General features: G+C 46.7%; 3 protein-coding genes across 3 annotated transcripts; 2 read left to right on the top strand and 1 right to left on the bottom strand.

The window, feature by feature from the left end:
• The first annotated feature begins 6,421 nt into the window (after positions 1 to 6,421).
• Positions 6,422 to 35,858, top strand: LOC130472738 (flavin-containing monooxygenase 5-like). The gene is made up of 8 exons (XM_056844153.1): positions 6,422 to 6,556; positions 19,590 to 19,778; positions 20,712 to 20,874; positions 23,497 to 23,639; positions 27,563 to 27,765; positions 30,649 to 31,001; positions 32,109 to 32,181; positions 35,428 to 35,858. Exons 1-8 carry the CDS (start codon positions 6,422 to 6,424, stop codon positions 35,795 to 35,797), a joined length of 1,629 nt encoding a protein of 542 aa, XP_056700131.1. The 3' UTR covers positions 35,798 to 35,858.
• A 12,236-nt stretch (positions 35,859 to 48,094) lies between these two features.
• Positions 48,095 to 64,555, top strand: PRKAB2 (protein kinase AMP-activated non-catalytic subunit beta 2). Its single transcript, XM_056845454.1, has 7 exons — positions 48,095 to 48,275; positions 50,654 to 50,820; positions 52,487 to 52,580; positions 55,522 to 55,642; positions 55,734 to 55,867; positions 63,537 to 63,605; positions 64,476 to 64,555. The coding sequence occupies exons 1-7, from the start codon at positions 48,114 to 48,116 to the stop codon at positions 64,551 to 64,553; spliced, it is 825 nt and encodes a 274-aa protein (XP_056701432.1). The 5' UTR covers positions 48,095 to 48,113; the 3' UTR covers positions 64,554 to 64,555.
• An 8,541-nt stretch (positions 64,556 to 73,096) lies between these two features.
• Positions 73,097 to 212,862, bottom strand: PDE4DIP (phosphodiesterase 4D interacting protein). Its single transcript, XM_056844684.1, has 44 exons — positions 212,710 to 212,862; positions 208,264 to 208,374; positions 195,834 to 195,910; positions 192,941 to 193,049; positions 189,094 to 189,269; positions 188,108 to 188,225; positions 179,475 to 179,594; positions 178,726 to 178,845; positions 178,259 to 178,351; positions 175,276 to 175,494; positions 172,804 to 172,962; positions 168,135 to 168,251; positions 167,107 to 167,244; positions 164,808 to 164,987; positions 163,811 to 164,005; positions 162,485 to 162,628; positions 160,141 to 160,219; positions 156,934 to 157,025; positions 154,700 to 154,816; positions 154,453 to 154,590; positions 153,610 to 153,722; positions 152,624 to 152,751; positions 126,457 to 126,554; positions 125,011 to 125,225; positions 117,776 to 118,145; positions 115,992 to 116,166; positions 112,921 to 113,037; positions 107,473 to 107,941; positions 104,268 to 104,503; positions 101,751 to 101,802; positions 99,839 to 100,068; positions 97,810 to 97,947; positions 96,745 to 96,936; positions 90,405 to 90,692; positions 84,728 to 84,859; positions 84,025 to 84,202; positions 82,320 to 82,450; positions 80,829 to 81,044; positions 80,614 to 80,712; positions 79,497 to 79,690; positions 78,182 to 78,292; positions 76,620 to 76,737; positions 74,018 to 74,064; positions 73,097 to 73,282 (listed from the first exon to the last, which is right to left on the bottom strand). The coding sequence occupies exons 1-44, from the start codon at positions 212,860 to 212,862 to the stop codon at positions 73,229 to 73,231; spliced, it is 6,756 nt and encodes a 2,251-aa protein (XP_056700662.1). The 3' UTR covers positions 73,097 to 73,228.
• Between the last annotated feature and the right edge of the window lie 31,125 nt (positions 212,863 to 243,987).

Raw genomic sequence — 243,987 nt, forward strand, 5'->3', positions numbered from 1 at the left:
TCCCTGCTCTGCCTTAGACGCTGTTATCAATTCCTTTCCCAAAGCACTGAACTGGGCACCTGCTTTGTAGACATGTTTATAACTTTGCACTGTTCTCTAAGTAATCACTTGCAGCTTTGCCTCTGCGAGGGCCTGGCTGAACCTGTTGCTTCTTCAGTAAAGTTTACCTGCTTCTGACCTGACCGTCTGAGCGAGTGGCTTTTTGAGAATAGCCCAGGGTAGCTGGAGAGCCTCACAATAATATTATTATCAAAGAAAGAATTGAGGTAAGAATGAAACTATCCGAGAATATTCTTACAGTGTTTGGTTGCTTAAATTTGCTAAGAATAATTAAAAATCAAAAATTATAAATTAAAATAACACTAAAGATAATTATGTACTGATAATTAGGCTGATGAAGCCATTCTGGTGAAAGCACATTCTACTCCAGAAGAGCGTTTCCTTCTCTCCTTCTACTTTCGGGACCAGCTCTTACAAAGACTGAAATTATACTGGAAAGTCTTTAAGACTCAAAGAGAAACATTAGACATAGATTTGTTGTATATATTGTTCTTTGACTTGTCTTTTGATATTTTTGGATAATGTTCTCTTGTTTGACTTTCACTTACCTATAGATATTGCTTGCACCACGTTTTGTATTGACTATCTCCTTTTGAATATATGTATAGAACTGAGCCTTGTGTGGATTGTTTTTGCATAGCCTATTAGCATCGCACTGTGAATTGTTTTGATATACCTGGAAGAAATGGCAGCTTTAGAGAGTGGACTCTATGGTGTACCTTCTGCCTTCCAAAGCCTACAAGAAATGGAAATCCTAGGGTGACATGTCATGCTTGCTCAGCTCCCTTCCCTACATAAATTCTTCCATCCCCAGACACTGCCCCCAAATCTCCAGGAATTTGTCAAGCCAGTGTCAACAACCTGGGAAACAAGGTTGCTAAGGATAATTTACCTAGGACTGATCTTCAGCTCATGCTGGGTTACACAGCTGTCAAGACTGAAGGGGGAAAGGGAGGGGGGAAGGTGCTACATAGCCAGGGTAGTGTAAGCAGTCAAACCCCTCCTCCCCCTAAGGGGTTGTCAAGAAGTTGAGGTCCCTCAAGTTCTTCGGTTTCATGATTTCCTTGGTTCAGGCCTGGAGGCCTATGAGTTTTGTGCTATTAGGATGTTAGAACAGTAAAATAGTTCCATTTTGAAACCTGCTTCTGGGGAAGGAATAAGATAGGCATCCAGCTGCTACTTGTTAAAGCCTCCAGTCCTCTCCCCTTTTTGGAATGCAAGGTCGTGCATTGTCACAGTAACTAATCGGTCAGCCACTATCTTAATGTTTGTGACGACATTCAGGTGCAGGGAGATCTGCAGGCTTCACCACCTGAATGCTTCAATTAGTGAGTCAGCATTCTGACCAAGCGATTAATTAACAGCTAATTACTTTCGTTTTCTCAACTGGCCTTTATCAGCTCAGGCCATTGAGAAAACTAATATAAGGACAGACCAGTCCTGAGCAAATCATGCACGCTTTGGGGTACAGCAGGAGAGCTGTGCTGATGGTATCAGAACCCATCTGATTTTGGCCCTTGAGGGGAAAACTCTGGTCAAGCTGACCTTTTGGAGAAACCTTTGGACAATCTTTTGAAACTCTTGTATGCTGAAAGAACTCTTGAAACTGGTAACTATTGGAACATTGCTTTTGAGAAACCTCTTGAATATTAGAAACTGAAATATTGTATGAGTTAGCTATGCTAAATCATTTTGTTTAGGGCTGTTGAATTAAAAAAAATTCAGTATAGTTCGGATTCGGCTGAATTCGGCCCGTTTACATTCGGGATATGCCGAAGTCCGAACTCCCCTGCTTCGGGTCCGTGCAATTCGGCAGGAATTCAAAGTTCGGGAAAAAAATTCGGCCAAATAAAGCCATTAAAAACACAACCGTGCCTTTCCGCGGCTCTGGGGGGGCATTTTTGGGGGAAGAGGTCCCAAACTTTGAGCGGAGCTTCAAAGGACGCTTCTTGAAAGACCCCCCAAGTTTTGTAAAGATTGGGTCGGGGGGGCTGAGATATGGGCCCCGAAAGTGGTCCCCCACCCTTAATGTGCATCTCTGAGCAGAGCTTGCCGCCCACGCACAAAGCTCCCAGCCCCGACAAACAGCTGATAAGTTTGCAAAGCATTGCAACACAACTGCAAGCAACACGACTGCAAAAGCAACACAACCTTGTAAGCAACACCTTTGCAACTGTGCAAAGCAACACCTGACACCTGGGAGTTTGCAAACCATTGAAAGAGACAGAGGCAGCTAGCTATGCATAATGAGCAGGGGTGGAATTTCCCCTTTTGCATGGGACTCCAAATGCATTCTTTAAGTCACCATTTGAAAACAAGTTTTGAGCAAGCATCCAAATAGACCTAACCGCTCTTATGAATGAGGGAAAACCTGAAGACACACAACTGAAACCCCCCCTCAAACCAGGGAGAGAGAGACTCGAGGGGGAACACACACCCCAGGCAGAACCGGCAAAAGCCCCCTTTGGCTTCCCCCCTGTCGTGAGAATTTTTAAACATATTAGCTTATATTAAATGAGTTTGGGTTAACAAAATAATAACCACATGCATACCTTAATATTATAATTTATAGTCACACAAGACCTGACTTTTAGCTGACATCAGCTCTAATTAGGCTCTTGACCCTAAAGGGCACAGGAGCTAGTCAACCAAAGCACATTGCGTGCTCCAAATCAAGGCCGTTCAAGCAGGCGGCAAATTGTCTGCCCACTCTAGGAGGAGATTGTTTTGGGAACACTGACTGATGGACAAGACAATCAGATATCAAAACTGACATTGAATTATTATGGAACAAGATATTTCTAAACAATTAAGTCATGATTTGCAGAAAACGCATTTCCTAAGAATGTGACAGGGAGGGGTCATATGGGACCCCCCTCCTCTCTATAAAGGAACAACCCTAAACCCCAGTTCTTTGTCCTTCCACTGAGAGACCACAAACCCTTTGAATGGTTGCCATCTCTGTCTCTCTCTCTGGAAGTGACCCAGGGGCCTCTGTATCTGTTGTCTGTCAATATGTTTACGTTTGTTAAGTACTGTCATATATGTTAAATATTGCTTTCTCCTTTGCTTCATATTCTTCTTGTAAGTTCAATAAAACTGAATGGTTTACTGCTCATATGGCTTGAATGATGTTTAAGAATGACTGTGTAAGAATGTTTCTCTGTATGCAAGGTCCTTTTCTAGCCAGATCTCTCTGGGTTGCTTTTTGGTAAGTTAAGCAGGCAGAGAGGGCCATGCACAACGAACTAGAAGGTGGGGGCACACAACAGATTCCCCCCACACACCCCACCCACAGAAACTGCTCCCTCCCCACACACACACAGACTCTGCTTCCCCCCCCCACACACACACAGGAGAAAAATTATAGATTAAAGCCCCCAAAGGGGTCTTACTGTGGCTGTCTTCTGTTCCATCAGGAGGGGCTGGGGAGGACTTGTAATCCAAGACGATTCCAATTAGGCACGGAACGTTTTGCTCTGGAGATGCACAGGATCAGCTGATCCATTCATCCCAATAGGGGAAAGGGGAAAGGGGAAAGCCCATATTTCGGGGGCCCCTGACCCAATGTTTACAAAACTTGGGTGGTCTCTTAAGAAGGCTTGTCTGAAGCTCTGCTCAAAGTTTGGGATCTGCACCCCCAAAAATGCACCCCCTGCAGCCACGGAAAAGAAAAGGGGGGAGCCGATATTTCTGCCCCCGCTGAACCCATCTTTACAAAACTTGGGTGGTATCTTAAGAAGGATTGTCTGAAGTTTTGCTGAAAGTTTGGGAGCTGTATCCCCAAAAAAGCGCCCCCTGCAGCCACGGAAATGGAAAAGGGGGGAGGGAAAAGGGGTGGAGCCCATATCTTGAGACCCCCTGACCCAATGTTTACAAAACTTGGGGGGTATCTTAAGAAGGCTCATCTGAAGCTCCACTGAAAGTTTGGGGTCTGTACCCCCAAAAATGCGCCCCCTGCAGCCATGGAAAGAAAAAAAGGGGGGAGCCCATATCTCGGGACCCCCTGACCCAATGTTTACAAAGCTTGGGTGGTCTCTTAAGAAGGCTTGTCTGAATATCTGCTGAAAGTTTTGTGTCTGTACCCCCAAAAATACGCTCCCTGCAGCCACAGAAAGGAGCGAATGTGCACAAGCACCCCCCCCACACACACACACGAAGATTTCCCTCTCTCTCTCTCTCTCCCCGGCCGGGCCGCACATCAGCTGATTCCTCCAGTACTCAATCCTGACTGATTGGCCAGAAGAAGACCCAGCTTGGCCACCGATTGGCCGGGGGAGGAGAATGCTGCTTACTGACTGCCGAATTGGCCGGATTTATTCGTGAACTCCCGAACTCGCTGAATTCGGCCCCCCCGGTTGCCCACCATTTTTGAGTTCGGTTCGTCCCAAACTAAAAACCACCGAATCAGGGGAAATTCGGCTGTTTTTCAGTTTGGGCCGAACCGAATCAACAGCCCTAATTTTGTTATTTTCTTGCTTAAAACTTCATGACTTTTCTTTTCTGTAACCAGCATAAATCTTATAAAATAAATCATTAGCCTTTTAAATTGGCTGTGTCTATGACTCTGGGATTCCAAGCCTAAATCTAAGTGCCTTGTGTGAGTGTGAAACCACTACCAAAAACCTAAGACAGTTTTGGGAAGTGTGAACAGTCCTGGCTAGGTCTCACCCTGGCAGGAAAAGTGTCACACTGAATTTGAAGCTTGGCAGGGGTTACTCTGGACCGTTGCCTGGAGGCTTAACTTTTGGTCCAGAGTTGGTGGCAGCTACTCATTGGACTTGGGGCGAAAGCCTGGAGTTTAATGTTTTGTTTTTTTGGAAACTTTTGACCAAACCAAAGCAGCCCAACTGGTGGAGGCCGGTTGGAGCTCTTTGACAGGGGTGCCATGAAGGCACAGGGGCCAAAGACCGGTATCAAAGCAAGACACTGCTCCCCACAAAATGGATGCCTCTCAGAAAGTTTTGGGATCCATCTTGTGTGTCAAGCCTAAGCAGGAAGGATGTTGGCAGCTGTACTTTTCCTTGCCTGGCAGGACCATGTGCTTGGCAGGACAATGGGACCAGCTAATCTCCACTGTGTGTGAGCTCTTGACCCAAAGAACCAGAAATCACCACAGAGACATTTAGAATCCAAGCAGATGGCTTTTACTGGTCAAATAGGCAATACAGTGCACAGAAGATAAAATGACAGCTATGAGTGTCTTGCTAGCTAGTTGGCAATATAAGGCTTGAAAACAGCGGGAGATTACAAAGCATCACCAAAGCCTAAACAGAGCACACTTTCCCAGGCTTTGGTATGTGGAGCTGTCCTTGAGGTCTGGACGGTTCAGCAAAGGAACAGAGGCAACATAGAAACTGAGATAACAGCCTGACACTGTGTCACCCTAAGGTAATTTAATCAGGGCTCTGAGCAAACCATTAATTACCTTATCTGCACCCATCCTAGCGATCAATCAGTATTCAGGAGAATAGCCCAGGCAGTCTCTTGGATCCTGACCACTCATCAAACCTCTCCTATCTCTTTGTTCGAACACCGGAAAAGCAATCAATTCTTTGTCTCTGGCTTTCCTGCCAGCTTACCTCATACCACTTCAGCACCCATTTTGGGATATAAATATTGATCCTTTGGCCATTCATAGTGTGTATGGGTCTTGGATCCACGCACACACACCCCACACTTGTGTGTGGGCTCCTTTGCTCCTGAAAACGCTGGTCATTCCCCCCTTCGGTGCTGCTTTCCCTAGATGTCCCTTCAAGACTGGTAACTATCACCCATCCCTGAAACCCTATCCAGCTTTCTCTCTTTCCTCTTAGTCAGCTCTTGTATGCCTTGTGTGTATATGTTCCTTGGTTGAAACATATTTCTTGTTTTACTATTTTTATTCTTTCATAAAACCCATTTAATTATACAACCACCTGCTTGTTTGAGTTTTCACCCAGGACTATATTAGTATACCTAGGTTATCGATCCCTCTCACTCCGTCTCCCCAGCTAATTCCCCCAACTAAAGTGGAGACTGCCTAGTTAGTGTAACAGGTATGGCAAGGTAGACACGGAATTTCACATGACTTCCGTGGATAGTAATTAACCAATTAATACAACAGTAAGAATATGCTGAGATATTCTTAAAGAGACTCACACCGACCTGCTTGCCCAGTCTTGTTATTCTGGAAAGGCTTTGGCAGCCAAACTGTTTGTGTGTGTCAGAGAGAAAGACTTTCTTATTCTGTGCCTCCTAACAAAGAAAAGCGCAGCCTCTGCTCCTTGTATTCCACTGAAGTTTGGAACTGCAGCTTCTCACCAGAGTGCTTTTTCTTCCCTTGAAGGACCACTGGGTAGTTTTCTGCACTGGGGTCATCATGGCCAAGAAGAGGATTGCGGTCATTGGAGCTGGGGCGAGTGGCTTAGTCTCCATCAAATGCTGCTTGGATGAAGATCTGGAGCCTGTGTGCTTTGAGATGACCAGTGACATTGGGGGGCTCTGGAGATTCCAGGTGAGTCCAGATTCCTGGGTGGCACCAGGAGGCATCCTCTGGGAGCTCTTGACAGGTTCAAACACATTTTTCGTTACGCTGCCCGTATAGGAGGAGGAAAGGCTGAATAGTATAGCTCGATCTTGTCGGATCTTGTAAGGTAAGCAGGGTCGACATTAGGAAGGGAGACCGTCAAGGGAGGCTCTGCAGAGAAAGGCAGTGGCAAACCACCTCTGCTTCTCACTTGCCTTGGAAGTGTCATGCTGGGGTTGCCAGAAGTCCGTTGCGGCTTGATAGCACATATCTATGTACTCATACAGCTTTGTTGAGCAATTAATATTGTTTATGGTGGTCGTATGTTATTTTGATTTGGTCAAATGACTGTAAATTAAAGATTGATTGATTGATGTACTCATACAGGAATCCAACAGGGCAACCTTAAGAACACTTTCCTGGGAGTAAGCTTCATGGGTTGGATCTGAGTAGAATTCTGAGCAGACTTGCTTAGGATGGCTCTCCAAGGGTCGGGTTTTTTTGCGTGTGGGTGTTTTAATAATTTGCATTGCTCCTAACATCACCTAGCTTGTATTGAAACTATCATCTTTTTTTTTTTGCCATCAAGTCACAGCTGACGTTCGGCAACCCTGTAGAGGTTTTCAAGGCAAGAGACATTCAGAGGTGGTTTGCCATTGCTTGCCTCTGCATAGCAACCTTGGACTTCCTTGGAGGTCTTCCATCTAAGTACTATCCCCAGCTGACCCTGCTTAGCTTCTGAGATCTGACACAATCGGGCGAGCCAGAAACTATCATTTTAGGGTGGTGGTAAAGAAACGGTTGGCTGTCAGAATGGACTGTCCTGTTCTATGGTGCAATATAAGGGCTACAAGCCACGGCTCTGGACCAGGAAGTCCCCGGTTCAAATCCCTCTTTCCTGAACTGACCGGATGGCCTTAAGCAAGCCCTTTCGTCCTCATTTCAGGTTCTCATTCTGGCCCTCCTCCCTAGTTTTGGTGTTATTTATGTGTTTTTATTGAATCATTTTTCAGTTTGCGATGTTCTTTTTAATTGTTCAAATGTTTTAGTGTTTTTATGTTCGCCACCTTGGGGACCCTAATTGGCTGAAAAGACGGCATTTCAATGTTTTAAATATATAAATAAAAACAATAACACCTAACCTATTTTATAGGGATCACAATGAGAAAATGCTGCAAAATGTTTCCCATACTTAACATCGCTTTCAGTGTGTTAAGTATTGATTATCACATCGATAGTTGTTGGAACATTCCTTGCAGGAATGATAGAGGTTCGTAGCCCATAGGACCTTGATAGGAATGTAATAGACTTCACTTCACGTTGTGGCAAGGAGTTCCAGAGACAGCATTGCCAGGGTTGGTTTCGGGGTTGCCAGGTCCCCCTGACCACCAGTGGGGGATGGGGGGTAACGTTGACTGATCCAGGTTGAAGAAGAAGAGTTGGTTTTTATATGCTGACTTTCTCTACCACTTAAGGAAGAATCAAACCGACTTCCAATCATCTTCCCTTCCCCTCCCCACAACAGACACCCTGTGAGGTAGGTGGGGCTGAAAGAGCTCAGAGAGAACTGTGACTAGCCCAAGGTCACCCAGATAGCTTCATGTGGAGGAGTGGGGAAACCAACCCGGTCCACCAGATTAGAGTCTGCCACTCACGTGGAGGAGTAGGGAATCAAACCCGGTTCTCCTGCTGGGTGCCCTTGGGCTAGTCACAGTTCTCTCTGAACTCTCTCAGCCCCACCTACCACACAAGGTGCCTGTTGTGGGGAGAGAAAGGGAAGGTGATCGTAAGCTGGTTTGAGACTCCTTAAAAGGTAGAGAAAATCGGGGTATAGAAACCAACTCTTCTTCTACTACTACTTTGGATTCATTTAGATGAGAGAAAAGGCTGAGGCACCTGTGCCCATGGGGCTTTCCCTTCGCAACTCTCTCCTTCTCCCAAACTGACAGCTGGTCTTCTCAGATCCCACCCCTGCAGCGGAACAGCCTCTCCGGGTCCCTTCGGAAATGTCCTTTCGACAAATCCTGTGTTTTAGTCAGACGGCAAACTCTCAATTTGAAGCTGTTCTGGAAGCACAAATGAGAAGGTGGGCCAGGTTGCTTTGAGGGCAAATGCTGGGGAGCCCAATTAAACCCCAGCCTGTTCCTTCAGTAGTAAAACTTGTTCTGAAACTGCATATTTCCCTGAGGAAATATCCTCAGCAGCAGAGGCCAGACACCAGTCTCCGAAGAGACAAGGGCCCTGGCTTGTTAACATTCCACAAGGTGTGAAAGGCGAATTATACTGGAATGGGTTATGATACCGCCAGGTAAACTGTAATCACACAAGTTTCTTAACCTGCTTAGCATCTGAGATTGGGCTATCCTGTGTTATCCAGGTCAAGGCATATTTAGTTTTTTTTTTTTTAGTACTTTTCAGTATTTATTTATATATTTGCATTCAGGGTGGATAAAAATCAATGGCGTTTTTTAAAAAAAATGTTTTAAATTTTAATCGGATTTTTAAAAAATAAAATGCTTTTGAGGAAAAAAGATAGTTTTCTATTTAAGATACATTATAGTCCAAAGGTTACCCATCATGAAATAAGGATTAGTTTTTAATTATGTAGCATGAGGGTATATAGTCATGCGGTATTTAATTTTTTTGGTAAATGAATTCTATTAATCCGTTAATTGCATGTATATTCATACAATGTTTAAATTCTTTGGCAAACGAATTCCATTAATCCATGCTAACTGGATTAACCTTTTACATAGGTTTCTGTAAGATTATTTTGGGCATTTTTTCTATCTAGAAGATATTATCACAGATGCCTGTTTTTGCAGTTCTCAAAATTGTGAATTTGTGTCTGTGGCGATAACATGCCTCTTTTCCACAGCAAAAAATGTTATACAGAGTTGAGAAAAAGACCTTAATCCCATTGTTCCATTGCAAATCTATGTACACAGAATCAACCACCTTACCTCTTAAGTGCTAAGTTTCAAGGTTTAATGAATAGAAGATTGTTTGGAGTGGAATAGATCTGCACAAGGAGCTAAGTGTGAGGAGGGAGGGGCAAGCAGTATAAATGAAAGTGAAAAATTTTGAGCAGAATACCCAGCAAGTCTTGGGATTTGTGTGTGTATAGCCTGAGGTTTATCACATTATGCTCTCTGTGGAGGAGAAAATTTATAATGGCAGAAGGCAATAAAGAAGACCCAGTTTGGGAATATTTTAATGAAGTTCCTCTACTTATGAGTAAGGCAGGCATGAATGCAAAATGCAAACACTGCAACAAAGAAATGCAAGGCCTGGTGGCTTGAATGAAACTGGAGATTGTTAATCTCGCAATAATTTCATAATTATCTATGTATGTATTTCTAATAGTATAATCAAATCAGTAATTTTTATATAACTGTAAAACTAATCTGAAAAGTTATTATTCTAAAAATAAAACCTTCATCTGGTTGTAAATATTAAGATTATACCAGCAAGAATGAGTCTTTATATAGAAAACCATGATTTCAATCTCATCTTACTGTCTAGTGATTTATATCATGATTTAAATCGATTTGATTTAAATCAAATTCACCCTGTTTGCATTTACAGTCTGCCTTTCTTACTGCATCAGGGGAGGGAATTCAATGCCATAGAGTCCAATTGCCAAAGAAGCCATTTTCTCCAGGTGAACTCATCTCTATCGGCTGGAGATCAGCTGTAATAGCAGGAGATCGCCAGCTGGTACCTGGAGGTTGGCAACCCTAGGCCTTGGCATGCATTGTGAAGTCCCCCATTGGATCATGTCAACATTAAGTAGGATTGGGTTGGGAAATACCTGGAGATTTTAGGGGCAGAGCCTGAGGAGGGTGGGTTTGGGGAGGGGAGGGACTTCAATGCCATAGAGTCCAATTGCCAGAGCGGCCATTTTTCTCCAGGTGGACTGATTTCTATCAGCTGGAGATCAGTTGGAATAGCGTGAACTAGTACCTGGAGGTTGGCAGCCCTAACACTAAGTGAAAGACCAATTCTGCTAGCTCAGCAAGGGAATCTGTGGTCAATAAGAACCCTGGAGAAAGCTGAGCAAAGAGTGTCCTACTGTGTTGAAAGCACCATGGTGTCTTCTTGGCTCGGCTTGGAACTGGGCCTTCATTGCCATGAACCAGATCCAAACCAGTTTGTTCCTGGCTATTAGCAGCCTTCCAAGAACTCTGCCAGTAAGTTGGCCAGTCTACTTCTGGAAGGCAGTGATGTCGGTGGACCCCTGATCCCAGGTGCCAATTGGCAGTAATGGGCATTCGTACTCTAGCAGGTTAGGGTTGCCAGGTCCCCCCTACCGATCGGCAGGAGGTTTTAGGGGGTGGGGCTGGGGCAGCTGTGGGGGCGTGTGCAGGGCCGGATTTAGGTTTGATGAGGCCCTAAGCTATTGAAGGTAATGGGGCCCTTTATATGTCCAGCTGTCCTTTGTCAACAACAAATTGTCACTGTTTTTTGTGTTGAATATATGCTATATGGTAATTTATGAACTTAATAGGTATCTAAAGCCATTTGCACATAACAAAATATGTATTTTATCAAAGTAATTGTTGAACTGAAATACAATTAAGAAGTATATTAATAGTGAAATAATTATTATTTCCTTTAAAAAATGTGGGGGGCCCAAGAGAGTGGGGCCCTAAGATATAGTTTGTTTAGCTTATACGTAAATCCGGTACTGGACTCGTGCAATATTGTCACTTCCAGTTTTACTTCTGGAAGTGCCACATCACTGCAGCCAATTTAACAGTCAAACCTCCAGCAGGCTGGGTGGATTGGCGGACAATTGCCCACCAAAACCACCCATACGAGCTGCATACGCAAAGTAAGGTCTCATCAGATATGTGAGAATCCTCATGATGAGGCATCCTTTGGATTTAGTAAGTGCGCACATTATTCGTTTGAGTGGCCCCACTCTTCAGAGCAGAGAAAGTATTTTGTTCTTGAAATGCGATTACTTGAATGCTGAATTTGCACAATAAACATTCAACAGCACCTCTTTAGTAGAGTACTTCAACAGCATTTTGGATATCAATGTTGAAGTTAACATTACAGTTCCAGTGAGAGCCAGTGTGGTGTATTGGTTACAATGTTGGACTAGGATCTGGAAGACCCAGGTTCGAAGCCCTATTCTGTCATGGAAGCTCACTGGGTCAGTCACTATTTGTTTATGCATGGGAGTTTTAACTGAGTTTCGTTCTCACTGGACACACACTTTCCTGTTGGGAGTCTATGCACCAGCAGTCTCCAAGCTCAAATTAGGAAGTATTTGAATCCCCGCCCCTTGAAATGCTGCTTCGTAATTGGCTGTAGTGAGAAGAAAGTCTCTCCCCCCCACGAAACCCAATTGCTGCATAAAAAAGCATGTTAAGAGCATTTTAAGAACAAAAACAAAAACTGAGCTATTTGAAAGGGGGGGATCACAAGCCTTGTTTTTAAAAGACTTCTGCTCAAAAAGAACTCAGAGGAAGTAGGAAGTATTTGAATCCCCACCCCTTGACACATACTGCTTAGTAATTGGCTGTCTGCTTGCTGTGAGAGAAACCAAGCTTCTGTGTCCCAAGCTTTACCTTATGCATGGGGAATTCAAGCTGGCTGGGCTCAGGGGAGAGGGAAGAATTGGGTTAACAGAGGAATGGGAAGTCCCGGGATTTGTGAGGGCTGGCAGCGAGGTCATCTCTAATGGACGGAAAACTCATGCATAACTCCAAGGAACAACCGAGACAGACGGGGTGAACATGAATGAAAGTACCCATGCATAAACGACCACTTTCAGCCTAACCAATGTCATAGGGTTGTTGTGAGAATAAAATGGAGGAGAAGAGGATGTAGGCTGCTTTGGGTCCTTTTTGAGGAGAAAGGCAGGGTGTAAGTTAAGTAAGTAAATAAATAAATATTGCAGGAGAATAAATATTACTGTAATAAATCTTTAATACGTATTACTGAAGTCTCAGCCCAACCAATTGATGGAGAAATAGAATCTCTTTTGTTACGAGCTGGAATACCAAATTTCAAGACCAAGTTTGTTTTTTTCTCGGTGCTACAGGTGTATTTTCTTATCTTGGCCCATCAATGTCGATATTGTTGTTTGACGACTTTTATATAGTTTCAGGCCAGCTTGATCTCATCAGATCTCAGAAGCTAAGCAGGGTCGGCCCTGGTCAGTATTTGGATGGGAGACCTCCAAGGAACACTAGGGTCGTGATGCGGAGGCTGGCAATGGCAAACTACTCTGAATGTCGCTTGCTTTGAAAACCCTACGGGGTCGCCATAAGTCAGCTGTGACTTGATGGGGGGGGAGAATTTTAAAGATCACGTTGAACAGCACCTTTGGGTTCTTTTCTTCATGAGAGTAAGATCAAAGTGAGAACAATTTTAGGAGACATTAAATTATGGCAAGCCTAAACACCCTGCTAAAAGTGCTAGTTCAGCTAGAAATGATTAGGATCTTCATCACATGCTTGTGAAAGCCAGGGGAAAACTGGCCCTTTTACAAAGAGGGTGAATTCCCGGCCAAAGTGTTACACAATGGACTAACCATGCTGAGAAAGGCCAAAGAAGAAACAAGAAAAAGGCAACACAGGTATGTTGTCCTGCTACCTGCCCAACCATGCAGCCCTATGTAGAGTGACTCCAGGCTAAGACAATAGATTTCAATGGGTTTACAAGGGTGTAACTCTGCATATGGTTGCACTTTCCTGGCATAGGAAAGTCGGGTCTTTTATGCATGGGAGTTTTACCTGGGGGTTGATGCTCTCTTGACCCACACTTTTCTGTTGTGAATTCTAAAAATGCCTTGCACCAGCAAAAAGCAGGAAGCATTTGAGTTCCTGTCCCTTGAAAACCCTTCTTTGTAATTGGCTGTACAGCTTACTGTGAGAAAAAACATCTAGCTCCCCCCTCTCTCCCTAAGCGCCACTTTAAAAACCATTTCACAAAATGGAACTCTTTAAAAGGAAGGTGGGGGGGGGGAGAAACCAAAGCATTGTTTTAAAACCCATTTTTATGTGAGACAAATGTCTGCTCAGAAAGAAATAACCAGCAAAAATCGAGAAGTGGCTGAGTCCCTGCCTCTTGAAATGCTGCTTTGTAAATGGCTGTAGTGCTTACTGTGAGAAAAACATTCCCCCTCCAGCTCCCCTGTCCCATGCTTTGGCTTATGCATGGAGATGAGGATGATTTGACCTGGGCTGACCTCAGGAGAGATCGAAGAATTGGATTTTAACAGGATCAGGAAGACCCGGACATTGCGTGGGTTGGGTGCGAGGTCATCTCTAAGGGACAGAAAACTCATGCATAACCCCAATGAAAAACCGAGTCGGACCAGCGGAGAAAGTAGGTCACAGTGCCCATGCATAAAAGACCTCAGTGGGTTCCCCCCTCCAATCCTGCTTTCAGAAGTTTCCCTAACTGTGAAATCCTTATCACTTCCTTTTTACCACAGATTCCCTAAGAAGGAAGAGTTAAAATTTTGAAAGTGGGATACTTTCCACGATACATCTCTTTTCCATCCGTAGGGGGCTGTGTCTGATCTCTAGAGTGAAAGTCCCATTAATCTCCGTGCAATTGACTTCCAACCAAGCAGATTTACAAATCCACATTGCATTTTTTAAAAACCTAAGAAGAGCCCTGCTGGATCAGACCAGCAGTCCATCCAGAACAACAACCTGCCCCTTCTAAACACACTTTCTTGGGAATCTCAAGTGGATCATGCTTCAAAATTTAGTGCCTTGTGGATCCATTCTAGGCATTGTTATTCAGATCAGAAGAAAGTCTGATCCAGGTTTAGGAAGACCACTCTGCAGTCCAATCTCATGCATGTTTGTTTGCAAATTTCAAGTTAATCCCATTGGGCGCAAAAGGCTTACTCCCAACTAAATCGTGTAGGCTTATTTCCAAGTAGTCGGAGTAAACACATTACTTTTTTTGACTTCCTAATCTGTTTTTCTTCCTCCCAAAGCCAACTGGGGGCATTTTAGGCTGGAGGAGCCAGTGTGTGTGCAACCAGGAACACTGAACTTCAGCATATAATCTCCTTGCTGTAATTTATCCTTGTGAAACACTGGACAGACTCGCCTCTCGAGATGACATACTACATCCTAAGTACTTCTTTCTTGGTGCAGAAAATCTTGAAGCAGCTCCATTGACCCCATTGAAGTGACAAGGAAATTGACTTGAGGGGATTGGGTCCAGTTGACTTGTGGGCAGTAGTCCCAGGTGGTAGTTGCCTCAATTCTCACCCACCCTGGGAAGCCCGGTCACTATATCTCACCCTACCTCTCTCCACCAAATCTCTTCCATCCCCATTCTGCTAATAGAAACCCAATTAACTGCTCTGGTAGCTAATGGAATCTTCATATTCAGACGCCACATATTATGCATGCCTTCGAGATGTGGTGTGGGAGGAGAGTGTTACGGATACCCTGGACGGCCAAAAAAACCAAATCAGTGGGTTTTAGATCAAATCAAGCCTGAACTGACCCTAGATGCTAAAATGACTAAACTGAGGCTGTTGTATTTTGGACACATTATGAGAAGACAAAAGTTGCTGAAAAAGACAATCATGCTAGGAAAAGCATGAGGGCATCAGGAAAAGAGGAAGACCCAACAAGAGATGGATTGACTCTATAAAGGAAGCCACAGCCCTCAATTTGCAAGATCTGAGCAAGGCTGTTAAGGATAGGACACTTTGGGAGGACATTGATTCATAGGGTCGCCATGAGTCAGAAGCTACTTGATGGCACTTAAAACACACACACGCACACACACACTTATCCACCCATAACAGGTTGCCTCGCTCTCCCTGCACAATTTGTCTGCATTTTTCAGATTCTGGCTAAAACAGCATCTGGAAAACACAGGCAAAATGTGTGTGGGAGCAAAGCAATCTCTGACGGGCAGATAAGGCAGGCATAATCAAAAGGAACCCACGAGCAGTCGGCAGGGGTGACCGCGGTGAAACGTCCCTGCATAAAAGGCCACTCTTTTCCGTTCTGCGTGCCTTTCCCCCCACCTCTAAACAAAAACTGTGTTTAAACTGCAGTCCAGGTTTTGAACAGGGCATCCTTAGCACTGTGTCCGGTAACCTGGCCCTTTTAAGACTGAAAGGGTTACAATTTAGTCTTTTCAGAAATATGACAGATGTTTTTGTTTCATAACTCACTCAATTGTATAAATGGGATGGACTGTGTGCGTGAGACCCCAAAGACTCGGTGTGACAAACTTGTACCAGGCCCAGAAAAATGACGCTCACGGTACTGAATACTCATGTACCTACTAGTTGCTGGGACTCTGATGCAATCAGAGGCCACCTCCCCAACCATTCTTATGATACCTCCTTACAAGGCAAGCCATTGCATGCCGCCCTGGGTTGTCAGATTAGGGTTGCCAACCTCCAGGTGGTAAATTTGAGGTATCCCTGTGGGAACTGGTCTGACTTTCCTAATAATGGAACTAATGAAAAGTGGGTAATACTAGAGGTGGTTCCAGTTATATATTGAGAGGAGACTTTGTACAGTAATGTATTGAATTGAAGAGGGAGTGAGGAAGAATCGGAAACGGCCGTCTCCCCTTCTTTTCTTGACATTTGGAACCTGCTTTTTCTCTTGTACCTGGCTGAAGGACATCTGAAAATAATAAGATTCACCACTACAAATATTCTTATAGGCTTTTGTACCAATATTGGACTTTTATAACACATGTAAACCCATTTGGGGATAGTAATCCTGTGTTAGTTACTTGGCTATTTATAGCTATTAGGTAAAGGTCCCCTCTGCAAGCACCGGGTCATTCCTGACCCATGGGGTGACATCACATCCCGACGTTTACTAGGCAGACTTTTGTTTACGGGGTGGTTTGCCAGTGCCTTCCCCAGTCATCTTCCCTTTACCCCCTACCCATCCCCATCAAGCTGGGTATTCATTTTACCGACCTCAGAAGGATGGAAGGCTGAGTCAACCTTGAGCCGGCTCCCTAAAACCAACTTTCTTTGGGATCGAACTCAGGTCGTGAGCAGAGCTTGGACTGCAGTACTGCAGTTTACCACTCTGCGCCACGGGGCTCCTCTTTATTTATAGCTATTAGGACAGATATATAGTTGCACTGTCATTGGTCCTGTTTTTCATGTTATGTAGCTTGTTTCATATTATATTTTGCACTTTGTGATACACTTTCACTCCTGTGTTTGCTTCCTTACATTCTGTACTTACACAGTGGTGTCCCTTTTGAGTAACCTCCAAGTGGTGACTGGAGATCTCCCACTATTACATCTGATCTCCCAGTGATAGAAATAAATTCCTCTGGAGAAAATGGCCGCTTTGGCAATTGGACTTTATGGCATTGAAGTCCCGCCCTCCTCAGACTCCACCCCCAAAATCTCCAGGTATTTCCCAACCCAGAGCTGGCAACCCTATTCCCAGAGCTGTTTCAGGTTGGGAAAAACCAGTTCGTGGGGGGCAGGGAGCTTTAAGCCTCCTCTCCCTTATATAGTGCAGATCCAAATCAGGCCACCATGTACCTGAGTAACACAGCGCTTCAAACTCTTAGCTGCATATCTGGTTTGAGAAGACCTGGGGCAGACCTAAAAACAGTGTACAATGTAGTTAGGCCCTCAAATGCTTTAAAATATTCCCTGGGCAGGTTATTAATGGCATACGATTTAAATACGTTCCCTTTCATGCACACGAATTAGATTTCTACAGTGCTGACACCGAAGTCCCTCATCTGTTCTGCTCTAGGCAGGAGTAACACAGACTTTAATTACCACCACTGCTGTAACTTGCATAACAAGGATGGTGGGGAGAAAGCATCTGAGTAGCCCCACATCTGCTCTCCTGATCAAGCTGAAGGGTGGATCCTTGCAATTCACAGGATGTAGCACTGCCCCAGATCCTGGCCACGCTTTTATCTTCTGTTCCCTTTGCACATATCCTTTTAAAAAAACAAAAACCCTCCCCACTTTTTCACCAATCTGGTTTGTTCTTTTTAAAACATCCAAACCCTCAATTTTTAGCTAGTGAGTTCAAGAGAAAGTTTCAGGGTAGAGGAACGATTTGAACCTGGGTCTCCTGAGACTAACAGTTGAACCACTACACCACACTGGTGAAGTGACATGAACGAAATATTTCTCTTCAAGGTGGTTGTGATACTACGGTCATGTATGCATGGCTACTTTGATTCACGTTCGCCCCCAGACTGACTTGGTTTTTCCATGGAGTTATGCATGATTTTTTCATCCCTCAGAGTTCCCTTCGCTCTCACCCCACGCTTTCTCAGGTTTTCCCAATGCTGTTTTGCCACGGATTTAAAGTCTGCTCCGAGATCAACTTGGTTCAAATTGTAGCGATTTATGTGCATAAGGCATTCCGGCTTTCCCCCTTCTCCTCCAGCCAGCGGGGTAAAGGAGCGGGGAGGAAGCGAGTGTTTGCATACTTAGGAACCAATGTAGACCCCTGATTCCACCCCCCTCCTCATAGCATCTTGGTCTACTTGTTAGTAATGGGGCTTACACCCAAAAAATCGCAGGGGACAATGCAGCTGAGCCCCAGGCTGCCTTTCCCTCCCTTTTGTGGAGGCATTTAAAAAGACTTAACTTTGTATGGGGAGGAAGAGAAGCTTTTTGGCGGGAACGCAAGGTGTATAAAGGGGAGGAGACCTTTGACACATGCGCCCATGTGCACTCCCTCCCTCTGCAGCTGTCACTTGTTTAAAGATGGACGAGAAAGGTGGGAAAGGCCATCCAGAGGGTGCCCGTAATGGTTGAAGGGAGCGAACACCACGTGAGATGCAATGGCAGCAGCACTGCCTCACCTTTCTTCTCTTTCTCCCCTTCCGCAGCTGTTGCCGATTAAAGGCCTGGGGAGAGGGGATGAGCGTTCCGGAACACACACACATGTGCATGACACTGGGCTGGGTGGGAAATGAACACAGCTGCCTGTCACGCGCATGAGAAGCTCCACTCGCTGGGAGCTGGGGGTGGTAGTGATGTTTTTCTAACAATAGAAACCACAGCCAGTTACTAAGCTGCGTTTTCAAGGGGCAGGGACTCAGACGCTCCAGATTTTTGCTGGTGATTCTGCCGTACAAAAACTTCTCCAGGACTTTCTCGGGGGGAAACAATCACCATGCATGGGATTTTGAGAATTCGGATGGGGAAAATGTGGGTCAAGAGAGCATCAAAAGCTGGATGCCCAGGGTTAGGTGAAAAGAAAATATATATAAGTCTATGTTTAAATACTGAAAGTATAATTTATTAGAAGCTAAAAGTTAAAATTATTTAAAAGCATTAAAATAGCACAATGGTATTTCCTGAGGTTGATAACTGTAACCACATACCAAACGCGTTTCGGCCTATGGGGCCTGTCAAGAAGCTGAGGTCCCTCAGTTTCTTGGGGTTCATGATTTCCTTGGTTCAGGCCCGGAGGCCTAGGATTTTGTGATATTGTGAACAGTAAAATAGTTCCCTTTTGAAAACTGCTTCTGTGGAGGGAGTAAGGTAAGCCCCAGCTGGTGCTCGTTAAAGCCTTCTCTCCCCTTTCTGGAATGCAAGGCTGTGCATTGCCATGGTAATTAATCAGTCAGCCATCATGACGATGTCCAGGTGCCGGGGATTCTGTAGGCTTCATCACCTGAACATCTCTCAGTGAGTCAGCATTCTGACCCAGTGATTAATTAACAGCTAATTGCTTTCGTTTTCTCAATTGGCCTCTATGAGCTCATGCCACTGAGAAAACGAATATAAGGACAGACCAGTCCTGAGCCTAACTATGCACGCTTTGGGGTACAGCAGGAGAGCTGTGCTGGCGGCATCAGAACCCATTTGATTTTGGCCCTTGAGGGCCAAACTCGCAATACCCTCACCAGACTACAATGCCCAGGATCTTTCCGGGAAACTAGAACAGTGAAACTGGGATAAAACCTCTCTCTCTTCTCTGTGAGTTAGATGCTCCCATCAATCGTTTTCTTTGTATTGCTTTTGAAGTTGCTAACCATGTCATTCTGCTTCCTGTAGGAGCAGCCTGAGGAAGGCAGGGCCAGCATTTACAGGTCTGTGATCATCAACACTTCCAAAGAGATGATGTGCTTCAGTGACTTTCCCATCCCAGATGACTACCCCAACTACATGCACAATTCCAAGATCATGGAATACTTCCGGGTGTATGCTAAGCATTTTGACCTTCTGAAGTACATCCGCTTCAAGGTAAGAAAAAGGCTAATAGAGAAAGTAGTCCGAACCACTGGACTGTGGAAGTCATACCAATTTCGTCGTGTTCCAAGGGAAGGTGGCTTCTCCAAACACGTGTGGGTTGTTTGTTAATCTCTGATTATGCATGGGTATCTGGACTCACATTTGTCCCCGGATTGACTCAGTTGTTCGTTGGAGTTATGCATGAGTTTTCCGTCCCTCAGAGATGACCTCACACCCAGCCCTTGCAAATCCTGGGTCTTGCCGTTGCTGTTAAACCCCGATTCTTCAATCTCTCCTGAGATCAGCCTGGGTCAAATAATCCTCCTTTCCATGCATAAGCCAAAGCATGGGACAAGGGAGCTGTGTGTGTGTGTGTGACTTTTTTTTTTACAGTAAGCGCTACAGCATTTTTCAGTAAGCACTACAAAGCAGCGTTTCAAGGGATGGGGACTCAAATGCTTCCTGATTTTTCATCTCCCAGCTGGAGTTCTTTCTGAGTAGATTTGTCCCCCCCCCAAAGGGTTTTAAAACAACGTTTGGGTTTCCGTCCCCCATTCCATTCCTTTAAAAGAGCTCCTTTTTGTGAAATGCTTTCTAACACAGCACTTGCATTTCCACGGGGGGGGGGGGGAGAGGGAACTGGGCGGTTTTCTCACAGTAAGCACTACAGCCAATTACTAAGCAGTGTTTTCAAGGGACGGAGTCTCACACTTCTGGACTTGAGCTGGGGATTGTGCTGGTGCATAGCCGGGGTAGGGCGGGCTAGAAATACAAAAAATAAATAAATAAAATAATTTTTTTGCATTCACAAAAGAAAGGTGTTGGACGAGCGAGCATTGAGCCCCAGGGAAAACTCCCATGCATAAACGACCTATGTTGAGTGGAAAAGGCAAAGCAGAAGACCTAAACCCTTCAAATGTCTGTTTTCTTACTTGTTACTTCCAGACTAAAGTACATAACATCAGCAAGTGCTCAGACTTTGCTCAAACAGGCCAGTGGAATGTTGTCATAGAGACCAATGGGAAACAAGAGTCATCTGTTTTTGACGGGATCATGGTTTGCACCGGCCACCATACCAATGCCTACCTGCCGCTGCGCTCATTCCCAGGTACTCTTTGCTGCCCCTGAGACTCTGTATGTAAAACTGCTCTTTGGGTATCACTGATCCCTCCCACAAATTTAACCCTGGTGGTGTGGGGGGGCTGCCAGGTGGGTGGGGGAGCTGCGGTTGTATCGATGCTCACTCTCCAACCCATCTTATGTGAACGAGCAGGTTCAGCCTTAGCTTGACTTGTACATGGTGGACTACAAACAAATGCATAAATGAAACGACAAATAGATATAACTAACTAAATGACAAATGCATAAATGACAACCGATAAATATGACAAACTGATCTAAGTAACTAAAATGACAAATATTAGTAACTTTCACATTAAAGCTATGCAGGTAAATTGATGCATGTTGACCTACATGCTGTTGATTCTTGCCTGATGCACCTTGCTGCTAATAATATATTATTTCAGTGCTCATTGTGAACTCTCTTTGTCCCAGTGCATCTGCTTGGTGGTGCCATTCTTGATCAGGGTGAGGAATCTGGAAGGCAGCAGGGTGATGCATCTTTCAAAATCCAGTTTCTAGGGCCCTGCAGTAATACTGCATTGAGATTGTCCATCTCCCTTCTCCCCTCAGCTGATGGAATTCAGCAGTTGCTTGCTGGCTACCCAAGGTTGGGTGGTTCTCCCACCACCACCCCTTTTCCCTGGAATTCAGCAGTGTCCATAGCAGAAGCCATGGAGAACATTAAAATTAACACTAGCTATAGTATCATGTGGGCAGACATATTTATACAGTGTTACATTATGTTGTTGTTGTTGACCACATATTTATAATAGCAAACTGTTCCTTATGTTTAATGTTACTGGTTGAATTGCTTTCCCCATCCCACTTTATTCTTGGAAGAGAGAGAGAGAGAGAGAGAGAGAGAGAGAGAGAGACAGACAGACAGACAGACAGACAGACTGACTCAGGGTTGCCCTTTCTGGCTTGGGAAATTCCTGGAGATTTGGGGGCAGTGCCTGGGGATGAGAGGGAGCTCAGTGGGTATGTGAAATCTTAGGGGGTTACCGCACTTTGTATTCCCAGCAATGTATTATTCCCACCAATGTATTAAGAGTTTGAAAATGTTATAAAAAACATCACTTTAAAAGGGTTTTTGGATACTACGGCTTATAAATGGTTGGAAAATGTCTTCGCAGCTAAAGGGGCCAAACAAAGTGCGAACAGTATTTTTTATAACGTTTTCAAACTCTTAATACATTGGTGGGAATACATAGAGAGCGCGAACAGTGTTTTTTAAAACGTTTTCAAATTCTTAAAACATCGCTGGGAATACAAGTGTGGTAATCCCCACAGAATCCACCCTCCAAAGCTGCCATTTTTTCCAGGAAAACTTATCTCTGTAGTCTGTAGATAGGATTGCCAACCTCCAGGTGGTGGCTGGAGATCTCCTGGGACTACAACTGATCTCCTGGCAACAGAGATCAGTTCACCTGGAGAACATGGCTGCTTTGGAAGGTGGACTGTATAGCATTATACCCAATTGAAGTCCCTTCCCCAAACCCTGCCCTCCACAGGCCCCACCCCCAAAATCTCCAGGTATTTCCCAACCCAGAGCTGGCAACCCTATCTGTAGATCAGTTGTAATTCAGGAAGGACTCCAAGCCAAACTGGGAGGTTTCCAGTAAATTTCCAGCCACCACCTGGAGGCTGTGCAAAGGAATAGTAACAAGCTCTTGCAATATATGCAAAATAATGATGTTATTCAAAAAGTGCAAAAACATGCAAAGTTGCAATGATATGACGAACTCACACTTATATACATAAGTCTTCCAAAAGGAAGTCAATCTTGATAGGCACAAGCTTTACAAGGTAAGTACAAAAACTTATTTCTCTTAACATTTGTTCTTTTTGCAGGTAGAAATGTTGAAGTGCTGTGGAGGATGAAACTGATCGGGAGGAGAGCACTCCTGATCCGTTTCAGCCTCCACAGCACTTCAACATTTCTACCTGCAAAAAGAACAAATGTTAAGAGAAATAAGTTTTTGTACTCACCTTGTAAAGCTTGTGCCTATCAAGATTGACTTCCTTTTGGAAGACTTATGTATATAAGTGTGAGTTCGTCATATCATTGCAACTTTGCATGTTTTTGCACCTTTTGAATAACATCATTATTTTGCATATATTGCAAGAGCTTGTTACTATTCCTTTGCACAACGTGACTAGTTAGTGTAGGTGCTTCCTTCTATTAACCACCTGGAGGCTGGCAACTCTAAATGGAACTAATCTCTGTGATCAGTGGTAATTTTGGAAGGACTCCAAATTCTACCTTGAAGTTGGCACTGATCTTGTTTTGTTTTGTTAATTTATTTAAAATATGAATACCTCTCACCTTATTTTCTTTGACTCAAGGCATCTAAAATAAGCTGCAAGAACATAAAAGTCCATTAAAAGCTTTAAAAACACGTGAATATCCCAAAACACAGAGCTAAATCTGCTGAAGGTACTCACTCTCTTCCAAATACCTTCTGAAATTGTCTTGCACGCCTTCCTAAAACGTAGCCAGTGAAGGCACGCGCCATACCTGCTCTGCAAGACCTTTCTAGTCACAGCCCGCAAGATTCAACATGTGTCCAAACCCTTGTCAACTTATCTGAACTTTCCATTGCAGGCATAGAAAAATTCAAGGGGTGCTACTTCCACAGCCGAGATTATAAGGACCCCAAAGAGTTCACAGGAAAACGGGTTGTTGTAATCGGCATAGGGAATTCGGGGGTGGATATTGCTGTGGAGATCAGCCAACTAGCCAGCCAGGTAGGTACGACTAAGTTCTCAGCAAATAGCTATTTTGGCTGTTGTGGTTCTGTATCTAGGTGCTCTGCCCCTTATGTAGCAACAAGGTAACATCCAGTTTCTCTACTCTCAAGTGTCTGTTCTATCTGCCACTCCGCATTTAGGGTTTCTTCTCACCTCACCTCGACAGAGAGGAATGAATAGGAGAAAAGGCAGACCTCTCTTCATCAGCTCAGTAAATGTTATATTTCCAAGGGGCAGGAGATATTTGAGGGGAGGCTTTGTAGAAAACACTAGGGTTGCCAGCTCCGGGTTGGAAAATACCTGGAGATTTCAGGGGCGGAGCCTGAGGAGGACGGGGTTTAAGGAAGGGAGGGACTTCAACGCCATAGAGTCCAATCGCCAAAGCAGCCATTTTCTCCAGGGGAACTGATCTCTATCGGCTGGAGAGCAGTTGAAAGAGCAGGAGATCTGCTAGTACCTGGAGGCTCAACCCAAACAATATTACTCCTAGTTGTGCTGAAATAGTTCAATACAATATACAACAGTAGGCTCAATATCAAATGTATTCAAAACAACAAGCCACAAACAAGGACTATGCAAACAAACAACGGTGCTGAACAATAGTTGTGTACTATATATAATATTTACAAAGAATAGTCACCACCAGATAATTCAGCCTTGGAAAACTAACTTAGCTCTCTTGAGCATAAGCCTTGGAAAACTTGCTGAAGTATACTGGGCGACTAGAGAAACTATTTGAGGCTGATGAAGCCTTAGGTGAAACATAATGAATACCATGGATCTGCGTTCCTCCTCCTGATCCGGTTCTGAACACTATTGATTCAGTTGTGGTCCCCACCGGACATTTGGCATTACCCTTTTAAGGGAATTTCAAGAAACGGAAGAAGCCGGGTGCTCAACTTTGAGTCTACGGACAATACAAGTACCTATAAGCTGGATAGCTGGATGGATTTATCTGGTGGTGACTATTCGTAGTAAATATTGTATATAGTACACAATTATTATTCAGCACCGTTGTTTGTTTGCATAGTCCTTGTTTGTGGCTTGTTGTTTTGAATACATTTGATATTGTTTGATATAAATTAAGCCTACTGTTGTATACTGCATTGAAGTACCTGGAGGCTGGAAACCCTTAGAACACACCCGTGTTGGTCACAAATTGTTATCTTAGACAACAACACCCCCAATTTGGCCCGAAGAAAGGGCATTGAGCTTCAAAATCAAAACCTATTGAGTTACTTAAGTTTTCTGGCTGACGTCTGTGGCTTCTTAGTACTTCATGACTAGAAAGTAAGGGGCCACAGAGTTTTTTACTGAGGCATTTCAGTGTCCTCCTTAAGATGGAGGGGCTGTGTTAAGGTTTCTATTCCATCCCAAATTGTTGGGTTTCTAGACCTGCTGATATGTTTATCAGACCACTGGTTATCAGAGGGGACCGTTGTCCTGGTCAGGGTAGCTGACCCCCAACTCCTGAACTCCTGCTGTGAGTTTTTTAAAAAAGGGCAGTCAGGCCAATGGTATGATGTCAGTTCTGGGGAAAACCCTGAAGTGACATCAGTACTCTCTAGGAATCACCAGAAACTCTATGGTTTTAGCTTTCGGCGGCTCTCCAAAGTACCAGGTTCAGATACAACTTCTACAATTTCCTTAGGAACATTAGCAGTGACTTGTGGTATATATACTGTACATCTCTATCAGCTGGAGATCCCTCCCCTCCCCAAAAATCTCCAGAGTTGGCATCCCTACTCTCAAACCTGTTACCCATTTACTGTGGATAAGTTAGGAAGTTATTTGTCCTCAGATTAGGATCTCACATAAACCTGAGTAAAGCTGCATACTTAGAAGTTCTGCTTAAATAAGAGCGCTGAGAGAAGGCAGCAGAAATTAAAGCAGAAGTAGGCAGCATGAAAGAAGTCAGTGAACAGGATTCCCGTTTGCCTGCTTATGGTGGGAGACCTCCAGGTGAAGGCGGCTGTTGCCTGCCGATGCTGACCTGGTTGGTGGGCGGAAACTGGATACTTAAACGTGACAGGTGCGTCATCCTCGCGATGATGATACAGCGTGACGAGAAAGGGAATAGCATTGCATCTGGCTGATACTCTAGCACTTGGCCAAAAACTCTATTATATGAGTATTACAGCTCACCTCTGGCACGATGCCATTGCTTCTTGGTCACAGTGGAAATTGCGTCATCACAAGGGGACAATAGTGCCCCCAGTAAGTTTCTGTCTCTCCCATTTCCCACTGGTTGCAATACATCAGGGGTGGGGAACCTTTTTTCTGCCAAGGGCCATTTGGATATTTATAACATCATTCGTGGGCCATATGAAATTATCAACTTAAAAATTAGCCAACCAAACCCCAAGCAGGCATCTGCCTCATGATTCCCCCCCCCCTGCGTGGGCAAGCAGGCAGGCATCCAACCAGTGGCACACTCGCCCACCTGGTGGCGCAGGATGGTCTGTTGCACCAGCCGGGCGTAGCCGTCCAGCCGCACGACGGAGTTGCTCCTGCTCCACATGGTTGGGGCCAGATTCTACAGCCAGCTCCTCCTACCTCCTTCTGCAAGGATGAAAGGAGGACACACTGGCTAAGAACTTGCCCCCCCCATGTATTCTGGCTCTGCCCACTTTAACCCCTCCATTGTCGCCACTTCCGCCCCCAGCCCTCTTGTAGTACGGAGGGAATACACTTCTCCACGGCACGGATGGGAAAGGGCTAACACAGTTTCTTGGGCGGTCCTAGCAGCTCCATAGCTAACGACTCTTCTGCAAGGAGGAAAAAAGGTTCCTTTTCTCGGCAAAACAAACTCACATCCGCTTTGAATAGAGGCTAGTCCATGGGAGGGGGCGGATCGCCAGTCTTAGATCCTTCTGATCTGCCAGGACCCACGAAAGGCCAGACCAAATGATTTCGCGGGCCTTAAACGCCCACCGGGCCTGACATTCCCCACCCCTGCAATACATGGTCTATCAATAGGGTTGCCAGCTCCGGGTTGGGAAATACCTGGAGATTTTGGGGATGGAGCCTGAGGAGGGGCAGTGTTTGGGGAGGGGAGGGATTTCAATGCCATAGCGTCCAGTGGCCATTTTCTCCAGGGTAACTGATTTCTATCGCCTGGAGATCAGTTGTAATAGCAGTAGCGCTCCAGCCACCACCTGGGGGTTGAGCAAAAGGATAACAGCACAGTGGCCAAATAAAGTAAATGAACTATGCAATGATATGTATGAACTGGTATAAGCTATATTATAATAGCCATGGTATTATGAACTCGAGCATAAAATATAACAATGGATGGTGTGAGTTACTTACAAGACTAATAGTACACAATGAACAGAGGACTAATAGTACACAATGAACAGAGGTACAATAATACAGATAATTCCTATGTTATGTACAGCACAACAGCATATCATAACTCCTACACGTGTAATAGGTGAATAAAGTCCAGAAACTTATGCAGTCAACTCCTGCACTCGTATAATAAGCGAAAAGGAAAGTCCGGAAGCTCCTCCTTTTCAAACTTCTTCAGTCGCCTGTAATAGCGCGCCTGAGTGAAATTGACCAGAAAAAGCCCCACACCATTCGGTGTCAGTGAAGCAATGCTGTGTCGGACTGGCGTGTCTTCTAAAGCATATGCTGCTCTGCAAGTTGCTTGGGACACTTTATGCCTAGATCCGTTTGACGGAGGCGCTATCTTGTCGCCTTCCTCATTACTTCTCTGCTTGAGTTCTGGCTGAGTTCATACATATCATTGCATAGTCCATTTACTTTGTTTGGCCACCGTGCTGTTATCCTTTTGCTCAGCATCTTTTTTGGCATGAATTGTTGTTCTTACCACCTGGAGGTTGGCAACCCTACGGCACAGCTGAAGTCCCCTTTCCTTTTCATTTCAAATCTTCCCTCTCTCTTTCCCATAGGTTTTCCTTAGCACCAGACGTGGAGCCTGGATCATGAATCGTGTTGGGTATGGAGGAGAGCCCCAAGATACTTATTTTAACAGGCGCATCGTCTACTCCTTCCTCAAATACAATTTCATTCGAAGGTCTATCCACTTTATAGCACAGCAAACAGTAAACACAAAGTTTGACCATGCCATGTACGGACTCCAGCCTCAGCACAGGTGCAGTTCTAAATTAGAATGATTACATTCTGGATCCAGGAACCGGGAGGGGAAGAGCGGCCTTGGCAGTAATGGTCATGTGGGTCTTTTTCACTGCATTGTTCTATTCTTTTCTGCTCTGAATAGGAGAGATGGAAAAAACTTTGATGGGAATTAGCATCAAAGGAGGGACATCACAAGCTTTTGCTATAATGCCTCCTGAAGATTCTGTAATAATAAACGCTAGGCCATATTTGTGTACCATTCAGTCCCTTTACCACAGAGGATTAGCATCTTGGTGGATCAGGTAGGGTTGCCATGTCCCTCTTTGCCACCGGCGGGAGATTTTTTTTGGGCAGAGCCTGAGGAAGGAGGGTTTGGAGAGGGGAGGGACTTCAATGCCATAGAGACCAATTGCCAAAGTGGCCATTTTCTCCAGGTGAACTGATGTCTATTGGCTGGAGTTCAGTTGTAATAGCAGGAGATCTCCACCACTCCAAGTGGTGGCTGGGATTCTCCCGCTATCACAATTGGTTTCCAGGTGACAGAGATCAGTTCACCTGGAGAAAATGGCCACTTTGGAAAGTGGACTCTATGGCATTATACCCCACTGAAGTAGGGTTGCCAACCTCCAGGTACTATTTAAATTCTGACACAGATAATCTATACGCCTAGTAGCTTAAACAAAGACTGTATTATACAAATTACAAAATACACATAACATGCAAGCACATACAAAACTGTTACATAGAATATAATTCACCATACAAAAGTCTCAGGCCTGTATATCAATAATGGTTATTTTCCCAAAAATTGATTGCAGGTAAATATTATTCAGAAAAATCAGTCCTGTAGACCAATAATGGTTCTTAATGGTTCTTTTTCTCTTTCAGATGTGGATGGCAGGTAAGTATTATTCTATCCCGAAGTGGGGAGGTCACGGAAGTAGAGGAGAAGACGATCGTTTCATTCTTCATCAGTTCCCCCTTACCACTCCTTCCATACATTATTATTTGTAATTTGTACAATACAGTCTTTGTTCAAGCTATACTAGGCATATAGATTATCTGTGTCAGAATTTGAAGAACCTCCAGGTACTAGCTGGAGGTCTCCTGCTATTACAACTGATCTCCAGCCGATAGAGATCAGTTCACCTGGAGAAAATGGCTGCTTTGGCAATTGGACTCTATGGCATTAAAGTCCCTCCCCTCCCCAAACCCCACCTACCTAAGGCTCCTCCCCAAAAACCTCCTGAAACTGCCTTATACTGAATCAGGCCTCTGTTCATCCAGGTCAGTATTGCCTACTCAGACTGGCAGCAGCTCTCCAGGTTTCAGGCAGAGGTCACATTACCTATTACCTGGCGCTGTTAGATGGAGATGCTAGGGATTGAACTTGGGACCTTTTGCCTGCCAAGCAGATGCTCTACCACTGATAGCTCATTCCCAGTGGGGAGTGCAGTCAGGCAGAGGCTTCCTGGCAGCCGAAAATAATATAAAAGTCTTCAGTAAAATTTAAAAGGGAAAATGCCCCCATAGAACGAAGAATGGCTGTGCCACCAAGAAAGTTTTCTATTGAGGTTGTATTTACTGTAGGGTTGACTTCCATGTGTGTGTTAAGTGCTGTCAAGTCGCTTCCAACTCATGGCGACCCTATGAATGAAAGTCCTCCAAAATGTCCTATCTTTGACAGCCTTGCTCAGATCTTGCAAATTGAGGGCTGTGTCTTCCTTTCTAGAGTCCATCCATCTCCTGTTGGGTCTTCCTCTTTTCCTGCTGCCCTCAACCCTTCCCAGCATGACTGTCTTCTCCAGTGACTCTTGTCTTCTCATGATGTGACCAAAATACGATAGCCTCAGTTTAGACATTTTAGTTCAGGCTTGATTTGATCTATAACCCACTGTTTTGTTTTTTTGGCAGTCCAGGGTATTCGTAACGCTCTCCTCCAACACCACATTTCAAAGGAATCTATTTTCCTCCTATCAGCTTTCTTCAATGTCCAGCTTTCACACCCATACATAGTAATAGGGAGTGCGATGGCATGAATTAATCTAATCTTGGTGGCCAGTGACTTCCATACCTCCCCCCATAGGTGTCTTGCTGAAGATGCATCATGCATTCCTTGCATCAGTGTGCTTTTTGTTGAAAATGTTTTTAAAAAGAAAAGTGTGGAGCACAAAAAAAATTATCCTGCCACTCACAGCAGGAGTTCAGGAGTTGGGGTTCAGCTACCCTGACCAGGACAATAGTTCCCTCTGCAAAGAACCAGTGGTCTGATAAACATATCAGCAGGTCTAGAAACCCAAACCCAACCATTTGGGATGGAATACCTGGAAATTTTGAGGGTGGGGCCTGAGGAGGGTAGGGTTTGGAGAGGGGAAGGACTTCAATGCTATAGAGTCCATTTGCCAAAGCGGCCATTTTCTCCAGGTGAACTGATATCTATCGGCTGGAGATCAGTTGTAATAGCAGGAGATCTCCAGCTAGTACCTGGAGGTTGGCAACCCTAGTCAGATACGTCTTTTTCTCTCATGTATTTATGCTTCTGTTACATATGTGCACCTGGGGAACCCTTTTAGGAGTCTAAAGTGAAAGAAAGATCTCTGTGTTTGCACGGTTAGAGCATGGAGCGAGGGAAGAAAAAGCAGAATTTATGTCTCCAGGAAGTTTAACTTTATTTATTTTTTAAAAAAAATCCTATAGTAAACAGACCATTGCTCAGAAATTTTTTGCTCCACTGCTCCAGCATTCTCGGTGCTGACGAAGTCACTAGCTACCAGTCCAAACTGGAACATGAAAATTCCCAAGGGATTAATTCAGCTGGTTCCACCGGCTGCCCCGGCGCATCATCGCCCAAAGGATTGTAATTTCTGTGTTTGTAAATCTTTTCCCCCAAATTTTACAGTCTTGACAGCCAGCATCCAACCATCAACGATGAAATCGCAAACCGGATCATTTCTGGCCGAGTGGTGGTGAAACCAAACATCAAGGAGTTCAGCGAAACATCTGTCCTCTTCGACAACGGCAGCAAGGAGGACGATATTGATTTTGTTATTTTTGCCACGGGATACAGTTTCTCCTTTCCTTTCCTTGATAACTGCATCAGTGTTGTTGACAACCACGTCACCCTGTATAAATATGTCTTTCCACCTCACTTGGAGAAGCCAACCCTAGCGATCATTGGCCTTGTCCAGCCTCTGGGGGCTATCATGCCCATTTCAGAAATGCAGGCCCGCTGGGTTACACGTGTGTTTAAAGGTAAGGAGATAAAGTAATTTCACATTAATTTAAGGCCGTTGAGTGAGATCATCCAAAATTTTGGAGCGGGGTGTCATCAGTATGCTGATGTTACTCCTCGGTATCACATTAAATATACTTCTTAGGACCTGACTTGGATGGCCCAGGCCAGCCCGATCTCATCAAGTCCTGGAAGCTAAGCAGGGTCAGCCTTGGTTAGTCGTTGGATGGGAGACCACCAAAGAAGTCCATGGTTGCTGCACAGAGGCAGGCAATAGCACATCACCTCTGAGGTCATTTATGCATGGGAGTTTTACCTGAGGCTTGTTGCTTGCTGGACCCACACTTTCCTGTTGGGAATCTATGCGTCAGCAGACTCCAAGCTCAAATCAGGAAGTATTTGAATCCCCATCCCTTGAAATGCTGCTTTGTAATTGGCTTACTTTGTAGAGCTTACTGTGAGAAAAATCCCCCCATAACCCAATTGCTGTATAAAAAAGCATTTAAGAACAAAAAACCAAAAATATTGAGCAATCTGAAAAGTGGGGGAGGGGGAGAGAAATCCAAGCCTCGGTTTTTGAAAGCCTTTCTTCTGTTCAGAAAGAGCTCCGAGGAAGTAGGAAGCATTTGAATCCCCACCTCTTTACATGTTGCTTTGTAAGTGGCTGTGAAAGAAACCAAGCTTGCATGTCCCGAGGAAGTAGGAAGCATTTGAATCCCCACCTCTTTACACGCTGCTTTGTAATTGGCTGTGAAAGAAACCAAGCTTGCATGGCCCATGCTTTGCCTTATGCATGGGGATTTTACCCAGGCTGAGCTCAGGGGAAAGGGAAGAATCAGGTTAACATAGGAACAGGAAGTCCCAGGATTTGTGAGGGCTGGCAGTGAGGTCATCTCTAATGGAAGGAAAACTCATGCATAACTTTAAGGAACAACCGAGACCAGGGGAGAACGTGAGTGAAAGTACCCAGGCAGAAACGGCCTGAATGCCTCTTGTCTTGAAACCTCCCTTTGGTTTCGCTGCAAGTCAGCTGCAACTTGACAGCACTTTCCGCACTACCTGGTTCCAAAGAAGGGGGACCTGATCACATGGTAACATTGCAGTGACATTCCGACTTCTGCTCCTAGGGCTGTGTGGACTGCCTTCAGCAAGTGAAATGTTGGATGACATTCGCTCCAAGGAAAAGAAAATGGCCAAACGGTAGGACTCTTTTGCCCTAAATGAATGATGTGATGAGTTGGGTGGGGATGAAGCAGGGCAGGCCCGCTTTCAGCCAGTCCAGACATTTCCTGCTTTGTTTCTTATTCACCTTCGTTGGCCTGGCAACCAGAATAAGACAATAATTGTTTCTTAAAAAAAAAAAAAAGGAATATGTCACATTTGAGAATAAAACTGGGAGCAGCTGGGAATGCCCCCAAAGCGGATTATAAATAAAACAATATTTTGTCAAAGGCTTTCACGGTCAGAGTTCATTGGTTCTTGTAGGTTATCCGGGCTGTGTAACCGTGGTCTTGGAATTTTCTTTGGAAAGAATTGGAAAGAAAATTCCAAGACCACGGTTACACAGCCCGGATAACCTACAAAAACAATATTTGTTTATTTAAAATATTTATATTCCACTTTTCAGCGATGCCCAAGGGGGCTTACTAAATATAAACATATGCAATTAAAAAGATTAAAAAACGTGAATTAAAATACATTGTTAAAATGACAACATTGTTATTACTATCTGCCAGAGACATTCCTTAGTTATTTCTGCTACAGGCATATCGAAATAATTCCGCTTTGCTCCTTTAATGGAAGGGAGCTTTCCATACCATCTCTGGAAGCTGAAAAATTGCAGATTCCAATTTCCATTTGCTATGCAGATGACGAGACTTGAGCAAGGCTGTTAATGACAGGTCATTCATTGACAAGGTTATCATCTGTTGGAAGTGACTTAATAGAACATAACACACATGCAGGGTTTAAAACATACTTGGCAGTGTCCTCCACGCATGGGGTTTTCCCATGTTCCCCTCATAAGAACATAAGAAAGGCCATGCTGTATCAGACCAAGGCCCAACAAGTCCAGCAGTCTGTTCACACAACGGCCAACCAGGTGCCTCTACGAAGCCCACAAAGAAGACGACTGCAGCAGCATTGTCCTGCTTGTGTTCCAAATCAACTAATATAATAGGTGTGCTCCTCTGATCCTCCTCTGATCCTGGAGATAATAGGTATGCATCATGACTAGCATTCATTTTAACTAGTAGCCATGGAAAGCCCTCTCCTCTATGAACATGTCCACTCCCCTCTTAAAGCCTTCCAAGTTGGCAGCCATTGCCACATCCTGGGGCAGGGAGTCCCACAATTTAACTATGTGTTGTGTGAAGAAATACTTCCTTTTATCTGTTTTGAAACTCTCACCCTCCAGCTTCAGCAGATGACCCCGCATTCTAGTATGATGAGAGAGGTGGAAAAGCTTCTCCCTGTTCACTTTCTCCATACCATACATAATTTTATAGATCTCTATCAAGTCTCCCCTTAAGTGCCTTCTTTCCAAGCTAAACTTAGTCATTTCTATTGCTGCAGCTCCCTCTGACCGCCCAGAAAGATGTTTGTAGCATCCATGCAAGGGAACAGCCATGAGGGACAGTGAACTGGAACAAGAAAGGATAAAAGGATGAAATTGCCCCTTGCCCTCAGAGGAGCAGCACCTGTAGAGCAGGAAGGCGGAATGCTTTCCGCTTCTTCTTCCTCCTCATTCTAGTCCCCACAACCTGTATGGCTGTTCCTCCGCCCAGGTCCTGGGACTGAGGGACTGATTCCTCCAGGGGTCAGAAAGCGCCGCAGCAATGGAGGGGAATGCCCAAGAACAATACCTTCCATCCATCATGTCTAAACAGGACCTCAGTCAGACCTCCTCATCCCTTTCTGTCCTATTATGAATGCTTTGGGGCATCTTGTAGGTGACTTCCCATGTTGTTTGCCCCGTTGGGTTATGACAGATGTAGAGAAATGATCAAGTGCAGGTCTTGACAATGCTCAGGGTCAGATTTCTGAGGCGACTGGAAAATTCCCTGAGTCATATTTTATATTGATACAGATTTTATGTGACATTGCTATCTTACAACACTAGTTTGGGCTTTTTTAAAAATGGAAAAGCAGGAGCCAGCTAGACAGATAGATTTGGCCTGTTAAATAACTACCTGGTTGTTTCCCCCGATCAGAGAAGTGGTACTGGAGGAAGGAGAAACTTTCCCTGCATGCTTTTCCCATGATCTAAATTCCACTCCCCTCCCCCTGAAGTTGCTGCTAGCCATGCAGAGTAAAAAACAATACGGACGCCAGTACAGTATCTGCATTTCCCCCAGGGTATTTAATAGTAGCTTGGGGAGGGGTAAAGTCTCTTCCCCAATTAAAACAGCACCCTCGTACAGAGGGTTGCCAACCTCCAGGTACTAGCTGGAGATCTCCTGCTATTACCACTGATCTCCAGCCGATAGAGATCAGTTCACCTGGAGAAAATGACCGCTTTGGCAATTGGACGCTATGGTATTGAAGTCCCTCCCCAAACCCCGAAAACTCAGGTGCTCACCCCAAAACCTCCCGCTGGTAGCAAAGAGGCACCTGGCAACCCTACCCCACCACTTAGCAAGAAAGGAAGACGAGCCAACAAAATCTTACCTTGTTCAACACCCTGACATGATTAAACAGAAGGGCCAAATGACATATGACTGGAGTCACATTATTGAACATTCCAGATATGTAATTAGCCTTAAAAGCATTTGGGGGGGGAGGGCTCAGTTTGGCTTGTCACTGCAGTGTTGGGAAAGGAGGGGGATTCCCCTCATATAACTTCTCAGATCAAATATACCCCCCAGTTTACCTTCTGTAGATAAAGGTAAAGGTCCCCTGTGCAAGCACCGGGTCATTCCTGGCCCATGGGGTGACGTCACATCCTGATGTTTCCTAGGCAGACTTTGTTTTACGGGGTGGTTTACCAATGCCTTCCCCAGCCATCTTCCCTTTACCCCAGCAAGCTGGGTACTCATTTTACCGACCTCGGAAGGATGGAAGGCTGAGTCGACCTTGAGCCGGCTACCTGAAACCAACTTCCATCAGGATCGAACTCAGGTCGTGAGCAGAGCGTTTGACTTCAGTACTGCAGCTTGCCACTCTGCACCACGGGGCTCTACCCTCTATAGAAGGGAATTATAAATGATTCAATTTAGAGTTGTCGTGAGGCCAGAAGAAGAAATCACTGCATGGAATGCCTATGATGTGATAGTATCAGAAAAGGGTATTTTGGGATTCCTCACAGAGCATAAATTTCAGTCCAGATGGATCCCCGTGTGGAAGGTGTTGGGTAGCATTTTACAAGGTTCTATGTGCTTTATTCTGTCCTCCAGTTCATTCCGAACACGCGTCAGTCACAACACCTATGTTTCTGTTTTACGCAAGGTACGTGAGAAGTCATCGGCACACAATCCAAGTGGACTATATCGCATACATGGATGAGATAGCTGCTCTGATCCCTGCGAATTTCAATGTATGGCGGCTTTTCCTCACGGATCCTAAGCTGGCCTGGTTGGTTTTCTTTGGGCCGTGCTCACCATATCAGTACCGTCTGGAAGGACCAGGAAAATGGGACAATGCCAGAAAAGCTATCCTGACCCAACGGGAACGGATCGTGAAACCCTTTAGGACCAGGGCAGTATGTGACTCCACCCACCAATCCAAACAGCATTTTTTCTTTAAGGCCTTGTTAGCAGTTGCTCTAGTTACCGCATTCCTAGGATGGTTCAAAGCATTGTCTGCCTTTGTTATATAGTAATATTCTGAGGACAACAGAGATTTTCTGCTTGGGATTTTATTTATCTTGGGATTTTATTTATTTCCTGGGGGGAAAGGGGAAAGATTTCCTCCTCACTTTTATGGTGATAATAGCGTCTTTAAAAAAACACCCCTGCAACATGCATATAGGTACATATGCAGAAAATAAATCATGATATTTATGTTTGTGACTTTCAAGCCTCAAAAGCTGGTGCATATCCATATTATAAATTGATTCCATTCAGTCAATAAATGTCTGCCAAGAATTCTCAAAGGATTCAACGACTTGTTTCTCATTTGTCATGTGAACGGTGTCCTGTGTGCTTCGCGATTTCTTTCAGTGCCCAGATCTCGTACCATGGCGCTTTCAACGATGGAGGAATAAGTTTGCTACTTACGCACGTAGGCTCTTTCCTGGTGATTGAGAATGTTCCTGATCATGGGGATAAAGCCAATACAAATTATACTTTTGTTCTAAGTGGGGTCCGTTATGCAGCCAGCGCTGAGTGGAAAAGCTCAGGCTTACCATAAATGAAGTCTCGGGTCTGATCCTTGGGTTCCCCATACACACCCAGAATGCCTGATCAACCGTGTTGCTCAAGTAACAGGTTTTACCTGGATGCTTTAGATTTTACCCAGTGCTCTTCAGCCTGTTCCAGAACACACACAAGATCACTAGGATGGTTTCCACTACTAGTGGGACTAGTCCTAGTGTCATCTAGTGATTTTTCCCAGCACCCAGTTGCAGAGTAAGTTCAGACAGCATCAAAGAAGCAAGTCGTTGCCCAGCTTTTCGGTGATCTGGGGTCCCTGTGCCTTTTGGTCCTGCACTGCAGATAGAGAAACAACAGGTGCAGCTTTCCTCCTTCACTGCGGTCATGCTAAGCAGTGCTGTACATGTTATATGACCGCTCATAATGTCCTCTGTAGAGGCACTAGGGAAAAAAACCACAATGGCAATTCCAAAGGGCGGATTCCCAGGCAAAATCTCCATTGGCGGAAGGGATCTGTGGAGTGAAATGTCTCTGCTTCCCCAATCTCACTGTAACCTCCAAATGCCCCTTAAAATGCTGCAAGGGACAGGAGACACCCCACCTCCAGGAGCAGCATGAGTGGGTAGCTGGAGCTCTGCCACCAAAGGGGGGAATTAAAAAAAATCACCTCCCTTCCATCAGTGGAAGTGGGAAATACCTGGAGATTTTTTGGGTGGAATCTGAGGAAGGCAGGGTTTGGAGAGGGGAGGGATTTCAATGCCATAGAGTCCAGTTGTCAAAGAGGCCATTTTCTCCGGGGGAACTGATATCTGTCGCCTGGAGATCAGTTGTAATAGCGGGAGATCTCCATCCACTACCTGGAGGTTGGCAACCTTTCAGATTGCTCTGTTTTTTAAGTTGTTGTTCTTAAAATGCATCTTTATGTGGCAGTTGAGTTGGGGGGATTTTCTCACAATAAGCCCTACAAATAAGCCAATTACATAGCAGCATTTAAAGGGGCGGGGCTTGATTTGAGCTTGGAGATTGCTTGTGCGTAGATTCCCAACAGGAAAGTATGGGTCCAGTGAGCAACGAATGTCAGGTAAAACTCCCATGCATAAATAACCTAAATCTCTCCAGAAGGAAAGGGACTAGAGACTTACTTTTTAAACAAAATTAAAGTTGGAATTCAGGAATGCTGATGCGTATTTTGCTATAACAGTATATCATTATAATGCAATTATATTGGCCTATTAAAACAAAACTTTCTGCGGTAGGGGAGGAAAAAGGCTACTGTGGGGGGAAATGGCCAGACTGTGGGCAGGACCAGGGAAATCCAAAATGCACACCCACATGGCAGCCACACAGGCTTTGCTATCTTTCCCAGAACTTCACAGCAAAGCAGATTTGAGAAACCTGATATGGAGGACCCCAAGCCATTGCATTATGGGGTCTGTCATTCCAGTTCAAGTGCACTTTAATTGTACAGTGTTTCATTCTACGGTTTGTGATTCCAGTCCCAGAGCCCTGTTTCCATTCCCCCGGGGCTGTCATTCCACTCTGTGGCCTGTCATTCCAGTCCCAGAGCACAGATTCTGTTCCTAGGGACCGTCATCCCACTCTGGTGGCTGTCATTCCAGTCCCAGAGTAGTTTATCTGGGCCCAGAGACCTTAATGGACAATCCGTTCCACATTTTCTTTGCACCCTTTTTTGTGCTGTAATGTATCTCAGAGGAGCCCATGCAAGTTAATTAGCATTCCTGGCTCCTATTATCTTCAATGGGCCTTCAAGCCCATTGTTTCCAATGGGCAATCCTGTCATTCCATTGTTTCCAATGGGCAATCCTGTCATTCCATTGTTTCCAATGGGCAATCCTGTACATCCCATACTTTTATTTACTTCATTTATACCCTGCCTTTCTCCCCAATGAGGACCCAAAGCAGCTTACATCATTCTCCCCTTCTCCATTTTACCCTCACAACAACCCTGTGAGGTAGGTTAGGCTGAGAGGGTGCAACCGGGTGACCGGTAACCCTGTAAACTTCCATGGCAGAGTGGAGATTCGAACCTAGGTCTCCCAGATCTTAGTCCGACATTTCAACCACTGTACCATAAAGACTCTTTAAAAAGCAAACAAAAAAGGCAGCTGGTTGTAAATAAAAGCCGGTTTTTCATGTAAAGATATTAAATAGCAATAGCAAATGAACTGGTTTGAGCCTCAGTGTTTCGCTTTAACCTTTTATCGATGTTATGTTTTAATTGGTTTTCTGTAATGTCGATATTACAGAAGATAAAATGACTGAACTGAGGCTATCGTATTTTGGTCACATTATGAGAAGGCAAGAGTCACTGGAAAACAGTCATGCTAGGAGAAATTGAAGGCTGAAGGAAAAGAGGAAGACCCAGCAAGAGATGGCCGACTCAATAAAGGAACCCACAGCCCTCAATTTGCAAGATCTGAGCAAAGCTGTCAAAGATAACATAAGAACATAAGAAAGGCCCTGCTGGATCAGACCAAGGCCCATCAAGTCCAGCAGTCTGTTCACACAGTGGCCAACCAGGGGCCTCTGGGAAGCCCACAAGCAAGACGACTGCAGCAGCACCATCCTGCCTGTGTTCCACAGCACCTAATATAATAGGCATGCCCCTCTGATCCTGGAGATAATAGGTATACAGTATGACCAGTATCTATTCTAACTAATAGCTATGAATACCCCCTCCTCCATGAATATGTCCACTCCCCTCTTAAAGCCCTCCAAGCTGGCAGCCATCACCACATCCTGGGGCAGGGAGTTCCACAATTTAACTATGCGTGGTGTGAAAAAATATTTTCTTTTATCTGTTTTGAATCTCTCGCTCTCCAGCTTTAGCAGATGACCCCGTGTTCTAGTATTATGGGAGAGGGAGAAAAACGTCTCCCTGTCCACTCTCTCCAAACCATGCATAATTTTATAGACCTCTATCATGTCTCCCCTTAGCCGCCTTCTTTCCAAGCTATACAGCCCTAAACGTCCTAACCGCTCCCCATAGGAGAGTTGCTCTAGTCCAGTGATGGCGAACCTTTTAGAGACCGAGTGCCCAAACTGCAACCAAAAACCCACTTATTTATCGCCGAGTGCCAATGCGGCAATTTAACCTGAATACCACCCCCAGAGGGGGCCCAGAGGGAGAGGCTAGGGCTGCCAAGTTCCTCTTTGCCATGAGTGGGAGGTTTTTGCGCCTGAGGAGGGCGGGGTTTGGGGAAGGACTTCAGTGCCATAGAGTCCAATTGCCAAAGTGGCAATTTTTTCCAGGGGAACTGATCTCTATTGGTTGGAGATCACTTGTAATAGGAGGAGATCTCCAGCTAGTACCTGGAGATTGGCAACTAGTTCCTTAGTGTTTTCTCTCTACATATCAAGACAAATGGAAAGGTGTTTGGAGGATGGCTTGTGGGCACTTCAAAGGTGGAATAGGACTGCACGCCCCTCCGCCCGCACAGACCCAGAGGGCGCCGGAGAAGCCGCTGGAGGGAAAGAAGGAAGGAAGGAAAGAAGGGAAGGGAGAAGGAAAGGGAAGGGAGGGAGGGAGAGAAAGAAAGAAAAAGAGAGAGAAAGGGAGAAGGAAATGGAGCAAGGGAGAGAAAGAAAAGTAGGGAAAGAAAAGGACAGAGGGAGACAGAAAAAGAAAGAGGCCATTTATGCATGGGCGGTTTTGCCTTGGATTTGCCACTCGGTGGGGCGTGGCGGCGGCGGCAGGCTAGTGAGAGGCGAGCAGGGTAGGGCAGAGGACGCCTCCTTCGCACCCACCGGCCAGCCACGCCCCTCCACCCGCACAGGCCCAGAGGGCGCCGGAGAAGCCGCCGGCCATGCCGAGTGTGGGCGCTCGGCTTCTGTTCCCCGCTCTCCCACCCACCTGGCCGGCCACGCACGCTCCAGTGGCGGCAATGGCGGCAGCTTCTGTGGGAGAGTCCGGGGGCCACCGCCAATGATGTCGGAGGTTCCCCACCCCTGGGCTACAGCCTCCCCCATCCGGGGCAGGGCAGAGCCGGAAAGGCCAGCGGCTTGGAGGAACCGCGCGTGCCGGCAGAGAGGGCTACGAGTGCCGGAAGTGGCACCCGTGCCATAGGTTCGCCAACACGGCTCTAGTCCCTTAATCATTTTGGTTGCTCTTTTCTGCACCTTCTCAAGCTTTATTCCGGATAAAAAGCGACGTCCCGCCCAGGGAAAAAGAGCCGCGGGAACTGGACGGCGGCGGAGGCCCGAAGCGCTTCTTCTCAGCTCCAACCCAACCCCTTTCTGACTATATATTACTGTTCCTACACCCTTGACACTGAGAGACACTGTCCTTCAGTGTGACTCCTCTGAAGATGCCTGCCACAGCTGCGGGCGAAACGTCAGGAAAGAAAATACCAAGACCACGGTCACACAGCCCGGATAACCTACAAGGACCGACGAACTCTGACCGTGAAAGCCTCCGACGATATTCCGCGTCTTCCGTCTCCGCTCTTTTCAACGCGGCGCCTCCAACGCGCGTGGCCGTTGACGCCTGGGCGGTTTGGCCGCTTGGATTTGCCCCTCCCCCCACCCGAGCCTTCAAAATTCAACCGTCAGCCCTCAGGCAGGCCACTGATGCGTGGAAGGGTTTGCCGCCCCCTAGAGGCACATCATTTCCCCCAGCTGAATTCTCAAGACTCTGCAGGGGGGGGGGCTTGTTTTTGAGTTTGGAGGATTGGGATTGGGGGAAACCTCTCCGTATTTATCCCTTCTTACCAACCGTTCGATAAATCCTCTTTCCCCCCCCCTCCCCGGGCAGTCTCATCGGAACCGGAAGTGGAGCGGAGAACCCTTTCTAAAAATATCTCTTTGGGGTGGGCTTCAGGAGCCGAGGACAGGGGTGCGCATGCGCACCCCGTTTTTCTCCGCCTGGCAAGAAGGGCGAAGACAGCCTCAGAGGTAAAAGGGGGGGGGAGCGGCTGGCGGGGGAAGATGGGGGGGGCGGAGGCGACTGGGCGGCTTGCGTTTTCTCCCCCCCCTCTCTTTCTGTCTCGTGCATGGGCTGGTTGTGGCAGCGGCCTTCCGTTTTCTAAGGGGAAAACGCTCTGCACATGCTCGGGAGCCGCTCAGCCTTCGCCGTTGCCCGCGGTATTGTTGATTGCATTGCAATGGCCTCGTGCTTCAGAGGGTGAACGCTGCGAAAATGTTGCCGGTCTTCATAAACGCGGTGTTGCTGCTCTCCAGACAACGTGCTGCAGGCGGTGCCCGATACAGTAAAGCAAACCAGGAGGAAATTTAGCTTTTGCTCTTTGCATATGCTCAGGAGCACTTCTCCCCAACTCTAAGGTTTGGGGCGGTTTGTTAGAACTTCTCCCTTTTCTCAAGGTCGGGGCTGCTCCGTTCCCGTTGTCGCCTTTAGCGGTGTCTCTTGTTATGTATTTGATTGTAATCTCTTGTTTTAGCTGGGCAGCAGAGACGGTCTCTTTACTGATGGGTAAGCCCAGTTTGGGGGCAGTTGTCAAAGAAGTGAGCTGCCACTCTTAACTAATAAATAACAATACCTTGCCTCTCTGCACAAAAGGCTCAAACAAACCAGTGCACCCCCGGGGATGTGTTCTCTGGAAAGAAATCCAGCTTTTGCCCTTTGCACATGCTCTGAAGCATACCCCGGGTTCTAAGACTTGGGGTGATCAAGCGGTGTCAGGCTAACCTAACCCCACCAGCAGGAGAACGGGAGAGCACAAATAGCCCCGAGAGTATCTTGGAGAAAGGGAGAAATAGAAGGCCGCCCTGGTGCGGGGCCATCCTTGCAAATGATATGGCCCAAAGCCACCCGGGAAGTTTTCATGGCAGAGCAAGATTTGAACCTTGGTCTCCCAGATCCTAATCCAACCACACCAGTTCTGACCAGTTACCATACTGTAATGTGTATGATAAAAGTACGCTAATGAATTAAATGTTTTCAAGTTTATATCGTTATATTTATTATAAAATATAATATAATAAATCTAAAACATTTATTTATTTATGAATCCGGCCTTCACCCAAAACAGGGCCCCGAAGGTGGGAAACCGAACAGCAGCACCCCCTTTGTGGCTTTGCCCTAAGCAGCCACTCGGGTGACTTGACCAGAGAACAGGCTCAGGAACGGCTATGTGGGCCAATGTAGATCTTCCATTTCCCAAATCTCCCTTGTAAACAAAGGGGGGAAATTCACACAACCCTTTGGGTCAAACAGTGGAGAACTCTTTAAATACGGTTCCTCTCTCCCTTCCCCCTCTTTAAGTGTCTATTCTGCATTGAATGAACACAGTGAATAAAATTGCTCGTTTCTGCCGGCAGGAGCATCTGTTGCAGCCAGAAAGGGGGGGTTGCTTTTGCTCTGAAATTGCCGTTCGGTCATGAAGTAAACATGCCTTTCCTCCTGATAAAGGCCTGAGCTTATTTAGTATAGCTTGGAGCCAGGTGGTTTCTAGGTATGGTTTCCCACCTTCTTTTACAGCTGTGTGTTTCACAAGACCTGAGAAGCAACTCGGGGATTTCCCCCTTCCATTTTCCTTGCGCCTGCAGGATTCTCCTCCAGGTCTAGGCTCAGCTCTGGTAAGAAGTAAATAAAGGCTCCAGAACAGCTGCTGCCTTCGCTCTGTCAGTTTCCTTGGTGTAGGATTTCCTAGCCTAGTCTCCTGAGCATTCTGGGATGGTGCTGGGTGACCGAAATGGACAGTTAATGATTTATGAATAGATACCTCCAGCTGTTTTCGGCAAGCACAAAAATAATTTGAATCGCTCGATGCATTTTCACCACATTTTGACAAAGAGCAGTTAAGAGATATTGAAGGGGGGGGGAGGGAATATTGAGAAAATTGGAGGAAAGTCCCAAGGAGGACTTTTTTTGGTTCAGTTTTTCCCAACAGAAAAATTGGACATTTTGAGCCCTGGGGGGCGGGGAAGCCTCCGATGAAATATTTACTCCTTTGGGTTGAGTGAAATGCTTTTCAGGACAAGGTGTTAGTCAAAATGTGTAGTGTGAAGATTTTTATGTAAGATATTTTTTCTCAATATAGTGTGCAAAGTGCTGTCAAGTTGCAGCCAACTTATGGGGAACCCTTATGGGGTTTTCAAGGCAAGAGACATTCGGAGATGGTTTGCCATTGCCTGACTCTGCATCACGACCCTGGTATTCATTGGTGGTCTCCCATCCAAATACTAACCAGGGCTGACCCTGCTTATTTTCTGAGATCTGATGAGATCTTGGGCCATATTGTCTGTGTAAAGTGCCGTCAAGTCGCAGCCGACTTATGGCGAACCCTTTTGGGGTTTTCATGGCAAGAGACTAACAGAGGTGGTTTGCCAGTGCCTTCCTCTGCACAGCAACCCTGGTATTCCCTGGTGGTCTCCCATCCAAATACTAACCAGGGCTGAACCTGCTTAGCTTCTGAGATCTGACGAGATCAGGCTAGCCTAGGCCATCCAGATCAGGGCTGGGCCATATTAGACAATGATAATTCCTGTGTATACTATACAGCATCCCCCCATATATGTTCATAGCCTGTATGTGACCAGTTTCGCCCCTATTTAATGATTTATTAAGTTTGGGGCTCTTCACAATCTGTTTTTCTTTTAACCACCCTAAATAATTTAGTGTCATCTGCAAACTTGGCGCCCTCACTGTTCGCCTCCAGCTCTAGGTCACTGATGAACAGGTTGAAAAGCACCGGTCCCAACATAGATCCCTGAGGGACCCCACTGCTCACATCCCGCCATTGTGAGAACTGACCGTTGGTTCCTGCTCTCTGCTTCCTATTTTTTAGCCAGCTCTCAATCCATAAGGGGACTTGTCCTCTTATCCCATGACTGTGAAGTTTGCTTAGCCGTCTTTGGTGGGGGACTTTGTCTGTAGTCCTTTGGAAATCCAAATATGCCCTCCAATAACCTTTCCCTGTCATTTCTATAGTTTGTATCCAGGGATGACCATATCCCACTGGTTCTTTCCCTTCCACTAGGTTTCTGTAATGCTCATCATAGCTATGTTTTGCCTTAAAACCAAGCACTTGAACTCCCCCATTTTTGCTTGGAGGCCACTGGCATTCACACTTTCTCTTTCTTTCAACTTGCCTGGCATTTGCCCTTGGGCCTCCTTGAGTGGCTATCCTATTTTACCATCCTTTTGTATACACTTTACCATTTTTTGTACTCTGTAATACATGTTTTGCAATTTATTTAAACTTCTGTTGTTACTAACTATTTTGTAAAATTTTGGAGTAGCTGCAAGTTATTAGATAAATGCCTTGTAACCTCTGGTGCTTTGCAGATTTTTTGGTCTTTTATCAAAGGTTTCTCCCCTTCTTTTTTTTCTGCTTTGCTTTATGGCAGGGGTGGGGAACCTTTTTCTGCCAAGGGCCATTTGCTCATTTATAACATCATTCGTGGGCCAGGTGTAGATCTCCCACGCCGGGGGGGGGGGAGGCTAGGGTTGCCAGGTCTCCAGCCACCACCTGGAGGATGGCAACCACAGGGCCTGGAGGGGAACCACAGAGAAGACCTGGAGGGCACCCCTGCTCCCCCCTCCCTCCCCCCTCCCAGGCGGGAGGGCAGCCAGCGGTGGGCCCCGAGCAAACAAGGCGCCAGGGGGGCGCAGTCCGCAGCCAATCCTCAGGGAAGGAAGGGAGGAAGGAAGGAAAACAGTGAAATGGAGGGGGAGAAAAGGACAGAAGGAGACAGACAAAGAAAGAGACGAGGGAGGAGAGGGGGAGAAAGAGTGACAGAAAAAGAGAGAAAAGCCTTCCCCCCACACACACACAACCCCACACGCCAGCCCCATGCAACCTGGCCCCAGGCTCCTCGCCTCCCCCAACACATACACACGTGGCAGCACACGCAACCCTGCGCGACTGGGCCCCAGCCTCCACGCCCTCCCACCCCCCCCCAACCCTGAGTCCACAAAAGGCCCTCCAAGCCCGATTGGCTCCCGCGTGCAAGTTCCGCCGCCGGGGGCCACCGGCCTCTCCCCCCCCCACTTGACAGGCAGCGAGAGGGGCTTACAGTGTGCTCCTGCATGCAGTGTATTCCTGCATGCCGCGACTGTAGGGGACAGCCTTGGGGGAAGCGTCCCTCCCCTCTCCTCTCGCCGACCAACAGTTGGCGAGAGGAGGTCCAAAGGACACCTCAGCCCCAGGAACACCCTCGGGGAGGGCCGCGCTGTGCTGCGCCTCCGCGGCTTGGCCCTGGAGCTCCCGAGGGCCACTGAAAATGTCCTCAGGGGCCGCATATGGCCCCTGGGCCGGATGTTCCCCATCCCTGCTTTATGGACTCTTTGGCCGTTTATGCTTGGTAATTAGCAGCACGTTCCTGGCTGAAGTGCCTCGCATATTTTATTGAGTTCATCACGCTGAACCATCATTCCAAAAGCCACTGCGAAGCCAGCGCATACCTGCTTAACATTTCTTAAGAGCCCCTTTAACGCGACCTTTTTTATTTGCTCCGTCCCCGCCTCAAAGCATCCACTCAAGGAAGCATGAAGAATCACAGCTATAGGTTAGCTATGCAAACGACGATTGCTAACGGCTATGCAAACGAAGGAGTGAAGGAGCAGGCGAGTGGGTGGGTGGAATTTGTTTGACTTTCTCCTCTTGCATTGGGACCGTGAATAGTCATTTTAAAGGTCGGATTTAAAAAAGGAGCTTTGAGCGAGCGTCAAACTCAACCCCGCATAAATGGCCTTTGTTACTGTGGCTGTCCACTGGCACAGCTGGCTCTCTCCCAACTAGTCCCAAATATATCCCTCCTCCCTTCTGCTTTAGGCCATCACCCTGATGGGGCCTGCCTACTAAAGCAGGGTGTGTGAGTCACCTTATTCACTGACCTGAACAATGGATGTTAATTACAGGTGGGTGGGTGGAGAGCGGGTCTATAGGTCACAGAGATCTACTCTGCCCTGACCACCCTTTACAACCCTTACAGCCTAGCTTCCTTTAGGTGTCCCTGTGTTGCCTTAATAACTACAGCAATTCTAATAAGATGTAAGTTGCTACAGGATTCTTTCCCCACCCATTGCCTTTTGGAGCGCACTGCCTTTAACTTAGTAATAAGCTTTTATTTATACCCCACCCTCCCCCTGGCCAGGCTCAGGGCGGCTTCGAATACAATCCAACATAAATAGCTCTTCCTTAAAATGCTGAAAACAATCTAATGCAATTAAAACATTCTACAACATAGCAACAACATAATGACATAGCACGTTGTAATCCCATGACTCCAACTTCGGCGCCCAGTTTCCCATGCAGGAAGCGATTATTAACTCTCAGGGAGGGGTGCAATGAACCCAGGACATATGGGGAAAGGAAGGAAAGGAAACATATGGGGGAAGGAAAGGAAGAGAAAGGGGAGGCCATTACTCTGATGGTACTGTTGCTATCCTCAACCATAGGCCTGGAAGAACATCTCTGTCTTGCAGGCCCTGCAGAAAGCAGCTAAATCTCGCCAGGATCCCACTTAAACTATAGTATATTAAATATCAAGATTAACATTTACCTGCACCTTCCACAGATGGTTAACTTGCTAGGATGCTTCTCTTTATGCTAGGTTGCTTCTTTTTATGGACTCTTTATTACTGTGACTCTTCGTCACTGGGTTCTCCGCTCACGAAGAATGTCCCTGGGGTGGGGATTCCACAATTTTGGGGCCGCAACCGAGAAATGTTCTTGTGCATGAGAATGCTTCTGTCCAAATCATCCACTTCTTGTTTGCCATAAAATCTGCACTGTCCGTTTCAACTTCTAGTTTTTCTTCTCAGATTGCAAAAAGATATATGTGCTAGGGTAGCATAGGGTGTGGCGGTTTGCAGCTGTCTCTCAGGTATAGGGTATTTTCATAGTATTGACTGAACAAGAATAGAGCATTTGTACTTCTACATTTTGAATTGTCTCATCATAGGGTTTTCAAGGTAAGGGTTGGTCAGAAGTGATTTACCATTGTCTTCTTCTGCGCAGTACTAACCAGGGTTAGCTGTAGTGGCACTGCCGTTGTCACTGGCAACCAAGATCAAGTTAATTCATGCCATCATATTCCCTATTACTATGTATGGGTGTGAAAGCTGGACAATGATGAAAGCGGATAGGAAGAAAGTAGATTCCTTTGAAATGTAATGTTGGAGGAGAGTGTTATGGATATCATGGACGGCCAAAAAAAAAAACAAATCAGTGGGTTATAGATCAAATCAAGCCTGAACTGACCCTGGAAGCTAAAATGATTAAACTGAGGCTGTTGTACTCTGGTAACATTATGAGAAGACGTCACTGGAAAAGACAATCATGCTAGGAAAAGTTGAAGGCAGCAGGAAAAGAGGAAGACCCAACAAGAGAAGGATTGACTATATAGGAAGCCATGGCCCTCAATGAGCAAGATCTGAGCAAGGCTGTTAAGGATAGGACATTTTGGAGGACATTGATTCATAGGGTCTCCATGAGTCGCAAGTGACTTGACTGCACTTAACACACACACACACACACACACTTCTACATTCTGGAAATTTGTCAAAGCATGCCATATTTATATGCTAAGTTATAAATTGGGCATTCTGCTCTTAAAGCAGTAAGGTGAAAGTAAATATTGTATATATTTTAATTCCTCACCCCGTGATTGTTTTTCCACATGGATTCAAAACTTCCAGAAATTTGACATCTCTAGTAATAGTTAAATGTGTGCGACAACCAAAGCAGCGTTTTTCAGGATTCTGACGTTGTTGAGAAAGTTGTTGAAAATCTTGTGCTACTGGAAATCTTCTTTAAAAATGAGTTTGTTTGTTTGTTTTAAGCGTCACTGTGAGTCCTGAGTCCCTAGCCAGCTGAAACGTGCCGCCATATTACCATGGGGAACACCACCAGTGAGCGGATGTCCGGGGAGCGCCACAGTTCCAAGTCTCACCGCTCCGACGGCGCCAGCGGTGCCCACCACACCAAGGACCATTCGCACAAGATCATGGTGGGCAGCACCGATGATCCGAATGTCTTCAGTACCCACGACTCCAAGGTACAGGTTGGATTGGCTCAACATTCACTCAAGGCTGATCCTTCCGTTGCGGTCACATTCTTCTGGTTGCTATCTGTCTTCCTAAACTCTTAACAAACAATATATCAACTGGTACCCAACCTTTGGTATAGAATTATATTCAAGACTCACAGTGTATTCATGAATATTAATGTGTTCATAAATGTCGTTAAAGTAGAATAGAAGAACATTCCTTCCAAAGTACGTGATTGATTTGAAAATGAGCCCCATCTGCTTTGTAGGTCTATTAGAATACTCCTGTTTGGAGATGCAAACAAAGAACACATGAAGCTGCCTTATATTGAATCACTCTTGGTCCATCAAAGTCAGTATTGTCTACTGAGACCGGCAGCGGCTATCCAGGGTCTCAGGCAGAGGTCTTTCACATCACCTACTTGCCTTGTCCCCTTTAACTGGAGATACCGGGGATTGAGCTCATGACCTTCTGCATGCCAAGCAGATGCTCTACCACTGAGCCACAGCCCCTCACCTAAGAAGAAGAGTTGGCTTTTATATGCTGACTTTCTCTACCACTTAAGGAAGAATCAGAGCAGCTTACAATCACCTTACCTTTCCCTCCCCACAACAGACACCCTGTGAGGTAGGTGGGGCTGAGAGAGCTCGAAGAGAACTGTGACTCACCCAAGGTCACTCGGTTGGCTGCATGTGTAGGAGTGGGGAAACAAATCCAGTTCACCAGATTAGCCTCCGCTGCTCATGTGGAGGAGTGGGGAATCAAACCTGGTTCTCCAGATCAGAGTCCACCGCTCCAAACCACCGCTCTTAGCCACTACACCATGATGGCTCTCAGAGCTATGAAAGGTGATTATGCGCTGGTAACAATGCAGCATAGCCTAAGGTAAAGATAATTGAAAACTTTGTTTTTGCAGAATTTTTTTATAAAATGTAATTTGAATCTAATTGTATTTTTAGATAGAAGCATTATATAAGGATCTGAGGAATCTATATGTGTACTAATATGTCCCATTAAGATCCAGTTCACGTACAATACTGTAATACATCACTAAGAAGTACATATAGTTTTGAACAATTCGGAAACAATAATGTTTAAAAAGAATATGATTTATTTTCTGTAATTTTGTAAAATAAATTTATGAACATATTAATATTCATGAATACATTGTGAGTCTTGAGTATAATTCTAGATCAAAGGTTGGGTACCAGTTGATGTATTGTTCGTCTTGCACATTTAGTACCTGACTAATAGAACTCAAAAGGTGTCCGCAGGCTCAAAAAGGTTGGGGTACCCAATAAAGCATGATCTCATCAGACCTCAGAAGGTAAGCAGGGCTGGTACTTGGATGGGAGACCGCCAAGAAATATTCTGTAGAGGAAAGCAATGGCAAACCATCTGTGCTTCTCATTTGCCTTGAAAGCCCCTTGCTGGGATTGCCGTAAGTCGGTTGCGACTTAGCAGCACTTACAGACATATGATATAGATCACTTCGCGTCTTAGTATTGTGCCTTTTCTAAAGAGAAGGGGCTTGTACAGAAAATATCCACACGGGTCATTTTCTTTTTCTTTTTTTTAAAAGAATATTTTATTAACATTTTCAAACAAAAAGATAACAAACGAACATATACATACGCTCACATCTTTGCCATTTACACTTACTTCAGGGGTCAGTTTATATCTTAAACATTACTCTGTTAATATCTATTGAAATATTCTATTTCGCTCTAAATATGTCTTGCAATTAATTTTTTCTCTTTTCTCTATTAAATTTTAATCTACATTTTCCAGTTAACATATTCAAAATAACATTCCCATTTCTTCTGTGAATCTTCAATCATTCTTTCTTTTAGCATGTTGGTCACACCGCAAATTCTTCCATTTTTTGTTGCCACTTTTCTAGATCTGGGATAGTTTCTTGTTTCCATGATGTTGCCAGCACTATTCGTGCTGCCATCGTCAGATAACCAAATAGTTCTTTAAGGTTGTTTTCCAAGTTTTCCGGTGCTATCCCCAGTAACATGATTTCTGGATTCATTGGAAATTTGATTTTTAGAATCTTTTGCATTTCTTGATGAATTTGTACCCAAAATTTCTTGATTTTCCTTTTTGATTGCCTTTACCCTTAACTCTGTGGGCCTCCAGAAATAGGTTGAGCGAGAGGAGAAGGCAAAGATTTTGCCGTGGGTGTGAAGCCCAAGGAGGGATTAGCTGTCCCTTGTGGAACTGGAAAGGATTCTGCCCTCTTGAGCAAGGCTCAGAGAGTCTCAAGTGTCTGACCACCCGTGCACCTGATATTCTGATGCCAGTAATGAGGAAGCAATTCTATAGCCTCTCTCTTGTGTGGGGGTCTGGAGAAGACACCAATCTTGTCTTCCTGTCGCAGCTTCCTTGTGAGAAGGAATTTGTGTCGTGGCAGCCCGATCCGGACGACTCCACCAAGCCATCCCAGCAGGCTCGGCCCACTGTCATCCGCTGGACCGAGGGAGGCAAGGAAGTCTTCATCTCGGGGTCCTTCAACAATTGGAGTGCAAAGATCCCTCTCATCAAAAGGTGAAGGAGGGTGATGTATGCCTTTTATGCAAACAATGAAGGTATCAGGGAGGAGGAATTATTATTTCTTTCCTAGGCAGACCAAGCAGTGCCAAGATACTTAAGAGTCCAGGTTAATACTGTAGCCTAAATTGGTAACTCAGACTTCCGGGCTACTGGAACCAATGGGACTTAAGGGCCATTACACATTTATCACTTGGTGTTTTCATCATTCATTTCTCAAGACTAAGGTCTTTTATGCATGCCTGTTTCACTCGCTGTCACCTCTCCGACGACTTCGGGTCTTTGTCTTGATTATGCTTGCCCGTTTCTGACCGTCAGAGGTTGCCTCGCTCTCCCCCTGCCTTTCCCCATGTTTTCCCTGTGTTTTCAGATACATGTTTTATCTCAAATTTGAAAATGAGGGCAAAGCACGGGGAAATGCAAGAGGGAGAGCATCACCAGATTAGCCTCCGCCGCTCATGTGGAGGAGTGGGGAATCAAACCCGGTTCTCTAGATCAGACTCCACCACTCCAAACCACCACTCTTAACCACTGCATCACGATGGCTCCAAACCACTGCTCTTAACGACTACACCACACTGGCTGTCAGAGCACCAACGCAGCGGCACCATAGCGCTTGCCTGTTGAAGCCATTGCTGGCTGCTCCGGGTGCAGTGATGCTTCACACGGCTTCACTTCCTTCCTTGGGACCTTCCTGTGAACGTTCGCGCTATGTAGCTTGCTTTGATTTCGATCTGCTCTGTGATTAACTTGTATGTTGCCCCACCGGGATATCGGGATGCTGTCTCTGTGGCAATCCTCAGTACCAGCCAGCGTGGTGTAGTGGGTTAGTGTCGGACTAGGATCTGGGAGAGCCGGGTTCAGATGTGCCACGGAAGCTCACCGGGTGACTGTGGACTGGTCACTCTTTCAGCCTACCCTACCTCATAGGGCTGTTGCTGTGAGGATAATGTAGAGAATGGTGGTTGTAAACCATTCTGGATCCCCACTGAAGAGAAAAGCAAGGTATAACAAATAAATAAATAAAATAAACTTTCCATGCGTATTTTGATTACTGGCCTAGCTCCTGATCGGAGATCCAGTGTGGTATAGTGGTTAAGAGTGGTGGACTCTAATCTGGAGAACCGGGTTTGATTCTCTGCTCCTCCACCTGAGCGGCGGATGCTGATCTGGTGAACCAGGTTGGTTTCCTCACTCCGACACATGAAGCCAGCTGGGTGACCTTGGGCCAGTCACAGCTCTCTCCCAACTCAACTCTACCTACCTCGCAAGGTGTCTGTTGTGAGGAGAGGAAGGGAAGGCGATTGTAAGCCGGTTTGATTCTCCTTAAAAGGTAGAGAAAGTCGGCATATAAAAACCAACTCTTCTCTTCTTCCTCTTCTTGCTTTTATCAAATGGTTAATGAGAACAGCCTCACTGACTCCTTTTCTCACCCCTCAGCTGTTTAACTCGGTCTTCATTCTTCCCATTTGCAGTGTTTCATTCTTCCCCGTTAGCAGTTGATGTCCTGGTTAGGCTATGAAGACGCACTCTTTGCTTGCTCCGATTTACTTGCTGCATGGTGCCACTGGTTGTTTGCAGCCGTGTGCCTGGGCTTGCGCATTGGACACCGTCTCTCCGTAGGCTTCATGTGTCGCAATGAACATTTTCCTCTCCATTTTAGCCACAATGACTTCGTTGCCATTCTGGACCTGCCGGAAGGAGAGCACCAATACAAGTTCTTTGTGGATGGTCAATGGGTTCACGACCCCACTGAGGTAATGCCTTTTCACCTGTGTGCGTGTGTTTCGTCTCGTGTTACTGAGAGGCCTTTCTGCGGTTCGCTGTATTTTCAGGTAATGGCTGGGCTAGGACCAGGGAGGCCGTAGTTTTGGCCTCAGAGAGATGACTCGGTTTCTCCAGCGGATGAATTTTGTTAGGCTGAAACATCAGAGGATGATCCCTGAAAGCCTCCCCCTCTTCTTCAGCAGATTTAAAAGATGGTTATGGTCCAACTGTGTCAAAGGCTGTTAACACATGGCTAGGATGTCACCGAGCCCCGTGGCACAGAGTGGTAAGCTGTAGGCCTGCAGTCAAAAGCTCTGCTCATGACCTGAGTTCAATCCCGACAGAAGTCGGTTTCAGGTAGCCGGCTCAAGGTTGACTCTGCTTTCCATCCTGCCAAGGTTGGTAAAATGAGTACCCAGCTTGCTGGGGGTAAAGTGTAGATGGCTGGGGAAGGCCATGGCAAACCACCCTGTAACCATAGTCTGTCTAGTATGTCCATGTGACATCACCCCATGGGTCAGGAATGACCCGGTGCTTGCACAGAGGACTACCTTTAGCTAGAATATCATTGGTTTGTCCCTCTCATGTATCACACTTTTCTATCCCATGATCAAAAAATCGAATGCGTGGTGAACTCTGCCCTGCATCAATCCCGCAAAAGGTCAGGGAGGAATGTTCCCATGCGCAGCTCTGCGGGATAGTAGGGGATTGGTCATCATTTTCGTCACCGCTTTGTGATTGGCTGATTCCAGTTAAGGGTTGACCTAACGCCAAGGGTTTTTTTAAAAAAATTTTTTAATAGCAGCATGCCAGTATGCCATCATATCAGCATTAAATTTCCTTGATTTTAGACCTCCCCCCTCCTCTCGGATCTGTCTTTACTCTATGCCTTTGCAATTTAAAAACAGCGAGGCTGGCAGGCGCTGGTTACCCTGGGCAGTGAAAGAGCTCTGATAGCGGCAGGGAAACCTTGGAGGAGGGCTGCCTCTTCATTCTTGGCGGGGAGGGGGGGACCCTACTCTCGTTCCTACCCGCATTGTGTACCCCTTCACAGCAGCAGAGGTGTGTGTGTGTGTGAGTGAGTGTATAGGGGAGCAACTGCAAAGCTCCCAGCCACACCGCTCCACTTCTGTGTTTCTTGTTACTGCTGTTTTTTCTCAAAAACTGACTCACCATCTGTCCGCCAATCCGATTCGTTGGTATACCAGCATACCGTCAATAAAAAAATTCTTTTTAAAAAAATGAAGGAGAACTCGGGAGATGTACGGGCATTCCAGACAATGACAGACATGTTCCAGAGTTTCCCCGAGAGTGAAATGGGAGGAGCGGGAGAGGAAAGGGGAATTGGGGGAGTGTCAGAAGGAGGGGGAGTCGACCCGTGCGCTACACGCACCAGCAAGCCCTCGCAATTGCCGTGACTCTTAATTTGCTTTCGGGACAAAACTGGGATTGGAAAACCAGGGGAAGTCTCGCAACAGAAGCGGGTTGAACCCGCAGGCGGGATACCACCATGTGTTACGACAACGGAGATTTGCTACATTGGCGGGAGACTCACAAGACAAAACAGCCATGCATTTTCGACCAAAGTCTGCTGATAAATCAAGCAGGATCAAAAGGAAAAATTTCCCCCTCGTTTTGTCCCTGTCGCAAAACTAGGTCTCAAGTCAACTTGAAAACGAAGATTTGATAGAGGTGTTTAATTAGCCTTTGCTGCTGAAGGTTTTTTGAACAAAGATGTCACTGTTGCCTCCTTTAAAATCTTTGGGAAATCCGCCTCTGCTAGAGGGACTCTTTATCCTGGCTCAAAGATTTTTGTTTTGTTTTGCAGCAGGATTTAATCAGGCGAGAATAGGCAAGGATCTAATTTGGCCTTCGCCACTGCCTAGTATTCTGTCCACATCAGTCAGAGCATGCCATCCAAAACTATCCATTACAGTTTTGACACATGGAGCTTCTGAGACCTCTCTCCAAAGATCAGCTTTCACCTGGGCACCCAAGTGGGACCAGATAAGAGAAACTTCATCATCCAATAATTTAGCACAAGCATCACAGAGGACTAGGAATCCTTGTCATCCAAGGTGGTGGAATCTAGGTGTTAGAAAGACCTTTGTTTGAAGTGTTTTGGAGGGCACATCTCCCCTTTTTCAGCGTTGGCGGAGAAGAAGAAGAAGAGTTGGTTTTTATATGCTGACTTTCTCTACCACTTAAGGAAGAATCAAACCGGCGTATAATCACCTTCCCTTCCCCTCCCCACAACAGATACCCTGTGAGCTAGGTGGGGCTGAGAGAGCTCTGAGAGCTGTGACTGGCCCAAGGTCACCCAGCTGGCTGTGTAGGAGCAGGGAAACAAACCCAGTTCACCAGATTAGCCTCCACTGCTCATGTGGAGGAGTGGGGAATCAAACCCGGTTCTCCAGATCAGAGTCTGCTGCTCTTAACTACTACACCACGCTGGAGGGCTATTTCACAGCTCTCATATACCACTGCATACACATTCAGACATTGGGTTCTGGTCTGATCCCATATAGTGAGGGCCTTAGAGAACATGAATATATTCTCTGTTGCTTCAGAGACTAGGATATGAAGTAATGGATTTAAACTAAGAGAAAAGCGATTCCACATAAAAATTAGGAAGAACTTTCTGACAGTGAGGGCGGTTCAACAGTGGAATGTGTTGCCTCGGGGTGGGGGGAGTCCCCGTCTTTGGAGGTCTTTAAGCAAAGGTTGGATGGCCATCTGTCGGGAGCGCTCTGATTGTGGGATCCTGCATGGCAGGGGGTTGGACTGGATGGCCCTTGTGGTCTCTTCCAAACCTTGCGTGATTTTGTGATTTTTGCACTGCCCTCTGTGTGTGTGTGGGTGCATTCTGGGATTGGGGGTGGCTGAGCTTGTCGCTGAGGCAGGTAGCCTTCCATCTGTCTTCTCTTTCAGCCGGTGATCACGAGTCAGATGGGGACCATTAACAATTTGATTCACGTCAAGAAGTCGGACTTTGAGGTGTTCGATGCTTTAAAAGTGGACTCTCAGGAAAGCTCAGAGTCCTCCTGTCGAGGTGATTCCTTTGTGCCCTTGGTCTGAACATCCCAAATGCTGGTCTTTTGTTCCAGTTCTCCTTCTCACACCATCTTCTTCTTTTTTAATAGATCTTACCGGTTCCCCTCCTGGAATTTATAGTCAAGAAATGTACGTCTATCGGCCTGAAGAGCGTTTCAAATCCCCACCCATTCTCCCTCCCCACCTCCTCCAAGTCATCCTCAACAAAGACACCAACATATCGGTGAGTGCTGTCCCCCTGTACCCACCCTATGTCAAAAGCTTGTGGTGAGTGGTTAAGCGAGACCCATAAATGTCCATTATGGGTAGCATTGCCAAATCCAGGAAAGGAAATACCTGGAGATTTTGGGGTGGGGCCTGAGGAAGGTGGGGTTTGGAGGGGGAAGGGACTTCAATGTCATAGAGTCCAATTGCCAAAGCAGCCATTTTTTCCAAGGGAACTGATCTCTGTCGCCTGGAGATCAGTTGTAATAGCGGGAGATCTCCAGCCACCACCAGCAGGTTGGCAACCCTGATTATGGGAGATGTGGCTTGTCTCCAAAAGGTATGGCTCCTCTAGAGCTCATGAGTCTTTTGGGTTCAGGATGCTTGGCGTAAGACAGCCAGAGTCTTCCTCCCCCACAAGAGGCATATCCGAGATGATTATCCATGTGTGACTCAAAATTAAGACATAGGCGGCTGGTAAAAGCCCAGACAGACTGCATTTGTATTTCCATGGTCATTTATGCATGTGTTCTTGGACTCATGTTTGACCCGTCTGACTTGCTTGTTCAAGGAGTTCTCCATGAGGTTTCTGTCCATTAGAAATGACCTCGCTACCAGCCTTCCCAATGTCCGGGTCTTCCCATTCCTCTGTTAACCCGACTCTTCTCTCTCCCTTGAGCTCAGCCCAGGTGAAATCTCCATGTAGAAGGCAAAGCACTGGACACAGAAGATTGCTTTCTCTCACAGCCAATCACAAAGCAGCATGTAAAGAGGCGGGGATTCAAATGCTTCCTGCTTCCTGGGGGCTCTTTCTGAGCAAAAGAAAGGCTTTTAAAAACCGAGGCTTGGATTTCTCCTCCCAGTCCTTTCAGATTGCTCCGTTTTTTGTTTTTTGTGCTTGAAATGCTTTTTTATGCGGCAATTGGGTTGGGGGGGGGGATTTTCTCACACAGTAAGCAAGTGTCAGCTCTTGACCCAATGAACCAGAAATCACCACAGAGACAGTCAGAATCCAAGCAGATGGCTTTTACTGGTCAAATAGGTAAAACAGTGCATATAGGATAAGATGACAGCTATGAGGGTCTGGCTCGTTAGTTGGCAATATAAGGCTTGAAAAAGGCGGGTGATTATAGAACACACAAAGCATAAACAGAGCACACTTTCCCAGGAGTAGCGTTCCCAGGCTTTGGTATGTGAAGCTGTCCTTGAAGTCTGGACAGTTCAGCAAAGGAACAGAGGCAACAGAGAAACCGAGATAACAGCCTGACATCCTGCTCCCCTTAAGGCCCCCTCCCATCCTGTAAGGGGGCTGGTCTGTCTGGGTAGGCAACGTGAAAGGCGTTGACGAGCTTGGGGGCGGAGACATCTCGTGCGCGAACCCACTCATCATAGGCAGGGGGGAAGTGTTTCCAGCGAACTAGGTATTGTAAAATTCCATGGTGAATACGGGAGTCTAGGACCTTGGAGACCTCGAAATGTTCTTCCCCCCCCCACCATTATGGGCTGTTCGGGAGGCAGTTCTGGATGCCATTGCGGAGAAGCAATATGGGGTTTCAGTAGGCTGATGTGGAAAACGGGGTGCACACGTCTTAAGGTTTTGGGAAGAGATAGTTCCACCGTGACAGGATTTATGATGCGAGTGATGGGAAATGGGCCAATGTACTTAGCGTTGAGCTTATGGCACGGTCGGGTGGAACGCAAATTCTTGGTGGATAGGTAGACCAGGTTCCCTACTTGTGGATCCCCACCGGGGGACCGATGCTTATCAGCTTGTGCTTTGTATAAGCGCTTGGCTCGGGCAAGATTGCTAATCAGCCAGGGCCACGTAGTGCGGAGGGTGTGTGCCCAAGAGGCAATGTCGGCATCCCCCTCCCCTTCCACATCCTCCACAGGGGGGATAGGACCGAAATCCTGTCCAGATATTGCATAAAACGGGCTGAAACCAGTGGACTGATGTACAGCATTATTGTAAGCATATTCTGCAAAAGGTAACAGTTCTACCCAGTTATCTTGGTGGTAATTGACATAACAGCGCAAATAACATTCAAGTACAGCATTAACACGTTCGGTCTGGCCATCCGTTTGGGGATGGTATGCACTAGACAATCCCTGCTTCACCCCCACCAATTTGAGAAAAGCTTTCCAAAACTTAGCAACAAAGCTACTGCCGCGGTCGCAGATTATTTTGCGCGGAAACGAATGTAGTCTAAAGACATGTGACACGAAGAGGCGGGCCAATTTCTGAGCGGAGGGGATCCCTGCGCATGGAACCAAATGTATTTGTTTGGAAAATAAGTCAGTGATAACCCATAGTACAGTTTTTCCCCCGCTGAGAGGGAGATCCGTCATAAAATCCATAGCAATCACTTCCCAGGGTTTGGAGGGTATTTCAAGTGGTTGCAGTAGTCCTGGGGGCTTGCCTTGAGATCGTTTGACTGTGGCGCAAATAGGACAGCTGCGAATAAATGAGTCAATATCAGAACGCATTTCCCCCCACCAAAACTGTCTGCGCAACAAGTGAAGGGTCTTTAGAAACCCAAAGTGCCCTGCGGTTTTCATTCCATGGGCCAAGTGTAAGACGTCTTTTCGGAGCGCTTTGGGTACATACAATTTTGAGTCTTTGTACCAAGAGCCCCCTTGTTCAATAACACCAGGAGGCAGGGTTTGATTAGAATGTTCCATAAGGCAGTGTTCCCGCAGGAACTTTATGAAAGAATCAGAGACGGGAACCCCCCCCTCGTTCAAAATAGTAGTAGGAGTAGGTAGGGGGGTTGGCGAGGGGGAAACGCTTACGTGTTGCGGTGCGTAGACTTCAGGCGGCCGGGCGGCCGGTTGAGTTGGAGGAGTCGGAGCCGGAGCTATCGTGGTGTTCTGTCTCGGAGGTAGGAGAGTAGTCGGTAGGGTTGGAGGAGTTTGCCCGCTGGTGACTGTGTGTTGCCGTGTTTGGGATCGGGTTTGTACAGCCAATACGGGCAGGGCTTCTCTTTGTGCGGGCGTAAATAGAGAGTCTGTTGGCCGATCGAGTTTTGCTGGGTATTGAGGCAATCGGGAGAGAGCATCCGCGAGAACGTTTTGTTTTCCTGGGACATGCTTCAGGACAAAACGAAACTGAGCAAAGAATTCCGCCCAACGTTGTTGTTTTGCGGATAATTTATGGGTTCCTGTGAGAGCGGCCAGATTTTTGTGATCGGTCCAAACTTCGAAGGGGACTTTGGACCCTTCTAGGAACTGTTGCCAAAGGGTAAGAGCATGGTGAACAGCTGAGGCTTTCTCCCAAATAGGCCAGTTCAATTGGGAGTGCGCAAACTTCTTAGAGAAATAAGTGCAAGGATGAAGGAGACCATTAGGTCCTTTTTGCAGCAGGCCCCCCCCCCATAGCTACGTCGGAGGCATCGACTTGCACAATGAACATTCGATTAGGGTCTGGGTGCCGTAGCACCGGTTCTGATGTGAAAAGCCGTTTGAGAGCTACAAAGGCGGCTTGGCATTGATCAGTCCACAGTATTTTAGCGGAGGGCAATGTGGCAGAGTTTTCTTTACCTTTGGTTTTTAGAAGGTCGGTGATGGACAGTGCTATTTGGGCGAAGTTTGGAATAAATCCGCGGTAAAAATTAGCAAAGCCCAGGAATTGTTGTACTTGCTTGCGGTTGGAGGGAGGTGCCCATTCAAGGACGGAACGGACTTTGTCCGGGTCCATGCTAAGGCCATGGTGGGAGATTATGTATCCCAAGAAAGTTATTTTGCTCTGGTGAAATTCGCATTTAGCCAGCTTTGCGAAGAGTTGGTGGGTGCGTAGGCGGCGTAGAACTTCTCGGACCAATGTGAAATCATGAAGGATTTCATTGATGAGTTGCATGAAGACCCCCGGGGCCCCTTTTAACCCGAAGGGCATCACAAGGAATTCAAACATTCCAAAGCAGCTAGAGAAGGCAGTGAGGGGTTCGTCCCCCTCTCGGATGCGGACGCGGTAGTAGGCTTCTACCAGGTCCAATTTAGAAAAAAAACGTCCTTCTTGTAGTTGTCCCAAGATATCTGAAATTAGTGGTATAGGATAGGCGTTGGTTTGAGTAACTGCATTGAGTTTTCGGAAGTCAATGCAGAGGCGTAGGTCGCCCTCCTTTTTTCGGACAAAAAACGCGGGGGCTGAGTTGGGAGCATTCGATGGGCGAATGAACCCTCTGGCAAAGTTTTTGTCCAAAAAGTCCCGGAGCACAGTGCGCTCGGAAGTGCTCATTGGGTAGATTTTACTTTTGGTTAATGTGCAGTCCTTCACCACTTCAATTGCACAGTCAGTAGCCCGGTGAGGGGGTAAGGCATCACATTCTTTAATGTTAAAGACATCCGCGAAGTCTTGGTATATTTCAGGGAGGGCTGGTGTTGATGGAATCTCGGAGAGTAATGCTGAAGCGGGTGGAGACAGCACCGCAACTTGCTGTCGGTGCTGATCGCATTTAGGGTTGTCAAAGGAGATTGTGTTCGTGTCCCAATCGATACTGGGACAATGACCTTTAATCCAGTTAATTCCCAGAACCACCTCGAATCGAATAGGGGCTGTGGTAAAGTCGATTTGTTCCCAGTGAGAGCCAATTCCCATTGCCACCCCTATAGTGCGATGATCAACTGGACCCCCTTTGAAATGGCTCCCATCCATTTGGGCAAATTGGACGGGGGCTGGTAAAGCCTCGGACCCGACTTTGAGTGCTGCGAATGTGGCTGCGCTTATGAGAGTGCGACTGCAACCAGAGTCAATAAGTGCTTTAACGGGTAGTTGGGGGCCACCTTCGTGATGTTGTAGAATGGCGTCTACATAAACGGTGGTTTCTACTTCTTTTACTTTGGTGGGAGCTGTCGGTTTAGCAGGAGAATCTGCAGAGGTCTGTGGAGACGCTCCACTCACCACAGACCGAAGCCGTTTTTTGACAAATCAAGGGGAGATTCCAGGTTTAAAGCCGGAGAAGTCCATGGGTTCTCTTCGTCCGAAGAGGGAAAGTTGTCCCCCAATGGGGCACTTGTAATCCGAGACCCGGCTGGGTCAGTTGATGCAGGCAGGACGGATGAGTCTCCAGCGTGAAGTGCAGAGGGTGTGGGTCTTCCCAGCGCTGCGCTGCGGGTGGCCGCGGTGCCTCTGCGTTGCGGTCGTCCCCTAGCTCGAGTTGCCGTGCTGTGACGAAAGGGTTCAGGGCGGTACGGGCAGACCGCTGCAAAGTGGCCCTGTTCCCCACAAATGAGGCAGGCACCCCTTTGGAATCGGGTTTCGCGCTCCTGGGGTGGACGCGTCGGCTTCCGTATAGCGGGGGGTGGTGCCTTGGGCTGGGGCTTTTGGGCGCTTTTCTCCTTGTGTTTTTGGCGGACAAGGGAAATAAAGCGCCGGCGGCTTTCTACTTCTTCGGCTAAGAGAATCCAATCCTCGAGAGTGTCGGGATCGCCCCGCATGTACGACCAGTTCAGGACGTCAGGGTGTAAGGCTTCCCTGAAATGGTGAATTAGGGTGGCCTCGGGCCAGCCCACAATTTTGCTCGCCAGTCTTTGGAATTCATCGGCAAACTCTCGGACTGGAGTAGAGCCCTGTCTTAGTTGTAGCAGCTCCGCTTTGGCCCGTTCCCCCAGAAATGGGTCCTCAAACCTCCTACGTAAAGCAGTCATGAAATTGTTGAGGGAACGGCTAGAGCGGGATCGGGTGTCGAATTGGAGGACCATCCAGTCAGCCGCTTTGCCTGTCAGAAGGGAAGCTACGTAGCGCACCCGGCTGTCCTCGGTAGGGAACAATTGTCCCTGTTCTCGCATATAACTGTCCACCTGATGCAAGAAACAGGGTAGGGCTTCAAGAGATCCATCATACGTAGTTTTCAACTTGAGCTGTTTCCAAGGGCCGGGTATGGGTTGACCCGGTTGCACAGGCTGACCCGGTGGCACAGGTGCTCCGGGTGCAGGTAGAACGGGAGCTCCGGGAGGTGGAGGTGGTGCAGGAGGTTGGACTGGTCCCCCCTGACCTGGTATTGGGACGGGCTGTGCTTGGGCTATCAGGGCTTGCTGCAACTGCCTGTTGTCCTGCAGCATTTGTTCCATTAGCTCTTGGAGTTGATCGACGCGGTCGGACAACTCTCGATTTTGGGCTCGTAACAGGTGAACATCCTCTCCTGGGCCACCGGTACGATGAGGTTTACTTGTTCGGAAACTCGTGGCCCATTGAGAACTGTCCCCATATAGGTCCTCGTCAGCAGACTCTCCGGAGTCTTGGCGTCGGTCTGCAAGGCGGCGTGCGCGTTGGGTCGTGCGCGACGGAACAAACACCGGGGAAAAAGACAGACCTAACGGAGGGCCGCTCTTTACAGTGTCCTTAGGGCGACCGCCGGTCCGCGCACAATCCGCAGCCAATTGTAACTCCTTATCCCTTGCGGCTTGGGCTTCGGCCGCCGCCTTAGCCGCTTCAGCTGCTTCTTTATCTGCGAGAACCTTTCGGGCTTCGAGTTTTAGAGCTTCAGTTGCGGTAACGTGCGGTAAAAGTTCTGTTTCCAGGAGTGAGAGTATGGTATCGGGTTCCCCGCCCAGCAATGGTTGTATCCGAACCACGATAGCGGGTGCGTCGGCCCCAAACGTCGAGGCCAAACGTTGGGCCAAGGTGGCTACCGTAGTATCCTTTGTACAATCCGCAAAGAGGAGGGCCGTATGGACAGCGACCCGCTTGGCTTCAGCTTGACAACTAGCTGCATCGGGTATCAGGGAAAGACCTGAGGCTCCTGCCATGGTACCTTTTCCCAGGGTAGTAGGGGCCGAGAATGGGAGAGACTCACGGGCAATAAGTTCATCCAATAGTCCGGTTAGTACCTGTAAGTCCTCAGTTGCCAGCCGGGCATCATCCAGCAACTGATCAAAATCCTGGAGATCTAAACGAGTATTAGTATCATCCGAGGTTAACATCCAGAGAACTTTCACTAGAGATTGCCACTGTGTCTGTACTAGTCCCTCCAAGTGGCAAGCCTCTAGAGTAGTCCTAACAAGTTCAGCGACTATGTCCTGTAGAAGGGTAGGATCCCCACATGAGGACTCCAGGGTTCCAGGAAGTAGTAGTCCCGGTTCACTCGGAGAGCGACCTCCTAGCTCCTATCCGAGTGGCAGGCGAACCCTCCAGGGCTCTAGCCTAACTAGGGGATCGTTGAAGAAGAGTTGTAGTGATAGCTGTCATAATGTCAGCTCTTGACCCAATGAACCAGAAATCACCACAGAGACAGTCAGAATCCAAGCAGATGGCTTTTACTGGTCAAATAGGTAAAACAGTGCATATAGGATAAGATGACAGCTATGAGGGTCTGGCTCGTTAGTTGGCAATATAAGGCTTGAAAAAGGCGGGTGATTATAGAACACACAAAGCATAAACAGAGCACACTTTCCCAGGAGTAGCGTTCCCAGGCTTTGGTATGTGAAGCTGTCCTTGAAGTCTGGACAGTTCAGCAAAGGAACAGAGGCAACAGAGAAACCGAGATAACAGCCTGACAGCAAGCACTACAAGTAAGCCAATTACAAAGCAATATTTAAAGGGGCAGGGACGTGATTTGAGCTTTGAGACTGCTGGTGCAGAGATTCCCAACAGGAAAGTGTGGGTCCAGCCAGCAACGAGCCTCAGGCAAAACTCCCATGCATAAATGACCCACGACTCTGTCTCTTTTGAACAACTTTTCCATATGTTTCAGTGTGATCCAGCCCTTTTGCCTGAGCCAAATCATGTCATGCTGAACCACCTCTACGCGCTCTCCATTAAGGTAAGGCCAGGCAGCCTGCCATAGCTCATCGGAGGGAAGTTACTTTGTCCCATAACTACTTTGATCCAATTCCCTTATCCCATCCCTACTGCCTCTCTGCCCCATTTTGCTAGTTCCATTTTGAATTGTCTTCAAAGAATGGAAGGAATGAAACTGTCTGAAATTGGACTGGGGGGGGGCAGCATTTTAGAACCTCACAAGAAGAAGAAGAGATGGTTTTTATATGCCGACTTTCTCTACCACTTAAGGAAGAATCCAACTGTCTTACAATCGCCTTCCCCTCCCCACCACAGACACCCTGTGAAATATGTGGGGCTGAGAGAGCTGGGACTAGCCCAAGGTCACCCAGCTGCCCTTATGTGTAGGAGCGGGGAAACCAGCCCGGTTCACCAGATTAGCGTCCGCCGCTCATGTGGAGGAGTGGGGAATCAAACCCAATTCTCCAGATCAGAGTCCACTGCTCCAAACTACCGTACTTAACCATTACACCACGCTGGCTCTCTGTAGCACAAGAGCAAAATTTGAGTTCAGTGGCACCTCACAGACCAACAAGATCTCCAAGGTATAAGCTTTTGAGATTCAACACTCCCTTCATCAGATATCTGATGAAGGGAGCTTTGACAAAGGGAGCTTTGACTCTTGACAGCTTATACCTCTGAAATAAAAGGACAGGTTACTGCTGGCAGAGGGTAGCTAATGGACATAGGGGAGTAAGCTGGTTTGATTCTCGCTTAAGTGGTAGAGAAAGTCGGCATTTTTTTTTTTTTTACCAACCAACGAAGATCATCCTGGCTACCCACCTGAAACCGTCATCTGTTATGAACACCCCTCTACCCACCTCGCTAACTCCTTTCTGTCTCCTCCCTGTAGGATAGCGTAATGGTGCTCAGTGCCACCCATCGCTACAAGAAGAAGTACGTTACCACCCTCCTCTACAAGCCCATTTAAGTCGCTGGTCCTTCTTCATCTTTTGGATGGAGGAGGGGGGAGACGGCTGTTTTGTGTGCACGCACTAGGATACACGCAAACATTAAGACTGGCGGGTCTGATTCCTGATGGAGCCGAAAGCTCCGTGAGATGCTGACCTTGTCTTGCTCACGTGCGACTGAGGAACTTCCCTTCCCTGGTGGCTCTTTGTCCCATATGAATTGCACAGTGTTGGTACCATCAAGGTGTGGGATGCGTTATCCAATGGACCCTGAACATGTGGCTTTCTTGTGAGGAACATGAAGGAGAAGGAAGCTATTGAATCTCTCTTCCCCAATGGCCTGTCCTGGATGGCCTGTTGCCGTTCTCATGCCCTGGAGATCTTTATGGGAACAGAAGAGTCAAGGCGGAGAAGGGTGTTTTCTTGTTTCACCTGACCTTGGGTAGATGCCTGCTTCCTGTTCTTCACCAACATGTGTTTGTTAATTGTTATTTAAGAAGTGCTGTTTCGCAGATAAATGTTTTTTTAAAAACCTCTCAAGGTTTAGGGGTCATAGAATCATAGAGTTGGAAGGGGTCACCAGGGTCATCTAGTCCAACCCCCTGCAAGAAATTAACAACTACCTTCCCCCCCACATCCCCAGTGACCCCAACCCTCGCCCTGCAATGCAGGATCCCACAATCAAAGCACTCCCGACAGATGGCCATCCAGCCTCTGCTTAAAGACCTCCAAAGTCAGGGACTCCACCACCCTCTGAGGCAGTGCATTCCACCATTGAACAGCCCTCACCATCAGAAAGTTCTTCCTAATGTTTAGGTGGAATCGCTTTTCTATTAGTTTAAATCCATTACTCTGTGTCCTAGTCTCTGGAGCAACAGAGAACAAGCTAGTTCCCTCATCAACATGACATCCCTTCAAATATTTAAACATGGCTATCATGTCTCCCCTCAACCTTCTCTTCTCCAAACTAAACAAACCCAACTCCCTAAGTCTTCCTCATAGGGCATGGATTCCAGACCTCTGACCATTCTGGTTGCCCTCCTCTGGACACGCTCCAACTTGTCAACATCCTTCTTAAATTGTGGAGCCCAAAACTGGACACAGTATTCCAAGTGAGGTCTGACCAATGCAGAATACAGTGGTAGAATTACTTCCCTTGATCTAGACACAATACTCCTATTGATGCAGCCCAGAATTGCATTGGCCTTCTTAGCCGCCATATCACACTGTTGACTCATGTTCAGTTTGTGGTCCACTAAGACTCCCAGATCTCTTTCACATGTACTGTTGTCAAGCCAACTATCTCCCATCATGTACCTGTGCCTTATGTTGTTTCTGCCTAGGTGAAGTACCTTACACTTCTCCCTATTGAAATCCATTTTATTACTTATGGCCCAGCTCTCCAGTCTGTCAAGGTCATTCTGAACTCTGACCCTATCCTCCGGGGTATTAACTACCCCTCCTAACTTGGTGTCATCTGCAAATTTGATTAGCATGCTCTCTATTCCATCATCCAAGTCATTTATAAAAATATTAAATAGTACCGGTCCCAGGACAGACCCCTGTGGTACCCCACTAGTCACTCCTCTCCAGGATGAAGTTGTGCCATTAATGAGCACCCTTTGGGTTCGGCTGGTCAACCAATTACCAATCCACCTAACAGTAGCAGTGTCCAGCTCACATTTTACTAGCTTTGTTTCAAGAAGATCATGGGGGACTTTATCAAAGGCTATACTAAAATCAAGGTACACTACATCTACATCATTCCCTTCATGTACCATACTTGTCTCTCTATCAAAAAAAGATATGAGATTAGTTTGGCATGACCTGTTTTTGAGAAACCCATGTTGACTGTCAGTGATCACGGCATTTCTTTCTAAGTGCTTACAGACTGTTTGTTTAATTATCTGCTCTAGTATTTTACCTGGTATTAATGTCAGGCTGACTGGGCAATAATTGTTTGGGATTTCTTTCCTCCCCTTTTTAAAGATGGGGACCACATTAGCCCTCCTCCAGTCTGCTGGAACCTCTCCTGTTCTCCATGAATTCTCAAAAATTATTGCCAGTGGTTCTGAAATCACTTCAGCCAGTTCTTTTAACACCCTTGGATGCAGTTCGTCCGGCCCTGGAGACTTGAATTCATCAAGAGTAGTATTTTAGTAAACAAAAAAACTAATGTACAACAAACTGAAACATGATGCAGTTTACTTTCACCACCTGTATATGGTATACAGAATCCGTACATCATAAGCAAACTGATGCAAAACACAAGTGTTTAAAATTCATCCATTTAATACACAATGCGTTTGGTGGATTTCCGGCAGTCTGATCCCTTTCAACAAAAATCTTCAAGACTACCATCTCCTGCCCGTATGGTATATAACAAGCTGTATATTTGCTGAGGAAGATGGACTTGTTCCTGAAAAAACTTAAGAGCTCTTCGGTTGGCAATAAGTGCCTGTGTCAATGCCCCCCCCCCCACTAGTCCTCTGCACTGAATCACAAACCTCTTTAAAAACCTCCAGCATATTTCGCATAACTAGATAAAGGGGAAAGGAAAAAATAGCTTTTTATAACTCTTGCATCTAAACGTTCCTATCAGTATGTTAAAGAAATATGGGCATAACAAAGATAAATGCCCTATTGAAAGAAACAGAATTCGTAGTGTTCAGTAAAATAACGGATTTTGATTTTTTTTAACATATTCCCCAGGAGGTCCTAATGAGGCTTCAGGAGCTCAATTTCTTAGCTCCTTTTTTATCCTAATTCCAAATTGCAAACAAGACAGGAAGTGAGTCCTCCTTATAAAGAATAGAGGCACTTGTATAAGTTAAGAACATAAGAAAGGCCCTGCTGGATCAGACCAAGGCCCATCGAGTCCAGCAGTCTGTTCACACAGTGGCCAAACCAGGTGCCTCCAGGAAGCCCACAAGCAAGACGACTGCAGCAGCACCATCCTGCCTGTGTTCCACAGCACCTAATATAATAGGCATGCTCCTCTGATACTAGAGAGAATAGGTATGCAGCATGACTAGTATCCATTTTAACTAATAGTCATGAATACCCCTTTCCTCTATGAGTATGTCCACACCCCTCTTAAAGCCTTCCAAGTTGGCAGTTAAAAACACAGTACTCAGGGGCGGGGCGGAATAGAGATCAGTTAACAAACCAAGAGGCAAAAACGCTACTGGAAAACACGGATGACTCGGCAGGAACGATAAAGACACAGCAAAGACATGTTTACAAATTTTTAAAAGTCCCAAAAGCCTCAACTTGCAACAACGGTTTCTTTCTCAACATCCTTTCTGCGATAAGAAAGCAGCATGGATTTTTCAATTTTAATAAAAGGCATCGTTATCACTGTCATGTCATTTAGCCACAAATACCAAGGAGAAACCACAATGTTAGGTTTAATCCAAAAACAACCGTCAGCGGTCAAGAACCAAGGGTGAACTTGGCTACGGTGTCTCTGGCCCAGGAGTTACTCAACCTTTCACCGGTCAATTCCCTATCACCTTTCCAGAACGGGAGTGTGCAGCCTCCATCCTTACCCGACCTCTGCACTGTGGCACCATTTCTAAGGTTGTGTTAAAAGTTCACCGGCTTGCCAGTGATTCTTGATAATGTATCTGATAGGGCATGACGCATGTTATCGTCGACTTAATTCATGCTGTAATGTTAGGGTTGCCAGGTCCCTCTTTGCCATCAGTGGGAAGTTTTTGGGGCGGAGCCTGAGGAGGGTGGGGTTTGGGGAGGGAAGGGACTTCAATGCCATAGAGTTCAGTTGCCAAATTGGCCATTTTCTCCCAGTGAACTGATCTCTATCAGCTGGAGATCAGTTGTAACAGCAGGAGATCTTCAGCTTGTAACTGGAGGTTGGCAACTAGGGTTGCCAGGTCCCTTTTCGCCACTGGTGGGAGGTTTTTGGGGCGGAGCCTGAGGAGGGCGGGGTTTGGGGTGGGTAGGGACTTCAACGCCATAGAGTCCTATAGCCAAAGTGGCCATTTTCTCCAGGTGAACTGATCTCTGTCGACGAGATCAGCTGTAATAGCAGGAGCTCTCCAGCTAGTACCTGGAAATTAGCAAATAACAGCAGCACGCAGGCTCAAAGAATTATTGAAGTCAAATCCAAACGTTCTAAAGTTTCATTCAAATATTAAGCAAAAAGAAATTCAAATATCCAACACAAGAGCAAATACAAATTTCAAAAAATACAAGCATAAATCATCAGTCCCAACCGGGTTTTAAAGTTCTACAAACAAGAAATCAAAATGAACCCAACCGGGTTTTAAAGTTCACAGTAAACCGAAACCGGAGCAAAGTCAATGTTTCAGAAATCAATTCAATCCCAACCGGGTTCTAAAGTTCATTCAAAATCCGTAGTGAGGATAATAATTCCACCACGTTCCAAATGATACTGCGAACAAGCAAAAATCAAAATCAAAGATAGAAGCGAGTCAAAAAAAAAAAGACACCTCTAGATTGGTGATCGTTTTGCCACTAGGGCTTCTTCAGTCAGAGGTAGACGTATCTTGGGAGGAGAACTGAACCTGTTTGGGTCTTGAACCGCAAGGTCTATATGCATTTGATGAGGCAATTTTCTCAAACCAGCATACATTCTACAAGAAGCGTGACTGAAGAAGCCCTAGTGGCGAAACGATCACCAATCTAGAGGTGTCGTTTTTTTTTTACTCGCTTCTATCTTTGCTTTTTATTTTTGATTTTTGCTTGTTCGCAGTATCGTTTGGAACGTGGTGGAATTATTATCCTAATTACGGATTTTGAATGAACTTTAGAACCCGGTTGGGATTGATTTGATTTCTGAAACATTGACTTGAAATTGACTTTGCTCCGGTTTCTGTTTACTGTGAACTTTAAAACCCGGTTGGGTTCATTTTGATTTCTTGTTTGTAGAACTTTTGATCTGATTTATGCTTGTATTTTTTGAAATTTGTATTTGTTCTTGTGTTGGATATTTGAATTTCTGTTTGCTTAATATTTGAATGAAACTAGAACGTTTGGATTTGACTTCAATAATTCTTTGAGCCTGCGTGCTGCTGTTATTTGCTAACTACGTTGTTCTCAGCATCGGTTCTTTGTTGTTTGAGTACCTGGAAGTTGGCAACCCTATGCCTGACACAGTTGTGAAAAACAAAACTCACCATTGTAGCTGGCCAGGTTGCTGGATCTGGTGATTCTGCTTGGTATTGTGAGGTGGCATTTGGTTTGAGCTGGCTTTTTAGTGCATACATGCCAAGATGGCCAAATGCACTGCAATCCGTTGACGAGCATGCATGTTTGGATCTCCCCCTTTGTGAGTCTTGGATCTGCGCCACTACAGTGTGTTGTGCTCTGTCTGTGCCACTTAAATCTAATTCTGCTCCATATCTCCTTGATTGTCTTTTTTTTTTTTTTGCTATTAAGTCGCAGCCTGGATACCAATGAGACATCACTGATATAATAAAGCTGTGTTTAAGGTATATGGAGGAAAGCCACGACAAGAAATTGTAACACTGTGAGCATATTCAGCAGACTAAATTTTGGCATACAAAACGTGCTGTGGAGAAGTGGTTTTGCCTTGGGAAGCAACCGCCCAGTGACTTAAACAAATGTGAATTGTTTAAGTTGTCGATGCTTGTCTTGTCAGTTGAGAGCAAACTGATTAACACTGTAGTATGGAGAGCCAGCGTGGTGTAGTGGTTAAGAGTGGTGGTTTGGAGCGGTGGAGTCTAATCTGGAGAACCGGGTTTGATTCTCCACTCCTCCACATGAGCGGCAGAGGCTAATCTGGTGAACCGGGATGGTTTCCCCACCTGTATACATGAAGCCAGCTGGGTGATCTTGGGCTAGTCACAGCTCTCTCAGCCCCACAGGGTGTCTGTTGTGGGGAGGGGAAGGGAAGATGAATGTAAGCCAGTTTGATTCTCCCTTAAGTGCTAGAGAAAGTCGGCATATAAAAAGAAAAGAAAATGTGGTGCATCATGACTAGTAGCCATGGATAGCCCTCTCCTCCATGAATATATCCACTCCCCTCTTAAAGCCTTCCAAGTTGGCAGCCATCTCCACTCCCCTCTTAAAGCCTTCCAAGTTGGCAGCCATCACCACATCCTGGGGCAGGGAGTTCCACCATTTAACTATGCATTGTGTGAAGAAATACTTCCTTTTATCTGTTTTGAACCCTCCAGCTTCAGCAGATGACCCTACTTTCTGGCACTGTGAGAGAAGGAGAAAAGCTGCTCCCTGTCCACTCTCTCCATACCATGTATAATTTTATAGACATTTATCATGTCTCCCCTTAACCACCACCTTTCCAAGCAAAACAGCCCTAAGCGTTTTAACCGCTCCTCATAGGGCAGTTGCTCTAACCCCCTGATCATTTTGGTTGCTCTTTTCTGCACCTTCTTCAAGCTCTGCGATATCCTTTTTTAGGTTTGATGGCATGATCTGCTCCCAAGTGCGCAGAGGACGGACTAGGGTTGCCAGGTCCCTCTTTGCCACTGGCGGGAGGTTTTTGGGGCGGAGCTTGGGGAGGGACTTCAATGCGGTAGAGTCCAATGGCCAAAGTGGCCATTTTCTCCAGGTAAACTGATCTCTATTGGCTGGAGATCAGTTGTAATAGCAGGAGATCTCCAGCTAGTACCTGGAGGTTGGCAACCCTAGGACGGACTGTGGTGTGTGGGGAGAGGGACTTATGCCTTCCTCCCTGCAGCTGATTAGTGGGTGTTGATTGTCCTATTGGGTGCTCCATGTGCACTGATGGGGTACACAGGTTTCCCCCAGTAGCACCCATAAGGCCTTTTCTGACCTAGGAACTGGTTCAAGGGAAAGCTTAGGGGCTCTCTTCCCCACATGGCCGTAGTTCTGATCTGAATGCTTCCCCTTCTCTTGGTGCATCTGGGAATTTATTTCCAAGCATGGAATTCAACGCAGGTGTGACTGAAAGTCCTTGCGGTGATCTTGGACATGACTTTGTAAAATGTGGTTAGGCCCTGAGACGACGACGGCACCGCATGCTCCCCATCAAAATTAGGGGTATCTTTTTACTTTTATCAGCCCTCCCCATACTTGTCTCACCTGTGTGGTCCTTCTCAATGTAGAGCCATTTCTCTGGCCAGATTTAATGTTTTGCCATCTGTGCTACTCGAAGGCAGATTTCGGGAAATCCTTCTGTCTGGCAGGCTCTGCCCTTGTGGCAACAATTTTATTGAAACGGTTGCTCATGTCTTATTTTATTGTAGTTTCTACGCAGAATCTCGTAACGAACTTTTAAGCCCCCTGTTGGTTAATAGACAGAATGTCTCAGATTCTTTTAACATTTCCTATTTATTTAACAATTGTTCGCCCCATATATTGGAGATGGCAGCAGTTTTTAAAGTTTGCTTTAAAAGCCCGCCCAACGGTTAATTAGATGGCAGTATCAACAAACAGCGCTATTCGATGTAACTGTCTTTCAACTATTCTGTAAAGGGCACTTTTTAATATCTCCATTCCTTTCGTACCCTTCTGTATTATGTTTTTATGCCAATAAAGAAATGATGATGATGAACTATGGCATCGAGGATGTTGTCAAACATGGCATGGCATGGTTTGCTGTGTCAGTAAGCAGGACTGCTGTGTGCTGAGAGGAAAAGGCACTGATGAGCCTGTGGTGCAATTCCAGCATTCACCAATTGCAGCTGATTTTTTTATTTTATTTTTAAAAAAACTTTATTGGAAGTTCAGGTCACATGGAGAAAAATGCTTCATTTATTCCAGACCCTTCAGCCCTCAACCAAGATCTTCCTTTTCCCTGTTGTGTTTCAAAGCACCTCAGCAACATGAGACATGTGCTTTTCTTTATAGCAGATAGAACCTGTAGCAGACCTTAAGAAGCCTGCCCTCTGACTGCTTGGTCACTGAATTCTGTACACGCTGATGTTACCTCCTAGGTGTCCATCCTCCCCCCCCCCCCAAAAAAAACACAATAATACACAATAAACCTTACAGAGGGCAAGGGAGACTTTTGAAAATAGCCCGGCAGCAGAAGCATAGGCTGCCTAGTTCATAAGCAAATTACGTCTTTTTGGAAAAGCAAAGAAGTTTTTTCTTTTTTTGGTGTGTATAACTATTGTAATAAATAAATGAAACGCCAGAAGTCAAAAAATGAGTAGCTGAAAAGTCCAATTGCACTGGGGACAAGAAAGCAAAGAAAACCTTGCTGTCCGTCTTCCCCCTACCAGAATCACACTTCCAAAGAATCCACGTTAAGCCCCCTTTTTTCTAGGCCTAGGTAAATTTTTAGTCCTACTGCTAATATGATATACTAGATTGTCTATTTCTAATATTGCACTGATGGGGCGAAGTGGGGGGGGTCCAGCAGCCTGGTTTAGCAGCTAAGTCACTCCACTTTTTGCATGGAAGTTGTGGAGAATGCAGCTTGGTGGTGGACCTTTGGCTGTATTTGGGGTTTCCGTGTGCACGTGTGTCTGGACCGGACTCAGCCCACACTAAGGCAGCAGGCGTTGATAGGCAAGAAGATTGTTTGGTTCCTGGATTAGAACCGGAGCTTGCTGGGTGATGAAGAACCAGATGTCTATGCCACAGCAAGCCATTTCTGATCCCTGCATGTGGAAGGGAAACCAGTAGAAACTCAGTAGCTGGCTTTTCTTCCTCCTTCCATCTCTGGAAACTTGAATGGTTCCATTTCCTTCCTTGCTCATGCAAGGACGTGATCGCATAACGGGGAGAACGTCGCCGGCTCTGGCGTGCCCTGCAGAGAGTAGAACACAGCACGCTTGTCAGGCATAGCAAGGGGGAGAAACCCACTCTTCACCATACCAAAAAAGCTTAGAGGCACGCTAACCATGAGAAAGAAACAAGAACTTAAAGACCCAATTCACAATACACATGAACACATATGAAGCTGCCTGATACTGAATCAGACCCTTGGTCCATCGAAATCAGTATTGTCTACTCAGACTGGTAGCAGCTTTCCAGGGTCTCAGGCAGGGGTCTTTCACATCACCTACCTGCCTAGTCCCTTTAACTGGAGTTAAATCTCCAGGAGTTTCCCAACCTGGATCTAACAACCCTACCCCTCCATCCCCTGTCTGTAGCCAGGGGGGACTTGGCAATCCTATTCCCAATCTTACCCTGCTTGAAAAGTTGATGGCCCACAGGACAGTATGTTCTTACTCATAAAATCACTAAGACCAAAGATGATGGGACCAGCAGAAAAGTATCTGAATGCAGAGACATAATTCCGGGGCAACAGCCTATGTCGGTTTTCAGTAGGGTGATCTTGGTGGTTTCGTTTTCACTGGCGTGGGGGAAATGCCCCAGTTTGGAGATGCAAAAAGATTCATGGCCATGTCCATGAAAAAGGGCTGGTGGACACAACTGGTCCTCATTGCCCCGAGGAGTGTCATCAGGAAATGCCTCCTTTCTGGACAAGCCAGTGCCTCCACCCTCCCACCATCAGTGGGGAAAGTGGGACTGCACTTACCTCCAAATTAATCCTGGCTTTCTTCAGTACAGCATGTGTCCTGGTCACTGCAACAACAACAAAAGCCATCAGCCTTGGCCTTAACAGCTGCATTCAACCTGCACCCATCTTATTTCCTTCCTCAATTGCCCTTCTGTTGTAAATAGCTTCCTTTCTGGGAGTATCTGCAATACGGACTTCAAACTGGCGTGAGGGTCCTTCCCGCCTGCCAAGGAAAATCTGGAAAATTGTAGCTGCAGAAGGAGAGCCTGAGGATCAGTAAAGAATGGCTGGTCCTATTGATATGCACTGGGCTGGATCCAAGTAGGTTTTACTCTGGCAAACAAAAAGGGGCCCCTTTGACCACCCAGAAAAGGTTATGCTGGTAATCAGGCACGAAAGACAGGTGGGATGGGCTCAGGGTTACCAGCTTCAGGTAGGGAAATACCTGGAGATTTTGGGGGATGGAACCTGAGGAGAGCAGGGTTTGGGGAGGGGAGGGACTTTAATGTCATAGAGTCCAATTGCCAAAGTGGCCATTTTCTCCAGGGGAACTGATCTCTACCGGCTGGAGATCAGTTGTAACAGAAGGAGATCCCCAGCCATCACCTGGAGGATAGCACGGGAAAGTGGTACACAAATGCACATAAACAGGTTGCAAAAAACACGTCTATAATGAGTAATGAAGATGGAAAGAACAAAACAAGTGTACAACATGAAAGCTTAGCAACTAAGTGATTGGTTATATACAAATGTACAAGTAAGCATGAAACAGTCTATTGGTGTGTATCTGGAGGCAAAAAGTCCTCTTCTGAGTTTCAAAATTAATCAGTTCAGCAGGATATCCAATAGTAGGTATAAATCCAAAAGCTAGGGGACGGCCGTTTCACATTCATTTCTTCAGCCTCACATTGCATCCTACATATAAATATATTATTTAAAATGGTATCATACTGATTTAGCCACTAATAATAAATACGTAGAAAAGCATACTTACATTCATTTTGTAGTAAGTCAATTACATATACAAGTCCATTTCAATTCAACATTCTGCAGCAGCACTGTCAACAGGTTCCCAATGGGATACTAGTGTGGTTCCCAATGGGATACTAGTGTGGTAAAATTCTATAATTCTTACTTGAAGTTAAATACAAAACAGCTGCTGACACGCAGCTCCCAAGTGCATCTCCTTCCTGAGTTACCATATATACTCTACAAAAAGGAAACCTACTGTTACTGACAACTACCGTATACTACTCAAATTAAATGAAACAGGAAAGATTATTTTCAAGGTTTAAGCCTCTCGGTTTAACTGAATCAAAAAGGTGGATAAAATGAATGTAAGTATGCTTTTCTATCTATTTATTATTAGTGGCTAAATCAGTATGATACCATTTTAAATAATATATTTATATGTAGGATGCAATGTGGGGCTGAAGAAACGAATGTGAAACGGCCGTCCCCTAGCTTTTGGATTTATACCTACTATTGGATATCCTGCTGAACTGATTAATTTTGAAACTCAGAAGAGGACTTTTTGCCTCCAGATACACACCAATAGACTGTTTCATGCTTACTTGTACATTTGTATATAACCAATCACTTAGTTGCTAAGCTTTCATGTTGTACACTTGTTTTGTTCTTTCCATCTTCATTACTCATTATAGACGTGTTTTTTGCAACCTGTTTATGTGCATTTGTGTACCACTTTCCCGTGCTAATTTCCAAACCTATTTGGTATAGGCACGGAGGTGCCTTTGTTTTTGTTTTGCTCATCACCCGGAGGATGGCAATCCTAGATGGGCTGAAGTAAGGAGGGGAATTGGGTGGGAAAACATGAGTGGAAAAAAATGGACAGATCCCAACCCTCTTTCCAGGATTTTTACGATACTGCTAAGGTGGTAAAACTAGTAGAAAATGAGGAAAGTCTGCAGTAACAATTGATACCATTCTATTTCCTCTTCTAGAGTCATTTACCTTTCCACCAAAGCCCTAAATCACTCTAAGATTTTGGGTGAAGCAAAAAGGGGAAAGGTGTTGGAGTGATGCAGGAAGAGCCTGACTGTGGATATTGGCAGCTGAGGGCCCATATCTAGAGATGGTGTGACATCCATAGTAGGAAGTCACCACTACTGTTAGGTTTGCCATGTCCCCCTTGTAGGGGATGGGGGGGGTAGGGTTGCCAGATCCAGATTGAGAAACCCCTGCAGATTTGGGGCTGGAGACTGAGGAGGACTGGGACTTCAGTGGGGTACAACGCCACAGAGTCCATCCTCCAAAGCATCCATTTTCTCCAGGGGAAATGATCTCTGTAGTCTGGAGATGAGCTGTAATTCCAGGGAATCCCCAGGCCCCACCTGGAGGTGGGCATCCCTAACTACCCTCAATCTGACCCAGCGGAAGTAGGGTTGCTAGCTCCAGGTTGGGAAATCCCTGGAGATTTTGGGGGCAGGGCCTGAGGAAGGCAGGGTTTGGGGAGAGACTTCAATGCCATAGACTCCAATTGCCAAAGCGGCCATTTTCTCCAAGTGAACTGATATCTATCGGCTGGAGATCAGTTGTAATAGCGGGAGATCTCCAGCTAGTACCTGGAGGTTGGCAACCCTAAGCGGCAGTCACTTACGGTGGGCAAGGAGGAAATTCTCCATGCTGTCCTTATAGCAGCTGGCCCGCTGTAGGCGGCTCTCTTGCTCCATCAGCTTAGCTCGGAGTACCTGGATCTCTTCTTTCATGGACGGCTCCTAAAATGCCAACAAGGTTGATGATTTTCTAGAGTGACGACGGCAGCTGGGCTTGGTGCATTAATAAAACGGACATGGGCCTTGCCCCTGGGCTTATGTTCCATGACCTCGTCTAAGTATGCGGCAGAACGGAATAGTGGAATGAACAGTATCACTTCAGAGGGCGAGTGAGATTATTCATGGTGTTTAGAATTTCATGCTGATGTAAAACCGTAGGCTTTATGTGATGCAGATGTAAATTACTCCCACGAAAGAAGGGATGTAAACAGTGGTCAGTTTGAGGATTGTCAGAAAGAAGCAGGAGATCTGATTCAGGACCCACCCACGGCCCCAGGATCATCCTCAGAGGACTCCCTGTTGCTGACAATCAGAGCATGATATTTGATTAGGGAGGCATTGCAATACATTTACACACCAAGATTAATGGCCACTATTCTGCAAGACAGACAAGGCAGCTCCTGAATCTGCAGGCTAGAGGAATTTGCCACAGATCAGGAGGAGGAGGCAAATAGCAGGATGCTGCCTTCTTTGTGACGGAGTTGGAGGGAGAGGGATGAAGTCTATGTAAGGTCGTTTATGCATCAGTACCTTCACTCACATTGGCCCCCGGTCTGTCTTGGTTGTTCCTTGGAGTTATGTCCACTAGAGATGACCTTGCTGCTAGCCCTTACAAATCCCGGGTCTTCCCATTCCTCTGTTAACCCAGTTCTTCCCTTTCCTCCCAGATGAAATCCGCATGCATAAGGCAAAGCACGGGACACACAAGCTTGGTTTATCTCACAGCCAATTAACAAAGCAGCATGTAAAGAGGCGGGGATACAAATACTTCCTGCTTCCTGGAAGCTCCTTCTGAGCAGAAGAAAGGTTTTTTAAAAACGAGGCTTGGAATTCTCCCCCCACTTTCAGATTGTTCCGTTTTTTGTTGTTTTTGTTCTTAAAATGCTTTTTTAGGCAGCCATTGGGTTTTGGGGGTGGATTTTCTCTCACAGTAAACACTACAATGTAAGCCAATTACAAAGCAGCATTTCAAGGGGCGGGGACTTGATTTGAGCTTGGAGACTGCTGGTGCATAGATTCCCAACAGGAAAGTGTGGGTCCAGCCAGCAACGAACCTCAGGTAAAACTCCCATGCATAAACAACCTAAGAGTGGGCTGGAGTCCCACCCCCTCCTCTTTTTGACCATCAGCAGGGGACTCCTTATTCTGCGTCTGTAGGCGAAGCGCACTGGGCAAGCCTTCTGCAACACAGCGCAGACTTCAAGCGCTCCGATTTGTTAAAGCAAAAAGACTGATTTTAGGGTAGGATCCCAATGCATTTGAACAGTCCCATTTAATTCCCAGGAACGGGTCAGAAATGAGCTTTGCTCTGCCCTGCTGTGGGCATCGCACACCCCGTGATGAGAAGTACGAAGCTGCTCCTTACGGCCTGCTGTGTTTGAGTCACAGGAAGCACCGCTATCCAGAACAATGACAGAAGGGAGGCCGCTTTCTCCAAGATCTGGTGCAAGGTATTAGTGTTGGCAAGAAGTTGCCTGATACCTCCTGGATGGAAGACCTGGAGGAACAGAATCAGAAACTTTTGTCAAGGGAAAGCTTCCCAGCATCTCTGACACCGCTGCAAACACTTGTAGCTTATCAAGCTGCCCCACTAATCCCAGGGCGTTTTCACACATGCCGGATAATGCACTTTCAATCCACTTTCAATGCACTTTAAGGAACGTTTACCAGTGGACTTTGCCATTTCACACAGTAAAATCCAGCTGCAATGTGGATTGAAAGTGCATTATCCGGCATGTGTGAAAACACCCAACTCTCTTCTAAACCGACCACAGTAGCAAGGAGCTAAGGAAGTTTGCTTCTCTCAGTGGCCAGTTGGGATTGCTGCAGGCCTTCTGCCCCCATAGCCATTCATGCTAGCAATCTTGGGCTTGTGTTGCCTTGAACTGACTATAGAGGTTACCGCATTATATATTCCAGCAATGTATTAAGAGTTTGAAAATGTTATAAAAAATACTGTTTGCACTTTGTTTGGCCTTTTAGCTGTGAAGATGTCTCCAACCATTTATTAGCCGTTGCATCCAAAAACCCTTTTAAAGCGATGTTTTTTATAACATTTTCAAACTCTTAATACATCGCTGGGAATACATAATGCGGTAACCCCCATAGTTTCCTAAGAAATAACCCCAGAAGTATATCTGTTGCTATTTCCTTGCCAGAAAAATAAACAGGAGTCTTATGGCATGGCATCTTTTTATTCTGTTTAGACAACCAGAGTGGTGTAGTGATTAGGAGCAGTGGGTTCTAATCTGGAGAACCGGGTTTGATTCCCCACTCCTCCACATGAGCGGCGGAGGCTAATCTGGAGAACCGGGTTGATTTCCTCACTCTTCCACATGAAGCCAGCTGGATGACCTTGGGCTAGTCACAGTTCTCTCTGAATTCTCTCAGCCCCACCTGCTTCACAAGGTGTCTGTTGTGGGGAGAGGAAGGGAAGGGGATTGTGAACTGGTTTGATTCTCCTTTTAAAAAAGGTAGAAAAAGTTGACATAAAAACCAACTCTTTTTCTACCAGAAGCTTTCTTGGACTAGAGCCTGACACATCCAATATGTTTTGTCAAGCGACAAAGTGATCTTTACTACATGAAAGCTTATTCTGGAATAAGAACTGTGGTGTTCCATGTGCAAATATACTTCTGTTTCTTACAGCTTCTAAGCAATATAATTTTTTCCCCAAGGAATGTTCTGCATTTCCCCCCCACCAAATGTTTCCCTGTTACCCTGCTGTCCCGTGGTTCTTGGCCAGTCTTCAGGAGTGATGCCATCTTGCCAACCAGAATCTTGCCCTCTAGGATCTGTTGTTTGAGGGTGCCGTAGTCCTCAATGTGGCTTACAGCATGGGCCCCCGTCTTGTGTGCATTGTTCTCCAGCACCAAGTCATCCCTGGGGGATGTCCCTGAAAGCAAAGCACCAAAACTGAGCCTAATTTTATCAAAAGAAGGTCTGGGAAGGCTTAACCCAGCTTCATTCTCCAACAAGGATGTTGTCTTTCTTAAGTGTCCATATCGGTCTGTCAACTACATTTTTCTCCTGCAGAAGTCTAGTGGCTGAGAACAGGTGTGTGCCCGTTCTAGCCATCCTTCCTGATCTTTTGTCCCAAACTTTGTTGTGAAAGCTTATTTGTATCTATAGAAATCAAAAGAGCCAGGTCCTGGCAGATCTTATTTCTTGCATGTAAAACCCATCTAGCTAGAAAAGATTCTGAAGTGTAAGGATGTGTCACTGGCCACCAAGATTAAGTTAATTCATGCCATCGTATTCCCTATTACTATGTATGGGTGTGAAAGCTGGACACTGAAGAAAGCTGGTAGATTCCTTTGAAATGTGGTGTTGGACGAGAGCGTTACGGATACCGTGGACTGCCAAAAAAAACAAATCAGTGGGTTATAGATCAAATCAAGCCTGAACTGACCCTAGAAGCTAAAATGACGAAACTGAGGCTATCGTATTTTGGTCACATTATTTGGTCACATTATGAGAAGACAAGAGTCACTGGAAAAGACAGTCATGCTAGGAAAAGTTGAGGGCAGCAGGAAAAGAGGAAGACCCAACAAGAGATGGATCAACTCAATAAAGGAAGCCTCAGCCCTCAATTTGCAAGATCTGAGCAAGGCTGTTAAGGAGAGGAGGTTTTGGAGGAGGTTTATTCATAGGGTCGCCATGAGTCGGAGACGACTTGATGGCACTTAACACACACACATAAAACCCATCTGATGGCAGCCACAGCACTTTGCAACTGAGGCTGAAAATGGGCAGCCACTGCCTGTAAGCGGCTTCCTGTGTGCGTGTGTGAGACTACGTTTGGGCTGTTTTATTTACCTTGTGCCTCATGATTGGCTTGGAGGACCGGAAGAGACAAAGGGATGAGCGGGAAGAGAGAAGGGGAGTTCATGCCAACATCCCGGACTGGTGGTGAATCTGAAAAAAAGCAAGAGAACGTTGGCGGCTGGGGGAGGGGACAAAGGGACGCTGAGCCAGGTACGAAGGGAAAGGCGCAACCTGACCTGCAGGACTACCTCTGCAGTCTCGCCTACCTTGCGAGGGCTGCCATCTGTAGACAGAAGAGGACATACCAAGACCTTGGAGAGTGACACCAGCCCCATGACTATATTGCTGCTCCAGCTGCTGCCGCAGGACGCAGTTCGCCCGGACAGCATGCACCAGCTGACTCTGCAAACCCCGGACTTCCTGCAGGAGGCCGCCAGCGACATTTGGAGCAGGTCCCTTGGACAGGTCATCCCTGTGGCAAGCTAAGAAGAAAAAGGGCAGCGTTAGAAACCATCTTTCCTGCATTTCAGTTCAGCAAGAGTTCAGGAGATGGAGCCCCAAAAATGGCTGAGAGAAACCAGAGTTAGGTTCCAGGGCTGAGTTAGTATTTGTGTAGTTACATAAGAACATAAGAAAGGCCATGGTGGATCAGACCAAGGCCCATCAAGTCCAGCAGTCTGTTCACACAGTGGCCAACCAGGTGCCTCTTGGAAGCCCACAAACAATATGGCTGCAGCAGCACCATCCTGCCTTTGTTCCACAGCACCTAAGATAATAGGCATGCTCCTCTGACACTGGAGAAAATAGATATGCATCATGACTAGTAGCCATTTTGACTAGTAGCCCTGGATAGCCCTCTCCTCCATGAAAATGTCCACTCCCCTCTTAAGCCTTCCAAGCTGGCAGCCCTCACCACATCCTGGGGCAGGGAGTTCCACAATTTAACTATGCTGGAGGGGGCAGGGGTTGGCGAGCCAGCTGTGAAAGATGCAGTTCACAAATATTTTACAAAATCCAAAGTAGAAACTTGGCAAGAAAACAGGTAAACAAGAGGCCCTTCTCCCATGCCTAAAGCACCCAGCTGAGGCCAAACAAGCTACTAAGCCCCCAGAATTATGCCTGGGTACTGCTGTAAAGGGAAAAGGATCACAGTTAGACTATTGCCACTACTGAGGTCAGGGAGACTGGATTTCTCAATGGAGAGAGAGAAAGAGTCCCCCAGGGGGTTGTAAAAATTGGAAATTGCATGGATAGGGAAACAGAGAAAATGGCTTGGGCAACTTACCCAATCCTGGGGTTAAAAAAAACCTCAGAAACATACCAGGGATGCTGGTGAGGAGCATGGCACATTTCAGAGAAAAAGGAATTAGGAGGGAAAAGGTAAATGGTTAGGGTTGCCAAGTCCCTCTTCACCACCAGTGGGATGTTTTTGGGGTGTAGCCTGAGGAGGGCGAAGTTTGGGGAGGGGAGGGACTTCAATGCCATACGGTCCAATTGCCAAGCGGCCATTTTCTGCAGGGGAACTGATCTCTATCGGCTGGAGATCAGTTGTGTTAACAGGAGATCTCCAGCTACTACCTGGAGGTTGGCAACCCTATAAATGGTCCCTCCCTCTCTAAAAAGCAGCCTCAGTGGCTGCATGTGGAAAAGAAAACAAGCCTTTTAAAATGACCAGAGGAATGAGTGTAACATGTAGTTCTCCTCTCGTTCCAGACACAGGAGTGATTGCATTTGAGCAGGGGGAGTCAAGCACATACCTATACCTGAATCTGCCCTCTGCAGGGGTCCGCCAGGTACTTCACAAACATGTAATTCAGCCTGCAAGGTTTTGAAGAGTAGCTGGTCCTCTTCGCACTGCCGCTGAAGCGACGTGACTTTGAGTTGAAGCCTGTGGGAAATGAAGAAGGTCGCACATTCTGCCCAGTGAGTGGTCCAGCACACTCTAATTGAACAGTTAAGTGCCCTAAGCAGTCGAGGCATGCGCACCCTGTAGTGACACCAAGGAACACATGAAGCTGCCTTCTACTGAATCAGACCCTTGGTCCATCAAAGTCAGTATTGTCGACTCAGACCAGCAGTGGATCTCCAGGGCCTCAGGCAGAGGTCCTTCACATCACCTACTTGCCTAGTCCTTTTAACTGGAGATGCTGTGGACTGAACCTAGGACCTTCTGAATGCAAAGCAGATGCTCTACCACTGAGCCATGTCCCCTCCCCAAAAATATACAGATGACAGTGGACACATGGACACATGGAGCTGCCTTATACTGGATCAGACCACTGGTCTAGCACAGTCAGTATTGTCTACTCAAACTGGCAGCGACTCTCCAGGGTCTCAGGCAGAGGTCTTTAACATTACCTCCTACCTAGCCTTTTCAACTGGAGATGCCAACCCTACGCCAAGGAGATGCCTGAGCTGGATTCTGGAGTCTCTTAAGGAAGTTCCGTAGAACTCCCTGCTAGGTTTGCCAGCTCCAGATTGGGAACTACTTGGAGATTTTGGAGGTGGAGCCTGAAGAGGATGGGGTTTGGGGAGGGGAGGGACTTCAATGCCATACCGTCCACCTTCCACAGTGGCCGTTTTCTCCAGGTTTTCTGTCGCCTGGAGATAAGTTGTAATAGCTGATCTCCAGCCACCACCTGGAGGTTTGCTGAAGATAATGGTCGGCATGATGGCTCTGTATTATCAATAATCTAAACACTCAATATTATGTTGAAAAAAGAACATAAGCCTTACATATCAGTGAAAAAATGGGCATTAACCTTCATGCCGTAATTTACTTCTTTCATGAAAATACACCTATTACTTACATAAATCAACCTAATAACCTAAACCTAATATCCTAAGAGTGCAACAGTTCCTATACAATGTATTCCTTCATACAATATCATATCACAAATACAGAAACAAACATTACGATCAATCATTACAATCAATATTAAGCACCCTTGCGTCCATAGTCAAGCTGCCTGGTCATGTAACAAAGTCTATTTGCACCCGAGTAGGGTTGTTCAACTTTCCGCGGTTAGGATACAAAAACCCAACTTGTGTTATTACGGACCGTAGTCCAACGGATGTAGATTCAACAAGGCGACAATCAACGGTACTAATGAAAGATGAGGACGTGAGATCGATCAGGATCATGTTTTGATGGCTTCATCAGCTCATTATTGATTTATCTTGCTCCGGTAGCATTATAAGACAAATTGTGCATCATGCTGCCGGTCTTTCACCTTAACGTGGAATCCGTACATTCAAATATCGGAATTGACCTGCAAAAAGTACCATTTCCTCCTGCGGTGATGAACCACCTGGAGGTTGGCAACCCTACTCCATGCCCCCAGGCTCCCCTTCACCCTACAGAATTTTTACCTCCCATCTGGGGGGCAAGGAGATGCTCTCTTTCTCCCTGAACATCCATATCTCAGAACAGGTCCTTGCTGGCTGTTCTGTTTGGCTCACCTCATATTGTCCTTCTTCAGGGCCAGGCACTCCTCCTGGAGCTGCGTGAAGTCTCGCTGCTTGCCCCAGACTTCCTCCCGCAGCCGCTGCTGCTCAGCCCGTTGCTGTTCCAGCTCCACCTCTCCGACCAGCAGCTTGGAGTGTGATGCCAGCAGAGCTTCCTGCAGGTGCCCCCACTCTGGAGGTCGAGAGAGGCAGTCAGGAAGAAGGCTCACCTTACTGGTCGATAGCGCATTCAAGAGCCCAGACACAGAGCGCTCTTGTGCTACCATTCTTTCTTGGAACAAACATAGGATGGGCATTGTGGTGTTCGGCTTACAGATACACGTGGTCCAGGGCTGGGGGCTCCACTGCCAGAGGGGATGTTCTCATTTTCTGGAACCCCAGGAGACAGGGGTCGTTTATGCATAGGTACTTACACTCACATTCACCCTCTGTCTGTGGCACAGAGCACTGTCATAAGAACATAAGAAAGGCCCTGCTGGAAAAGCCCATCAAGTCCAGCAGTCTGTTCACACTGTGGCCAACCAGGGGCCTCTTGGAAGCCCACAAACAAGACGGCTGCAGCAGCATTATTCTGCCTGTCTTCCACAGCACCTAATATAATAGGCACGCTCCTCTGATTCTGGAGAGAATAGGTGCCCTCAGGGTTCAGCTGCCGGCAATCCTTTCCCCAAATTGCTGAGGATGGCTTTTCTCTTACCGTTGCTCTTTGCTACGGAGACCAGACTTGCCTCCAGCTTCTCCCGCAGGCGATTATTGGTGGAAATGGACTCTGCCAAGCGCTGGCCCAGGATCCGGATCTCGGCCAGATGTTCTTGTAGCAAACTAGCATCTATGTCCAGCCAGTGAAAGGACATGAAAATACAAGAGAAAGGGAACTTGAAATCAGGGCTAATAAGGTCTGAGAGGCCTGGCTTTGCCCCGAGAATCCATGACATAGACCAGCATGAGCTAGCATGATCACAGTTTGCATCACTGCCTGGCGTGCAAACTGAGACCCAGAAACTGCACTTTCCAAGCACAGGAATGGTCCTCAGCTAGGCCTGACTGATGCCATTCCAGAAAGTAGAAAACTGTGTTTTGGAGGCAGAATCTGAAAATTCAGGCCGCTTCCATGCAGAGGTTTTGCTCCAGTTCCCCCTCCCCCATACTAGAGCAGCATTTTATGGAGTGTCCACATGATCTTGTCCCCTAATTATCCCTTTTTCTGCCTTTTACCACCTGCTTTGCAACTGTCTTTCTCAAACCTGGTTTGGTACAATCTTTCAGGGACGGCTGTGGCCAAAGAAACTTCAAGCACTGTGTGGGCTGGAAAGTGTTCATTTTTGCAGGTCTCATCCACATCAGTGCCTTCTTGCTTGCCTTGGTTCCGACACTGCCTGCCTTTCCTACCACCCCATGCCACCAGAGCACTTTTCTTTTGGCTTTAAAAAAATAAGCTATAGCAGCAGTATTGTCCTGTGATGGTGCAAAGGGGGTGGGGAAATGTAACCACGGTGGGCTGGAGCTAAGGGAACTGTGGGGGAAACTATCATTAGGACATTCTATCGCCACTAATATCGCCACTCCATTTGCAGTGGCAACAGAAAGAACACAGAAAATAGTTTCTGCGTGGTAGTTCTATAAGAGTTTCATTTCAATGTTTGATCTATCCCCCTTCAAGGGCCAAGCCAACTGAGACTGTGCCTTTAAACTCAGTGGAACAGGCTTCCTCAAGAGGTGGTAAGCTCTCCTTCCCTAGAGGTTTTTAAACAGAGGTTAGATGGCCATCTGTCAGCAATGTTGATTCTATGACCTAGAGGCAGATCATGAGAGGGAGGGCACCTTGGCCATCTTCTGGGCATGGAGTCTGGGTCAGTGTGTGTGTGTGTGGGGGGGTAGTTGTGAAGTTTCTGCATTGTACAGGGGATTGGGCTAGATGGCCCTGGTGGTCCCTTCCAACTCTATGATTCTATAATTCACAGGATTAGGTTGGTTCATGAAGGAAAGGTCCATCAGTGGCTACTAGCCACCATGAATATTAAGGAAACCTCCATACACAGAAGCAGCAAACCTTTGAAATGCAGTGCTAGGAGGCAGCACCAGGCCATTGGCCTCTATCCCCTGAGGGTTTGGCCCTGCAGGGCAACTGATTTGGCTGCTGTGGGGAACAGGATGGTGGACTTGATGAACCACTGGCCTGATCCATAGGGTTGCCAACTCCAGGTTGGGAAATACCTGGAGATTTGGGGGGGGTGGAGTCTGAGGAGGACAGGGTTTGGAGAGGGGAGGGACTTTAATGCCATAGAGTCCCATGGCCATTTTCTCCAGGGAAACTGATCTCTTGTCGCCTGGAGATCAGTTGTAGTAGCGGGAGATCTCCAGCCACCACCTGGAGGTCACAACCCAAGAAGCAGCACAAGACTCCAATGTAAACAAACTACAACACAAGAAAAATATTTGTATGCTTATACCAATTCAAACTGTATTGTTAAATAACAATATGAGCATTAATATGTATCCTTCTACAATATTCAATATGACAATAAATATTCCTATGTCTAATACAAAAATGTTACTGTACTAAGCCACTATATTCTGACAACATAATATTGACAGCTATGATGTTAATGTCTACAACCCACACTATACTACAACTAAAGTCTTCCACCAAATTATTAAAATCATGAATGACTGCCAAGAATAATATTGCAATGGTGCAACGTACTAAATAAAGAGCTGGAAATCAGTTCACATTCCTTAAGAGTAATGGAGCGCTAGCCTCCTTCGCACTGCGCTTGCACACATTGAATTGATATCCAAATATCAGCCTTTTTCTCAATGTTATATAAATGCAGTACGTGCCGTTATAATACTGTGTATGCTCTGGATGCATTGTATGAAACTCAAAATCGTGCGCTCCATGCCGGCAAAAGCCGCGAGCGCTCTCTCCGTATCAACCCGCTGAGAAGCGGTGAGAGGGAGGTGTGGAATGACGTCAGCTGGGCAACACAGTATGGCGAGACGGAGAGCTCCCTCGTGGAGGTAGCTTGCTGTATTGGAAGGCAGCCTATGGTATTACGGGGGGAGAAAAACCTCGTGGGAGGGAGGGATTCGCCAAGAAAAAGCAGCGGCTCTTCCACGAGTGGTCTGCTGGAGTAATGCGATGAGAGTCCCGGCGTGGCCGGGAGCCTCAGGAGGGCTCCGGGAGAGTCCTGGAATCCCTGAGGGGAAGTAGAGGAAACGCTTTTCCGGAATAAAATTGCGTTTTCGCTATCTAAAATAGCTCTGTCAGCCTGTATAACGATGATTAATGACAGACTGTTAGCTGTATGTTTTAAATAGATTCAAAAAATCAACCCTCTATCTATCTATCTATCTATCTATCTATCTATCTATCTATCTATCTATCTATCATATAAATAAAAATGTAAATGTTCGTTTGTTCAAAATCTTAAATCTCCAAAAGTTCTTCACTGATTGCTTTGAAATTTTGATACAAAGTTGCATTCGAATACGCGCGTGTTTTTATATATTTTTATACCTACTATTATATAGATGTCACACCTGTGACAGGTAAAAGCATGCTTTTTTGGAAAAACAGCACCATTTGTTGGACGTTAAAGCAACACACGCTTTCTTCTTAGATGCACCAGGAGGAACTGGTAAAACGTTCCTAATTAGACTGATTCTGGCAGCAATTCGATCCCAAAATGACATAGCCTTAGCTCTTGCGTCGTCTGGAATAGCTACGACATTGCTACCAGAAGAACTGCCATTGAACATGCAATTCATTGAAACTCCCACGTGCAACATTTCCAAAGCATCCGGCATGGGAAAAGTACTGCAGAAATGCAAACGTATTGTTTGGGATGAGTGCACAATGGCGCACAACAAATCGCTCGAGGCTCTTGATCGATCATTGCAAGATTTGCGTGGAAACATCAGACCATTTGGGAATGCATTAATATTACTTGCAGGAGATTTCAGGCAAATATTACCTGTAATTCCTCGATCGACACCAGCGGACAAAATAAATGCTTGCCTGAAATACTCTACTTTGTGGCGACACGCAAAGACGTTAAAATTAACTACAAATATGCATGTCCAGCTGCAAAACAATCGATCAGCTGAGATATTCTCACATCAATTGCTGGAAATTGGGAACCTCAGGACGAATTTCATTGCCTCATAACTTCTGCAATTTAGTGACGTCAAAAGAAGAATTGGTTGAAAAAGTATTTCCCAATATTCAAACCAATTATAACAATCATGACTGGCTGAGTGAACGAGCTATTCTTGTGGCCAAGAACAAAGACATCTACGAACTTAACAATATTATTCAGTCTCACATTCAAAGCAAGGCAGTCACATACAAGTCTGTCGACACTGTTGTGGAAGCATATGAAGTGGTTAATTATCCAACAGAATTTTTAAATTCACTCGATCTGCCAGGGATGCCACCGCACGTACTGCAATTGAAAATTGGCGTGCCAATTATCATGTTGCGAAATATCAACCAGCCAAAGCTTTGCAACGCCATGCGGCTTGCAGTAAAAAAATTCATGAGCAACGTCGTAGAAGCAACAATCTTGACAGGACCTTTCAAAGGTGAAGATGTCCTCATTCCTCGCATTCCTATGATTCCAACGGATATGCCATTTCAATTTAAGAGATTGCAATTCCCAATTCCATTGGCGTTTGCAATCACCATCAACAAAGCTCAGGGCCAATCTTTAGAATTGTGCGGTTCAGATCTAGACACAGATTCCTTCTCACATGGACAATTATATGTTGCGTGTTCTAGAGTCGGCAAACCACACAATCTCTATATCTGAACAGACAATGGAACAACAAAAAATATTGTCTACCCACAAGCATTGTGAAATTAAACATATTAGAAACTTGCGCTTTCTCTTTTCTTTCTTTTCCATTTAACCAGACTGGGCCACAGCAACGCATGGCCGGGTACCGCTAGTATATAATAATAATCACCATACATACCAATGAATCAGTCAACTTCTGTTTAGAGGATGTGAGTCCTTCTGTAACGTTGCCTGTTCTGACCAACTATTCTGATCTTTTTATAGGTAACAGGTGTGTGGTTGATTAATGAGCATTCTTGTATTTATAGAGCCAAACCATCAATTAGGACAAAATGTCCTATTGTGTGATATATGAACTATTGATGATACCCAATTGGTTGTTATTGATATTAATAACCCTTTTAAAATATTTTTAACATTTTAACACGTTTTTAACATTTTTGAACATTTTCAAACATTTTTAAACATTTTTAACATTTTTGAAAAACATTTTTGAGCATTTTAAACTTTTTAATGCTATTAACACTACTTAAACATATAACAATATTGCATTAGTGAGCTTCTAACATTTCAATTAGCAAAAATTCCAGGGTGATAATGAACTGCCTAAATATAAAAGGAATATGTGGAACAGCATGGAGTGATTATTATAAAAAAACATGAAAGATCTAGCTCTGTATTGAGTCCACCAGGATGTAATGTTTTCAATAAATGTATGAAGCGTGTCTCTTGTCTATGAAGAATGGTCTGTATATTACAAGCATTATAAGGGTGATGTTTGTAGACCCAAAGAACAAAAAATCTCAGTTCATCTGCTCTATGTCCTTTTTCAGTAAAATGGGCTACCAGAGGGGCCTCCATTATTTTTGGAGCATCTGTGCTTACCTGTTAAAGACATGAGTTCCCTAACGACAGGGTTCAAATTTCAGCTTAAACAATTTTCTAATTGTGGCACCTCTAATGTAGTTTATTCCATTGTTTGCCCCTGTGGACTCTTATATATAGGATGTACATCAAGAATGATCAGACTAAGGATTGGGGAACATCGTTCTCGAATTAATGCAAAATTAATGCAATATTGTTTTTTAACAATACAGTTGATATTGGTATAAGCATACAATTGGTATAAGCATACAAATATTTTTCTTGTGTTGTAGTTTGTTTACATTGGAGTCTTGTGCTACTTCTTGGGTTGTGACATACATTTTGCAGCATTAGTGTTTCTGTTCATTTATAACCACCTGGAGGTCGGCAACCCTATTGATTCCATATTGGGAAAACCAGGAACAGATTTGCTCAGCACTTTAAGGATCAATTGCAACCTTGAGGAGGGGAAAGGGGTTCGGATCAGGGTTGCAGTATGAGGTGGTGTCTCAACCCTTGGGCAATTTTGTCAACTGAATGTTCAATAGCCTGAAAGGAAGAGGTGAGGCGACCTAGAACCAATCACTAATTACTCAAGGACTTATTGTCCTTCTTGTGCCCGGGAGTGCAAGATTAAATTGGCCATTACCTCCTTTGCAAACACATCCCCCCCCTCATACTCATAAGCGGGAGAACCATCGGTGTTACCTGAGGGCCTCAGGCCTGCTAGGCATGCTGAGGAGCAGGAAGGCAGACTTCCACAGACAAGTCCCTTCGGAGGCTCTTGGAAGCGAGTCGTATCCCTGGCGTCCCTGCTGTCCCCCAGGGCCTCCCCAGCTTTCTTGTTCCAGCTGGCAGAGCTCTGCACAGGAAATGGCCGAGGAATGCAATGGCCGGCCTGGGGGCAGCGCTGGGAGCTGAAGGCCGGGCTATCTGTGGCAAAGAGGCCAGTCGGCAACTCTGGTTTTGCTGGTGACAGTGCCGGGAGTGATACACCTAGGCAGAGGGGATATGAGTTAGTGACAAGACCAAATGTGATGCTCACGACCTTAGAAGGGAACTCCCTGCCCCAGGATGTGATGATGGCTGCCCACTTGGAAGGCTTTAAGAGGGGAGTGGACATGTTCATGGAGGAGAGGGCTGTCCATGGCTACTAGTCAAAATGAATGCTAGTCATGATGCATACCTATTATCTCCAGGATCAGAGGAGCATGCCTATTATATTAGGTGCTTTGGAACACAAGCAGGACAATGCTGCTGCAGTCATCTTGTTTGTGGGCTTCGTAGAGGCACCTGGTTGGCCTTGTGTGAACAGACTGCTGGACTTGTTGGGCCTTGGTCTGATACAGCATAGCCTTTCTTAAGTTCTTATGAGGGGAACGTGGGGTGCTCAGGACCTTAGAATGCGATGCTCAGGACCTTAGAAGGGAACTCCCTGCCCCAGGATGTGGTGATGGCTGCCCACCTGGAAGGCTTTAAGAGGGGAGTGGCATGTTCATGGAGGATAGGGGTATCTATGGCTACTAGTCAAAATGAGTACTAGTCATGATGCATACCTATTCTCTACAGCAGCGGTTCCCAAACATTTTGAGTCATGGAGCACTTTTCAGGAGAGAAATTTGTCACGGAGCACTAATTTTCACCTAGCACCTATATACTAAACCGAATGACAGTAGTATTTTTCTTTCCAATATCTTCATGGAGCACTAGGAGATGTTCCGTGGAGCACCAAGTGCTCTGTGGAGCACAGTTTGGGAACCACTGCTCTCCAGTATCAGAGGAGCATGCCCATTATATTAGGTGCTGTGGAACACAGGCAGGACAACGCTGCTGCAGTCGTCTTGTTTGTGGGCTTCCTAGAGGCACCTGGTTGGCCACTGTGTGAACAGTCTGCTAGACTTGATGGGCCTCAGTCTGATCCAGCATGGCTTTTCTTATTTTCTTATGTGGTGATGGCTGCCAACTTGGAAGGCTTTAAGAGGGGAGTGGACATGTTCATGGAGGAGAGGGCTATCCATGGCTACTAGTCAAAATGAATACTAGTCATGATGCATACCTATTCTCTCCAGGATCAGAGGAGCGTGCCTATTATATTAGGTGCTGTGGACCACAGGAAGGATGGTGCTGCTGCAGCCGTCTTGTTTGTGGGCTTCCTGGAGGCCCCTGGTTGGCCACTGTATGAACAGACTGCTGGACTTGATGGGCCTTGGTCTGATCCAGCAGGGCCTTTCTTATGTTCTTATGATAGTGCTCTGTGCCACTTTGGGAGCCAACATTTGGTTCAAAAGAAAGGCAAAAATCAGCCACTCTCCAGTCTCAACTTGGCACCACCATACTAAACCATAAAGAAAAGCAGGAAACACAAGTGTCCTCCTTGATTTCAATAAGATCAAACTAGTTCTTCCTTTGAGCCATACATTTTCTGAACATTGTCAGAATGGCCTTTTATGCAGGGACGTTTCCCCAAGGTCACCACTACCGACTGCTTTGGGGCTTCCTTTTGATTATGCAGGCCTTTTCCAACCATCAGAGGTCGGCTCGCTCTCCCTGTGCATTTTGCCCACATTTTCCAGATTCTGACTAAAACAGTGTCGGAAAAGGCACGCATAATCAAAAGGAAGCCCCGAAGCAGTAGGCCGGGGTGACCATGGGGAAGCATCACTGCATAAAAGGCCAGTGTAACAATTGATTGATTTACTTGCTTCATTTATGCCTTTCTCCCCAATAGGGACCCAAAGCAGCTTACATCGTTCTCCTCTCCTCGTTGTACACTTACAACAACCCTTTGAAAACAATAGCCTCTGGGCATGAGGAAAATGAAGGACTGACTTGAAGCCCTGGCTGTACAGAACTAGGACATCCAATTTCACAGTGCCGTGCCTGCAATCAGCTCAGCCATTTGCTACTGTAACAATGGCCGCATGTCACATGAAGCTGCCTCATACTGAATCAGACCCTTGGTCCATCAAAGTCAGTATTGTCTACTCAGACCAGCAGCAGCTCTCCAGGGTCTCAGGCGGAGGTCTTTCACATCACCTACTTGCCTAGTCCCTTTAACTGGAGATGCCAGGGATTGAACCTGGGACCTTTTGCGTGCCAAGCAGATGCTCTACCACTGAGGTACAGCCCCTTCCTTCAGCCTTCCTCGTCTGAATCTCACAGGACAAGGCTTGCACAAAGCTATGGCTCTGGCAGAAGCGGCAAACCACGATTACAAGACACACGCCACAAGATGCCATGGGCTGTTGAAGAGGATGAACCAACATGGTGCAGCAGCCATAGCGAGTAGGGAGACTCAGGTTCAAATCCCACTCTTAAACACAAAGCTTGCCTGGTGCCCTTGATGCAACCGCTAACCAATTTCCCTGAGTTGTTGTGAAAATAAGAGAAGGACCTGCATATATACCATAATCAAAAACATTAAAAAGCCAATCTTATAAGCAGGCATGCATCTGGCCAGCAACCCATCCACAAAGAACACTGGCAAAGGAACTAACAGAAGGCATGCTACTGCTTGCCCCTTTTCAATGCCCAGGTGGGGACTGAGGGATATAGTGGTTCAGGTCTATCAACCTTATGAGTTGCCATTGTGCCTTGTTTTACAATGTTAATGTTTTTAATTGAGATATAAGCGCCTTAAAATAAAATAAAAATTCTATTATATAACTTTACCTTTTCCACCCAACCTTGGGTAGTTCACATTGATAGGCACCACTGCTGGCTCTCTCAGCAGGGTGGCAGAGAGCTGAGCAGGGTTGGCACCTCTTGGCAGGAAAAAAGATAGTGTGCAGCCAGGCAGGATCTATGCGCCTAACCCTAGCAGGACCCTATGTAAGCAATTTGACCCCTCCTCCCGCTAAGGAGTGCCACAAAGGCACAGGGCCCAAAGACTGGCATAAGGACAAGACACTGCTCCCCACAAAATGGATGCTTCTCAGAGAGTTTTGGGATCCATCTTGTGTGTCAAGCCTGGGCAGGAAGGCGGTTGGCTACTGAACTTTGCCCCTGGCCCTAAGGTGTGCATGGCTGGACAATGGGGCCAGCTAATCCCCATTGTGTCACCCTAGGTGATTTAATTAGAGCTCCTAGCAGGCCATTAATTACCCTATCTGCATACATCCCAGCGATCAATCAATATTCAAGAGAAAATTCCAGGCATTCTCTTGGGTACTAAAGATTCACCAAACCTCTCCTATCTTTTTGTTCAAACCCCAGAGAAGCAATCAATTTTTTGACTCTTGCTTTTCTGCCAGCTTACCTCATACTGCCTCAGGACCCATTTTGGGGTATAAATATTGGTCCTTTGGTCATTCATAGTGTGTGTGTTCTGGATCTGTGCGCGTACCCCCACTTGCGTGTGGACTCTTTCCTTTGCTCCTGAAAACGTGGGTTGTTTTCCTCTTCAGCGCTGCTTTCCCTGGATATCCCCTCAAGACTGGTAACTGTCACCCATCCCTGAAACCCTATCCAATGTCTTCCCTTTTCTCTCAGTCAACTCTTGTTTGCTTCGGGTGTGTATCCTCATTGCTTGAGATATATTTCTTGTTTTTATTACTTATTTGTTAGTAAAAACATATTTTAATTATACAACTCCCTGCTCATTTGAGAGTTTTCACTTGGGACTATCCTGCTATACATAGGTTATCGATCCCGGTTATCCCCCTCTCGCTCTCTGTCTCCAGTTAATTCCCCCCAACCAAAGTGGAGACTGCCTACTTAGGACAACACCTCTACTTCAATTCTAGCCTCCCTCGCCACAAGCATGTTGAGGACATCTACCTGATTATCTTTTCCATTCAAAGTCTCTTGAGACACAGGGGAGCAGGAGCCTCAGAGCTAGGAAGATGGGATACCTAGAGGGGCAGCTGGCCAGCATCCAGCTGAGCAGGGGAAGCGACTGGCTATGCCAGCATGGTGTAGTGGTTAAGAGTGGTGGTTTGGGGTGGTGGACTCTAATCTGGAGAACCAGGTTTGATTCCCCACTCCTCCACATGAGTGGTGGACGCTAATCTGGTGAACCAGGTTGCTTTCTCCACTTCTCTACATGAAGCCAGCTGGGTGACCTTGGGCTAGTCACTGCTCTCTTAGAGCTCTCTAAGCCCCATATACCTCTCAAGATGTCTGTTGTGGGGAGGAGAAAGGAAGGTGATTGTAAGCCAGTTTGATTCTTCCTTAAGCGATAAGAGAAAGTCGGCATACAAAAACAAACTCTTTATTTTTTCTTTCTTTCTTGTGGCTTGAGAGTAAAAGTAGTGGAGATGGTGCAGCAGGGCAAACAGCAAACAGACAAGAGCTCTCCCTTTCTGGAAAACTTTATTCCTGAGATACTGGCAAGGAGGCTGAAGAGCTGGCATGTCAGGTTAAGACCTGAGAAACCTCAGCACCACACCTACCTCTTTTTGTACTCAAGCATGCATTTCAACACTCTCTTTGGAGTTCTTTCATCTCTTAAGAATAATCCCTTCTCATGGGTGACAGGCTGCTTCATATATGAATCTGCCCTTTCCGAATCCTTCCCGTTCCTTACTGAGGCAAACGGCAGGTACGGGTTGCAGATGCGGCAGAGATAGGCAACAGACATTTCACTTCTGAAGGATGTAGCTACAGAACCCAAGACACTCTAGTCCAACCCCCAGCTGTGCTAAGGGGCTCCTGACTTTCCAGCTCCCCAGTCAATCACCTTAATCCAGCTCACAATAGGGCTGCCAACTAGAGTTGCCAGGTCCCTCTTCGCCACCAGCGGGAGATTTTTGGGGCGGAACCTGAGGAGGGTGGGGTTTGGGGAGGGGCTTCAATGCCATAGAGTCCAATGGCCAAAGCGGCCATTTTCTCCAGGGGAACTGATCAGTTGTAATAGCAGGAGGTCTCCAGCTAGTACCTGGAGGTTGGCAACCCTACTGCCAACCTTAGGTGGGGCCTGGAGCTCTCCTGGAATTACTCTTGGCCCCCATGCTACAAAGAGCAGATACCCTGAAGGTAACTGATCTTTGAAGCCTGGGGACTAGCTACAACTTCAAAGGGTGGACTCTATAACATCACATCCCCTCCCCTCAAACTCTGCCCTCCCAAAGCACTGTCCCCAAATCTCCAGGAATTTCTGAAGCTAGTGCTGGCCACCCCTCAAGTAGGGAGCCACTGCTGTGAGAAAGTGGAATACAAAAAGCTCTCACCAACTCACACCAGTGAATCCACAAATGCCCTCCGTTCCAAGGCTCCTGCCCTGTAATGACATGTGGCTTCCTGCCTCCGTGGCCTTTTAGAATCTTCAAAACATCTGTCCCAGATCAGATCTAGACATGCTGAGGCCCTGAGTTATGACAAGTTGAAGAGGCCCCAATGTATTATCAAAGACGCTTTGGGGTTGTTGTTTTTATTTAGACACCCCTCTTAGATCTTTTATGCATGGGAGTTTTACCTGGGGTCCAAGGCTCTCTTGACCTACACTTTTCTCTTCTGAATCCTAAAAAATGCTATGCATGTTGTTGTTTACCCTGGAGAAAGTCCTGGGGTTTCTGGAGTACTACAGAATCACCAGCAGAAATCTGGAAGCATCTGAGTCCCTGCCCCTTGAAAACACTGCTTTGTAATTGGCTGTAGTGCTTACTATGAGAAAAACATCACACGCACACCCAGCTCCCCTCTCGTACGTTTTGGCTTATGCATGGAAATGGGGACAATTTGACCCGGGCTGACCTCAGGGGAGATTGAAGAATCGCATTACGACAAGATCAGAAAGACCCAGACATTGAGCAGGCTGGGCGCGAGGTCATCTCTAAGGGACAGAAAACCCATGCATAACCCTAATGAAAAACCAAGTCGGACTGGCGGAGAAAGTAAGTCAACGTGCCCATGCATAAAAGACCTTAAAATGAGGCTCTTAGCTTGTACGTAGATCTAGCTCTGGAAGTCATCAGTGCTATCCTGGAAAGTGCCACGTGTCTTTGGTCTGCACAGGGGTGAAGACGCTGTTCTTCAAGCCATGCAAAGCTACATGCCAAAGGGTTTGGGAATGCGTAGGGGGAAACAACATCAAGGCCAAAGTGCTCACTTTCTCCCAGCTGCCTCTGCAGCATCTGCAACTCCTGTTGTGCGTTGGCCAATGAGAAGCCCGGCGTTCCACAGCAGCCAAGGAGCGGTGCAGTGGCCGGTGGATAACCCAAAGGCAGGAAGGAGCCAGACCCTGAGGCAAAGGGAGCCAATGGGTAGCTAGGTGGTTTGGATAAGGACTCAGGGTGGAAACCTAGATACAGAAAGGGTGGGAAGGGAAGACAGGAGATGGCAACATAAGTCGATGACATCCTGATGCAGGGGCCGAGCCAGTGTGGTATAATGGTTAAGAGCAATGGACTCTAATCTGAAGAACCAGGTTTGATTCCCCACTCATCCACATGAGTGGCAGACTCTAATCTGGAGAACTGGGGTTGATTCCCCTCTCTTCCACATGAGCGGCAAACTCTAATCTGGAGAACCGGGTTGGATTCCTGAATCCTCCACATGAGCGGCGGACTCTAATCTGGAGAACCAGGCTGGATTCTCCACTCCTCCACATGAAGCCAGCTGGGTGACCTTGGGCCAGTCACAGTTCTCTCTGAACTCTCTCAGCCCCACCTACCTCACAAGGTGCGTGTTGTGGGGAGAGGAAGGGAAGGAGATTGTAAACCGGTTTGATTCTCCTTAAAAGGCAGAGAAATCAGCATATAAAAACCAACATTTCTTCTCCTCCTCCTCCTCCTCAGCAGCTACAGCTTGTGGGACAGAGCCAGACAGGAAGACCTCCCGAACTGGGAGGACTAGCTTCATGAAAGAGGTATTTTTATTACAGACTCTGTTCCTTTCCAAATAGCCTTCTTGCGATGTAGTTTTGTCTACTTTCTGTTCATTTGTCTACTTTCAGTGCCATTGATTTCAATGGGCTTAGAAGGCTGCAACTTTGCTTTGGAACTCTGCTGTTAGTATGCTGATCTGCATAACTTTTAAAAATAAATGCCACATACTTTATAAATAAAAAGCACATTGAATGAAAGAGAAAGTGGGAGGAAAGGAGAGGGGTTCAACACCATGAGGTTCCTTCCTTCCGCCCGCCCATCTCCATCCACAGTAAAGCTGTCCATACCTGCGGAAGCCTGGCCTGGAATCTGTGGAGGATGCAGGGAATTGGGCAGAGAGACATTCTTTTGAACTGATTCTGGCCGAGCAGTGGGAGCTGGATTGGAGGGTGGAGCAGAAGCTTTCTCCAAATGGTTCCCAAGATCTACAAGCCACAGAAACAGAAGATAAATACCTGCATTCCCAGAAAAGTGGCAACAAGGCATCCAAGCCCAAAGAGGGGGGTTATTATTCAATACAAGTTCTTCATGACAGCAGTGTAAAGGTAAAGGTAGTCCCCTGTGCAAGCACTGGCTCATTCCTGACCCATGGGGTGACATCACATCCCAACGTTTACAGACTATGGGCGAAAACGCATGGGAGGTTTTGTCTTGGATTTGCTGCTTTCTAAATGCACATTTTCCCAGCCAAATTCTCAAAACTCAAAAATAAGTTCCCATGCAGAGTTTTGAGATTTCAGATGGGAAAAATGTGCATCTAAAGAGTGGCAAATCCAAGGCAAATCCTCCCATGCATTTTTGCCCTATGTTTACGATTGCCTTCCCCAGTGATCTTCCCTTTACCCCCAGCAAGCTGGGTCCTCATTGTACCGACCTTGGAAGGATGGAAGGCTGAGTCAACCTTGAGCCGGCTACCTGAAACCAACTTCTGTTGGGATCGAACTCAGGTCATGAGCAGAGCTTGGACTGCAGTACTGCAGCTTACCACTCTGTGCCACGGGGTTCTTAGTAACAACAGTGTAGGGGCTGAGAAATGGACATGAATAATATAAGTATGGGGGAAGAGAATATGGACATGGGGTGTGTGATCAGCTTCCTTCCTGTCCTTTTTCGTTCAGAGAAGATCTTCATGTGTGAAGAAAATTCACAGCCTCTGCTCGCTGTACAAAACAATTTGGGCAGTGATCACACAGAATTCATGCCTGTCTCAGGGCCAAGGACCACAGCACACGACATGCCATACCCACAGGGTGACAGATGCCTTCCTCATTGACTCAAGCCACAATCCTGTGTGAAGAGGTTTGTTCAATCCCCAGCACATGGCCTCCCCCCCCCCCATTCTTAATTTTTTCTCTCCAGTAAGGGCATACAGCTGTCTAGAGACAAATTCTGTATAATTTTTAAAGGACCCCCAAGCATCCTCCTTACCCCACAACAAGCAAGAGAAGGGGGGGGGAACCCAAGAAAGAACTTCATGAAGCCCTTCAGTTATAGGGTTGCCAATCTCCAGGTACTAGCTGGAGATCTCCTGCCATTACAACTTTTTTTAAATATTAGTTTTATTTTTTTCCATATAGGGGGAATACAGGGGGGAAAGAGGGAAATAAGGGTTTCAGCGATACAATTGAAAAGGGCAAAAAAGTGAAAAACAAATCAAACAGATTACATTGACCCTTCCCTGAGGGGGTAACAAATATCTTTACAGTACACATACCGGTAATTCTTTTTTCTGCAGACACAGATCTATTCCCATTCACACTCTAACATTTAAATAGTTACATTGTGCTCCAGAGGATAGGGTTGACAACCTCCAGGTACTAGCTGGAGATCTCCTGCCGTTACAACTGATCTCCAGCCGATAGAGATCAGTTCATCTGGAGAAAATGGCCGCTTTGGCCATTGGGCTCTATGGCATTGAAGTCCCTCCCCTCAGGCTCCACCCAAAAAACCTCCCACCGGTGGCAAAGAGGCACCCGGCAACCCTGTTCAGTGACCCTGGTGGAGGGTCACAGCCACACAGAGTCCCTCAAGGAATGTCAGTGCCCAAAACACACACACCCCACAATGGGTACATGCCCACAAAGAGACAACCTGAACATACTTGGGAAGGCTTCATCTATTTTGTCATGCCAGTCGTGAACCTTTGAGCCACTTTTAGCCACTGAGGAAATTCCAGATTTCCAACTGGATATTCTTGTCTCCACTGGGTAATCCCATCATAAGGCAACAGAGTTCATTGTGCTTGGCGTCATTCCTCCCTCTGGACCACCTTGCCCAGAGGAAAACCATTCTTGTACGGATCTCCATGGAAGGTACCTGCATTTAGGTGTCTGTAGGGCTGGCCTTTCCTGGGGTTGTCCTGGCACTCGCCAACATCTTCCATGTCGGAGCAACCCTCCGTGCCATCAGAGAGGAAGGAAGTACTGCTGCCAGAACTGGGCGGCTCGGATATGGTGTGGCTACGGGAAGGGGTGGCTGAGTGCCCTTGAAGCTTGGCCTGGAAGGTCTTGATGAATTGGTCCTTCTCTTGGAGCTTCTTGCTCAACCTGGGTAGAGAGAAAGCTTGGGAGCTCTTGAGGAGCCCGGCACCCATATGTTCCTCCTCCAACTCTCAGTACCCACATCATCCCAGCTTGTCTGTTCTGCTTATTTTTTACTCTCACCTAGCCATGTGATTTGGGTCACTGCAATTCAGCTGGCTACTTTTCCCCCCACCATTGAGAAGCATTGGGAGGTTCTTTTTGCACAGCTCCTGGGGGAGCATTTTGCAGGTAGAGGTCCCAAATTTTCAGGGTATCTTGAAAGGACTCTCCTTGCAAGAATCCCCAAGTTTGGTGAAGATTGGGTCAGGAGGCCTGACGTTATGGGGTCTGGAAGGGGTCACCCCCATTCCCCCATAGGAATGCTTTGAAATCTGTTTCAATGCCTTTAATGGGTTTAAATGGCCGAATTATTCAGGAATCCCGAATTTAAAGCCGAATTCCCACCTATAGGGGAATTCGGCATTTGGGTTTTCCTGAATAAAAAGGTCATTTAAACCCGAACCCAAATTTTCCCGAATTTTTTCCCCCAACAGCCCTAGCTCTCAGAGCCAACTGTCTCACAGATCCTGCTTATATCTTGAACTCTTCTTGAAGAGTAGAAAAGAGCAAGTGACCAGTAGCACCTTAAAGACTAACAAAATTTCTGGCAGAGCATGAGCTTTGGTGAGCCACACCTCCTTCTTCAGATACAGCTAGAATGTGATTCCATCTATCCTTAAGTAGAGACGAGTGAATTAGACACACAATGGCAATGTAAATGTCAAAAGCAAGGAAATAACATTAGCAGTTGTGAGGGTAGTAGGCAGAGGGGTAGTAGGTGTGAAGAAATTAGCATTGGTAATGAGACAGAAATCCCAGATCTCTATTCAGTCCAGGAGAATGCATTGTCTTGAGCTTCATTATTAGTTGTAATTGAGCACCCTTCTTGAAGAGGACAACTATCATTGTTGTATTCACAAGGCCACACAGACGAGCTCTGATCTGGCCTGAGATGTTCAGCAGGCCCTGCCTCTACATGATGATCAAAGAGAGCATAATCTGATCTTTGCTGGATTGAAGAGCCCTGGTTAAAAAGGGCTCTTTAATAGGGTTGCCAGGTGCCCGCTGGTGGCGGGCAAACCCCTGGTAATGTGCCCCTCTGCCTGCCGGCCAACTGAGGGCCGGCGGGCAATCGTGCACACGCGCACCAACGCGGCACTTCCAGTTTACAACTGGTTTACAACCGGAAGTGCCTCCTTGCGAGGAGCCTTAGACCACTCAAACTAAGAGTAAAGGGTCGCTGTGTTTGAGTGGTCTAAGGCTCCTTGCGAGGCGGCACTTCTGGTTGTAAACCGGAAGTGCTGCGTCGGGGGGCACACACACACACAAGATCAGCACAGAAACCTCCCACCGGAGGTGAGGGGGGACCTGGCAACCCTACTCTTTAACAAGGCTTGAATAACCCTGGTTAAAAAGGGCTCTCTCTTTAAAAAGGGAGATTGATATCTCCTGAGCTATACCAGACCCTCTGCCAGAGAAATGACAAAGCAGTCTGGGCAGACATGCCCATGTAAGAAACAGTAAACAGTAAAGCAACATGTAAGAAACAGTAAAGTAGAGAGTTTTACCCCCTCCCCTAGATGGGCACTGAAATGGAAGCAGGTAAAAGCAGAAGAAACCAGCAACAGGGAACCGGCTTTCATTACCTCAGGGCAAGCAGTTCGTGACCAGATTTGTCCTCCAGGTTTAGACCACTCCCTGAAAACAGAATTCAGAGAAAGTCAGTCAGTTGGTTACATCGGTCTTCCTGCCACAGGGTACCCCAGTCCCACAGTATAAAGATGTTTCCCTATCTCTTTCTTTTTAATATGGGGTGGTAGCATAGGAAAGGAACGCATGAGGGAAATGTGAGTTGCCTTACCAAACTAGCCTCACCCAAACCTGGATGGCCCAGGCTAGCCTGATCTTATCAGATCTCAGAGGCTAAGCAGGGTCAGCCCTGGTTAGTATTTGGATGGGAGACCACCAAGGAAGTCCAGGGATGCTGTGCAGAGGAAGGCACTGGCAAACCTCCTCTGTTAGTCTCTTGCCATGAAAACCCCAAAAGGGGTCGCCATAAGTCAGCTGCGACTTGACGGCACTTTACACACACAAATTTATTTTGAAGTTACCTGCCTACATGGTTTTAGGTTGTTCTCCACAGCCACTCTCGAAAGTGCTTCTGAGAAGCCTAGTTTCAAGATGGGCCACAACCAGCTTTTGGTAAATAAAACATTCTTTAGAAGAAGAAGAGTTGGTTTTTATATGCTGACATTCTCTACCTTTTAAAAGGAGAATCAAACCGGCTTACAACCTCCTTTTCTTCCTCTCCCCACAACAGACACCTCGTGAGGTAGGTGAGGCTGAGAGAGTTCTGAGAGAACGGTGACTAGCCCAAGGTCACCCAGCTGGCTGCATGGGCATGACGCTATGATAAACAGGTTGCTGGAGGGGAGGCAGGAAGCCTAATAATCGGTGGAAGCCTAATAATCAGTGGTGAAAGCACTGTAGGGGAAAGAGGACACATAAGCTTCAAGGTCACACCCATTTTCAAGGCTCAGCAAACCTCCACAAAACTCTCCCAATTTAGGATAGATTGCAGAGACTGAACCTGCCCCTTTGAAACAACAGAGCATGTCCTACTACGCTGTCCATTATACCAAAAGGGTCGTTCTAAGTTTATCTCCCCCTGGCTTAGTCGGCATTCTAGCCATTCAGGTCAGGAGCAAACTAAAATGCTGCTCATTGACGCAAATCCACAGGTTACAGTAGGAACTGCTAAGTTTTGTGCAGCGGCCTGTAGAACCAGCCAGACGCTGCTGAGAACACCGGTGTGACAATAATTTTAATGGGTAGTTTATATAGTTTGCAAAGAGTCCAAACAACTTCTTTTACTATTTGTAATTAACCTGTGGGTAGAGCGTAACACTAAGGGTTTTAATGGTAAATCGTGCTGTGCTGGTCTATGACTGTTTTTAATAAAGATTGATTAAATCTGCCCCTTGAGGTTTTAAAGCAAATGGAATATCCCTCTGCGTGTAAATTAGTTAGATCTAGAGTGTTGCAACTTGACAAATGGAGCACTGGCTGCAGAGCATGCACGTATGCTCCTTTTACTATCTGGGCCTCCCCATTGCAAAGATTCTACCTCAGGGGTGGGGAACCTTTTTTCCACCAAGGGCCATTTGGATATTTATAACATCATTCACGGGCCATACAAAATTATCAACTTAAAAATTAGCCGACCAAGCCCCAAGCAGGCAGCTGCCCCAGATGACCCCCCCATCCCCGGCACGGGCAAGCAGGCAGGCATCCAACCAGTGGCGCACTCGCCCACCTGGTGGCACAGGATGGTCGTTGCACCAGCCCGGCGTCAGCCCTCTTGTAGTACAGAGGGAATATGCTTCTCCATGGCCCGGGTGGGAAAGGGTTAACACAGTTGCTTGGGTGGTCCTATCAGCTCCATAGCTAATGACTCTTCTGCAAGGGGGGGAAAGGTTCCTTTTCTCGGCAAAACAAACTCACATCCGCCTTGAATAGAGGCTATTCCTGTCTGTGGGAGGGGGCCGATCACCAGTCTTAGATCCTTCTGAGCTAGAGATCTGCCAGGACCCACAAAGGGCCAGACCAAATGATTTTGCGGGCCTTAAACGGCCCCCGGGCCTGACATTCCCCACCCCTGTTCTACCTGCCTACTGTAACTGTCCCCAAATACAGAGAGCTTTTTTCCAAGGCCAGATTAAATGCACTGCCTGATTAAATGCAGATTTTCAAGGGTCCCCTTTTCCAAGCAACTTTGTGATTGCGGATCAGGGAGTTTAGATACTGTTTGGCTTTTTTTTTTTTTTTTTTTTGTAGATTGTAAAAAGCATGATCTTGGCAGAGACGAATGGATCACAATATACATTCAGAAGTGGGGACCTGCCCTAAAGCAAGAGATAGTTGCAAAGTTATTGGCTGATACTGACCCAAACATAACCCTCGCTGTGGCAAAATTTGTATCTATGTTTTTAATGGTACCTCTTTTTAACTGTACTGTTTAGATATTATATTTTTGTATGTATGGTTATTTATGTATTTAATTTGTTTTGCTTAAGACCTGTTGGTCCACAAGCATAAAGAATGGAATAAAGGAAATGATACCTCTTCCAACTTAAATATCGTTAAGTGCCCGATGAACTCACAGCTGCTCAGTTTCCGGGCCAGTCGTCCTGCCAACTGGTTCCCTTGTGCCAGATGCTCGCGGAAGCTCTGTCCCAGGAAGTAATCGATGTCGGTGCCTCGCAGGATCTCCTCAAAGGACTTGATGGCGTCCCTGAAGTGCTGGCTCAGCATGCGGCTCACCCCTTGTCCCTCGCGGATTGTCTGACGCAGATGGGAGAGTTCCCGAGCCTGAGCTTGGACCAATGAATCGTATTTCCTGGAGTCAGTTAAGGGGGAGAGAAGGGGGGGGGGAAGTCGCCTTAACTATCCAGAGGCCCAGTCTCCCATACGATGAACACGTGAGGAGCAAAGGCTTTTCCTTGTCCCAGTCCCTACAGCACAGCAAAACAGACCCAGAGATGTCCCATATCCAGCCTATAGAGATCCGTTCACCTGGAGAAAATGGCTGCTTTGGCAATTGGTCTCTATGACATTGAAGTCCCTTCCCTCCCCAAACCCCACTCCTCGCAGGCTCTACCCCAAAAACCTCCTGCCAGTGGCGAAGAGGCACCTGGCAACCCTACTTCAGTGGGGTATAATGCCTTAAAGTCCACCTTCCAAAGTGGCCATTTCCTCCAGGTGAACAGATAGCTATTGCTTGCAGATCAGTTGCAATCCCAGGAGATCTCCAGCCACCAACCAGAGGGTGAGATGAAGCTACACAAAGCAAGCAAGAGGTACACTCCTCGTGAAGCAGGGAAGAGCACCTATTCAACTGGCATAATGAATTTCCAAGATTGACGAAGCAGCAAAGCGAAATGGGACAATACCGGAAGCCCATCTCTGTTTAAACCTTGGATTCCATTGTCATTCTGACTGCTACAGACAAAATCAAATGGTGCAATATCTGTTTTGATGGAATATTCAATTTTATGTATGCAAAACATTGTATGTTTGATAATTGTGCATAAACAACTGGCATCCCAGAATGCATGAGCAATTGCAGATTGCAAGTTTGTATGTTATATGCTTACAGGATATAACTACATTGAAAAGCACTTGTTTTGGGTCATATGTGCTGATAATTTTGTAGTACCACCCAGAGGGTGGCAACTCAACTTCACCACTCGCATTTCACATGGTGTGATCTTTTGTTCAAACTCATGCGGAAAGAGCCGGGATTTAGTATGCTGGCACCAACTCTGCTTACAACCACCCAGAAGACAGAATTGCTCAACAGTTTTAACCAAGCCCATCATAAGCTCTGCCTCCTACGCCTCACTGGGTTGGGAAAAGGCTTGTGGTGACACTCCTGGGGCAGGTAGCGAGGGACACATAATAGGAGAAATCCTTGGTGGGTGTTTTGCAAGTCATGTAAGACTGTACAGGAGCCAATGCCAATGGCCACCAGGCCCAGTGGACCAACTAGGGTTGCCAACCTCCAGGTACTAGCTGGAAATCTCCCACTGTTACAACTGATCTCCAGCTGATAGCGATCAGTTCATCTGGAGAAAATGGCCGCTTTGGCAATTGGAATGTATGGTATTGAAGTCCCTCCCCTCCCCAAACTGCTCCCTCCTCAGGCTTTGCCCAAAAAACCTCCTGCCAGTGGGAAGAGGACCTGGCAACCCTAGGACCATCCTCTCCTGGTATAGCCCCCCATAGAATATTATGTCCTGCTAATTCTAATCTGCTGGTGATCCCTGGCCCTAGGAGTGTGCAGCTGTCCTCGACAAGGGCCAGGGCCTTTTCAGCCCTGCCCCCAACCTGGTGGAATTATCTCCCTAATAACATCATGGCCCTGCGGGACCTCAAAGAGTTCCACAGGGCCTGCAAGACAGATAGGGTACAATTGCCAAAGCGGCCATTTTCTCCAGGGGAACTGATCTCTGTCAGCTGGAGATCAGTTGTAATAGCAGGAGATCTCCAGCTAGTACCTGGAGGTTAAGCAATCAAAGCAAAGACAAGTGCCCCAAATGTGGCTATTGGAAATCACAGGCACTTATGGCAAAAATACAGACACAAATATGCTGTTACAAGGAGTATAATGTAAGCACAAGCACAAACACATAAAAAACAAAATCCAATTGATGCAAATACATAATTATACATGTATAGAATCCATCTGGAGTTGCATCAACAGTCCATATGACTCAAAGGTCCTAGACGCTGTGTGGTGAAAGCCAAAATAGGTCTCCGGTAAGTATCCTATTTCGCAACCGCTTTTTCGTCATTGGCAGTCCACAAAGACAAATTCCTCAGAACTTTTGTTCTGTAAAAATGTGTGGGTGCTCATAAGTACCAGAAAAAACTTACAAGGAATTGTAAAGCATCAATAGATCAATAGACCTGGATCATATCATTAGCAATCAACCTACATTGCGAGATACAGTTACTCCTAAAACAGATAGCTATGAGCAATTGATGAATTTTTCTAAGAAGAAAATTAGGAGTGAGATGCACTCAGTTTCGTTGGCTGATTACCTAAAACAGAAAATGATTCCCAGAGGGTTGAGGATAAATAGGGCTCCCACTCTCTTTAGATCAGACGAGAAATTCAAGAAGAGATGGATTGCCATTCTCAATAAATGCTCGACCGACCTTATGCTCCTGATTGTTGAGCAAGCCAATCATGAGGTTTCCAACATAAACCTTGAAATTAATAAATTCAAAGAAAATCTAGAAAAAGAACTGGACAATTGATCTATTGATGCTTTACAACTCCTTGTAAGTTTTTTTGCCATGTGATTTCCAATACTACCTGGAGGTTGGCAACCTTAGTTTTATCCCTTACTGTAGCGTAATGTAATCGGTTGTAACCCGCCCTGAGCCTGGCCTTGGTTAGGGATTGAGAGCGGGCTAGAAATTGAATAAATAAACAAATTAATAATAATAATAATAATAAGAAGAAGAGTTGGTTTTTATATGTCAACTTTCTCTACCACTTAAGGGAGACACAAACCGCCTTCCCCTCCCCACAACAGACACCCTGTGAGGTAGGTGGGGCTGAGAAAGTGTGACTAGCCCAAGGTCACCCAGCTAGCTTCGTGTGTAGGAGTGGGGAAACAAATCCAGTTCACCAGATTAGCCTCTGCCGCTCATGTGGAGGAGGGGGGAATCAAACCCGGTTCTCCAGATCAGACTCCACCGCTCCAAACCACCGCCCTTAACCACTACACCATGCTGGCTCTCCTCATCATAATCCTCATCTCTGCCCCTCCTAGGAAATCCGACTCCCATTCCTACCCCATGGATGAGGTCTGCTTTATCTCCTCTGTCTTGGTGTCATCTAGGTGGGCTTCGAGCAGGGACACTCTCTGGAAAAGCCTGGCCAGGTCTTTGCTGGACTGAAGGCTTTGGGGACAGAGGGACCCTAAGCTGTCAGAATGCCACCCTTCGTCTTCATCCGTCATGCTGTGGGATGGGGAACTCCTGAGGATGTAGTCCTGCTTCATTTTCAGCGAGTGCTCAGCCCCAGAGGCATAGTCGCTGGTGGTGGACAAGGAGCGTCCATGACTCAGTGGGTTCTGGATGGATCGGCTGGAGCTCTTCGGTTGGGTCTTGAGGCCCTGGACATGCAAGGGGAGGATGGAACCATCGCTGTATTGGTTGCCTCCTAGGAATGCTTCCTGCTTCGCGAGCTTCTTTGGAGGGGAGCCCAGTAACTTCTTCCAAGACTCTGGATTCTCATTGAAGACATCGTCCTCTTCACATTCTAGGTATAATTGAGGAAAAATACATACATACTTATACACATATATAAAGGTAAAGGTAGTCCCCTGTGCAAGCACCGGATCATTACTGACCCATGGGGTGACGTCACATCCTGACGTCTACTAGGCAGACTATGTTTACAGGGTGGTTTGCCATTGCCTTCCCCAGTCGTCTACACTTTACCTCTAGCAAGCTGGGTACTCATTTTACCGACCTCGGAAGGATGGAAGGCTGAGTCAACCTTGAGCTGGCTACCTGAAACTGACTTCCATCAGGATCGAACTCGGGTTGTGAGCAGAGCTTTTGACTGCAGTACTGCAGCTTACCACTCTGCGCCATGGGGCTGTTACACACATATACATTTATGTTTAATTCTTTACTGTTTACCATCTGAGTGGGAGAGCCTGGCTGTTCTTCCAAGATCCTGGATGCAAGAAATTTTTAAGCGCCATCTGTTTTGATTTTAAATTGTTTTAACTAGACTTGCTGCTTTTAATTAATATTGTATGGATTTAATGTATTATTGTATTTGTGATGTATTGTTGTTGTTTGCCCTGAGCCAGACCTTAGCCAGGATAGAGGGCGGGATATAAATAAATTTGGGATTTGGGAGGGACTTCAATGCGATAGAGTCCAATTGCCAAAGCGGCCATTTTTTCCAGGGGAACTGATCTCTACTGGCTGGAGATCAGTTATAACAGCAGGAGATATCCAGCTACAACCTGGAGGTTGACAACCCTACCCCCTAGTAGGGTTTCCAGGTCCCCCTTCGCCACCGGCAAGAGATTATGAGGGCGGAGCTTGAGGAGGGGAGGGTTTGGGGAGGGGAGGGACTTCAATGCCATAGAGTCCAATTGCCAAAGTGGCCATTTTCTCCAGGTAAACTGATCTCTATCGGCTGGAGATCAGTTGTAATAGCAGGAGATCTCCAGCTAGTACCTGGAGGTTGGCAATCCTACCCCCTAGGCTGGTTCTTGGCACTATGTGCAGACAGTTGAACGCCATCATTTTAGAAATTGTTTTTGTTATGTATACATGGGTGTGTGTGATTGAATCAAGGGAATAACAATCCTTGTTGTTATGTATGCATGGTTGTGTGTGACTGAATCAAGGCAATAACCATCCTTGTAATTGCATCAGGGGAAACCCTGGGCAGCAAGGCTCCTGAACTGTATGTTCCCATTGGCTACTGGGGTTTCCCCCCTCCCAATCACGGACTGAGGCGGAGTGGCTGCAGGCAGCCAGGGGGTCTGGTCACTGTAAGTTAGTTCTGTTCTCTTTCACCTAATAAAGCGGTTGCTGTTGGAACTCCGTCTCTGACCTTGCGTGTTCCCCCACGCAGACTTAACAGTGGCGACGAAGGCCGGTAGGCAGTCCGGCTGTCCTGCTGAAATCGCTTTTGAATCCTGCTGAAATCACTGTGGCCGGTAGACAGCCCAGCTTGCCTTGCTGAATCACTACGACACACGAGGGAGATGCGACATGCCGCACAATGGCCACCAAGGGCTCCATGGAGGCATTCGATCCGACTCACCCCTGTGAGTGGGAGAGCTACGCCGACCGCCTTGGCTTCTGCTTGGATGCAAACGACATCACTGACGCCAGCAAGAAAAGCTCGCTCTTCCTCAGAGTTTGTGGCCCTCGGACCTTCCAGCTGGAGCAAACCCTGCTGGCCCCCGCGAAGTTGAGCGAGACTCTGTTCGCCGACATCATGGCATCGCTGGGGAACCACTTTGTCCCCCAGCCCATGCAGCTCGCCCAGCGTCTGGAATTCCATCTGAGGTACCAGGAGCCTGGGGAGACCGTGTCCGCTTATGTCGCGGCTCTCCATCAGACTGCGAGGTTCTGCAACTTTCTGGACCTCGACGGCACCCTCTGGGACCGGCTCATTTTTGGCCTGCTGAGCGAAAAGGTGCCCTGCCGCCTCGTGGCAAAGAAGGAGGTCTCGCTTGCGGCGACTGTCGAGGAAGCCAAGGCTGCCGAAGCGTTGGCGAAGGCAGACCGCATCAGGGACCGGGGGACTGCATCGCCATCTCGTGCTGCAGCTCCTGTCCACTACGAGGACGCCTGCGAGGGGGACAAGGAAGAGGAAGCCCACAAGATGTCCGCCAGGGCCCCACAGCAGTGGGGTCCAGCGGGCAGGCCGTGCACTAGCTGTGGAGATTTGAACGACTGCCGTACATGCCGTTTTCGTGACGCTGAGTGCAGGGCTTGCGGCCGGGTGAGCCACATTGCCAGGGTTTGCTGCACTGTGAAGAAAAGGGACTCCCCGTCAGCTCCTGGGAAGAAAGATGGCGCCACCCAGCCCGCCCACGCGGTGTTCGACGAGGACCCCGTGCCACCATGCCGCTGCCGCAACTTCCCCCACCACAGCATCCAGAGATTCATGTTATGGAGAAGGTCCACATCACCATCCTGATCCAGGGTACCCCGTGTGAGATGGAAGTTGACTCAGGTTCCGCACTCTCCATAGTCTCGGCCGACACCTTCAGTCGGCCGTGTGCACAAGCAACACTCCCCAAGCTCCAGAAGACCGGGCTCATCCTCACGGACTTCCAAAAGCGTAGGGTGCCGGTCTGGGGCATCGCCACCATCCATGTCCGCCACAAGCAGTTCGCGCAGAAGCTCCGGCTCGTTGTCATTGAGGGGCAGCGGGCCAGTCTCCTTGGTCTTGAATGGTTCCAGCCCCTAGGAATCCACCTGGTCAGAGTGAGGCACATCGACCAGGCTCACCTCGGGTCCATCTGGGGAGAGTTCGAGGATGTGTGGAATGCTCCCCTGGGATGCTATAAGGGTCCACCTGTCTGGCTTCAACTCGACTCGTCCATCGCACCCATCCGTCTCAAGCCTTGCCGGGTTCCCTTCGCTCTCAAGGACAAGATCAACGCGAAGCTGGATCGCCTCATTGTGCAGGGTGTCCTGGAGGCCATCCCAAACGCTAGATGGGAGACACCGATTGTCACGCCGCTTAAGGCCAACGGCGAGGTCCAGATCTGCGTGGACTACAAATGCACCATCAACAAGGCCCTCCAGAAGCACACCTACCCGGTGCCCGTCGTGAGCCATCTCCTGGCTTCCCTCGCTGGGGGCAGAGTTTTCGCTAAGCTCAACCTTGCCCAGACTTACCAGCAGCTACCGGTCGATGTGGAGTCTGTGGATGCCCAAACAAACGTCACGCACTGGGGCACATTCCAGGTGAGGCGCCTGTAGTTTGGGGTCAGTTCGGCCCCGGGGATCTTCTAAAACCTCATGGAGGATCTCCTCAAGGGCTTACCAGGCATTGTCACTTACTTTGACGACGTCTTGGTCGCTGGTTGCACGAAGTGCGAGATGCTGGAGCACATCCGCCTGGTCCTTGGCCGTTTCCGGGATGCCGGCCTCACAGTGAAGCATGAAAAGTGCCAGCTGGGCCTGCCACAAGTGGAGTTCCTGGGCTACCTGATCGACGCCGATGGAATTCACCCGACGCTTGCCAAAGTCAAGGCCATCAACGGTGCCCTGCCACCGAAGTGCAAGCAGGAACTCCAGGCATTCCTGGGACTCTTGAACTTTTACCACGCCTTCCTGCCCAACAAGGCAGTGGTCGTGGAGCTGCTGCACCGGCTCCTGGACGAGTCCACCCTATGGTCCTGGGGTGAGCCTCAACAACGCACTTTTATGGCATGCAACCTAATTCGGCATGTGACCTCCACGCCATTCCATACCTCCACCAACGGCCAGGTGGAAAGAATGGTGCGAACAACCAAGGACTCGTTGGGGCGACTGGTCTACGGGGACTGGGACGAGTGGCTGGCAGACTTCCTTTTGACCCAGTACACCACGCCCTGCACAGCCACAGGTTGGAGTCCCACAGAACTCCTCATGGGGCACCAGCCTGTGCTCAACCTCTTACACCCGGACCTGACGTCGGACCGGCCCCCAGGCTGGGAGACCGCTGCTGCCCCCAGGTTCTTGGAGCAGGAGGACCCGGTCTATGTGCGCAACTACAGAGCTGGCCCAGCCTGGATCCCGGCCACAGTCCAGGAGGCGACAGGGCCGGTATCGTATAGTGTTGCCACTCCAGAAGGGCAAGTCCTGCAGCAGCACCTAGACCAACTGCGATGCCGCCCGGTGGACTTGCCCAACCCTGTTGCCGCCCGGGAGACGCCAACACCCCCAGCCTCTGCGGACAGCCCAGACAGCGAGTGAGCCACGGCATCAGAGGCTGAGTACCCCAGGGACCAGTCCCCAGGGTGCGCGATGTACCCTCCGGGAGAAGGAACTGCCCCCGACAGCACAGCCGATCCGGCGCCTGAAGAGCAGCCCGCGGTTCCCACTCTGGCGCCGCACCGTTCCCAGCGGGCCTGGTCGCGCCCGAGCCACCTCAAGGACTTTGTGTGCTAGGTGGGGGGCGCTCGGACTTGGGGGGGGGAAGGGTGTTATGTATGCATGGGTGTGTGTGATTGAATCAAGGGAATAACGATCCTTGCAATTGCATCAGGGGAAACCCTGGGCAGCTTGGTGTTCCCCAAGGCTCCTGAACTGTATGTTCCCATTGGCTACTGGGGTTTCCCCCCCTAATCACGGACTGGGGGGGAGTGGCCGCAGGCGGCCAGGGGGGCATATAAGCAGGGGTCTGGTCACTGTAAGTTAGTTCTGTTCTCGTTCACCTAATAAAGCGGTTGCTGTTGGAACTCCATCTCTGACCTCGTGTGTTCCCCCACGCGGACTTAACAGTTTTACACTGTTTTAGGTTTGAATTATTAATTTTAACAAGGGAACGATTCTTTTGTATTTACTGTATGTGTGGCTTTATCTGAAGCGAGCTGCTCTGAGCCCGGCCTTGGCTGAGATAGAGAGCGGGCTACAAATCCAAAATAATAATAATAAATATATCAAATTTGCCAAAAAAAAACCCACCACATTCGAAGTCTACATTTTTTAAAAAACAGACACCTAAACATTGTAAGGAGTGAAATGGCCCTTAAATGGCCCCCTTACCAGGACTTGTGGCTTCTTCCCTGTCGGCTTCATTTTCACTTTTCCCACAGGTCTCATAGCCCAGGTCCTGGAGATCCACTTGAACCTGTTTGTTATCCTGCTGTACCCCTGGCTCACCTGTTGTAAAGAAAAGTAATACGGCCCCCCCCCCAAGTCAAGTCAAGTTTATTAATACGGTCTATTTGACCAGCCAGAAGTTAATTCACAGTGGGTAGCCGTGTTAGTCTGTCTGCAGTAGAGCAAGAGTCCAGTAGCACCTTAAAGACTAACAAAAATATTTTCTGGCAGGGTATGAGCTTTCGTGAGCCGCAGCTCACTTCTTCAGATACAGCTAGAATGTGAATCCATCTGTCTTTAAGTAGAGGAGAGTGAATTCAGACAAGCATTAGTATGTAAATGTTAACAGTATGTAAATGTGAATAGAAGGTGTGATGGGATTAGGTGTGGTAATGCAGAAGAGTCTGTGATGTCCAGGGGAGAGATGGGTGTGGAGAAATCAGCATTGGTAATGAGCCATGAATGCAAGGTCTTTATTCAGCCCAGGTAAATGCATTGACTTTAGTTTGAATATCAACTGTAATTCAGCAGTTTCTCTTTCCAATCTCCCTTTGAAATTCCTTTGTAAGAGAACTGCTACTCTTAAATCTGCAACAGAATGTCCTGGAAGGCTGAAATGTTCTCCCACTGGTTTTTGAATATTGTGGTTTCTGATGTCAGACTTATGTCCATTTAATCTTTGTCTAAGAGACTGACCTGTTTGTCCAATGTAGATTGTGGAAGGGCATTGCTGGCATGTGATGGCATAAATCACATTAGAAGATGAGCAGGAGTATGAACCTGAGATAGTATGGCTGACATTGGTGGGTCCAGAGATGATGTTCCTAGAGATGATGTTCCTACAGCAAACATTTTTGCAACTACAATATCCTGCTGATATGGTGAGAAAGATGATTGAGAAGGCCAGAATGATACCCAGGCACAACTTACTACAAGATAAACCCAGAGAGAATGACAACAGAACACCTCTGGTTGTCACTTATAGCTCCCAACTAAAACCAGTCCAACGTATTATTAAGGACCTACAACCAATGCTGGATTGTGACACTTCCCTCACTGAAGCACTGGGGGGGGGGGGGCGTCTCTTTCTTGCTTACAGACAGCCGGCTAACTTAAAACAACTTCTCACCCATGATGATAAACTACTTAACAGGAACATGGACTCTGGCACCAAGGCCTGCAACAAACCAAGGTGCCAACTTTGCCCTCATATAGATTCTAGGATTCTATATGAGGGCAAAGATTCTAATATTTTTGTTAGTCTTTAAGGTGCTACTGGACTCTTGCTCTTTTCTACTAGCCAGAAGTTAGTTTATCATATTGTCCAACTTGATAAAACTGTAAAAACTGTTTCAAATTACAAAAATTGATTAAAAAATCTGGTATTAAGAAGATATACAAAATTAGTGCATGACACAAAAGTGGTTTGCCAATTTAAGATTACTAAAAATATAAAATTATAAAAGAGTTTAACAGTTTTTTTTCGCCCTATTTTTGCATATTTTAATTGCAATGGCACAGAATTTAGCAGTGGGGAGTGAAAGCTGAGTAATCTCCCCCATCAGAAGCTTCTTAGACAGGAACTCAGCCGAGTTATCTGGGAATCCACTGATCAGGGGATCAATAAGTCTAATACGAGCCCCGTGATAAAATGGACAGCTGAACAATACATGTTCAATAGTTTCTACGTCACCTGTCCTACAGGGGCACAGCCTTTCAGATCTTGGGATCTTCTTATATTTTCCATCTAAAACTGCTGATGGCAGGGCTTGGCATTGGGCTAAAGTGTAGGCCTTCCTATAGATATTGAGTTCCAAGTGGGAGAGATAAACCGCAGGTATAACTAAATGGCTGGATTTTTCTGGTGATAAAAAGAAAGGAGATTTTCCCAGGTCTACTTGACGTTCAATATCTTCTACCCTTTGCTTCAGGAAACTTACTGCTTGGTCTATACCCATGGCTAATAGCGAAGGTGTAGAGAGGCCCAGCCGGGCGAGTTCCCCCCTCCCAATTTTTCCTCTGCAGCTGTACTCAATCAGCCATCCTCAGAGATGCCACCAGTGCCAGAGGAAAGGGACCAACACAGCGACACTCAGCTAGCTGTACTCAACCAGCCATCTGAGAGCTGATAGGAAGAAAGTAGATTCCTTTAAAGTGGTGTTGGAGGAGAGTGTTACGGATACCGTGGACTGGCAAAAAGGCAAATCAGTGGGTTCTAGATCAAGCCTGTACTCACCCTAGAAGCTAAAATGACTAAACTGAGGCTGTCGTACTTTGGTCACATTATGAGAAGACAAGAGTAGCTGGAAAAGACAATCATGCCAGGAAAAGTTGAGGGCAGCAAGAAAAGAGGAAGACCCAACAAGAGATGGATTGACTCAATAAAGGAAGCCACATCCTTCAGTTTGTAAGATCTGAGCAAGGCTGTCAAATATAGGACATTTTGGAGGACTTTGATTCATAGGGTCGCCATGAGTCAGAAGTGACTTGACAGCACTTAACAAACACACACATGGCCATTTATGCATGGAATGTTTCGTCTTGAATTTGGACAATAAAGAAAGCTGATAGGAAGAAAGTAGACTCTTTTGAAATGTAGTGTTGAAGGAGAGTGTTACGGATACCGTGGACTGCCAAAAAACAACAACCAGTGGGTTCTAGATCAAATCAAGCCTGAACTGACCCTAGATGCTAAAATGACTAAACTGAAGCTATCGTATTTTGGTCACATTATGGGAAGACAAGAGTCACTAGAAAAGTCAGTCATGCTAGGAAAAGTTGAGGGCAGCAGGAAAAGAGGAAGACCCAACAGATGGATCGACTCTATAAAGGGAGCCACGACCCTCAGTTTGCAAGACCTGAGCAAGGCTGTTAAGGATAGGATGTTTTGGAGGACACTGATTCATAGGGTTGCCATGAGTCAGAAGCAACTTGACGGCACTTAACATACACACACACACACACACACACATAAGCCCTCTAACACCCACAGCTATGTGTGTAGCAGTACTCACTGAGCAGGGCCTGGTAGTGTTCCAGCTGAGTCATCTGAGCCCGGACCGCAGCCTCCGAGATCAGGAGTTTGTCTTGCAGGTCGCGGCACTGTTGCCTGCACTGAGTCAGCTCTGAGTGGAGCTTCTGTGCTGGTTCCATAAACTGCTGCCAGAAACTTCTCGTGAGGGTGGGGACCTGGAATGAAGAAGCCAGAGGTGTGATAGGTAGCCACAGACAGGGGGCACATTTGCAGCAAGTGTTTGTTCAAACCCGATCTGATCACTGTCTTGGAAACCCACCTCATAAAATGTACTGACCACTCCCTTTTCTTTCTTTCCATATCTCAAGTTATTCTCCCCTTGTGGATTTTGTATCTCGGGCACCAATTGTTAACTTTGCTGCGAAGATTGTTACACCAGAACTACTCACAGTGGTCTATTGGAAGCTGCTGGGAAGCTGTCCTCCATAAACTCTGAGTTGATGTTAACTTGTGGAACTCCCTGCCCCAGGATGTGGTGATGGCCGCCAACTTGGAGGGCTTTAAGAGGGGAGTGGACATGTTCATGGAGGACAGGGCTATCCATGGTACTAATCAAAATGGATACTAATCATGATGCATACCGATTATCTCCAGGATCAGAGGAGCATGCCTATTATATTAGGTGCTTTGGGACACAGGCAGGAGAATACTGCTGCAGTTGTCTTGTTTGTGGGCTTCCTAGAGGCACCAGGTTTGCCACTGTGTGAACAGACTACCTGACTTGATGAGCCTTGGTCTGATCCAGCATGGCTTTTCTTATGTTCTTAATGCATAGGGTTGCCAGGTCCCTCTTTGCCACCAGCAGGAGGTTTTTAGGGCGGAGCCAAAGAAGGGCAAGGTTTGGGGAGGGGAGGGACTTCAATACCATAGATTCCAATTGGCAAAGTGGCCATTTTCTCCAGGGGAACTGATCTCTATCGGCTGGAGATCAGTTGTAATAGCAGGAGATCTCCAGCTACCACCTGGAGGTTAAGCAAAAATCAAGCACAGATACCTTTAGACAAGCTGGATAAAGATAATGGTATCAAGCTCAAAATGGTATGCAAAAGTGATATATTATTTACAAGTGCAGATGTTATACAGAAATACAAAGAATATGTAGCCTAAAACTACTGAAAGAAAGCAAATAATTTTCAAAGGTAAGTACAATGACTTGTAAAATACTTACAAAGGTAAGTACAATGACTTAAATTTTTCTTTACAGAACGAAATAATGGAGCTTGAGAATGACGTAGGCACGCCTCTGCTGGAGCGTTTTCCGGATGCTTTAAATGCTTTCGCCATCCAAAGACAGCTTCATCAGCCGGTGGCCTTAAAATGTTGCTCCTTCACAGAAGTCTTATTTTTAACAATATTCGTATATTCAGTCTTATTCTTCCATGCACCAGGATGGCTGCCAGAAGGAGCAACATTTTAAGGCCACCGGCTGATGAAGCTGTCTTTGGATGGCGAAAGCGTTTAAAGCATCCGGAAAACACTCCAGCAGAGGCGTGCCTACATCGTTCTCAAGCTCCATTATTTCGTTCTGTAAAGAAAAAAATTAAGTCATTGTACTTACCTCTGAAAGTATTTTACAAGTCATTGTACTTACCTTTGAAAAGTATGTGCTTTCTTTGAGTAGCTTTATGCTACATATTCTTTGTATTTCTGTATAACATCTGCACTTGTAAATAATATATCACTTTTGCATACCATTTTGAGCTTGATACCATTATCTTTATCCAACTACCTGGAGATTGGCAACCCTATTAATGCAAGAATTACCTGGGTGTCTGTGGAGCTGTGGTCTGCACTAGAGTCCACACCTTGGAGCTGCCAGGGATGACATTGTGGGTCACCCTGATGGAGAAGTCCCTTCTCCATCTGCAGCCCTTTGGTCTCCACAGCCATGCCAGCAGCAACATGGGGCTTGAAGATGCTTTGACCTCCTTGGCTGTTCCACATCAGAGGTTCCTTGGGGCGGCCAATCACGGTCTCTGAAGCGCTCAGCTTTTCCTGCAGCTTCCTGAACTCCGGCCTCGGGTCCTTTTCATCCTCTTTTTCATCTTCATTCTCCCATCCCTCAGACAACGTTGCTTCTCCAATCTGTTCTTTGAGCTCTGCGTTCTCTAGGCAAAGGCTCAGCAGGGCCTTTCTAGGAGGGAACATGAGGAGCAGCATTCAGAGTTTGGATTTAGATTTATTAAGCAATGGGGAATGTTTGGGAGTCAGCCATCCCATACAAAAGAGACAGGTTTCACTGTTTACGCAGTTTGATATTAAGAACAAACAATCCCGGTTTGTTTTGGATCTAGGCTACCAATTCTTAATATAAGGCCATTTCTGCATGGTCAATTTTGATGGCTCAAAGCTCTTTTTTAAAATATGACTTTAAAAATGCCTATTCACGGTACCGACGCAAAAGGAGAAATTCTACCCCCCCACACACTCGCCTTCTCCTTCATTCCTGTTTGCATAACAATTAGCATGTGCATAGCTAATGCTCCGCTGTTTATTTTGCATGGTTCCTTCAGGGGATTCTTCACGGTGGGGGCGGAGCAAACACCAAAGGTCGCGTTAAGTGGGCTGCTTTGTAATGTGAAGCAGGTAAGTGCCGGCTTCGCAGTCACTTCCGAAATGACGGTTCAGTGTGAAAATTTCAAAAAAAATATGCGGGGCAATTCAGCCTGGAACTAATTACCAAGCATAAATGGCCTAAGTTTTTTTGTATATGTTTTTATTATTTTATGATAGATATAGAAAAGATACAAAGAAATATATAAGATACAAAACTTACAAAGAAATAAAGAATATAAACGTTATAAAAAACTATAAATGAGATCAAACTGAGGTTGGAACGATACATGAATGGATTAATTTATTTTTACAGCATTAGCCAGAACACATACAGTTAATCTAGAATATTAATATTACCACTCTATATTCAGTTAAACTAACCTACTAAGACTCATATTATCTAACCACCACCATCTATACAATCTTTAATAGAGCCAGCTTACTACTTTACATTTTATATATCTAAAAGGGTATTACGTTATGTTTACAATAATTAGGGTTGCCAACCTCCAGGTAGTAGCTGGAGATCTCCTGCTATTACAACTGACCTCCAGCTGATAGAGATCAGTTCACCTGGAGAAAATGGCCACTTTGGCAATAGGACTCTATGGCATTGAAGTCCCTCCCCTCCCCAAACCCCTCCCCCCTCAGGCTCCGTCCCAAAAACCTCCCACCGGTGGGATAGAGGGACCTGGCAACCCTAACAATCATCGACATTTTTTTCTTCATTACCTTCACATCGTTTGTCTGTAATATCTTGTTTACAATTTCTAAGCAGTATTTATGACAAAAATTTCTCATATTGGTATGGAAATTCGGCTTTTTTCAAATTTTCCCAAACAAATTGGGTCTATTAAATCCAAATCTGAAAAATACAGGAAAAAATTGGTGCACACCCCTATACCCATCTTCTGGTGGGGAAATCTTGCTATGTACCCAGCGAGCTTCTGGGGTGAGGGGGGGGGATGGGAGATCAGAAGCCAACTCTCTGCTGATCAGCTAGAAATCCAGTTCTGATCTTCCATCCTGGGAACTACTGCCTCCCAGACCTGGTAAGGTGCAACAAATTTGGGGGAAGGGTGAAGCCCAGGGGTCTTCATGCAGTTAATTAACGAAGTGCTACATGATTTACTATTTAAGGGGGGGGTTATCTAGACGACATTTTAATTTACTCTAAAACCTACAAAGAGCACGTTGCTCTGGTTAAAGAAGTGTTACAGCGTTTCAGAGACAATCAACTCTATGCTAAGGTGTCTAAGTGCGAATTTCACCAAAAGCAATTGACTTTCCTAGGCTACATTATCTCACATCGTGGGTTAACTATGGACCCAGAGAAGGTGCAGGCAGTGATTGACTGGGAGCCACCCACAACTCGAAAACAGGTGCAAAGATTTCTTGGCTTCGCAAATTTTTACTGAGGGTTCCTCCCCAACTTTGCACAAGTTGCACTACCCATCACTGACCTTCTCAAAATGAAGGGGAGTGCAGCTGCCCTGCCTTCTGCCCGAGTGGATTGGACCCCCAATGTCAAACTGCTTTTGACAATCTTAAACAACTGTTCACTTCTGAACCAGTGTTGCGACACCCTGACTGCGAACAGCCCTTCATAGTCCAAGTAGATGCTTCTGAACTAGCAATGGGGGGTGCACTTCTACAGAGGGGGGAGGACGGCCGGCTGCACCCTTGCGCATACTTCTCTAAGAAGTTCGCTCAGTCTCAACTCAATTGGCCAATATGGGAAAAGGAGGCAGCAGCAGTTAAATATGCTCTGACACTATGGAGACAGTATCTAGAAGGATCTAAAGTCCCCTTTGAGGTCTGGAGTGATCACAAGGACTTGGAAGCTCTAACAGGAGTTCACAAGCTCTCCGCGAAACAGGTGGGGTGGGCGGATTTCTTTTCCAAGTTCTGTTTTGTGCTGAAACATGTTCCTGGAAAGCAAAATCTACTGGCGGATGCTCTATCCAGGCTTCCCCAATACCCAAGTAAATTCAATCAGTCCACTGAATCCCTTTTCACCCCAGTTCAACGGGGAATGCTACCCACCCTGGCAGTACAAACTCGTTCTCAAACCCAAGCCCTACAGCAACCACCTTCCGCAGGGAAGGAAGTGCAGAGTTCGGCCAAGCCTCCTGCTCCACTCCCTCCGTCAGCGCCAAGGAAGCCTGCTGAGCAGCGCCTGGCCAAGCCGCCTACTCCTCCCCCTCCGCCCGCACCCAAGAAATCTACAGGCGCTGCTCCCGAGGTGCGGGGAGTGGAGGGGTTATCAGAATCCTTCAGGGAAGCCCTTCTACAAAACTATCAAATAGAACTTTCTTCCCAGACCCTCCCGCCTCAGTTAACCAAGCACGGGGAGTTTTGGTACAAGGATGCTAAACTGTATGTACCAAAAGGCTTATGCAGCGAGGTGTTGGGTCTGGTCCATGGAGCTAAAACCACGGGGCATTTCGGATTTATCAAATCACTGCATTTATTGCGTAGATAGTTTTGGTGGTCGGGCATGCGTTTGGACGTCGACTCTTTCATCTGCAGTTGTCCAATTTGTGCTTCTGCTAAGCGTTCCCAAGGAAAGCCGCCCGGACTATTGCAGCCCTTAGAAACCCCCGCAGGTCCTTGGGAAGTAATTGCAATGGATTTCATGAATGATCTCCCCCTCAGCAGGGGGAAGACTGTACTTTGGGTGGTCACGGATCTATTTTCAAAACAAGTCCATCTCATACCTTGCGCAGGTATTCCCTCCACCCCACGGTTGGCCTGCCTCTTTGTGTCACACGTTTTCAAATATCATTCGTTCCCACACAAGGTGCTGAGCGACCGCAGGGGTACCTATGTGACTAAGTTTTGGAAAGCCTTTTTGAAATTGGTGGGGGTAGAGCAGGGACTATCGAGTGCTTTCCATCCCAAACAGATGGTTAAACCGAGTGGGTAAATGCTGTCTTAGGATGTTATTTATGCTGTTATGTCAATTACCATCAGGGTGATTGGGTGGACCTACTTCCTTTTGCAGAATATGCTTACAATAATGCTGTGCACCAGTCTACAGGGCTCAGTCCTTTTCAAGTTGTGTATGGTAAGGAGTTTGGTCCCATTGGCTATATTGATGTTTCAGGGGAGGAGGGTGGCGCTGATGTAGCCGAATGGTCTCATACAATTCAAATGACCTGGCCATGGCTGATTAAAAATCTGGAACGAGCCAAACGTAAATACAAGGCTCAGGCTGACAAACACCGATCTCCGGAGTGGGATATCAAGGTGGGAGATCTGGTATATCTATCCACCAAGAACCTACGATCCACCCGCCCGTGCGGGAAGCTCAGTGCCAAATATGTGGGGCCCTTTCCTGTTTCCAGGATTATCAATGCAGTGACAGTGGAACTCTCCCTGCCCAAATCCCTGCGGAGAGTTCACCTGGTGTTCCACATTAGTCTCCTCAAACGACACGTTGCCTCTCCTCAGTGGTACCCCGAGCCATCTCCTGAGGTGCCTGAAATGGTGGGGGGGGGGAGAGAGAAATCCTGGACTCCCGTATCCACCGTGGTACCCTTCAATACTTGGTTCGTTGGAAACATTTCAGTCCTGCTCAAAATGAATGGGTGTGTGCTAACGATGTCTCTGCCCCCCGGCTGGTTCGAGAATTCCACGCCGCCTGTCCACAGAAACCTGCTTCTGGGGGGTGAAGGGGGCCTTTGGGGGGGGGGCAGAATGTCAGGCATAGCCTGAGAATGGTATGTTGTGGGTGAGCCAGATGCCAGCCAAGGCCAATGTGTTATTCCTTTTCCTAAGTGTTTTGACTCCCTTCGTGGGAACCTCTGGAAGCCGCTCTTGGGAGGGGGGTTACCATGGTACCCTGAGCTATCTGTCTTTTGATTACCTATTTATGCCATGCACTGTACAATTGATCCTCACTAGTATCCTCTTGATTCTTGGCTTCTGTTACCAGTTGATCTTTCCTAATAAATCAGCTTTCGTAGGATTCCCTGCCTGCTGAGTCTGTTTATGGGATTATCACGGGACCAGAGCTCACATTCCCTTCTGTTCAGACCTCCCCTAGCCATTAGCTTGGGATGCAAAGAAAAGGAGACAGACCAGCTCTTTCCCCACTCCCTTTTGACAATCCAGAGTTTAAAAGTGTTGAATTTGTCCCCACACAGGTATTTTTGGGGGGAGAAATAATCCCTTTCCACTCTCCCTTTTGCAGTTCAGACATTAAAAAAATTGCTTCTGTCCCTGCCCAGCTTGGGGTGGGGGGAGAGAGAGAAGGTCTTTCTCCTTTCCCTTTTGCAACTTCACTGTGTAGCTGTGAGGACGTCTGCTGAATTGTTTCTGCTGAATTGTTTCTTTCAACTCTGTTGTCAGGTCTGGCCTGTACAAGTGGTCAGATCCTGGTTCAGGCTCTTGACATGTTTTAGGCCTGTGTTTGCTTTTCAGTTGCTCTGTGATTCCCACTCCCTGTTCCTCACCCCTCCCGAGTCTCGACCTTGAGTAGCTAAAGGCTGGGCTGTGTTTAGATTCCTGTTTCACTCCTTCTTCCCTCCTTTCCCCTGTGCTCTGCTATCTCGCTGTTTCCCAGGCAGTTTGATCTTGCACCTGTGAAGTAATCGTGTAACCATACTTTAAGTTAGGCTTTGCAGCCCAGGCCTGTATTGGCAGCTTTGAAGCTGCAGTTTATCTATGCTTACTAGATGCTCTCAATAAATGTTTACCTGCTTCTGACATGCCTGTTTGAGCGAGTGACTTTTTGAGACGACCTATGTTGGCTTGAGGACCTGACAGTAGCAATCTTACTGAGGATAAGAAGCTGATTCCCTGATCAGCTGTAAGTCCGCTTCTGGCCAACAGGCAATGGCAAACTTAGGTCATTTATGTAGGGGAAATTTGCGTTTGATTTGCTGCAGTTTTCTGCTCCGAATTTTCAAACATCATATGCATGAGGGATTCTCCTACCCACCCCAAATTCCAGTACCTTGTGATTAATTAGGCATCCCCACGGAATCACGAGCTTCTGAGTCCCTCCCCCTTAAAGCGCAACCTTGTTGCATTTTACTTGGAGGGGCCAGGTCAGCTCTTAAAGGGACTGCATGTGCTTTTGCTGGGTCTTCCTCCCAACCTTTCTTCAATAGCTCCCTGCCGGGAGCTGCCTTCCAACCTTTGCAGCCTCTCTTCAGTGTCTTCCTGCACATTTCATGAAGGTTTAACTCCCTCTTTTGTGATTTGCTTTGAGGGAAGGGGCTGGATGGGAGGGACAGACACGTGGGAGGGAGAAGCCAAAATGGGTGTGGGGAGAGAAAGCCGAAGTTAAGAGCTATGCATGAAAATAGGGGGGAAATTTGTGTTGCTCTTGCCTCGAAGCAGTATTTAAATTCGTCCTAAAACAGGATCCTAGAACTGCGGGGGAAGAACGAGGCCAGAGTGAAGTCACGTCTGAAGGTCGGTAAAATCATGAATAATGCAAAGGAAGCCTCGAAGCAGTCCAGCAGGGACTGCAAAGTAAATACCCCTGCATAAATGGCCTTGTTCAGCAGTGTGGGAAACAAATCAGTAACTTAGGTTAAACAGACACAAGTCTATAGTTGGGAAGAATTTCTTTGAAGGACTAGATACCATAGCAACAATGAGTTAGAGAGCACAAATAACTCACAGTTCCTTTCCTCCCCAGATATGGAGGAACCATAAAACCCCATTGGAGTTAGTCAAGGACATTAGTTACGTAGGAACAAAGATAGAGAGCAAGCGCAATGAGCTTATGAATATTATCTTCTCCTCCCAGGGACGGCATAACGAGCCAATAATGAGACATGCAATGTATGAAAGGGGGGGAACATATCAAGGGGAATATGTATTAGCCGGTCCGGAAAGTTTGTATCTTCCAAGTACCTAAGCCAATGGGGAAAGGGAAAAGGTTGAGCGAATCGAGGGTAGGGACTTTAAAATGCTTGTGCCAAGCACTGCTGCTTTGAGCTCATTTGGATTAATGTAGCTACCTTTGTTGCAATAAACCTTTTTTAAACTTTTAAACCTTGGTCCTTTTGGCTCTACTTCTTGCCCTTTGTGGTATTGGGGTAAGAGTGTTCCTGACAGCAGCTATTTAAATTGCTTGATGCAATTCAAACATATTCCCGTTTGGTGTACAGTCTGATCATGAGTGTCAAACAACATAAGTTTGTCTGCTGAACAGGTTTGCTGAGAAATTATGGCACCTCTAGTCTATAGTTTTGTTCTGCTTAATGACGGCACTTTGCTTAGGCCCAAGGAATCTTCTACCAATGCTGCCAATGTTAGTGGAAGACCCTCTTGCATCAGCAGAAGTTTCATTGCAACGGGGAAAAGTGCTGCCCTTAATGGAATAGATATGCAGGAAGCAACCTCCCGAATCTGGCCTTTACTGAATCCACAGAAAACAGCGGCTCCAGCAGAATCTTCTCAGCCTGGTCTGCCTGGATTACCTGAAGTGAGACACAGAGGAGAATCCTGCGTCCTCAATCTGCCTCTTGAGATCTTGCAGCTCTTCTTCCAGCTTTTTCTTCTGTTCCAAAACCTGCTGAGTCTCAGATCTTGCACGGAATAGCCCCTCTTGCAGACTCTTTTCCAGTGCTGAAGAGACGGGTGCGGGAGAGCTGGGATGGCCCATCCGGATGTCAGCAGGATCTTCTTTCACGTTCTAATGTGCAATTACAATAAGAAGGGTTAGTCCCCAAAGAGGCTTCATCTCTGGGAGGTCCACTACAAAGGTTAACTGATACAAGACAGGGGCTCGTGGCTTCAGCAAGGAGACTTCTGAGTCTGGGGCGCTCCTGACATTAATTTCAACACACAATTGTGATTGGTTATCAAAGTGATTGGTTATCAAAGTGAAGAAATAGCAGAACCCTGAAAAGACTGTCTCATTCTTAACCATTTGCAATTCGCTTGCCTCAAGTGTTGGCTTGCAACAACGGTCAACATGGGTTCATCATCAGTACATAGGGTTGCCACCAGGTTCCTCTTTGCCAACAGCGGGAGGTTTTTGGGGCGGAGCCTGAGGAGGACAGGGTTTGAGGAGGGGAGGGACTTCAATGCCATAGTCCAGTTGCCAAAGCAGCCATTTTGTCCAGGTGAACTGATCTCTATCGGCTGGAGATCTGTTGTAATAACAGGAGATCTCCAGCTAGTACCTGGCGGTTGGCAACCCTATCAGCGCTGCAAGTACGCATCTCCACCTAGGACAGGGATGCCAGGTCCTTCCTGGACATGGGCAAGGTGGGGGAGGGGTAGGTTTGCCAGCTGAGGGTTTGGAAACTCCTGGAGATTTGGAGGTGGAGCCTGGGGAGGATAGAGACCTCAGCAGTCTACAAGGGCATAAAGTAGGGTTGCCAAGCCCCTCTTCACTACCCGTGGGATGTTTTTGGGGCAGAGCCTGAGGAAGGCAGGGTTTGGGGAGGGGAGGGACTTCAATGCCATAGAGTCCAATTGGCAAAGCGGCCATTTTCTCCAGGGGAACTGATCTGTTATCGGCTGCAGATCAGTTGTAATATGATCTAGGTTAATAAAATGCTAGATTAATAATAAATATACATAATAAAACTATGCTAAATTGATGCATACAGAGCAATAATGACTAAAAATTGCAGCAGAGTCTCAATCGGCCAATGAGACCTAGCAACCATTAAAATCAACGCAAAGGGTCAGCTCTCTTAGCAACCATATTGGACCTTATTTTCTTTGCCGCCAAGGTAGACTCTGTGGCATTATATCCCACTGAAGTTCCTCCCCTCCCCAAACCTCACCCTCCTCAGCCCCCACCCCCAGAATCTCCAGGGATTTCCCAACCTGGAGCCGGCAATCCTATTGGGATTACATCGACCGACCCTCTGAAGGGATACCCCTGGTGCTTTCCTCTTGGACGGATTCACCTGTTGCTGCTGAGCTGCTCTTTGCGCAGCCGCCTCTTCCTCGATGCTGTCTGTAAACTCGGTGCTGGCGTCTTCAGCATCCTCAGTCACGATTAGAGCTGGGAATGACAAAATGAAAGACAGACAGGCTGAGACCTGGGCCTTGAGTTTCCTTGCCAAGTGGGCGCTCCATCCACCATCAGGGGGTTCTCAGCACCATCAGCAGCTTATTTGGGCTACAGACGCCAACCAAATACGTAAAAATACGGCGAATGGCCAACATACACAGAAGCATATTCCCCCCCCCTTGTTCTATGTTACTCTTATTATGGGGGGGGCAACCTACTGCTTTTTCTGGGCGCTATGGGCCAAATTAAGCGCCATCTGGAGTTTTTAAGGATTTTTAATTGGGTTTTATTGTTAATTTTAGAATTATTACTTTTATTGTTAATATTGATATGTTTGATGTTCCCTGCCCTGAGCCTGGTCTTGGCCGGGGAGGGTGGGTTATAAATTGAACAAACAAACAAATAAATGACGATTTCCAGCAGCCCAAACAAATAAAAATACAATAAGACAAGAGTGATACTACAGCAATGCTACACAAATGGATCCTTAAAACACTTGCTATGAAAAAATCTGTTCTTAGTCTATCGTAAAATTATTTGTAGCGACTTTACCAAACACATTTTGCCGGATTTTAATAGCAGTGGCACAAAACTGAGCAGGGTTAACCTAGGACAGTGATGGCAAACCTTTTAGAGACCGAGTGCCCAAACTGAACCCAAAACCCACTTATTTATCAACAAGTGCCAACACCGCAATTTAACCTGAATACTGAGGTTTTAGTTTAGAAAAAACAACTCATACATTAACATCTTTTGTCTAAAAAGAAAAACACAATAACAGAGCTTTCAATGATACAAACAACTTTTTATGGAAAGGTAAAAGTTTGCATTTGGCATGCTTTTGAACAATCTAGTCCAGCTCCTGTATCTCACAGTGGGCCCACATCTATAATAAGGACATAGTACATACCCATCAGGGCTAGTAACCCGTGATGGACTTTTCCTTCAGAAATTAGTCCAATCCCCTCTTAAAGGCATCTAGGCTAGATGCCATCACCACATCCTGTGGCAAGGAGTTCCACAGGTTAATAACATGCTGGGTAAGCGGGTGTTCCTCTTTTATTGAGCAGAGGGAGAGTAACTGGTCCTCCGCACCCCAGCAGTGTCTTTTCTGGTGGCTGTCTGCTGGTGTTCTTTTGCTTCTTTTTACATTGTGAGCCCCTTAGGGACAGGGAGCAGTTAGAAAAGTGAAATATAAATGCTGTCAATAATAGTAATACTGTGCAAGATTGCATTTATTATTTTTTTTATTAGGCCAGCAGTATCCTAGTTGGACTGCTGCATCATGCTGTATTTCATGAACACTCACAGCTATGTGAAATTCTGCATGCACTTCTTTTCCAATAGGATTGGAGAAGCAATTCTGTGGTTTACCTTTAAGATTATAAAGAAAACCACAAAATTGCTTCTCCAATCCTATTGTTCTCAAAATCAAATCAAAACAACAAAGCTTTTAACCAACTGGCTACACAGTAGGATTCTTAGGTTCAAGAGTTTGGCAAAAGCATAGCAAGTTACAAAAACATTACCGGTTCCAAAAGCGATGATGCACATCAGTTCAACATTCAATAAATGTTCCAAGAGTTCCATTTGGCATATCCCTGCCCCAGGAATCAGATGGATTGATGGTATACGACATTCTGTTGTGTGTGTTCCTCTTTTATTTTATCGACTGGAGATCAGTTGTAATAGCAGGAGATCTCCAGCTAGTACCTGGCAACCCTATGGGACAGGGAGTTCCACAATTTAACTATGCTTTGTGTGAAGAAATACTTCCTTTTACCTGGGGTGACACAAGCTACTCATTTACCCAAGGCAATGTGTTTGCCCTGCTTGTAGGCCCTGCATCTCAGCTGCTTCACCACAGCCCATTTCCCAACTGCTAATCAAAGACATCTACCATAAAGATCTGCAATCTCACTTATCAGAGGTTATTCAGGATACCGTTTGCCTGCTATCGGCAGGGTCACCCTCTGCTGGTGCTCGCTAGAGTTGGGGTGTATGGAAGGGAATTGGGGGGAGGAATTGGTGTCACTTGATGCAGTGATGTCACTTCTGGAGGGAGACCCAGATGTGACATTGCTGCATTGTGAGGCATCACTTTTGTCAGGGTGCTTTCTTTCACACAGGCTGAATGATGCACTTTCAATCCACTGTCAGCCCACTTTAACGATCATTTGCAAGTGGGCTTTGCCATTTCACACAGTAAAACCCAGCTGCAAAGTGCACTGAAAGTGGATTAAAAATTCATTATCCAGCATGTGTGAAAGCCTCCTCAGTCTCCACCCCTGCCCCAGCCCACAAACCCCTGCTAGTTGCCAGTGAAGGGCTGGCAACCCTACTGTACTTATGGGGCACAGAGCCTTCACTTGGGCTGGTGCCCAGGCCTTGTAGGCCGCACATTACAGACTGCACAGTTTGAGTTTGGGGTCTCCACCCTGTGTCATCAATAGTCAGGCGTGAGTTTTGGGTTCTCCCCAATGCCTTCATAAGGGGTGTTTGATTTTGGTCAGGACCACAACCTCCAGGTGGCAGCTGGAGATCTCCTGCAATTACAACTGATCTCCAGCTGATAGAAATCAGTTTGCCTGGAGAAAATGGTCGCTTTGGCAATTGAACTCTATGGCATTTAAGTCCCTCCTCTCCTCAAACCCCACCCTCCTCAGGCTCCGCCCCAAAAAACTCCCACCAAAGGCGAAGAGGGACCTGACAACCCTATACATGGAGAAGGAATGACAGACTTCCTCTCATGCCACTTTCCCAATCTATGGCCTTTTATACATAACTGTTTCCATCTCAGTCACCCCTCCATTGACTTCAGGTCTTTGTTTAGATTATGCATGCTGTTTCCAACCGTCAGAGGTCACCTCGCTCTCCCCCCGCGTTTCCCTGCATTTTCAAACCTGAGATAGAACAGGTCCCTGAAAAGGCGGGCAAAACACGGGGGATCGCAGGGGGAGAGCATGGCGACCTCTGACCATCGGAAACGGCAGGCATAATCAAGACAAAGACCCGAAGTCATCAGAGGGGTGACCGCTAGGGAAACAGCCATGAATAAAAGACCTAAAACTGACCCAGGGAAGTTCTATTTGGGGAAACCCACATGTTCCTGGAGATGTACTTGGGGTTCCCCAATGGGCCCAATAGCGCCTCCCCCCTCTAGATTGGGATTTCCCAATTCTTCTTCTCATTTGGATAACGTTTTGTTGGTTTACAGTTAAGGGAACTGTCACCATTCTAGGCGTTGGCTCACTGCTAGTTAGAAATTGCAGTCCATCCTCTGTGCTCAAACAGCCTTTTCAGGAATCTCAGGAGGTTTGGAATTTTCTATTCATTCATGGCATTTTCAGTTAGGGGAGGAGCTGTGGCTCAGTGGTAGAGCATCTGCTTGGCCTGCAGAAGATCTCAGGTTCAACCCCCAGCATTTCCAGTTAAAGAGACTAGGTAAGTAGGTGATGTGAAAGACCCCTGCTTGAGACCCTGGAGAGCCGCTGCCAGTTTGAATAGACAATACTGACTTTGATGGACTACGGGTCTGGTTCAGTATAAGGCAGCTTCATGTGTTCAATGCTACTAAAATAATCAATACTGGACATAAGATACTTCCATAGCTAATGTGAGACAACCTCTCCCCCTTGTAGACCCTAGATTGCACACATAGACTTCACAGGCATCATAGAATTGGTGTAGCATGGTGACACCCGATGATCATTTTTAGCGGGTTGAAGTTTAGCAATTGGTTGGCATGAGAATTAGTAACCAAATGTCTCCTGTCAAATCTCCTGACGATCAGGGACAAGCGGCTTCTGTTGTTTTTAAAGCGGCTGGGGAGGAACTTTCTGTTTCTTCATATCTTTGCTTGTGTTGCACAAGTCTGTCATGTGATGATGTGACTCATCATTTGGCAGTGTGTCTGCACTTACGTTGCCAAACTCAAAATGGCATAGGGGACTTTGTCAAATGCCTTGTCTGCAGCATTCTCATGATTCATTAGGCTAGTTGCCTGATCAAAAACATGATAAAGATTAGGGGGACGCCATGTCCTAATCTAGCAGCATAGTGTTCGAGAGCTGCAAGGAATCATATCAACCATCTCACCTAGTCCATTGCAGGTGATCCAAAGCTGGACCCATTCCCAACAGATGGCTATTCAGCTTCTGCTTGAAGACCTCCAGCAAGACAGAGCCCCTTCCTGGTTCCATTGTCAAACAGCTCTTAACATTAGGACATTTCTCCTAATGTTCAGTCTAAAATTATCCTCCCATAACTTACGCTCACCCTGACCTGGTTGGCCCCAGGCCACCCCCAATTTCACCAGCTCTAGGAAGATAAGGTGGGAGACCACCAAGGAAGTCCAGGGTTGCAACACAGAGGCAGAGAAATGGCAAAACCACTTCTGAATGTCTTTTGCCTTGAAAACCCTGTGAGGTCATCCTCACCCTCAACTTGTGATCAACTGCAGTCATCAAATCTGTTTTCATATGTACTACTGCCAAGCTAGGTATCCCCCATCCTATACCCCTGCATTTGATTCCTTTTGCCTAAAAAACCCCACCTGAAACCTCCCTCTAGATTAACTATGACCATTTATGCAGGGCTGTTTCCCTGTGGTCACCCCCACTGACTGCTTCAGGGCTTCCTTTTGATTATGCGTGCCTTTCCCGACCGTCAGAGGTCACCTCATTCTCCCTGAGCATTTTGCTCATGTTTTCCGGATTCTGGCTAAAACAGCACCTGGAAAACACAGGCAAAATGCAAAGAAACACGCGGGAAGAACGAGGTGACCATGACAGTTGGGGAAAGACATGCATAATCAAAAGGAAACCCCAAAGCAGTCGGTGGGGTGACTGCAAGGGAAACAGCCCTGCATAAATGGCTGAAGTGTTACTGGTGTATGCTTCTTCAACCACCTGTGATCGCCCCCCCCCCCAATTTGCTGTTTCCATCACATAGGCTACATTTAACCAGTCTGCTAACCAAAATGGCACTGGGGACTTTGTCAAATGCCTTGCTGCAATGAAGTTATATTATGTCCGCAGCATTCTCATGATCCATTAGGCTAGTTGCCTGATCAAAAACATGATAAAGATTAGGGGGACAGGATGTATCATCGTCAAATCCATACTGGCTTCTACCTATCGTTGCATTGTTTTCAAGAAACAGGCTGATTGATTTATAATTTGTTCTAGTCTTTTTGAAGGCAGAGCAATAATCTATTGTTTTCCAGATCCTCCATATTTAACTAAACCCACCTTCTGCTTTCCATAATGATCAAAGATCCCAGTGTTTTATGGTCAAATTTGCTCCCAAATTCCTACTACTTTCTACTCCTGATTGCCTGCTGGCTAGGATCAGGTCAAGGATACCCATTCCCTAGTTCTTTCTTCCACCTTCTGAGAAAGGAAGTTGTCAGCAAGAGGTATCAGGAAGATCTTGGGCATTCAATGCTCAGCAGAATTTGTCTTCCAGCAAGAAGTTGAAGTCTCCCAATATTCTGTATTCTTGCTTCTGTGATATGCTTTATCTTTCCTATTCCTGCATGTGGCAGCTTAGTTCTTCCTCACAAGGTCTCCTGTCAGCATGCCGTTTATCTAAGGCACATTCTGCAACAGCTAGGGCTCAGGCTTTTTTAGCAACTGCTCCATACTGTCCCAGAAGAGGACAGGAATGCTTTCTGGTGGGCTGTATTGTGGACAATTTTATCAAGTATTCTTAGAATGGCAACGCCGTAATAAAAATCTGTTCTGTTCCGGTGGGCTGTAGGAATTATTCCAGAGAGCTTTTAGGGCAGCCTGGGCAAACGGGGAATAGCAGCCCCAGACCATTACTGCAACTCAGTAGGGTGTCAGGGAAAATAATTAGTCAAAAATCACCATTATGATGTCATTTCTGGAGGCAAATCCAGAAATGATGTCACACCATCAATGTGGCACTCTAGCATTCACTAGAAACTCTATGGTAAAATCATAGTTTCCAGTGAATGCAGGAGTTTCACTTTGCTGGCATGACATAGCTTCTGGCTTCGCCCTATCAATAAGATCACGCTGTTGCTGTAACAGTGTCATGGTCTCTGACATAATTATGGTATTTTGTGTACATGTGCAGAATTAAATCCATGTAGAGCTTGAACACAACATACAAACTGAACCACAAACTGCAGAGGTTTGTGTAATGAAAAGCCTGGAAACAGCTTGCAAAATGCAAATGTCCTTAGAACAGGCTGACTGAATTCTCTCAAGGTCTGAATTCTTTCAAGAGCTAACTAACTTACCCTGGTCTTGTCCTTGAAGGGAGAAGAACAGAATCATTCTTCACTATCTGCCAGAAAGGTGTATCTGAAATTACCCTTCCTGATTCAGCTGCCAGCTGTCAGCTGCTCCTATCTCAAGAGCAGAAAAGTCCTGCTATCCTCAAACCTTGAAAAGGTCTACTCAAAGACCTCAAGGCTATAAGTGCAGTAAGCTTCCTGCTTTCTATAACCTTGCTGAAGGCTATGTTTCCTACTGACCAGATTGTTACATGTTACAATGTGAGCAATAATTGTGTTTTATGATTTATATAGTTATATATTGTATTGTAGATTTCTAAATAGTCTCATTTAATGCATATTGTACTGAAGATGAGAATGGTATGAAAAATGAGTATATCGAGTTATCATGGAGCTCAGAAATGATTGTTTATACTTTAAGCAAAATAGACTGAAAGGAAAGGAAGCCCATATTTGGTCATGGGGAGAAGCTAATAACCTGAACAGCTGCAACTGTATATTATTGCACTGCTCATGTTATCTGAAAGTGGGGAGGAAGATATCCCTCTTGATGGTAAAATCAACACTCTTAATGAGTCTGAAACAGTATAAATACAGCCACAGTAAGCCCAGAGAATCAGAATCTTCCAAAGGCTCTCAAGAAAAGGCTGACTGGTATGTATGGCTTAAATACATTACTCTAGACTTTATGAATTAGATACTTTGAACTGAATCAGAATAATTTGACTGTTATATTTTAGAAGTTGGATTTTGAAACTGAATAGTATGTAAGACTTGCTTGCTTTTACTTCATACATTGTAAATACATACATTGTACTTTGACAAGAGTTTTTATAGAAGTGTTAAAGTACTTGATAATCTGCATTTACACATATTTTACTAGAAGTATATCAATAAAAAGACTTGCTTTTTAAAAGTAGGTAAAGTTGTTGAGTCCTGCTTACTCGATGACTGGCTGAATAAGATAACTTCACTTCTCAGCAAGTGATACATTCTAAGAGCCTGTCATCTGAACAGCATGACCCGCTTCAGTTGGCGAGCCAGCCAGGAGTCACGCCCAGATGTGGGTACGAATCCTGGTTTCACTTTCACATTTTTACACATTTTTTACACAAAAATTACACCCTTGGTCAAAATAAATCCTATAGGTACCCAAAGCACTGCTTGGGATGTCTCAACAAATACAAAACGCTCTGCTAAATGATTTAGCTAATCAAGCAGGGGTTCAGCTTGTGCATGGTCAACAATTGGTCTTTAGAGTGACAAGTGGTCCGCAGGGACTGGGAGATCATTATATGCGTGGAGTTTTAGCACTACAGGACAATGCAAATCCACCAGTTGCCTTAGCAAATCCCACTTTGACTTTGAATCAAGGTCCAATGGATCCACAGGACATAGTTCTGAGTCTTAGTCACTTTCAAGCTGAAGGCATAGTAGGTCAAGGTAATGCAACAGCTATGGAAGGCACCGCCAGACATGGGCCTTTCCATATAGACTGGCAACCCGAACATCCATTTGCAGCAGGATTTTTATCCATTATTGCAAATGAAATAGATGCATTACCAGTAGCTCAAAGGAGAGCTGAATTGACATTTCTAAGCAGAGTAACTGCTAGAATCATTCAACAAAGAGTATTGGGCTTGGGAGCACAAGCACCAATAGCACCTCATGGTATAGTAACCATACTGGTGAGTCAGCTTCGTGGAGTAGTTGAAGACACTCCCACTGATATAAAGAAAGTAGCAGTATGGCTTTCAAAGAAGACCAGAGCCCTAGAAGGGACAATGGCTATAAATACTCCTGAATTATGAGCAAGAGTTGTGAATGCTTTAATTGCTAATCACCCTTCATTGTCTTTGAGAGCAGAGGAGGCTGGAACCTGGCCTCAGGTCATCGGACATATCTACAAAAAAGCACATGGAGTAGTTCCGGTAGTAGAACTTTCCAGAACGCTAACAGACCTGGTGAAAACGGAAGGTTTGATAACTGCTTTTGATATAGGGATGATGTTAAAAGAAGACTTTACTTTAGTGTGGGGTATTCTGAAACCAAGTTGTACAGGACTTGCCGTACTTGCTTCAATTCAAACTGCTTTGTCTATTCTTCCAAATGACAATGTCAGAAGATTACAGTTTTCACAGATAGTAACTACTGTCTATGAGAATCTGGGTTTAGATTCTACAGGTCGACCAGCGCATCGAGAAGCAGCTCGACATCCAGAGACTCCAATCAAAGGAGGAACTAAAAGGAATGGAAATAATTTGAAACAACAGTTCCGGATTTTCCAACAGAGTACACCTGCCATAGATGAAAAAGGTCCACAACAACCATGTCAGAAATTTGTTAAACAAACTCAATCTTCCTTTTCCAGACCCCAGACTAATAAAAACTGGAAAGCTGATTATGGGAATGAGAGAAGCTTACCAGACAGTCAAGAGGCACCAAGAGGATATGGTCTGAGATATAATGTTAAGCGACCTGATTGGTATGGAAATCCAGAGAGAGGAACTCCAAATCCCTATAGATGAGGGGAGCCATCTATTCAATCTGCTGAAGAGAGGCAGATTTCTGTGAGGCAATCACAGACACCACAAGAGCGCAGAGTTCAACAACATGGTATAACATGGAAATAATCGTCCAATACAACAACCATCAAATGAGGGTGGTCCCAGACACGCAGGCAACAATAACATGTCTGCCCATCAGCTGGATGACACAAGAAGAGATACCAGTGGCAGTAATCTTGGTAACCACCATCAATGGGGGTAAGGAGTATGATTTATATTTCTTGTCTTTAACTTTAGATGGAAGAAATATACAAACTGAAGCGATTTTTTATGATGGAACACAAGCTACAGTTTCCATTAAAGATGTTCCTTGGAGAATGGATTCAATAAAATTGACTAAGTTACCAACTGAACAATATCAAGAAAGATTGATTCAAGAATCTCAATTGTCTGAAAAAGGATGCTTACAATTGAAACGTCTTTTTCATCAATATAGTGAAGTTTTTCAAACATGGGAAAATCAAACAGGTCATGTGAAAGATGTACAATTTCATATTGCTACAGGTACGAAAATGCCTAAAGCTCAAAAACAATATCATATTAATCACAATCCTAGACCTGACATTCAAGTTGTTATTAATGATTTATTAACTCAAGGAGTTTTAATTCCAAGAAACAGTCCAATGAATTCACCAGTCTATCCAGTGCCTAAACCTGATGGAAGATGGTGAATGGTTATTGACTACAGAGAAGTAAACAAAGTTATACCTGTAGTTGCAGCACAGAATTGCCACTCAACTGGAATACTACACAACTTAATTCGAAAGAAGTTTAAGACTACTTTGGACTTAAGCAATGGATTCTGGGCATGTCCAATTTCTCCAGAAAGCACCCTTCCCAATGTCCCCACCCACCAGTTTCCTGCTGGGTGCCAACTGCCAGCTGGTAACTTTGGGGAATAGCTGGCTAGTGGGGTATAAGCTGCTTTGCTATTAAAACACCAAATGTATTTTGTATTTATAAATTTAATTTTTTTAAAAAATAATTTTTAAAAAAATTAATTTTAAAAATTTTTAAAAATTTAATTTTTAATTTTTTAAAAATTAAACTGTTTGTACGACATACCTTGGGTCCTGAGTTGCTCAGGAGAAAGGCAAGCATATAAATATTTTAAATTGATTCTGTCCTTGGTCTGGTAGTCTGCAATAGACTTCAACTATGATATTTTTTATTACTATCTTCATTTATTTTAACCCAGATGCTCTTCACAGAGCATCACCTTCTCAGATTTCTGTGAAGGTCTATACATTTTCAACACACAATTCTCCTCTTTTGCAGTATCTATTCTTTTTGAACAAGTTTTGTCCATCAACGGACATATTCCAATCATCATCCTTCCCAGTTATGCCTATTAAGTCATATACCTTCTTGTACTAAGGCGAGACTAGCTCATTAAAATATTTTCCTGAGCTGTGAACAGGCTTAAACTTTCTTCAGAGATATAGCTATATCCCAACAGAGAGTCTTTAGCTAGCAGTAGAAAAGAGCAAGAGCCCAGTAGCACCCTGAAGACTAACAAAATTTCTTTACTCTACTTAAGGATAGATGGAATCACATTCTAGCTGTATCTGAAAAAGTGAGCTGTGGCTCACGAAAGCTCCTACCCTGCCAGAAATTTTGTTAGTTTTTAGGGTGCTACTGGGCTCTTGCTCTTTTCTATATCTATATCCCGTTTTAAATTATAATCTACCTCCTGCAGCAGTTACATGATCAGAGGTCAAATAACATCCCATTTGCAATTTTCTTGCCAGAAACTCACCTTTCTTCCAGACCTTATTCTACAATCTATTATTCCCAAATTTTGGCACTGGAAAAAAAAAGGCAGCTGCAGGACACAAAGGCAGAGTTTCTCTTTCATGATTTCACGCATGAAGCTGACTTACATTGACTCAGACCATCGGTCCATCAAGGTCAGTATTGTCTACTCGGACTGGCGGTGGCTCTCTGGGTTCTTGGGCAGAGAGGTCTTTCGCATCATTGCACAGAGAAGCCATCTTCTTAAAAACAACTGGATGTAATCAGCAAACTAACTGGTTTTACAGATACAACCGGGTAAAGTTGACTTTATTCCTTCTTTCCTAAATAACAAAAAGGCTTGCGGCACTTTAAAAACAGATGACCAGTGTGGCATAAGCTTCATGGGTCAGCATGCGCCTCGCTAGGTGAATGGAACAAATGCTCTGACTCAAAAAACAGGCCGCAAGAAATTCATTGGTCTTTCAGGTACCACAAGCCTGTTACAAGGTTCGCGGCCGTCCTCTGGAATTTCCCTTTCCTGTTTCACTCTAAAAGATGCATTCACTGCAGCTGTGAACTCATTCCTTTGACTATATAGGAAAATTCCTTAGTCTTTCAAACACTCCCCTTCTTCGTTTCGATTGCCTGGCTCTTCCCTCTTGCCACGTTTATAACTTCTGGGCAACACACATGACCCATTTCTGCACAAGTCCCAACTCTAGTGGGTTACTTTGCTTGTTCTGGAAGTGGTAGAAAAAGGAAGCTTGGCTAGAGCCACTGCCAAAAGGGCCCTGGCTGCACCAGGACTAAAAGCAGTAGTTGCGATACATAGGGTTGCCAGCTCCAGGTTGGGAAATACCTGGAGATGTGGGGGTAGAGCCTGAGGAGGCCGGGGGTTGGAGAGGGGAGGGACTTCAATGCCATAGAGTCCAATTGCCAAAGCGGCCATTTTCTTCAGGGAGCTGATCTCCGTCACCTGGAGATCAATTGTAATAGCAGGAGATCTACAGTCACCAAGTTGTTTGTTAAACCACCTGGAGGGTGGCAACCCTAGCAGTACATGGCAGATGGTAGAACATAACCCTAAGACAGAACCATTACCCTGGAGAGGGGCCCATCCATCTACTGGAGAGGATGAATCTACTTTTCCCCTCCCAGGTTTATCCAGGAACTGAAGATGTTTCCCTGAAGTTTCCTAAATTGGAATACAGTGGCTCACCAGAATTTTCAGGTGCCATTAAAGAAGCCCACATATTTCTGTAAAAGCATTTTGGCTATTCTGTTCTGGGCTTCTGGCACCCACTTCACACAGCTCCATACCCTTCCTGTAGGGCTCGGATTCCACATGCTAGAGGCTTCCAGCACCGGTATGGCTAGGGTTGCCAGGTCCCTCTTCACTACCGGTGGGAGGTTTTTGGGGCAGAGCCTGAGGATGGCAGGGTTTGGGGAGGGGAGGGACGTCAATGCCATAGAGTCCAATTGTCCAAGCGGCCATTTTCTCCAGGTGAAGTGATCTCTATTGGCTGGAGATCAGTTGTGTAATAGCAGGAGATCTCCAACCCCATGTATGGCCCTTTGACCACTCTTTGTCACTGAGTTGAGCCTTACATGTTACAAAACGTAGCAGTGAGAATACATTTTAGCTACTTAAAATTGATAAACAGGTTAGGTGCCCCAAGACTGAAGAACAAGCAAAGGATGTCCCAATCGTCATCAAAAGAGAGAGAGAAGAAAAAAGGCAGGGGGTTGGAGGAGGAGGAGGAGGAGGAGGAGGAGGAGGAGGAGAAGGAGAAGGAGAAGGAGGAGAAGGAGAAGGAGAGGAGAGCTGTGACTAACCCGAGGTCACCCAGCTGGTTTCATGTGTAGGAGTGGGGAATCTAACAAGAGGGTCTGCAAATCTTAACAACAGACAATAATTCTAACTTCAATATCCTGGAGGATACCAAAACAATACATCTTGGAAAAAATGCTGCAATTAGTAGAAGCCAGCATGGATTTGTCAATGGTAAATCCTGCCAGATGGATTTTTCTCTCAGTTTTTTTTATTTACTGGGTTGTCTAGTGGATCATGGGAATGCTTGGAGGCCTAATATACCCGATTTCAGCAAAGCGTTTGTCAAAGTCCCCCATGATCTTTTTGGTTAGCAAACAAATTAAAATTCAGGCTGGATGACAGTACCGTAAAGTGGATTCACCATCAACCTTCTTATCTTGCCATATCAAATGAAACTCATATATGCACTGATGTTATCTCATATGTAGTTATGAACCAATCTGATATCTACATAATAACCACATGATTACAATAGAAAATATTTAGAAAAAGACAAGGTTGATATTTTTCTATAAATATGCACTTCTATGACATGCCAATCAGATTTCTCTGGATGGAGGTCTCAGAAAAAGTCTAGGTGAGATTCCTTGGCAGGTAATTTGGGGTTTTGATAATCTCTAAAAGCAGTGAAACAACAAGCTGAAACCTGATTTGCTTTTAGAACGATTACTTGCTAGAATAAGATTAAAGCAATGCTATGAAAAGGTAACGGTCCCCTGTGCAAGCACCGGGTCATTCCTGACCCATGGGATGACATCACATCCCGACATTTACTAGGCAGACTTTGTTTTACGGGGTGGTTTGCCAGTGCCTTCCCCAGTCATCTTCCCTTTACCCCCAGCAAGCTGGGTACTCATTTGACCGACCTCGATGGAAGGCTGAGTCAACCTTGAGCTGGCTACCTGAAACCAACTTCCGTCGGGATCAAACTCAGGTCGTGAGCAGAGCTTGGACTGCAGTACTGCAGCTTACCACTCTGCGCCACGGGGCTCGCTAAACACTATGAACTTTGATAATTTTAGCATTTATCTCCTCTGTGATCGTAGGGTTAACTTTTCATGCCTGTATTTGTTATGTCTTGCTCAATAAAAAGCATATTTTCTTTTTCTCATTAAAGGTAAAAGTTTTTACAGGTGTTCTGCCTGGTTTGTGGGTTAATAGTTCAAAGAACCGAATTCAACCCTTTTACTCTTTTCTGTTATCAGAATTAAAGGTTGTTAATCACTCGTTAATAGATAAATCCTGACGAAATCTGCTGCTAGACAGTTTTGTACAGGCAAAGCCTTTAAAAGTGTTTAATGCAGGCCCTCGAATCTCTCCTTACAATCCCACACATGGTATAGGAAGCTACTGAACGGCCCTCAGGAGAGCCAGCCAGGAGCAAAAACAATCCCTACCATGGTCTGATGCCGCGCTGAAAAGCAAAAAACCAACCGGAAAGGAAGCTGGTAAATCAGTTCAATGGGAGGAAACTGGGAAGCAGGGCAGGAAGGGCTGAAAAGAAAAGCAGCACTTAGAATGGTAGGCCGCGTTGCCATAAATGGGCTGCCTTTATAGGACTGCCAACTGCTGGGGGGGGCGGGAGACGTCCTGTTCCCTTTAGTAGAGGCTTAAGGGGATGTTATTTACCAGGCGCTATTTACCTCAACTACCTGAAAAGCTTCACATCCCATTTCCACACACAGAGCCTCTATTTAAACGGGCAGGACATTTTCTTCCAGGCCTCAGGCTTGGCAACCTTATGCCCTAACAGCAGGGTGCTTTTAAGATCAGCCAAAGTTTTTTTGGGCATTGGGGATGTGCAGGCGACAATTTATGTAACTTCACATCACGCCAGTTAAGGTCAAACTACTGTTAAGTGGGCAACTGTGCTTTGCTGGTTAAAAAGAAGGAAGGATTCCAGCTAGGGTTGCCAACCTCCAGGTACTAGCTGGAGATCTCCTGCTACTGAAGCTTATCGCCAGCTGATCGAGATCAGTTCCCCTGGAGAAAATGGCTGCCTTGGCAATTGGACTCTATGGCCTTGAAGTCCCTCCCCTCTCCAAACCCCACCCTCCTCAGGCTCCACCCCAAAACCCTCCCACCAGTAGTGAAGAGGAACCTAGCAACCCTAATTCCAGCACACGCAGCCTTTACGTAGCCTTACGCTGTGGGAATGAGGAAAATCTGTGCTTGCCAAAATACATCCTTCCTTGTAAATCCTGTGTTTTATTTCTATGATTTATTGTGGGTTTTATATGTTACGTTGCTGTGCTTTAAAAAGACAGGCCTGTAGAGTAAGAAAGAGGGGAGCTGGATGGGTGATTGGTGCGTTAAGATTGGAGGGTAGCTATGCCCTAAGTTTGATTGGTTTGGAAAGAGTTTTGGTTCAGAATGTGTGGGAAGAGGCGGTTAAGTGGAGACATGATAGAGGTCTATAAAATGATGCTTGGTATGGAGAGAGTGGACAGCGAGAAGCTTTTCTCCCTCTCGTAATACTAGAACGCGGGGTCATCTGCTGAAGCTGGAGGGTGAGGGATTCAAAACAGATAAAAGTATTTCTTCACACAATGCAGTTAAATTGTGGAACTCCCTGCCCCAGGTTGTGGTGATGGCTGCCAGCTTGGGAAGCTTTAAGACAGGAGTGGACATGTTCATGGTGGAGAAGGCTTTCTGTGGCTCCTAGTCAAAATGGATACTAGTCATGACTCATACCTATTCTCTCCAGGATCAGAGGAACATGCCCATATATTAGGTGCTGTGGAACACAGGCAGGATAATACTGCTGAAGTCATTTTGTTTGTGGGCTTCCTAGAGGCACCTGGTTGGCCATTGTGTGCACAGACTGCTGGACCTTGGTCTGATCCAGCATGGCTTTTCTTACGTTAAGAAAGTGGAGTGAGATGCTGTGCGGAAGGTGAGGAATCTATGTTCTTTGTGGAAATTCGCCGCCATGGCAAGAGAGAAAATACTCCTTTGTGGCTAGGTCTATTTAAGGAGCTTTAGAGAAAGAAGATGAGCTGCGCCTATCTGAAACCATTACACTAATGACCTTTACTGAAAGTGTTATGGTGTTATACTTCTAAATAAATTCAATTTATGTTTAAAACAACTTTATTTAAAGGATTCCCTTTTATTTCAGAGCCACTCCCTGCGCACTGACCATTCTGTCATTCTACCAAATATAACCAAGCCATCCTGTTCTTTGGGTCCAACTAAGAATTCTAAGGCCTTTCGTTGCCTTTGGTGGCAACGAAAGCAAGTAGGAAATGCTAAGGCAGGAAAGGAGCTGGCATAACACACCTCACCTCAGAACACTACGGAGAGGTGCCTTTACAGGTGTTACATATGAGAAAAGAGCAAAATATTACATTCTGTTCCAGCTAACCATTCAAAACGCCAGAGCTCTGCTTCTTGTGATGCTATGGACATCCTCCTAACCAGGGACAAGCTTGACAACAGAGTTGCACTTACCTGTAACTGCTGTTCATTGATGTCTTCGGTGCAGACACACATGTGGGACTGCGCCTGCGCGCAGGCCTACCACCGGAAACTTTGTTAGCCTAAAACCTCAAACTGGGGATACCCCTCCCATCGCAGGCGGCGCCAGCCTTCTAACCCGAAACGACCACATCCCCCTCCCTCCTCAGTTCCTTCTCCGCCGCCGACCAAGACCAATGGCAGGTAAGTAATAGGATATCATACACTAATTAAACTTCTCACCTTTGTTGTTGTTCTTTTTTTTTTTTTTTTTAGGTCGACAGCGGGGTCGGGAGGGATGTGTGTCTGCACCGAAGACATCAATGAACAGCAGTTACAGGTAAGTGCAACTCTGTTTTCATCTTCTGTCTTCGGTGCAGCCCCACATGTGGGATTTTAAAAAGCTTACCCTTAGGAGGTGGGGTCGACTAGGAGAAAAGTGTCTGGAGGACTGCTCTGCCAACTGCTGCATCCTTCCTGGCTTGCAGGTCCAGTGCATAATGCTTCACGAATGTGTCCTCCGATGACCACGTCGCCGCTCTACAGATGTTACCAATCGGGATCCTTCTGTGGAGAGCAGCGGAAGAACCCTGTGCCCTAGTGGAGTGAGCCCTAATCCCTAGGGGACATGGCACCTTTGCCTGTTTGTACGCGGTCCTAATCGCTGAGACCACCCATCTCGCTATGGACTGAGCGGATGCTGGCCGTCCCTTCTTGGGACCCTGATAACAAACGAAAAGCGAACTAGACTTTCTAAAGTGCTTAGTTCGTTCAATGTAATAAAGAAGGGCACGTTTTAAATCAAGAGTGTGTAGTGTCATTTCTGCCTGGGAGGATGGATTAGGAAAAAATACTGGGAGGACCAAATCTTGTGCTAGGTGAAAGGTGGAGATAACCTTGGGTTTAAACCGAATACTGGGATGAAGTACTATCTTCTCATTATAGACCTTGAGAAAAGGGCTGTCTATACGTAGAGCTGCTAGCTCACCCACACGTCTAGTAGACGTAACTGCCACCAAAAAGGCCACCTTCGCTGACAATGCTGAAAGCTGGGCATGAGCCAAGGGTTCAAAGGGGTCCAGCATGAGCTTCGCAAGGACCAAAGATAATGACCACTGGGGGGTCAACTTGGGGCTTGGTGGGACTAGGTTGTTAAGGCCCCTCAGAAAACGTTTGGATAGAGGGTGGGAGAAAACTGTATACCCCTCTACAGGATCATGAAAGGCTGAAATTGCTGCCAGATGCACACACACCGAGACTGACAAGCCTCCCTTAGTCAAATCTAGAAGGTAGTCTAAAACCTTAGGAAGTGGGCAAATGAAGGGGGAGAGGCCTTCATGGTTCGCCCAGCCCAGGAATCTATCCCACTTCCTATCATAGGAGTAATGAGTGGAAGGTCTTCTAGCTTGCAGAAGTACCTCCAGTACTGAAGATGAACAACCCACTAGAGTCTGGGAAGAATGCGCCACGCTGTGAGGTGTAGCCTCTGCACATCGTGGTGTGCCAGCTCGCCCCAACGAAGGAGATTCGGATGGGAAGGAAGAACTCTGTAATTCCCTCCCGCCAGCTGTACCAGTAGAGTGAACCAAATTTGCCTCGGCCATCAAGGTGCTATCAGGATGCAGTCGGTGTTGTCTGCGACTATCTTCCCCAAGACCCTTGCTAGCAGTGGGAACGGGGGAAAGGCAGAGAACAGATGATTGGACCAAGTGAACTGGAACGCATCCTCCAGTGAAACTGGGTCGTTCCCTGCCAGAGAACAAAAATCTACCGCCTTCTTGTTGCACCTGGTTGTAAATGGGTCGATCTGGGGGGTGCCCCATTCCTGGAATATAGGAAGTAGGAAGGGTTCCTGTAGTTCCCACTCATGGTTGGTAGTAAAGTCCCTGTTCAGGGAGTCTGCCCAGGTGTTGCGGATCCCCGCTATGTGTATAGCTCGTAGCTCTATGTTGTTCGTGCGAGCTATCCCCCAAACTCTCTGTGCCTCCCTGCAAAGGGGGATGGAGCTCGTACCCCCCTGTTTGTTGACATAGAATACTGTGCAGGAATTGTCTGACTGCAGTAGTGTTCTTGAGTTCTGAAGGATATCTGTGAAAGAGGTAAGAACATAACGTACAGCACGTAATTCTAGGAAATTAATGTGTAGGGAAGCCTCCCTAGAGGACCACCTGCCTTGAATGGAATGTACTCCGCAGTGACCGCCCCAACCCTCCAAGGATGCATCAGTGGTGAGCGTAAAGTCTGGGTTCCAGTAGCCAAGGGGGATACCCTTTAGGAGGTTGGGTTCCGAGAGCCACCACCGTAGAGATCTAAGGATGGCCCTGGGGACAGAAAGTCTATGCCACTTGGAATGGCGAGAGAAAACGTAAGTTCTAATAAACCAATTTTGCAATTCCCTCATTTGCAATCTAGCAAAAGGGGTGACTGCAGTGGTTGAGGCCATGAGCCCTAGCAACTCTGAGAGCAGTGGCAAGGCCAAATGGGAGGACAGAGTACTGAAAAAAGTCAGACCCATAACGAAACATAAGAAAATGTCGATGGTCTGGGTGGATGGACACATGAAAGTATGCATCCTTGCGGTCCAATACCGCAAACCAGGTGTTGGGTGTAATGAGTTCCATAACAGAGGGTAGGGAGACTTGAACTTTGAAACTTGTAAACATTTATTCAAGAACCTGAGGTCAATGATGGGTCTGAAACCCCCATCCTTTTTAGCAACCATAAAAATTCTAGAAAAGAACCCGGAACAAGGGGGATTAACCTTTTGAACAGCCCCTTTCTGGAGGAGCTCCTCTAGTTGGGGAGCAAAGTCTGGGAAGGGGTTATCTCCCGCTGAACTAGAGGGAGAACAAACAGGGATAAACTTGAACTCCAAGCGATAACCCTCAGAGATAACTTTGAGGACCCAGGTGTCTGAGCAGATAGCTCGCCAGGCCTCATAAAACTTAGCCAACCTCTAGGTTGGGTCGTAGAGCTAGTCAAAATTTCTGAGAGGACTGTCTCTGGTTCTTGTGTTGAGGGGTGGGAGCTGCACGTTGCTTGAAACCATGCTTTGGTTGGGTTTGTTGGCTGTGGTGTTGAAATTTCCCTTGTTGAGGATACGGTTGAAACCTCTGGTATCTTTGATATCTGTTGAAGGAAGGGCCAAAGGTCTGCTGACGGAATGGAGGTTTGTCCCTTGGTTGTTGCTGAAAGGTGAGCTACTCCAAGGGATCTTGCCGTTTGGCGATCCTTCTTTAGGTTTGTGAGGAACTCAGTGGTGGTAGAGGCGAAGAGGGTATCGCCTTCAAAGGGAAGGTCCTCAATGTGCTATCTCGTATCCAGAGGAAGGGCAGTAGTGCGAAGCCACGAATGATGCCTAAGGGTAATCGTAGAGGCCATTGTTCTAGCTGCAACATCAGCCGCATGTTTGCCAGCGTTGATCTGTTGTCGTGATAGACGTGTAGCTTCCGATTGAATTAAGCGCAAGGCATTCCTGGATTCCTCAGGAAGCAGATCAATGTGGGGGGCTGCTTTCTCCCACAGGAAGAGTTGGTACCCCCCCATAATAGTTTGGTAGTTGGAGATGCGGAAGCTAAGGGCCGAGGAGGTATAGGTCCTCCTGCCCAGCTGATCCAGCTTTTTGCTCTCTTTATCTGCAGGAGTCGAGTGTGGACCCTGTCTCTGTCTGGACTGCATCTCGGTGGTTACTATCGAGGATGGAGGGGGATGGACTGTGAGGAATTCAGCCGATTCAGGCTTTGTTCTATAGAGGTTCTTTATCTTTTTAGAGGAAGCAGGGATGGATGCAGGCTTTTTCCAAATTGACTTGGCAGCTTCAGAGAGACCTTCTAGAATGGGGAAGGCAGCGATACCTGGGGAGTCAGGGTATAGGCGACTGAGGATCTTGTCCTTTAGCCTGTTATCAGCTGTGGAGATGTTGATGTCTAGGACTTCCGCCATCCTAATCATTTGCTCCGTCCTTAGTTTGAGGTCTTCGGACGGGGAAATGGCGTCCGCGTCCCCGACCAGCTCATCTGGTGAAGGTTCTGAGACTCCCTCAGAGCTCTCATCTCTGGTTTCAGATTCGTCCTTGTCAGAATCCCTTCTAGGAGTTCGTTGTGTCAACGGAGTGAAGGGGGAGGGCAGTTGAGGTGTCTTCAGGACCACTGGTTCGCCTTGGAAAGACATCTGTCTGAACCGACAGAACTCTATCCAGTCCTTGACGAGTTCTGGGGAAATGATAGGAGCGGATGTGGAGGGAGCAGGCTGGAGAATTTGCTGCGGTACCGATGGGGTCGGTACCACGGATGCAGGATCCAGTGGATCCGGGTCTGAAATAAGCAGAGGATCCTCGAGGGGTTCGAGCTCGATGTCAGAGAACAATTGGAGCGGAGAGTCTAGGTGCGGGGATGGTGTCCACGGTACCGGGGTCGGTGCTGGCTGGGAGGGGTTCGGATCCGAAGATCTAGGTACCGATGTACTCTTCTTGCGTACCGAGCCGGATCCGGAGTGTTTATCTTGGTGTTTGGACTTGTGCTTATGCTTTTTTCCATGGGTCAGATCCGAGAGCATTGGATCCGAAGGCCTCGGAGTCGTGCTGGTACCAGGGGTTGGTACCGAACGCGTCGACTGCGTGTCTCCCGGAGTTCTGGAACTCGTCGAGGGACAGGGCGCTGAGAGGGCTTTTTTCCAAAGTTCGGCGCTCAGCCGGTGCGTGCGAGCATTGCGAGACCGGGTAGAGAAGCCTTGGCAGATCGAGCCTTTAGAGACGTTGTGCCCCTCGCCTAAGCAACTTAAGCAAAGATCGTGCTGATCTGTGCGGAATCTTAGCTGGGCATTTTTTGCAGTTCTTGAAAGGGGTTTTGGGGGCCATCACGGTCCTCAGCGCTGGGTTGAGGGAACCGGGAATAAGCGAAATTTCTCTCTCTCTTTTTAATTAGGAATCTCCTAGATAGTTGGAGTAAGAAGAGGGGAGCCGGATGGCACAGCTCTAAAAGGACTTACAGAAGCAAGACGAGACTGAGGTAAGGCAAAGATCCGATCCAAGCAGCGGCAAGAAAGGAACTGAGGAGGGAGGGGGATGCCCCGCCCAGGAGCATGCGGTCGTTTCGGCACGAAGGCCGGCGCCGCCTGCGATGGGAGGGGCATCCCCAGTTTGAGGTTTTAGGCTAACAAAGTTTCCGGTGGTAGGCCCGCGCGCAGGCGCAGTCCCACATGTGGGGCTGCACCGAAGACAGAAGATGAACAAACAGTTGTCAGCACCTCTTTGGGTTAGATCCTCTGTTACCAGCCCTACAAATGCTAAAAGGGATCAAGGATCTTGGAAGGGATCAAGGAAAGATTAACCAAGGGTTGTGGGTAGGAAAGCAGGCAACACTCTTGGGAACCACAAAAACAAACACACACAATTGGACATCAGAATATGTTACACCTCTCAGAAAACACTTTGAGCCACATGAAAAGGGAAGCCAGAAGTCTCCTTCCCTTCTCCCTGGTGAGGAGGGCCTTTTTTACACATTACACAGCTCACATCTGGATTTGTAACTGGAAGTACATGCAATTGGGAGCCTCGGCCGATCCCGCCCCCCCAGTGACCATGCACGTCCCACACATTTGCAAGCACAAACGTGTTTACACCCTTTCAAGCACATAATCAGAACATCTTAGATTAGACAGACCCTTGAAGTGATTTCATACATTATTGATCCTCCAGAGAACTGTAGCTAGGATTACCAACTACCTGTCTCATTCGCAGAGGCTTAATGGGATATTAATTACCTCAGCTGCCCTAGGGAACTGGGCGTTTTTCTCCAGGACTGGCAACACATCTGAAGTAGCTCAGAGAACAAGGTAGATGTTAAGGGATTACCATCATGAGATGTGCTCAAGGAAGGCGTCACACACCTTCCCGTACACAAAGGTACACATTGATTGAAGACAGTGGAAGGGTTGGTGGCTGGGGGGGAGAGGGTGTTAAAAAAATAAGGATAAAAGAACAAATGCTGAAACATTCAAACTTAGTTGGTCTTTAATTGACAGAGTAATGGCATTACAGACAACATATACACTAGAAAAGCTTCAAGCATGAGATCTCACACAGGGCTGTGTGCATGAACCTTGAACACAAGGACCACTGGTGTCCTAGATCAGTGGTTGCCAACCTTTTTTTCACTTGAGTATTCCTTGGCAACCCATTTCCATAAATTTTACCCCTCACATTACCAAAATGTTTGTAATTAATATAGTTGTTGTTATTGCAAATGCCTTTTCCCGCTATTATTCAATTTTTTCCGCATACCTCTAAATGTACTGGTTTGTACCCAAGGCTGGGAACCACTGTCCTAGATGTTTGTCATGGTGTTTTCTATGGATCTATGCTCATGCGGGTCTTTTGACATACTGCAAGGATAAATGGTAACAGAGGCACTGTATAATGCAGAGGTGGAGGAGGGGCTCAGTGGTAGTTTGGCATGCAGGATGGTGCAATCCTCAGGTTCAATCCTTGGCCTCTCCAGTTAAAAGGATCAGGTAGCAGGTGACGTGAAAGACCTCTGCCCGATACCCTGGAGAGCCACTGCGAGTCAGAGTAGACAATACAGACTTTGACAGAACAACAGTCTGACTCTATATAAGGCAAATTCATTTGTTCATACTCAGCACTGTACATTTGCCACACACACCCTCCATTTTCCCTTTATGACTGAACACTGGGAAGTTTCTTTAACGGTGTGGGAAGAGGAGAGACTGTATACACGGAGATTTTCCCTAGAACTGCAGAGGATTGCAATGAATTCGAAGGTTACACGCAGCTTGTCCAGATCTGCTAGTGATAATGAGAATGGATTTCACGGATAAAACAAAACTGGTAAGAACACCAGAGGAGAGTTGAGGGGAAGAACAGAAAAAGCCTTTGCTAGACATCTGGGCTTTCTTTGGGTTGAAACAAACACCAGGGCTTACCACAGGTAGTAAAGAGTCCAATGGGGCTAGTTTGTACCTGGAATCGTACTCTCTTCATCAAGAACAAGGCACCTTAGGCCAAAGCAGACCCAACAGGAGATCCATGAACGTTATCTCCCAATTTTTAAGTTAACAGACATGAGCCATGATCCTTGAGTCAGACAGGGATCACTGAAGGTAAAGAACAGCAATACCTGTATGTATAACATTTTTGCATCAAAATCGTTATCTGTAAAATAAAGTTTAACTGATAGTTTTATTGGTTTGCTTTATTTATGGCAGACGGTCTAAGCTTTGCTATTTCTATGACCATTTATGGCTCTTCATTTTAAATGGTATAATAATCATGATACTGCTGCTGTACCTGGTTTATTTTTATTTTAATGCTTGAGGATGTTTGTAATTTTTTTTAATTTTATTAGATTTATACCCTGCCCTTTATCCTGACCAAGGCCAGGCTCAGAGCAGCTGACAACCAGTAAAAACGATCCCAAAAACAATAATAATTTTGTTGGTCTGCAAAACAATGAATATTTGCACAAGACCAAAAAATCACTTACAGATTTCTCTCATCACGGTGACATCTAGCTTTGGCCTCTTAGGCCCAGGAAGTAAAGCATTTAGGAACAGGAAAATATTAAAATTTTCAGGATGGGTGTGAAGTTATGGCGGTGGTAGGAGATCAGAAAGAGAGGCTTTTTATTCATTAAATATATGAAGGAGATCGATTACAACTGGAATCGCTGGCAGGGAATCCAAGAGAAAATCTGGAATGAATCCTCAAGTATGCAAAGAAACCTCATGACAGAAACACATTCACAGCAAACCAAAGGTTAGATCCAATTACTCTGACCCTGCTAAGCCTTCTTCTAACCAAAGGAGTTATTTAATCCAACCCATTAAAATAATACTAGACTGGCACATTAACACGACTTACACAGTACATGCACCATAGACAGGGGCTTGCTGTCCCCTTCTATAATGCAGAGTGGCAATATATTCTAGTTTACCCTCAGCCTTCACACTATGGGCTTTGGCCGAGACATGCACTAAAAAGATATATGGCCATAATGACCCGGAAACCATCCTACTGGGTTGCCATAAGTTGGCTGCAACTTGATGGCCCTTTACACACACAGACAATTTGCTTTTCCATGTTTTCAGTTGCTCCCTCATCAATTACAGGAGCTAAGCCCTGGCCACTTCTATTGGTATCTTGGCTACAACAGAGCCTCCTAGCAGGTTCCCAAACTCTGCTCCTTAGAGCACTTGGTGCTCCACAAAACATCTTTTAGTACTCCGTGAAGAGATTAGAAAAATACTACTGTTGTGAAAATTAGTGCTTTGTGACGAATTTCTCTCCTGAAAAGTGCTCCATGACTCAAAATGTTTGGGAACCGCTGATCTATAGTATTTCTACTTATTGGAAGTGTAATCATTTTGTAAAAGTGAGTTTCAGATGCTTCCTGGAAGATGGTCTTATTACTATCCCCTGGCTGGATCAGAACAAGAAAGAACTTTTTGGGGGGGTATCTCCAGCAGCATAAAGTAGCTACCCTATAGGTCGTCCTTGGCATTTGGGCAATTAGAGGCATGTTGCGTCTCTACATGGAGGCTTCTGCTTTAGCTATCATGACTAGTAAAGGAGACTACACTTCCTAATCCTCTTCTGAAGCCAAACTATGGACATGAATTGCACATTTTAGCGTTTCACCAAAGAACAAGAATCCAGCACGGATTGGACTATGCAAAGCTAGGAAGCATTGCTAACCCAACTGCAAAGCCTAAAGGCGAAGCTGCATCCCCAAGGAAGAGGCATGCACATGCAGAACCCCACATGCCATTCCGAAGCCAATGCTTTCCCTTGGATTCATCATAGGGCTGGAACACCTTGCCTCTTTCCAGAGTCGCGTCAACGGGGGATGGGGATGATGGTGGTCTCCTGACACGTATCACGATTAGCTACACACAGCCAGCCCGAAGGCGAAGTTTAAGCTGAAGCCTCCAAGGCTGACTGGGGGCTGAGAGGGCTCAGAAGCAATATGAGGGGGTAGATGGTTCATTAGCTCTCATGGGTAGAGACTGATTGTAACATGCCTTCTGTAGGAAACTGCTAATATGAAGATTGTTGCCCAAATTAAGTGCAGTTTTCCTTGGGCCACAGTTGGGAGTAAGGCCCAAGTGGCCATATCATTGTTGAAAAAAACCCCTCAAGACCTAAATTTTGCTGTTGAGAAGCCACCCAGGGACAATTCGCAGGTACCAGGAGAAAGCGAACTATTTGCTCCTTGGAGTTCACTAATCTGATTAAAACTACACAATTAGAGGCCAGTGTGGTGTAGCGGTTAGACTTAGATGGCCTGCATGCCCCCCTCCAGCTCTATGATTGCTGCAATATAAACTGGGGGCTTTTTCACACATACTGAATAATGCACTTTCAATCTACTTTCAATGCACTTTAAAGATCGTTTGCAAGTGGATTTTAACCGTTTCACGCAGTAAAATCCAGCTGCAAAGTGCACCGAAAGTGCATTGAAAGTGCGTAGTATTCAGCATGTGTGAAAAGCACCTGGGAAGCCTGGATTCGAAACCCCACCCTGCCATGAAATTCCGTGTAACCTTGGGCTGGTCTCTCCCTCAGCCTGACCTACCTCACCGGGTTGTCGCAAGGATAAGAAAGAGAATCCTGTCTGCCACCCTGAGCTCTTTGGAGAACGGGTGGGATACGAATGCACCAAAATAAATAAACAAACAAATAAACACTGCTTTGAGGGAGTCTCCTTTTCCCCAGAAATTTACTGGGTGAAGAGGTGGGGAAGCGGGACTCAACACGAGAACACTTCCCCAGCATGCCCCCCCTCGCATGTGTCCTGTGATATAGCACACAACAATTAACACAGATTCTGAAGGAATCGGAGGTGGGGAAATAATCTTTATTTAGCCAAACTGGAGGGGAGGAGAAAGAAGGCGGGGGGAAGGCGGAGCAACTGGAGAGGGAATGATTTAGACGAACAAATCTATTTTACAAACCTCCCTGGCGAAGCAGCACTGCACCAGCAGCGTGAACGGCCGCACGCAGGCTGCCGTTTTTCCAGTGAATGCCGCCGGACTACTAGCATGGAACTAACCAGCCCCTCTCGGAGGCAGGACCGGCTGCGCTCTGTTAGTGATCAGCTTCTATTCAGCGGCAGCGGGAAGGCCAGAACTCAGAAGGCATGCGTGGGCAGGGCTGTCACACGATGATGTTCCCCACCTCCGTTTGTGTCCAGCGAGTCCAGCCTTAGCAAGCGCTCCAAGGTTCTCCCAAGAGCCTCTTCCAGCCTTTTGTGGAGTGCCCGGGCCCCCTCCAGCTCTGCCTGCAGTGTCGGTTCTTGCCCTGTGCTGGGGACGCCATGCAGAGAAGGAAGCCAGTTAGAAGAAGAGTTGGTTTTTATACCCCTGCTTTTCTTTATCTTTAGGAAGTCTCAAAGCGGCTTACAATCGCCTTCCTTTCCCCTCCCCACAATAGACACCTTATGAGGTTAAGTTGGGCTGAAAGAGTTCGGAGAAGACTGTGACTAGCCCAAGGTCGCCCAGCAGGCTTCAAGTGTAAAACCAACCCGGTTCACCAGATTAGAGTCCACCGCTCATGTGGACCAGCAGGAAATCAAACCTGGCTCACCAGATTAGAATCCGCCGCTCATGTGCAGCAGGGATTCAATCCCAGTTCTCCAGATTAGAGTCCGCTGCTCTTAACCACTACATCATGCTGGCTCTCATCAGAAGGAGACCTATGAAGTTGCTCTGCCAAGGGCCACCACCTTTCCCATCAAACTGAATGACCGTCCCAATGGGCACCATTGTATGGGTCTCTCTCTCTCTCTCTCTCTCAAGAACATGGAAAAGCTGGGAGAACAGCTCCAGAACAACTCCTTGCAATTCAGTATAAATATTTTCCCCCTTAACAACCCTCTAAATTTTTTTTTAATAAATTCAACATTTTACATATGTTTTATTGGCTAACTGGGAGAGCAAGAATTGAGTCCAGTAGCATCTTAAAGATTTCCAGGGCATAAGCTTTTGAGAGTCAAAGCTCCCTTTGTCAGATTAACTGGGAAAATGGCGTGTGCTGTGGAGGTGGGGAGGAAACAAAAACTAACAGAAAAATGGAAACTGTTTTTCATAGACCTTCACATCTAGAGCTATACGGAGAGAAACGAACAATGTCTTGTAGGTACTGGAAACCAGATGTTTCCTCACCTGTCGGGATGCACATGGAATTTCACCAAAGTGCTGTAGAGCTGCTTTTCTGTTTGCAGGGATTCATTCAGCTGATTCTTCTCTGCTGCAAGCTCCTCCAATACCAGCAATAGCTGCAAAGGAAAGCATTCTGTTTCATTATACAGCAAGCACAGATGTGACTGCGCACACAAACCAAGGGGGGAAAACTCTCATCAAGAGACACTCTTCTCCACTGCTCCCAACAATACCCTGAGGTGTATCCTTGGCAAAATTTACAGGGGCAATAATTAAATATCAGAAGAACAGCATTAAGGCATTTTTTTGTTTCTTTGTTTTCTGCTCAAGGCTATAGCTGTTTGAGCAGGAAGGAAGGAAGGAAGGAAGGAAGGAAGGAAGGAAGGAAGGAAGGAAGGAAGGAAGGAAGGAAGGAAGGAAGTGGGTGGGTGGGTGGGTGGAAGGAAGGATAGATGGAAGGAAAGAAGGGAGGAAGGATGAATAGACGGATGGATAGAGGTGTATCCTTAGAGTTTCACCTTACTTACTGAAGACATGCCCTTCACACTAGTGAGATCCAGGGTGCAACTGAACATACAGCGCCATCCCAGTTCCGTAGCCGGACCCAAGATGAAAGCTTGATGCAGTAAACGAGCATCTTTGACAACGAAAGATACAGTATGATGCAATGCAAAGAGTGTTGTACTTGAAATGGGGGGGGGGGAGAGCTTGCTTGGTGGTCTTTGGTCAGCCGTTCACTTTCAACCTCACTGGGTTTCCAAGGAGATAAAAATGTACACAACACAAGCAAAACATATCAAGCAAGCCTGAGGCTGGTGCATGGTAGGGAACTTTTTTCCACCATACCTGCTGCTTTCTGTTTCCTGTGATTTCTTGTCCTTGCGATTCCCCTCGGGCTACTTTTTCGCGAAGCGCCAGAACTTCCTGGGTAAGCCTCTCCATGGCCGGCATTTCTTCAGGATCAACCAGCTGCATCTGCAGGTCCTGGAAGGCAACAAGAACAACGTTACTTGGAGAAAAATGAGGAAATGCTGTCCCTGGCCTCAAGTCTACCATCGTCTTCTCAAATTACCAGGATGTTGGTCACACCCACCTTGATAAGTTCCTCTTTGATCTGAATGCTTCTAGTAAGAGATTCGACATCGGAGGCTTGAACCTGCAGCTCTTCTTCTTGGGATACCACCACAGACTGAAGAGCAGAGAGTTCCAGCTGTGCAGGAGAGAGGCCAAATAAAGAAATGGTTTCACAAATGGAAATGCCAAATGTTGCCCCAGCTGACTGCATACTAGCTACCCCAATGGAGTGGCCTTTCCCAGTGGTGGATTTTCAGACCAAACTGAGAGCTCTTCACAGCTTTAATTAGGAAAATTGTAGGAGAGTGGCTATCAAAGGCTGACTCCTGAACCGGGGGTGTCTCATCTCCACCCTGTTCTAATTGGAGGAGGAAGAAGAGTTGGTTTTTATATGCTGACTTTCTCTACCACTTAAGGAAGAATCAAACCGGCTTACAATCACCTTTCCTTCCCCTCCCCACAACAGATATCCTGTGAGGTAGCTGGGGCTGAGAGAGCTGTAACTAGCCTAAGGTCACCCAGCTGGCTTCATGGGGGAAACAAACCCTGTTCACCAGATTAGCCTTCGCTGCTCATGTGGAGGAGTGGGGAATCGAACCCACTCCATATCAGAGTCCACTGCTCCAAACCACTGCTCTTAACCACTACACCACGTTGGCTCTCAGATCGGGGATCCTGCCACAAGGAAGTCCATCACTGCCTTCAGCCTTTTGGATGAAGCTGGCAGAGTCCAGGGTAGAGTTATGGTCTCTGCGGGAACTTGTCACATCCCTCACTGAGGAGCATCAAAGCCAACCCATGAAATGAAGATGGCTGCATTCAGATGTTGGGACAAATCTTTCTCCCATGACAGGCTCAGACACAGCTTGGTCCTGTGCCCACGCAAGATGGTTCAAGACTTTCTGGCTTGTAAAGACTTCAATGAAATGCGATTCCAATTTGCCACAATGCCCAAATGCAGCCGTAAATCAGCTGGAGGGGGTTACCGCACTTTGTATTCCCAGCAATGTATTAAGAGTTTGAAAATGTTATAAAAAACATCGCTTTAAAAGGGTTAAGTCGCTTCCGACTCATGGCGACCCTATGAATGAAAGTCCTCCAAATTGTCCTATCCTGAGCCTTGCTCAGGTCTTGCAAATTGAGGGCTGTGGCTTCCTTTATTGAGTCCATACATCTCTTGTGGGGGCTTCCTCTTTTCCTGCTGCCCTCAGCTTTTCCTAGCATAATTGTCTTTTCCAGTAACTCTTGAGTCTTATAATGTGATAATAGTCTGTTAAAAAGGTAAAGGTCCCCTGTGCAAGCACCAGTTCATTCCTGACCCATGGGGTGACGTCACATCACAACATTTACTAGGCAGACTTTGTTTACGGGGTGGTTTGCCAGTGCCTTCCCCAGTCATCTTCCCTTTACCCCCAGCAAGCTGGGTACTCATTTTACCAACCTCGGAAGGATGGAAGGCTGAGTCAACCTTGAGCCGGATACCTGAAACCAACTTCCGTTGGGATTGAACTCAGGTCGTGAGCAGAGCTTTTGACTGCAGTACTGCAGCTTGCCACTCTGCACCACGGGACTCCTAATAGTCTGTTAGCTACCCAAAAACTAGGATTCTAAATTGCTGTGGTATAGAATCCTGGTTTGCCGGGGGGTGGGGTGGGGAGCACATGTCTGTTTTGATACGACAGCCAACTGGGAGATTCTCTGATGATTTCACAAGCCAAGAGAATTACAATTGCTTTCCAAGCACAAAGTGGGGGACGAATACACAAGAACTTCAGTTTATGTCAGTCATGAGATGGTGGCAACGTACTTAAGAACATAAGAAAGACCATGCTGGATCAGACCAAGGCCCATCAAGTCCAGCAGTCTGTTCACACAGTGGCCAACCAGGGGCCTCTAGGAAGCCCACAAACAAGATGACTGATGGCAGCAGCATTATCCTGCCTGTGTTCCACAGCACTTAATATAATAGGCATGCTCCTCTGATCCTGGAGAGAATAGGTATGTATCATGACTGTGTATAAATGGAGCTGGTATTTCCTGGAAATGCAGAACCCAGAACAGGATAAACTAATACACAGACAACATTAAGCCATTTTTTTTTAAAAGCAGCAAAGAAATGGAGGACACCAACCAACTTCCCTGACCCCTCCTCTGGCACATGGTATATTTCCCCACAAGAGGGAGCCTGCATCTAAGACCACTCCTCCCTCTGACCAGCTGTGCCATCCTCTATCCCCCATTCCTCAAACTCACTCGGCTCTCTCTTTCCTTTTGTGCCAACAGCTCCAGCTCATCTTTCATGCTAGAGAGTTCCTTCTCCAGACTGGCTGTCGACTCCGACACACCTGGGGAGGGGGAGCAAACATAGATACACATCTCTTTACCTCCAGTTCAAAACAAACCAACAAACAAACCCTCTGAAACAAATCTAAAAGCAGCACACAGGAGGGAAAGAAGCAGCCCCAAGAGAGGGTTTGTCTAGTGCCAACTAGTAAGTACGAAAAGAGGTTAAGCACCATTCCCCCGTCCTCCACTCAAGACAACCCATCTCCCAAGATTGTTAACACATAAAAACACAGTGGAAAATACACACAACCAAATGACAGGTGTAGCTTCAAACCTTAGATCAGGACATGGCCAGGTTCACCCAGACTCAACACAGTTTAACAGGGCAGAAGAAGAAGAGTTGGTTTTTATATGCCAACTTTCTCTACCACTTAAGGAAGAATCAAAGTGGTTTACAATCACCTTCCCTTCCCCTCTTCACAACAGACACCCTGTGAGATAGGTGGAGCTGAGAGAGTTCTAAAAGAACTGTGACTAGCCCAAGGTCACCCAGTTGGCTTCATGAGGTGGAGTGGGGAAACCAACCTGGTTCACCAGATTAGAGCCCGCCGCTCTTAACCACTACATCACGCTGGCTCTTCTGATGGGTAGCAGAAGAGGCCACAAAACCATGCAAGCTAAATTTCACTTTAGCAATTATTTACTTACACAAAACCAATGCTCAAAAGGAAAATAAGAATTTATACTGGCAGCAACTGAGCAAGTAAATATATCCTATAATTTGCACCTTATTCCCTCCCCAAAAGCAACTCAAGGTAGCATTCATGGTTCTCCCCTCATTTTGCCCTAAAAACCACCCTATGAGGTAGGCCAGGCTGACAGTGACTGGCCCGAGACCGTCTAGCAAGCTCTGTGACTGAATAAGGATTTTAACAAGGCTCTCCCAGGTCTTAGTCCGACATTCAAACCACTTCACTACGCTAGCTTCTTAACATACCCTAAGAGGCCTAACAAGGAGATGCCAACCTTAGGTTACAGATGCTTGCTTTCTCAACACATGAAGCTGCATTCTGCTGAATAAGAGCAGTGGTCCATCAAAGTCAGTATTGTCTACTCAGACAGGCAGTGGCTCTCCAAGGTCTCAGGCAGAGGTCTTTCACGTCCCCTACTTGCCTAGTCCTTTTAAGTGGAGATGCTGGGGATTGAACCCGGGACCTTCTGCATGCCAACCAGAGGCTCTGCCACTGAGCCACAGACCCTCTCCTTCCTTTTCTGCCCTGGCCCCAAATGAAATCAGGGCCCTGTGGGACCTGAAGGAGTGCCGCAGGGCCTGTAAGACGGAGCTATTCTGCCAGGCTTACGGTTGAGGACAACTATGGTTTTTTCAATCAGTGCTGGCCTCCCCCCACTTTTAACATCTTCAGCTAGTTTGATTACTAGATGGGGGGAATTTACTGCTCGTTTGACTTGCCCTTTGCTGGCCCCGCGTGCCAGATACACCTCTAAATAGCACCATTTAGGTACTTATGTACCAACATATTCTGATTTTAGTAATTGTTTATATATATGGGGCTTTTATTATTATACAATTGGTTTTCATGTATTTATTGAATGTAACATGTTTAACTTTTATTTTCAGCCGCTCTGAGCCTGACTCTGTTGGGGAGCGCGGGATAGACGAATAAAGAATAAATAACAGTAACAACAACGTAAGAAAAGCCCTGCTGGATCAGACCAAGGTCCATCAAATCTAGCAATCTGTTCACACAGTGGCCAACCAGGTGCCTTTAGGAAGCCCACAAACAAGACAACTGCAGCAGCATTATCCTGCCTGTGTTCCACAGCACCTAGTATAATAGGCATGCTCCTCTGATCCTGGAGAGAATAGGTATACATCATAAGAACATAAGAAAAGCCATGCTGGATCAGACCAAGGCCTATCAAGTCCAGCAGTCTGTTCACACAGCGGCCGACCAGGTGCCTCTAGGAAGCCCACAGACAAGACAACTGCAGCAGCATTATCCTGCCTGTGTTCCATAGCACCTAATATAATAGGCATGCTCCTCTGGTCCTGCAGAGAATAGGTATGCATCATGACTAGTATCAATTTTTACCAGTAGCCATGATGGTGATAACAATAATAATAATAACAACAGTAATTCATGTCTGCAAAACAGAGAAAGATGCTCCCTTTCCCTGCTTCCCACATCACCCTTCCCTAATTCCTTATTGTCTTTTACTTTTTGCTAACCTCACACCAAGGGACTGGTACCTTACTAGACCCTTCCTTGTTATCTACTATTCGGCCACGGCTGCATCCAGAAGATTCCAGAAGATTCTGTGACGGCTGGGTTCCGACTTCACCCCTCCAACACAAAGAACCCTTTGATTCATATTTGGCAAGAATGTACATATCAACTCTGCCCTAGATTGGGGTGACTCTTGACAGTAGTCAAACCTTGAGAAGCTACAGCATCTGTGCACCGACAGAGCACATGCTAGGAATTGCCCAAGAGCAGGAAGAGGTTTTCCCAAATTAACCATGGAGTCAGGTCTCTACTGATCCAAAAAGTACATTAGTTTTCCAAAAATAGGCAGGGGAGGAGGGCACCTAGAATCATAGAGTTGGAAGGGACCACCAGGGTCATCTAGTTCAACCCCCTACATAATGCAGGAAATTCGCAACTACCTCCCCCACCCACACCCAGTGACCCATACTCCATGCCCAGAAGATGGCCAAGGTGCCCTCCCTCTCATGATCTGTCTAAGGTCATAGAACCAGCATTGCTCACAGATGGCCATCTAGCCTCTGCTTAAAAACCTCCAGGGAAGGAGAGCTCACCACCTCCCGAGAAAGCCTGTTCCATTGAGGACCGCTCTTTTAGAAAATTCTTTCCCAATGTCTAGACGGAAACTCTTTTGAATTAATTTCAACCCGTTCTGGTCCAACCTTCTGGGGCAACAGAAAACAACTTGGCACCCCCCTCTATATGACAGCCCTTCGGGTACTTGAAAATGGTTATCATATCACCTCAGTCTTCTCCTCTTCAGGCTCAACATGTTTATGGGCTCCTGACATCCACGGACTTAGAGACCATTTCTTTCATGAAGTTGCAGAATGGCGCTTGTGACCAAGCATGGCCTTTAGTTGAACTGAAGTCACCAAGGACTAACCTTTCTCCTTTTTGGACGTGCTGTTTTCTCCCTTAGGGATCATGGCAGTGTTCTCATCAGACCTTCCTTGCGTCAATGCCTGAGAATATAAGCGCACTCACATTTTTTTAAACTGATATTTCCAGAGTCCAGGAGACTCGTGCAAGACTCTAGACTCCAGACAAATGAGACCAGCAAGGATAGCTTCGGGGGGGGGGGGCAGTAAAAGAGCAAGTCTGCAGTAAAAAGAGCAAGATCCCACTCTGGTGACATCTTAAAGCCCGACACGATTTCCAGGGTGTAAGCTTTCAAGAATCAAAGCTCTCTTCATCAGAGACCAGCAGGGAGGTGCTCAAGCAGACCTTTCCGCTGGTTAATAAAGCTTCCCCCAACTCTGAGAAGCACCACTGATTCCCCCTCACCTGCCTGATATTGCTCACCATTACTGTACATACCTTGGTGGGGAAGAGTGGAAAGTCTCCTTATAATTTAATATATATTTTTATTTTTGAAAAAGATAATTCAAAAAGAAAAGGAGAAGGGGAAGGGAAAATTAGGAAAAGATAAAAAAAGAATTATATAATTTTGAATTATATACATTCAAAATTTCTTCTTGGTTTTTTTTTGGGGGGGGGGTTGTTTAGTTTTTTTCTTCCTTAGCACCCAGAATATATTGTAGTGAACTCACTAATACATTAAAAACTGCCTGTTAAAAGTAATATTGGATGTTTTCAACATTTCTTGTCCTCTCTTCTTCTCTACATTTCTTCTTATTGCACAAACTCAGTTATGACCCAAATTTGGTTGTGATAAACATAATAGCACAGTGAGACATACCTATATATGTAAAGTTGCAAGTGGATATTTACAATATGATTTAAGATATGTCTCACTATATATATTACTATAAGCTTTAATATCATTTTAAGATAAGAAAGTCTCCTTTTAGACTACTTGGCTTTGGCACTTCTGAACTGCAAACCCAAGCTCAGAACAGACATTACAATGTTCTGTGCTTGCACACAAGAAGCTATTGCTCTAGCTAGGGAAAACCTGCCTAATTCAAGAAGGAATTGAGGTGGGCCTAATATTCTCAACTGTGAACACATGAAGCTGCCTTATACTGAATCAGAACCTTGGTCCATCAAAGTCAGTATTGTCTACTCAGTCCGGCAGCAGCACTCCAGGGTCTCAGGCTGAGGTCTTCCACATCGCCTACTTGCCTAGTCCCTTTAACTGGAGATGCCGGGGATTGAACCTGGACCTTCTGCATGCCAAGCAGATGCTCTACCACTGAGCCACAGCCCCTCCCCAACAACATTTTCGGAGTATGATCCCTCAAGAGTCAAAGCTCCCTTCATCAGATAAACAGGTATCTGACAAAGGGAACTCTGACTCTCGAAAACTCACCCCCCAAAAACCCTGCTGGTCTCGAAGATGCTATGGTGATGGAAAGCGTCATCATGCCACAGCCGCCTTGTGGCAACTCCGTAGGGTTTTCAAGGAAAGAGACGTTTGAAGATGGTTTGCCCTTGCCTGCCACCCCAAGGGCTGAGAGAGTTCTGAGAGAACTGGGACTGGCCCAAAGTCACCCAGCAGGCCTCAAGTGTGTACTAATGAACTACTCAAACTCCATCGCAGATCCTACTTTCCATGTATAAAACCACATTACAACTGATTCAATTGTTAATCTCCAACCCCTGTTATTTTTAGGCAGACTTTTCCACACTTTTATCCCTCAAAGCACTGCATATATTTATGGCCTTTTTTAAAAAAAAGCACACAAACTATGCAAAACTGAGTTATTCAAGATGGGTTTTTTGTGCAGGCAGCAGAGTCACACTGTACAAAATGGAAGAGGAGGAGGAAGAGGAAGAAGAGCTGGTTTTTATATGCTGACTTTCTCTACCACTTAAGGAAGAATCAAACCGGCTTACAATTGCCTCCCCTTCCCCTCCCCACAACAGACACCCTGTGAGGTAGGTGAGGCTGAGAGAGCTCGGAGAGCTGTGACTAGCCCAAAGTCACCCAGCTGGCTTCATGTGGAGAAGTGGGGAAACCAACCCACTTCACTAGATTAGAGTCCACCACTCATGTGGAGGGAGTGGGGAATCAAACCCGGTTCTCCAGAGCAGGCTCCACACCACTGCTCTTAACCCCTACACCACACTGGCTACTCTGATAAATTATTAGGGACTGTGGTATGTACTTGTGTAGCTTGCTAAAACTAGCATCCCACTATGTAATTTCTGCATCATAATGTGTCACGTAAATGCCAATTTCCTTTACCCGTCCCTCTGATAACCAGCCCCCCTTCTTTTCACAGTCACATGCCAAGAAGTGCCATCAGCGCACATCCACTTACTCCAACAGACTGTCCTTCCCGCGAGAGTCGGGCGGGGGAACCCTCCACTCTGCCTCCAGGGATCTGGCCCATCAGTTGCTGGCGCAAGACCTGCAGCTCACAACTTCTTTCTATTAAAGCCTGTGCCATCTTCTCGGAAAATAACTAACAGGGCAAATAGGGAAAGCAACAAGAAAGTCAGCAGATTACTAAGCGCTAAAACAGAAAGATACCTTAGGCCTGTAAGATAAGAAATGCCTCGCGGGACCATGCAAAGATTCATCTGCTCCAACAACCAGATGCCCCAAAAAGCTCTTAAGCTGGCATGACAGCTTTGGCCACCCCCCGTTATTCTGTCAGCCCTGTTTGGCACTTCAAGTCATTGACTTCTCCATAGTTTCCCACTAATATTCCTTTCCCAAGAATCTGTTTATTTATTCATTCATTCATTCATTCTTCTATGCCGCTCTCCCCGACGAAGCTGGGCTCAGAGCAGCTGACAATGAAATGAATCAGATTAAACAACATTAAATTAAATAAATACAATTAAAACCCTTTATAATAATAATAATATCCAAAGCCCCATATATAACAATTACTAAAATCAGAATATACTGGTATATAAGAAGAAGAGTTGGTTTTTATATGCTGACTTTCTCTACCACTAAAGGGAGAATCAAACTGGCTTACAATCACCTTCCCTTCCCTACAACAGATGCCCTGTGAGGAAGGTGGGGCTGAGAGAGCGCTAAGAGAGCTGTGACTAGCTCAAGGTCACCCAGTTGGCTTCATGTGTAGGAGTGGCAAAACCGACCCGGTTCACCAGATTACCGTCCGCCACTCATGTGGAGGAATGGGGACTCAAACCTGGTTCTCCAGATTAGAGTCCACCGCTCCAAACCACTGCTCTTAACCACTACACCATGCTGGCTCTCATAAGTACCAAATGGCCCGACTCAGCGGTGTCTCCGGTATGCAGGCCCAACAGGGCAGTCAATAGCAGCACCCCCCCCCCCACATAGTAATCAACCAGCTAACAATGTTAAAAGAGAGGAGGGGGGGAAGTTCTCCTAGTCCATCTGAGCCACTGGTTCTACACATCTTAAGATGCACTGAAAGGCAAGCAAGGCAAAATGCTATGTTTATATACTTAACATTCCCAACACAATGTTGTCATCTGCTGAACACTATTATTAGCATGACTTAAGGCTAATAATAAACGACAGATTTGGCTTCCGCTCCCCTACTCACAAAATGACACCTCATGGCAGCTGGACACGAGGCCCAGCTACTGACAGGGGCTTTTAACGCCCTCTTCCCTAATGCTCCGCACTCTACCCCGCTTACACGGCTTTGCTGCTGTTTGGAGCTCACGGCTTGAAGCAAGCTCTGGATCTCAGCCTTCTGCTCTTCGGCCTGTCGGTTCCTGTCACCGAGGAGTTCCTGGATGATTCGCTCCTTCTGCTGAAGACGAAAGCAGAGCTCTTCTACGATATCCCTCTGCCCAGGCCCCAGCTTGGATTGCAGAGCTGCTGAGAGTGCCTGCGATAAAAGGTAACGCCGCATGAGGGTTTCTGACTCTGGGAGACGGTATCTGTCTGACAATGGTTTGGAGGTCAGCAAACGAACTCCACTGCAATTGCCTAGGCATGTGGCCAAGGGACGGGTGGGATTTATGGCACGGCACCCCTTGGCTGTCATTAGAAATGGGTTATTTTTCTGGATTTTTTTCTCTTGATAATCTTAAAAGTGTTATTAAAGTTTGGGGCGCCTTTGCAGACGAGCCACGGGCCTGCGCCCATGGCAGACACAGGTTAGGAGATAGATCACGATGGGTAGCCGTGTTATTCTGTCAATAGCAGCAGAAAAGAGCAAGAGTCCAGTAGCACCTTAAAGACTAACAAAATTTCTGGCAGGGTACGAGCTTTCGTGAGCCACAGCTCACTTCTTCAGGGAGACTGCTAAATTATGACTAATAAGTAAACTCAAGACTGAATAGAGATCTGGGATTCCTGTCTTATTACCAATGCTAAGTTCTCCATGCCTACTACCCCTCTGCACATCACACCTAATCCAATCACGCCAGCTAATGCCATGTACTTCCTTTTGACATTTATATTGCCATCGCGTGTCTAATTCACTCTTCTGTACTTAAGGATAGATGGACTCACATTCTACCTGTATCTGAAGAAGTGAGCTGTGGCTCATAAAAGCTCATACCCTGCCAGAAATTTTGTTAGTCTTTTAAGGTGCTACTGGATTCTTGCTCTTTTGTACAGGTTAGAAGGGTGGGACAACCATCTCAGAGCCTCCCCAATGGCAGCAGAAACAGAAACAGCTTTACTTCCACTTCTTTGTTCCTGTCATGCAGAGTGGTCCGCAGCTGCTGGATGACCCCATCTTGCTCTGCCTGCCAACGTTGAGATTTTGCTTCTACTTCATCTTTCAGCCACTGGAAGTTCTGGCAAGTTGCCGACAGCTGCTCCAGGTCCAGACTTTTGGCTTTCAACATACTCTCCAGGCCCTAAAATAAAGGGGAAATTAAGGGGACAAGGAACACATCAACATGGGGGGGGGGGGGCAAGACAGACTATCTTCTGGTCCAAAAGAGAGAACTAGAGAAGTGCCAACAGAACCGTCAGGATAAAAAAAAAAAACAAGAAATGAAATTGATTGAACATCAGATTGCAACCACTGAGGTGGAATAAATGCAAAGGAAAGTCAAATGTGCCAAGCAAAAATATTCTGAAAAAGCTAACAAACCTGGAAGATATTTAGCAAACCAACTAAGACAAGAAGAAATCAGAAGGAAAATCCTAGGCGCGAAAAGTAACAGGAAAACATATAATAAGCAAAAGGAGATTGAGAGATTTTTTAAAGAATTCTTCAAACAACTTTATGAGAAAAACAATTTACAAGAAGATTTCCAATCATACCTCTCGCACACGGACCTCCCAAAACTAACAACAGAGGACCAAGAAAGTCTTAGTCAAAAAATTACCACACAGGAAATTGTAGATGCAATAAAGGACTTAAAGAATGACAAGGCACCAGGGCCGGACGGGATCACACCAAAATTTTACAAGCTTTTTGAACAACAACTCACACCTATCTTGCTCAAGACTTTCAATGAAGTAATTGAGACTGGGAAAATCGCAAGATGGTCCCCTATTCCTTCCCTTTTTTTCCTTTTGTATCCCCTTTTTGAAATAAATAATTAAAAAACAAACAACATGGGGGGGGGGGCAAGACAGACTATCTTCTGGTCCAAAAGGATTCACCGGATTCTTCCATTTCGCCCTGAACAGAGCTCTGGAATAATTCCCCACAACTCACTGTCCCTCATGGAGAGGGAGCACAGCCTAGTAGCAGAACACACATCCTGTGCTTTCTAAGGTCAAATCCCTTACACGTCCAATTGAAACCAAGAGCAGGGAAATACCATTGCTGGAACCAGAGAGAGCTGACTATAACAACGCATCGTTTAACTTGAGCCAACTCTGAATTATCAGGTTAAAGATGGACTCACTGATTTAGGATATATTTCTATGCCGCTTTTTCAGAGTCCTGCTGGAGGCAGTTTACAATTAAGGCAACAAAACGATGCAAAAGCAAGCCATTAGACATGAACAGCATAAAAACTGTCCATCAAACAGAAGACTGTCACAAAAGTGAGATAAAATCCCTAAAAGCCGGGGTCAAAGGTCTATTTTGACCTGGTGCCTAAAAGAAAGTACAGTAGGCGCCAGGGGAGCAACAGGAGGGGGGGAGGGCATTACAAAGGTGAGGTGCTACCACAGAAAATGCCCTGTCTGTTGTCGCCACCGTCTCACCTCTGAAGGCAGGAATACAGAAAGCGGAACTTGAGAGACAGGTCTTAACTGGCAGGATGACTTGTATGGGAAGAGAAAGTCCTTCAAGTACCCTGGCCCCAACTTGTTTAGGGTAGGGCTGCCAGCTCTGGGTTGGGAAATACCTTGAAATTTTGGGGGCAAAGCCTGAGGAGGGCGAGGTTTGGGAAGGTACTTCAATGGGGTATAATGCCATAATGTCCACCTTCCAAAGCGGCCATTTTCTCCAGGTGAACTGATCTCTGTCGCTGGGAGATCAGTTGTAATAACAGGAGAGGAGGAGGAGGAGAAGGAGGAGGAGGAGAAGAAGGAGGAGGAGAAGGGGAGGGACTTCAGTGGGGTATAGTGCCATAGTCCACCTTCCAAAGCGGCCCTTTTCTCCAGGTAGACTGATCTCTGTCGCTGGGAGATCAGTTGTAATAGCAGGAAAGGAGAAGGAGATGAAAGAGAAGGAGGAGAAAGCGTTGGTTTTTATATGCCAACTTTCTCTACCATTTAAGGAAGAATCAAACTGGCTTACAATCACCTTTCCCCTCCGCACAAAAGACACCCTGTGAGGTAGGTGGAGGCTGGCAACCGTCGTTTAGGGTCTTAAGAACAGTGCCCGGAAACAGATGGGTAACCAGTGCAGACTAACCCCGATTGCCCCAACCCAAGAGCCACAGGCAGAGGAGATGCTGTGAGAGAACCTGTGAAAGAGACATTCTAGGTACCAGTCCAAATATTAGGCCGGAAGCCACAGCAGACAGACACAATAAAGCGGCAACAGCAATCCCGGCTGCCGCAACTTACCTGGATGGTGGTCTCGTTCCCAGACAGGACCCTACGCAGCCCTTCCAGGTCATGTTCCTGCTCTCTCAGAGACCAACGGAGCTGCTGCAGCTCTTTCTCTTTCTCTTCAAGCACCCGGAACTTCTCATCTACTGCTTGCTACAAAAGGAACAGGCAGGGCAAAAAGAGGCGGAGAGGGTCACCGATGCAAAACAGCCGTAAGCGATCCAAAATCAAAACTTAGGCTTGGCGCAGTCCATTCATTGTTAAGCAACTCCAGGTCCTCCTCAGCATGCAAGACAGGAGGGGGGAAACCATATTTGTTATGGATAACCTTTCTTTGTTTCCCCATTCTTAGATCGATGTTTTGAACAATAAAACCATAACACTTAAATAAGATCCATCTCTAAAAACACCTCCCTTCGACTCTTCTCTGCAGCCTCCAAAAAATGAGCAACAAAATAAGTACACTGAGGGTCAGAGTCCTCTAAGGTCATTTATGCATGGGAGGTTTTGCCCTGGATTTGCAGCTTTCTAGATGCACATTTTCCCCATCCAAATTCTCAAAACTCTGCATAGGGGCTTATTTTTGAATTTCAAGAATTCAGATGGGAAAAATGTGCATCCAGAGAGAAGCGAATCCAAGGCAAAACCTCCCATGCATAAATGGCCTAAGAGGAACTGAGCCTTTTGCTCCAAAGTTGCTCGAGAAAACGCGGACCATTTGTTAAAACATGGTATAATCCATTTTAGCCTAAGTTGGTACCAAGGAGTCCACTGACTGAAGAGGTTAGGGACACAGCCGGTCTGAAAAAGGGATCCTTAGCATACGGCCAGGCAAAACCACTGAAAAAGAGCGACTGAATCTTGAACGCATAAAGATTCTATATAACTTTGGAATAACCAGATAATCCAGATAGGGAGGAAGATTACCCTTAGATAACAGGCCCACGTCACGCGGAGAACTTGCCCTCGGTTATGGACAACCAATAATGTCTCAAAAATCTGACCGCAAGCAAGCTCCAGAGGGAGGGTAGAGCCGCGCTTACCTCCAGAGCGGTGTCTCTGTCTTTGACACGCTGTTGCAATTTCTGTATCATGCCAGCAGCCGCAGATGTGGGACTCTTGTCCGAGTTCTGATGATATTGCAGAAGTTCTTGAAACTCCTAAAGAGCCACAGGAGGCATCAGCAATATAAAACAGTACTACGCAAATCTAAGAAGCGCCAAGGACGAAAACGATACTGAAGGAAGACCCGGAAAGAGGGGGGGGGGGGTGTTGAGTAAATAATCTACAGCTTCTGTGGATGGCGCCAACAAAGCGGATTTGTAGCACAGGTGTAGTATGTTACCGTATTTTTCCATGTATAATATGCCCCCATGTATAAGACGCTCCCTATTTTTTTTAACCCCAAATTAAGAAATCAGGGGTCATCTTATACATGGGGGTGTGTAGGGAAAAATATGGGCGGGGAACAGAGCGGGGACCATCAGAAGGCTAGATGCTGGCCAGGGCGACCAGGCTCTTCCCCACCCACTCTCTTCCCTGCCCATCAGCTGACGGGCGGGGACCATCAGAAGGCCAGTCACCAGCTGGCCAGGGTGACTGGGCTCTTCCCCGTCCGTCAGCTGACAGGCGGAGAAGAGAGCGGTGACCTTCCGTGTATAAGACGACCCCCAATTTTCTTCTAAAAATTTTAAAGAAAAAAACATCATCTTATACACGGAAAAATACGGTAAATTGTTTTACTTCTGGAATTTCAGATATTGGCCATGTTATCAAACGTAAAGATAACCAGGTGACAATTTACCTTAAAAACAATGATTTGGACACACCTTCTACTCCTTTAACCATAACAGATCACCATAAGTATACAACAGCCTGCACTGAGGAAGCCTTGCAGGTAACCCAGAAGGCTGCTGCATGACTCCCAAAGGAGTAGAGACAAATGACAGTACTGAATAGTGGTTAGAGAGTCAGATACCCTCCCACACCATGTTCAAATTTCCTCTCAGCCTTAAAACTCCTAAGTCTACCTGACCCATGAAGGTGGTGAGAACCACATGCACCACCCTGAGATCTTGGGAGGAAAGGCAAGCTAAAAAAACATGAGGTAGCTATGTAACATTTCTAGAAAGTTTTGAACATATTGGGGGAGGGGAAGAAGCCAGATTTTTTAAAAAATGGGAGGGACTGAAATGTACATAATACATCAAACCAGAACAAATTCTTATAACTTTCTGCAAGTAAAATACGCATGGTGCATCTCAGCATTTAAAATAAATGTACCAAACAACAAGGTTTTAAAAGTATGAATGCCTTCATCTTATTTAAATTATCATAAAATATATCCAGTGTTAAGTATGGGGCAGTTTGCAACTGCATCTCTTAAGTTGTCTTAAATTTCTTTTCCTATTTGGAAAAAAAAGGACAGCTGAAAATTGAGGCCAACCGATATTGTGGTAAATGCAGAAGATAACAAACCAAAGAAACTTGTATACATAACAATAATACAACAACCTATAATGTAATTAAACAGGCACAGAAATTGTGCATTAGTTAGTCTCTAGACAAAGAAAAGACCATCACGCTAAGAAAAATTGAGGGCAGCAGGAAAAGAGGAAGACCCAACAAGAAATGGATGGACTCAATAAAGGAAGCCACAGCCCTCAATTTGCAAGATCTAAGCAAGGCTGTCAAAGATATGACATTTTGGAGGACTTTGATTCATAGGGTTGCCATGAGTTGGAAGAGACTTGACAACACTTACACAGAGAGACAAAGTAAAGTTGCAGTCCTATGAATATTGAACTAGAAGCGAGCCCTACTGAACTCAGTCGGTTTGAACCTGCCTAAATTGACAATGTCCACTGATTTCCCCCTTTCCACTGAAGACCCCTTCATGTTATTCTCAAGGTTCCCTATCCCTAGGAAAAACATGTCATGGAGATCAGTGGTCGACAGAAGGAGAGGGGAGTCAGGAAAGTTCCATTCTGCCACTGGAAAATTTAGTCTGGAGGCAACCTGTTGGGCTTTGCTTCCGAATATATAAGCAGAGGAGCAGCTGCTGCTGTCCTAACCGTAGCGAAATCCGATCTCGTGGCTATTTATATCTCATTCCCTCAGTAAATAATGTACCCTTTAACGTATGAATATAGAACTCCAGTTGATTCCTAATCAGCCATCTGAAAGATTTGTCGTTTGAGCCTGAAGTTTTGTATGAGTTTTACAGACTTCAAAAAATGAGAAGTTAGCATGAACTAAAAGATGTCTCTCTTGTGTTAGGATGCTCCAAAATCTTATGCATTTGTAAACACTCCTCAGTTCCTCGGAAGGAATATTATGCAAAAGGAATCAGAAACTGCACTGTACTAAGGCCAACATGGTGTAGAGGCAATATACTTGATTGCATCCTAATTTGGACCAAGGACCAAAACACCCACTATGACCTGTATGTCAACATTTGAAAGTATATGTTAAGATTACTTAGTTACATTAGTCAGATGTTGGCAATTCAGACAAATACAGTAGCAATGTAGCTACCTTGAACCTAGAAATATTGCAGTGATTGACTGTACTATGTAATTTTAATACAGTACTTTTAAAAAAGCAGGTCAGTAATTAAGAAGGAAAAAAATCCTTTCGTTTTAAAAAATCCCCCCAAACTATGACACCCCAGCTCCATTTTTTTTTGCCGTCAAGTCACAGCTGACTTATGGCAACCCACAGAGTTTTCAAGGCAAGAGACTAACAGAGGTGGTTTGCCACTGCCTGCCTCTGCGTAGCGACCCTGGACTTCCTCAGAGGTCTCCCATCCAAATACTAACCAGGGCCGACCCTGCTTAGCTTCTGAGATCTGACTGGATCAGGCTAGCCTGGGCTATCCAAGTCAGGGCATACCCAGCTTCATAACGTTACACAAGAAGGGATGGGTGTGCATGTAGTCAGCCTGCACTATGGCAATTGCTCAAGTACAACTCCCTGTGAACAAAGTTCTGGAAGATTTGAGCCATAGGGATAGAAGAAGAGTTGGTTTTTATATGCCGACTTTCTCTACCACTTAAGGAAGAATCAAACTGGCTTACAATCGCCTTCCCTTTCCCTCCCCACAACAGACACCCTGTGAGGTAGGTGGGGCTGAGAGAGTGTGACTACCCCAAGGCCTCCAAGGCTTCATGTGTAGGAGTGGGGAAACAAATCCAGTTCACCAGAGTAGCCTTCACTGCTCATGTGGAGGAGTAGAGAATCAAACCCGGTTCTCCAGATTAGAGTCCACTACTCTTAACCACTACACCACGCTGGCTCTCTCTGTGTTTTCCCTCACTATTAAGGTCAGTTTGAGTGGTAGCCTCAAGGTTCTTTTAAGTCAGAAAAGTAGTTTAAGGGAGCCTGGGGGCACAGTCTTCTTGGCTGCCAACCTTTAAAGTGTTCAGGAGGGCCTCTGGGGTTTTATAGCTTTCTAGAGATGCACTTTATTTAGTTGTCCTGAGGTTTTTTTTAAAAAAGGTGTTGCAGGTATGCATACAATTTCCTTGCGTGTTTGTAAATTAATTTTACATCTCAGAAAAAATGGAGTAGAATAACAGGGTTGCTCCCATAAACAGATCAATAGGAAGAATATTTTGCCTTCCAACCTAAAAACAGGACCCACAAAGAGACTCTGCTAGAATGCATACAGTCTCCACTGCTCAAGTTTAGCTAGTAAAGTTTCCTCACAACCTTGCACTGACTGCACTTCCCACACGAACGCTAGCTGTCTTGAGAACTGCTCCAGGTTTTCTTGGTCCCTTCTCATGAAAACAGGACACAGAGGAGGGGGTCTATGGTTCAGTGGTAGAGAATCTGCTTGGCATGCAGAAGGTCCCAGGTTCAATCCCCCGGCATCTCCAGTTAAAGGGACCAAGCAAGTAGGTGATGTGAAAGATCCTCTGCCTGAGACCTTGGAGAGCTGCTGCCAGTCTGTGTAGACAATACTGACCTTGATGGAGCAACTGTCTGATTCAGCATAAGAGTTGGTTTTTATATGCTGATTTTCTCTACCTTTTTAAGAAGAATCAAACAGGCGCACAATCTCCTTCCCTTCCTCTCCCCACAACAGGCACCTTGTGAGGTAGGTGAGGCTGAGAGAACTGTGACTAGCCCAAAGTCACCCAGCAGGCTCCATGTGGAGGAGTTGGGAAATCAACCCGGTTCTCCAGATTAGAGTCCTCCGCTCTTAATCACTACACCATGTAGTAGTTTACAAGCAGTTCCTCAGTGGAACAGTAGATTACACTGAGCGGTTCCTCAGTGGAACAGGCTTCCTTGGGAGGTGGTACACTCAACTTCCCTGGAGGTTTTTAAGAAGGGGCTAGATGGCCATCTGTCAGCAATGCTGATTCTATGACCTTAAGCAGATCATGAGAGGGAGGGCAACTTGGCCATCTTCTGGGCATGGAGAAGGGGTCACTAGGGATGTGTGTGGGGGGGAGGTAGTTGTGAATTTCCTGCATTGTGCAGGGTGTTGGACTAGATGACCCTGGTGGTCCCTTCCAACTCTATGATTCTAGGTAGCAGACGATGTGAAAGGCCTCAGCCTGAGACCCTGGAGAGCTGCTGCCAGCCTGACTAGACAATACTGACCTTGATGGAGCAACTCTGATTTAGTAAAGCTTCATATATGTACAACACTGAGTGAGACTTCAGACACTAACCAGAACGTGAATGCCAACTCCCCACCTGCACAAGATGCTCTTTGTAAGCCAGGCAGTAGTTCAATTGCTTGATTTTCTGCTCTTGTCCTTTGATCGCTGAGCATTTCTCCCTCTCCAGAGTCCAGCATTGCCAGTTCTTATTCTGTAGCTCCGTTTGCAGCTGCTGAAGAGTAGCCCGCAACTCCTGCAGAAGCAACATGAGCTGGTCAGATCCGGGATCCCAGAGGATAGGGAAACCACTTTTTAAAAAACCCATCAAAGCCAACCCTGGCAAGCTTCACCACACTACCACCATCTGTGCACATGGATCTGCCTTTACTATTAGCAGTAACAGTATCATCCATAGCACCGTCTGTCACTTACAGGAGGGTAGGGAGCTATTCCTGCTGGCAGCAGAGGACAGGACACGCAATCATGGGTTTAAATTGTGGGAGGAAAGATGCCGGCTGTATATTAGGAAGAATATTTTTACAGTAAGAGTTGTTCGACAGTGGAATCAGCTACCTAGGGAGGTGGTGAACTCCCCCTCACTGGCAGTCTTTAAGCAGAGGCTGGACAAGCACTTTGTCAGGGATGCTCTAGGCCCGTGTTGGCGAACCTATGGCACGCGTGCCGACTCCGGCACGCGTCGCCCTCTCTGCTGGCATGCACGGCTCAGCTGGGCGGCGGGGCCCCTGCCCTCCCCGCTGCCAGCTTTGAACTGCTCTGCGCTGCCTGCAGGCAGCGCGGAGCAGTTCAAAGACCCCACCCCCCTCCCTGGACTCTCCGCCGCCCAGCCTTTCCCCTCTCCCCCCCTTCCCCGGCAAAAACCCGTTTGCAGAGCGCACGAGGCAGCTGCCGCCCTCCAGCCCCCTTCTCCCTTTCCCTCCCCTCCTTCCCGGCCAAAAACCCGTTTGCGGGGTGCAAGAGGCGGCTGTCGCCCTCCAGCCCCCTTCTCCTTTTCCCTCCCCTCCTTCCCGGCCAAAAACCCCTTTGCAGAGCGCACGAGGCGGCTGCCGCCCTCCAGCCCCCTTCTCCCTTTCCCTCCCCTCCTCCCCAGCCAAACACCGCTTTGCAGAGCGCACGAGGCGGCTGCCGCCCTCCAGCCCCCTTCTCTCCCTCCTCCTCCCTGGCCAAAAACCCCTTTGCAGGGCACACGAGGCGGCTGCCGCCTTCCAGCCCCCTTCTCTCCCTCCCCCCCTCCCTGGCCAAAAACCCCTTTGTGGGCGCACGAAGCAGCTGCCGCCCTCCAGCCCCCTTCTCCCTCTCCCTCCCCCAGCCAAAAACCCCTTTGCAGGGCACACAAGGCGGCTCCGTCTTCCAGCCCCCTTCTCCCTCTCCCTCCCCCAGCCAAAAACCCTTTTGCAGGGCGCACGAGGCGGCTGTCGTCCTCCACCTCCCTTCTCCCTTTCCCTCCCCCCCTCCCCGGCCAAAAAACCCTTTGCAGAGCGCACGAGGCGGCTGCCGCCTCGCGAGCCGCCCTCCAGCCCCCTTCCCTTTCTCCCTCGGTGCCTTCCATGGGCAAAAACCCTTTTCCTGGGTCGCAAGGCAGCTGCCCTGCAGCTCCCTTTCCCCTCTCCCTTCAACACCCCTTTCCTGGGCGCGCAAGGTGGTAGCGCGCTGGCCCAGAAGCCTCATTCTCCCCCCCCCCCGCCGCCAGAAGCCCCTTTCCTCAGCTTGCAAGGCTGCAGCTGCCTCTCATGCTGGCCCAGAAGCCCCCTTCCCCACCAAAACCCCCTTTCCTTGGCGCACGAGGTGGCTGCCGCCCTACTCACCAGCCCAGAAGCCCCCTTCCTTCCCTGGCCAGAAAGCTCTTCCTTCCTTTCCTTTTCCTCCCTCCGTCCCTCCCTGAAAACTTTCCTGATTCCAGCAAATGCCTGCTAGGTCTCTCCAGGACTTCCTCAAGAATGGAGAATGCAGCCCTCCCACAACTGGTAGACTGCCTCTGAATGTGAAGGTACCACTATGGATGTCTGGTTCCCAGCTATATTAGGTCTAATGCAGTTTTTGTTCTAATGCAGTTTTTGTTCTAATGCAGTTTTTGTTCTAATGCAGTTTTTGCAGGCAGCATGGAGCAGTTCAAAGGCCCTGCCCCCTTCCCTGGATTCCCCGCTGCCCAGCTGGGAGTCCAGGGAAGTTGTTTTTTCTAAACTAAAACCTCAGTATTCAGGTTAAATTGCCGTGTTGGCACTTTGCAATAAATAAGTGGGTTTTGGGTTGCAGTTTGGGCACTCGGTCTCTAAAAGGTTCGCCATCACTGCTCTAGGCTGATCCTGCATTAAGCAGGGGGTTGGACTAGATGGCCTGTATGGCCCCCCTTCCAACTTTATGATTCTATGTGAGGTGGCAGCGGCTTCCAAAGTAAATGTTCATTTTCTGCACCTCCGAATGATACGCGTAAGCGCTGCAGGCATCCGGCAGAGGAAACTGACACACAGTGAAAATATCCCAAGTTTCTTTCAGGCTCAGACATTTCCGTTTGTGTAACTGCTGAAGCAGAAGCCCGATCGTGCTGTACCCAGTTGTGTTTCCACGCTGCTTCTTTCTGCTGCTGCTCTTCTTGCGACCACGTCTCTAGAAGCTGGGTGGCTCTCTTCTCCTCAGCCAACTGACGATCCTTTTGCTGCTTAGCCCTTTCCATCTGCTGCAATTCCAGCTGAATGAGGGAAAGGGCGTTCTGCAGTTCGAGCAGAGCCATTTGCTGCTTCTGCTGTGACGAGGAAGAACTCTCGGAGACCTAGCCCCCCCCCAAAAAAAAAAAAACCGAAAACAAAGCACATTCAGTCATATAGTCATATATTATGACTATGTGTGTTAAGAATCTTAATCTGGTTTAATAATGCTTATATTTAGATTAAGAAATGTTACTGAATAAAATTAGTTAAAATAAATACATAATAGACAGTAGACTGAAAAATTAATACTTTATTCATAGTATTATGAGCCAGCATGGTATAGTGGTTAAGAGAGGTGGTTTGGAGCAGTAGAGTCTGATCTGGAGAACTGGATTTGATTCCTCACTCCTCCACATGAGTGGCGGAGGCTAATCTGGTGAGCTGGATTTGTTTCCCCACTCCCACACACGAAGCAAGATGGGTGATCTTGGGCAAGTTACAGCTCTGTTAGAGCTCTCTCAGCCCCACCAACTCACAGGGTGTCTGTTGTGGGGAGGGGAAGGTGGTTGTAAGCCGGTTTGAGCCTCCCTTAAGTGGTAGAGAAAGTCGGCATATAAAAACCAACTCTTTTTCGTCCTCTTGTTCATAGTTGATAACTTACACAATAATACACAGAATTAATGGTTACATTCTTTCATGAAATTAAAAGCAGATTCTGTTCCAGCCGCTGCAGGGTTAGATTTTGGAAACACCCAAGCTATGGAAGAAGAAGAAGAGTTGGTTTTTATATGCCGACTTTCTCTGCCACTTAAGGAAGACTCAAACTGGCTAACAATCACCTTCTCTTCCCAACAGACACCCTGTGAGGTAGGTGGAGCTGAGAGAGTGTGACTAGCCCAAGTTCACACAGCTGGCTTCATGTGTACGAGTGAGGAAACAAAATTCAGTTCACCATATTAGCCTCTGCTGCTCATGTGGAGGAGTGGGGCGTTCTGGCGCTGGGTGGGGGGAGGAGCCTCCATTAGGCGGCCTCCAAAGCCCTTTTGGGCTGGGAACGCCCCTTTTTTTATTTTGGCGAGATACGCCACCTTTTTAGGTGCCGTATCTCCCGTGCAACCCTATGAAATGCAGCCGCATTGCCTCCAAAGACCGGTGCAGGCATTCCTTTCAGGAATGCACTGTCAGACTGAGTTTACTGGTCATGGGAAAGGCAATAGTTTTGGCAGCGGCGGCATTTAAAACTATGTGGTCAGGCACGTTCAGAGGCCGTTCCCATTCTCTTAGGTGCCCCTCTGGTGTGGACCTCAAATTGACAGCAGCCTATCCATGAAGGCAGGTGATAACAGCAGAGAGAATTAAACTATTCTCAACAGCTGCCCTTACTATTGACCTGACGGATCTCAAATAGCATTCCTTATACGGTGGCATCCACCAGTGTGAGTGCTGACCCAGCTCCTGGCTTTAATGGGGATACAAGGGCTTAGAACCCACGCCGTGCTTGAATCGTACCAAATCAAACCAAACACCAACATAGAGGGCTGTACCACATCAGTGTCTGTCAGGTTAAATTATTCATATTGGGATGGGGGTGATGTATAAGGGGAAAGGGTCCACTTGCTTCCTCTGCCATGTCTCCTCTATACTATCACAAATTTTCACAGGTCTGCACTTGTGTCTACGCATTCGAGGCTAAACTGGAGCCATGCAGAATCTCGAGGGCTGTATTCTGCAGCAGAGGATTCCTAAAGCAATATCTTCTGACAAATATGCAAAATGAGGAAGGGGAAGCCATTTGCAGGCAAGAAGTGGTGGAGGGAGAGTTACTCAACCCTTCTGACGGCCTACAAATTGTTCTGCTTTTTACATGTTAGCTGGTGGAGAGGTGCAGAGAAAAAGTGTAGAATAGGAAATGGATTAAGCAATTACGCTGCTGCTTCTTCATTGCCAACGTTGTCTTCTCCAAACCTATTTTAAACAGCAGCTGCAAAACATCACAGAAGAACCAGACAGCTGCTTGGAGAAGGCATTCCAGTGCTTGTAATATCTTCCAACAAAAACTGAATTTAAACTGCTAATGGTAATCACTAGGACGCTTTCGCACATGCTGAATAATGCACTTCCAAACCACTTTCAATGCACTTTGGTCTTTCATGTATGGCTGTTTCACTCACCGTCACCAGCTGGATCCGGCCCCTTGAAAGTGTTGATTATGCATGCCGTTTCTGACTATCAGAGGTTGCCTCGCTCTCCTCCGTTCCCCCGCGTTTTGCCCGCATTTTCAGAGACCTGTTTTGTCTTGAATTTGAAAAGGTGGGCAAAACACGGGGAAATGCAGGGGGAGGGCGAGGTGACTTCTGACGGTCAGAAACGGCATGAATAATCAACACAAAGACCCAAGGCCGTCAGAGGTGTGACGGCGAGGGAGAGGTGTGACAGCGAGGGAAACAGCCATGCATAAAAGACCTCTGACAATCTTTTGCAAGTGGATGTCGCCGTTTCACACAGTAAAATCCAGCTACAAAGTGCACTGAAAGTAGATTGAACGTGTATTATTCGGCATGTGCGAAAGCACCCTAAGAGACTTGGATGCTGAAGCAGTAAAACTCAGTGCAGAGAGAGGAAGCCAAGGGATGCCCCACAATTCTTGCTCCAAGGACAGCCAGAATCTTAGCACCTTATAGGAGCACTGCAAGAACTTTTTATCTGCACTAACTGTCACTAAGGAGAGGGGGATTTAAATTTTTTGCAATCTAATGAGGATTTTCTTGTGCTGTTTTCTGGATCATATTGTTTTTAGAGTGAATCGGCTTGCAATACTCTGAACAACAAAAGCACTGAACTTTTGGGATCAGGAAGGGGGGGGGGAAATGATCCAGAGACCCATACCTGCAATTGCCCAACCTGGCTTCTATGTAGCATATCTTGTAGTTTGGTTATTGTCTCATTCTGCCCTTCGATTACACGGTACAGTTCTTCAGACTACAGGATTGAACAATCAAGAGATTAACAAACAGACCAGAAGCAACTGACAGACTTGCTCCATTTCTGCAGGCTCACCATAAGGTAAAAACCTGTATTTTCTCTAAAGCAGGGGTGTCAAACATAGGGCCCGGGGGCCGGATCCGGCCCTTTTGAGAGCTCTTATCCAGCTTATGAACCAGCCCTCTCCCCCCACTCTCGACCTGGGCTGGCGAGGCACGGCCTGGCCCGACCAAGAGAAATTTACATCATATCCGGCCCTCATAACAACTGAGTTTGATACTCCTGATCTAAAGGTACCTTTACATATGCTACCTAGGATAGCTATGTTTCCACCACCATTTACTCTGCAAAGATATAACAACATTCCAAACCTCAGTTTCTTTGCTTTTCAGAGTCTCATTCAAATTCTGGATTTTGTGATCTTGTCTCTGGGACGTTTGCTGGACAGACTTCAGTTCAAAATCCATATCGTTCAGCTTCTCTTGCAGCAACTGAATACATCAACAAAATCATCAGTTTACTCAAAGGGAGATAATTTTGAACTAAGAAATAAGCATCACTTGTCTCATCACTGCATAGGGAAGGGGAGACCAGTCACATGGACAACAGCGTGGTTGACTGCCCTAACAAGTCTCCTCGGAGTGGTACAGCATGACCTCAAATGCAAGAAAAAAGAGGCAATAGGCCCACTGTTGGGTAAAAATGTTGAAACTCTGACAGTGGACAGAGAGAACGCAGAAAGGCTGAATGCCTATTTTGCCTCCGTTTTTTCTCTGGAGAACAGGCTCATCTAGAGATGGTACTGGGCAAGGCACAGCGCCCGGGCTGCTGGTTGACATGGGCAGAAAGGTAGTTGAGAAGCACCTGGCTGCATTGGAGGAGTACAAATCCCCCAGGCCAGACGGTATGCACCTAAGAGTGCTCAAAGAACTTTCTAAAGAGCTTGCAGAGCCTTTGCCGGTCATCTTCCAGATGTTATAACCATTACTGCCATAAGACAGGCCCAGAGGATGGCACAAGTGGACCCAATCCTGCTGGCTCGCCATGTGCTGGCTTTACACATACTTCCCCAAAACCCATTTAAAGCAGATCCCTGACATCCTCCCCCTCAAAAAAGTACCTTATTGTTAGCATCGAAGTGGCGGATTTTTTCCAGCAATTCAGCGTTATTTAATTCAAATGCTTGCTTGCCTGGTGAACAGTCATACCAAGCGAGTTGTTGTTGATCCTCCCACGAATTCTAAAGAGAAAACGGGAGAAAGCAAGACGTATTTGTGTTGTCTTCTGATGTTACTATTCAGAAAGTGTAGTCTAATGGATGGGGGGGGGTGCTGGTGAATGAATGGATACAGCTCAGAGGAGGAGGCTAATTTAAGGACCACCTGCTTCCAAACTACCTGGTCATTTCACACATTCCATCATCGCTCTTTGACATTTTCTACTCGGATACTTCTCCAGCTCTCAAAGGCTGAAAATTTTCAAATTTCTTCATTCTATGAAAACTCACTTCCACTCTTTCTCTCTCCTCCCACACCTTCTCAACTTCCCAAGAGGGCTGTCTAACCCTGTCCTTGATATTTTATTCAAAATAAATTCAGTAGCATTTGGCATATAATTTCCTTATTGACAACCAGGGTGGATCTTATTTAAATCAAATCGATTTAAATCATGATTTAAATCCCAATTTAAATCACTAGTCAGTAAGACTAGATTTAAATAATGGTTTTCTACACTTTTATGGCCTGCTGCCATTATAGGTTTTTTTCCCTCCAGGCAGAGAATAGTGTGATAAACCTCAGGCTATGCACACTAAGATCCCAAGACTTATGGAGTATTTTGCTCAAAAGGTTTCACTTTCATTTTTGCTGCTTGCCTCGCTCTCCTCACACTTAGCTCCTTGAGCAGATCTATTCCACTCCAAACAATCTTATATTCACTGAACTTCTTGAAACTTAGCAGTTAAGGGGTAAGGGGTTGATCCTGTTTACATAGATTTTCAAAGGAACAATGGGATTAAGGTATTTTTCTCAATTCTGTATGTTTATTTTATATGTTTATAATATGGGAAGAAGAGGATTGTTATCTCTGCAGACACATATTCACAGTTTTGAAAACTGCAAAACCAAACATCTGTGATAACAACTTCTAGACAGAAAAATTGCCCAAAATAATCTTACAGAAACCTACAGAAAGATTCAATTGTGAATCAATTGTGTGTGTTTGGAAAGTGCCGTCAAGTCGATTAATGGAATTTATTTAGTAAAAACTTTCAACATTGCATGTTTAAACATTGCATTATAGCCTCAAGCTACATAATTTAAAACTAATCCTTATTTCATGATGAATAACCTTGGACTATAATGTATCTTAAACAGAAAATATCTTTAGATAGATTTTTCCTCAAAAAGCATTTTACTTTTAAAAAATTTGATTTAAATAAAAAAATCTGATTTAAATTTTTAAAAATCCAAACTTCTAAAAAAAAAATCATTAATTTTTATCCACCTTGTCACCAATGCCTAGGGTTGCCAGGTCCCTCTTCGCCACCAATGGGAGGTTTTTGGGGCAGAGCCTGAAAAAGGCGGGGTTTGGACGGGGGCTTCACTGCCATGGAGTCCAATTGCTAAAGCAGCCATTTTCTCCAGGGGAACTGACCTCTGTCGGCTGGACTCACTGTCCAGGAATCAGCACAACTTAAACAGTGCCGTGCTGACACACGTCACAATGCCCTTGATTTCTGAGGTGCAAATTATCCTGCAACCGTTCCCCATCAGGACAGATGGCACGGATGTAGTTTGACAAGGTTTTCCAGATGGTGGCAGGTTCACAGGTTGTGGTTGAGAAACTGCTAACCAATGCAGGTGAACTATTATACCAAACATCCTAAGAATATAAAAAGAGCCCTGCTGGATCAGACCAAAGGCCCCATCAAGTCCAGCATTCTGTCCACACAGGGGCCAACCAGCTGCCTCTAGGAAGACCACAAGCAGGATGACTGCACTAACATCCTCCTGCCCGTGCTCCCCAGCAACTGATATAAAGAAGCATACTAATTCTGGTACTGGAGGGAAGAAGGGTTGGTTTTTATACCCCACTTTTCTCTACCAAAAGGAGTCTCAAAGCAGCTTACAAATTCATCCTCCACACACACACACACACACAACAAGCTCCCGGTGAAGAAGGTGAGGCTGAGAGAGTTCTGAGAGAACTGTGACTAGCCCAAAGTCACCCAGCAGGCTGCATGTGGAGGAGTGGGGAATCCAATCTGGTTCTCCAGATTACAGTCCGCCGTTCATGTGGAGGAGGGGGGAATCAAACACGGTTCTCCACATTAGAGTCAGCCGCTCATGAGGAGGAGTGGGTAATCACACCCTGTACTCCAGATTAGAGTCCGCCGCTCCTAACCACTACACCATCATGATTAGCATCCATTGATAGCCCTGTCCTCCATGAATTTATCCACCCTTTTAAAGCCTTCCATCACCACATCCTGTGGAAGCGAGTTCCACAATTTACTATCAACAACTGTGCTTTTAAACAGGAGACACAGCCAGCCAATCAAGTTCCTCTTACATTCAACCCTAGCTTCTTATGCTAACCGCCATGACTTGTTAGCTCTAGTCCCATCAATTAGTGTATTTACATGTCATAGCTGAGAACCAAGATACTACTCAAGAGTGAAAGGTTCTCTCCTGCATACTGCACCGAACCTTCTCTGTAAGGAATTGATTTGCACTGTAGCCTCTGGTCTTTTATGCATGGCTGTTTCACTCGCTGTAACCCCTCCAACGACTTTGGGTCTTTGTGTTGATTATGCACTTTGGGTCTTTGTGTTGATTAAGCATGCTGATCCCAACCGTCAGAGGTCGCCTCGCTCTCTCCTTGTGTTTCCCTGCATTTCGCCCGCGTTTTAAAAGACGTTTTATCTCGAATTTGAAAACGCAGGCAAAACACGAGGAAACGCAGGGGGAGAGTGAGGCAAACTCTGACAGTTGTTAACAGCATGCATAATCCAAACAAAGACCTGAAGACATCAGAGGGTGACGGTGGGGGAAACAGCTACACATAAAAAGACCTAGGTTTACAATAACCTTAAAACAAACCTTTTCTGGAGAAAGGCTGCAAAAGGGACCTCAGACAGTAGGCAACATAAAGAGACCTGCTCACAACTGGGCGCACGTTTAACAAGTTAATCTGAGCCTGATCTGAACAGAGTCCACGCTACCATTCTCAATCGGGCCCAAGAAGCTGACACATCACTATTTACAAATTAAATCACATCTGAAATGGGGAGTGACTCCAGTTGCACCTCTCTTACTCCAAGTTAATCTGTGCAAGTCATAATCCGACAGAGAATTAAAATCAACGCACCACTGCTTGGCCCACCCCCTACTGTCTAGGGTTGCCAGCCTCCAGATGGTGGCTGGTGATCTCCTGCTATTACAACTGATCTCCAGTTGACAGAGAGAAAATGGCTGGAGAAAACGGCTGCATTGGCAGTTGGACTCTATGGCATTGAAGTCCCTCCCCTCTCCAAACTCTGCCCTCCTCAGGCTCCGCATCCAAAATCTCCAGGTGTTTCCCAACCTGGAGCTGGCAACCCTAGTACCGTCTCTTTTAATTCCATACCATTAGATCTCTGGACCAGGTTTTGTGTCTTTCCTAGCAATGGCGTAAATGAAAGCAGAAATGAGCAATGCTCTGCTCTGAATGGGAGGCTTCCGTCTTTGTTCTCCATGGAGTATTTTTTAGCTTTCTCAACACAGTGTGTGTATGTGTCGGTGGTGGTGAAATCAATAAAACCAACTCAACAGAAAATTCCGTCGCCTTTACTCGATGGTACTACAGTTGCTAAAACAACAGTCTAGCATTTTATTCCTTCAGACTGGATGAATATTGGACTACACTTACCCAACTAATCTAAATGCAATTAGGCTGATATGGATATTTCTGAATTAAAACTGACAGTAGCACTCTTCGTCAAACGTGGCAGGGAAATTGCACTTTAGTGGGTTTTCAAAACCTAGCAAGGTCACAGTCATCCATGATGAAATACAACATACGCATGGTAATTTGGAATGCCAACCAGTAAGGAACGGCAACTACTGCCAAATCCTTAATCGCTTAAATGATCAAAAATTACACAAAATAAGAGGAGTTGGTTTTTGTATGCCGCCTTTCTCTACCTTTTAAGGAGATTCAAACCGGCTTACAATCTCTTAGGTGGGGCTGAGTTGGAGACACCTGTGACTCGCCCAAGGTCACCCAGCTGGCTTCATGCGCAGGAGTGGGGGAAACCTACCCAGTTCACCCGATTAGCCTCCGCCGCTCATGTGGACGAGCGGGGGAATCAAACCCGGCTCTCCAGATCTGACTCCACCGCTCCAAATGCAGCTCTCAAGGACTACACCGCGCTGGCTCCTGTTTTAAGCTTTCAGACACGGGGAAAGGAGTGGAAACCAAGACAGGATCAGAAGTGGGGCGGAGGGGGGGGGGAAGCACAATGATGCCGTCAAAAGCTTTGGGCCCCCGCCGAGAAGAGCAGGGCATAAATAGCCACGCAAATAACTCCAGAATAGCTGCCAAAACGGTGCACCGCTCAGAAACCTCCAGCCCAAGGCCGGCTCAAAGCCCTCGAGGCGGCAGAGAGGCGTCCCAAGCGCTCCTCTACCTTGGCTCGAAGCGGCATATAATCCTCGCAAAGGCTTTCCCACAGCTCCTGCAGCTCCGCCCCCTCCGAGGGGAAGGCGAAGGCGGCGGCGTCCTTGCCCGGCGAGGCGCCTCCGTGGGCGGGCTGCTCGTGGCCCAGGGAGCCCCCCGCCCTGACGGGGACGGGCAGCCTGCTCCCGGGGGGGCTGCGCACCGGCTTGGGGTCGAAGGCCCGCACCAGGCTCAGGGCCACGTCCAGGCGGCTCCCGGGCGCGCAGGACTCGCACCCGCCGCACGCCGGGCCGAGGGACTCCACGGAGGAGCCCGGGGTCCCCGCGCCGGCCGGGCTGCCCCCGGCGGGCGGCGAGTCGTCGGGGCAGAGGCCGGGCGACCAGCGGGCCGAGGCGCCCCCGCCGCGGGCCACTTTGCGGGGGATCTTGCAGACGGCCTCGTAGTCGGCGTCGGCCACGCGGAGCGCCCAGCAGCCCCGGCAGCGGCGCCGGCCGCCGTCCCCCGGGGGGCACGCGGGGGCCTCCTCGGCGCCCGTCCAGCACTCCAGGCCCCAGTAGGCCAAGTCTTGCCGCAGCAGCGCGGCGTAGCCGGCCTCGGGCGGGCGGCCTCCGGCGGCGTCTCCTGCGCCTCCCTCTCCCGCTTCGCCGGCGTTGTGGGCGCGGTAGAGTCCGGCCAGGCAGGCCTTGAGGCGCTCCTTCTCCCGCAGCAGCCTGCGCAGCCGCTCCAGCGAGAGCGCCTCGATGCGGGCCGCCACGGCGTCGTAGCGGTAGACGCGCTCCAGCATGAAGGCGCACTTGCCGCACGCGAACTCGGCCCGCCCGTCGCGGCCCACCTCCCGGCCCACCACGTGCGACAGCAGCGCCTGCAGGCTCGGCCGCGCCGCCGGGTGGAAGAGCCAGCGGCGCTGGGTGCCGCGCAGCTCCCGCCCGCACACGCGGCACGACGCCCGCATCCCGACGCCCGCAAGGCCGCCCGGCGGCCCCGCACGCGGCCTCGTCGGAGGCGCTGCGGTTGTGGCTCAGATTTCAAGATGGCGGCCGCCCGTCTGCGCAGGCTCGCCTCAGGAACGGAGTTCCCTCACAAAGGGAGCCGCCCCGGCCCCTGAGGGGAAAGCCGGCCCACAGCGGGACGCGGGACGAGGGGGAGGGAGGGGGAGGGGGGAGGGGGGAGGGAGGGGGGAGAGGGAGGGGGAGGGGGAGGGGGGGGAGGAGGGAGGGGAGGGGGGGAGGGAGGGAGGGGGAGGGGGGGAGGGGGGAGGGGGGAGGGGGGGAGGGAGGGAGGGAGGGAGGGGGAGGGGGGGAGGGAGGGAGGGGAGGGGGGAGAGGGGGGAGGGGGGCCGCACCAGAGGAGGTGTCAGAGACTTGCCATGAAGAAAGCTCTCTGACAGATGAGCAGCGAGGATCAAATCTTGAAGATCTGACTGAATCAGTCCGCAGCAATCGAGCAGGGGAGCGGGGGGGAGGTTTGCCTTGGATTTGCCCCTCTTTTGGATGCACATTTTCCCCTCTTTTGGATGCCCATTTTCCCCTCTTTTGGATGCCCATTTTCCCCATCCAAATGCTCAAAACCCCATGCAGAGTTTTGTGAATTCGGATGGGGGAAATGGGCCTCTAGGGAGCGGCCTTGGACACATTATATGAGAAGGCAAGAGTCACTGGAAAAGACAGCCATGCTAGGAAAAGTTCAGGGCAGCAGGAAAAGAAGAAGACCCAACAGGAGATGGATGGACTCAATAAAGGAAGCCATAGCCCTCAGTTTGCGAGACCTGAGCAAGGCTGTCAAAGACAGGATGTTTTGGAGGACGTTGATTCGTAGGGTCTCCAGGAGTTGGAAGCAACTTGATGGCACTTAACACACACACACACACAGAGGGCAAAACCTCCCATGGGTTTTCTCCTGAAGCCAGCCCTTACCACTAGTCCTTTCCCACCCCCTGGCCGCCTCGCCACAGAAGGGGGAGGGGGAAGGCTTCCTTTGGAGCACTCCACTCGAAGGTTTGCTTTGCTGTCCTTGGCTGCCCAGGATCCTGTACTTGGGGGGGGGGGGGAGAAGAGTTAACAGCAGTAGAAAGGAGTAGGAGTCCAGTAGCATACTTCCACACAGCCCAAATAATGCACTTTCAATCCACTTTCAATGCACTTTGAAGGTGGATTAAACTGTGTGAACTGGCAAAAGCCACTTGCAAACAATCGTTAAGGTGCACTGAAAGTGGATTGAAAGTGCATTATTTGGGCGCTGTGGAAGTGCCCAATTTTCTGGCAGGGATTGAGCTTTCATGAGCCACAGCTCACTTCTTCACAGGGTTGCCAACCGCCAGGTACTAGCTGGAGATCTGCTATTGCAACTGATCTCCAGCCGGCAGACATCAGTTCACCTGGAGAAAATGGCTGCATTGGCAATTAGACTCTATGGCATTGAAGTCCCTCCCCTCTCCAAACCCTGCCCTCCTCAGGCTCCGCCCCTAAAACCTCCCGCTGGCTGTCAAGAGGGACCTGGCAGCCCTACTTCTTCAGATACCTGAAGATACCTGTGGCTCAAGACAGCTCATCCCCTGCCAGAAATTTTGTTAGTCTTTAAGGTGCTCCTGGACTCCGACTCTTTTCTACTGCTAGTGACAGACTAACACGGCTACCCATCGTGGGGGGTTAACAATAGGACTTTTAAAAAAACAAGCAGAACAATTAGTACAAGAAAGGCGCTGCAATGAAGCGTATCAGAGATTGCATCCTAAATTACACACCAGAATGAAATGTAATGAGATTTATTCCCACGTAGGTTTTTGCCAGTGAGAGCTCACTTCATCAGATGCATCTGTCAACTTTTAAAGTAGCGCTGGACTCCTGTTTAAGCTTTCTGAAAGGGGGAAAGGAGTGGAAACCAAGACAGGAGCAGAAAGCAGGGGAGGCTAAGCATAATGATGTCGTAAACGGCTCTGGGTCCCCACTGAGGAGAAAAGCTGGACAGAAATATCCATGTGGATAACTCCAGCAGAGCTGCAAAAACCGTGAATCACTCAGAAAGTTCCTAGAAACATCACACCCAGTAGTTATAAATGTGACCTGTGTTATTCTGACCAGAGCAATACACAAGCACAGACCTTCAATGAACAAGGCACCAATACTTGCCTGATTTAAGGAATGATCTAATAAATCCAAATGGTTCAAGGAAGTGAGCCAAGTCACATATTACAAGGAAAGACAACAAAAACATACTGATAGACACTGCAGTCCTAAGGACATGGCTGAGGCACTTTGGTTGTGGCTCAGATTTCAAGATGGCAGCCACCGCTGCCCGTCTGCGCAGGCTCGCCTCTGGAATGGAGTTTCCTCACAAAGGAAGCCGCCCCGGCCCCTGATGAAAAGCTGCCCCATAGCAGGATTCCTTCCCCCCCACCCGGGCCACCTCGCCACAGAGGGTGGAGGGGAGGCTTTCTTTGGAGCAGGACACCCAACAAAAAGCAGGACCAAATCAGAGGAGATGTGAGAGACTTGCCATGAAGACCTCTTAGCTCTCTCTGAGAGATGGGCAGAGAGGATCAAATCTAGAAGATCTGCATCAGTGCAGCAGCAATCAAGCAGGGGGGGGGGAAGGTTTGCTTTGGTGTAAAACGTGGCTAACTAGATTCCTGTACGGGGGTGTGTGTGTGTAAAAGTACGGCTTTTTAAAAACACGCAAAACAATTATATGAGTAGTAGAAGACAGTCGCGGCAAGGAAGCGCATCAGAGACTGCATCCTAAATTACACACCAGAATGAAACAATGAGATTTATTCCCACATCGGGTTTTGCCAGTGAGAGCTCACTTCATCACATGCATCTGTCGACTTTTAAAGTAGCACTGGACTCCTGCTGAAGCTGTCAGAAACCGGGAAAGGAGTGGAAACCAACACAGGAGCAGAAAGCAGGACCAAATCAATATAAATTGCCCTCCGAAGCTTCTCTATGCCCAAAAATTACTTGTTGGAGATGGAACAGGTTGAATCATGGATCTCCCAATTTCCCACCTAGTTTGAGGCCCAGGAATCCAATGCTACATTTCGTTGGCAGCAATTTGTTCGAATGTGGAGGGGACATTCAGCTACATTATTATTACCTGCACCTCCATTTCCGGGGTCTTATCCAGACGGTGCAGCAGGTTCTGTTTCTCTCTGGACAGCCGTACGAGGAGTTTCTCTTTGTCGCTCAGTTGCCAGGTCAGCTCCTCAATCCTCCTGCAGAGACGAAACAGCCTAGTTACCTCCCCTAGAGCTGGGAAGCAGTTCTGTGCCTCATATCAAATACATAGCAGAGTGGACAGGTGGCACGACTGCTTTCCATGCAAACAGTTGGGCCTGGTCACTATTATTTCAAACACTGATACAATGAGTAGGGTTGCCAGCTCCAAGCTGGGAAATACCTGGAGATTTTTGGGGCGGAGCCTGAGGAGGGTGGGGTTTGGAGAGGGGAGGGACTTCAATGCCATAGAGTCCAATGGCAAAAGTAAACATTTTCTCCAGGGGAACTGATCTCTGTCGGCTGGAGATCAGTTGTAATAGTGGGAGATCGCCAGCTACTACCTGGAGGTTGGCAACCATAACAATGAGGCAATGACAGTTGACCATTCATAGGGATGCCCCCCCCCCAAACTATGGTGGTGGTGGAATGTGCCATCAAGTCACAGCTGACTCATGGCAACCCCTTAGGGTTTTCAAGGCAAGAGATGGTTTGCCATTGCCTGCCTCCTCATAAGCTGAGAAAGCTCTTAGAGAGCTGTGACTGGCCCAAGGTCACCCAGCAGGCTTCATGTGGAGGAGTAGGGAATCAAACCCGGGTCTCCAGATTAGAGTCTGCCACTCTTAACCACTATACCATGCAGGCTCCCCCTCCCGCCCCAAGCTAAAAACCCAAAAAACAAACAAGGAGAAATTACCTTACAGTACCAAGGCTCAAAGTGATATATATCAGAAAGAAAGTTACAGAATTTGTGCAAGCTGAGCTCTGGAGGTTCTGAAATGGATTACCCTTCCCTGAGCTTCTTGCGCTAAGCCTAGGTGACAGAGGCAAATTAAATCACAGTAACAAAACTCCACAGGGACGCACTTGTCTTTCTCTGCCAAGGTGACATTGTAGGTATCCAAAAGAGCCTGGCTTTCCCTGGTCTCATCCTGCTTCTTGGAATACTCAGCCAGCTGCTTGGTGAGTTCCAAACAGCGTTCCTTCTCAGCCTCAGCCAGAGCTGCCATCTGCTCCGCTTCGGTTCTTGCTGACCGGGCCTCCTAGAGATGAAATGGTAGATGAATTTTAGCTCTAGAGGAGTTAGGAAGTTGGATATTATACTGCTTTTGCTTTGCAAGGGAATCCAGAAGTGATTGTGTCACATATCTAGGTGAGTGCTTCCATGTTAAAAGTGATCAAACTGAGGTCATTTATGCCTGGGTACTTTCCCTCACGTTTGCCCCTGATCTGAATTGGTTGTTCCTTGGAGTTATGCATGACCTTGTGCCCAGCCCTCACAATGTCCGGGTCTTCCCATTCCTCTGTTAACCTGACTCTTCCATCTTCCCTGAGCAAAGCCCGGGTGAAATCCCCATGCATAAGGCAAAGTGCGGGGCACACAAGCTTGGTTTTGCTCACAGCCAATTACAAAGAAGCATGTCCAGAGGAGGGGAATGAAATACTTCCTTCTTCCTCGGAGCTCTTTCTGAGCAAAATAAAAGCTTCTTAAAACCGAGGTTTGGATTCCCCCCTTCCTTTCAGATTGCTCTGGGTTTTTTTGTTGTGGTTCTTAAAATGCTTTTTTATGAGGCAATTGGGTTTGGGGGGGATTTTCTCTCACAGTAAGCACTACAAGTAAGCCAATTACAAAGCAGCATTTAAAGGGGCGGGGACTTGATTTGAGCTTGGAGATTGCTGGTGCATAGATTCCCGACAGGTAAGTGTGGGTCCAGAGAGCAACGAACCTCAGGTAAAACTCCCAAGCATAAACGACCAGAGTCGCTCTAGCCAGAATCAGGGTGAAGATGATATAAATTTAGAACTGATGTTTACCTGGGGTCCTATTCAAGTTTCTCCTAGTGTCATCACCAGACCACTGAAGACTTCTGGATTTTCTGTCCTACTTATTGACCGCAAATGTCATCATACAGTAGCTCCCAGAAGGAGTGGATGGTTATGAAAGGAATTCACATTGCCTGTGACCAGTTTGAGATGGGTTTCAAGGCCATTATTTCAAGGAATATTCACCACCGCCCAGACTCCAATAACTGAGCGTCACTTAAATGAATCCACTAACTCTGGACACAAGTGATGTAGTCAATGGAAGACCACTGTTGCTAGAGTCAAAAGCAGAGTTGAACAGAATCTTGAACTAGTCCCCAATCCAACAGTAGGTCTGCCAACAAGTCCCGCGGACCTATCAAATCTCAACACTTGACAATTATCTCCTGACTATTTTGTTCTGAACCATTTACTCTCCATCAAGCCTTCTCAAAGAATAAAACAGAAGTCCAGCGGCACTTTCAAGACCAACGGAATACCAACTGTCTCATTACCAATGGTTTTCCCTAGTGCTTCATTCAGTCCTATTATCTTGTGTCCAGCATACCTGAGCGCGTACTTAATCGGTTCCTTGGGGGGATAAGGAAGACCGTGAGGATTCTAGCATGAGCGTTTGTGAGTCACAGCTCACTTCTTCAGACCTGGAAAAGTGAGCGCTGACTCACGGAAGCTCATGCTGGGATAACTGTTGTTAGTCTTGAAGATGCCACTGAACATCTGCTTTATTTTGCCACAATAGATTAACAAGGCTACCCCTCTGGAATTCCCAAAGAATGTCAACAAGCAATCCCCAGTATGCTATCTAAGGTCAATTCCACATTGTAATCCATTTTGCAATGCTGAAGGCGTCCTATTCCACTCGGAGCTGGATTAAAACAGGGATTTTCCACAGCATTTAATACAGTACTATATCCCCCTTAAAAATCTGGCTATGCTCATCCCCAAGCCCAAGATTTTGCTATTATTGCTAAACCCTTTCAGCAAATTCCTTCTCCCCTCTCCCAATTCCCCTGAATGGAATCCTGTATCTGAACGAGGGGAGCTTTAATTACTCCTTCTCTCCCCTTTGCAGAAACTGTGATGGTTCATTAATTTTTTAAATGATCATATTCACACAGTTATGATATCACATTAATTAAAAATTACCAGAAAAATTAAGGAGCTTGCTTGGCAGCCAAAAGAAACCCAGTAAGGAAAGCCTTCTCTTCCCTGCCAAGGAACTGATTAAAGACACATTCAAGCTTTCTGGGGCACCAGTGAGTGAAGCAAAAGAAACTAATTAAGTACCATGGGGGAAAAAAGAAGCTGCTTTAAAACAACAGAGGCAGTGAAGACTGATAGAGGGGAATTTAAACATAACATCGTTGCCTCAGTGGTCTTAAAAGAGCTTCTGGGTTTCCCTGGTGCCTCATTAGTTCCTATTATCTTGCGCCCAGTATACCTGAGCATTTTCTTAGTTCCTTGGGGGAGGATAAGGAAGATGGGGAGGTTTTAATTCCTGCATTTCTCTTGAATGCACTGTGTGGTCCTTAATTTTTTATTCTTCAAAATGTAATATCATAATTGTGTAATTGTCATTAAAAATTAACAAACACTATTATTTGCTACAAGGGGGTGGGGAAGGAGAATTTAATAAGGCCTCCCAGGTAAACAATGGGTTCAGGAATGCTTGCGTTTCAGAGAGAAAAGAGACGAGTATTTAAAAGGACAGGAAATGCCTCAGTGGCCCGTCCACCATCCACAAATGCACAGCCGGCACTGCATTTGCATTTAATTTGAAAAGGGATTTCCGAAAAAGGAAAGAGAAATAATGCAGAAAGTGCTTTTGTTAACTGCAGTGTCATCTAGATTCTCCATAAAAGCAGCATCAACGAATCATGGTAATTCCAGATTAAACAAATGTGTGGAACCAGACCAAGCATTTGCTAGTTAAGGACATGAGAACATAAGGAGAGCCCTGCTGGGTCAGACCAGTGGTCCATCTAGTCCAGCCTCCTGTCTCACACAGTGGCCGACCAGTTCCTCTGGAGGTCCAACAACAGGGCACAGAGGCCAAGCACTTCACCCGATGTTGGCTCCTGAAACTGGTGGTTTCAAGCAAAGTACTCTGGGGGGGAAAACCCTCAGCTCCTTTGCAAATTCTCTTCAATAAACTCTAGCGAATATGGCCATTTATGAAGGACGGTTTCCCTCGTGGTCACCCCACCGACTGCTCCGGTGCTTCATTTTGATTATGCACACCTTTCCTGACGGTCAGAGGTCGACTGGCTCTCCCCGTGTTTCACCCATGTTTTCCAGATGCTGTTTTAGCAAGAATCCGGAAAACGTGGGCAAAACACGCTGAAAGAGTGAGGAGACCTCTGACGGGTCGGGAAAGGCATGCTTAATGAAAATGAAGCACCGGAGCAGTCAGTGGGGGAGACTGTGGAGAAACAGTCCTGCATAAATAACCTATGAGGCACTGAACCAGAGCAGACAGCTTTAAAAGACCTCCACTGCTCTGAACATTTAGAGAAACTTCATTAAATCCGAGGAGCTAAATGGCTCAGATTAGGAGATCTCAAGGTCAGAGTGTATAAGTTTTTAGAAGACTGAAACCGAACTTCCGCTGTATCTTCACATTTCTGCTCTTAGCATATATAGGACATTATCCTGCATATCCCTCCCCCATTCTGCTTTTCTTTAATTCCACTATGAGCCAAGTGATGATAATACAAGTTGGGGGCTTTGAAGACTAGGGGCATGGAATGAAACTCAAGTTCCCTCTTTTGGATTTTCAAACTTGGCAGTGTTGCCTCCATTTTCCCAAGGAGCCTCTTTCTCCTCTCTCATCAACATGCTCAGCAAAGCAGAGCAGTCCCTGTTTCTTTAGTCAACATGTTTTCTTCACCTCCTGTAGCAGGTGGATCTTCTTCTCCAGGCTCTCATAGGCCCATTCACTCTGTTGCTGGTGACCGATCTCCACTTCATTCTGACTGCTCTGGCTCTCTGCTGCTTCCCTGAAATTCACAGATTTGGCCAGTCAAGAGCAAAATCCCTGTAATGTGGCAGCATGTAGCTCTTATAAGATTACTTGTTCATGTGATGCCCTCAGTGGTAAGTTGTGCTTTACAGATGAAACCTCCAGGGGATGGCTGGATATCTCCCGCTATTACAACTGATCTCCAGGCAACAGAGATCAGTTTCCCTGGGGAAAATGGCAGCTTTGGCAATTGGACTCTGTGGCATTGAAGTCCCTCCCCTCTCCAAACTCCGCCCTCCTCAGGCTCCGTCCCCCAAAATCTCCAAGTATTTCCCAACCCGGAGTTGGCAACCCTAAGGAAGACCTAACATGAGATGGATCATGATGGGTAGCCATGTTAGTCTGTCACTAACAGTAGAAAAGAGCAAGAGTCCAATAGCACCTTAAAGACTAACAAAATTTCTGGCAGGGTATGAGCTTTCGTGAGCCACAGCTTACTTCTTCTCACAGCTCATATAATTTTGTTAGTCTTTAAGGTGCTACTGTACTCTTGCTCTTTTCTACTAACATGAGATGGATTGACTCAATAAAGGAAGCCACAGCCTTCAATTTGAAAGACCCAAGCAAAGCTATCAATGAGGTCATTAATGCAAAGGATCGCCATTAAGTTGGAAGCGACTTGATGGCACATAATACACACATGATACACAAGCCTCGGTTCAGGCCTGGCTCTACCATGGGGGACTGACAGACACGTGCTTGCAAGTTCTCAGCTGAGAAATCAGTCCCCAGGTACATAGGGCCAAATTTGAATCAGGTCTATAAGGTGCAGGGAGAACTGGATTAAGCCTTCTCCTTTGCCATGTCCCCAACCTGAAACGGCTCTGGGGGGCCCCACTGGGAAAACCTTTGTTACCACATATGATATGATAACCATCTTCAAGTACTTGAAGGGCTGTCATATAGAGGACGGTGCCGAGTTGTTTTCTGTTGCCACAGAAGGTCGGACCAGAAACAACAGGTTGAAATTAAATCAAAAGAGTTTCCATCTAGACATCAGTGGAACAGGCTTCCTCGAGAGGTGGTAAGCTCTCCTTCCCTGGAGGTTTTTGAAGCAGAGGCTAGATGGCCATCTGTCAGCAATGCTGATTCTATGACCTTAGGCAGATCATGAGAGGGAGGGCATCTTGGCCATCTTCTGGGCATGGAGCAGGGGTTACTGGGGATATGTGGGGGGAGGTAGTTGTGAATTTCCTGCAGGGGGTTGGACTAGATGATCCTGGTGGTCCCTTCCAACTGTATGATTCTATGACCTAGTGCCCCTAGCAGGGAAAATAGCATCTCCCTCCAAGTCCATTTCATATCAGGAAAACAGTATCAGGGGAAAGCAAAAGCCCCTTCTCCTTGCATACTAGAGTTCCCAGCAGAGAACTCACAAGAGCGCCTCTGATTGTATGGAACCATGGAAGACCCATGGGGAAAAATGTAATGTGTAGTTAGGCCAGGGTCCTCAAAGTGGTGCCCATGAGCACCTTTCCTAGCATTCGCCAAGCATTTTCAGGGCCAGGTGGGGCTTTTGCCCAGCAAGGATTCTGATTGGTCATTGGAGATATGATTGGCTTTGCAGATTTTTAAAAACATTGCTTTGGCAGCAGCTGCCACCACAGCACAAGGATCTGTGCTGTGTGGCTGAAGGTAATCTCTGTTTAGGTTTGCCCATTCAAGCTCCTTGTAGTTAAGTGATCGTTAATAGATTATGAAACTCAACCTGACCTGTATATGCATTGGCTGAGCCCAATAGGATTTATCCTAAGTGCACACAGAATCGTTACCATCACTTATATGAGAACTAAGAATAGAGTTGCCAGCTCTAGGTTGGGAAATACCTGGAGATTTGGGGGGTGGATCCTGGGGAGTGTGGGGTTTGGGAAGGGGAGGGGCCTCAACAGGATACAATGCCATAGAGTCTGCTAGAGTCATAACTAGGGATGCCAGCCTCCAGATGGGATCTGGGGATCCCCCAGAATTACAGCTCATCTCCAGACTACAGAGATCACTTCCCCTGGAGAAAATGGATGCTTTGGAGGGTGGTTACACCTCACCTAGAGTACTGTGTTCAGTTCTGGGCACGGCAATTTAACGAAGATGTAGACAAGCTGGAACGTGTCCAGAAGAGGGCAACAAAGATGGTGAGGGGTCTGGAGACCAAGTCCTATGAGGAAAGGTTGAAGGAACTGGGTATGTTTAGCCTGAAGAGGAGAAGACTGAGAGGGGATATGATAACCATGTTCAAGTACTTGAAGGGCTGTCATACAGAGGAGGGTGCCGAGTTGTTTTCTGTTGCCCCAGAAGGTTGGACCAGAACCAACGGGTTAAAATTAAATCAAAAGAGTTTCCATCAAGACATTAGGAAGAATTTTCTCACAGTTAGAGCGGTTCCTCAGTGGAACAGGCTTCCTCGGGAGATGGTGGGATCTCCTTCCCCGGGGGTTGGACTAGATGACCCTGGTGGTACCTTCCAACTCTATGATTCTATGACTCTATGATGGCATTGTATTCCACTGAGGTGTCTGTTCTCTCCAGGCTCCACCCCCAAATCTACAGGAGTTTCCCAACCTAGAGCTGGCAACCCTACCTCCGCACCCCCTACCAGTAGCCGGCACGGGGGAGGGGGGCTCTGGCAACCCTAACGAGAACTTGTGAACAGAGTGTGTTGATGCCCCCCCTGCAGTTCCTGGGGAGACCAACGTACTCCTAAAAGTTTCTGAGTAGGGGATTTTGTTAACCAGGCCTGCACGGGTCTTCCTGTGCCATCACTCACCAAGCTTTTTCCAAGTTCTGCTGCTTCTCTTGGAGCTCTTTTTTCAGGCTCTCCACTTCCACCTTCAGCTCAATGTTCTATAAAAGAAACAAATATATGGGAACAATCACAACCTACTCTGCTGTGGAATTCTCCTACCTCTGAAATGCATACCTTAAAACTAGCGTTGGTAAGTGGCCATGTTAAAATTTTGAAAATTCGGGGGCCTGGGTGGGGACTGGGGCAGAACCATATAAGGCGAAAGGTGTGAGTACAATCCCCTTAGCTGCCCACATCATCATGCTGTTGTTCTACCCTCCACCTGCCTTCCTCACAGCCCTGGGGGCAGCTGTCCAGGAACCAGACATACACACGCTATAATCTTGCATGCAGCAGCATAACATGAGAACAAAACATAAGAACATAAGAAAGGCCATGCTGGATCAGACCAAGGTCCGTCGGTCTGTTCACACAGTAGCCGACCAGGTGCCTCTAGGAAGCCCACAAGCAAGACAACTGCAGCAGCACTATCCTGCCTGTGTTCCACAGCACCTAATATAATAGGCATGCTCTTCTGATCCTGGAGAGAATAGGTATGCATCATGACTAGTATCCATTTTGACTAGTAGCCATGAATACCCCTCTCCTCCATGAACATGACCACTCCCCTCTTCAAGCCTTCCAAGTTGGCAGCCATCACCACATCCTGGGGCAGGGAGATCCACAATTCCACTATGCGTCGTGTGAAGAAACACTTCCTTTTATCAGTTTTGAATCTCTTACCCTCCAGCTTCAGCAGATGACCCCGCGTTCTAGTATGATGAGAGAGGGAGAAAAGCTTCTCCCTGTCCACTCTCTCCATACCATGCATAATTTTATAGACCTCTATCACAACTCCCCTCAACTGCCTCCTTTCCAAGCTAAACAGCCCTAAGTATTTGAACCGCTCCTCTTAGGGCAGTTGCTCTAGCCCCCTGATCATTTTGGTTGCTCTTTTCCACATCTCTCAAGCTCTGCAATATCCTTTTTTAGGTGGGGTGACCAGAATTGTACACAGTATTCCAAGTGTGGTCTAGCCATAGATTTGTACAAGGGCAGTATGATAGCAGCAGTAACAAATGGTACATCAAGGTGGAGTCAGCTACGGAGGTGGGGTGTGGGGGAACTGCACAGTTTAAGAATGCATACAATGTGGAAATGATGCTACCTGACTTTCACTCCAAAAAAAGTCCTAGTTGTTGTTTTTTTAAACCTGGCAACCAATCCAAACTTTTAAACGCAAGCAGATCTCTAGCAACTGGCCTAGGGTCCAAGATGACTCTAATTGGTTGGCCAGCAATCCCAACACTCATTTTTGGAGCCAAGATCCTCACCAGATTTCGCGGCAAGAAACCTCAAACTCCACATCCAGAATAAATTATATCGACTTGTGTGTTTATTTTCCAGTTTTGCTCAGTCTGAACCCAACAGCTAAGCTTTGTGAATTCAGGAAACATTCCTCATGCTTATAATTTAAAGAATAAGCTATCTGTCTACTTTTTTACTCTATGATGTGTAACCAAATCAAGCGCAAGAGAATGCACAACAATCCAATAAGCTATCATTGCTGCTATGAATAGGCACTTATTTGTGTCTCCTTTCCAAGCTGGACTAAGTTTTCTCCTCTACAGGCGGTACGGTTCCAAGACGGTCGCAGACATTCTTTCAAATTTAGATATCTGTGCTTCATACAGCGTGCCAAGCCCCTGACGATGCTGGCACAATCAAAAGCCACTATGTTTGCCCAGGTTAGTGGAAGTGCAGTGATTGAGGGATGGGGGGCAGAGCTCCTTGTCCTGGTTGCCCTTGCTGAAGATAATGTTCATTTCTAATGCAGATTCCCAGTAACAACAGAGGAGACCGTTTGCACAGTCCTAGAGTGCCCCATGGCGCAGAGTGTTAAGCTGCAGTACTGCAGTCCCAAGCTCTGCTCACGACCTGAGTTCGATCCCAACGGAAGTTGGTTTCAGGTAGCCGGCTCAAGGTTGACTCAGCCTTCCATTCTTCTGAGGTCGGTCAAATGAGTACCCAGCTTGCTGGGGGTAAAGGGAAGATGACTGGGGAAGGCACTGGCAAACCACCTCGTAAACAAAGTCTGCCTAGAAACATTGGGATGTGACGTCACCCCATGGGTCAGGAATGAACTGGTGCTTGCACAGGGGACCTTTACCTTTTTAGAGTGCTTCAGTGGGAGGGAAGGCAGCATGGTATAGCCTGATCTCGTCAGATCTCAGAAGCTAAGCAGGGTTGGTACTTGGAAGGGAGACCTCCAAGGAAGACTGCAGAGGAAGGCAATGGCGGACTACCTCTTCTTAATCACTTGCCTTGAAAGCCCCTTGCTGGGATTGCCATAAATCAGCTGCAACTTGATGGCACTTTATACACATGCAGAGTGTTTCAGTAGGTTCCTGGAGACGTGCTCCACCACATCCTCTTTTTGCATGTAATAATTGGGTGTAAATTATAAATGTTTATTGATACGGCACCAGCCAGACAACAATAAATATATACTCTTATAAAATACAAAGTTATAAGGCACCTGGCATACTTATAATAACAATATAAAATTCCTTACATATCGAGAAGTTAAAAGATTAATATTCATTTACGTTTCTGAGGCCCATTCTATGAGCGAGTCTTACAAATGAATGCACAAAATTTAGCAACCTGCTTTGTGACTGAGGCATCCCCCTCCCAAAGTAAGTACTTGGTTTTTCCCTCTTCAGAGCTAGCAGTAGTTTTTTTAAGTGAGGGAACTATGAACTTTAGTCTAGCTTCCTCATTAAAGGGACACTTAAGGAAAGCATGTTCGACTGTCTATTTCTCCCAACTTGCAGGGGCAGAGTCTCTCTGATCTCGGTACCTTCTTATATCTACCTTCTAAAATAGCTGAAGGTAGGGCTGTACATCTTGCCATAATAATTGGGTGTAATTCTACGTCAGCATCCTAACAAGCACAGCATAAAAATCAGAACGGAAACTTTTGCAAAGGAGTGAACATTTTCAGCTGTTCAAACTCCTCCACTAATGGCGTGATTGCGACAGGAGAGGCTCCCCCCCCCCATGACATTGGTCTTTTATGCATGGCTATTTCACTCACCGACACCCCTCCGATGACTTTGGGTCTTTGTTGTGATTATGCATGCCGTTTCTGACCATCAGAGGTCGCCTCGCTCTCCCCCTGCGATTCCCCGTATTTTGCCCACCTTTTAAAATTTGAGATAAATATTAATTGTGTTTATCCTAAAATTGTAAAATTGTTCATTTCTTTGTTTCTTTGCTCCCCTATATTATGAATGCTTAATACTTTGTCAATGAGCAATAAAGATTCAACAATTCGAGATAAAACAGGTCCCTCAAAACGTGGTCAAAAAGCGGGGAAACAGAGGGGGAGAGAGAGGCGACCGCTGACGGTCGGAAATGGCATGCACAATCCAAACAAAGACCCAAAGTCATCGAAGGGGTGACAGCGAGGGAAACAGCCATGCATAAAAGACCATAAAGGAGTAGGATGACTGAAAATGTACATCCAAAGAGGCACAACCTGGACACATGGACACATGAAGCTGCCTTATAATGAATCAGACTCTTGGTCCATCAAAGTCAGTATTGTCTACTCAGACAGGCAGCGGCTCTCCAGGGTCTCAGGCAGGGGTCTTTCACATCACCTACTTGCCTAGTCCCTTTAACTGGATATGCCGGGGATTGAACCTGGGACCTTCTGCATGCCAAGCAGATGCTCTACCACTGAGTTACGCCCCCTTCCCAAAAGGACAGTGAACTTCCTTGGTGGTCTCCCATCCAAGGACCAGCCATGGGTGCCTTGGCTTTGCTTCTGAGATCCAATGAGATTGGGACAGCCTGGACCGCCCAGGTCAGGGACAAAACAAACGAATAGTAAGACATAAATGAACCAAGCGGTCAAATATAAACCATGCTAGGCTCGTGACTCAGTGGTATTGGGGGTGTTAAGAGGACGTAAAGAGTTTCCCGGTCACGCTATTCTTGATTTGCTAATTTTATTCACACCTGCTTATATTCTGTCTCTTCGCTCACTCTCATGTGGCTCACTCATCAGCTCTCAGTTTAGCAAACAATGATCCAAGGGTAGTCGACATTAGTATGACTCTGGTACTAGAAAACACACACACACATTTTGATCTAGGGTGGCTACAAGAAGGGAAGGTAAACAAAAAGCGTGTGTACTCAAGCAGACCATCGCAGAGACCGTTACAAACTCCTATGTAGAAGCATGTGTCTGTAGGAGCATAAAATGACCCCTGCTGGATCAAACTGGTGGTCCATGAACACATGAAGCTGCTTCATACTGAATCAGATCCTTGGGTCCATCAAAGTCAGTATTGTCTACTCAGACCGTCAGCAGCTCTCCAGGGTCTCAGGCAGAGGTCTTTCACATCACCTACTTGCCTAGTCCCTTTAACTGGAGATGCCGGGGATTGAACCTGGGACCTTCTGCATGCCAAGCAGATGCTCTACCACTGAGTTACGGCCCTTCCCCATAAAAGATCACCAGTCTCAGCAGAGACACATTGTAAGAAGACCAGACCAGACCAGTATGTCATACAGAGACGGAGGCATAGGGTACACACATGAAGCTGCCTTATACTGAATCAGACCCTCGGTCCATCAAAGTCAGTATTGTCTACTCAGACCGGCAGCGGCTCTCCAGGGTCTCAGGCAGCGGTCTTTCGCATCACCTACTTGCCTAGTCCCTTTAACTGGAGATGCCGGGGATTGAACCTGGGACCTTCTGCATGCCAAGCAGAAGCTCTACCACTGAGTTATGGCCCTTCCCCATAAAAGATCACCAGTCTCAGCAGAGACACATTGTAAGACCAGACAAGACCAGTATATCATACAGAGACGGAGGCATAGGGTACACACATGAAGCTGCCTTATACTGAATCAGACCCTTGGTCCATCAGAGTCAGTATTGTCTACTCAGACCGGCAGCGGCTCTCCAGGGTCTCAGGCAGAGGTCTTTTGCATCACCTACTTGCCTAGTCCCTTTATCTGGAGATGACAGGGGATTGAACCTGGGAGGTTTTGCATGCCACTCAGCCACGGCCCCTCCCATCTAGTCCAGGCCTCCTGGTGTTCAACTGGCTGCACATAGGGCCAAGAACCAGCCTAGGGGGTAGGATTGCCAACCTCCATGTACTAGCTGGAGATCTCCTGCTATTACAACTGATCTCCAGCCAATAGAGATCAGTTCGCCTGGAGAAAGTGGCCGCTTTGGCAACTGGACTCTATGGCATTGGAAGTCCCTCCCCAAACCCTGCCCTCCTCAGGCTCCGCCCCAAAAACCTCCCACTGGTGGCGAAGAGGGACCTGGCAACCCTACAAAGGTGACCATGACCCTGGATCTTGGTCCCCTCGCCCTGGTCAGAGAGAAGAAGGAGACCACCCATGAATAGTAAGCAACTGCAGAGGATTTCCTCCACTGACTTGTTCCTAACACTTTAGTCACATGAACACAGGAAGCTGCCTTATATGGAATCAGACCCTCGGTCCATCAAAGTCAGTATAGTCTACCCAGACAAGCAGCGGCTCCCCAGGGTCTCAGAGGTAGAGGTCTTTTACATCACCTAGTCTCTTTAACTGGAGATGCCAGGGATTGAACCTGGGACCTTCTGCATGCCAAGCAGATGCTCTAGGACAGGGTGGGAGCGTCAGGCCAGGAGGCGTTTAAGGCCCGCGAAATCATTTGGTCTGGCCCTTCGTTGGTCCTGGCAGATCTCTAGCTCAGAGGGATCTAAGACTGGTGATCCTCCCCCTCCCGCAGACAGGCATACCCTCTATTCAAGGCGGATGTGAGTTTGTTTTGCCAAGGAACCCTTTCCCCCCCTTGCAGAAGAGTCGTTAGCAATGGAGCTGCTAGGACCGCCCAAGAAACTGTGTTAACCCTTTCCCACCTGGGCCATGGAGAAACGTATTCCCTCTGTACTACAAGAGGGCTGGGGGCGGAAGTAGTGACAATGGAGGGATTAAAGGAGTCAGGGCCAGAATGTCTGTGAGGGGGGGGAGCGAGTTCTTAGCCAGTGTGTCCTCATTTCATCCCTGCAGGCAGAGGTAACAGCAGCCGGCTGTAGAATCCGGCCCCAACCATGCGGAGCAGGAGCAACTCTGGCATGCGGCTGGACGGCTACGCCCGGCTGGTGCAACAGACCATTCTGTGTCACCAGGTGGGCAAGTGCACCACTGGTTGGAAGCCTGCTTGCTAGCCCATGCCGGGGGGCGGGGGGGTCATCTGGGGCAGCTGCCTGCTTGGGGCTTGGTCAGCTAATTTTTAAGTTGATAATTTTGTAAGGCCCGCAAATGATGTTATAAATATCCAAATGGCCCTTGGCAGAAAAAATGGTTTCCCACCCCTGCTCTAGAATAATCCTGCATTGGATGATCTGGACAGGGATGCTCTAGGCTGATCCTGCTTTGAGCAGGGGATTGGACTAGATGGCCTGTATGACTCCTTCATGATTCTATGATTCAGATGCTCTAACAGTGAGCCGCAGCCCCTCCCCAAAGTCCAAAGCAGAGTTACCTTTCTAAACCTGTTGACAGTGAATGGACTTAGAATGGTGTAACTCTGATTTAAGACAGCACTGCAAAAATGACCAGCTGGGGCTTTGTGTCATCACTAGACACTCATGACCATGGACTGGGGGGGGGGGGGGACCAGTAGAAAGCTGCAAGCTGGATTGTCCAGTTCTGGCCACAAATGCCCTCTGCGTTGCATGGGGCACCCTTTCCCCACCCAGCTCTGCAAGGCTGTGTCTGTATACGTGGAGTGTTCTAACATGGGAAGGGAGTACTTGGCAGCCATCTGACAAGCTCAAAGCAGCAATTTAAATCTTCCTCTCCTCTCCATCAAAACCACCCCATCTCCGTGCTGCCAGGCTAGCAATCTGTGAAAAAATCCAGAGTCCCCGAGGCAGAAGGAAGCTCCCACCTAGTAACCGAGCTATTTATAGCTCTTTGACCTGGAAACGGCAAACCTCTGGCTCCTTGGCCATTGGCTGGCGGCTCCTGGATTCTGTACTTGCTCTTCACACTTTTGAGGGCATCTGTCAACACTGGGCTGACGTTTCTTTTCCAGTGCAGTGACTGTAAGCCCACTGGAGGGAAGAGCTTATTAGGAACATCCAAAGTTGCTTTATACTGTCAGATCGTTGAGCTGTCTAACAGAGTAACGTCTTCTCTGCTTGGCGTTGGCCTCTAATCTTTCCCAGTCTTGCCACCTCAAAAAGTCAAGGGCCAAACCCAGGATTTACGTATGTACAAGTGCATTTGAAGAAGAAGAAAAGTTGGTTTTTATATGCCTACTTTCTCTACCACTTAAGGGAGACTCAAACTGGCTTACAATCACCTTCCCCTCCCCACAACACACATCCTCTGAAGTAGGTGGGGCTGAGAGAGCATGACTAGCCCAAGGTCACCCAGCTGGCTTCATGTTTCGGAGTGGGGAAACTAACCCAGTTCACCAGATTCGCCTCCGCCACTTATGTGGAGGAGTGGGGAATCAAACCCGGTTCTCCAGATCTGAGTCCACCGCTCCAAACCATCACTCTTAGCCACGACACCACAATGGAACACCCAAAGTTGCTTTATTTATTTATTTTATTGCATTTTTAACCCCGCCCTCCCCAACCCGAAGGTCGGGCTCAGAGTGGTTTACAAGATCCAAAATATAATAAAAACAATGAAACATTTTAGAATACAATTTTAAACAGCCCAGATCAATCTAATAAATAGGACAATAATGCCCCCCGATGGCACTAAAAAAAAAAAAAGCTATCTGCAGCCAGTAGATGAATCCAAGATGGTATAAGCGGGTCCCCATTGGAGATACTGTCAGATCATTGACCTATCTAACAGAGTAGAGTCTTCTCTGATTGGCATTGGCCTGTGATATTTCCCAGGCTTGCTACCTTGAGAAGCCGAGGACCGAACCTGGGATTTACGTATGTACAAGTGCATTTGCCTGTACATGTGTAATTGTATGAAAGGCAGTCAAAAGATGCCTAGGCAGAATCACTTGAATACATGAAGCTGCCTTATACTGAATCAGACCCTGGGTCCATCCAAGTCAGTATTGTCTACTCAGACCAGCAGCAGCTCTCCAGGGTCTCAGGCAGAGGTCTTTCACATCACCTACCTGCCTAGTCCCTTTAACTGGAGATGCCAGGGATTGAACCTGGCACCTTCTGCATGCCAAGCAGATGCTCTACCCTGAGCCACGGCCCCTCCCCTAACACGGATTACTTACTTTTCATTCCTCCTCCTTCCTAATCCTCTCTCATACCCTTTGCAAGTTTTCTGTGCCATGGCCATCACTAAATTCCGCGGCGGCGAATGCCACAACGACTCATTCAGCAAAGAAGTACTTCTGTTTGTCTGTCCTGAATCCACTGCCCAATCAGCTTCAGAATGATGCAAGCATAGCAATTTCTGTCCTTTCGGTTCTTACGGACGGACTTAAGCACTGTCAAATAACAACTGACTCATGGTGACCCCAGCAAGGGGCTTTCAAGGCAATTGAGAAGCGGAGGTGGTTTGCTCTGCAGAGTCTTCCTTCGTGGTCTCCCTTCCAAGCACCGACCCTGCTTCTGAGATCTAATATTCTATGATTCTTTGGGACCTCCCAATGTTTTCTAACTGGCCTTAGTCCCCAAGATGGCCATTTTGTGGTTAGCGGCACATACCCACTCTCATGGCAACCATTTTTTGCTACTATCTGTTCTCAAAAATCTAAAAGTTCCTACAGGCTCAATATGCTTGGGAGACACCTGGGCTTGCAATAAGGTCAATGTTGACTGAACAAAATGCCGGTACTTTACTGGTGGATAAATTGGCCCAGGCAGCTGATCACTCTGCTGGAGGTTCCCCACTACTTTGGACAGGCCAAATTTATCAGTTACTAGGGCTAGATTTGCCTGGTTGGCAGCTAAAATAAGACAAAATGCACTTAAGACTCTAGAATAACCAATCTATGATTAGAATCTCTGTTTTATGTATACTTTGGAGGACTTTATCGCTTTATTCCAGTTTTTAATCTCCACTACATCTTTATCTTTTGTATTATCAGTTCATAACTACTTATGTATATAGTTAATTACAATTTTGGGGGGATATTTGATGGTCTATGACTACAAATAAAGTCTGTATTCTGTATACTCTGGACAGGTACGTAGAAAAGAAGGGGGTATTCAGCCCTCCTCAGAGAGATCGCTTTCCCCCTAGTCTTGTGAGAAACCAATGACTGTGTGGTACTGTGAGCAGGAGCAGAAATAGATCCCTGAAGACCTAGATTTTGGTTACAATGTGCTATGTCGTTCCCAGAACCCAGGGAAATCTGATCATGCCATGTTCATAGGGCTGACATCTAAACGTTCCTACAGGCTCAATAGGCTTGGAGCGGCCTGAGCTTGTAATAAAGTCAGTGTTGACTGAGCAAAACGCTGGTACTTTACTGGTGGTTAAACTGGTCCAGGCAGCTGATCACGCCGCTGGAGGTTCCCCATTTAGGGTCGCCGGGTCCTTCTTTGCTACCGGTGGGAGGTTTTTGGGTGGAACCTGAGGAGGGTGGGGTTCGGGGAGGGGAGGGACTTCAATGCCATAAGAGTCAAATTGCCAAAGCGGCCATTTTCTCCAGGGGAACTGATCTCTGTCAGCTGGAGATCAGTTGTAATAGTGGGACATCTCCAGCTAGTACCTGGAGGTTGGCAACCCTATCTCCGCTACTTTGAACAGGTGCGTAGAAATGAAGGGGGCATTCAGTCTTCCTTCTTCCCTCCGGTCTTGTGAGAAACCAATGACTGTGTGGTACTGTGAGCAGAAGTAAACAGATCCCTGAAGACCTAGATTTCAGTTACAATGTGCTATGTCATTCCCAGAACCCAGGGAAATCTGATCTTGCCATGTTTATAGGGCTGACAGATTGATCTCTGCCTTCTTATTGGTACTGTGCAACAAACACAAAACCTTGGTGAACTTGGGGGGCACAGGCAATTATGAAAAGGGCACCAAGCACCATACCCACATACACTGCTAGCCAAAGCCTAAATATTTAACACAGCAACTGTGTTTGGCCTGTCCCAATTGTGGCTGCTACAGTACTAACAAGATCGGGGTCTGAGTCGCTTCTATAGCTTGTGTGTCTCCAAAATCTAACCCTGCAGCTGCTGGAACAGAATATGCTTTTAATGTCATGAAAGAAAGTATTTCTTGGATTGGTGGACCTTGATCTGGAGGGTGAGAGATTCAAAACAGATAAAATGAAGTATTTCTTCACACAATGCATAGTTAAATTGTGGAACTCCCTGCCCCAGGATGTGATGCTGACTGCCAACTTGGAAGGCTCTAAGAGGCGAGTGGACATGTTCATGGAGGAGAGGGATATTCATGGCTACTAGCAAAAATGGATACTAGTCATGATGCATACCTATTCTCTCTAGGATCAGATGAGCATGCCTATTATATTAGGTGCTTTGGAACACAGGCAGGACAATGCTGCTGCAGGCATCTTGTTTGTGTGCTTCCTGGAGGCCCCTGGTTGGCCACTGTGTGAGCAGACTGCTGGACTTGATGGGCCTTTGGTCTGATTCCAGCATGGCCTTTCTTATGTTCTTATGCGAAGTAGGTTAGACTAAGAACAAGTAGCCATGTGAAGTCCTTGGCAGAACGGAGACCTGAAATCTTCCAGATCCTAGTCTGACATTCTGTCCCACTATACCACCACTGGCTCTCACCTTTGAAAGGAGTGGGAGGGTTCACGACACTCTTTTCTCCACGGTAGCCTTGAACTGACAAAATCAGGAGAAATTGTTTGGTGTCCACAAGAGGGGCGAAGAAGGGAAGCCCCCGTATTTATACACACCACTTCTCAGGCATGGTTCCCCCCACTGCGATCCTAGAGGTCTCCCTGGATGCTGAGTGGTAAACATTCTAGTGGTCTGTTTTCAGAGCAATCATTTTGCAAGTTCAGTTTCTCATTGGAAGAGAGCCAGCATGGTGTAGTGGTTAAGAGCAGTGGTTTGGAGTGCTGGATTCTAATCTGGAGAACCGGGTTTGATTCCCCACTCCTCCACATGAGCGGCGGAGGCTAGTCTGGTGAACTGGGTTGGTTTCTCCATTCCTCCACATGAAGCCAGCTGGGTGACCTTGGGCCAGTCACAATTCTCTTAGAGCTCTCTCAGCCTCACCTACTTCACAGGGTGGAGGAGAAGGGAAGGTGATTGTAAGCCGGTTTGATTCTTCCTTAAGCAGGAGAGAAAGTCTGTGTATAAAAACCAACTCCTCTTCTTCTTCTTATGGCGCTCTTCCATGCATTTACAAATGTAGTGCTTGAGCACGGGGGGAGCAGGCAGCCCAAGACAAGCAACTGGCAACAACTAATCCTCCAGACCCACCACGGATCCCGTTTCCAGCTAACTGGAAACACGCAGACTTGTGTCTCCTCTGGATACATTCCAACCACCTAATTATTTCCTATAGGCCCCCCACCCAAGCAGGTGGGTTGGATCTTGTAGCCACCAGACGAAGACCACTGCTCAAGCGCTGTGCACTACCAAAGCCTTTAGCGAAAGTAACTTTCCAAAGGAGACGCTTGCAAACGAATTTTCCATAAGGTACAGTGCAACCCCAAGCCAAATTATACCTTTCTGAAGTCCACCGATTTCAAGGTGTAACTCTGTTTAGGATTGCACGGTTAGTTTCCCAAGTGCGTAAATGATATCTTCATACTTAGACACAATATTTAGATGCTGACCGTGTTACGGTCACCATGCAACACCTTATTTCCACAACAGTGACATTTTCAAAATTCTGCAGTTGACTACAGATCGGGCTGTCAACTGATCGAGGAAACGGTACTAAATAGTTCTACTCAGAAGTATTCAACTGGGGACGGGGGCTTAAACCCACAAAAGCATTCTTAGGACTGCAGCCTTAATTACCAAGTACAACCGATAGGACTGTACTACTGAAATGGCGGTTCCATGCCCGGTTGCAGGCTATTTCCTGGCGGCCAGCCAGGCCCCTGCAGGGGCCACATATCTGCAACTTTTCAACCATCCTTAATCATAATGCTCCCCACATGAGGTTCCCCATGTGTCACTCAGGAATTACGCACCCCACTTTTAGAAACTGAGCTATGGGAAGAGCTCACTACGTAACAGCGGGTCAGAATTTCCCCTGACTGAGATGATAACTCGTCTCCAGACTGAAACGGGTCGAGGTGCATCTCCACCAACTGAAACGGCAGGCCTGCATAAACACAGCGAGCCCAAATCACACAAGCCGACTTAAGAGTGGGCTTTTCCTCGGCGAACTGACATGCAGAACTGGTAGAAACCCTGAGGCTGGGCGAGTCCCACGCTCCCAGCTAACTCACCCGTCTGTAGACGTCATCCCGGGTGGCCTCATACTTCTGTTGCATGCGCTCCTCCAAGAAGTAGATGCGCAGCTTGAGGCTGAAGTTCTCCTTCTTCAAGTCATTGAGGTGCTGGGACAGAGTACGGAATCCGTTAGACATGGTTGGGGATCCATATGGGGCGGGGGCGCTCCACACACCCCTTTCACTCCGGCAACATGGCCGAAGCGGAGAAGGGAAAGGCAAGGCCCCCACGAGAAGGGTTACAGCGGCATGGCTCGTAGGGCCTAAGGAGACATGGGGACAAGCTCTGGAGCTCTGGGCGTCGGCTGCCCGGTGGCTTCGCCTTCGCTGCTCCGACTCCGGAGCGGCGCATGGGCTCACTTTCCTTTTTTACCTCCAGGCGGTATTTGTGGAATCCCTGGCAGAGGCTCATCCTGCGGGAGCCCAGACACAAGTGGCGTAATCTGAGCCGGGCCTCGGTGGTTCCACTGTCACCTCCCAGCTGTCCCCCCTCACCAACTGCAGGAGATTAACAGCTCCCCGGGTGAGAGAAACAGGGCGAATGTTGGCAGCAGAGACAGCTTGTGGCGAGGTCGAGTGTGGGGTGGGTAATATGATCAAGGTACGGCTTGAAGGGGAAAGGAGAGACGCTCCCCCAATCCCACTGAGGATCTGGTTTCCCCACATAAATCCTGCCCTCAGAGAAGAGAACTAGCTTGACCTCCCTCCCCTTCTCGAGCCTCAAAGACAACATGGTGTTTTTCAGGTGGAACCCCAAATAAAACAGGGGTTCCCAAAGCGACCGGTATGTTCCTGATCCGACCAATAAAACCAGGTTGTGCTAGGGAACCAGCACTGGGGTCGGAAAAGTTGACACGGTCCAGAATTCCCCCAGGCTTTGGCACATCCCAGGTGGGGCCTGGAATTCCCTTGGAAATACAACTGATCTCCAGGCTACGGAGAAAATGGCATCTTCCAACGGTAAACTCTATGGTATCACATCCCCATCGAGCACCTTCCCGTCCTCAAACTCCATCCTCCCCAAGACACCACCTCCATATCTCCTGGAATACACACACACCACTGATGATCTGTAGAAATGCTGCTCTAAAAGAAAAAGACCCTTCTGAAACTTTCTGCTCCTTTTTCCCAGCAGCCATGTCAGTGGCTGTGGAGAAGGTAGGTGCGTGAAGGTTTCCCAGTGACCACTATCTGATGCTGGGAGAGGAGAAGATTTGGAGAGGGGAGGGAGCTCAAAGTGGCATTGCGTGCATCAGCCTTACCAAATGCTTGCAGATTTTAAATTTTCTAATAGGCTATTCTGTGTTGAGGGGAAAATTAGATCAGTTGGTCTACCTTTCGATTCTCTTTTCATGCTCTCAGCTACAGGTGCATTCCAAATGGTAAAATGTAGACTTTTGGCGATTTAACACCAAAATGTTAATAGTGCTGCAAATAAAACTTGCTCCCCCCCTTAGTCTGGAGATCTCTTTAGAAGGAGGTCTACCAGCCCCATATTTCTCTGCTCTGCAAGCCCCACAGCAACCACAGCCTTCTCCCTTGTGAGATTCAATGTCTTGCCATCTGCAATTCTGCATGGGAGATTTCAAAATCTACCTCATGCTGCTAGGACTTGCCCCTGTGGGAGGAGTTGTATTGAAACCATCGACACGGATGCTTTTTTACTGTTCTTACTATGCAGAAACTTGATCCAAATTTTTAACTCCTATCTCGGCAAACAAGACAGGACTTTCTGATGCTGCTAAGGTGTCCTTTCTCCTGAATAATAGTTCTTCCAGTATAAGGGTGAAAGTGGCCAAATTCTTGCACAGAGTTATAAAAAAGTGCGCTTTGATAAAACTCAGAGGCGAAGGCTGCTCTATAACTGCCACAGTTTTGCTTATGCAATTTGTTTTAACTGTTTGACTTGTACATTATATGCCATTAAAGGTTCTGGTGTTGGTACTGGTGTGCGTCAACCAGGTTTCCCTTAAAATTGGTTTCCTGGCCTTCCTGGCATTTGTTTCCTACCCCAAGTAGCAGCAAATTCATCAGACCCTGTTTCTTTGGCAGCGTGGTCCTGCAGCCAACCCCTTTCCCTCTTGGGATTGCTTCTTTCTACCTTCAGCTCTGCTCTCACGCTGCATCAACAGCCCACAAGGCATCTTGCTTCGGTGCTCCTTAAACGAATCACCATTCTTCCAGAGAATCACATTTTTTGTTGTTGTTGCAATGAATGGATCACAGAATGTGCAACTGACACAGATCTGAGCTAGCGCCGCTACAGTGGCAGCACAAACATGCTTCTTGCCATTGCTTGGATTGTCTCTTTAAGACTTCAGCTGAGCTCTCAGCAGAAGCTAAGGCAAAACGTTTCACTTCTAGTTGTTGTTTTGGTGTAAGACAGATCCTTTGCTTTTTTGTAAAAACGTGAATACGTGTATGCAGCTAAGCCTTTTTATTAAAAAGCCACAAAAAAGCCTTTTATTAAAAAGCCACAAGGGAGTGAAGACACTGGCCTTTTATGTACAGGCTGTTTCCGTCACCCCCTGACCTACTCCAAGGCTTTGTTTTCATTATGCACGTTTTCTCCGACCTTTAAAAGTTGCCTTGCTCTCCCCTCACGTTTTCCCAGTGTTTTCTGGATGCTGTTTTAGGCCAAATGGGCCTCGATCCCAAATTGAAAGCTGGTCCTGTGCATACTTTTCAATTCGGGACTTTCTCCCCACGCCCTCGCTTCCCCCTCCCACTTGTCTTTCCCTCTCATCCAACCCCTCCCCTCAAAACCATCTTTTTTGTTTGTTTGTTTGTTTGCAAGGGAGGCTGCTTATTTGGTCAGTTTCACAGCAAGTGTTGGTCAGTTTCAGACCTTGGCCAGATGGTACAGGTTTTTTTTCCCTTGGGAAAGCAGGACTAGCAATATAACTCTGGAATAATAACAAATGACCTATGCAGCTGCTTATTTGGTCTGTTTCACAGAGAGTGTTGGTCAGTTTCAGACCTCAGCCTTATCGAACAGAGCTGGGCTGATTTGCCACCCTCCCCTTAAACGCGTCCTTTTTAGGATAGGCATGAAAACCTTTTTTTTTTTTGCACCAACACTGCCCAGGCAACCCTAACTATGTTCATGTGTACATATTTCAAAATAACACTACAGCCAATCTAGCGATCTACCGCTAGAGTGTATGCCTGAACCAAAAAGAGTGGGGGGGGGGGCAAGCCACGAAAACCACTCCCCCATTAGTTCAGAAGCTCCGTATCTCTGCTGATGCATAATTTCACTCCGATTATGTCTGGAATTTTCTTCGGGGGGAAAAGCTCCTGTGCATAGTGCTTTGAGAATTTGATTGGAAATACTGTGCATTGAGAGAGCAGCTTATCCAATGGAAACAACCCGTGCATAAAAGGCCATTGAGACAGCTCCCTCTAGGGCTGGAAATAACAGGTGTCTTGCACCAAGGCTACACACACTTCTAACACAGCAGTGCTCAGCAAAGAGGCGTATTTGCGAAGGAAGCGATAGAGCGCAACGAAGGACTCGCAGGAAGATTGCACAAAGGGAGAAATGGTGCCAGGCTGCAAGCCCAACTCACAATAAACATTCATTGTTCCATTGCCTGAGGCAGCCTTTTGTTTGCTGGTGCTGTTTTTCTGATTCTCCAATCCAAGCCCCACAGCATTTTGTTGTTTTATTAAGAACCTTTGCAGTTACACTGAGTTGTTTTATCATATTTTGCACTCCAATTATCAATTGACCAAACAGTCTTTCTCATACCTGTAATCCTCCCAGATTCCCCCCTGGATTATTCTCCCGACCTTACCCACCGCTTCCGAACAACTGCCTGTAGGCCATACTGTGGCTTTTTTATTGCAACTCTATGCACCATCAGAAACTGGAATTAGATTTTTATTGTAAACTGTTTAGGGCTCTTTTAATGCATTGTTTTATGGGAATTGATTGTTTTATTGTATGCTTGTAGATTGTGTGAGCCGCTCTGATAGGGTTGCCAACCTCCAGGTACTAGCTGGAGATCTCCTGCTATTACAACTCATCTCCAGCCAACAGAGATCAGTTCCCCTGGAGAAAATGGCCGACTTGGCAACTGGACTCCATGGCACTGGGGTCCCTCCCCTCCCCAAACCCCGCCCTCCTCAGGCTCCACCCCCAAAAACCTCCCACAGGTGACAAAGAGGGACCTGGCAACCCTATGCTCTGAGCCCAGCTTGCTGGGGTAGAGCGGGTTATAACTTTGGGTGAAAACGCATGGTCGCTTTATCCTCCTTTAATCCCTGTTTTAGCCAGGATCGAACACACATTAAGCGAAACGCATGCGTTCGATCCTGGCTGAATCCTGGCTGAAGCAGGGATTAAAAGAGGATAAAGTGACCATGCGTTTTCACCCATTGATTAAATAAATAAATAAATAAATAAATATGTGTTAGAGTCCTGCTCAGTTTCCTTACCTTCTCAAGATTTCGCAAGGTCTGCGTTTGCACTGTAGAGCTCTGCTCCAAGCCTCTCAAGAGGTGGCTGTAAGGCAGGGGACTCTCCGGGCCGCTCACAGCCTGAGCTTGTACCGTGGAATAGGCCATGCTCAGGTCATCCACAGAGGGCATCTGCGACAATGGAGGACCCACACTGAAATAGCCCAGGGTTGGTGGCGACATCTGGTGTCTCTGCTCCGGGGTGTCGTTAACATGCGCTGAGTAGATGTGGGTGGTGGAGGGAGAGAGGAAGATGAAAGAAAAACAAGTCAGGATGCGGGGATTTCTTCTTCGTGGCCAAACTACCCTGCAGCCCCACTATTTTCTTGGTGATATATTTCTTATTTGTATTGGTATTTTATATATAGACAAGAGATAATTGCTATTTGCTTTTCAGAATATACATTCACGTATATTGTTTCTCTGCAACTTCTTATTCTTAGGCAGAAGATGGATCTAAGAATTGGTATGGGTTCCACAGAAAAGCTTTTTTTTTTGCCGTCAAGTCACAGCCAACTTCTGGCGATCCCATGGGATTTACAAGGCAAGAGGTGTTCATAGGTGGTTTGCCATTGCCTGGATCTGCATCGTAACCCTGGATTTCCTTGGTGGTCTCCCTTCCAAATATTAACCAGTGCCAACCCGGATGAGCTTCGAAGGCCTTTCGTGCATTGGCTGTTTTCCTCACAATCACCCCTCCAACGACTTCGGGGTCTTTGTGTTGATTATGCATGCCGTTTCCGACCATCAGAGGCCGCCTCGCTCTCCCCCTGCATTTCCCTGCGTTATCAAATTCAAGATAAAACAGGTCTCTGAAAACGTGGGCAAATTGCAGGGAAACGCAGGGGGAGCACCCATTCAGATGCAGCTGCCTGAACAGTAGGGAAATGCTTGGCTTGTAACCGCCGAATGTTCTGTGACTGGCTCCAGCATCCCACGGTGGCCATTTTGTGACTGCTCCTCATGACAGCCATTTAGTGGTGACTCCTATTCCCCTCCTCAACATCCCAAAAGTGCTGATAGGCTCAACAAGACTGCGGACTGCTGATACAACACGCACACCAAAACACAGTCCATCTGAGGTGGTCCTCACCTGACATCACGTGTTCAGTTTCAGGGATCATCTTGTCGTCAATCTCTTATCTGCATAGGAAAGAAAAGGCATTGTCAAACTTAAGCGCGCCGGGTAAAAGCTTGCAGAAACACCTAATAAGAAGCAGACTAACGGCTAAGTAACACATCACAGTGGTCTGTGGGTCAGCCGTTAGGATTTTCAGCCAGACACCATTTTGTGTCTTCCCATTGTGAATGCAACTCAGAGGCACGCAGGGCCCAATTCAGATTGGAGCTGCAGCACATTGGGAGAGGTGGTTTAATCCTTCCCCGGTGCCATTTTCCTCAACTGAAATGGCCCCCAGGGAGCCACTATTTGTACTTTTGGAAGATGCACATGGAGCCCACTGGTGGCTCCCCAGGGCCATTTCTGGTTAAGAAAATGGTGGGGAAGGCTTAATCTCCCCTTTCCCAGGTGCCAAGGTCCCAATCTGGTATCTGGTTAGTTCAGGGATGGGAGTTTGTAGCCTGGACCACTTTGACAGGATCAGATGAGCATGCCTATTATATTAGGTGCTGTGGATAATGCTGCTACAGTCGTCTAGTTTGTGGGCTTCCTAAAGGCACCTGGTTGGCCACTGTGTGAACAGACTGCTAGACTTGATGGGCCTTGGTCTGATTCAGCAGGGCTTTTCTTATGTTCTTACACCTTGGATCTCAAGGAATGAGCATCAGCACACCTGGGATCCTGTGGGATCCTGCATGGTGGGGGGAGGGTTGGGGTCACTGGGGATGTGGGGGGGAGGAGGTAGTTGTTAGTTTCCTGCATTGGGCAGGGGGTTGGACTAGATGACCTTGGTGGTCCCTTCCAACTCTATGATTCTACTTTGAGTCCAGACTCTCTGGGTATAAAGTTTGGGCATGGCCAAGGTGCAAGCCAAGAGGTTCTTAGCCCTTAGCTTGAGCCCTGCGGCCTCAGATGAGTAGGGCTTTTAAATCCAAGACTGGTCGAAAATATAGCTAATCAGTTCTTATTTGTTTTATTTGAATTGTACTTTCTTCTATTGCATTTTGATTGTATTTTCTGAACTTTCGAAAGCTGCTTTGGGCCTCCTTTGGGGAGAAAAGCAGGGAATATTCTACGTAAGTCATAATATATATATTGCAACTAGAGATGCCTGCTCCTGTTGCCCGCTGCTGCAGTGGGAGAAAAACAACAACAACCCTGTGACACTGAATGCAGCATCACATTACTTCTGATAAAAACTCAGCATGACAAAGCGTAGCTCTAGGATTAGCCAGAAATTCTAACCATAGAGTTTCCATGATTCCTAGAGCTTCACAAGAATGATTTTATTATTACGGCAATAGCCAGATAAACTACAAACCTTATCAGTCAAAATCAATTACATAAATAAATAATTAGATTAAAACCTCTCTATACAAAATACAGATAAAGTTGTACCAATTAAAAATCACCATATTCACAAGGCATATAACAATTAAAATCAATTAAAATCGCTAATGAATTTTAATAGCTACAGAGCAATACTTGGCTACTTGCAAAGATCGCTGAGAGTCTCCCTCCCATAAGAGGAATTTAATTTTCTCTTCCTCTGAACTAGTCTCCATCATGTCAATAAGAGGTAGAATTAGTTTCTGACGAATTCCCTCATAAAAAATACATCTAAATAGAACATGACTAGTGCTTTCCATTTCACCTGATCCACAAGGACATGCCCACTCAGATCTTGCTAACTTCTTGTACTTTCCCTCCAGAATTGCTGAGGGCAAGGCTGACCCTCTAGCCAGGGTTAATGCTCTCCTTTGGTTATTTAGCTCGATAGCAGATAAATATTCGGCTGACGTTAAACGAAAGCGTGTTCTAATAGGAGCCAGGTACGCTGGTGAACTCATAAGCTCGGTTTGTCTTTCTATATCAAAGATAGAGCTTCACATGTAACTTCCTTTTAAAAAAAAAAAAACCCAGAAGTGATGTGATGCCACAGCCAGCATCATAGCTCCCCTTCATATCCCCGCCTACAACCCTTCCACCAGTTGCCTGAATTACCACTCAATATAAAACAGCTGTTTCTCACCTAGGAATACCTTGGTGAGTGGCTTCATACAAGCATCACCATTTTGCAGAAGGTTTCATAGAAGCTCCCCCATCCCATAGCTGTTGACAACAATAATAAAGACCATTATGACGAATTTATCTTTCCATAATTTCTCATGCCCTGCACAAAAAATGGCTGACTGAGGTATCAGCACAATTGGCTTGAAAATTTAGCCAGTAGGCCAGTGTAAAGCACCACCACCCCAATGTACCTTCCAACTCTTTACGATCTCTGAATGGATATTTCCCAACTCTGAGGACCTTATATATCACTGCTGTGACCAAACTGCCTAATATGCAGAGGGCAACCAGCGGTCACCCAAACAATCCCATGGAGCTTCAAAACCTCTGAGAGTCTTTCCGTGTCAATTAGCTCCTGACTACCTTCAACAGGCCAAGGTACTGAAAATCACTACCACTTTGCTTCGGCTTCCAGCTCTACTTAGATACTAGTCATGATGCATACCTATTCTCTCCAGGATCAGAGGAGCATGCCTATTGTCCTGGGTGCTGTGGAACACAGGCAGGCTGGTGCTGCTGCAGTCGTCTTGTTTGGGGGCTTCCTAGAGGCACCTGGCTGGCCCCTGTGTGAACAGACTGCTGGACTTGATGGGCCTTGGTCCTGATCCAGGATGGCCTTCCTTATGTTCTTACCTGCACTTAACAGTTGCCATCTCCAGATTGAGAAATTGCTGCAGGTATGGGGAGGGGAGGGTTTAAGGAGGGGAGGGACCTAAATAATAATGCCACAGAGTTCCCCCTCTGAAGCAGTCATTTTTTGCTTAGCAAACTGGTAACATACAAGCCACGAATTTTCCAACCATGGTGATGAAAAGACTACCTGGCAAGAGCAGTCTGGATAACTGATGGCCTAGATACCTCATCCAGCCAGGTGTCTAATACTCCCAAGCACACAAGCTGCGACTTAAATTAAGTCATGGATGGCTATTATAGTTACTACTAAGCTTTGCATTAAACAGCAATCATGAAAAAAAATCAGGGTCACCTCTAGCCTCTGTCCCTCTACATCAAGAAATGCAAACCTAGTGGAATGCTTTCCTGGTGCCAAATCAATATCGGCAAAAAAAAAAAAAGGTCAGCAGTTGGATTACAAGGGCAGGACAGAAGCAGATGGCTCTTCCTGCTAAATTAATTTAGTTCCATTAGATGCTCAAATTCCCTTCTCTTGCGCATCAGAGATGGGTCCTGGGATGCACAGAGCAGACAAGGAGACATGCAATAGACCCTTGGGAGACATGCTTGCAATCAATATAGTGCTGGAACAGGAAAGGAAAGAGCACTCAAGGGTCATTTCGAATTGCACTGGCCCATATTCAGAGGACTCCACACTGCCAGATTGTTTCACCCAATCCATTATGCACACATCCTATCCACATATCATGCACAAATACAATCCCAGGCAGGAACAGACGATAGCATCTCCCTCATAAGTTGGGCACACATGGCCCAACAATTAGAAGAAGTTGGTTTTGATAACCCGATGTTCTCTACTTTTTTCAGGCGAAAACTGACTGGCTTATGATCACCTTCCCTTCCTCACCCCGCAACAGACACCTTGTGAGGTAGATGGGGCTGCGAGAGTTCGGAGAGAACTGTGACTAGCCCAAGGTCACCCAGCAGGCTTCATGTGCAGGAGTGGGGAAACCAACCTGGTCCACCAGATTAGAGTCCACTGCTCACAAGGAGGCGTGGGGAATCAAACCCAGTTCTTCACATTAGAGTCCACCACTCACATGGAGGAGCGGGGAATCAAACCGAGTTCACCAGATTCGAGTTCACTGCTCTTAACCACTCCACTGGAGGCATGTGTGTGGCTTCCCCAGAAGAAGGTTCAAGTCTTGGTAGTGTGCCTAAAATTCAACATAGACAATACCAGCGTTGCTGCACACATGCATTTTTGGGGGTCTGTGTGAATGAAGGGAGCAATTTTTTAAAACTAAAAATGAGGACTACATGGATGCAGGAAGCAAAAGCATCAGCCTCCCAGTAGCTCATTTGGAAATGGTACAGTGATAGAAAACGAATGTGGATTTGAGCCCCATCCCAGCAAAATGCACATTGGTTTCCACTAGGCAATGCTGGACAGCTGTAGTAAATCTAGACAGAACAGAGCAAGGCAACTCATAATATAAGAAGGTCGGACCAGAACCAACGGGTTGAAATTAAATCAAAAGAGTTTCCGTCTAGACATTAGGAAGAATTTTCTAACAGAGTGGTTCCTCAGAGGAACAGGCTTCCTCGGGAGGTGGTAAGCTCTCCTTCCCTGGATGTTTTTAAGAAGAGGTTAGATGGCCATCTGTCAGCAATGCTGATTCTGTGACCTTAGGCAGATGATGAGAGGGAGGGCATCTTGGCCATCTTCTGGTCACTAGGTGTGGGGGGGAGGTAGTTGTGAATTTCCTGCATTGTGCAGGGGGTTGGACTTGATGACACTGGTGGTCCCTTCCAACTCTATGATTCTATGATTCTACTCTATGATATTGATATCTTTTTTTTTGCCATCAAGTTGCAGCCATCTTTTGGCAATCCCTTAAGATTTTCAAGGCAAGAGGAATTCAGAGGTGGTTTGCCATTGCCTGTCTCTGCGTAGCAACCCTGGTATTCCTTGGTGGTCTCCCATCTATGCCAAGATCTGGCGGTATTGGGCTAGCCTTGAAACCATTACCAATTTTTTAAAAACCTCCCACAATTTTCCCAGCAAACACAGAAACACACCATTTCAAAGTTCAGAATTCATCAGCATGTACAAGTACTTGTAACCTGCAATGGACAACCATTTACCATGATGTGTGCACCCAGCTGAAGAAGCACATGTGCATGGATAATGGTTGTATAGGGTGTCCACAATTTCTTACACAGAAGTGACTCCCAGGTAAGAAATTTACCCTGTACAAAAGACACTTCACTTCACCTTAGCTAAGCATTGCCAGTTCCTGAATTTTGTGATGTTTGCTTGCTTATTTCTTAAGTCACAGACTCTGCAAACAAGTACCAAAAAGAAGCTCATCTCTGTAAAAACAAAACACTAATTCATAAGTGTCTAGAGAAAAAAATACCCAATTGCTGGTAGCTTAAATAAAGTCAAGAGCAAACCATGCCAGACCAAATTAATTTTCTTCCTTTGTGTTTCAATGTTATTGCAATGTTATAACAGAATGAGATTTTCAACATGATTTGTGACCCCATTCCCCCAAGACATCCTTGAGAAATGCAGACTGTAGAAGGACTACCAAAGCAGACACACTGCTGTTTTAAAAACCACACCCTGAAGAAATATAACAAAGTTAAATTGACCAGCTGTAAAAGAGAACAAGAAGGGCCCTGTAACTTGCAGAGTTGTGTAGAAGAGGGGATTTTGGAAGGTGTTGGTCTGGTGAAGAAAGCCCCACGTGCCAAGTTAAAAATACAGCTGAACCTAATTAACAGCACGTGGGCTCAGAATCTAAATACAATAATCACAATGCAAAAAAGTAATAGTTGCAAAAACCATTAATACATGACGACCAACTGCCAATAGAAAAACAATTATATTAAACAGGCATTCAAGGCATGCCAATTTTAAATGAGGAAACAAATGTATAAGTAGGCATAAGTTCTGCCTGCTACAGGAAAACAAAAACAAGTGGGGAAATGAACAAATAGTACAAAGGCACATGCCACTATACATAGACCCCATAAGCTACACAGTACCAAAAGAAACTAAAGACCCCGCAAAAGCGGAACAGTATCAGCAATCACGTACATGGAGTCTTTTGCCCGGCAAGAGGTAATTGGGCCAAAAAAGAGAACGCAGGTGGATCCGAGCGTTGCGTTTCGCTTTTCAGCTTCTTCAGCTCGTAAAAATACAGGCAGGTTTGCAACTGAAATAACCGCCGGGGATCCCCAGCAGCTATATCTGATTTTAGTTCTGTTCGGTGTTTTCATTCGCATTTTTTTACCGGGAAGACAAAATGGGAGGGAAGAAGAATTAAAATAGAGGACAGCCTTTAAAAAAAAAATCTGAATGGTTCCAGTGAAATGGAGAAACGGGCTGATAATGTGACAAGAGTACATTAAAGGAAGACACCAGCTTGCAGAGGAGAGAAAAGGCCTGACGCGTCTGTAGTACGGGACATGAACGGTTCAGCAGCAACATTCAAATATTGCTTCAAATGCCTCCCCAGGTGACGCATCTCAAGGCCAAACTACACAGTCTTGTTTTGAAAGTGTTGAGTCCAGGTTCCCCTCAGAACACATCACATGGAACAGCAAGAACAGGAAAATAACCCCTCCCCAGTGCTGTTTCCAGGAGGAAAAATAGCTTGCAGAGGAGGCAGGAGCCCTTTCTGTGATCCCTCTTTGAGACCAAACATTTTCAGAAAACTTTGGACACAGCACTGTATAGAGAAAGGCTGTGCCAGCCGCACCAGGCCAGCGTGCTCCACAGATGCACAGATCCACAGAGATACCACACAGCGTGACCAGAGAAGGTCACTGGGCAAGCCAGACGACAAAAAGCCATTGCTGAAATGGCCCTCCAAGGAAGGTGGACCACCTATTGCCGTTTCCACTCCAAAGAATGACAGAAAAGGTGCTCCAAGGGGAAGCGCACTTTGCCACTAGCTGGAGGGCAGATGCGCTGCTTGCAGCCAACCATTCCCACTAGAGAAAGAACAACCTGGCCTCAGCCAGGTATCAGTTCTAACTGAGTTCTGACCCCGTCAATCCAGTCTCCCCTTTCTGCATTTCCTCTCCCTTTACCTGTTTGTTTGTAAACCTGCCGGTAGGGCCTATCTCTCTACTGATGTGAGCCATTTGGGAGACGGTTGTCTGAAAAACAAGTTATGTACCCTATTTACCCCTTTTCTTCTTCCCATCTCTTCTGAGGAGGAGGAGAAGGGAAGGAGAAGAAGAGTTGGTTTTTATATGCCGACTTTCTCTACCACTTAAGGAAGACTCAAGCTGACTTACAATCATCTTCCCTTCCCCTTCCCATAACAGACACCCTGTGAAGTAGGTGAGGCTGAGAGAGCATGACTAGCCCAGGGTCACCCAGCTGGCTTCATGTGGTGGTGTGGGGAAACAAATCCAGTTCACCAGATTAGCCTCTGCTGCTCATGTGGAGGAGTGGGGAATCAAACCCGTTTCTCCAGATCAGAGTCCGCCACTCCAAACCACCGCTCTTAACCACTACACCACGCTGGATCCCGAGACAGCTCCACCAATTACTTGCAGCAAGGAAGGAAACACAGCCCTTCCTTGTGAATAGTTAGATTGAAGTCCAGTAGCACCTTAGAGACCAATATAGGGTGGCCAACTTCCAGGTGGTGGCTGAAGACCTCCCGCTATTACATCTGATCTCCAGGCAACAGAGATCAGCTCCCCTGGAGAAAATGGCCACTTTGGCAATTGGACTCTATGGCACTGAAGTCCCTGCCCCTCCAACTCCCACCCTCCTCAGGTTCCACCCCCAAAATCTCCAGATATTTCCCAACCTGGAGCTGGCAACCATAAACCAATAAAAGTTTCGAGGTATAAGCTTTCAAGTGCCAAAGCTCCCTTCATCAGACACAGACCAACACAGCTCCCCTCTGAAACTATCCCGTGTGAATAACTTTCTTTGTCCCGATATGGCAAGGGTTGTCCCCCTCAGAAGCACAGGAGGGAGAGGGTTGCCTTGGCAAAATCAGATTCTCCACCAAATGACTGACTCACAATCCTCCACACAGACAAGGAAGGCCACGGGAAAGTACAATGTCAAAGAACTGCTCTGGGCACAGGCTTTTCTTCAGCAGCTGAGAGGACAAAGGAGCAAGATTTCCAGGGAGGAACATGTGCTTCGGTCAGATACAGAAGGCAAAAAGAGAACCACCAACCTCCGCAAGTGCTTTGAGTCACAGCCTCTCCATCTTCCTGTGCACAGCTTAATCCCAAAAGCCACGACAGTGACCAAAGATGTCCTTGAAGAGCTCGACCAAGCAGGGGAGTTTTTGAACCCAGCTCTAGAGGCTCCCGCCAAGAGCTCTGCGTACGGAGGACACTTTTCACAAAGGGACAGCTCCGAGTGAGAACCCGGCTCCCCTGTTCCCTCGCCCCGTGCTGAGGGGCAGCTCTCGAGAATGTGCTATTCTTGATCGCAGCTGTAATGACGGCTCCTGTGGGAAGGATAGGAATTCTGCCTTGGGGAGTGCTTACACAGTTGGTCAGGCTGAAACCCGACGAGAAGGGATAGTGTCTCCTTCAGAAACAAAAGACGGAGAGGCTGCCCTGACAATTGAAGCACTCCCCAAAATGACTGAGTAGCTTAAGATCCTCAGCACAGACAATGCATGGGGGCACGGTGGGCTGAACTAGATGTTATGTGGGAGGTGTATGATTTGGTCTCCCAATCCCAAGCTCTCTTTCTCTCTTCCTTCCTTTTCCAGCGTTTTGTAGTGGTTAAGAGCAGTGGAGCGGTGCAGTCTGATCTGGAGAACCGGGTTTGATTCCCCATTCCTCCACCTGAGTGGCAGAGGCTAATTTGGTGAACTGGATTTGTTTTCCCCCTCCTACACACGAAGCCAGCTGGGTGACCTTGGGCAAGTCATGCTCTCTCAGCCCCACCTACCGCACAAGGTGTCTGTTGTGGGGAGGGGAAGGGAAGGTGATTGTAAGCCAGTTTGATTCTGCCTTAAGTGGTAGAGAAAGTTGGCATATAAAAACCAACTTCTTCTTCCTTTTCCCTCCAAAGAAGCCTTGAAGGCTGAAAGCAGGAAAGAAGGGACAGTGGGGCAAAGGGCAGTCTTAGCCAATGGACAACAGCTGCAGCTGCCCTGGGCCTCACACTAGGAGGGGACTTGACCACCCACACGCCTCCCAAGTCACAAGTAGTGGAGGACTCACTATGCCAGCAGCCTTCCAGCTCAGGGGAGCCAGTGGTGACTGAGGCTCAGCCACAGACAGTGTCTCCAGAAGGGTCCCCAAGTCCGCTAGAACAGAGATGCCAAAAGCTCAGAACAGAAATACAGGACCAACTGTGAAGCACTTGGCTGAAAGCTCAACATAGATCACTGGCTGATAGCACTAATGAGACTGAGCAACAGCTTGTCTGCTACAAGAAAAGGGCCTGTTAAAGCAGGCGATGGGATGGGCATGGTGTGGGAGCAAACTTGTCTCAACCATTTCATGTGTAGCAGTGTATTCCTGCTATTCTTGGAACTCCTGCTACCCTGACCTTGGAACTGACTCTGACTCTGGATTGCTCTTCTGGTACTGACACCTTGGATTTAGACCTGAGCAACCTAATGCTTACCTTGAACTGGTGCTTGACTACACTATCCACCTCTGGCCCTCATATCTGCCAGCATTCAGGACATTAATCAAGTTACAAGTTTTTCCAGATATGCTGGCTGAGAATGGCCATGCCATTTTCAGTCCCTCTTGAATTGCACTGACGATACTTCCCCCCAGATTGTCACTGGCAGATTTCCCTACTCCCTAGCCAGGTCAGTTAGGCTGAAAGTGTGTGACAGGCCCAATCTTACCCAGTGAATTTCATGGAAGAACAGGGAATCCAACTTGAGTCTCTAAGTTCCTTGTCTGACACTCTAACCACTACACCATAGCAGATCCCAACAACATACCTCACCAATTTGACTGGCAGTTTTGCACAAGACACTTTTAAATGTGATTCTTGCAATCAACACATGAAGTTACATTATACTGAATCAGTCCACTGGTCGCTTAAAGTCATCATTGCCTATTAAGACTGGCTCTCCAGCATCTCAGGCAGAGGTTTTCCACATCACCTACTGCCTGGTTACTGGAGATGCCAGGGACTGAACCTGGGACCTTCTGCATGCAAAGCAGAGGCTCTACCACTGAGCCACTACCCAAATACACCTTTGAATACAAAACTGGGGGCCTGTGCAAAGGTATCTGCTTTGCACCAGCCCAAACCATACATCTCATGACTGGGAATGTCTTTTATGAGATGTTTCAGCACTAGCTAAATGTCCTCTTTTGCACAAGTCTCTTATGGAAACGTTATCCAGAAGCCTTCCATGCCAACATACCTACAGATCAGGAATCAGGGAACATTCTCTGCGCAAGCCACACTCTCAGCTACTTGGGATGGCAGACCAAGAAGGCACATCTCCCAAAGTAAGCTAAGCCATCTTTTCCATCCTTGCCTCCTGGACAGTAGTTTCCTAAGAAATTGCTCACCACTATCTCCAGCTAGGCCATATATTGACAACAGAGAGAGAAGGAACCTCTGCGTTCAGAGGCAGTAAACCTCTGGAATACCAGAGCTAGGAGGTAAAATCAGGTGAAGATTTCTCTGTCCTGTTGTTGGACCTCCAGGGAACGGGTTGGCCACTGTGTGAGAAAGGATACTGGACTAGATGGGCCACAGGTCTGATTCAGCAGGGCTCTTCTGATGTTCTTAGGAGGGTGATGATTCTCCTATATTTTGTCTTAGGGCATCCCAGAGAGATGGCTAGCTTTAGCTTGGGTTGTCAACCTCCTGGTGGGGCCTGGAAATCTCCCAGACTTACAGTTCATCCCTAGACGACAGATATCTGTTTCCCTGGAGAGAATGGCTGCTTTAGAGGGTGAACTCTATGGCATTATATCCCTCCCCAAACCCCACCCTTCTACAGCTCCACCTCCAAATCTCCAGGAATTTCTCAACCCGGAGTTGGCAACACTAGCCTTAGCAGAGTGTCTGTTCCCCAGGCTTTGTTAGCACAGAGTGGGTGCTCACGCACTGAAGTTTCAAAGATCTGTCCCCTTAAGGAGGTTCCAGCCCACAATTGTACAGTGCAGCCTATTCTGCCTCACCCGCACATCCCACATGGTCTGGTCCCTTATCACCCCATTGAAACTGGTTGCACCCCGGTCTGGTTCCTTATCCCTCTGTTGAAACTGGTTGCACCCCACAGAACTGACACCACCGTATACTTCTGTGTACAGGAAGCGTTCCCCCATCCCTGCATTTAACCAGCTAGTACACTGGAGGGGGCCAAGGAGAAAGTCAAGTCGCAGCCGACTTATGGCGACCCCTTTTGGGGTTTTCATGGCAAGAGGTGGTTTGCCAGTGCCTTCCTCTGCACAGCAACCCTGGCCTTCCTTGGCGGTCCCCCATCCAAATACAAACCAGGGCCGACCCTGCTTCGCTTCTGAGATCTGACGAGATCGGGCCAGCCTTAGAGGAGAGAGTCTCTGGGCAGGGATTCCTTCGGGGGGGATTTCTTCACCCTCTCCCGCGCCGGCTACGCGGGCGGCGGAGGCTTCCTCTCCCTGCAGCGAATCCCCCACACCCAGCCAGGAGGAAAAGGCGCCCAACGCGCTGGTCTCTCCGCCTCCCTCCCCTAGGCGAAACTGCCCCGGCCGGCCGCGGCTGCCTTGGGCAAGGGCAAACGTCCGGGGGAGCGTGGCCCTTCCCCGTGGGCTGAGCGGCCGGGGCCAGCCGGGGAAGGGGCTCCGAGCCGGTGCGGCCCCTGGGCAGCCCGGCGGCGGGCTCCGCAGAGCCAGAAGGGCCAGCCCGGCCTCCCAGGCCCGCGCGGCTCCGTCCCCACGTGCTCCCTGCCCCTGCTCCTCCTGGCCGGGGCTGGAGACGGGCCCTTCCCCGCCCCCGGCTCACCTCGGGCGGCGGCACGCCGGCAGCCTCCGGCGGCAGCAGCAACCTCCGGGGCTGAGCATCCTTCCGCGCCGGCGCTCCTCCGCCCCCGTCCTCTCCGGCGCCGCAGCTCAGCTCAGCCCAGCCCAGGCGGAGCCGCCTCTCTGGCCTCCGTCCCTCCCCGCGACAGGGCAGCCCCTGGGCCGGCCAGCCCACCTGGGGACTTGGCCCCCAGCAGGAGTCCGGCTCCGGCCACCCAAGAGCCCCCTAGGTAGGGTGGCCAGGTCCCGCTTCACCACCGGAGTTAAGCTGCGGAGCCTGAGGAGGGCGGGCAGTAGGGAGGGGAGGGACTTCAGTGCCATAGAGTCCAATGGCCAAAGCGGCCATGTCCTCCGGGGGAACTGATCTCTGTCGGCTGGAGATCAGGAGATTTCCAGCTACTACCTGGAGGTTGTACAATAACAATTACTGTTAAGTGTAACCAATGTTTATCCTATGGTGTCTAAATACAACTAGACACTGTCCTTCAGTGTTACTCCTCTGAAGATGCCTGCCACAGTTGCTGGCGAAACGTCAGGAAAGAAAATTCCAAGACCACGGTTACACAGCCCGGATAACCTACAAGAACCAATGAACTCTGACCGTGAAAGCCTTCGACAATATACAGTGTTATGTACAAGCATACAAAAATAACAAGCACAACCAAACAAGTCCACATGGATGGTGACACAGACACTAACAAAATTCACGAAAATGCAAGGTCTTTGGCAAGGTGCTGCATTCTTCTATAAGTCCCATGCAGGTAAGTGTGCAAATCTAGCAGAAATACCAATTTTAGAGGAGTAACTTGATGGAGGATACGGCCGTTTCAAATTCTTATGGGTAGAATTCTTCATCAGTCCTTCATATAGATTCCTCTAATATTGCACATCTTAAAGATTAAATTTCAAAATACTGGATGCATGTTAGTTCCCACGAAGGGTAGTTATCATTAAGGCAGCCATCCTGGAGGTTGGCACGGGAAGAAATCAGTACAATAATACAAAATGTGTATATTGTGTTTCGAAACATTTCAACAAGTACAATGGACAATAAACAATATATACAAAATATACAAAACGTGTTTGATGCAGTCGGTCTAGGCAGCTTGGGAGTATCCTACGGGAACTGGTGCACTGGCTTCATGATGATATATAGAATCTAATTAAGCTTGGATACTTGATTGGAAATGGGGCTGAAGAAATTTTGAAACGGCCGTCCCCCACCCATCATGCTTAATGAAGACTCTGTGATCATTTATACATGTACCTGATGGACTTTTAAAATACTTTTCTATTTACTAAGAAGATTCTACTATTTATAGACTGTACTATTCATAGACTGCATCAAACACGTTTTGTATATTTTGTATATATTGTTTATTGTCACTTGTTGCAGTCCATTGTACTTGATGAAATGTTTTGAAACACAATATACACATTTTGTATTATTGTACTGATTTCTTCCCATGCCAGTTTCCAAACCTGACGGTAGTAGCACAAAAGTGCTCTTTTCTTGTTTTGCTAACTACCTGGAGGTTGGCAACCCTACCCCTGGGGAGGGAACGTGCCCCTCAGGGGAGGGGCTGTGGCTCAGTGGTAGAGCATCTGCTCAGCCTGCAGAAACTGGTTGCACCCCGGTCTGGTTCCTTATCACCCTATTGAAACTGACACCACTGTAAACTGTGTATACAGAAAGGGTTCAATCCCGGGCATCTCCAGTTAAAGGGGCAAGGCAAGTAGGTGATGCCTGAGACCCTGGAGAGCAGCTGCCGGTCTGAGTAGACAATACTGACTTTAATGGACCCAAGGGTCTGATTCAGTAGAAGGCAGCTTCATGTGTTCATGTGTTCGAGACACAGCTGACTTAGGAAGAAGAAGTAGAGTGGGTTTTTATATGCCAACAGATCTGTGCTGGGATCTGTGCTGGCAGCAACAGACCAAGAAAAGGATCTTGGGGTGGTAGTGGATCACTCGATGAAGAGGTCAACCCAGTGTGCGGCTGCTGTGAAAAAGGCACATTCCATGTTGGCCATAATTAGATGAGGAATAGAGAATAAAAGGGCTGATATCATACTGCTTTTGTACAAATCTATGGTGAGACCTCTCGGAATGCTGTGTACAGTTCTGGTCACCACACCTTAGTTAAACTGTGGAACTCCCTGACCCAGGATGTGGTGATGGCTGCCAACTTGGAAGGCTTTAATAGGGGAGTGGACATGTTCATGGAGGAGAGGGGTATCCATGGCTACTAGTCAAAATGAATGATGCAAACCTAGTCATGATGCAAACCTATTATCTCCAGGATCAGAGGAGCATGCCTGATATATATTTCACAGTAGGATCCTACTTACAACAACAGGCAAAACAAAATATACATGGTAGTATAGACCACATGAAAAGACCAGAGTAATTGGAAAAGACAATAATGCTAGGAAAACTTGAAGGCAGCAGGAAAAGATATGAGGTGAATTGACTCAATCAAGGAAGCCCCAGTCCTCAGTTTGCAAGACCTGAGCAAGGCTGTTGATAGCACATTTAGGAGGTCATTAATTCATAGGGCCACCATAGCTCGGAAGTGACTTATGGCACTTAACACACACACACAAACTACACCAGGCGTCCCCAACGTGGTACCAAGCAAGGTTTCTGATTGACTATTGGAGATTTGATTGGCTGTGCAGATTTTTTTAAAATATTGCTTTGGCAGCAGCTGCCACCACAGCACAAGGATCTATACCGTGTTACTAAAGTTAAGCTGTGGCAATCATTTTGTGGCTGGCTCCACCTCCTGTGGCAGCCGTTTTGTTGCTGCACCCACCATGCCATGTCAGGATTCCAAATATGCCAGCATGCTTAAAAAAGTAGGGGGACCCTTGGTCTATATTGATGGTGGAAAGTGCCATCAAGTTGCAGCATCTTATGGCAACCCTGTAGGATTTCCAAGGCAAGAGATAAGCAGAGGTGACTTGCCATTGCCTGCCTCTGCGTAACAACCCTGGGCTACCTTGGTGGTCTCCCATCCAAGTACTAACCACAGCTGACCCTGCTCAGCTTCCAAGACCTGACAAGATCAGGCTAGCCTGGGTCATCCAGGTGAGTGAATCCAGCGTGGTGTAGCGGTTAAGAACAGTTGTTTGGAGCGGTGGATTCTGATCTGGAGAACCAGGTTTGATTCCCTGCTCCTCCACACGAGCGGCGGACGCTAATCTGGTGAACTGGATTTGTTTCCCCTCTCCTACACACGAAGCCAGCTGGGTGACCTTGGTCAAGTCACAGCTCTGTTAGAGCTCTCTCAGCCCCACCTACCTCACAGGGTGTCTGTTGTGGGGACTGGGAGGGGAAGGGAAGGTGATTGTAAGCCGGTTTGATTCTTCCTTAAGTGGTAGAGAAAGTCGGCATATAAAAACCAACTCTTCTTCTCCTCCTCTAACATTGTATTGTATTACTGTACTGATGTAGAATGCTGATGGAAAGGAAGGCGGCATGGTATAGCCTGATCTCATTAGATTTTGGAAGCTAAGCAGGTTCGGTACTGGGAAGAGAGACCACCAAGGACGACTCTGCAGAGAAAGGCAAGGGCAAACCACCTCTGCTTCTCACTTGCCTTGAAAGCCCCTTGCTGGGGTCGTCATAAGTCGGCTGTGACTTGGCAGCAATTTACACACAGAGAATGCTGATGGGTGGTACTCAGAAGCAGAATGGCGTGGATTATCTGGGCAGTGTAGATCCTTCTTCACCTCCAGGATCAGAACTTTCCTTCCCATTTGATCCTCTCAGCCCCCTTGTGGCTGATTCTTACCCTGCGCAAGCAAAGCTATAGTTTGACTCCTGCTTCCTGCAAAGCAAAAACATTTGCAATAATAAGCATTTTAGAGCAGTAACACATTCGTAAATCTTTCCTCCGGTCAGCAGATATTGGTTACCTTGGACTTCTATTGCAGTTCATAGTATCTGTTAAAGCTCATGTGCAATCCAATAAAATGTAAAAGGGGAAGGAGGAAGTGTCTTTGAAAAGAAATTCATTTTTTAAAGCAACACAGCCTTTTCTGTGTTTGAATGGTCAGCATACAGCTGTTCATGTATCTATTTATTGGCTGCAGCAGCATTATCCTGCCTGTGTTCCACAGCACCTAATATAAAAGGCACGCTTCTCTGATCCTGAAGAGAATAGGTATGCATCATGACTAGTAGCCATTTTGACTAATAGCCATGGATAGCCCTCTCCTCCATGAACATGTCCACTCCCCTTTTAAACCATTAGATAAGAACATAAGAAAAGCCATGCTGGATCAGACCAAGGCCCATCAAGTCCAGCCGTCTGTTCACACAGTGGCCAACCAGGGGCCTCTAGGAAGCCACTAACAAGATGACTGATGGCAGCAGCACCATCCTGCCTGTGTTCCACAGCACCTAATATAATAGGCATGCTCCTCTGATCATGGAGAGAATAGATATGCATCATGACTAGTATCCATTTGGACTAGTATCCATGAACAGTCGTCTCCTCCATGAACATGTCCCCTCCCGTCTTAAACCATTACATAAGAACAAGAAAAGCCATGTTGGATCAGACCAAGGCCCATCAAGTCCAGCCATCTGTTCACACAGTGGCCAACTAGGTGCCTCTAGGAAGCCCACAAACAAGGCGACTGCAGCAGCATTGTCCTACCTGTGTTCCACAGCACCTAATATATTCGGCATGCTCCTCTGATCCTGGAGAGAATAGGTATGCATCATGACTAGTATCCATTTGGACTAGTAGCCATAAATAGTCCTCTCCTCCATGAACATGTCCATGGTGGCAGTTCTCCAGGGTCTCACTCTGAGGTCTTTCACACCACCTGCTTCCTAGGGTTGCCAGTTCCTCTCCACTGGTAGGAGTTTTTTGGGGGCGGGGTTGAGTAGTCACACATACGCATGGCCACACGTGACACGCTTACATCACTGCCGGGTTTTATCCCGGAGGTGCTGCATCACGAAGGGGCCATTTGCCATTCTGGGGTTTGCGTGGTAAATGGCCCCTTCACGATGCAGCCATTTATGGATGGCCATTTATGCCTGGCTGTTTCCTCGCAGTCACCCTGCTGATTACTTTGGGGCTTTGCTTTTATTATGCTTGCATTTTCTGACCATCAGAGATCGCCTCGCTCTCCCTGCACATTTCTGCGCATTTTGCCCACGTTATCTGGATTCATGTTTAGCCAGCATCCAGAAAACATGGGCAAAACCTGCGGAAACGCGTGGGGAGAGCATGGCAACCTCTGACGGTCAGCAAATGCAAGCATAATCAAAGCAAAGAGGAAACAGCCATGCGTAAATGGCCCTTCTCTTCTTGGATCAAATGGATTGCAAAGATGTTCAGAGTTGCTGCAGAGGGCGCCAGACAATTGCATGAGCCCCAAAGCCATGGATTCAAAATGGAACGTTTACTTTTGAAAGTCCACCTGTTGCCTTATAAAAGTCCAGTGGCACCTTAAAGATGAACAACACTTATTTTAATGTGAACTTTCATGAGACAGAGTCCATCTCTTCAGATGTGTGAAGAGAAAGTCGTTGTGGTAATTCTTATGTGTGACACATGATTCCATTGCAGTCCCTTTCCCAGAGAATTACATTCAGAAGACTTAGGATGTGATTCACACCAAGTCTCTCTCTGCCTTCCACCCCTTTCTGTAATTTTCCATGGAAAAATTGCCAAAACGAATCCTCTCTCCACAAGTCTGGAGAAGTGAGCTCTGACTCACAAAAGTACATATTGAAATAAATGAATGAGAGCCAGTGTGGTGTAGTGTAGGGCTGTTGAAAATAAAAAAATTCGGTATAGTTCAGATTCGGCCAAATTCGGCCCGTCTGGATTCGGTACATGCCGAAGTCCGAACTCCCCCGATTCGGATCCGTTAAATTCGGCGAGAAATTAAAGTTCGGCAAAATATTCGGCCGAATATTGCCATTTAAATTTTAAACAATCACTCTTGATCTCCCGCGGCTGCGGGGGGGGGGGGGTTAGAGCTGGACGTTCAAAACTTTCATCATTGCTTCTTGTGACCCTTATTGAAAGGACCGCCAATTTTGGTGATGATGGGGTCCTAGGGAGGCGAGATATGGATCCCGGAAGCCCTCCCCCAATTGCCCATCACAAAGCATAGACCGTCCCTGACTCGGCTCAGCTGCATTTGCACATTCAAGCAAATGATGCAATGCAATACATTGGACACACCAGGCAAGGGTGGCAAAGGCAGTAACAGGGACTAGGCCCCCTTCGCCCTTCTCAAGCCAACCTGGGGGGGGAGGGCTAGGGCGGACCGTGGAACCCCAAGCAAAGCAACCACCCGCACAACTCAAAGACCACAATACAACCAAAAGCCAAAAGCGCTGGATGAACTCAAGTGGCACCCAAGCACCGGGGGGTGGGGGGTGGGATGGGAACGCGGGAGCCCCGGCGGCGAGAGGGTCCTCCTCGCACCTCCGCACGGAGACCGCTTGCCCTTTTCAAGCCAACCAGGGGGGGGGGGCTGGACTGTGGAACCCCAAGCAAACCAACCACCCGCACAACACAAACACCACAAAACACCCTCAAACCAGTTCCAACTGATGAACTCGGGTGGATCTCTCAACCACACCAATTCTGCTGGCTGGATCTCTCGCCACCAAAATGGAAGACAGTGGGGAAGGGAGGGATGGGCGGGCGTTTTTAACTTTCTCTTGGCCAGTTCAAAACTTCAAATCAATGCTCTGATTGGCCATGAGAAGAATCTGCTAGGCTACCATTGGCTGCGGGAGAAAGCAGATTGCCAACGGGCGGATCAGCTCCTGCGCATGCGTCTCCGCCGAACCACCGAATTCACCGAATTTACTCGCCGAACTCGCCGAACATGAAGAGTTCAGCCTCTCGGATTTCTCCCATTTTGGAGTTCGGATCCGTCCGAACAGAAAAGCGCCGAATCGAGGAAAATTCGGTTGATTTTCAGTTCGGGCCGAACCGAATTGACAGCCCTAGTGTAGTGGTTAAGAGCGGTGGTTTGGAGTGGTGGACTCTAATCTGGAGAATAGGGTTTGATTCCCCACTCCTCCGCATGAGCAGCGGATACTAATATGGTGAACCAGGTTGGTTTCCCTGCTTCCACACACATGAAGCCAGCTGGGTGACCTTGGGCTAGTCACAACTCTCTTAGAGCTCTCTCAGCCCCACCTACCTCACAGGGTGTCTGGTGTAGGGAAGGGAAGGTGATTGTAAGCCGGTTTGATTCTTCTTTAAGTGGTAGAGAAAGTTGGCATATAAAAACCAACTCTTCTCCTTCTTCTTCTATCTTTAAGGCACCAATGGACTTTTATTTTGCTATTACAGACCTATATGGCTGCCCTTTGCAATTGGATATTGCCTTGACTGTGATTTTTGCAAACCACAAAAGCCCAAGTAGCAGAAATTGATTGTGATGGATGGGAAATCTCAAGGGTCCAGATGAAGAGCTTGACCTACAGCAAGCCTGCCCTACCACCCTCCCCTCATCCTTCATCGCTGTTCTCCCTACTCAGAATTTTCTCCTTGGGCTTAAAGGCTAGAGGTGAGGCATTTCCAAGCAGCAAATGGACTCCTCTTGGGCAGGGGACAACCTGCCTCAATTTCCATAGGAATAGCAAGGCGTAGACTTCCATCCCCATAGTTCTTTGTGTACCATTCTTGTAAGATTCACCCTCCTTTCTTGATTCCTGATAGGGGCCATGGAATATAGAAAGTCCTAGAACCAGTCCTTGAAATCTACAGTCAAAATACTCAGGTAGGACATGATGTGAAAGACCTGAGACCCTGGAGAACTGCTGCCAATTAGAGTAGACAGTCCTGACCTTGATAGATCAAGGGTCTGACTCTGCTGAGTGAGCTTCATGTGTTCCACCAAGTCTGATCTTGAATTGGGCAACCAATGGGGATTACTTGCTTCACATTCCCTCTAACCAATCACTGTTATGAGGACAAGTTACTGGATTTTGCACCTACTGGAGTTTGACGTGTAGTCAAGGGCAGCCCATGTAGCAATTCATCCCTGAGGTCAAAAGAGCATGGGTGATCATTGCAAAATCATCATTTTCTAACAAGGTATGTGGAAACATTCCTGGCCAAGGCTTCGATTTGGCCATCCAGGATCATAGTTGGGCTCAGGAGATCTCCCTGGCCGTGAAGCTACTCCTTCAGCTGAAAAGCCCAGAACATCTCACCTTCTTGACCTCCTGTGGGCTGTATGCGATCACCACCTCTGAACATAACTTCCGTTTGTTCCAGGTCAGTAGCTGTGTTGTTGGTAGAAGAACAAAATTCATATACCTGATAAAGTGAGCATTGACTCATGAAAGCTTATATCCTGAAAAATGTTGTTGATCTTTAAGGTGTTGCCATTTTTTTATTTTTTGGGGGGGAGCCTGAGGAGGGCGGAGTTTGGGGAGGGGAGGGACTTCAATGCCATAGAGTCCAATTGCCAAAGCGGCCATTTTCTCCAGGGGAACTGAACTCTATCAGCTGGAGATCTGTTGTAATAGCAGGAGTTGACAACCCTAGCTGTGGGGCCCCATGTGGCATTCAGTCAGATTTGGAGTAAGCTTTCCATCATCTGCATGGCAATCATTTATACTTCAAAACCGTCATCGAAACCAGGGAAAGAGTTACGGATGAAGCAACAGGAAATGATGCTTATGATCAGTAGCCTCAGATAACTCTCCATTCCAGAATGCTGGAACTCTATTGGTGCTAGGCTTGCCAACTGCCAGGTAGTAGCATGAGAGCTCCTGCTAATTTAACTGATCTCCAGCCTATAGAGATCAGATCACCTGGAGAAAAATGGCTGCTTTGGCAATTGAACTCTATGGCATTGAAGTCCCTCCCCTCCCGAAACCCCAACCTCCTCAGGCTCCGCCCCAAAAATCTCCCGCCGGTGGCAAAGAGGGACCTGGGCAACCCTAATTGGTGCCCGTGAGGTATCTCAATTGTAACAAAGCTGCAGAGTATCAACGTTGAGTCTTGACTCAGATCAGCATTTTTTTTGCCCCTTCTGTAAATGTATTTACTAAACTGTGAAGGGAGATTCCTAAACTTGAAACGGCAGTGTAATTAAAACTTAATAAAAGAGGCACATGTGTGTATGACTTGCAAGTTCTGGGCCTAAAAAAAATATTCACCATTTTTCTCTTCAGAAGGACCCAAAGTGGCTTAAAACTATAGGAAAAAATGCAAGTCAATTTAATGCAATTTAAACCAACCAACCGCCCTCCCAACCATTATACTTGGGCCAGTCCTGGATCTAACAAAACAGCTTCTTAGGGTTGACAGGTCCCTCTTCACCACTGGTGGGAGATTTTTGGGGCGAAGTCCGAGGAGGTTGTGGTTTGCGGAGGGGAGGGACTTCAATACCATAGAGTCCAATTGCCACAGTGGCTGTTTTCTCCAGGGGAACTGATCTCTATCGGCTGGAGATCAGTTGTAATAGCGGGAGATCTCCAGCTAGTACCTGGAGGTTGGCAACCCTAGCTTTGGCTCATGTCCAAGGGATCACACCTCTTCACACCTGGTAACATGAAGAGGTAAGAAAAAAACTCAGATCATATGTTACAGCCCTGTCCCTAGAAAGGGAACCGTTTGTCCTGATCAGATAACAAACTGGAACTTGGAGGCAAGCCCTAAAACACACACACACACACACACACACTATTTTTTCTTAAACCAAATTTGTTATTTATTAACATTTTGCACTCACTTTCAAGAACTCACTTCTAACCCACAAGAACTTCAGAAGATATGGTCAGCTTCTTAAGAAGGGTGCTGCTTATTTCCAGGTCTTTGGCAGATGACAATCAGAACAACAAAAGCCCTCGAAGTTATCTGGTTTCTGATCACTGCATGACAAACTGGCCCTGGTAGGGTTGCTAGGTCCCTCTTTGCCACCGGCGGGAGATTTTTGGGGCGGAGCCTGAGGAGGGTGGGGTCTGGGGAGGGGAAGGACTTCAATGCCATAGGGTCCAATTGCCAAAGCGGCCATTTTCTCCAGGAGAACTGATCTCCATCGGCTGGAGATCAGTTGTAATAGCAGATCTCCACCTACCACCTGGAGGCTGGCAACCCTAGGCCCTGGTGAGTGGCAGAGCGTGGAAATGCGGAAATAAATAGTTACTTTCTAGAGGAGTGGACCAACAGTGAAGGGTCAAAGTAGAATTTTTAAAAAAGATAATATTCTTGCAATTTGAAGAGGAACATCCACTTCTATATCTGAAGAGCAGTTCTGTGTGATTTGAAAGTTTGCATACTGCACAGTGCACTTTGGTTAGTCCCAACAGAAGTATAGTTTTACTGTCCCTGGGAATTTTTGTTCATCATGGGTGAACTCTGCTTCCAAATACATTTTCATCCCCATACCAAAAGCTTTAAATATATATATGCCCTGGGAAATTCCCTATTCTCTTGTGCAGCTCACATTCACTTAATAATGCTTGTGCATGAGAAGTTTCTAGTAGATTATTATTTTACTGATTTTTGTGTGGAAACTATAACAAAGGTATGGGAAAGAAGAAGCCCTTAGACAAGCGGACAGGTCATTGAACCCTCTGTGTGTGTGCGTTTGTAGAAATGAAGCCAAGTTAAAGCAAGCCCGTTTGAAACAAGAGTTAATCTGTTCCCTTGTCTATTTGCAGCTACCTTGGACTTTCTCCTGTCTATGATGTCACTACATCCCTCTGTAGCAATAGCAGATGTTCGCTGCCTAACAGTGGCCCCTTTCTATTCTCCCAGGTAATGGAAAATGTCTTTGGGTTGCCCTCATGAAGCAATGGGTGTTTCCCCATTGCCTGCACCCCCAGTTGCTATGGTCTGCATATGTGGGAAAGTTACAGTCTGCAAGAACCATGTTGCTTCTCTTGCCTTTACTAAATGGCCTATCCATGGGTAAGATTGGCCAGATCCATTCTGACTAGGGTTGCCAGCTCTGTTGGGAAATTTTGGGGGTGGAGGCTGAGGAGGAAGGGGTTTGGGGAGGAGAGGAACTTCAATGCCATAGAGTCCAATTGCCAAAGCGGCCATTTTCTCCAGGTGATCTGATCTCCATCGGCTGGAGATCAGTTGTAATGGCAGATCTCCAGCTAGTACCTGGAGGTTGGCAAACCTAATTCTGACAGCAGTGGTGTTTTCCTCAGTGTGCGCAGCCTTCCCTTAATGCAAAAGCCTCTTGAGCTTGGATAAATGTCTGCCAGAAGAAAGTGCCATTGTTTGCAAAAAAGAGCTGCAGATTCCAACCCAGTACCTACTGTCACCCACAGCCACTACAGTATTATGCTGTCTGTCTGATTATGTTGCTTTATATTGGGTGATCCAACTTGAGTCTCAGCAAGAAAGGTGGGCTATAAATGAAGAGAGTGAGTGAGTGAGTGAGTGAGTGAGTGAGTGAGTGAGTGAATGAATGAATGAATGAATGAATGAATGAACAGGAATCACAGCCAAATATCTCCCTTTCTCTGGGAGTCTGGCATAGCTCAGCTTCTGTGCTATGGCACAGAATAGTTGCACCACACACAAAGCGCATGAATACCAGACAATGGGAATAGACGGGAAGACTATCATGCCCCTGCTTGTGACTTTCCAGAGTTGTCTCAGTGGCCATCATTGACCAATTTTTTTTAAAAAAATATTTTATTCATATACACCTTTCTCCCCAACGGAGATCCAAAGCAGCTTACATCATTCTTCTCTCCTCTATTTTATCCTCACAACAACCCTGTGAGGTAGGGGAGGCTGAGAGTGTGGGACTTGCCCAAGGTCACCCAGCAAGCTTTCATGGCAAAGTGGGGATTCAAACCTGGGTCTCCCAGATCCTAGCCCGACAGTCTAACCACTACACCACACTAGACTAGGCTATGCATCAAGTGGCTGTCGGCTTGTAGCATCCATACAAAGTGTTTCTCTCCTGCTGCAGGTATTCAAAGCCTGGTATAGCAGGGGGATACACCAAAGGGTAAAAGCCTAAATGGCCACAGTCTCCATATATTTTCTTGGATGCGGAGAGCCATACTGAAAAAGTATATCCGAAAGAGGATAATACAAATGGGCATACAGGGCCTACTTCAAGTTCTCACAGGCCCCATTCCTAATAACTTTGCTGGCATTTCTCATCCTGCACTGAGAAGCACATTAGCCTTACACATCAAAGAGGACTTTGTTCTCCCCTGCATCTCCACCCACCCAAATGGCCTCTGGAGGCTTATGGATACAGAATTTCATGATTGGAAATCTTGTGGCTGGCCTTGGTTTTACAGAAGGGGGGCGCTTGGACAGCTGGATGTTACTCCCAAACACCATGGGCCTCTCGCCTATGTATCTGTGGAGACGCTCCAGAGGACCTAACTCATTACACTATTACTCATTACATTATTCTGTCCTCTTTACAAAGAGCCCAGACTTAAATTCCTTGGAGCGATTCTAAAGCTCCAAAATCTTTCTCCAGATGAAGAGAAGCTGCGCTTTCTCCTATCAGACACCAATCCTGATGTTTCCTACAAAGTGTCACTTTTTGCTTTAGCAGCTAAGAAAATCCGAGCTGAAGCTGTTTTTAATCAGGGAACTTAACATATTTAAATGCTAGTTTCTTGTTTTAAAGTTATTTTAATGTTATTTTATGATATTTTAATGTTATTTTATGATATTTTAATGTTATTTTAATATTTTGTATGGTGGATTGTGATGGCCTTCGGTTAGTCAATAAACTTTATCACTCACTCACAAAAGGGTGTGTGTCATGTGGTACCCTGGCCCTGTGACAAACAGCCTGTGTGCATTTCTTATCAGAGATCGGAGGGACTGTTTGCTTTGCAAAACTCTTTTGTACAGCTGCACTCCAGCAAAATTTGCAACCCGTTCTGTTTCCGTTGCTCAGACCACTTTGCAGTAGGCATAAACTCAGATTTTTGTCACGTTATGAAAGAGTTAATGGACATTACACAATTGGTGTGTGCCTACTTCAACTCTACAATGTGTGGGTCAGCTATCTCTTTTTCTTCCCCATCCATACTGCACTGGGGCCTGCTTGGCCACAGAGAAAAAAAAGATCCTAGAGCGACACGAATCTAGATGTTCCTTCCTGACTCTGGTTTCTCCTCCTCCTAACATGCAGTCTGTAATCCTCTGCAATGACATACAGGATCATGCTCCAAGACACTTTTTTTGTTTTGTTTATTATGCTAGGATACCCTCAAACCCTGTATAAGGCAGCCAAAAAAGAGAGAGAGAAACTGAGTAAGGGAAACCAGGGCTGTCTATGCCACTTTCAAAGAGGTAGCCATGTCATCTGTTGTAGCAAAAATCCAGTGAAACCTTAGACTTTTTTTGCCATCAAGTGACATCTGACTTATGGCACCCCCTACTGGGGTTTTCAAGGCAAGAGGCATTCAGAGTTGGTTCATAGAATCTTACAGTTGGAAGGGACCACCAGGGCCATCTAGTCCAACTCCCCTGCACTATGCAGGAAAGTTCACAACTATCTCCACCCCACACCCCCAGTGACCCCTACTCCATGCCCAGAAGATGGCCAAGATGCCCTCCCTCTCTTCAGCTACCTAAGGTCATAGAATCAGCATTGCTGACAGATGGCCATTTAACCTCCTCTTAAAAACCTCCAGGGAAGGAGAGCTCAGCACCTCCTGAGGAAGCCTGTTCCACTGAGGAACCTCTCCGTTCGAAAATTCTTCCTAATGTCTAGACAGAAACTCTTTTGATTTAATTTCAACCCATTGGTTCTGGTCCGACCTTCTGGTTCCTTGGAGGTCTCCCACCCAAATACTCACCAGGGTTGATCCTGATTACTTTCTGAGATCTGACAAGATCAGGCTAGCCTGGCCCATCCAGGTAAGGGCACCTTCGAGACGAACAACATTGATTTCATTATGTGCTTTTTTAAGTCACAGTGACTCACAAAAGCTCAGAAGCTCATTTTGAAATAAATGTGGTTAGCCTTTAAAGTGCCACTGGCCTTTTGCTTTATTTATTTTTATTTTATTCCATTTATACCCCACTGTTTCCCGTGAACTATGCCACCATGCTATATTTTTGCAATGTACAGCAGCAGCAGAAACAGAGGAAATGCTGTGGGAGGCAAACAAAGTTCTGAGATTGTGGCCAGTGGCCACTGTGTGGAAAAGGGTGTTTCTACAGTGGGAGCTCACAAAGAGTCATCAGCAGAGGAGAATTGTTCTCCCCTCCCTTTAACACTATACGTGTCCCAAAAAGAGAACATATCCTCCTGTATGATAAAGAAGAAAAGGATATTTTCTCATGTATTTGCTATAATGTATCTGCTACAATGTGTGAACCTAACAGCCTCTCCTGGTCATAGCCAAGGACAAGTTGGGATTGCTTTGATCTGAAAGAGGTGGTTTAAAGCACGATCCTTAGCTCTGGTTCGGAGCTAGCGTGGTGTGGACTCTAATCTGGAGAACCAGGTTTGATCCCCGACTCCTCCACATGAATGGCAGACTCTAATCTGGTGAACCAGGTTGGTTTCCCCACTCCTCCACATGAAGCCAGCTGTGTGACCTTGGGCTAGTTACAAGTTCTCTCCAAAATCTCTCGGCCTCACAAGGTGGCTGTTGTGGGGAGAGGAAGGGAAGGCGATTGTAAGCCAGTTTGATTCTCCTTAAAAGATAGAGAAAATCGGCATATAAAAACCAACTCTTCTTCTTCTGTTGGCTAGAGTGCCTGGGGACATTGGCACATCTTAAGGTTGTGCTGCTGTCCGGGATTCTATTGCACTTTCTTTGAGTTATGGTAAGAAAATACTATGAGCCCCATGGCGCAGAGTGGTAAGCTGCAGTACTGCAGTCCAAGCTCTGCTCACGACCTGAGTTCCATCCCGATGGGAGTCAATTCCAGGTAGCCGCCTCAAGGTTCACTCAGCCTTCCATCCTTCCGAGGTCACTAAAATGAGTACCCAGCTTGTTGGGGGTAAAGGGAAGACGACTGGGGAAGGGACTGGCAAACCGCCCCGTAAACAAAATCTGCCTAGTAAATGTCAGGATGTGACATCACCCCATGGGTCAGGAATGACCCGGTGCTCGCACAGGGGACCTTTACCTTTTAAAGAAAATACTATCAGTAAATTCTGTGATATAGTAGAAAAGGAACAAAAGTCCTGGCCAAGCAACCAACCATTGACAGACTAAATAGGAATGGCTGGTTCCGTTATGTACAAATCCCAAGTTTAACTGGTAAACTTCAAATGAATAACCGTTTGGACAAAAGTCTCCGCAGCTTTGGACTAGGGGTGGCTCAAAGGTAAGTACAATGACTGTCAAATGCTAGGCTGAAAAACTCTGATCCAAAAATCTAGGTATATCGACACAAAGAACTGGAATAAGATTTAGAAGAAGTGGTATAGACTATACCAGCTTTCCAATCTACATGTATTGTTAATACATGAACTAAACAATCTGCAAATACATATTAGATGCCACTGAATGCCAGATAAAATCTCTCTCTCACACACACACACACACATACACACACATTCCAAACATTCACAAGGAATTCAGCAAGGAATAACCTTGCTGCATCTAGCTGCAAAAAATGCAAATTGCTAAATCCTGTGGAAACAAAATTCAACCAGACGTGAATGCTTGTTATGATACAACTTGGGGGAATTTTAACAGCTGACAGAACCAATTAAAGTCATGAAACTCCCCTTATGTAAATAACTATTAAAAAACATGATTATTTTTTTATGACACAAATAAGGAATTTGGGCCATTCCTTGACACGGGTATATCTGAACAATAAGAGGTCTTCACAGAAATAAAGTAAAGCTCCAACATCTTACTGTATGTTACTTTATGATATTTTTATATGTCATTACTGGAATTAATGAATGAATGCATGAAAGTTTTATTGTATATAGCAATTGGCCACCACAATTTGCTAAAATTGTGTTATCACAATTTGCTAAAATAATGTCATTATTATATAGTATCTAGTTATTGATACATTTGAGAGACCTGTTGAAATTATGTTTCTTTTGTTGTGTGTATGTAAAGTGCCCTCAAGGCGCCATCGATTTATGGCAACCCCCAGAAGGGTTTTCAAGGCAAGAGACTAACAGAGCCGGGTTTGCCATTGCTTGCCTCTGCATAGCAACCCTGGTATTCCTTGGTGGTCTCCCATCCAAATACTAACAAGGAAAATTTAGGGTTGCCAGGTCTTTCTTCGCCACCAGCAGGACGTTTTGGAGGCAGAGCCTGAGGAGGGTGGGGTTTGGGGAGGGACTTCAATGCCATAGAGTCCAATTGCCAAAGTGTCAATTTTCTCCAGGTGAACTGATCTCTATCAGCTGGAGATCAGTTGTAATAGCAGATCTCCAGCTACTACCTGGAGGTCGTTTGAACTCATCGTGTTGTTAATAGATTAAATGACTTGTATGTTCAAGGTATCTCGCTAGTTACAATGTTATGTTTATTTGGTTATGCTTATAAGATTCAATAACAACAGAGACAGTACATGTCATTATATGCTGCATCTATCTTTTTTCATAGAAAGTATAATTTTGCAATAATCAGTTAACAAATTAAATTAATAATCAGGTCATTTGAGTAGCCATTAGTGCTGCTTGTTTTTTATTCAGTTCCTGGAGGTTGACAACCCTAGGGACATTAGAGTAGCAATATTCCACGTTGTGTCTGGGTGGTGTATTGACCTGTGGTCGATCAGCATGGAAGATGAACAATGTCAAGAGTTAAATAAAAAAAAGTATAACTCCTGCAAGCTCAGCCCCGGGAAGCACGTGAAGCTTGCCAGGAAAGTTCATTGTCATCAGGCTCCCCGTTTCTTCCCGATGCTTGATATGGACGGACTCGCCATATGGACGGACGCTTCAAGTACCTCGATTTGGGGTGGGGCCAGTTTCTCCCCGCGCTCGCCCCCCACCCTCCGAAGGATTTCCTCAACGCGCCCTGCTTTGCATTTTTGCAGCTAGATGCAGCAAGGTTGTTAATTTGCATTTTTGCAGCTAGACGCAGCAAGCTTATTAATCCTTTGTGAATGTTCGGAGTGTGTGCGTGAGAGATTTTATCTGGCATTCAGTGGCATCTAATATGTATTTGCAGATGGTTTCATTCATGTATTAGCAATAAAGACAGTAGACTGGAAAGCTGGGACAGATCACACTTTAGCCCGTCCGACTGGGGTCCCCTCCCGCTCGAAGTTTAGCGCTCATCCAAGCCGCTGGGAACGTGCGAATCCGACACTTTAGGGTTGTCAACCTCCAGGTAATGGAGAGAAAAAAGGCACCTCTGTACTAATACCACGAGGTTAGGAAAACAGTACAGGATGATATATATACACAAAGTGCAAATTTTATAAGCTACTGAGATGAAACAAGGACCATATACATGACACATACAAAGCACAAATATATACAATATGTACAATCTGCATAAAGCACAAATGATTCCAAAGGTCTCAACAGAGTACCAGGTAAGTATTAGTATTGTAATCTTTGTGTATTGTATTATATTGTATATATTTGTGCTTTGTATGTGTCATGTATATGGTCCTTGTTTCATCTCAGTAGCTTATAAAATTTGCACTTTGTGTATATATATCATCCTGTACTGTTTTCCCAACCTCCAGGTAATAGCAGAAGACCTCCTGCTATGACAACTGATCTCCAGCCAATAGAGAGCCATTCACCTGGAGTAGGGATGGGGAACCTCAGGCCCGGGGGCCGTATGCAGACCCTGAGGACATTTCTTGTGGCCCTCGGGAGCTCCGGGGCCCTGCTGCAGAGGCGTGGTGCAGGGCGGCCCTCCCCGAGGGCGTTCCTGGGGCCGCGGCTTGCAGGAAAAAGAGCAAGAGTCCAGTAGCACCTTAAAGACTAACAAAGGTGCTACTGGACTCTTGCTCTTTTCTACTACTGCAGACAGACTAACACGGCTACCCACTATGAATTGTCTCTTTCTTTGTCTGTCTCCCTCCGTCCTTTTCTTTCTCCCTCTCTTTCCATTTCTTTCTCCCTCTCTCCCTTTTCCTCTTTTGATGTTTTCCTTCCTTCTTCCCTTTCCTCCCTTGCTGATTGACCGCGGGCTGGCTGCCCTCTCGCCTGGGAGGGGGGAGGACTGGGGGAGCGGGGGTGCCCTCCAGGCCTTCTCTGCATGGTCTCCCCTGGGGTTGCCAACCTCCAGGTGGTGACCGGAGACCTGGCAACCCTAGCCTCTCCCCTGCCACTGGGAGAGCTACACCTGGTATGGCCCCCGGATGATGTTATAAATGTGCAAATGGCCCTTGGCAGGAAAAAGGTTCCCCACCCCTGACCTGGAGAAACTGGCCGCTTTGCCCATTGGACTCTATGGCATTGACGTCCCTCCCTTCCCAAACCCCGCCCTCCTCAGGCTCCGCCCCCCAAAAGCCTCCCGCCGGTTGCGAAGCGAAACCG

The sequence above is a fragment of the Euleptes europaea genome, chromosome 2 (genome assembly GCF_029931775.1).
Source record: "Euleptes europaea isolate rEulEur1 chromosome 2, rEulEur1.hap1, whole genome shotgun sequence".
Taxonomy (NCBI): Eukaryota; Metazoa; Chordata; class Lepidosauria; order Squamata; family Sphaerodactylidae; genus Euleptes; species Euleptes europaea.

Bases quoted from the DNA above. Each gene is read 5' to 3' on its own strand.
- LOC130472738 (XM_056844153.1), top strand. From the start codon at position 6,422: ATGGCCAAGAAGAGGATTGCGGTCATTGGAGCTGGGGCGAGTGGCTTA. The intron at 23,640-27,562 runs GTAGGTACGACT...TCTTTCCCATAG, and splicing joins TCAGCCAACTAGCCAGCCAG to GTTTTCCTTAGCACCAGACG. The intron at 32,182-35,427 runs GTAGGACTCTTT...GTTTTACGCAAG, and splicing joins GAAAAGAAAATGGCCAAACG to GTACGTGAGAAGTCATCGGC.
- PRKAB2 (XM_056845454.1), top strand. From the start codon at position 48,114: ATGGGGAACACCACCAGTGAGCGGATGTCCGGGGAGCGCCACAGTTCC. The intron at 55,643-55,733 runs GTGATTCCTTTG...CTTTTTTAATAG, and splicing joins CTCAGAGTCCTCCTGTCGAG to ATCTTACCGGTTCCCCTCCT. The intron at 55,868-63,536 runs GTGAGTGCTGTC...CATATGTTTCAG, and splicing joins ACAAAGACACCAACATATCG to TGTGATCCAGCCCTTTTGCC.
- PDE4DIP (XM_056844684.1), bottom strand. From the start codon at position 212,862: ATGCCCTCTGTGGATGACCTGAGCATGGCCTATTCCACGGTACAAGCT. The intron at 84,860-90,404 runs GTAACACCGATG...GGCTGGACATAG, and splicing joins AGCAGGCCTGAGGCCCTCAG to ATGCTAGTTTGCTACAAGAA. The intron at 78,293-79,496 runs GTGGGGGGGAAA...CTGTTCCTCCAG, and splicing joins GGGTAACAGGGAAACATTTG to GTCTTCCATCCAGGAGGTAT.